Source organism: Notolepis coatsorum (assembly GCF_963971535.1).
Source record: "Notolepis coatsorum genome assembly, chromosome: 10".
Classification (NCBI taxonomy): domain Eukaryota; kingdom Metazoa; phylum Chordata; class Actinopteri; order Aulopiformes; family Paralepididae; genus Notolepis; species Notolepis coatsorum.
Window position 1 is genome coordinate 95,897,980 of NC_140174.1, and position 269,148 is coordinate 96,167,127.

The following is a 269,148-nucleotide window of genomic DNA, read 5'->3' on the forward strand; positions in this document are numbered from 1 at the left end:
TGAATCGCTAGCCTATTAATTATTGTCTCAGCAAGCACAGTCAATACTTTTTTCCGTAGCCGCATTTCGCGGAGACAGCTGTGTATAGCGAGAGAGAGAGAGCGAGAGAGAGAGAGAGAGACTCACTGTTTAGTTGAAACGTCCAGGGCAGGAGAGCTTGATAAACGTGTATAATCCACTGTTGATGTATATCCACTGTCCACTGTCTCCAGACTGCATCCGCCATATAGCTTGTTAGCCAAGTGTTAGCTTGTTAGGCTGTTAGCACAACACAAGTACATTTCTTTGTCCATTTTTCCGCGTCGAACAGACTGCAAACTACCTGGCGTTCTATCGCCATGCTCTAAGACAAACTCTAACCTTAACCAACTTTGAAAGAGTGCCTAAGCTTAACCATCTAAAGAACTTGCAGTCACGGCACGCTCTGCTGCCTGCATTTCACAACAACACAACAACACAACTATCTCTCAGTCTCTCACCAACGGACCGGAAATTCCGGAATAAGCTAGAATTGGAACATTAGAAATTGGATTCGGCCAATCAGAGATCGTCTCTGTGAAATTCTGCTACGGAAAAAAATACTGGCGTCGGCCAATCAGAGAGCGTCTCCGCGAAATGCGGCTACAGACATTCTTGACGCTACTGGCTAGACCGCTTCAAATCGCGCCCGGATTCCAACATAATAGTCATATTTCAACGCACAACGCGTTACGCACTGATTGGCTTCGACGGATACAGCGATCAAACCGTGACGCGCACTCAGAGCGCTATTGCGTCTAGCCCGGGCCGAGAAAAAAAAAAAAAAAAAGGTGATGTCACTTCCTGTTCAAGAAAACGAGTATTTTTTTATTTTATATAATAACGTTATATTGTGCATTGGAAACACAAACATACTTAAAATGAGTAAATGTTATTAATTTTAAACATGTTTATATTATTTATAGGGCTATAAAACTAAAAACTAAAAAGTTTTATTTTCTTCTTCTCTCTGATTTAACAGCAGTCAGCAGGTGGGTCGGCGCCCTTGCGCCCCTAGTGGCAGAGCCGCCACTGGTTGGGCGTAAGCTCTCCAGTAAGGTTAAGGTTAGGGTTACGATAAGGGTTGGGTTTATAAACAACCTCCCCCGAGGCCAAATGGTGTGAAAGTCCCCTCTGGGTATCCGTCACATCCATAGTGTCCAGTACAACCAAGGAGTACCTCACATGTAGTCCAGAAGATGGCGTTGGTGTCATTTATGATGGAAAAAGAGTTAAATCAGGCAGCTGAGAAAGATATTTCAGAACAAAAATGTTCAGGTTCTTTCATTATATTAATTTATAATAAAGCATTTTATTTATTATTATTATTATTATTATTATTATTATTATTATTATTATTATTATTATTATTATTATTATTATTATTATTATTATTATTATTATTATTATTATTATTATTATTATTATTATTATTATTATTATTATTATTATTATAAAAAAAAAAATCCATTCAACCCATTCAATAAATCCCCTCAATCCCACAGCAAACTGTGTTGTTGTTGTTTTGTTTTTTCTACTCCATCATTTACTCTGTGACATTTTTTATGAAAGGTACGAGGAGATAGGAGTCGCTCTGCACCACAGACCACTGGAGTGTGAGAGATGTAGAGAGTCCCCCAGGACAGGACGGCCCTCGTGCCGAGAGGAGAGACCTGTCAGGTAGATCAGGTAGTGAACGGGTGGACTGGTAACGCAGGATGACAGTAGTGGAGGAGGACATGAGAGGAGCGAGGCTACAGGCGCGGCCCCCCTTCCTGGTGTCCATCCGCGCTCACACAGCGACACACAACATCCTCACCACACAACATCCCTGGGTGCCCTTTGAACATGTGCATGTCAAACTTGTACGCTTCAAGGTCCAATCACACAGTGTCTCCGGAGACGGTCGTATAAGCGACGCTCGAATGCGCCGGACTTCTATCTTCCACTTTCTCTGATGATCCATCTTGTTTCACAGGCATGATTTACTGTATTACAAGCAGGGGCGTAGCTGGGGGGGGGGGAGCTTAGGATGATTCCAAGGGCCCAGCACTGGGGGAAAAAAAAAAAAAAAAAAAAAAAAGATTTACTAGACATCACTCAGGTGTATTATTGATGCTCTCATTGATACTATGTTTGTTTCTGAAGTGTGTGTGTGTGTGTGTGTGTGTGTGTGTGTGTGTGTGTGTGTGTGTGTGTGTGTGTGTGTGTGTGTGTGTGTGTGTGTGTGTGTGTGTGTGTGTGTGTGTGTGTGTGTGTGTGTGTGTGTGTGTGTGTGTGTGAGATATATAGAGAGAGAGGGGGGGCTTTGGTAGACTATTGCATTGGTCCATTCATTGAAGATGAACGCAATGCGACATCCTTTACTAGGCTCACCCACCAACAGTGCAGGTGCTGAACTGCTGATCCGAATGTATAGGTAAAAACCATATTATGCGTTTTCATCAATAAAAAAATGGCCAAAAAAATCACTGCTCGCACGCTTACGCGTGCTCGCATTCACTGGGGGCCTACAAATACATTCTTTCATGGGGCCCAGAATCTGGAGCTACACCCCTGATTACAAGGACACTAAAGTGTGAAGTAACTACATGTATTATACTCCTAGGACACTATCAGCTCTCAACGCCAATTGAGAAATTAAAGTCAAAGTGCCTTTAATTCAGACAGTGCCATTTAGTACCCCCCAATCCTTTCTGTATTGACCATATTCACACAGTGGCCATTTTGCTCTTATGTCATGCTCAGGTTGGGATTCCTTTACACTCAATGGTGTCTCAATCTGTTGTGTATCTTATTTCTCTGACTTGGGATTCCCTTTTCGCCAAATGACTAACACATTGCTATGGCTTTAGATAATGTACTAGAGGCCTTATTTATGCCTGGCTAATGACCGGCCAGGACTTCTGCTTGAGTACACATCACACCGGCTCTTCTCTGGCGTCTCTTCAATGGGAGACCCTGGCGTTATTATTCAGCTTGGCGCTCAAGTCAGCGCAGGGCGCAGAACCACAACAGCACTCGTTCGCAGAGGGTGACATCTTCAATCTGAATGCATAGCAACTGTGGCGTTGTAAAGAGATGCTATATACTATGAGCCCAGAGTGGGCAGGGTCTGCCAGAAAATCAGAAGTAAGACACTGGACAGTCCCTGTGAATGAGGATGAGGGCCCCTTGAAAATGTCACAAATAGCAGAAAGGCTAATGTGTGTGGGGAGAGAGACATTTGAAATCAAATGAAACGAAGAGTTGAGGATAAAAGGACGAACGAACGATATAGAAGAACGCGAATCATTAGGCGACTCACAACGAAAGCAGTTCAAAACAATATGGAATCGACAACAACGAAAGAAGCAACAGCGCCGCAGTGTCATATCCATATCTCTACGGCGGCAGAGACTGTCAGTCAGATCTCTGGGCAGGGCCCCCATCGTTGCACATGTCCGTGTGTGATCGAAGTCGACAGCCTCTAACAGGCACCAGGGCATATGGTAAAGGCCCTGTCAGCCTGATGTTCTTCTGTGCGCCGACACAGATTGACAGGACTGAACGCTAGTGAAGGCCAGTGCCATATAGTAAGGGGTCGGTTGTTGTGCTTTGGCCCCTGAGGGGGCCCTGGTTCTTGGCTGAGCAACCATTACTTTCCCCCCCCTGGGCTGATTGTTTCCCCTCCTCTGTCACAACGACAGCTCTGGCTGTGAGATGGAATCTTGAATCTGATGAGATTTGAGCAAATTTTTTTTAATAATTATAATTTAAAAAAGAAGAAAATCATCTTCAACACCTGTTCCACCCCACGGGGTCGGTACCGACCCAAAAATGACGATCTGGTCATAAAATATTTTTCAGAGTGTTGCATTTAAGTTGCGATTTTTTAATCAAACGTTTTCAAGTATTAACATCACTAACATGTCACAAAAGCATGTAGAATGTATATTATCATCAATACGTTAGTTTAGCAATAGGTTAAAAGTGTTTTCGATTTTCTGAAGCAATAGCAAGATGGAAACCGAAATGGAAATTTTGAACCATGGGAATTGTAGTCTTTTTGCAGCCATTTTGTAGAGGGGGTGCATAGCTGTTGACCAGCGTTGGAACTACACTTCCTGTCAGATACTGTGGGGGTTCAAAGTTCAGCGTTCTGAATTAATCATATCGATAACTGTTATGATTCGCAATAATAAGCCACAAAAGGTAACGTTTTTGACAAATATTGAAACGCAGTTAGTTTCTCCTCCCTATTGTTAGCATGTAGGAACAATTAGATCTGAAATTAGTTTCAAAACGGTTGCACTGTGGGGAAAATTAAAAAGTACAGTAGATTACAGTAGATTTCATTATCTGTTCTTATGCACGCCTGGTGATACTAAATCCAAATTGAACTCGGGCATTTGAAAGATATAAATGTGCGAATTGGCTATAATAAGGTAATGTATAAGCATCATATTCTATATTCTATAATAATATTTCAAATTGCATTGGTCCGGATGGGAGAATTCAGTACTGTATCTATAGAACCTTCGGTTTAATCATCTTCCCTTTATTAATTTCCTTCGATTTTTTTGTACACATGATCTCAAGATGGTACTGAACGAAGAAAAATCATAATTCATATTCTCCTTTGTTTCATCACAATTTAAGCAAGCCTAGTAATAGACACTATATTTCTGACACTGTGAATACATTCCCTGAGGTCCATGTACCTAGATACCAAGAATATGCAAATAGCCCTTGTAGAAGTGGAGCAATATCCCATTTACCTAGGTATATATTTTAGGCGGATTTTCACCTCGTGTGGAACAGGTTAAGTCAGGATGTCGTCAAAGCAGATCCCTGATTACTGGTAAACAGGGGTGCAGTCGTAATATCAGAACTGCCTGGACGCCACCTGCATACATGTTCCCTCGCGTGTGCACAGACCAGCTCAAGCAAACCCCCCACAGGGCTTGTATTTTGGTCTTGCACTTCTCTTTCTTTGTTATGCTATGCAAAGACTAGGTGATAAATGCCGGGTACTTGGCGCACGGCGCGACAATAGAGTGAAAGTTGTGAACGCATTTTTGTGTGCGCGCACGTGCACATTCGTGCGCGCACTTCTGCTCAGCAAACTGCTAGGACGGCGTGGTACCGAGTGGTACCACCACTGCATCACTGCTGGTAAAAACATTGTCAACAACACAACGTTGTTGACCCCAGGGACACCTGTGCATGTGGAGTGGACATAATATAATACCTGTTATCACTCAAACGTACACATGAAAACATGGTCATATGATTAGAAGAACACAGAATTGACATTCAATGATTTGCAAGAAAACACAGATCATAATATGTATGCGCCAAACAATGCTTTGCAATGCATCTCACAGTTTTCTAGTTTAGAGGGACTCCGATCTGCAGGATGACACTCGAGACAGGTCAGAGATTTTGACACTAGAGACACTACCAAAATGGTTAACCCTTTCACTGCGACAATACAGAAGGTTAACCCTTTCACTACCACACTACAGATGAGGTTAACCATTTCACTACCACACTACAGACAGTTAGTAGTGTGGTAGTGAAAGGTTAACCTTCTGTAGTGTGGTAGTGAAAGGGTTAAGTTTGGTGATGGTGCTGGATACCTCCCTGGTGTATTTGTCATATCCATTTCTCAAACTATAATCTCATTTGATGCACTCTCTCCACTCATTGACCTGTGTGATTACGGTTGTCAGTAGTTAGCAATCTTTTTAAATCAGTCTAAAAGCGGTGGATTTGATTACAAAGTGATTTTATTATGTTTCCCTAACGAGTGCAGTTATGCCACAGAGTTTCTGTTCTCCGCTGTCTTTACATAACTACATTAACGCTGAACCAGGAGGTCAGGATGGCTCAAGATGTTGTTTATAGGGGTGGCTAAGTGGCGCAGTTGGCAAGGCGCTCGCCACTAACGCTGGGTTCGAGCCCAGCTCTCTGCGTTGCTACCAGCTTGGCTGGTCGTTCATACTAACACAATTGGCAGTGTTAGGGGTGGGAAAGCTGGTGGGTGGGGATTGGACGTTGTGGACAGCGACTCCTACAGGTTGGTTGGTGCGCCTGTACAGCAGAATCAGGAAGCATCGGGGGCAGCGTGAGCCTCCCATGCATTACTCCTCGCCACTGAGAGATCGCGCTGTACAGGTGAAAAGATGCGACAGCTGCCTCCTTGTGTACCGGAGGGGACATGTGATGCAAGGCTTGGTCCTCACTGCAGCCGACCAGTGGGAGGCATAGTCTAGCAACGTTCGAGACAGGGGAGGGTGTGTGTGTGTGTGTGTGTGTGTGTGTGTGTGTGTGTGTGTGTGTGTGTGTGTGTGTGTGTGTGTGTGTGTGTGTGTGTGTGTGTGTGTGTGTGTGTGTGTGTGTGTGTGTGTGTGTGTGTGTGTGTGTGTGTGTGTGTGTTCCTGCATGTCCTGGAAGACGTGGAAAACCTGGGAATTTAGGGAGGAGTTTTCCATCATGGACAACAAATGTGAAATGAGAAACTGAACAAATTGTCAGGTAAAACTTTGAATGGTTCTAAAAAATTATGGGAAAGGCCAGTAAGACCAGAAGTCCCATTAAAAATATCTATTTCCAGAGGAGCATTCTCTCGAAGCCTAATGACCTCCCTAATTTGATCTATGGCCCCAACATATGTTTATCTGTAGCAGCACAACTATATCTCAATGAATAATAATAATTATACGTTTGTTTATAGAAGTTTTACAAAAGTGCTTCACACAAAACAGATTAAAGGAACGGGTCAAAAACAGATTAGTCAAAAACACACCATAAATCAAAGCAGATAATAATATGAAATAATTATTATCCACATTACAATCACATCACCATTCTTCTTCTCTGAAAATACATCACTGTATGGAAATAATTGTCATGAGAGACTTAAAAAAATAAAGAAAAAGAAGATTAATGGTAGCCCAGTCGTATAATGAGACGACAGACAATACAATTGAGTAGCCTATAGCCTGTATATTTGTATGCAATTTGATCATTTGAAATTATTGCCTCCTAGTGGGAACCATGAAACTACAGTACACGATTTAAAGTTAACTATCCATTAAAATGTTAGTCATTAATGAACTTTATCGTGACCTGAAGTTTGGAAATGATTGAGGGTTTTCTCACGACTGGGTTCAGCTAACTGGGGTGTAGGCTGTGAGAAACTCACATGAAATATCAAGTATGATATCATAAACATTAAGCAGTGGAAAAATATAACTAAATCGTATGTCTCAGTGGTTAATTAATAGCACTAAACTCCCAAGAAAAATCTGAAGTTTCACTTTAGTGCAGGGAGATCATTTTTGCCACCCGGAAACATTACCATAAAGTATCAAACAAACAAAGCACAACACATAGGCCAAGCAGTGGATATGCTACTCCAAGCTTGCATGGTCAAAACCAGCCAATCTAAGGAACACATTAATTAACTGAAATTGATAATAGGCCATTAGTAACAAATTAGTAGTCATTTTTACTGACCAACCATTGGCTAATCAGTTTGGGGTATCTATAATCTATAATCAAGCGTTTTAGTTGAAATACACTTTAGGGATTATATGTATTGATTGAAGACTGAGATCTGTTTAATCTGCTTATTTATACTGGGGTATAGACTAAGACTTAATATGGAGTAATTATATTATATATAGCGATATATACTTGTATACATGGTGGGGTATAGACTTAGGATATATTCTGTATATTATACGGGGGGGTCTGTACTACATAGTGACTACATACACATAATTATTATTATTATGTCCCACCTGTTCACTCACCCAGAGGTCCAGTGCAGATCACATTTTTTGTTTTATTTATATTAGTATATTATTCTTATTATCCTGGTTGTTTGTATCCATGTTATTGTATACCTGTACCTCTCCTCTCTTCACTGACTGTTGCTGCTATGACACCTGTATTTCCCCATGAGGATAAAGGTTTGTTTTATCTTATCTCAGTTAATAAAGTTACTTTATTGCATGAACAAACTTGAGCCCTTTAGTTCAGGGCACACTGGCATCTCTCTCAAGCATCCATCAACAAGTATAGCCACACTTACTGTAGCCACAACCTCTTTCCAGTACCTTCTTTACCCACTCCTCCCACTCGGACCTGTCATCGCTATAGGAGAATACTCTCCCTCAGAAGCTTGGCAGCTTTTTCAAACTCCAAGCAGGCGGCGGTCCGCCAACCATGACCCGACCAGATCCAACGACGCTGACGGGCGGCTTGAGCGCCCAAGGCTCCCCGAACCCCGGGTACAACAACAACAACAACCCCGTCTCTGTGCCGGTCGTCACACAGACGGACTCAAGGGACAAATGGAGCAAGAAAATGGATTTTCTCTTATCCGTCATTGGCTTTGCGGTGGACCTGGGGAACGTTTGGAGATTTCCATACATATGTTATCAAAACGGTGGCGGTAAGAGATGGATAAAAGTTAGCATACATGTCTTCCTATCTGCTTACCTTTAGTATGTGTGCTTTATAAAACGATTGAATAGTTTACAAGGGAAATACTTTGGCCGATTGCAATAGGATATTTTATAACTTAACCTGCTATAGTCTATTAGACCCAGGGTTACAGGCTACATTTGAACAGACCTATAAGCTACTTACATAATTATATACGACTAACATTTTGTATAATCTATAACTCTAATTAGACCGAACAATTCCAACACCGAAAGTACCTGTGCTGCGGGCGCTGTCCTCGGTACTGAATTGAGTCTCTAAGCCAAAAAAAAAGTATTTCTCTCTCTCTCTCTGTCCCTCTCTCTCTCCCCCCCCCCCCTCTCTCTCTCTCTCTCTCTCTCTCTCTCTCTCTCTCTCTCTCTCTCTCTCTCTCTCTCTCTCCACGTCAAACACTGTATGCCTTGTTTGTATTATTTTCAACCATTGTCCGACTATTAATGTACAGTAAATCCCGCACCATGGCCTCCGATATTCTCAGTCTAGTTTACTTCAAAACTTCTCGGGCTGGCATTGACATGCATACTTGATATACACAGCTTACCTTGTAACAAACCGCCAACTCTGAAGAAATTTAGCAACATCTCTGAGGCAGAACTTCATAAAATTGTAATGCAGAGTAAATCTTCAACCTGCAATCTCGACCCTGTTCCCACAACCTTTTTTAAGAATGTCTTCGATAGTTTCTCTGAATCATGCAGTTCGAAAAATAATTAATACATCTCTTGAGACTGGAATTTCCCCCAGTGCTTACAAAACTGCTGTTGTAAAACCATTACTGAAGAAATCAAATCTGGATTATAATCTCCTAAACAATTATAGACCTATTCCCAATTAGTCTTCTATGAGTAAATTACTAGAAGTTTTTAATCAATTTAATATATTTCTTTTTAAATGAAAATGGTATATTAGAGAAATTCCAGTCTGGTTTTAGATCAAATCATAGCACAGAGACAGCTCTGGTTAAAATAACAAATTATCTCAGGATTAATACTGATGCTGAAGAGTCTCTGTTCTGATTCTTTTGGACTTGAGCGCTGCATTCGACACACTCGATCATAGCATTCTAATAAACCGCTTGGAAAACTGGGTTGGATTATCTGATGTGTACTGAATTGGTTTCAAACATATCCCATAGAGCGGAGATTTTGTGTCTGAGAAACAAGACTTTTGGTGTTGCACAAGGAAGCTGTCTTGGTCTGTTCCCTTTTTCACTTTACATGCTACCACTAGGTGACGTCACCAGAAAAAACAATATCAACATTCATAATTATGCTGATGATACACAACTATACATTTCTGTTGAGCCGAATGACACAAATGCTCTATGCTCCCTGAGTCCCTGACTACCTGTCTGTCAGCAGTTGATAAATGGATGAGCAATACTTAATTTTTTTTTTACTAAATGAGGATAAGACAGAAATACTTTTAATTGGCCCTAAAGCCAAAAGGGATGCACTTTTTAATAGGCTAGGAAATCTGGCTCTACAAAATAAAGCAGAAGTAACAAGCTTAGCTGTTATTTTAGACTCTGATTTAAATGTGGATGGACATGGTGGTGGTTGGATGGGGGGGGGGGCGTGTGGCATTGGGGGTGGTCTGGGATGGCACTGGGCCCTTTGGGGCGCTTTGGGGTGCTGTGGGGGTTGTGGTGGGTTCTTCATGCGGGGGGTCCCTGGGGTGTGGGTGGGTTGGGGGAGTTCAGTGGTGGGGACTGGCCGGGGTCCATCGGGGCGGCTACGGCTGCTGCAGTGTCTCGGGGCGTCCCAGGGGTCCTCGTCTCGGACCGTCCGTGGTGCTGCATGTCTTCTCATTCTCATGTCATTTGACCGCTGTTGTGTCTGTCTGCTTGAGTGTTTGGAGTCATTGCCTTGCTGCGTGGCTCCTTTGGCATGGCTGCAGGTCCTGGGGCACGTGACGTGTCATTCCTCCGTGGAATTTGGGGGTGGGAGCGTGGGGGTCGCTGGTTTCCTCATGGTGACGAGGTTGCCAGGACCGGGGGAGATGGGGCGGCCCGTGGGTGTGGCACTCCTGTCGCCGTGCATGGTGGAGTGAGTGGCGCGCGGGCTGTTTGTGTTTTCCTTTGGTCATGACGTGCTTTATCAGGGGGGGTGTCTTGGATGGGGATGTGGTGGGGATTGATGTGTGGGGTGTTTGGGGGACAAGTCAAGTCAAGAGTCAAGTCAAGAGTTTTATTTGTCACGGCATACGAGTATACAATGAAATGCGGGTGGTCTTGCCCGCAACGATGTGCAATACAGTGGTACAACATATAATAGAATCCAATACAAAAAACATTGTGCAATAACAGGTAACAGGCAACATGGTGTGACATCTCGGCATTTGTACATAGTTATTTACAGAGTATATAGGACATGCTAGGTAGCTTTGGTAGTGCAATACACTGTTACTGTTGCTAATACTAGTTTAAAGTGGCCTTTCCTTTTGGCAATAAGTGTGGGTGTGTGCGGCATGAGTGTGTGCCCGCTCATGTTAAAGTGTCAAAGTGGCTGCTAGTGTGTGAGCGTGCACAGCGTGCGTGTCGTGTGTGTGCTCATGTGTGCTTATGTGTGGATAGTTCAGTGTTCTGTGGTACTCAATGTTCATTGTTCAAGACTCTGATGGCCTGGGGGAAGAAGCTGAGCCTAAGCCTCTCTGTCCTAGTAGCTGGGGTTCGCAGGCGTCTGCCTGACCTCAGCAGCTGAAACAGGCTGTTATTGGGGTGGTGGGGGTCTTTCATTATTCTGCAGGCTCTGGATTTGCACCTCTTGTTGTATAGAACCTGCAGGGGAGGTAGTGCAATACCCGTGGTACGCTCGGCTGAGCGCACCACTCTCTGTAGGGCCTTCTTGTCCTGTGCCGTGCTGTTTCCATACCAGGCAGTGATGTTTCCGGTAAAGATGCTCTCTACAGCTCCTGAGTAGAAGGACTGGAGTATCTTCCCCGATACTCTGAACTTCCTTAACTGTCTCAGGTGGTAGAGGCGCTGTTTCGCCTTCTTTACTACTGTGTCTATGTGTGTTGACCATGTCAGATCCTCTGAGATGTGGACCCCCAGGTACTTAAAGCTGCTCACCCTGTCCACGGTAGCCCCGTTAATCATCAGTGGTGTGTGTGTCTCCTGCTGTCCTCTCCTATAATCCACGATCAGCTCCTTGGTTTTACCAATGTTCAGGAGCAGGCTGTTGTCCTGGCACCAGCGTTCCAGTACCTCAACCTCCTCCCGGTAGGCCTTCTCGTCGTTGTCCGAGATCAGCCCCACCACCACTGTGTCGTCTGCGAACTTCACTATGGAGTTGGAGCTGAACTTGGCCACACAATCGTGTGTGTAGAGTGAGTACAGCAGGGGGCTCAGAACACAGCCCTGGGGGGACCCGATGCTCAGGGTGATGGTGTTGGAGGTCTGACCCCCCACCCTGACCGCCTGGGGTCTTTCACTCAGAAAGTCCAGTACCCAGGCGCTCAGGGCGGAGCTCAGACCTAGCTCGATCAGCTTGTCCACCAGTCTGGTGGGGACTATGGTGTTGAACGCTGAGCTGTAGTCAATGAACAACAGTCTCACATAGCCCCCCTTCTGACGGTCAAGGTGAGAGAGGGTGCTGTGCAGTACCTGGGAGACCGCATCGTCAGTGGACCTGTTTGTCCTGTATGCAAATTGCATAGGGTCCATATCACTGGGGAGGGAGGCACAAATGTGGTCCTTGACCAGCCTCTCGAAACATTTCATGACCACAGAGGTGAGTGCCACCGGTCTGTAGTCATTTGGACATGTTGGGGAGGGTTTCTTCGGTACAGGGATGATGGTAGACATCTTGAAGCAGGCAGGGACCACTGACTCCGCCAGGGATTGATTAAATATGGCGGTGAACACCGGGGCCAGCTGGTTGGCACAGGACTTAAGTATGCGTCCTGTTATACCATCTGGGCCAGCAGCCTTCCTGGTGTTCACCTGCATAAATGCTCTTCTCACACTGTGTTCCGACAACGAGAGAGCATCCCCGCCCCCCCCGCGGTTGCCCCCCCCCCACCTCCACAACAGCCGGCGCGCCAGTGACGTCACTAGCCGGAGAGCCAGCAGCGCCACTGTCTACACCAAACCGGGCGTAGAAAGAGTTGAGCTTGTCCGCGAGGGAGGCATCGTCGCTCCCCATTGAGGGGGCGCTGACTTTGTAGTCAGTTATTGTCTTCAGTCCCTGCCATAATCCTCTTGTGTCGTTTTGTGCCATTTGTGTCTCCAGTTTGTCAGCATATGTCCTCTTAGCAAGTTTAACAGCCTTGCGTAGAGTATAGACTGAAGCCTTATACTACTCCATGTTTCCTGACTCTCTACCCAGGTTGTAAGCGGTGGTGCTAGAGTTCAGAGCTGCTCTAATAGTACTGTCCACCCACGGTTTCTGGTTTGGGAAAACCTGCACCTTTTTCGTGAGGACGATACTATCAGCTATTGTTGTTATATAGCTCACCACTGTGTCTGCGAGCTCGCTGACGTCACTGGCGCTGCCTTGGAACATGTCCCAATCCGTGTCTGCTAACACTTCCTGGAGCGTGGCCTCTGATTCGTCAGTCCACTTCTTTGTCTCACGTGACACGACGGCGTCACGTGATCTTTGTTGGTATGCGGGGAATAACAAGATGGAGTCGTGATCACTCGAGCTTGAGGACCCCATTAATGGCGGAGCGGCTACTGCCTTGTAGCCGGCTCTGAACGGGGAATAACAGTGGTCTAGCGTGTTCCTCCCTCTCGTGGAGCAGGCGATGTGCTGAAAAAAGGACGGCATCACTTTCTTCAGGTTCGCCTGGTTGAAATCGCCAGCCACTATCATCGCCGCGTCCGGATGTTTTATCTGGTGTCTGTTCAGGTGATCATGTAGTTCCCCCAGCGCTTTGCCAATATTCGCCTGTGGGGGAATATATACGGCGGTCATGATGACCGCGGTAAACTCCCGGGGGAGGTGGAACGGACGGCACAGGATAGAAAGGTGTTCCATGTCCGGGGAACACGAGCTCGAGAGAACATGCACCCCTTCGGGATTAACCCAGGAATTGTTCGTGAGGATGCAGACCCCGCCGCCGATACTCTTTCCTGAGGCTGCCGTTCGATCTGCACGTAATACGGTGAAGGCGTCCGAGGGAGAGACGCGTTTGTCCGGAGTCGCCGACGTGAGCCATGTTTCCGTGAAACACATGATGTTGATGTCTCTCATCTCCCGTTGGAAGCGGACCCTCGCTCTCAGGTCATCCATCCTACCCTCCAACGAACGGGCATTCGCCAGAAAGATGGATGGAATTGCTGGGCGGTAAGCAGCTCTTTTTAATCTCAGCCTAATACCTCCACGTCTCCCTCTGTGCCTCTTCCTGCCGTATCCTTTGTTCTTTTCCTTGCCGCCATTCTCCCGTCTGATTTCTGCTGGCCATTCTAGGCATAAAGTGTCTCCAAACTCCTCTTTGAGCCCGGGGTTTAGGTCCATAAGTGTCTGGCGGTCGTATAACGTCCCCGCCAGTGTTGCTTTAATAAAAAAAGTAGAAAAAACAAACATAATAGCTAAAAGTGTGTACATCGTTGCGGAGATAAACCAGAGGCGTCTGACCGGGGTCGCGTCCTCTCTCTGGACTGGCTGTTCCGGGGGGGTTCACATGCTTTCGAGCAACACTGTACTTGTTGTACTTATTTTTGCAAGTACAGTGTTACTCACAGGCTTTCGAGCAACACTGTATATATATTATTGTACTTATTTTATGCCTATTCTTATGTCTGCACTTTCTATATTGCATATGTCCTTTTATTGTCTTTTATACCTATTCTTATGTCTGCACTTTATGCATTGCTTTTATATTGTACTTATTTTATGCCTATTCTTATGTCTGCACTTTCTATATTGCACTACTTTTATTGTCTTTTATACCTATTTTTATGTCTGCACTTTATGCATTGCTTTTATTCTGTCAACTGTATGCAAATTGTATGCCTATGTTCATTGTATGCTATTTGCTGTGAAGCACTTTGAGCTCCAATCCATGTATGAAAGGTGCTATATAAAAAAAGGTTTATATAATTTTTTATTATTATTATTATTATTATTAATGCAGCCCTATCTATTTGCTATTCTATTGAAATATTAGGTAGGCTGTGTATTTAAGTAGTCTTAGTAAAGGCCTCCTTCTTAGAAGAGCTGAATTTGAACTTCCGGTATGGTGAGCATGGCGTAAGACGTGCATTCCCTCTCTCCCTCATGTTTTTTTAAATTCCGCGTTTTAAGACTCCAAACCTTCACATTTCTTTTTATATACAAGTAGCGATACAGCTAACTAACTATTTGGCTTCACAAAGATGGCATCCAAGACTCAAAAACCAAAAAGGGGCGATGTTCAGAGAGAAGAGGAAACGGACGACGTTGTTAGCAAGGCCTGGCTAGCTACCCTGCTTGAAAACCACAAAGTGGCTATCACTTCCGAGTTTAGAAAAGCCATTACCGGGCGGTTAGGTGGCGTAGCGGAGATTGTGTTCGTCACCAACCCCGGAGCTGTGAGCTGGATTCGCCTGTTCAAATCCAGCTCACAGCTCCGGGGTTGTCACCAGCTTGGCTGGCCGTTCACACTAATACAATTGGCTGTATTAGAGGGTGGGAGAAGCTGGCGGGGTGGGTCCGGGTCGTTGTCAACAGCGAGCGCCTGCTAAGCGCGGATAGGACCTGAGTGGGATAGTGTGATCCTTCCACACGCGACGCCCTCTCGGGGAGGATCCGCGCTGCCAGGTGAAAAGAAGCGGTTGATTGGCTGGACGTGTGTCGGAGGAAGCACGTGATAGCCTCCACTCTCCCAGATGATCTGACTGTGGGGGGTAAGTGCGCAGCGACCAGGAAGGGGATTGGGAATTGACATACGACTAACATTAGGATGGGAGAAAATCTGAGGAAAAATGGAGGGGGAAAAAGATAATAATAATAAAAAAAAAAAAGCCATTACCACTCTGGAAAATAAACGTGACCAAATTCAATCGGACGTGGCCGACAACAGACAGCGGGTCAAGTCCCTGGAGGTGAATGCGGAACTTGTAAGCAAGAGAATGGTGTCGCTGGAAGCTACATGTGCCGAACTGAATGCTAGCCATGCTAGGCTAAAAGCTAAAGCTGAGGACCTCGAGGCTCGAGGGCGGCGGAACAATCTCCGGATCATTGGACTACCAGAACAAATTGAGGGCCCAAGACCAACATCCTTCTTCACCACCCTTTTATCCCAGGTTTTGGCGGCAGAAACCCTCCCTACCCCTCCGGAATTGGACTACGCACACAGGTCGCTAGCAGCTAAACCGAAGCTAGGTGAAAGGCCTAGGCCCGTTATCGTCAGGTTCCATAACTATCAAACCAAAGAACGGGTGAACCGGAAGCCCAGAAAGAGAAGGGCAGAGATGCTGTACAACGGTCAACAAATTGCTTTACCATGAGGTAATGGCACAACTTTAGAAACGTGGGCTTATGCCTAGCCTTCAATACCCAGCCAAACTGATGATTACGGAGGAGAACGGGGACAGATTACGCTTGATGACTGTGGGCGATGCTGAAAGGTGCAAAAAAGGGAGGTAGGGACCGCACTCTGAATATCGTTGGTTTTTATTTTCAAAGGACACAAAACGTTTTCAGCCATCCGGCCTTCATCAGATGCTGAAAGGTACCACAAGGCTAAGCTAGCCTAGCATGGACGGCTATCTAACGAACACCTAGGGGTCAAGCTAACCTGGCACCGGCAGCAATGGACAAGAAATGTAAAATGCACGACTGAAATTATAGACATTGGTTGGACTAAACTGTTCAGTTACAGTAGACCTGACACGTACACTTCATGGGGAGATACTATTAACACTTTCAGCGCCACGCCTGGTTTTCCGTTTTACCGCTTGAATGCCACCATCGGCGCCAATGTTAACGTTAATATCGCCTAATCTATGTTTTAAATTATGGCTATGTGTCTAATCTGCCCATCGCATTATCAAAGACTATTTTCCAGTCAGTGCTGTGAAGGCAGATTGTTTTTTTATCGCGTCGTTGCCGTTTCAGAGCAGTTAGAAAAGCCCCCGTTTTGATATAAAAAACAGCTCATTCTGGAGCATTCTATGAAAATCGTCTTTTAGTGGAATATTCCACAATGTTGATATTCGTCAGCCTTTTTATGAATCGTTTTCAAATAAACGCTAGATGATCAATATTATACGTGCACGCACGCACATTACGGCCGCGCACTGATAATCGCTCCGTTGATTTCCTCACGGACTTTTACAGTGAAACCGAAAGAAGACATTTCACAAAACAGCTTATAACTTCATCAAACTTACTCTGATTATCCTACCACTGATAACATAGAGTCCTTACCTGACATCAGATGGTATCCAACTGGTATATTCCAATTCCTGATCACCATTCGAAAAAAGCGATACGTGTATGGATCCAACGCGATACAGTAGAACTCCATGATCCGCGGGGATCTGAGGCTCCAGAATGAACTCTAGTAACCCCGGCTGGATCAGTGAACTGGAAAATGTGGAGTACCGGATTTTTTCCCCCATTCATTTTCATTGAGTCCATTCCAAAATCACTTATGTCATCTGGGAGACGACAGGGGGCGCTTTTTTCCACAGTGATCGCCGGCGCCCCTCAGCTATACTCGGGTAGGCTCGGGTGATGCAATAATTTTTCAGATCGCAAAAAAAATAAAAATAAAATAATTCCGAGAAATCTCGTGAGTGGCATGCAACCACCTATAAAAAAAAACGAGAAATCTCGTGAGTGGCACTGAAAGTGTTAACGTTAGTTGGACTGATTTTTGAAACAGAATTTCATACTTCCCAAATAGCCGACGCTGATTCTGTTTATTTTTTTAATTCTTTTTATTATCTCTTCTTTTACATGTGGCTCTCTCTCATTCAAATTGCACACGTTCCCTTTGTTTGAGGGCCACAAGACAATTAGACTGGGCCAAATTGACTAGATAATGAAAGTTCTATATAAATGTTTCAGTAGTACTCAGCGTGCTGAATGATACATATAGATAGACTGGGTTTAAATTTATTAGACCATTTAATTAGGTCTAACAAACACCTTGTGGCTAAGTGAAACCAGCACCGATAGCAATAGACATGATTACGACATTGTGAGGATGGGGGGTTCTTGCGGAGCCCAATAGCAAAACACAGGAGGAGAGAATGGAGCGGTTTAGGGTTCTTTAATTATTCTTCCCAACCAAGCAGAGTATAACAGGAATGTGAAACAGGAATGTGAACAACACGGAGGTTATAATGTTCTTGGGGGGGAGAAGAATGAGAGCAGGTGCACTCCAGTGCAGCTGTCGGCAGCGAGAGAGAGAGGACACAGGTCTTGCGCTTGAGAGCGAGCAGGAGTCCTCTTTGCGGGGCTCGAGACGTCAGGGTGGAAGGACGCTGGGGCTCGAGACGTCAGGGTGGAAGGACGCTGGAGCTCGAGACGTCAGGGTGGAAGGACGCTGGAGCGAAGTCCTGGGGCACAAGAAACAGAAGGTTAGGGCAAGCATAAACAGGGGTAGTTACAGCTGGTCTTCAGGTAGCGTCGTCGTACCTCGGTAGGCAGTTTAACACTGCGACGTTGGATGACGGGTTCTGCCAGTTGAAGTAGGGAACGCTTGATGAGGTGATCTCTTGCAGCTGCGCTGATTGCTCCTCATCTGGCAGACACGAGCTCTGATCGTGACAGACATACTAAATGTGCGGCTGAAATTACAGACTTTGGTTGGATTACATTGCTTAGTCACAATAGACTGGCCACCTATACTTCAGAAGGGTAATATTATTGTCAATTAGATTGATTCTTTTAAAGGAAATCTCATGTTATTCAGGTTGCCAACCATGACCTTGTAACTATTTACATGCCGTTTTCTTTTGCTTCCCTTTTCGTATTTTTTTTATTTAATTTGCCTTTTCTTTTTTATGTATTTTTATACATGTGACTCTCTATGCATGGTGAACCTATTCAAGTTGCACATGCTCCTTTTACTGTTTGAAGGTCTATATAGTCAAGTTAGACCGCGCTCTCAAGTTCTGACACTGGGTGCTGTAATCCCATAAAGTTGAGTATATCAAAAGCAGGGTAGCCGGACCAGCACTCTCAGGTTCAATGTTTTTAATGGCAGCCTGAATTGGAAACAGACATGTTTCGGAACTATGTCCTTCTTCAGTGATATGGCTAGCCATAAAAACATTGAACCTGAGAGTGCTGGTCCGGCTACCCTGCTTTTGATATACTGTTTGAAGGTCTCAATACAAACAAGCCGGACAGTATTTACTGGGTAATGGAGGTTTTATATACATGTTTCAGTAAGTGCTCAGGGTACTGACTGAACCGACACAAGTTGTACATGCTTCTTTTTACTGTCTGAAGATACAGTAAATGTTACAGATATGTTACTTTTCTATACATATTTTAGGTACACATTGATGTCCCTGATTCGTGTAACTCTTGTAACTGCGTAAACCTCTTAATTATTATAATTTTATTCATTAACTTTGAAAAATTAGCGCCTCTTTCTCAACTTTATCAAGGTTTCACAATTGTTATGTCCCTTGTCTGCATGATAGCAGGGGCTAAAGACGTTCTCTTCAAGCTGTTATAGGTTGGAAGCAAACTTTGCTTATGTTCACTAAATTATAAGTTAACCTACGCACACTGAAGCGCCTCAGTATACTCGTGCACTCTTAACTTTTTATGGGTCACACTCCAAAGTAATCAGTAGCACTTTTACGTCTATGCTCTTGTCTAGTGGATGAGCCCCGAGTCGGGTTGCTAGTATCTTTAATTTTTATTTAATTTAAATTTTAAATTTGTTCATTCTTTTTTGTTTTTTTGTTGTTTGAATGTTCTTTAAACACAGTTTAAAATGTATCCATAACTATATTGGAGACTGTTTACAATGAACGGGAGAGGGGGAAAATAGGAGTGAGGATGAAGTCTCCACCGGAAGGAGCGTATCCAGAGAGATACTACAAAGGTTGTTACTGTTCCCCTAGGGACCAAGGGCTGTTCCCCCGGGTGAGTATGTTTGTGTATGGATGTGTGAGTGCATGTGTGTGCGTCAACCCCCCCCCCCCCCCCCCCCCCCCTACTCCCCTTTTTCTTTATCCCCCTCTACCTTTCTCCCTTCTTCCACTATCTCATCTTTTCAACTCAGGTATATACACACACACTTAGCAGATCATGGCAGTGAGTGACTGGCAGAAACATCCGCTTCGTCTCGTGGAATGTCAAAGGGATGAATAACTCTATCAAAGCAAACAAGGTACTTAAACACCTACGACATCTCAATGGTGACCTTTGTTTTTTACAAGAGACACACATCTGCACCTCAGATATCCCCCGCATCAAGAGAGCATGGATGGGACACATTTTTCATTCTAAATTCTCTGCAAAAGCCAGGGGAGCTGCAATTATTATACATAGGGATGTACCCTTCGAACCTTCCACCATTTTGACCGATCCTGACAGATATGTTATAGTGTCGGGCAGACTACAGAACATTCCTGTGGTTCTGGCCTCAATATATGCACCGAATTGGGACAATGATAAATTTATATCCAACTTATTTTCCTCGATACCTAACCTTAATGATCACCACATAATTATCGGAGGGGACTTTAACCAGGTCCAAAACATAGAACTTGACAGATCGTCTGATAGACGTACTACCATCTCCAAAGCAGCTAACATCTTAAAATTTCACATGGAGCAGCTGGGCCTTATAGACCCTTGGAGAACAACATTTCCTACCGATAAATTTGTCTCCTTCTTTTCCCATGTCCACCACACATATTCGAGGATAGATTTATTTTTACTGGATAAGAAACTACTACATAATGTACCATAGTATAGTAATTTCCGATCATGCCCCGACATCCGTTGAAATTAACTTCCCCCAGGGTAGACCAATTTTGGAGATTCACTCCCACTTACTATCTGAACCTGAATTTAAGGATTTCATCAATTCACAAATAAAAATATTCTTTGAGATAAACGACACACCTGGAATTAACAGCGACATACTCTGGGAGGCCTTTAAGCCATATCTCCGCGGACAGGCTATCTCCTTTACCTCTCATTTTAGGAAGCAGGAACAATCCAAATTAACAGGTATATCAGATGAGATCAAACAGTTAGACATCCAGTACTCGTCCAAACCCACCCCTGCTCTATATAAAAAACGACTCCAGCTTCAATCACAATATGATCTGCTCTCAACTACTAAGATCGAGAAACTACTCCTACACACCAAACAACGTTTTTTCGAGCAAGGGGACAAGGCAGGAAAATTGCTTGCGTACCAAGCACGAGTGGCGAGTGCCTCCAGACTGATCCCTAGAATAAAATCCCACTTAGGTGTCACTACAACAGACCCTATGGAAATTTCTGAAATTTTCTCTGACTATTATTCTAAACTTTACACGTCGTAGTCTTCCCAGCAGGACTGGGATCGCCCGAACCCCCTCAAGTCTCTTACATACCCTCAAGTAAATAAAACGGAAGCCGAAGAGTTGGGCATGCTTATAACCATCTCTGAAGTGACTGAGGCAATTAAATCTTTACAAAGTGGAAAATCACCCGGGCCAGATGGCTATACTACAGAATTTTATAAAACTTACTCCATGTTGATTGCCCCTTTTCTACTGAGAGTATATAATGACTCTCTTCTAAAGGGCCAAATGCCACCCACGCTATCAGAAGCGTCATTATCCCTGTTGCTCAAAAAAGATAAAGACCCTCTCCTCTGTAGCAGTTACAGACCAATCTCCCTCCTTAATGTGGATTGTAAAATACTGGCTAAGGTCCTGTCGTGCCGTCTCCAGAAGGTGGTTCCATTCCTGATAGACCCGGATCAGACCGGTTTCATCATGGACAGGCAGTCCTTCTTCAACACCAGAAGGCTGTTAAATATCCTTTTCACAACCACGACTGGCGCACCAGAAATGGTACTCTCCTTAGATGCTGAGAAATCGTTTGAGTGGAATGGAGATACTTGTTCCATACACTTGAGAAATTCAGTCTGTTAATGCATCTGCGGAACGGCTTCCTCAATCGCTTTTCCCCTTTAAAAGGGCCATGGAAGGATTCACATATCTAGGGATTTTCATGGCCAAATCACCTACGGAGCTCTTCGCAAAAAATGTCCGTCCTCTACTGGATCGCTTTAAGTCGGATCTGACTAGGTGGTCCTCCCTCCCCCTCTCACTTTTGGGAAGAGTTAACCTGATATATATTCATTAACAAAGCTTTTTTCTCCTTGATTGACCAACTTATAAGTTCATTCCTGTGGGGTAACAAAAGAGCATGTATTAAGAGGACAGTCATGCAACTTCCCAAATCAGAAGGGGGTTTGGCTCTGCCTAATCTTCACTATTACTACTGGGCATGTAATATAAACTCCTTTACTGGAGGACCAAAAGGGAGGAAGAAGAACAGCCCCAATGGGCTCAGATGGAAATCTCCTCTTCAAAATACTCACTCTGGTCTGTGGCAACATCTCAACTGCCCATTTCAATCCCTATTAAACAAGTGGCTCGGAACCAAATCGTAACTAATACTTTGAAAATCTGGAATCAGTTTAGGAAATAATTTGGCCTACACACTCCTTCAGGGCTAGCTCCAATCTCTCGCAATCACCTATTCCTACCATCCTGCTCCGATCCTGTATTCAGAATCTGGGCAAACAAAGGGTTGCTAACTATTAATGACCTCTACTCCGGAGGTGTGTTCTCCTCATTTGCAGAATTATCAAAAAAATGTGGTCTTCCAAACTCCCACCTTTTCCGCTTCTTTCAGATCAGGCATTTTGTTCAGAACCAATTCCCACAATTCCCTGGCTGTCCTCAAGACTCAAGGATTGACCCCCTCCTATCGCTCAGCACTGGGCGAAAAGGGCTCGTTTCAATTATATATGATAAAATATTTTGGATAGACCCAACTTGTTTAGACTCCCTAAAAGCCAAATGGGACGGAGACCTGGGAATTACCATCACAGATGAACAATGGGATCATATATTAGACCTTGTACACACCTCCTCTATATGTGCAAGACACAGCTTGCTGCAGTGTAGGATCCTGCACAGGGTCCATTACACCAACGCGAGGTTAGCAAAGATATACCCGGATAGAACGGATGCAAGCAATAGATGTAAACAATCTCCAGCTGATTATATGCACATGTTTTGGACATGCCTCAAACTCACAGAGTTTTGGACTGCAATATTTGATACACTGAGTAAGGTCCTAGGTGTTACGTTAGACCCAGACCCACTCACTGCCCTTTTTGGAATTCCGAATACCCCTACAATCACATCTAAGGCTGCAAAACAAGTTGTGGCGTTCACTACCCTCCTCGCTAGGAGACTCATTCTCTTTAAATGGATACACCCTTCCCCACCCACTCACAACAGATGGATACATGAGATACTACCCCCCCCCCCCCCCCACCCTTCTTTGTCCTGGTATGTATGTATGTATGTATGTATGTATGTGTGTGAATGAGATCCCGGGGACGGGGGAGGGGGGTGGACAACTGGGGGAGGGAGGAACAGGGGGCATAACTGCAGATGATTGAAATGTCCAAGTATTAATAGGAAGGATACTATAGGAGGGGGCAGGGATCAAATGTATAATTATTTCATTACTGTTTTTCTTTCCCAGAAACATCTATGCCAAAGGATCTTTCTATCTACCTATGTATGCATATTTTGCTGATGTGCTTGTTGATAACCTCCGGGGGCGGGATGGGGAGGGAACGTGGGAGGGGAGGGGGTAACGAAGAGGGGGGAAAAAGGGATAAAAAATGGAAAATGTATAACATGTACAACTGTAATGTTTAACTCACTGTTTTCCTGAAATAAAGAAAGTTTACCAAAAAAAAGAAGAGCTGAATTTTAGTCTCAAGTCACTTATGGTGTATTACTCAGTGTGCATGTACTGTAGCTGAGCTAATAAGTAATGATCGAAGGTCATTGAGAAAGTCCTCTTTCTGACCTCGAAAATAATTGTAAATCTCTGCACAGGGGCCTTTCTTATTCCCTACATCATAATGGCAATCTTCGGTGGAGTGCCCCTCTTCTACATGGAGCTGGCACTGGGACAGTTCCACAGAACTGGGGCCATATCAATATGGAAACACATCTGTCCCATTTTCAAAGGTAGGTTTCTTACCATGGTTGTGTAAACCCTAATGTCAATACTGCAGTGTGTGCAAAGTTTATACTTTGTTGTAATGTGTATGCAATCTATCCTCTAGGTCTATGCATGGCTGGTAGTTAACTCAATATTTAAAATGTGTTACAGATCACTGATTACCTACTTAAAACACAATCCACGGAATTACCTGATTCACAATGTAATCTGAATACCTTCAGTTACTTTTGGATTGCTTTGCTTTCCTCATCAGGAATAGTGAACATTTTAATTTTATTTCCATTTACAACCTCAGCTTAAATATAATTATAATTAATTCAAGTTGTACAAAAATATGTACATTTATAGCCCCTCAATCAAAACATATATTCCCCTTCAAACATACAAGTAATTTTGAGCATGATCTAACGAATAAATACAGCAACTCTGTACCCAGGCTAAGTATTCATCATCGACATACCATTTTATTTTCTCAGTGACTGGAACACATTACGGTTTCCCTTTTTTAGGATGCGATTACTGTGCTCCTTCCTCAAGTAACAAGTCCTCCTCACAGAGCGCTTGTGCTCTTGTTTCAGGCGTAGGATATGCCATCTGTATCATCGCTCTCTACGTCTCCTTCTACTACAACACCATCATCGCCTGGGCCCTGTTCTACTTCTACTCGTCCTTCGCCAGCACCTTGCCCTGGACCAACTGTGACAACCCCTGGAACACGCCCGACTGCACCAACTACTTTGATGGCGGCAACGTCACCTGGACAAATAAATCCAGGTCCCCGGCAGAGGAGTTTTACACGTAAGTGAATGAATGAAAATGAAATGTATGAATGAAACTGGACTTGAAAAAGTCTTTATTTGTAGCACACATTGCTACCTTGTCATGCAGCGAACACACACGTGCGAGATGGGTGACACATAGAAACACACACTCGCATGCATTTTTTCTTTGGGGGTCGCTGATTAAATTTCATCTCTGCGCTTGACCCATGTCGTCATCCTTCCCCCGCAAGGGCAGCCGGGAGCAGACATGGGCTGTGGCATGGGGCCGCACCCAGGGACCAATCCAAGAGCTCCTGTCTGTCTTCGCCAGGGACGCGACAGTGTTAGCGATCTGTTCTGCATGTTTTTCCATTGGGTTTATCTCTTTTTCTGGAGGGGAATCCCTTGTGAGCACGGGGGGAGAACATGCAAACACAGAAAGGCCTGGTAGATACCCCACCTGGGGACCTGGCAACCTGGTCCCCAAGCGGGAATCGAACCCAGGACCTGTTAACCACTGCACCACCGAGCCGCCAATGAAAGAAAATCCAGTCACGGAAACAGGGGTATTGACGAGTGACTGTGGCATTGCGGGCTGGTAAGTTAAACTCACTTCCTCATAACAGGGTTAACAGACGCATAGGTACGGTAGTTAGGAGTGAATTCACTTCTTAGTGCAGCGGCCTGTGTCGTCGTCATCAAACACAACAAAGACCAATATGATCCATCACACAGAGGCCATTATAGCTGAAAATAAGACATTCGCCAACAAAGAGACCCCTGTTTTATGTGCAAAAGGAGAAGTTGCCTCTCTCTCTCCATTCTCTTTTTGACGTCTGATTCCATTTGGTCTACGCACCACAACCATGCAGGCTGAAGTAAGTACACAGGGTGCACTCTAATTCTCTCTGTGATCAAACTGAAACAGCCCTGTGTTTCATCACGGCAGGAGGAATGTTCTAGAGATCCACAAGTCCTCCGGGCTGCATGACGTCGGGGGCCTCCGCTGGCAACTGATGCTCTGCCTCTTCCTCATCTTCACTATTGTTTACTTCAGTCTCTGGAAGGGGGTGAAGACCTCAGGAAAGGTAATATTTTTGTTTGTTTGTTTGTTTGTTTACTCCGTTTAGTGTCTTGATCTTTATTGGGATAGTATGAAGGCTGTGAGAGAGACATGTGTAGGGGAGACAGTATCAGATGTTATTGTATAGAAGTCTTCGTTTGACCATCAAGCCATAGGATCTCCCTCACTCTCCCCTAACTCCTCTCTTTTACACACACACACACACACACACACACACGCACGCACGCACGCACACACACACATGCACACACACCCTTCTTCTCTCTCTCTCTCTCTCCCCCCCCCCCCCCCTCTCTCTCTCTCTCTCTCTCTCTCTCTCTCTCTCTCTCTCTCTCTCTTTCATGCCAGGTAGTATGGGTGACAGCTACCTTGCCCTACGTGGTACTGTTTATCCTCCTGATCCGTGGTGTCACTCTGAAAGGGGCCTGGAAAGGTATCGTGTTCTACCTCAAACCACAGTGGGGAAAGCTGTTGGAGACCAGTGTAAGTTTAATAAATCATTTTGAATGAGTTCTACGGTATTTATTATGTATTTATTGGGGTCATTCAAATAAGATAAGATAAGATATTCCTTTATTGATCCCATTGGGGAAATTCGAGCAGCATAGCAGCATCAGGGAGGGGTGGTCCAAGTATGGGCATAATAATAGTAGAATATGTAAATAAATATAGGCAATAAAACTATAACGATAAGAATAAGCAATGTAAACAATATAATTAACTCCAAATAATTAAATAATTAACTTAATAATTAAATAATTAAATAATTAACTTAAATAAATCAAAGGTGCAGATGAGGGTCTGTATGCCCTATCAGGTTTTAAAGAGAAAAAATTAATAAATAAAAAAGATTTTTATATACCTTCTACATTTGCCCTCAGCTCTCTTCCTGCTGTGGTCCGCAGCGCAGTTTGTTGGCTTACATCTGTGAGTGCTTTGGTTCAAGGGAATATGGATGAGGTGAAATGAGATGCATAAATAAGCCACAGACCAGGATAATAAGATGCATAATTGGTTTAGATTTTTTTCCCTTTAACAAAGCCCTCCCTTTCTTTCTTTCTTTCTCTCTCTCTTGCCCCAAACCCACTGTTCTCTCTCTCTTCATTTCTCTGCTGCCGAATGCATGCTCCTCTTCAGATCTCTCTGTACAGCTGTGTGGGGACTAGATTTCTATAAGGCTGGCGCTCTTCAGCTTGTCAGATGTTAGTGAGCATACAGACCACAATGATGTATTGAAAAAAAAATTAGAAAATAAAAAAGACAATATTATAATAGATGACAGTCTTTTATTCAATTTCATGCTGGGCAATGCTGGGCAATATCTTCTGTTAAAATTAATAAAATTAATAATCAAAAACTGTGATTTTATATGTCTGCACTTTAGGTGCTCATTTTATCTTATCTTGTCTTTTTCCTGTGAAGCACTTTGATCTGCAGTTTCTGTATGAAAGGTGCTATACAAAAAAGTGTATTATTATTATTATTATTATTATTATTATTATTATTATTATTATTATTATTATTATTATTATTATTATTATTATTATTGTTATTGTATAGACTGGATATGACATGGAAGGAATTACCTTATTTTGTATATGAGAAAAAATACTTCCATTACATCCAGAAACAATCTAATGAATCTCTCTGTTGTGTGTAGGTGTGGGTGGATGCTGCAGCTCAGATCTTCTTCTCCCTGGGGCCTGGGTTCGGGGTGCTCCTAGCCCTCTCCAGCTACAACCCCTTCACAAACAACTGCTATCGGTGAGATCATTGGGCCTCATTCACAAAGCAATATAATAACAGATTTCCTCTTATTTTGTTCTTAACTAGCATTTTTTTCATATTTTGTTCTTACCTGGGATTCAGTTTTCTTATTTTTCTCTTAACAGACATTTAAGAAAAAATATAAGAAAAATATATAAGAGAGTATTGGTGAATGAGGCCCATTCAGTAATAATGGCATACTACACATATCAAATTTTTTTTATTTATCAACCACTGGCATTTTTTTATGTGACATATGATCAAATTAATTATGTGAACTTGACATACTAGAGAATATCTGGGTGATCTTTGAACAGTGATACATGATACACGTCCCCATTCTATCCTTTTAATCACTGTGCTATACTTACTATAGTATGCTATATACAATACCGCTGTGCTATACTTACTAAAGTAGACTATATACAATACCGCTGTGCTATACTTACTATAATATACTGTAATATGTACTATACCACTGTGCTATGCTATAATTACTATAATATACTATGTACAATACCACTGTGCTATATTACTTACTATAGTATACTATGTACAATACCACTGTGCTATGCTATACTTACTATAGTATACTATGTACAATACCACTGTGCTATACTTACTATAGTATATTATGTACTATACCACTGTGCTATGCTATACTTACTATAGTATACTATGTACAATACCACTGTACTATACTTACTATAATATACTATGTACTATACCACTGTGCTATATTACTTACTATAGTATACTTTGTACTATACCACTGTGCTATGCTATACTTACTATAGTATACTATGTACAATACCACTGTGCTATATTACTTAATATAGTATACTATGTACTATACCACTGTGCTATACTTACTAAAGTATACTATATACAATACCACTGTGCTATACTTACTATAGTACAGGGGTGTAAAAAGTACCCAGAAATGATACTTAAGTGAAAGTATGGGTAGGTTCTCAAAATCTTACTCAAGTAAAAGTCAGAGTATCTGGCTAAAAACACACTTGAGTAAAAGTAAAAAAGTTTCTACTTTGAAATGTACTTAAGTACTCAAAAGTAAAAGTAAAAACTTAGACCTGAGATAGACCTGAGTTTGACCTATGCTCTGAGTTTCGTAAAAGTCAGTCAAAGCTTACCAAAAGCACGAGCAGTGAACTCCAAGCCCATGTGACTGAACTCAAACTGGAAAGAAACAGACTAAGAAACGACGTATGATGCATGATCAAACGTGATCAAAACTACAAAAAAGAATTTCATCAATGACAAAACTGAGGAAAACAAAAACAAACCATGTGAACTTTGGAAATTACTCAATAATCAACTAGGCTGCAGTAAAAAACTTAAAACCAGATTCTCTCACACAAACATAAAGACGGACAACATGCTCATCACAGACAAGCTGGATGTAGCCAATTACTTAAACATTTTCTTCACAAACATAGCCACAACACTGGTAAACAAACTACCCTCCCACTCAGGGCATTATTGGGTAGAACACATAGTAGCTTACTACAAAAACCTAGGGGTCCGCAAGGACGACTTCAAGCTGGAAATGGTAACAACAGATGAGGTACTCAAAAAACTGAGCGCCCTCCAACCTAACAAGGCCACTGGCCATGACAACATCCCCTCCAAGAGACTCAGCAGCCGCCATCACCCCAGTCATCACACACATAATAAACCTCTCCATAAAACAGGGACACGTCCCCAAGGACTTCAAAATTGCGAGGGTGACCCCTCTGCACAAAAAGGGCAGCAAATTAGACCCAGGCAACTACCGCCCTGTTTCTATTCTTACCTCCATCTCGAAAGTCATGGAAAAAATAGTCTACGAACAGGTCGAAAAGTAACTAGCGGAAAAAAATCTAATCTACGAATTCCAATCTGGCTTCAGAACATCCCACTCCACTGACACATGCCTTCTCTATTTGAACGACCACATCAAACAAGAGGTGGATGCGGGCAAATACTGCAGCATGGTCATGCTGGACCTACAAAAGGCCTTCGACACTGTCAATCACTCCATTCTGATTGACAAGCTAAAAGCAATTGGTTTTGATCAGTGAGCTGGATGCAATCCTACCTTGAGGGGAGGGAACAGATGGTGGAGGTAAACGGTACCCTATCCCCCCCACCCCATCCCAGTGAGCTGTGGTGTTCCACAAGGAAGCATACTAGGACCGCTACTGTTCCTAATTTATGCAAATGACATGTCGTCAGCTTGTGACTGCAACATGTTCCTGTTTGCGGACGACTCAGCCCTGCTGGTCTCTGACAAGAACAAGTTACTGTTTGAAAAAACCCTCAGCTAGGAACTAGGCAAAATCTGAATATGGCTCGCTGATAACAAACTATCATTACACATGGGCAAAACAGAGTCCATTCTCTTCGGTTCAAATAACAAACTCAGCAAGACCGACGGCTTCTCAGTTACAGTGGGTGACAATATTGTCACAAGGAAAGATGAAATTACCTACCTGGGTTCCATCCTAGAGGCTAATCTTTCCTGTGACAAAATGGCATCCAATGTAATAAAAAAAGTCAACCAACAAACTCGATTCTTGTACCGGATCTCCTCTCTGGTAAACAAGAATACCCTGAAGACTCTGGCAGGAGCACTCATTGAAGGGTACTACGACTATGATTGCACCTCATGGTACCAAAGCACCTCAAAGGCGCTAAAAACAAAATTACAAACATCTCAAAACAAACTGGTCAGACTACTGCTTGACCGTACTCCTAGAACCCACCTCACCCCTGCCCACTTTGACAACATAGGATGGCTTAGAGTAGACGACAGAGTACAGCAACTTGCAATGGGCCTGGTCTACAAGATACACTACACGACCAAGGTACCCATGTACATGTCGAAATACTTCCCAAAGGTCAGTGAATACCACGATCACAACACCAGAGGGAGCTCCACAAATCATGTTAAACCCAGATTCGGCTCAAACAAGGGACTAAACACGTTTCGCAATTATGCCACATCAATGTGGAACGCCCTACCCAAAGCTGTAAAGGAATGTGATCACTACCCACTTTCAAAACCACTCTCAAAGAACACCTACGGGAGACTGCAATTAGAAACTGGCCCCTGTAAATGTCCTAACCCAACCCCCTCCAATGTACAGTAAATGACCAAGTATGGTTTTGTCAATATTCCAATGTACAGTTTTGCTTGTACAGTTGTACAGTGTTCCCCACCCACCCCTCCTACCCAACCCCAACCCACCTACCCAACCTCCTCCAATGTACAGTTTTTACGTCAAATGTATATACTCTCTTTTCTGGACTCTTTTTGTATCACAAACAGTACTGTATTTGCAAATCTGGTATGTCATAAATGTATAGATGTAGCAGTACTGTCTATCTGTATGTCATGTATGTCATATATGTCCTGATGAATTGAAAATGGGGGACCCTGATGTAAACAAGACGAAAGTCTTTCTCTGGTCTGCATCCCCTTAACAATTGTGTGTATTGAGCTGTACTGTATTGTACCCATTCTGCAATCTGTTAATAAAGTTTTCAATCAATCAATCAATCAAACCAGGGGTCTCAAACTCATTCCATCGTGGGCCAAGTTTTCATATGATTTGAACTACACATTGCACCAGGTGAGTTAGTTGAAGAGGTGAAATCATCAGCTGGTGTTTAGGCAAGGCTGGAATGAAACCAAGCATACACTCACACAAGGACCAATCAGCATGGGCATGGGCGGGTTAATTTTCCATGAGGCAATTAACCACAGAGGCCAGTGATTGACAGCTGTCCCTCGCAGGAAGACGAAATAGACAGCTGTCCCTCACAGAAAGGCGAAATAAAGCAAAAACCATGACACTATAGTATTCTATGTACTATACCACTATGTGCTATACTGACTATAGTACGGTGTTCACATTGATTAGAATCTGTGACATTTGCAGTAGAATTTGGTTGTGTTGGACGAATAGGCTGAAACCCGGATGAGATAATGTTATTAGAGCAGGGAGTGGCGGGTCCTATATATATATATAGCAGAAATGTATGCATGATATCAGAAGAAGAAATCAAATTGTAAGCTAACTGAAAGACTTGTGGCGTGTGTGTGTCTAATATGACTAGTAGAGCACAGTGGCATGTGAAGAAACAGTGCCAAAACCTCTGTGAGACATAAGTGAATCATACAACGCATGAATGATCTGGCTGTCTTGTAACTCCAATTTGACAGGTGTCATAGTCCTTGATGTGCAGAGAATGTTAATGGCTACATTAATGGCCTGTCAAACATCTGCAAAACACATTTTTCATACATGGTTATTAATGTGAATATACTGAGTCCCAATGCAGGCTTTGAGTATATTAACTCATAATGATGAATATAGATTCTAACAAAGACTTGCTGATGGAAGGGGCAAGAAGGTTAACTTTCATTATGTCATCACCTTCAACAAATGTTTATCATGATAATAACTTCAAAAGCCCCCTTTTTCAAAAAACAACAGGGCTTTTGAGGTGAAATCACTGTGCCCATGCAGCAAAAAATAGTTCCGAGTATATATCTGCTTAGAAAACTAAAATGTTGCATTTAAAAAAAAAATCTCCATGTGGTAAATACACACAGGAAAGTTTTGGAGTTGTATTTGGAGTATATTTCGTGACTGTTGGGAACTAGGCTACACTGGCACACCTACTTCCAGTGAATGACGCTAAGCTAGGCTAATGGTGCGGCTGATCCCTAAGCCTAATGCATGCACATAGAAGAAAAGGGTATCTGCTTGTCTAACTCCAGGGTAGATGGAATAAGCAAATTTCCCCAAAAGTTGGAATGTTCCTTTAAGACAAGAGGAAGATCCATATTGGATCGAAATGTTGTCTGAACATAATAAATACATTCAGATCTGTTTCGCAAGGTTAAAACAGTGCACTGCATCTTCTCCTTTTGCTCAAGTGACGTCTTTCGGAAACACCTGTTATCCGCATCTTTTGTCAAAGTGTGCAGAAGTATGCAAAAGAGACATTTCTGGGTTTTTTTCTCTTCGTCAGTGATGCCATAGTGACCAGTCTGGTGAACTGCCTGACCAGTTTCGTGTCAGGGTTCGTAATCTTCACGGTCCTGGGCTACATGGCAGAGATGAGGGAGGTGGAGGTAGAAGATGTGGCTCGAGATAAAGGTGAGTGGATGGAAAAGGCGTAAAGAGAGAAGGACTAAAGTCTCAGAGTGATCAAAGATCTATCCTCGTTCCCGTCATTAATCTCATCCTCCTCAGGGCCCAGTCTACTCTTCATCACCTACCCGGAAGCCATTGCCAACATGCCGGGCTCAACCTTTTTCGCCATCATCTTTTTTGTGATGATGATTACCCTGGGTCTTGACAGCACGGTAGGAACCTGCAGAGATGTACACTAAAAAAAGGACAACAATATTTTTTTTAATAACAATTAAAGACATTTAAATACATTTCATTAAAGAAAAACTGATTTATACAACTCCAAAGCTGAATCACATGTCTAATGTTGTATTATGTGACCCATAAAGTATATCTGTGATGACTAAGCTTGTAACTTTTAGCTTAATGTCTGGTTCAGTTTGACTTTTAGCAGGCCACTTGTTTATAGGACAAGGTTGCTGTTGTTGTAACAACACTGGCAAATAGTTTGAAAGGGTTTAGAGGCATAAAGCTTTGTAAGTGTGGTCATGGAGGGACTATGAACCAAAATGACTTGTCGTTATATAACTGTTCAACATATTGCTTCAATTCACCCATTTGTGTTGGCTGCCCAAACATTTACATTTAGTAATTTAGCTGATGCTTTTATCCAAAGCGACTTACACATTGTGAATAACAAGTCCGAAGGAGGGGTAGGCCTACTGTTATGATAATACAAAAGGCAGTCAAGTGTGGCAGAACCCCAGGACAGACGGAATACAATAATGATATTTAATAAACAAAGAAAAGAAAACGATAATCGAACGTACAAAAACTAACAGGGCCTACATGGGGGGAGTGTGTGGATGCCAACGGTAAATGTTAATGAGACGTGCGTGTGTCAATTACAGTACGTGTATGGGTGCGTGTGTCTAGCGTGCAAAACTTACGTGGTGTAGTATGTAAATGTGACAGACTGTTGTTTTCGTGTGCGTGTACTAACCAGTCCAGGCGGAACAGAGGAAGGGGGGGGGGGGGGGGGGTTATCCAGAGGAGTGAGCAGTGAGAGAGCGGGGAGGCGTGAATATTAAAGGCAACCAACTTGTGTTCAGCTTTTCGTTCAGCGTTTCTCTGATTTAATCAATCAATCCGTTAGTAATGCTGCCACCACCCACTTCAATGACAGAGCTCTCATATTTGCGAATGCATAAACTATATCTTAAATTATGGCGATGTGTCTAATATGGCTGTCGCGAAGTCATTGATAAGCGACAGCCATATTAGACACATAGCCATAATTTAAGATATAGTTTATGCATTCGCAAAATATGAGAGCGCGCCGCTGTCATTGAAGGGCTTCCTACAACAGAGCACCGCCGCTGCTGCTGCTGAAGCTGTATCAAGCCGGCGGCGGCGCACGAAAGCCGGGGATAAACCACCGCGTCGCCCCGCTGGCGCTTCAGGCTCAGCAGCCTCCACGGGCGAAATAACATATAACGTTACAGTTCCACACTGATGTACAGTGAGTGTCTAATATGGCTGTCGCGAAGTCATTGATAAGCGACAGCCATATTAGACACATAGCCATAATTTAAGATATAGTTTATGCATTCGCAAAATATGAGAGCGCGCCGCTGTCATTGAAGGGCTTCCTACAACAGAGCACCGCCGCTGCTGCTGCTGAAGCTGTATCAAGCCGGCGGCGGCGCACGAAAGCTGGGGATAAACCACCGCGTCGCCCCGCTGGCGCTTCAGGCTCAGCAGCCTCCACGGGCGAAATAACATATAACGTTACAGTTCCACACTGATGTACAGTGAGTGTCTAATATGGCTGTCGCGAAGTCATGCCTCTCCCTCTGACAATATCATAATGATGTGTTTTCTATATTATATCCACAATCATTCATCTAAAAAATTGTATGGGCTTTGATTAAACATGTAACCTACACCTACTGTAACTTACTGTACCTCTGCTTCCTACAGCACAGCAGGTAATGGCGTTAATCAATGGAACGCGAAACATAATAACATTACGCTTTCTAGTTCAGCGCATTTCATAACTGTATGGGCTTTGTTTATACACGAGTGAATCTGGTAGTTGGTTGTTAAAAACGCGAAACATAATAACGTTACGCGTTCTAGTTCAGCGCATTTCATAGCGCTCCACTGCTACCGCAGCCCAACACAAGTGCGTTGGAACAGCAGCCACAAGTTGGTTGCTCGCGCTGCCGCTCGCACACGCTCCTTGGATTTCATTTGGGACGTGGGACGACTGCGCTTGCCTGCGCGTGGGGGCGGGGGGGCGCGGCCAATCAGAGAAAAGCCAAACACAAGTTGGTTGCCTTTAATATTCACGCAGCGGGGAGCGACACAGGGATTTCCGGGTGGGGGTTCGGTTCGCCTGTAACTGTTCCGCAACAGTAAGTTACTTCCGGGGTAGGCCTGATTGGCCCCGACAGGCACGTGACGCGGCAAACTCAGGACGCGCAACGAGGCTGCTGAGAGCTGTCGCGCGGAAATAGGCTGTCTATTGCCATTCTCTAACACAAACTCTAACCTTAACCAGCTCCTTAACAGCGCCTAAACTTAACCGTTCTAACCTTAACCAACTCCGAAACAATGCCTAACCTTAACCTTAACCTTAACCATGCCTAACCTTAACCATAGAAAGAATATTGCCATTCTCTAAGACAAACTCTAACCTTAACCAGCTCCTTAACAGCGCCTAAACTTAACCGTTCTAACCTTAACCAACTCCGAAACAATGCCTAACCTTAACCTTAACCTTAACCATGCCTAACCTTAACCGGCGAAAGAATACACGTTAAAAAAAAAATCACGTTAAAAAAAAAAATTTGATGGGATTCGAACTCGTCAACAACGGACCGCAGGACCGCAGGACCGCTGCTCTGCCAGGTGAGCTGAAGCGCCGAATGAAAATCATGGCGGATTTGGGCGGTTACATAATTCCGCAAGCTCTGCCGCTCCGTGCCGCGCGGCAGAGAAAGTTGCGCGTCACGTGCCTGTCGGGGCCAATCAGGCCTACCCCGGAAGTAACTTACTGTTGCGGATAAGCTATAAGCGTTCGGTTCCTTGATGGGGAGAGAGGAGAAAATAACGCATGTTAGAACAAAAACGAAACACTGGGAAACAAAACAACGGTGCAGGGAATAATCCAACACGAGAGACATATACTATAAGACTTGAAGATACGTTAGTTAGACTAACCACGAGTGATCAGTACGATCAAGCACTGAGAGATGGGCTGTCGGGCTCTTTATGCAGCAGGTGTGTCTTCCTCCGGGTGCGCCCAGCTGCTCCGCATTGTGCTTGATTAGACTCAACAGGTAGTGACGAGGTGGGAGTCACAACAGGTACACCTCTGTGGCATTGTTCATCAAAAAGTGTCAAACTTGAGTGTTACACTCTGAGTGCATAGTAGTATAGACATATAGCAAGATAGGTGGTAGTATAAGTATAGCAGCATAGTAGTATGGTACACAATAGTAAAAGACAGTAAGAAGGTTTGTTTTCTTTTTATTATTTATTTATTTAATTTAATTTTCCATTTTATTGCTTTTATTTATGCAACTCAATGCATTTTAGATTAGCCACACAAATGTATTCTTTGCACATTTCCCTTCAATGCATACCCTCTGTTTAATCATGGTGTGATTATACTCTTGTGGTTGTCTGAGGATATGTCTCTGCTTTGTATCTCAGTTTGGCGGGCTGGAGGCGATCATCACTGCTGTGTTGGATGAATACCCAGATTATCTCTTCCAGAGACGGGAGCTTTTGGTTCTTGGCTTGGTCGTCATCTGCTTTATGGGTTCCCTCAGCACCCTCACAAATGTAAGAAGGTGATACAGTTCTCAAATGTAGGTTCTGCGGTGAGAGGAACCACTATCGCTATGCTGGTCGGTACTGGATGCATAATACTGTAGTAGACACTATAGGGTTGGGTACCGTTCACATTTGAACCGGTACCGGTACCAGTACCTGGAATTCGGTATCAATACCCAACGGTACCTTTTTTCAGTACTTAACTCTCTCTGTAATAACAAAAAAATTATTTCAGTTGTAAGCTTCTCAATTTTAACATTGTTATTTATTGTTGTAACACACCACACAAAATAAATCACATGATCATGTTACGTATTATGTTTTTAAATGTTTAAATATCAACATTATCTGGCCATCCTCAGTAAATATTATCAAACTTTTTTTTTTTTTATCAATTTTTTTTAATTATTATTTACATGAAACAAGACAACACAATAACCACAATAACAATACACAGAACTTCACAGGAAAATAACAGAAACAATAATAATACAGAATAACAAATTATAAAGACAAAAAAGAAAAAGAAAACAGAGTTCAACCTTTTAAATTTCAAGGGGTACTATCTAATAAATAAATGGCCTTTCCCAGTATTCAGCACCGTCTCCCGGCCATGTGGCCCTATATTAATAAAACTTATATCTCTAATTTTCAAAAAGGCCCACTCTTCCAATTCACCTCACAACAATCACCCTCACCGAGCTGAGTCATCACAAAATGTGCATATCAGTGATGTCAGAGATTTCCCAGCTGCACAACAATGTGGCAGATGCCACCGGGCCACACAGTGGTTGGAGCCCAGCCTCAAAACGGCCTAAGGTCCTGAGGTAGAAAAACGCCGCATTTGATCACACGACCAGAAAACAAAACAATGAACCTTCTTGAAAAACAAAAACCTGCAGAGGTGTTCCATAGACACACAGGAACCGAGTAAAAGTGTCCAAATAGTGAAGAAATAGCTCCCCCCAATAAAATCCCAAGTTAAAGTCAAGAGGACAACACAAAAGACAAGACGGACAAGACATTTCCTCCTCCCCCTCCAACGAGACCGCCGGACTCCCCCGAACAAGCACCCCAACCCCGCTCAGCCGCACACGGCGGTCCTGACCTTCTCAGCTGCTGCGAACCACAGGTCAATCCCAGCCTGCCCCACCCCAATCACCCGCGCCGTGGATATCTCAAGATAAATCACATCCAACAGTGTTAGGGACCAGTTAATCACTGTAAGCTTCTCAGGCTCCTTCCATCTCAATGCTATAAGCTTCTTCGCTGCTGTGACGCCCGCTAGGACAACCCTTTTTAGTTGTACGGACGCGGGTAGTGTCGTTATATCGTTCAGGAGTAGCGTAACAGCTGTGAATGGGATAGTTAAGCCACACAGATCTGAAAGTTTGTCCGTTATTGACCTCCAGAAGCGGGCCACTGGTGGGCAATCCCAATACATATGCATATAAGTGCCAGTGGCCCTTTGAGAGCACAAAGTGCACCGAGAGTCGGTTACCAGTCCCATAGCAAATAGCCTCCTAGGTGTAAGATAGGTCCTATGAATATAATTAAAATTAATTTGCTGGTGATTGGGGTTGCGGGAAGACAATGCCACATTTGCCCAAACATCATCCCAGTCAAACTCGGGGTTCAACTCCGGGATATCCACACGCCAGATTGTATCCAATGATACACTTTTATACATGGATTGAATTAAGAGCGTATAAAAGTCTGAGACAAACCCTCTGGAGGTCGTCCTGTCCACTATGAGCCTGAGAAAGGGGTGTGGTTGCAAAGCTTGAGCCCACGGCACGCCATGCGCCCTCAGCGCTGACCTTAGTTGAAGGTAAAGAAAGAAAGACTCGCCGGGAAGATCATAAAATTCTTTTAAGTCCTGAAACGCCCGAAGGCATATTATCAAACTTCTTTGACCTCGTCTGGTCTTTCCAAAGACCCCAGTAATATATATTTGTGGAAAAGGCTCCCTCTTGTCTAGTAATATTACACTCTTATACTAAACATGTAAAGGTACCGAAATGTGGTACGGATTGATCTAGCGTGAATCGGTACTCGGTAGTAGCCTACCGATGTAATTCGATCGGTACCCTTAAAAGTACAGAGTTCGGTACCCAACCCTAGTAGACACATTATCTAGATAACTGATAAATACAAATCCAGAACTGTACTGAACTAGATAACATTGTGGTGTGCTGTTAGAATCAGTGATGTCTCATATAGTGTATATATATATTACTGATAGGGCGGGGCTTATGTGGTGAAGCTGCTGGAGGAATTTGGAGTAGGAATCTCCATCATTGCTGTAGGTTTCCTTGAGGTCATCGCTGTATCCTGGTTCTATGGTAAGCAATGGGCCAGTAACAAACCCCTGTGCTCTTTTTTTTATCCTCCAGTCGGGATGCAACGCTTGTGATTGGAGGATTGAGAAAAGAGGGTGGGGCTTGAGAGAGAGGTCAATATAGAGAGAGTGAAAAATAAATGACTTTATCTACTGTATAGTGTATACTGTACGTTAATTTGTTGTTTTTTCTTGTCACTTCACTTGTACATTTCTTTCAGGTATCAAAAGATTTAGCAATGACATTCAATCCATGCTGGGTAGTGCTCCAGGACTATTCTGGAAGGTGTGCTGGGTGGCCATCAGTCCGGCATTTCTAGCGGTAAGGTGAACAGTAAAAAGGGTCTAAATGTCTACCTGTCTATATTTACATCATATGATAATAGGGGAAACGCACTGAAACAGCATAGGCACTTATTGTAATTAGTCGTTTTGGTTGTTATTATTACTCCATAGTGTGTGTATTGGCAGCCCATAGAACCAATTGGTTGCTTTTAATGAAACATGGCACCTTGATAGAGGATACAGCATGTTTAGTGACCCCACGATCTTCCCTCCAGGGCCACAAGCATTATCCTCTGACCTGTTAATTGTATAGTCGTGAGACTTTTACCCAGAGAGACGGCTCCCTGTGGACAAAGACAATTGCCTTAGTTTAGTTTATCCAATTGGTACCAGACCTCATACGCGTTTGCTTCGTGGTAGGGAAGAAGCGTGCCCAGTTTTAGAGTAATTCAGCCAAATGGTGGCGCTATTTATTAAAATCACAATTAACACTTTAATCGCCGGAAACGTCGAAACTCGTCATTGCCCGCCATGCTCATTCTGCCGAAGACGCCGTAACACGTCTTTATTATCAATATTTCAAAAATCTGTGATCGAAATCATATTTCTCTCCCGGGGACCTGAGATATACTGCTGAACTCCACTCAACTCTCTAACGGTTCAAGAGCGCCATCTGGTGGCCGATCGGCAGATCGCCCAACAGGAAGTCATGTGGATGAAGTGGTGCTCACCCATATTTCGTCCGGGCACTCGCTATCATCAGCAGGACTCCATCTTGACACAGTGAACACCGATCGGTGCAAATAACTCGACAAACAACATGATTTGGACGTATATACTATTATACAACCTGGAAATGGATCGGGTATTTATACATCCCATAATAGGAATATCTCTGCTCCACGCTCATCGCCCAACGGCGCGAGGAAGATACGGTAAGATCCAGCGTTATTTTCCAACGTGTTCTTTACTAACTGCTCTGATGATCATATCACCCACACTAGATGAATGATATAACGTTGCCCACGGAATTATAAACGACCCCCCGCCCATCCGGTCAACATCAGATCATACGTAGTAACTCCTAGAAGCACATCCAGTTGAAATTTTTTATCTCGCACAGATTCCTACCAAACTGTATTTGATCATCAATATAATGCATTTAGGGCTATAAATCAAGTTCTGGAGAAAGCTGCAGAAAACGATAAAAACATACTTATACTTTAGACCGTATTTTAGTATGAATATGTGAATGAAAAAGTATAACGTTGCTACACCCTGAACAATAGATATAGGACATTGAATGGGCCATAATAATGTCAATTTAGCAATACAATTTAAAAAGTTATAGCCCTGCAAAGAAGGGGAACTTCTCCATAGACAAATAGAGATGGCGAGGGATGGTAAATTATGAATTTAACCATGGCGATCAAAGTGTTAACACAAACTACTCCTCAACGTCTTGTTCAATCAGAATAATATTTTAAAAGGTGTGGACTGTGGTCAAATTGCCACATTGCGTTTGGCCCATTAACTCATTCAGCGCCAGCTATTATCCCCATCCCTGTAGTCAATGGGCCACGCTTTAAAAGATAGGCATTTTCACTGTGCGTCACGATGTTTGCAGAGCTATATCAATATTCTATATTATAGCTATGGAGACAATTATGGCTTTGACAGTCACTATCTCTCGTCCAACATGTAAAGAATAGTAAATTTTTTCATGTATATGTTTGCGTGTTATCCCATGGTGAATATTGTATAGTTTCAGAGTGATTCAAACTAATTCCTGGAAGCTGAGTTATGGAGCGCTATGTGCATTTTGCGAAAGTCGTTTGCGTTGCTCGCCTGGACATGATATTATTTCCAAATCAAAGGTATATAATAGGTATTATGTCATATAGTCCTTACCTTTGCTAGGAGTTATTCCAAAATGAATATTCCAATTGTCTGTCACGATTTCCAGTATTGATGTCCATCAGGTCCCTGACATGAAATGGCACAAAATATGCAAGTGTGCTGGACGCGTTCCAAGTTGCTCGAATGAAGCGTTTCACTTGCGCGGGTCCAAATTCTCCGCCCGGACCATATAAAATGTAACACACAGTGTGAAATAAGGTTTCACAGGGTAGGCGATACTGCCACCTAGCAGGATTCGGCCGGCATTGCACTCTCGAGGCCCCAAAATGAGTTCCAATGATAACACAGAGGTCCGTGAGAGTGTATAGATAGAATATTAAAATCGGGAAAAAAAGATGGCGCTCAACCGCTGGCGAGATAACCCAAGAAATGTCGGGTATGGCGCAGAAAGTGTTAATTGCTGATTGCGGCTATATTTTAGATATAAATGATTTTCATTTATGATGCCATTCAGTTGGTGAATAGTTTGTGTTTTGTGTAGTCCCATTGAAACAGAAGCTACCTGTTGAAGCTACCTTAAGATCAACAGCCAGTACCAGGCTAAGCTGAATGACATAGATGGATGGATGGATGGATGGATGGATGGATGGATGGATGGATGGATGGATGGATGGATGGATGGATGGATGGAATGATGGATGGATGGATGGATGAATGGATGGATGGAAGGATGGATGGGTGGAAGGATGGATGGATGGAAGGATGGAAGGATGGATGGAAGGATGGATGCCTTGTGTAAGACAAGATAAGGAAAGACACAAATGAATGAGCCTGTGGCCTTTTTTTAAGCTGTGGAACCTTAACCATCTGACCTTCACATGCAACCACTCTCTTGATGCAACACCACATTCGTTATATTTTTCTATTACCAGTCACAATCCACAACGGTCATGTAAATGTCCATTTAATTCACCTACACATTTAAATATTTATAGTTCCCCTTTGCATCTCTTGCTCGTCCTTTTCTCCTTTTCCCCCCCTTTATTCCGAATGTTATTATAACTAGTCGTCTTGCCTTGCCCCATTATTAGGAAAACTCTCTCTCTCCTCTCCCTATTTGTCTCTCTCTCTCTCTCTCTCTCTCTCTCTCTCTCTCTCTCTCTCTCTCTCTCTCTCTCTCTCTCTCTCTCTCTCTCTCTCTCTCTCTCTCTCCTCTCCCTATTTGCCTCTCTCTCTCTCTATCTCTCTCTATCTGCTCTCCCTGTTTGCCTCTCTCTCCCTCTCACACACACACACACACACACAATCACATACACATAGCCTTCACTCTATATCTCTATGTCATTCCCAATCATATCTATCTATGTACGTTGTTAGCTCACCATTCTATAGGGATCTAGGCTAGGGCCCCATTGCTTTGTATCATTTCTAGCTTTCTCCATGATGCAACATGTCCTTCTGTCAGTAAACACTATCTTCAATCAAAGACTCTGTTGTCCGCCTCCATGAATAATCTGTTCAAATTATTCCACATCAGTGAATTTGTGCAATGTACCCCTTGTTGTGATGCTTGCTTTCACGGTTCTTTGTGACTTAGGGATTTAGTGGAATTTAAAACTGCACAAATGGTGTATAAAGCAAGACATCATTTACTACCAGGCAACATCCAAAACGTTTTTATAGATAGAGAAGGGGGATATAATTTAAGAGGGAGACTTAACTTAAAACAGCCGACTGTACACACCACTATAAAAAGCATGTGCATGTTAAAAATAAATTAAAATATTGCTAATTTCAAAAGGAAGTACAAACATCATATTCTTGAGAAGTATGCCATGGATGGTTAACCAGGTGCTTTTGAATTAAATTGATTAGATCAATTGTTCAAATTTTTTATTAGTGATTGTTGTTTTAATATACTTACAAAAAGCCTTCGACACCGTTAACCACGACATACTTTTATATAAACTGAAGGCTATGGGTTTTAACAGTATATCCTTAAGGTGGATGGAGTCTTATCTGAGAGTCAGGAAACAAGTAGTGGAAATTAATGGGACCATATCCTCCTCACTTCAACAGACGTGCGGGTGCCGCAAGGAAGTATTTTAGGACCACTTTTATTTCTTTTATATGTCAATGACATGAAAACTGCATGTGATTGTAAACTGTTTTTATTTGCGGACGATGCTGCACTCATGGTCTCCCATCAGGACAAAAAAGAAGTAGAGAGGTCACTCAGTCTAGAGCTTGTCAAGATCAGTCATTGGCTGGTCGAAAACAGGTTATCCCTACACCTGGGTAAAACCAAAGCTATCCTTTTTGGCTCGGCCATACGACTTAAGAGGTCTCCTGGGTTCAAGGTAGTGGTAGGAGATAGATATCGAGGTAACAGCAAAGGAGGAAGTCACATACTTAGGATGTATTTTGGACAACACCTTATCAGGGGTGAGCATGGCACAAAAGGTGGTCACAAAGATCAATCAGAGAATAAAATTTCTCTGTAGAGTGTCCACCTATATTAACAGGTCAGCAATGGAAGTCCTGGCAGGGGCACTGATCCAATGTCATTATGACTATGCATGCTCCTCCTGGTACACTGGCATCACAGTAGCACTGAAAGGTAGGCTACAGACAGCTCAGAACAAATTAGTTAGAATGATTTTAAAACTCCATCCCAGGACTCACCTTACACAGACACATTTAACAGCCTCAAATGGCTCAGGGTTGAGGAGAGGGTATCTCAAATAAAACTCAACATAACACATAGGATACTCGGGAATACTGTCCCTCAATATCTTAGAGGATATTTTAACATAAGGGATGTACATGGACACGCCACCAGGGGGAGCCCTACAGACATCGTCCCAGTGAGATGCAATAGAAAAATAGGCCAAAACTCATTCCTATATTCAGCAGCAGTACAATGGAATAGCCTACCAATGGAGTTGAAGCCCATAAGCCCCTTCTCCACTTTTAAATTAGCTATAAAGAGGTGGATCATAAGTAGCAGAAGCTGGGAGTAGTGAACAAAAGGTTTTTAATAAGTGTTATTCCTTTTTATTCTTTTATTGTCTATAAAATGGAATATTATTGTATGTATTTTTTGTTTTTATACCACACATCCTGACATACAGACACTACAAACACCCACGTCCACACACCAGTACATAAATCCACTGACACCAATGATGAAGGACCACAATGGAAACAAGCCTATGGCTTTATTGTGTTTATTGGAATCCTATTGGTAAATGGAGAAATGTATACCTGTTCATAATTGTGATCAAATGTATATGTGTGATTTTCCATTCTAAATCAATAAACTATTCAATCAATCAAAGTTAATGATTATTATAATTTTTTATTTATTTTTTATAACAAGGATCAAAGATACATTTAATATGATGCACTGGGTTAGGGCATTTACAAGCTTGTAGGTTCAGCCCTAACCTTTTCGGCCAACTTGTAATTTGATTTGTGTGTTGTTGTTGTTTTTTGTGCTAAATGGCTCGAAATAAACTTCATTCATTTGTCTCTATCCCTTTAGTATATCATAGTCAGCTCCCTGCTCAAGCCTCAGCCCCTCACACTGTTTGACTATAAGTACCCTGATTGGAGCATCACCGTGGGCTACTTCATTGCCTTCTCGTCCTTCATGTGGATCCCTATCTACATGGTCTACAAGCTGGTGTGGACCCCTGGATCACTCAAACAGGTTAGCGGATCTCATGCCGTAACTCCCAACGCCATGGGAAATAATGTGAAATCGTATCCGATTTTAGTCTGGTGGAGTTTATTTAAAGGAACACGCCAACATTTTGGGAAATTAGCTAACAGTCTTCCTCCAGAGAGAGACAAGAAGATATAGATACCAGTTTCCTCTCTGTGCGTTCAGTAGAAAGCTATCTGGCTGCATTGGAAGCGGACATGACCGGTTAGCCTTCGGGAGAGGTGTTAGTTGGACAATGCCTATAACCGGTCATGTCTGCTTCCATTCATTGTGCTAAGCTAGGCTAACGTGCAGCCAGATAGCTTTCTACTGAACGCACAGAAAGGAAACTGATATCTATCTTCTTGTCTCTCTCTGGAGAAGACGATAAGCTAATTTCCCAAAATGTTGGCGTGTTCCTTTAATGTAGCTGACTTGCTGGTTCAAGTCAGGCTCCTCCCAGAGGAGCGTTGAAGTGTCCTTGAACAAGACACTTAACCCCTAACTGCTGAGCTGAATGTGTGAGTGAATGGGTGAATGGGAGGCATAAGTTGTAAAGCGATTTGGATTAAAAAAAAACGCGTTTTAAATTAATTCCCTTTGAATGGTCAGAGACTTGAGATCAGATTCCTGAAGGAATCCCAACCTAGACATTATCATAACCTGAGTATGACATAAGAGCAAAATGGCCGCCATGTGAATACGGTCGATACAGAAAATGCCCTCTTCAAAATGATGTATTGATGTACCTTTTGCATATAGATTTGACCATCATCTCCACCTATTGGTCAGGATATCCCTCAAAAAGGAAGTACCCTATTTATTTAATGCCTGTACACAGTCCTGCTCGCGAGTGATATTCACCAGCAAAAGCTACTAATAAAAAATAATCCTACCTATAGTTCCTTTGTCATCATAGATATGTTTTTGAATTAGCCCCCAGCCCTGTCTAATTTGACACTCCTATGATATCATCGTCTGTGTTGTACACAGCGTCTAGCCGTGTGTCTGAGGCCGGAGAGGACCTTGCCGGACATGCACGCGGACGCCCTCAACATGGCTCCTGTCCCGTAGAAGCTCCTGCAGCGCTACGTCACACGGTGTTGCCGCCTGATCCAGAACACAAACAAAAACTTGGGAGGATCGTGACTTTCAGGGAGCTCTCTGTGATTCCTTTTACCACGACTCAATAGGTAAAAATATAAAGTTAGGAACTGAAACTCACAAAAATAGTATATATAAATGAATGACAAAAACTATTTAGAACGAGGTTTACACTTTACAGTAGTAGACCCACCAGAAATATGGTGCAATGGACCCCCCAGTTTTTAGTGTTTCATTTATGTGGGTTATGGCACATGGTGTGAATTACTTTGGATTAAATGGGCTACCTCTTTCCGAAATCAGCTGTGTTAATCTCACATTGTGCCAAGGGAAATATTGTAAATGTATGAGAATTCAACACAAAAACACTTCTGCAAAGGGGGGGGGGGGGGGGGGTGTCCTGGGGGCGTGTACCACTTCCGCAACGGATTTGATTTCCGGGGTTGCCTTGATTGGCCGCGACGGCAACGTCTGGCTGCTGTGTTTCACTGCCGCTTTCCAACGCCGCAGCAGCATTGTCGCGCCACATCGCCTGAGTGCAGAGCTGTTTAATCACTTGCCCCACTGCGTTACCAGTGGCGCGACGCTGGAGTTCACTTCGCCTTGCTGAATTAAAGAATGAATAAAAAAAAATATATTGAAAAAGGGGGGATTCAAACGCGGTCGTCCGCGTGAGAGGTATTAGGACTAACCATTACACCACGGTGGCAGATAAATAAAATATCCATTATATATCCATTAATGGACAAGCCGTACGTCGGCCGTCTAATGAAGTTAGATTTATACAGTACACTTTGACTGCTGAATTGACACGTTTAACTTATTCATTCTTTAATTCAGCAAGGCGAAGTGAACTCCAGCGTCGCGCCACTGGTAACGCAGTGGGGCAAGTGATTAAACAGCTCTGCACTCAGGCGATGTGGCGCGACAATGCTGCTGCGGCGTTGGAAAGCGGCAGTGAAACACAGCAGCCAGACGTTGCCGCGTCTGGGGCTGCCGCGGGGCGGGGCCGCGGCGTTCACGTGGCCGTCGCGGCCAATCAGGGCAACCCCGGAAATCAAATCTGTTGCGGAAGTGGTACACGCGTCCTGGGGACTAGTGTCCTGTGGACTGGTGTCCACTAGTGTGCATACTGTAGTGTACATATACTTGCAACTGTGAGTTAAGATCCCAGCTCTACGCTGTTGCATTTCTCTCCCCTATAGGGAGGTGTAGAGGTTACGTCATTGTTGTTTCCTGCGCGGTCCACCTCACTTGAAATTGCAATGTATTTCCAATGGACCCATTTCTAAATCGTCTCGTTTAAAACAAATAAAGCGTGAACATTGGCATGGTGTACCTTTCTGTGTGTATTCATCCACAATCTATGGCTCAACATGAAACAATTAGCAATTAATCGTAAAGGTAGCAAAATAACAATGTTTACGTTTTCGTTCACTGAGGAACTACACTTAACTTTGGCACTGCATTAGGCGACAGCACTGAACGACAGGCTACTGGTAAGTGTAGTTCTTTTTTAAGGACAAATTAAACAACCAATGTACTATGTATGTATGTAAATGTAAAAGACACTGTACAACTGAACAAGCAAAACTGTAACATTGGAATATTGACAAGACCATAGTGCTTCTCCCTAGCCCTTTTCGGACAATTGGACAATGCTGGTAAAACGTTGTGGATTTATGGAATGACCATTGTTATGTCCAAAACCCGAAATTAAAAATGACTGAACTGAACTGAACTGAACCTTATAACTAATTTTATTTCAACCAAAAATTCTTAAAATAATGTTAGTGATAGAAGGGAACTCATTTTGTGCAAAAATGGAAAGCTTGCCAATGTTCATGAGGCAGAATTATTACAATAGCCGATAATACATTTTCCCAATAAATCCCTATACGGGTGGACCTCGCAGGAAACTAAGGTGACGTCAGACTACACCTCCCTATAGCTTCTCTGTCTGTCTTCACTGGACTATCTAACTAGTAAAGCACTAGGAGGAGGGTCACAATCACTACATTCCTTAAAATAAAAACTCTGCATATTCAATATGATGGGCACTTATAGCAACATTACAAACACAACTGCTGCATTCAAAGCAATGGTAATTACCACCCCATGTGGATCACCACCAATATTGAAATGACTCCCAGTGTGAACAATGTTTTACAATAAAAAAATTGCGTATGATTTAATTTGGTAAAGATTTTGTTCAGTGGGGTTTATTTGGTCAGGCTTTTGTTCAGTGGGATTCATCAACAGTTTTTCAATACATTACAGTACTGTAAATTATGTCAGCTAAGGTTTTTCATACTAAATATATAGCCAATGTCAATACAGTCTATACATATTTTTGTTATACGTGCAACAGGTATTATGTGTGGTTTGTGAATTGATTATGTTTTACTAAGTTAAACACAAATCCTTGTTGTACAGTACCTCTTTACATGCAAGAGGAGGGATTGTCAAATAAGGCAGTTGGCATAATAAGACCATACCAAAAAACAATGTTACAGTGTCTTTATTTTTGTCTATGTTTGTATTTCATATTCACTTTCATATTCACCAATCCTGTATTTGCATGGGAGTTTATACCAGCTGCTGAATACTCCTACAAAATGAAGTGTTATGCCCCCCCCCCCCCCCCCCACAAATGTTTATTATCGAGATACTTAACTTCAACTGACCTATTTTTGCCTTAACGCTGCCTAAATATTATTCTGTATGTAAAATAATTGTAAATGTTGTATTGATATTGTGCCTCTCCAAAGAAAAAAGCTTTTATTCTCCGTTTGAAGAAAGACTGTTGAAACTTCTTTGCAGATATATGAGGATATTGCTCATGTTTAGGTCAGATATGTTCATTTAGCCTTATCTCACGCTATATCTTATTTGTACACTAAGAATTATATGATGAACAAATTGATGAATGTCTCGTGATTTTTCGTCCTCTAAAATCAGGTCCCTGTATTGGTACTGTAGGATGTGACTGTTTTCTCTTATACATTGTACATTTCATGAGCACTGAAATGAATGATCTTATAAACAACGGGATTACATCACAGCGTCTGTATTCCTTTCTGTACACATAGTGATATTCATGCAGTGGGTACCTCTGAGATTAAGTGAGGCAGCTGAGGCTTCCCCGGTTTCGTTACAAATCTAACGGATCAACCTGTGTTTTGGTCAAGTGACATTCCTCTTTTTTCTCAAAATGAGTGGCTTCCTGTAAAACATTGTCAAATGAAATGTCTAGTTGAGTTCAGCACAGCTCAGGAGATCACATAGGAGGTCCGCTTTCATCCTCACACAGGGTTCCTCTCATGTCATTGTCATCACAGCCGTCGCTGCTCACCTCAATAAGATATTCTAATTAACAGTCTGATTTGCAATATCCAGAATCCATCAACATACAACTCCCACCTTCAAATGCTTTTAATGAAATGTTTTATTAAACAGACCCCCCCACCCCCCATCCACACACATACACACAAGTCATACACACAGACACACACACACGCTCCCACCAGCACACCCTTCCAAACCCATAGCTCCCCACGCAGTCCTGGTCAGCAGCAGGGTCCGATGGTTTCAACAACCACTGGTATGGGAGGACACTGGAATATAAATTCGAACACACAATTCCTCATTTGTGTATTTATTGGGGGAAACATAGACCAGAGGCCTTTGTGTGGAGCCAGCGCAGTAGAGGTGTGTGTGTAGAGAGCACACCAGCAGAGGGAACATACTGTATAAATGGGTTGCATTTTCTTTTCCATCTGAGATGAACAGCATCACAGGTGTATGTAGAGAACATAGAGCACTGCGTTTCCACTGACGATTAGTTTTTGGGTGACAAAAGGATGCTCTGTGGAAACAGAGTCTTCTGTAGGAAACATTATCGGGCGACAGTGGCTTAGGAGGTAGAGCGGTCGTCTGGTAGTCAGTGGCCAAGGCGCTCGCCACTAACGCAGGAGATGCTGGGTTCGAGCCCAGCTCTCTGCGTTGCTTCCGGCTTGGCTGGTCATTCATACTAATACAATTGGCAGTATTAGGGGGTGGGAAAGCCGGTGGGTGGGGATCGGACGTTGTGGACAGCGACTCCTACAGGTCGGTTGGTGCGCCTGTACAGCAGAATCAGGAAGTATCGGGGGCAGCTTGAGCCTCCCACGCGTTACTCCTCGCCACTGAGAGATCGCGCTGTGCAGGTGAAAAGATGCAACGGCTGCCTCCTCGTGTACCGGAGGGGACACGTGATGCAAGGCTTCGTCCACATTGCAGCCGACCAGTGGGAGGCATGGTCTAACAACGTTCGAGACAGGGGAGGGTAGAATTGGACAATACGAAATTGGGATGGGAGAAAAATAGAAAATGGGCAGAAAAAGTAGATAAAAAAAAGAAGAAGATTCCCAGTTCGATTCCCGCTCCTCCCGGGCAGCGTGCCGAAGTGTCCTTGAGCAAGACACTTAACCCCTAATTGCTCCCGATGAGCAGGTTGGCACCTTGCATGGATAAAAGCTCTATATAAATACACCATTTACGTTAACGTTAGGGGGCAGTGGCGGCCTAAAGGTCAGAGAAGCATGAAGCTCATGGCCGGAAGGTTGTAGGTGTGATCCCCCGGACCAATGGGGAAGTGAGTGAATAATGTTCTCTCGTCCCTCAATATCCAACAAAGGGCACTTGAGCAAGGCACTTTAACCCCTAACTGCTCCAGTTGGCTAAAAGCGCTATATAAATGCAGTTAATTTACCATTTACCAATTGCAAGCAGGTAGAATGACTTCAAAAAAGAAGGGAAAAAAAAGATGTCAAATAACATGAAAGATTATATTATTTTGCTCACTCTGCTTTAGTTTAGATAGGCCAACTGGTTTGAATTTTACTCATTTAAATATTTATTCATATTAATCACATCTTTATTTCTTTTCGAATAGAAAAATCTCACACTTATACAGAAAAAATCAGTGTGTGGTCAAATGGAAATGGTCAAAGCACAACATTTAAAATGCCCATGAAGTGGCTCTTTAACTCATGTGCATCTTGATGACATTGCGGATGGTTGTAGTTTACTGTCTGTCTTGCTTCTCACGTTGGTTCTTTTGTTTGCGGGAGCCACCCGACTTGTTTATGTTCATATAATATATATTTAAGGCTATGGTAATGTATGAACACTTAACTGAGTGCTATTGCCAGGCTTCTGTAAATTGTCAGAGTGACGCACCGGCACCACATTAGCTCAATAATGGAAAAATGTCTCCCTGCAAATCATTATATCCTATCCTAATCCTAATGTAATAATCCCCCAACCCCCTTCTAACATAAACAAAACAATTGCCTTCCAGGCATGGCTCCTTGCATTCAATAATGAACAGATAATGTGCACGGCTCCTCAAACTTTACACTTGCATGCAGTGGGAAACCAATTCCTTTTGATTTATAGATCCAGGAAGCCTCTCAGTTTTCTTCCCAGGTCAACTTGGAGGGAGACAATCCCCAGAGCTTATGAGGCTTCTCCAGGCTCATTATTAAAAGCGGTAAGTGTTTGTAACGGCGCAGCGTGAAAGGCCACGCATCAGTCATATGCGGTAATGCTGTGAGGATAGAGCCCTGAGGAGCTTGACCTTTATATCTACATACACTATACTTCATTGCACTTTGACATTTCAGCAATGAAAAATGGGATGGGAGCCACATTTGTATGATGGCCATACTTTCCCAATGAAACAAAATATATAGAAATACCCCCAACGAATACCCTTTGTATGTCTACAAACCAGACAGCACTTGATGCTTTCCACATCTTGCTTGGAAAGCATGGCTGCAGAGAGCAGAGCTTGTTTGGGTAAAATAAAACAATATAAAGGTAGCCTTTATTTATTTATTTGTTAACATACTTCTACAGCCGCAATATCCTATTCCTAAGTAGCCTACACTAAATAGGAGTGTGCCATACCAAAAACAGGTTTGTGACAAAAATACAGTAGTATTTGAAAATAAGCGGATGGCTTTAGGACCCAGACACCACAACACATAATGGGTGCGCTTCAGTCTCCATCATTCTCCCTCGAATCTCCTACAAAATTATAATGACTCTAACTGGACTAAATATAACTCTATGTTTTCTATCCGTTATTGCGCTAGCTCGCGGACAATTAGAGGACTCTAAACTGAACGAAAGGCCTTATGCGGTCCTGCAGAATCAAAATTTGGGTAAGGTTCTGTTGGCCTTTGTAAACAAGGAGGTCCATCTTGAAAGCTGTTTCAATGCAAGGTGCGCCTGCGACAGCCGTTTATCCTGAAAAGCTTTCTTTCTTTCTTCCAAATAATTAGCCCACATTCAAATGCATGTGCTATAGTAGTCTATTATAATTCCATCTTTGAAATATGCCTGTACATGTTAAAATTCGGTTTTACGAAGTGTCTACAGCTATGAAGTTTGTTCTTGTCTCTCTTATTCATTGTCGGAGGTGCACTTAATATTATATGACATCAATGATTCAAGTTTCACCCAAGTTTGTTTCCGTGATTTTATAGCTTTGAGACACCGTTGTTATTTAAATAGCCTACTATTTGGACTGCCGTATAATAATAACAACGTGATTTCACTAATAATAAATAATACATATCTATTTGAACCGTTCACTTTGTTTAAAACGCCTATCTGGTTTGTCCTATCCAGAAAGCGCATCAGTTCTTTTTTAGTTAGCTAATTACCGTATTAGCATTGTTAGCAGGAAAAGTGGAAGTCAATATACAGTAGGGTCCCAGCATGTCTCTGAAAAATCATAGAACCTGGCAAACTTCATTGACATTGACTTCCACTATAGGCTATAGGTAAACACTGCACGCAAACAATTTATACTTACAATATCTCAAAAACTGTTGCCAGCTGGATATATTGAAATTGCTCTCAGTTTGAGACAAATTATATAGGCTTCTTAAAACAATTGGTTAAATGTTCCTTCTGGTTTTTTTCAACGTTACAATCATGTAACAAACAAGATTCTTATCTCCTCTCTAAGCAAGAATACCCTGAAGACTCTAACAGGAGCACTCATTCAAGGGTATGATATGCTTGCACCTCATGGTACCAAAGCACTAAAAACAAGACTACAAACATCACAAAACAAACTGGTCAGACTACTGCTGCTTGACCTTACTCCTAAAACCCACCTCACCCCTGCTTATTTTGACATCCTATGGCTTAGAGTAGACGACAGAGTACAGCAGCTTGCAATGGGCCTTGTCTACAACAGGGGTTCCCAAAGTCGGGGTCGCGACCCCCAGATGATTTCCAAAAAAATAAAAATATCCAAAAAAAAATAAAGTATTTTTTTTTATGCAGTCAGGCCACTGAACTTAGAAGCAGGCCAGGACAGTGTTTCTAGTTGCAGCAGCGCAATAGTTAGATAACCTATACTGTAGGTGGGGAACAACCAGGAGATCACTGCAACTCACACAAGTTGGAGAACTATCTCTCGCTCTCTCTTGCTCTCACACAGACACAAAGGGAGCCGCATGTGATTGGTGGAGGCGGGACCCTTACAAAAAACTGTGCTAATCATTGACACATGCTAGCCTGTAATAATCCCCCCCAGAAAAATCTCCTTTGCATTTGATATATTGCAAATATATGCCATCACACACACTGGCATTTAAAGGGTTAGAATTATAAAATGAATATGTGATGTTATGATCAGGGCTGAAGTTGAATAAAATATTGTATTATTTTCAATCTGACATTACAAAAAAACTGAAAATCCATCAAAATCAGTGTTGTTGCTAATCATACATATGCTAGCCTGTTTTTGTGATGCCATCACAAACACTGGCATTTAAAGGGTACAAATAAAAAAAAAATGCCTGCACCAGAATGCAGGAAATGAAGTATTTGTAAAAGAAAAAAAAATTCCTGGTGGGGGACCCTGACTGACTGGGGCTATATTTTGCACTATATTTCCTGGCCTGAATGATTTCCCCAGTCCGGCCCTGGTTAAAAGCCTCCAATGCTTATTAGTGTGTGTGCATTTGAACGTGTGCATGTAGGGGCGACAGTGGCTCAGGAGGTAGAGCAGTCGTCTGGCAATCCGGAGGTTCCCGGTTCGATTCCCGCTCCTGGGCAGCGTGTCAATGTGTCCTTGAGCAAGACACTTAACCCCTAATTGCTCCCGATGAGCAGGTTGGCACCTTGCATGGTAGCCTCCACCGTCGGTGTGTGAATGGGTATTATGTAAGTAACAAATTGTAAAGTGCTTTGGATAAAAGTGCTATATAAAAAAGCAGCCATTTACCATTTACCATGTTTCAACCATACATTTCCATTTATAAAAAAAATTATATATATATATATATTTTCTTTTACCTCCTATAATAGTGGGGGTCGCGGCTCTCTGACACCGTTATTTGGGGGTCGTGGCCTGAAAAGTTTGGGAACCCCTGGTCTACAAGATACACTACACCACTAAGATACCCATGTCGAAATACTTCCCAAAGGTCAGTGAATTCCACGACCTCCACAACACCAGAGGGAGGTTGAATCATGTTCAACCCAGATTCGGCACAAACAACAGACTAAACAAGTTTAGCAATTATGCCACAACAATGTGGAACACCCACAGCCGTAAAATAATGTGAATCCCTACCCACCTTCAAAACCGCCCTCAAAGAGCACCTACGGGAGGCTGCAATTCGAAACTGGCCACCGTAAATGTCCCCCCCCCCACCCAACCCCCTCCTAATGTACAGTTTCCTCCCCCTAAAATGTATATAGTTTCTGTTAGGATCTCTGTTAAACAACAGTACTGTATATTTGTATATCTTGTATGTCATAAATGTAACAGTACTGTATATCTGTATGTCATAAATGTCATGATATATATCTGTATATCTGTATGTTGTGTATGTCATAATGAATTGAAAATGGGGGACCCTGATGTAAACAAGACGAAAGTCTTTCTCTGGTCTGCATCCTCTTAATAATTGTGTATTGAGCCGTACTGTATTGTGCATTCTGCAATCTGTTAATACAAATTTTCAATCAATGATTCTATTCAATTCAATCAACATTGTGTATTTTCCAATATGTTACAGTTGCAATGGCGAGTGTCTTCTCTATCCTGCTGGTGGTGATGATCGTCATGGCGGTCTGTGTTTACAAACCACTGCCTCGCCCTCGCCGCTGAAGATGTCTCCATGCGACCTAGAAGGGTTGACCTCAAGATGATTCATCTCATCAGCTCCTGCTCAGTGCAAGACTCTTGTTTTGAACCCTGCATGAGAGGTCAACATCTTTTTGTCAGGACAATGCCATATCTCAGACAAACCTGCCATCAAGCTGGAAATTAAAGATGTTAGGCACCAAGGCCACACTACAAATAGCGACGATGTTCACAGATTTTTTTTTTTCCCGAATATTTAAGTATTAATATATTTGTTACTTCACTGGTTATTATCACATGACGTCAGAATAGTTTTTGAACACTGTTGCAAAAGCAGGACATATTTGTATATAATAATATTATTACTGTTTGTGTCTTTATTTGTGAATTATAGCTTAAAAGCTGTTTTTTTGTTTGCTTTTTATAATTCTTGTCTTATTGTATCTGATTTTATTCTGAGTATTTATATTCTCCATTATTTTTGTTGCAGACAAATCATCATTAATCATCAATATTTATCAATAACAGGAACAATCCCTTCCGTGGCCATCATAAATGTTATCAACTGAGGACTATGGACTTCAGCTTGTATTTCCATTTGACCATTGTTCTTAGAAAACAAACCAAAGACCAACACCCTACATGAAACCTACTTCATCTAAATTTCTTAATCGACTTCATTGTTTAAAAAAGAAAAAAAATAGGTTCTAAATAGTTCAGTATCCTTGGTGTATTTTTAGGAGCGTAGGTTTGCTGTTCATAAGCCATATAACTTTGAAGGAAGCCATTTCTCAACTAGCTTCATGTCCGTTCAAGCTTTCATTAAAAGAGCAAAAGCAGGGTAACAAGGGGGGCATCTCAATCTCTAAAACCCACAGCCAATGGGAACTAAGGTAGACCAGTCATAATCAGAAGGTCCAGCTCTTGACTTATGCTTTTTACTGCGCATGGATGGGTGATAATTGGTTAACATAATTTCCATTCCATTTTTAGAACCAGCACCTCCTACAGAACATGGTGCCAGTGTATATCTTCCATGATAAACTCAGAGGATGCAATTGGATTACTATAAATCAGTTCAGGTACTGGTGCTTTGATGGGTTAGTATATACAGAGTGCAGATGTTAGGGCTGGAATGGGTGGAGGAAGTGGCTATATTTAGCAACAAATCAAACATAAAACTGTCTTGAATAGCGTATAGATCTATAATCGAATTATCTAAACTTCAATTGGAACTGATGAAGACTGAACCCAATGTGGAAGGATCCAATGGCTTTGGGTTATGAACAAATCTAGTTCATTACGTGCTACGATAGAGCAACAAATAAGGTTTTCTGGCGTCTGCTGTCCGCTGCATAGGCAAGCACGAGTCAAATTTCATCCATATGGAAATAAAGTGCGTTTATTTAAGAAACAAAACATTTTAAAAACAAACATATTTGTTGACAAATCTTTTCTCACAATTCCGCAAATACCATTTAGCCTCTTAGGTTGTTCATTCTACAACAGTAAACACTTAAATAAAATGTCTCCCCTATACATTTTTTTTTGTTTTAAGCACAAGTTCAAGAAAATTACAATCCAATAATCTCATCAAATTGCATTCGTTTACAACATGGGTGAAACTAAATAGTTTTCGGTCCACTTTCATTGAAGGTAAAATCTGTAATGTCATCAAACAGTGACCTCTGTTGCACTATTGTTTAAAATGTTTATTTTGATCTGATGTGTGCAGGGTTGGAGTTTTAACTTATTATAACCTAATTTATTAAGTAACTTACTATACTGTGAATTTCTCCAGACCTCTTTTGGCAGAGTCTGAGGTGTGGCCATGCAGCAATAGCGACCCCTTGCCCCATCTTCATTAAACTCCAACATCAGACCAAAACAAGAAATTTAAACAAAGTGCAATACCAAGCGGGGCTCCTTTGCCTATAGAGGTCACCGTTTGACGGCATTAGAGATGATACCTTTAAACAACTATAATTATATTTTAAAGGTCCCATAATATGGAAAATGGGGTTTGCCTAGTCTTGGTGTGGATTTGGCAGTCTGAAATGTTATTTAGGCGCTCTGAAAAATAAATTACATTGCCAGGGTTGTTACCTGAAGTCTTCAGAATGACAAGCTGTTCAGAATTATCCCCCTTTGTGATATCACACCAGGGACACAAACAATAAGCTTTAATTAATCTATTAATTAATGAATCCATTGTCTACCTAATCCACTGCCCAGTTTCAACGTTTCTCTTACTTTTGGGTGTGGGGAAACCAATTAGGGAAGGGAATAATACATTTAAAACAAGGCATGTGCCACACCAACAAAAAATGACCTCTTCGATACAAGACAGAAAGACATGCTGTAACATAAACAAATAGAATTAGATTTAAGACTAGTTTCTTCTGGGGGGAAAAACCCATTTAAGGAAATAAAATAGTTGAAAAGATACAAAATATGGGACCTTTAAAGAGAGGGTGTTTAATATAGGTACAGGAGAATGTCTGTCCATAATATATCTCAGAAAACAGAAAGAAATGTAAGGAAAAATAAAAAGAAAGTCTACTTCTGCAGAATGACAACCTTCAATTCCAGTGGAATTCTCCTTTAAATTAAGATGTATGTTTTTTTTTTACCTTTGCAACTAGAGTAGCATTTAATGACAAACTGTTCCCCCTAAAACCTAACCAAAGCTTACTGCAATAAAGTAGACTGTTGAGCTGTTTTGGCAATTTGATCATGATTAGCAGTTTATGAGCTCAAGCCCCTGGAAACCAGACAAAGCAATGCAGATACTTTAGATCAATCGTTGGTCATCTGTGAAATCAACTGTAGTGGTTAATGCATTTTAATCAGCACCACACATTTAGATTTGAAATGTCTTTAACTTATTTAGTAAGATAAGGCCTTTCCAAAGTACTGATTTGACTTTAGAAATGTTGGTCTGAGTGACATTGCACAGAGCGGCCACCCCCCAACCCCAACCACTCTTTTAAACAGCCAAAACAAAATGACTGGGACCTGCATTCAATACTGAAAGGTAACGCTGGATTCAGCTGGCACGTTTGATCTTTGAATGCATAATGGGAATTTCCTTCAGCTTGCAGGTCTGTAGTCGTTTACAGAATTGAATTGCCCTTAGAACCCTGATATTTTGGAGGTTTTATGGCTATATACAAGACGGTTTAAGAAAACAAATGTCTGTCTGTGAATAGCCCAGATCTAATAATCTATATAACACTGCATCCGGATGCAGGCACAGTGGGCTCTGCTATTGCTTCTTTGAACTGAGGTGTTAATGGTTGATGTTACTTTGTGAATGTTGAGTGACCCGGAAAAGGAAAGAAAGAGAATCCTGACAACCTCTCTCAACTACAAAAACGAAGGGGTTCCGTTTGATCAAATAAATCCAGCATCTTCCCGAGGGGAAAGTCAGGAACATTATTCTTCTTGGGCGACGAAGCCATCACCTCGCAGCACATTTTTCCTTCCCACTCGATAAACATGCTTCGATAATAAACACCTGTCCAAACGGTATACATTCACAAAGTCTTCCTCCGCCCAATGCAATTTGTTTGAACGGAACCCAAGGTTATGGGATAACAAAAGCTACAGCTGCAAATGATACTGAAAAAAGGGTCAAGATCAATCTGTATAAAAGAAAGGACCATGTGAATTACCAGGCTACGGTTTCCAATGTGTGTATATTTAACGACCTAGAGGTTTCTAAGGAGAGGGACTGCGTTACAAATGGAACCCTGAGATATTTGATCATTCAGCCAGAAACAACGATCCTCTGCTGAGTGACCCTGTAGGAACACTAGAGTCATCTCCGCACTCTAGAACGTTACAGAACCTCAAATAAACCCCACACCGTCTGGCCTAACCCTACTTGTGGCAAAAGGTCAATGACCTTTCAATGGTCAATGAAAAATAAAAAGTAATCCATGGATTAAGCCGGGGAGATAATTATGAGAAGATACAAATATATAAAAAGGGGGATGTTCTTACCAAAAATAGCTTTTGGAAAACATTGAATACATAATAGTTTCATATATTGCCTATGTGCAATAATGACCCGTTACAGAAAAGGTTTGAGGTTGCATTGATTGACTGTAGTGGTTGGAAAGGTAGGCTGAGGTGTGGCGGTTGCTTCTGGAAAAGTTAATATGATTATGGCAAGGCGTGGCCTCACTCCTCCTTCCCTTTTTCTACTTCTCAGTGAGCGACAGCTGCAATATCATCTCCAGCTCCTCTTCCTCCCGCTGCCTCCTGTCTGCGTCCTCCTCCTGAACACGGGCCGAGAGCTCCATGGCCAGGTGGAGGTCTGTGTCGGGGGTAGGGGCAGAGACCGAGCTTGCAGGGCTGGAGATGTCTACCAGGTCCACCAGTGCCCCCTCTGGGATGCTCCTGTTATAACATGAGAAGGGTGTTTGTATTATCGGCTGGTGCAATGAACACAAGAGGGCTCTGCCTCTCCCCTATAGGCTCTCGAGACATTCTGTTAGAAATCCCAGGACATCTTCAAGACTATAGTTAAAAAATTCTGTTAAGAAATGTACTTTGTATATAAATCCCAGTAAATATTCAAAACTATCGTTTCTAGTGTTCATAGCCTTCACGGTTTTAAAAGAAACTAAAAAACGAAAACAAAGTAAAAATAAATAACTTGTACTTATGGGCTTATTATTAAATCTGCTTTATTTTCTAGGTGAAGCATTCCTTTAACTCAGCAGGCTCCCCATGTCACTGTATGCAACTGCTACACTGTTAAAGAATCTAAAAAAAGAAAAAAATAATTTAACTGTAAATGTCTGGCAGCAACGGTTGCCAAATACTTACTGTCAAATTACAGTAAAATCAAATACGTTTACAGATTACAACCTTTATAATATTTTTGATCAAAGGTAATTTACTGTACTTTTATGGCATTTACACTTAAAGTAGAAAAACAAAAGTAATCTGTAAAATAATACAATAATACATCATTCTTTTTTTTTAAACAGTGTCCCGTGGACTCTACCTGTCACTCTGGCTACTGAGGGCTTCAGTGAAGTCCCCATTAGTGTCGTCCCAGGTTACTTCCTGTAACAAAACCAAAAGCAGGTATAACACGTTAGAAGGTGTGAGAGGAGTGAAATTATTAGTGAAGAATTAGGGATGTTGAAGAACATCAGAACAGATTCAGAGTACCCCTTGGCTTTTAACATCTATAGTAAAGTGGGATGGGGCATTCAAACTACCCTTTCCTTGATAACAAATATCAAGCTACTGGAAGAGAGTTAGAAAAGGCACTAGACTATAAAACATGGATTTTAAAATAAAGAAAGCTCAGTGGTGGAAAGTAACTTGTGTGAATACTCTTTATGTGAGTATTTCAATTTTAGCTAACTTTATACTTTACTCCACTACATTTCAAAGGAAATATTGTACTTTTTACTCCACTACATTTATCTGAATCAATCAGTTACTAGTTACTTTGAAGAACTTTACATAGAAAACATGGCAAAAATGTATGAAGATTATATACTTTCCACTTTAACATAACCTGTAGAGGTCAATGGATCGAATGCTCCCAAGCATTGGAATACATAAACGTCATGTAGAATGCATACGTTTACTTAGTTTAGATACTTAAGAACATTCAATAGCAAATACTTCTCTACTTTTACTTAAGTAGAATTTGAATGGAGGACATTTACCAGAGTACTAATTTATCTGGGTATTTCTACTTTTACTCAACCTAGAGCATAGGTGTCAAACTCATGGCCCGCGGGCCAAATGTGGCCCGCCACGTCATTAAATGTGGCCCCCGAGAGCTCTGGTAAAAAAAATATATATATTTTTTAAACATTAATCTTGGGTTAAAAAATAGCGGCGTTAAAATAATTGTGGGTTAATGCGTTAAAGCTTTAACTTTGACAGCCTTAGTTATTACACATTCTTACACATACATGTATGTTGAACATCTGAGGTATTGATGAAGTAACAAAGGAAAAAAGTCAAAAGCACTTACTCCTCAGACATTCTTTGACAATTTTACAGCCCAAAATACAAAAAAGATCCAGGCGGAATAGGTAACAAAGGGTTGAAGAAATATTGTCTGAACTGTCAGATGCAAACTGGCTGTGTGACATAACCGAGCATCTCGCTCAATTGAATAAGAAGCTGTAGGGACGCAAACAAGTCCCACCCAAAACATGACCAATATAGTTGTGAACTGAGACAACCCTTATTTTGTTATTTTTGAGTACAGTTACAGCTGTGTGTTCATGCAGACACATAATAGCAATTTAAATACGAATAGAAAATGGTGGACCCTGATGTAAACAAGTCGAAAGTCTTTCTCTGGTCTGCATCCCCTTAACAATTGTGTGTATTGAGCTGTACTGTACCCATTCTGCAATCTGTTAATTAAAGTTAATTAAACTATCTTCCATTAGTTGGATGTATGGCCTCTGCAAGGTTGTGTGCAGCCATTTGTTTTTTGTAACATCTGCTACATCTGTCCCACGTGTTCTTTGCAGCTCACAGTTGTTAGTTCTGCCCCTCTTGACTGTGACAAAAAGGTTTTGAACAAACTTAATGTCATAGCTTGTATTTGATGATCTTCTTCTTTGTTATTTACTTGAATGGTTTGATCATTGATTAATGGAGTAATATGGGGTTCTGATAAACTAAAATTATTTGTTAAAATAACATAAGCTAACATATATTTGTATATCTATGCAAATGCATATGCAATATGTATAACTTTAATAAGTAATAAATACAGAAACAACATGTTTAACAATATGTAAATGAGTAGCTACATTTATTTTACATTACATTAACATTTATACGGTCTTTGGCCCTTTGAGGGCAACCATAATGCTGATGTGGCCCTCTGTGAAAATGAGTTTGACACCCCTGACCTAGAGTATTTCACATTTTCATTAACGTGGTCAAGAAAAACAAAACAAAAGAACACTTTTTGTGTGTGTGTGTGACTGCCATCAGTGAACGAGTTGTCCTACGATTAGTCCTCCGACCTGTCCTGGGACTTGGCTAGTCTCCAAGAGACTCTGGTGGATGGCGTACTGCAAAAGCTCCTCGTCGTGGTTGGACATGGGTGTGTGGCGGCTGCCCCCGCGATGGCGATAGTGCGCAGGCACCTGGAAGACTGAAGGGCACACCTGAAACAGAGGGGGTTCTGGATGGAAAAGAACGGCACATTAATGGTTGTCAGCATGTAAAGAAATCACATGTTCGCCTCATGGGCCGTATCCTCCGTCCCAAACAGCTATGATGTAGTAGGGTTCGAATTTTAGCTACCGTTGACCCAATAATAAACTTTATTTGTATAGCACAATATTCATACAAGAATTGCAGCCCAAAGTGCTTCACAGCAGCAATGTACACATAGGCATAAAATTAGTATGAAATTGGCAATAAAACCTCCAGAATGATTTGAATAGGAATTAACTGAACTCTTGTGTCGAGAGCTCATGGGAGTCATAGCCGCGTTCTTACCAGCAGAAGTGTGTGGTTCTACGTCGTCCCCTGGGGGTTCGGGCGTGGCAGCTGGGGGTGACATCACTTGCTCCTCTGTACTGCATTTGTTGACGCTACCAAAAGTGATCCTGGCGTTGAGCACGTGGAACAGCGGAATCTCTGTGAGAGAAGGTCAAATAATAGATAAGGCTTTAAAATAGATGTTAGAAATGTGTGAAGGCTTTGTCTTACTCAAGCGTGTGACTTGTGAATGTGTGGTGAATGTGTGGTTTGTGGAAAAAAATTAAATAAGAAAGAAAAGTGATGACTACTTTTGAGCCATTCTGTTCTGTTGTAGAGTTATTTTAAATACCTATTTTTACTGGGAAACCGGGTGGGAAATTCAGGGCGACAAAGTCACGCAGTCGTGCAAAATGAGAACTGGTCCGAGCCATGAGATCAATGATGGGAGTCACTTGCTCCACCAGGGAGAGAGGGTGTTCCTCGCTCATCCACAACGTGCCCTTGAACCTATATTGATCAAAAGAAATATAATTTGCACAAATGCATGTGAAATCATGAATACAATCTCCCCCCATCCGTGACAATTTATGCGTTTAGTTCCAGGCACACTCATAGGAAGGGTCTAGTGTTGCTCAATTGACCTATTCACATAGCTGACATTTTTGCTCTCATGTCATGCTCAGGTTGGGATTTCTTTGGAGGTGGAAACGGGGTGAAAAGAAGATCCCAACCTGAGAACAGACACCGCCAGGCTCAGTGTGGTTCAATTTCAATTGGCACCGCCCATGCTGAACATGAGCATTCACCAAATGGCATAATAATGTAGTAGTGGTAAGTTATCCAAAGCGCTTTACAATTTGTTCCTCCCATTTTACCCGTTCACTCACACATTCACACACCGACGGCGGAGGCAACCATGCAAGGTGCCAACCTGCTCATCAGGAGCAATTAGGGGTTAAGTGTCTTGCTCAAGGACACTTCGACACGCTGCCCGGGAGGAGCGGGAATCGAACCGGGAACCTACGGATTACCCGACGACTGTTCTACCCCCCGAGCCACTGTCGCCCCCAAGTTATTATGAAGTTTCTTTTGGTCACAACACTAATTTCACTCACTTCTGCGTTCTAATGCTGAGTTCAATAGGTCGGCCGATGTCTCGATTCTCTAGGTCAAAGTCTGGGTCAAAATACTCCTCTGGTGTAATGGCAGTGGGATTGGTGGCAGTTGCGAACTCCAGAGTAAGGTCCTATCCAGATAATCAAGATAAGAATTGATGTGTAATCAAATGGCTCATGAGGCAAACAGAGCTTATGTTTGTATAATTAACTCAATTTGTAATTTTGTCTTACCCCCGGTTCGCTTATATGCTGCTCCACTGTCCCCAGAAGAGACTCCAGGATGTTCCGCTCACCTGGGTATAAAAATATAAAAATCTCAAATACTACAAAAAGACATTTGAACATGTTATTGTAAGGTGGGTACAGACAAATAATAACAACGCATGTCCAAGGTTTCAAACGTACTTTTGATCCTGGCCTTCTCCTCGTCAGTGAGATGCTCCGTCCGCGTCCGGATCACCACGTTCACATTGTTCACGCTGAACACCTGAGAAAGACACCCCAGTATCTCAAATCAAATGACACTAAGATCACACCGTATCGCACGGTCATAGTCAAGTGGCGAAGCTTGTGGCTGGTTACAATGAAAAGTGATTTGTTTGAAGATGAACCTTCGCTTCGAATCCATTGACGACTTCAGTTTTGTCAGTCCTCCATCCCCATATTCCTGCCTTATTCCTATGGAAAACAAAGGTTATGCCTTGTGAAGACAAAATCTAGTTCATTTTGGCTGTGAATGCATTTATTTTCTTATTCTCCCCCCCCCCCCCCCATGAAAAAGAATTATGTATATTTTAACCTTCATATGGCCGTTTGGTTAATAACTAGATAAACCAGCTACTAATTAAACGTCAAAAGCAAGAGAGGATAGTGGGAAATATGGGGTCTTGCCTCTCAAAAGCAATATCCTTGGTGTCCAAATAAGTGTTGACAATGGGAGTAGTCAACCGTTTTGCAACTTCCTGCTCAGCCGGTTGCATCGAATCCAGTGTGACATCCTCTATCTCTTGAGATATGATGAAGCGCTCCGTGTCTACCACTTCCTCATCGTGGTTCACTTCCATCAACTCTGTGCAGGAATCTATCGACGTCAACAAAGCAAGCGACAAATATGTAAAAAACATTAACACAATTACAGTGGTTGAGGACCACACAAAAATAATCAGTTTAAGATATTCCCGGGGGAAAATGTGTCTGTGCACAACTACGCTCACCGTCTCCTCTGAAGATGTAGCTTCGACGCCCTCTGATCCAAGTCATGTTCTCGAAGCCCAGGAGAGTGGAATCTACCCGCAGGCTGGCACCACTCTTCCAGATGCGGCAGACGTCACTTGGGCAAACTCGGGACACGAGGGGGACTGTGAAGAACAGGCATATGAATAAAGCCACTGCTACATGAATCACCTCATTAAGATAAGATAAGATATTCCTTTATTGATCCCCTTGGGGGGATCCGGGTGTCATAGCAGCATGCAGTGTACTCCAATTAACTCTAAATATAAGAATATGAGAAAGTAGCATTGTAATCAAAGGTGCAGTTGAGGGTCTCTGTATGCCCCATCGGTTATATTATGTAATTGTCACAAATAAATATGGGCAATAAAGGATTAGAATATGAATACACACAGTATACACAGGTGCAGTATACACAAAGGTACCCTAATTGGCATGATAGAAGTATGACGTATTAGGTTCTAGCAAAGAGAGAGCGAAAAAAAACAAGAATAAATAGAGCTTACTCCAACTGGTGAACTCCCATTTCATCTCCATGTAGAAATCTGGAGACTGGGTGTAAAAAAAGACACGATTAAATTAGCCGACTTCATTTCTCCAGTACAGGTTTGATGGCAGTTTGACGGCTTACATGGGGGGGGGGGGTAGGTTGAGGACAGAGAGAGGAAGGGTTAGTGAAAGCCAAACCTCTCGGATCTTGGACAACAGCTCAGGCACTCCTCCCAGCGCAGTCGAGGCTTTGAGGTAGTCTCTGCGCTGGAGCACCAGCTGAACCATCTCTGGGTCTCCGGTGCTGACTGCCTCCTGCAGTACTGAACACAGTCACACGACAACATGTAGACGTACGGTTAGGGTCGGGTACCGTTCACATTTGAACAGATACCGGTACCCAACGGTACCTTTTTTCTGTACTTTAGTCTCAAAAATGTTTATCTACCTACCTACCTCAGTTGTAAAAAAGAAAAAAATCCAAACTATATATAATATATAATATTGCAGCCAGTGTTGTCTGCATCTAGCTTTGTAAAGTGTAACCACACTTGCGACAGTTTTCGGCTTGCCATTGCCCCAACAGTCACTGCTTTGTTGTTGAATCAAGTCAAATCCTAGGTAAGCGTGTACTTCATAGGTTTTGGTTCGCGGTAAACTAAACGCAGACGGTTTTTTTTATTACCGAAATGTGGCACCGGTGGATCTCACGTGAATCCGTATACTCTGTAGTAGGGCTGGGCGATATGGAAAAAAATCATATCGCGATAACGATATGATAATTTTATTTTATTTCTCGATATCGATAATTATCGAATTGTTATAAGTATAAAAAAAAAAAAAAAAAAAAAAAAAAATTTAACAACAGATGTATGTTTATTTTGCAGCAATTCTTTGTCATTGCCGCCATCTTTAGTGTTACATCCCCTCACACCAGTTCTCAGGCTGCAGCTGGTTTAAAAGCTAAAGTAAACCGGCTTCTCTGCTGGCTGTGGCTCCAGAGGAGTTGAACAGTTCTGGCTCTGCTAGTTTATTTTCGATCTTTTGGCGCTTTTTTGGTGGACAAACCACCGCACATGTGCACTGTGACTCGTGACTGGAGTCTAGTTCTGCTAGCACACATAGCCTACTGTGTACAGACGGTTTCAAAATGTATTTTAAATTAGAAAGCAAACAAAATAAATGGAAAAAGAGAAAAAGAAATCTGAATTTGGTCAGTATTGTCATTTGGACAAGCAAAGCCATTACTTTAAGTTGCAGGCAAGAAAGACAAGTCTGTCCACTGTCTCTGCCCTGTTGCAGGTAAAAAAAAAAATAATAAAAAATTGTTTTTTTTTTAATTTCGATATTCGATATCGATTATTAAAATATATCGCGATATTTATCGTTATCGTTATATCGCCCAGCCCTACTCTGTAGTACCGACGTGATTCGGTCGATACCCTTAAAAGTACCGGATTCGGTACCCATCCCTACGGTACTGTTTTCCCGCTACGAGCTGTTTTGTTTTCAACAACTTGTGTGGGGTTGGCGGCTGGGTGGCGCAGCGGTCTAAGCGCTCGTCACCAACGCGTGAGACACCGGTATCGAATCCGGCTATCAGCGTTGCCTCCGGCTTGGCCGGCCGTCATACTGGCTCAATTGGCAGAGTCAGCGGGAGGGAAGTCGATGGGTGGTAATCTGGTCGTTGTAAACAGCGACTCCTACAGGTCGGTCAGGGCGCCTGCACAGCAAGGACAGGAGATGTCGAGGGTAGTGTGAGCCTCCCACACGTTACACCTCACCAATGAGAGTCCGTGCTGGCAGGTGAAAAGAAGTGGCTGGCTGACTCTGCATGTATCGGAGGGGACATGCGATAGATTCTTCAACCCTCCCTACGACCGACCAGTGGGGGGCACATGCGAGCAACGATCAAGACAGGGGAGGGGGGAATTGGCACGACTAAATTGGGATGGGAGAAAAAACTGAAAAAGGAGAAAAAGTGGATAACAAAAAACTTGTGTGGGGTTCAGGTCAGTGGGATCCATATTCAGTATTTACTCTGAGTGCACACTGTGCACCCCCCCTATACATTTATATTACATACTGTAGGTGGTGTTTGAGTCCACTGGACCCAAGTGTGGAAATTGTAGGTGAAAACAATCAAATATGATAAACATTTAACAAAAAGCTTCACTGTGTACCTTCACAGTCTTCCACCTTGTTTAATTTATATTTTTCAAGATAAATATGATTTATTAAATGTTCAATTAATCAAAACATTTAGAGACATACAAATATACAGTACTATGTAAGAGAGAGAGAACAGCTGGTGAACAGCCACATGAAAGAGCTCCCAGTCATTGAATATCAGAAAAAGGAAGTAAAACAATTCAAAGCGAAATAAAAAGTGACAATTCAAGGATATAAGAGAGGAGGAAGGAGGAACACGGGAAAAGACGAGAGAAAAGTGACCCCAGAAGAAGTACAAATGAGGGCGCAGGAGATGATTCAGGAGATGATTCAGGCTGTCATGACGCAGTGGGAAGTTAGCATGCAGGCTAACACCCAAGCTATAAGGCAGATGGCCCAGGACATTAGGGATGGGTACCTTTCACATTTGAACCGATACCGGTACCCAACGGTACCTTTTTTCTGTACTTTAGTCTCAAGAAATTTTATTTACCTACCTCAGTCGTAAAAAAAAAATCCAAACTTCAAATAACTACAATTGACAGTTTTCGGCTTGTCATTGCTCCGACTGCTTTGTTGTTGAATCAAGTCAAATCCTAGGTAAGCATATATTGTGCGTGTGAACGTTGACATGAAAAGAAAAAAGTTATACAAAAAAAAAAGTAAAAAAAAAAGTAAAAAAAGAAGAAAAAAAATCGGTATCTCACTTGATTCGATACTCAGTAGTACCGACATGTTTCGGCTCGGTACCTCAAAAGTATCGAATTCGGTACCCATCCCTACAGGACATACGGGCTAGCACACAGGCTATGGAGTTAGCTAACCAAGCTATCCAAGCTAGCACGCAGGACATCCAGAGCGACATCGATGGCCTCGGGGCTAACGTGGCGTTGGACCGCGGCGAGGCCTGGCCGGAGAAGGAGCTGCAAGCTAACATGGAAGTTAACACGAGGAATATGACGCAGCAAGTGATACTAGCTAGCGGGACATTGGACCGCAGCGAGGCCTGGCTGGAGAAGGAGCTGCAAGCTAACATGGAAGTTAAAAACAGTGAATACGACGCAGCAAGGGATACAAGCTAACGTGGCGTTGGACCGCAGCAAGGCCTGGCTGGAAAAAAAGCTGCAAGCTAATGTAGCATCCTGAATATTCTGCTAAGTATTCAGAAGTGCTGACTAACTTGTTACTTCCCCTGTGTGTGTATAAAGTGTGATAAATAGTGTTCCTTTTGATATCTCGCCCGGACTACTAATGATGCGAGGTGCTCCTCTTTCCCCGGCTTCGATATGGATCACTAACATGACATTGAAGCATCTTTCTCCCTTTCTGGAGTGGTCCTATAGTGGGATCAGTTGCGGTTGCCAGCAGGGGGCAGTGATGGCAGGTGGAGCGGAGGAGAGAGAAGCAACGAGCGAGAGAGGATTACCTGGAGGTAGAGCTGCCGCGATTACCGCGGTATCGCTGTTACATCACGCCCACCGCAAGAGTAGGCTGAATACCGCGTCACCGCTGTTTTTATTTTTTTATAATAATAAAGTACCCTTCTCTCGTTGGGCTTGCGGCTCTGCAGATATACCCTACTCCTCTATCGAGGTTCCAAGCGACCCTATTGGGTACCAGAAAAGTCATGTGAAACATTGCAGACCACTGATTGGTCAGAAGAGAGACGCGTCACACGTTTGGATCGTCTTGCAGTGCTTTTACTTCCTGAATCTCAGCCATTGATCAGAGCTCACAGTCACAACACGGCTAATATACGTTAGCTCCCACCGGAGACCGGAGTGGATTACCGACGTACCGTCGCTCCTCAGGGAACGAGGCATAATGATTTTACTGCAACGAAATGTTATAATAAAAGCCCTTCGTTCTATACACTTGTCTGATTGAAAACTTTATTAACAGACCGCAGAATGGGTACAACTCTGCACGCTCTGAGCAAAGAAAGGAACTGAGATATGAATTGAGTAACGCTTGCCTTGCTATGGTCCGGTAAATACGAACGTGTAACTATATAACGTAATGCCACAAAACGAATGCCTTTGTAATCATAAGTAGTAACGTTATAATAATAAGAAGAAGAAGAAAGGGTCGGGGGGTAACCGGCGGGCGCGCCGCTACCACCCCTGCCCGCGACACAGAGGGGATACTTCGAATCCGTGTTTCACTTTTAACGAATGCGTGCTTGCCGAATCCCAAACAATATTCATGCTGCAAAGTCATCCTCTAAAGATAGACATTTAGACTAGAGGCAGGCTATATGCTATAAAGAGTAGACTACAAAAAAATGCATTCAAACATTTTTTTTGTGTGCGTGTGTGTGTGCGGTAATAACCGCAGCGGTAGGAAATATTTAGCAAATTTGTGCGGTAAGGAAAACATCAATACCGCGGCAGCTCTACCTGGAGGGCGGAACACAAGGAAGTTCTCTTTGACAGTGAACTCGGACATGAGCGGTCGCAATGGGCGTGTGCTCTGGAAGAGCCCCGTTGGAAGAGTCCCGTTGAAGAGCCCCGTTGGAGAGGGACGGGTGATAGAGAGTACTTGCTAGATAACGTGTTATCCTAGAAGCACAAGCGATAGTGAAGTGTGTGAGTAAGCGATACGGAAAGAAGAACCAACGTCCATAGATAACGTGTTATAGTAGCAGTGTGTGCGGTGTATTAGCATGCTGCTAACGGCTATAGTGACTCAAGTATACTAACAGGTGAGCGTCGCTGAAGACCGGTGGTGCATACAGCCACGTTGCGTTAGTAGTACAGACGATAGCAGGAGGGTCCAAAGACGGGGGTGCAGATAGATCAAACTCTACTGTATCCTGCTACCAGGTAGCTGTGTATAACTACTCCCATAAGCAGGGATAATCCACCCTTCTACATTTGGCAACACGAACAGGATCAACATCCTACTCCACTTCCTTGACGCAGACCAGTAGAGAGACCATGACGTCCGAAGAAGGGACCGCGCCGCGCAGGAGATGGCGGCGAGGGTCGAGCAGCTAGCCGACGCAGTGAAGGAGTTGACCGAGCAGGCACTCCAAGAGAAGCGTTACTCTCAGGCGGCTCTGCGGGAGCAAAATTACGCCGCCACCGAAGTGAAGAAGGAGGGGACGGAGGCCGCGGAGGAACTGACCGCCCAGGTGAAGGCCCTGGCGGACAAAGCCCACCGGCAAGCAGGCCTCCTGGACCAACAGGCGCTGGCCCTGGAAAAGACCCAAGCTGCCCTCAACAGGGAGGGCCGTGAATCCTGCCCGCCCCCCTCGCAGACCGTGTATGTCCAACGAGACCGAGAATGCAGCGAGTTCGGTGGGGGAAAGGAGAGAGGGGAGTCGCCGGTGGAGGACTGGATCCGAGAAATGAAAGCCCATTTCCGAATCAGCAAAGTGCCCGGCGACGACCAGGCGGAGTTCATACAGCAGCACTTAAAGGGCGAGGCTAAGCGGACGGTACGCTTCGCCATGGAAGGAACCGCCCCAGAGCCAGACGCCCTGTTTCACTTGCTGCAGGAGACGTACGGAGACAAGACCCCAGTCAGTATCCGCCTGGGAGAGTTCCTCGACCGCCGGCAGTCAGACGGTGAGACCGTGCGAGAGTTTGCGTACGACCTACAGGAGCGGATGCGGCGCATTCAGGGCAGAGACCCCGGACAGGTCACCGATCCTGCCGCCCGGCTGCAGGAGCAGTTCGTGCTCGGCCTGAGGGACGAGATGCTGAGACGGGAGATGAGGAGGTCCGTGAGGGAGAACGGGGGACGGACGTTTATCGACCTGATGATGGCGGCGATAAACTGGTCCGAGGAAGAGATGGTCCTGCCCCCCACGAAGGGTCCCGCCCGGGTCCTGATCCACGCCGCCGCGGGACGCAAAACCCCTCCTCTCGCAGACACACTCCAAGAGTCGATCCGACAGCTGTTCGCAGGCCAAGAGCGGTTGGGCGCGCGCCAGGAACAGCTCTTCCAGGCATTGCAACAGGAGCGAGACGCGCCCCAGAGAGACGCCGCCGGACGGCGACATAGGGGAGACGTGTCCGCGGCCCCGCGTGGAATGGTATGCTACACCTGCCAACAGCCGGGCCATAACGCCAGAGATTGCCCCTGCCCCGCCGGTGGACCACGCCCCGCCCCTTCTCCCGCTCCCGAAGCGCCGGGCCCGTCGACACCCCGACCGAAAAGGGCGATGACGCCGTCGCGACCGGAGCCGCCGACCCAGTCGCTGAGAGCCCAGAGGAGCAGCAGGTACACGGGGAATGCTTCACCCTGGAGGTACAAATAGATGGTGTGGACACCCGCTGCCTATTCGACACTGGAGCCGAGGTGACGACCATGTCGGAGAGTCACTTCAAGCGAAACTTCCCAAAACAGAAGCTGACCTCCGCCAACTGGATCACCCTCACGGCTGCCAACTGTTTGGAGATCCCTGTGGTGGGGTGCCTGTACGCAGAGGTGAAGTGCTTGGAAATTACGTTCCCCGGGAAGTGCATATTCATTGTGAAAGACGACCCCCTCCGAGGACCCGCGAGAGACGCCTTCCAGGGACTTCTGGGGATGAACGTACTCGGCGGAGTGGTCGGCCTCTTCAAGGGGATCAAGGGGATGCGTCTCGCCAGTAGTCGTCGGCCCGGCGCCGGAAGTGTCACACTGCGCCGAGTTGTCGCTGCCATGAGGCAGACAGAACGGGAGTGTACGGCCCCGGGAAAAATGGGCTATGTGAAGGTGGCCGGCCGAGACCCGGTGGTCGTCCCCCCGCACAGCGAGATGATAGTCTCAGGCCGCTGCGAGACGTCGGCGGGGATGCGGCGTCCCGTGATGGTCGAGAGCACTCAGAGTGCCAACCTGCCACCCGGCCTACTAGTAGCAAACGTGGTGACGTACGCCCTGAATGGAAGAGTACCCGTGCGTCTAATGAACCCGACCGACGCCGAGATCGTGCTCCGGCCCCGGTCCCGACTGGCGGAACTCCACTGCCCCAGGCAAGTGCGGCCCAAGGAGAGGGTGACCGTGGAAGAAGTCAACGGGGAAGTTAGGGTGACGCGATTGACACCCGAGACAAACAGACACCGGCGGCGGCCGATGAGAGGACCCGGGAGCTCGTCGTGCCCGTCCAGGCGAATCTCCAAGACCTCACCCCGGCCCAAGTGAGCCGACTGAATGAGGTGTTGGAGAAACATAAGACGGAGATTACGGCTACACGACCACGGTCACCCATTACGTCCCCACCGGAGACGCACACCCCGTCAAGCAACGGCACCGCCGGATACCGCCCCACGTCTTCCAGGAGGTGAAACGGCACGTGCAGGACCTGGTAGACCAAGGCGTACTCGTGGAGAGCTGTAGCCCATGGGCGTCACCGGCCGTGATCGTCATTAAAAAAAAAGACGGCTCTGTGCGGTTCTGTTGCGACTACCGCCGCTTGAACAATGTGACGCACCGAGATGCGTATCCTCTACCCCGTATAGAGGAGTCCCTAGACGCCCTGGGGCAGGCCAGGATCTTCTCTTCTCTCGACCTCACGGCAGGCTACTTTCAGGTGGCGGTGAAAGAAGAGGACCAAGAGAAGACGGTCGTCACGACGCCCTTCGGCCTTTATCAGTGGACCCGTATGCCCTTTGGGCTGTGCAACGCCCCGGCGACGTTCCAGCGGTTGATGACCGCGGTACTGGGGGACCTGGCCTTCGATGTCCTGTTGTTATACCTGGACGATGTGCTGGTGTTCGCCAGCGACTTCGAGAGTCACTGCCAGAAACTGGACCTGGTGTTCGGGCGCCTCCGGGAGCATGGGCTCAAACTCAAGCCCAGGAAGTGTTTTCTCCTCAAGACAGAGGTGAAATTCCTGGGACACATCGTGTCAGCGGCCGGTGTCCAGGTCGACACCGACAAGGTAAAGGCGCTAGAGGACTGGCCGGCGCCACGCTCGGCGAAGGAGGTGCGACAGGTGATTGGGTTCCTGTCCTACTACCGGCGGTTCGTGCCCCGCTTCGCCCAAGTAGCCCAGCCCCTGCATGCCCTGATGGGGAAAGAAAAGAAGGGGTTCGTTAAAGGACGGACCGAGGCATTCAAGTGGACTCCCCAGTGCCAAGAGGCTTTCGACCACCTGCGGGAGTGCCTCATGAAGCCCCCAGTGTTGGCCTACCCGGACCTCCGACTTCCCTTCATCGTGACCACCAACGGGAGCTACTTGGGGTTGGGGGCAGTGTTTAGCCAGAAGCAAGAGGGCGTGGAGCGTGTCATTGCTTTCGCAAGCAGAGGTCTACGAGGGTCTGAGAGGAATGACCAGAACTACAGCGTGTTCAAGCTAGAGCTCCTCGCCCTGAAGCGGGCGATCACAGAAAAGTTCAGAGACCTCCTGCTATACGCTCAGTTCACCGTGGTCACCGACCACAACCCGCTGAGGTACCTGGGCACGGCCAATCTGGGGGCAGTGGAGCAGCGTTGGAACGTTCAGCTGGCTGAGTATGATTTCGTGGTCCACTACAAGCCCGGCCGGCTCAACCAGAACGCCGACGCCCTGTCACGCATGCCGATGAGGCCAGAACCGGAAGTGGAGGACACCGAGAAGGACTTCCTCACGATCACGGCACCCATACCGTACTCGACGGGCACCCATACTCGGCTGGTCCCCGAGGAACGGGCCGTCCCATCGAGGGCCCCCGCCCTAGTCGCACGCGAAGGCTATGTGGTGATCCCGGCGGACGAAGTCCGGGCTCTCCTAAGCCCTGAGGGACGGACCGAACCGCGGGGGGTTCCGACAGTCGTCGCAAGACAGATCGTGACCCAGAAGGGGAACAGCGGATACAGTTGGCGGAGTTACGGCAACTTCAGGCAGACGACCCCGAACTGGGACCGGTGTGGCGGGCGGTGACCCGGGGAGTCCAGCCCTCTAAGACCCAGTTACAGGAGATGGACACAGGTCTCCGTAAGGTATACGGACAGTCGGAGAGGTTCCGTCTACACCAACAGGTGTTGTTCAGACGCGTCAGCGACCCCCGCGACGGAGAGGAGGTCCTACAGCTGGTGGTACCTGCGGTCCTGCGGCGGCGGATCTATGAGACCCAGCATGAAGACGGGGGACACTTCGGTGGAAGGGGGACCATAGAGCTGATGCGGCGGAGCTACTACTGGGTCGGGATGGCCGAAGAGGTGAAGAGCTGGGTGCAGCAGTGTAAGCGGTGTGCACTGGCCCGGGACGTATTCCCGAAGGCACAGGCCCAGATGACCTGCACCAACGTAACAGCGCCCATGGAAGTCCTAGCCATGGACTTCACCCTACTAGAGATGTCGGCGGGCGGGTACGAGAACGTATTAGTATTGACAGATATGTTCACTCGGTTCACCATCGCCATCCCGACCAAGGACCAGACCGCAAAGACCACCGCCGTCGCGATCATCAAACACTGGTTCGTCTATTACGGCTGCCCCGCCCGGCTCCATGCCGACCAGGGGCGAAATTTTGAGTCCAGTGTGATCAAGGAGCTCTGTAGGCTCTATGGGATCTCAAAGAGCCGCACTACGCCATACCACCCCCAGGGGAATGGGCAGTGCGAATGGTTCAACCGAACCATGCACGACATAGTCTGCCCGCGGACAAGAAGAGGGACTGGAAGGAACACTTGCCGGAGTTGGTACTCACGTACAACTGCCACATACACTCCTCCACGGGATACTCCCCCTTCTATCTGCTATTCGGGAGGGACGCAAGGATGCCCCGAGATGTCCTGGGGGCAGGGATGTCATAGACGACGGTGCAGAGAACCTAGACGAATGGGTCCAGGGACACCATGAGCGACTGAAGGCCGCGAATGCCACCGCACAGCACGCGGCTCACCGACGCAAGCGGATATACGACCGGAAGTCCAGGGGCGCACTCTTGAGGGCGGGGGACAGAGTCCTGATCCGCGACCACCGACCCAAGGGCCGCAACAAGATACAGGACAAGTGGGAGCCCACACCCTACATCAGGGGTAGGCAACCCTAGGCACGCATTTTTTTTGCTTTGAAATATTATAGTGAAATATTTTGCACTGTTGTCGCATTTATCTTGTTGAAATCCTCACACAGGTTATTTTTACTACCACATATTTAATTGAGACCCTTTATTTGTTTATTATTTCAATTTAGCTGGAAATACATTGCTACAACATTCAGTAACATTTGCAGAGCCTTATACAAAAACATTATTACGGTCACCATTGTGACCAGTGGGATTAATCAACAAATTGTATTATTTATTTTTCTATTTCATTGAACATTGCACATGTTAAAAGCCATTTTTTTACTCAAAATGTGAGTATTACCAAGTCAACTTGTGTTCTTAAAACAATGACAATAAACATAGTTTTATTAGGTTGAAATAATGTGGTTGTGTACTTATTTTTCTGTTAACTTATTATGGATTGAAAACTGAAAACCTTAATGCACAGTAACTGAACTAAATATTTTTAAGTTCTGGTAACTTATTATTTATTTTTTTACAGTGTAGTCTTGCGATCAATCAAAACTTATTTACACGATATACCTCACATTCACCCTCCATTCACATCCTGGTGTTCTCCTGGTGTTCTCCATTAGGCCTGTAGGTGGAGCTATGACAGCACACGTACAGTACACACACTGATGGTGTGTGATGTGTCCAAAAATGAATGGGCAAATGTGAGTGAAATGGTCGCACTGTATGCAGCCGTTTGTCTGCATTGCATCCCCCCCCACCCCAACTCAGATTTAGGGTTGATACAACCATCATAATAATATTGTTAATAATAACAACAATAATGATGTAATAATGTAAAAATGATCATTAAAAAGACCTGATTATGAGAAAAAAAAATTACGATGCATGGAATATTGTTGAGGCACACTATTTACAACTATATTTCAAACAGGCACTCCATGTCAAAAAGGTTGCTGACCCCTGCCCTACATGGTGGTTAAGCAGAGCCACGAAAGGACATCGGTGTTCACAGTTCGTCCCGAAGGAGGGGGCCCCGAAAGAACCGTGCATAGAGATCAACTCAAGATCTGCTCCTTCCCGGCCTCCGACCCGGAAGAGCGGACGAGGCCTCCCCGGAGGATCCCGATGAGATCGCGGAGCTCATCCGAATCGGACGTGGGGGGTGCCTTCATTTACCCTCGAGAACCGCACCCCAGGGCGTGTAACCCACCCAGGGCCCCGCGGGTCGTCGCTGAAGCAGCGCCGAACGAGGGAGGAGAGGTAGAGTTGGTCCCCTCAGGAGAGGACGGCGGAGACAGGGGCGAAGAGGGCACCGCTGGCGGCCCATCAGAGGCCGAAGCCGTGGCCGATGACCTGCCGGCAGGGACGGACGAATCTGACACGGAGTCAGACGCGAGGGGGGTTGAGCGAACCCGGCCCCAGAGGAGCACCAGAGGTCGGCTACCCGCTCGGTATCGCCAGGACTATGTGCTAAAGAGTGTGTTTGTGGAACAATGTGTACAATTAATGAAACAATGTGTGAAACTGTTGGTCTAAGGACCGTTTTCATGCGATTAAACTGGTTTCATTGAGGTAACTTGCAGAGGACTTGGCAAGTTTAAAGTGGGGGGAAATGTAGCATCCTGAATATTCTGCTAAGTATTCAGAAGTGCTGACTAACTTGTTACTTCCCCTGTGTGTGTATAAAGTGTGATAAATGGTGTTCCTTTTGATATCTCGCCCAGACTACTAATGATGCGAGGTGCTCCTCTTTCCCCGGCTTCGATATGGATCACTAACATGACATTGAAGCATCTTTCTCCCTTTCTGGAGTGGTCCTATAGTGGGATCAGTTGCGGTTGCCAGCAGGGGGCAGTGGTGGCAGGTGGAGTGGAGGAGAGAGAAGCAACGAGCGAGAGGGGATTACCTGGAGGGCGGAACACAAGGAAGTTCTCTTTGACAGTGAACTCGGACATGATCGGTCGCAACGGGCGTGTGCTCTGGAAGAGCCCCGTTGGAAGAGTCCCGTTGAAGAGCCCTGTTGGAGAGTAGGGTTGGGCATCGTTTGGATTTGAACGATTCCGGTTCCGATTCTCCATATCGATTCCTGTTCTAAACGATTCTCGATTCCGATTCTTTGAGGTGCAGGTCAAAACAGGTCACAGCTTATTTCGAAGGAGATTTTTTATATTTTTTTTTATTTCAAAAAGAAAATCATACTATTCACATTTTCAGTTGACTTGATACAGTTTAATTTGGTTGCTGTACTGTAACTAGGGTATTAAAGTAAAAAAATAAAAAAAAAAATAAAAAAAAAAGTTAAAAAAAAAATCGAAATTTAGAATCGAAATTCAAATATGTTACTTCCGGTTCCAGAACCGGAAGTTAGGAACCGGTTCCTATTAGAACCGGTTTTCGGTGCCCAACCCTATTGGAGAGCGACAGGTGATAGAGAGTACTTGCTAGATAACGTGTTATCCTAGAAGTACAAGCGATAGTGAAGTGTGTGAGTAAGCGATACGGAAAGAAGAACCAACGTCCATAGATAACGTGTTATAGTAGCAGTGTGTGCAGTGTATTAGCATGCTGCTAACAGCTATAGTGACTCAAGTATACTAACAGGCGAGCGTCGCTGAAGACCGGTGGTGCATACAGCCACGTTGCGTTAGTAGTACAGACGATAGAAGGAGGGTTCACTAAGACCCACAGTTTAGCTGTTTAAGGTAGCCAAACAGTTTAGAGCGCGCCAGCCCAGTCAACAGCCCGCAGTGGACGTCTCATCGACGCCGCAGAAGACACCTCTCCCCACCAGCAGAGGTCGCCACAACACAGCACGATCCTCCAGTTTCACCACTGCCCATGCTGTCTACCCCAGCCCGCTGGCTGTGCTCGCGGGATCGCCCGACGCAATCTTGTCACCCGGACGAGACGTGATGAGAGTGGGTCCGCCATCTTGGCTAAGTACAACAGTACCTCGTGTGCCCACAACAGTATCCATTCAAGCGAACGCTAACGACCAGTGTCTAGGGGTACCCCAAACATTATAAGCCGGCTTTAGAGTAGGTTTTATTTGGTAACGTGGGCCCACATGTAAATGATTTCTTTTGTATTTGTGCATCACTGTGACGTTCTTGAATCCCCATTGAACTACTTACCATGTGCCTGGGTCTTCCCCTAATCCACACGGGGTTTTGTAATAATGTATTGAGCACTAGGTGCCTATGTTGGGAATAGTATTCCCCTATAATACAAGTGAGAGCACCCGGTGCCGTATATGAATACATGCCATATGAACCACATAAAGTACAACTTGTAACTGATAATTGACCAGGCTTATATAAAGTAGAAGTAAATGGGAGCACGGTGTGAGTGTCTATTTCTGATCATATGCTAACCTTGTTGACCGGGTAAATACTTGTGACTGTGGTATATTTATTTAACCCTTCCACCCCATTCGCAGCATATTCATTGAGGGTCTATACAGGTGGTCAAGGAAGGGTACTGCTTAAAGGGAAGCCCAATATAACTATTGAACTGACAGTCACCGGGTGTGGGAGGGCTAACGGAGGTACTGGGGGAAGTGAGAGTGTGTGGGGAGCTACTGCTGACCGCCTTGGAAGGCGAGGAAGACCAGAGTACCACCCCCCAGGTTAGTAAACCCTGGGCCCCATCCGCTCCTGCTGCCCGCCCTCCAGAACGACGTTCCGGGCCCAAAGACGGGGGTGCAGATAGATCAAACTCTACTGTATCCTGCTACCAGGTGGCTGTGTATAACTACTCCCATAAGCAGGGATAATCCACCCTTCTACACTAACATGGAAGTTAACACGAGGAATACGACGGAGCAAGGGATACAAGCTAACGTGGTGTTGGACCGCAGCAAGGCCTGGCTGGAGAAGGAGCTGCAAGCTAACATGGAAGTTAACACGATGAATATGACGCAGCAAGTGATACAAGCTGGTTCGGGAGAGGTGAAACGGACGGCCCCCAGGGGAGGGACGGGGAGACGCTGGATACAACCGGACCGACCAGGACTCGGGCACCGAGGTCGGCCGGACCATCCGCACACGAGATGCAGGCGCGGAGGTCGCCCGGGACGGCCAAGATGCGAACACGGAGGCCACACACACCAACCGAGATCCGAGCACCGAGATCAACCGGACCAGCCAGAACTTGAATAACGAGGTTTCACACACCAAGCAGGACTCGAACACTGAGGTCATACACACCGACCAAGATTAAATACCACATATGCATAAATGAGATAGTGAATGGAGGTTATGATTCGAGACACACTGCAGACAACACTACAGACAGGGTAAACACATTAGATTGGGGAATTGGGACTTGATTCGGGACATATAATACAAATAACACATACTAGACTATGACAGGGAACATGGGGAATCACATTCGGAGACCGGACCGGGAGCTCTGGAAATGTACTAACATATGAAAGATAAAAATTCAAATAAAATGTTGGACAATAATAGGGACATTGGAGAATCCCGATTGGGGATATCTACGTCGTTATAGGAGGGGCCCTCTCCAGGAGAGCCTTACCCCTCCAACGGGGGTTAAACGGTGTTAAAAAGAATTACCTGGGAAGTGCCAATTGTCTTTAGTCTTCTTTTTATATTATTTTCTTCTGAGTTATGTTAGAATAGCAGTTGCTTTAAATGTGCACAAATATGAAGGACAAGAATTCAAAATGTTGGACATGGAGAGGCTTGGAGAATCTCCTTTGGGGGGTATCTCCGTCTCTGGGGGGGGGGGGGGGGGGGGGGCTTCTCCAGGGGGAGGGCTGACCCCCCCCCCAAACCGCCAATCGGGGAAAGAGTGCTAACCATATAACCATTTATGTTCACTTCATTTTTTCTTATTGTGTTGTTAAGTTTCATTTTTCATAAATATATGCGGTGATGTCGGTGACACGGGAGGTGCAGAGGTGGGCAGGCTGGGTTCGGTGGGGGGGGTGTCGGGGGAGGGGCCATCGTTCCGGCGGTTCGACCCGGGGGAGGGGGGGCCTTGCGTGTTGTGGGATTGGTGTGTGGGGGGGGGGGGGGGGGTTCCTGGGGCCCTCGGACGCCGTGGCCTGAGCACCGGGCTTGGGGTCGCGTGATCATTGAGGCGTGGTGCTTTGGCCTGCTGCAGGCCTGGTCTTGGGGTTCTCGTGGGCCGGGGGCCTGGCGGTCGGGTGGGGGCAGATGGGAGCTCTGGGTGCTCTGCTCCGCGCGTGGTGGACCAGGATATGGGGTGTTCTGTTTCTCGGGGAGGAGGGCGGGAGGGAGGGGTTTCTCTCAGGGGGATCAGAGCGGCTGGGCTTTGCCTGGCGGGGTCCTGTGTGTTGGGGGGTCGGTGGGCGTAGGGTGGGGCTCTCAGTGGCATGGGAAATAGCGGGCTTGGCTCGGTGGGGGAAGAGTCCCCTATCCTTTCCTCTACTGGGCTGGCCCAATCGATTCAAGGGACCCGTGTCGCTGGGGGCCCGGCGGCGCGCGCATCGGCCTGGGATATGGGGGGCTCCTATGGGCTTAACTGAGGGGGGGGGATGTTGGGGGAGGGGGACCATCGTTTCCACGGTTTGGCCCGGGAGAGTGGGGTCTTGGATGTTGTGGGGTCGTCGGCCGTGGTGCTGGGTGGCATGGGAGGTAGCGGGCTTGGCTCGGTGGGGGGGGGGGGGGGGTACCACCCCTCGCCCCTCTACTGGGCCTGGCCCAATCAATCAAATTCAAGGTACCCGTGTCGCTGAGTACTCGGCCCAGCGTGAGACGGCCCTGGAATGTAGGGGAGCCCTGTTTCTGGGGGTGGATGGCGGGAGGGGGGGGGTCCCTCTCATGGAGGTCTGGGAGGCTGAGCGCGACCGAATTCAAGGGGCCCATGTGGATGTACGGTTGTGTTGTTGATGTCATTGTAGGTATTGTGTAAGTGTTGTTTGTCTATAAATGTTAATAAAAAATTTAAGTTTAAAAAAAATAAAAGAGAGAACATCATAAAAATAGAAAACGTATTTTTAGAAAAGTATTTTTTCCAAACAAAAATAAAAAATGGCCAGGGCACTAATAACAAAATATCGGTAGCGGCCGATTGTGTTATTTGAACAATCTGTAACGGTTGAGAATTTTCACATCGGTGCATCCCTAATTGTTACGGCTTCATTGTTTTAAAATCCAAGTAATGTTGTGGGTCCACCAGACCCGTGAACATTGGTTGAGAAACAAAAACGCAAACACCACACAAGGGTTAATAGGAAATCCCAGTAGGTATACCGAAATTGTGGGATATGCGCCAAAACAATCACAGCCACAAAACCACTCAAAAGACCCGAAGTGCAGCCAACATAAACACACAATCACAAATCCCAGTCGGTCATGTCAGCCAGCCTAACCTGTCCAATCATTGGCATTCTCTGTAGTTACTGCAGCACCGTGTCTCAGGAGGACTCTGACTGACTCCAGGTGACCGAGGGACACGGCCAGGTGGAGTGGTGTCCTTCCTCTGGGATCCACCGCCTCTTTGTCATTCTGAGAACATCAGGGGGAAATGGAAGTGAGTGCAATTCTTAAATTTTTTTATCAATTTATTTTTATTTTCTCTTTTCTTTTACATGACCCCAGGAAGAATAGCTTTTGCCTAGTGCAAAAGCTAATGGGGATCCTAAATAAACATAAACAAACATAAACATGAAATATAAAAACATGACAACACACAATACTACAATAATAATAATAAACAGAGCCCTGTTCCTCATTAGGGATGCACGATATTGATTTTTTTGACACCGATATCGATACCGATAACTTTATGCTCCTCAAGCCGATAACCGATACCCGATATTTATTGTATTAAAAAAAATGTTTAATGTATTTTTTTTTTTTATCAAATTGTTTTTCTTTTTTTTTCAACATGAAACAAAACATATCACAATAAAAAGACTTCCCAGGACAATAACTTAACACCAACTTAAATGTATATTCCTGTAGTTTTGACCTAACCAGACAACAGAAACAAAAGCTAAGACAACAGTTTTGACGGATAAAGTGACCATATTTATTTTTCCAAATGAAAATTCACAATCCGTCAACAACTTATAAAACATCCAACCTAAGACGCTCAAAGCTTTTTTTTCTTCTTTTTTCAAAGCTGTCCGCCTTGAAAGAAAGGCTTTAAGTGGACACATAGCCTAGGACAGGGGTGGCCAACCCACGGCTCACGAGCCGCATGCGGCTCTTCCATCCATTTAAAAAAATACAAAATAAATAAATAAAAATTACTTTTTTTCTTTTTTATGTCACTCATTCCATAAGGACTTAGAATACACTTTTTTTTTAATGGTCCATTTGCATGTTCTTGGTATCTGAATCTAGGGACATAATGGATCAGTGTCAGAAATAGTGTCTGTTACTAGGCTTGAGTAAATTGTAATGAACCAAAGGAGAATATCAATTCTATTTAAAAAAATGTTTTATCTTTGACTGTGAATAACACCATGCTAAAATTGACCAGACCTGAAAAATCTAAGCAAATGAATAAAGGGAAGATGATTAAACAGAAGGTTTTGTAGATACAGTACTGAATTCTGCCATCTTTTTTATAATGTAAATTTCTCCAAAATGTTTCATCATATTGCAACACCGTTTTTTGCGACGTTCACAGAAAGGTAGAGAAACTAACTGCGTTCTGTTTTATGGCAATAACATTCAGGTTTGTGGGAGATAATCCCAAAAAATAAGAGAAATAAAAAAGTAAATCCAGAAGTCAGATGATTGACAGGGGCTGGTGTGAGCTGGGTAGGGTAGTTTTTCTAAATTTGAAAGCCCTGAGTCTCTTCCTTCAAAAGACTATACTCACTTTTGGATGTGCCACTTCCTCCTGTCAATATGCGCCGGTTTCCGACTCAATGCCCTGAGATTTCTATAATCTTATATTTCACTAATAACAGTTAAAATAATTGGTAAACAAACGTAATGCTGAAAATATACACTTTTACTGTATATCTCTGGCTTAAGAGGTTAACCCTGTGAGGCCCAAATTAAAAAGACATTAGCAACTTCAGAGGCCAGAGGGTGGGACATTTAAACACATTTACTATCAAATAGCATTGTGAGGCTGAACAACAGGACCAATTGACTATACATGTGCTTAAAGGGGAACTATCTTATAAATGGCCTTTTTCAGTGTTTACCATTGTTTCTTAGCTATGTGGACTTATATTAATAGGATCTATGTCTCTAATTCTCATATTGGCGCATTCTTCCAATTCTCCTCTCACAATATTCACCCTCACTGAACTGAGTCATCTGAAAATGTGCATATCTGTGATGTCAGAAATTTCTCAGCTGCATAATAATGTGGCAGTTGATGTGGCAGTTGGCACCAGGCCACACAGTGGTTGGAGCCCAGCCTCAAAACGGCTTAAGATCTTGAGGTAGAAAAATGCGGTTTTTGAGTACTTGATTAGAAATACAAAAGAATGCATTTTATTTTTTTGAAAAAAACCTAGGTGTTCCATAGACTCACAGGAATTGTGTAAAAGTGCCCAAATAGTGAAAGAAATAGTAAAATAGTTCCCCTTTAAATTTTTTTAAATAAACATTATTTTTTTAAATGGCTAAAAGTGATTTTGTAATTTTGCAACCGTGGGTCTCACAGGGTACTTTTAACCCTGTGAGGCCCAAATAAAAAAGACATTAGCAACTTCAGAGGCCAGAGGGTGAGACCTATAAACACATGAAGGGTGCCGTGACTGAAAAAAAAGGTTGAGAAACGCTGGTATATGGTGTGGCTCTTTGTGGTACCACAGTAATTTTTGTGGCTCTTAGTCTCTGACTGGTTGGCCACCCCTGGCCTAGGAGGTCGCCTGCGGCATCACCACCGCTGCGATGGTGTTAGAAGCCTACGACGACGGCGCGAGCACGCTTGTACCTATTGACGAGTCGTTTGCTAAATTAAAGAAGTTTGACAGAAATGACCCAAGGGCTCAAGCCGCTAGCTTTTAAGCAGTCCTTGGTGGTGCAAATTAACCTGGCTACTACGGAGCAATAAGTGACTGCGTATTCAACCAAGGGTTGCATCACAGCCATGAAAGGGGCTAGCTTTGCTTAGCTCCCCGCGTCGTCGCAGGCTTTTAAGTTAACACAATAACACACCATCGCAGCGGTGGTGATGCCGCAGGTGACCTGCTAGGTTGGATGTATCACAAGCCGCTGCACTTTTCCCTCCTCGTGGAACTTCTGCATTGCATTTATTACAAATAGCAAGCAAACTTTTCCCCTCTGAAACAATCCCCATTAGCGTCGCCATCTTTGTTGACATCCGCGCTGCTTTCAAGAAACGTACGTGGCTACGTCACAGCCAAGAAAGGGAGCGCTGGATTTGTGTAAAACGCCCTGTTCCTAAACCACACGCTATCAGTCGTATCACAGTACTGGCAAAACGGGAGGAGCCGACAGTCAAAACAAACGCACTTCATCCAAATTCACCCACACCGCATTTACCAAAAAATATATTATATTATCGGAGCTATTAATAACGTTATCGGGTTTATCGGGATGACGTCATAATTGCTGATATCGGCCCGATAATTAGTGCATCCCTATTCCTCATACGTGGCTAACTGAGTTAGCCGGATAATTTTCAGGATAACTTGACATAAGTCAGGCTTTTCGGTTCCACAAAGCAAGTTTGGCAAAATCACTATAGCAACACATCCATAAACTTGAACCTGCTCCAGCGCAGACTAACTGAAGTTAGCTGGATAAGCTTGACACTCCCTCAGGAAAAGAATGGCAGCTCCCTTCCTCAGAGATCCCATTATACCATTCTGAATAATGTTTTTGTGCTTCGTTTTTCTAGAGGGGTCGCAAGCAGCCGCGGGGGGGTCGCGAGATGATTTCCAGAATGTATTGATTTCATAGAATGTGTGAAATAGGCCTATAATTTTCCCAACACTTAATGCATTTAACATGTCAGGGATATTTTGCCATGCTTCTTGTCTTGCTCTCGCAGCGGTGGCGGTGTTGGATTTTGCCATGATTATGGTCTTGTATTCTTCATAAGCGTTCATTATCATCTCCTGCTCGTCAGTGTTGAAAAAAGACACTTTCTTTGACTTTAGGGGGGGGGGGTGCAAGGTGCAAGCATATGGAGGGGGGGTTTGGGCATACAGAAAATTAAGTCTATGTAACAAAAGAAATCCTTGTACTGGGCAGCTCCTAGTGGTCAACAGTGTCAGACTGTGGTTGTACTGGGCAGCTCCTAGTGGTCAACAGTGTCAGACTGGTTGTACTGGGCAGCTTCTAGTGGTCAACAGTGTCAGACTGGTTGTACTGGGCAGCTCCTAGTAGTCAACAGGGTCAGACAGGTTGTACTGGGCAGCTTCTAGTGGTCAATAGTATCAGACTGGTTGCACTGGGCAGCTCCTAGTGGTCAACAGTGTCAGACTGTGGTTGTACTGGGCAGCTCCTAGTGGTCAACAGTGTCAGACTGGTTGTACTGGGCAGCTTCTAGTAATCAACAGTGTCAGACTGGTTGTACTGGGCAGCTCCTAGTGGTCAACAATGTCAGACTGGTTGCACTGGGCAGCTCCTAGTGGTCAACAGTGTCAGACTGTGGTTGTACTGGGCAGCTCCTAGTGGTCAACAGTGTTAGACTGGTTGTACTGGGCAGCTCCTAGTGGTCAACAGTGTCAGACTGTGGTTGTACTGGGCAGCTCCTAGTGGTCAACAGTGTTAGACTGGTTGTACTGGGCAGCTCCTACTGGTCAATAGTGTCAGACTGTGGTTGTACTGGGCAGTTCCTAGTGGTCAACAGTGTTAGACTGGTTGTACTGGGCAGCTCCTAGTGGTCAACAGTGTCAGACTGTGGTTGTACTGGGCAGCTCCTAGTGGTCAACAGTGTCAGACTGGTTGTACTGGGCAGCTTCTAGTAATCAACAGTGTCAGACTGTGGTTGTACTGGGCAGCTCCTAGTGGTCAACAGTGTCCCGACTGTGGTTGTACTGGGCAGCTTCTAGTAATCAACAGTGTCAGACTGTGGTTGTACTGGGCAGCTCCTAGTGGTCAACAGTGTCCTGACTGTGGTTGTACTGGGCAGCTCCTATAGTGGTCAACAGTGTCAGACTGGTTGTACAGGGCAGCTCCTAGTGGTCAACAGTGTCAGACTGGTTGTACTGGGCAGCTTCTAGTGGTCAACAGTGTCAGACTGACTGTACTGGGCAGCTCCTAGTGGTCAACAGTGTCAGACTGTGGTTGTACTGGGCAGCTCCTAGTGGTCAACAGTGTCCCGACTGTGGTTGTACTGGGCAGCTCCTAGTGGTCAACAGTGTCAGACTGTGGTTGTACTGGGCAGCTCCTAGTGGTCAACAGTGTCAGACTGTGGTTGTACTGGGCAGCTCCTAGTAATCAACAGTGTCAGACTGGTTGTACTGGGCAGCTCCTAGTGGTCAACAATGTCAGACTGGTTGTACTGGGCAGCTCCTAGTAGTCAACAGGGTCAGACAGGTTGTACTGGGCAGCTTCTAGTGGTCAATAGTATCAGACTGGTTGCACTGGGCAGCTCCTAGTGGTCAACAGTGTCAGACTGTGGTTGTACTGGGCAGCTCCTAGTGGTCAATAGTGTCAGACTGTGGTTGTACTGGGCAGCTCCTAGTGGTCAACAGTGTCAGACTGGTTGTACTGGGCAGCTTCTAGTAATCAACAGTGTCAGACTGGTTGTACTGGGCAGCTCCTAGTGGTCAACAATGTCAGACTGGTTGCACTGGGCAGCTCCTAGTGGTCAACAGTGTCAGACTGGTTGTACTGGGCAGCTTCTAGTGGTCAACAGTGTCAGACTGTGGTTGTACTGGGCAGCTCCTAGTGGTCAACAGTGTCAGACTGGTTGTACTGGGCAGCTCCTAGTGGTCAACAGTGTCAGACTGGTTGTACTGGGCAGCTTCTAGTGGTCAACAGTGTCAGACTGTGGTTGTACTGGGCAGCTCCTAGTGGTCAACAGTGTCAGACTGGTTGTACTGGGCAGCTTCTAGTAATCAACAGTGTCAGACTGGTTGTACTGGGCAGCTCCTAGTGGTCAACAATGTCAGACTGGTTGCACTGGGTAGCTCCTAGTGGTCAACAGTGTTAGACTGGTTGTACTGGGTAGCTTCTAGTGGTCAATAGTATCAGACTGGTTGCACTGGGCAGCTCCTAGTGGTCAACAGTGTCAGACTGTGGTTGTACTGGGTAGCTCCTAGTGGTCAACAGTGTTAGACTGGTTGTACTGGGCAGCTTCTAGTGGTCAATAGTATCAGACTGGTTGTACTGGGCAGCTCCTAGTGGTCAATAGTGTCAGACTGTAGTTGTACTGGGCAGCTCCTAGTGGTCAACATTGAGTGGCTGAATGTTATCTATAGCACATGTATGTCCAAACCTAAGAAAACTCTCCCTTTCAGTGTCTCTTTTGACATGATTCTTGTACCGGATCTCCTCTCTGGTAAACAAGAATACCCTGAAGACTCTGGCAGGAGCACTCATTCAAGGGTACTATGACTGTGCTTGCACCTCATGGTACCAAAGCACCTCAAAGGCGCTAAAAACAAAATACTCCTATACTTCCTGAGTAACTTGCCCAACACTGCTTAATGGTTGTTTAAATATTTTACATGGGGCACGTATAAATCAGGATTTCTTTTGTTACATAGACTTAATTTTCTGTATCGGACAAAGTCTGCCACCGCGCCCTCTACAACAAACAGCCATCAGTCGTTAATTGACTTTACAATTTTTAGACAGTAGAGGTTGAGTACTTTATTATCTAAAGATGTTAAGTTAGAGTGTTGTGTTTGTTCATAGTTAAAGACAGTAGAGGTTCTTCACAGCGCAGCGTTTCCAATATTATAAATACGTTAGCAGATAGACGCGAGACTATTGCAGCGTGGCGTTATCGTTAATGTTGTTATTGATTGATTGATGAGTCGGCATTTAATACAGAGGTGCTGTCGGCATTTAATACAGAGGTGCTTCACATCACGGCGTTTCCAATATTATAAATAGGGAAACAGCCGTTCTGCGAGCGAAAGAGCTGTGCAGCGTCGCATAACACGCGTCGATAAGGGGGCGTGTAATAGGGTAGGGTCACGTGGGGTCAGTGGCCAATCAGAGCAACTGTGGAAACGCAGTTCTGTACAGTTACGTTGTAGGTGGCATTCACGCCTCCAGTTCGCCTACCAGCCACGACTGGGGGTAGAGGATGCTGTCATCTACCTGCTGAACCGAGCCTACACTCACCTAGACAAGCCGGGGAGCACTGTGAGAGTCATGTTCTTTGACTTCTCGAGTGCTTTTGATACCATAAAAAGGCATAAAAGAAAATATTGTTTGGTTCCTGTTGGTTGTCAGTTAAGGCCATGGGTAGGTAGGGAATTTATTTTATTTAATTTTTTCCCACGGCGACTATGGATAGGGAATTTCTTTATTTAATTAAAATGTTCACAACAACATGGATGCATGTACTCTGCCAGCATGTTTAATATCCATAATACTAAAGGTTTGACTAAGATTTTTATGAATCGGCAGGGTCGGTCGGCAACTGGAACCAAACCATTTTTTTTTTTTAGGCCTAAGGTCTGGGCTGCTGGGTGAGAAGTTGGAGGCGATGCAGGTAGAGGCCCCCCTGGTACGCTGGGTGCCTGTTCCTTAATGATAAGCAAGCAGTGCAAGAATGCGGAAGCATTCTACCGTAGTGGCGTGCGGTAATGCGCCTTTCATTTTCCGCCGCCCAGCGCCCAGGTGCGTGCACCGGCGGCGGCGTGCTCGCTCAGGTGCGTGCGTGCGCCGGCGTGCTCGCGCGAGGTGCCCGCGCATGCGCATGAGATCCCGCCTTGGTTCGACACGAGCGGAGCTCAATATATATAAGTCACCGCCCCTTATTCAGTATCGAGAAATAGCTCAATTGGCAACACTGCATGGTTGTGGATCCTACAGCTCGTTTGCTGGCGAGTTCGAATCCCATAAAATATATTTTTTTTAACGTGATTTTTTTTTAACGTGTATTCTTTCGCCGGTTAAGGTTAGGCATGGTTAAGGTTAAGGTTAAGGTTAGGCATTGTTTCGGAGTTGGTTAAGGTTAGAACGGTTAAGTTTAGGCGCTGTTAAGGAGCTGGTTAAGGTTAGAGTTTGTCAAAGAGAATGGCAATATTCTTTCTATGGTTAAGGTTAGGCATGGTTAAGGTTAAGGTTAAGGTTAGGCATTGTTTCGGAGTTGGTTAAGGTTAGAACGGTTAAGTTTAGGCGCTGTTAAGGAGCTGGTTAAGGTTAGAGTTTGTCAAAGAGAATGGCAATAGACAGCCTATTTCCGCGCGACAGCTCCCAAAGCGGGCCTGAAAAGAAAGGCGCTTTACCGTAGTGGCGTGCGGTGACGAATGCTTCCGCATTTTTGCACTGCTTGCTTATCATTAAGGTAGACGCGTCCTGGGTTGTTGACTATCTGACGGGCAGACCACAGTACGTGCGCCTACGGAGCTGTGTGTCAGACAGACTGGTCAGCAACACCGGGCCCCCGCAGGGGACAGTCCTCTCTCCCTTCCTCTTCACCGTCTACAACACCAACGACTTCCACTATCGGTCAGAGTCCTGCCACCTTCAGAAGTTTTCTGATGACTCTGCGATAGTGGGATGTATAAAGGACGGTGACGAGAGGGAATACCGGGAACTGGTAGTGGACTTCATCACATGGTGCGATAAAAACCACCTGCAGCTAAATGTGGCAAAGACCAGGGAACTGGTGGTGGAGCTGGGGAGGAGGAGGAGTGCACCTGTGACCCCTGTTTCCATCAGGGGAGTCGATGTGGACATGGTTGAGGAGTACAAATACCTCGGTGTGCACATCGACAACAAACTGAACGGGTCAAAACATGCAGAGGCACTGTACAAGAAGGGCCAGAGCCGACTCTACTTCCTCAGAAGGCTGAGATCATTCAATGTCTGTACAAGGATGTTGAGGATGTTCTATGAGTCGGTGGTGGCGGGCGCCTTCTTGTACGCTGTGACCTGCTGGGGCAGCGGACTGAGAGCAGGGGACACAAACAGGCTGGATAAGCTGGTCAGGAAGGCCAGTAGCGTGGTTGGGGTGGAGCTGGACTCCCTAGCGAGGGTGGCGGAGAGGAGGAGCCTTGCTAAGCTCCAGGCCATCAGGGAAAACCCCTCCCACCCACTATACACAGACTTGGCGGACAGGAGGAGCATGTTCAGTGCTAGGCTCACACTACCTAAATGCACCACTGAACAGCACAGGAAGTCCTTCATTCCAACAACCATCAGACTATACAATGCATCACTGTAACTGTACTCTAAGGTATTAGCCATCAGACTTCAAAAGCATATGACGTCTTTGGTTCATCCGGATCAGACTGGCTTCATAAGAGGCCGCTTGATCACGGATTACTACACGTACTAGATGCCAGCAAGGACGACATCACACCTAAGGCGATGCTGTCCCTGGATGCGATGAAAGCTTTTGATAGGTTGGAATGGTCGTATCTATGGGCAGTATTAGAAAGGATGGGGTTAGGAAAAGGATTCATTGATATGATTAAAGTATTATACAAAGACCCATCGGCCATGATTACAACAGGTATAATCACCTCCGAAATCTTTCCGGTATCACGCTCTTCTAGACAGGATTGCCCTCTTAGTCCCGGACTATTCGATTTATCATTAGAGCCTTTAGCACAATATATAAGACAAACCCAATTCATAGAACCAATCGTAATCAAGGGCACACAACACAAAATTCGTTTATATGCGGACGACGTAATACTGTTCATGCAAAACCCTAACACCGCAATGCCTCATCTTCTCAAGTTGATTGATGACTTTGGCGATCTATCGGGATTTAAGATAAATTGGCCAAAGTCGGCTTTCCTTCCACTTAACGCCCCTGCACAAAATATACTCCTTCCAGAAGAAATACCAATGGTTAAACACTTTAGATGTTTGGGAGTTGAAGTATTCCCTACCATAAGCCAAACGGTGAAGCACAATTACATAGAAATCCAAAATAAAATAAAATACGACTTTGACAGGTGGTCAAAACTTAAAACTCAGTACAGGCACGGGTTTCAATAGTTAAGATGGATGTCTTACCTAGAATCAACTTCATCAGCTCAATGCTACCGTTACCCCCTCCAGATGGTTACTGGAAAAAATTACACTGCCGCATACAAATTTATTTGGAATAACAAACCACCACATATAAAAAGATCCACCGCACAGAGAAACAAAGCCGACGGAGGTATGGCATTTCCAGATTTTTTCCACTATTTTAAGGCGTACACTTTAAGACCACTGACAACCTGGTTGGATCCCCAAGCATCAGTATCCTGGAGAAATTTAGAAGTAAATATAGTAGCACCACAGACTGCAGGACATAGTATACACCAAATTATCAATTAAGCAATGCGAACTGGAATTTGGCCCCATTATTACTCATGTGATCCGGATATGGCGTGAAACACAAAAAAATATTCGAACCCACATAAATGGCATAATCATACTCAAGTTTCAAGTTTCTTTAATAGTTGTCATACAGAAGTACAGAATACTTTTATACAAAATGCTTCTTACTGTTACGCTCCAGAGACTGTGCAAGACAAGATAAGTATGAAATAAAACAACATAGTATAGCATGTAAATTAGAAGTAAAAAAAAAATTAGGTCACAGTGTTCAGTTTAGACATATGTACAATGTTCGATGCAGAATAGACGTAACTGAGTTACCATATAATATACAATACTGTGCAGTGTACTAATATACAATACTATAATATAGTATTGTATATTAGTACACTGCACAGTATTGTATATTATATGGTAACTCAGTTACGTCTATTCTGCATATATTATATTATAGTGCTAGGCAGAAATGGGATGAGGTGCAATTTAGGTACAATTTACAGTAGGTGTACGAGTTGTAGTGCAAATCCTTTATCAATAAATATAAAGTGTGTTTGTGTGATCTAAAGTGTGGAGAGTGGGTGCTGCAGTGTGTTGTTTGTTTAAGTGAGTGTGTGCGTGTGGGTGTGTGTGCTGTGTGCATTTGATGGTACAAGATACACTACACCACACAGGTACCCATGTACACGTCGAAATACTTCCCAAAGGTCAGTTCCACAAATCATGTTAAACCCAGATTCGGCACAAACAAGGGACTAAACACATTTCACAATTATGCCACAACAATGTGGAACACCCACAGCCGTAAAAAGATGTGAATCCATACCCACATTCAAAACCGCTCTTAAAGAGCACCTACGGGAGGCTGCAATTCTAAACTGGCCACCGTAAATGTCCACCCCCCCCCCCCCCCCCCTCCTAATAGACAGTCTCCTCCCCACCGTGTATATTTTCTCCCCACCGTATGTATATTTTTCTCCCACCCGCCCACCCCCTCCTAATGTACAGTCTCCTCCCCATCATACATATATTCTCTGTTAGGATCTATGGGTAACAGTACTGTATATTTCTGCATATCGTATACGTCACAAATGTAACAGTACTATATACCTGTATGTCATGTATGTCCCTCCGCCCTCCCTATGCCATAAATGTCATGATGTCATGTATGTTGTGTATGTCATAAATGTCACTATGAATTGAAAATGGGGCCCTGATGTAAACAAGACAAACGTCTTTCTCTGGTCTGCATCCCCTTAACAATTGTGTGTATTGAGCCGTACGTAGGGGTGGGACGATACATCAATCCAGATCGATATATCGATCTATTATCAATTATCAAATAAGATCGATGCAACGTAAAAAGATCGATTCATATTGCGTAGGCCTGCCGCGATAAGCAATAAATCGATTAATTGCCGCGATAATTAAAATTAATGCAATGATTTTGACGGGCGCGATTAATTGCTATTTGCGCGTTTGTTTTAATGAGGCGGAACCAGTCCAGTACCCCTCGTCAGTCACTCCGTGTGGGGGGCCGCTGGCCTTACTACAGAGCACAGCACGGGAGCTCCGTGGGGCACTAGCAACGCCACATATAGCTTAACTACATTTCTCAATAGTGTTGCTCCTTTTAACCAAATAGCGTTCTTTGTAGTGTAACGTTAGCTATTTTTAGACCCAAGTAGTTACTCGCTACTGCCCGGAGAAACTGGACTGCTAAATAAAGATTAAAGATCTAGTGTTGATGCTCATTCAATGCCAACAACATTAGCTAAATAGCTAACAAACGAAATACAACGTATAGCATAGCTACAACACAGAATAACGTTAATAGAATTACATGCATCATTGTTTACAATGAACGGGTGGGACTAGTCAAAGGACTGGACACGGGGACAAGTTAAACATGAATACATTTATTATAACAGGTAATCGAGTTGCGCTCCCGTGCCTACGCACCACAGGGCTATTCTATTCTATACGGCTTTGACGCTTCCTCCTCATCGTTGATTGCCTGTAGTAGCTGCATCTAACGTTAGTAGCTAACGTTAAAACTAACCTAAAGTTAGTTGCTCACCAACAATCTCAACATTTGTTTTATCATTAGCTCAAAAACACAGAACCGGACGAGATGCTGCTAGGATAATAACAACAATACTTCCGCTCCGGTCGGTGGGCTTCAAAATAAAAGTCTAAAACCGGAAAAGACGGAGCGGTGGGCTTCAAAATAAACGTTTTGGGAAATACATTTCTCAAAAAAAAATTCTCTAACCGGTTGCAATAATATCGCTTATTGCGATATTTTCGGGGGCAATTAATCGCCCAGCAAAATGTGTTATCGTGGCAGGCCTAGATACTCTTATTTTGAAAATCCCCTGTTGAGCATATCCGGCCGGCCAGAACAACAATAGCTCAGGGCAGCTCAGCGTGTGTAGACGTTAGACAGCATTGCTTCAGAGTCCGCCTATTTTGAGACACGAAATAAGTGCCTGTTTTTTTCCCCACAAGGGGTCAAATGCATCTAACATGCCCACGTTTTGATTGATTGAAAACTTTATTAACAGATTGCAGTCAGTTTATTTATTTATACGCATGGAAGTATTGATTACCCCATAACGAATCATTAAAAAAATATACCGTTAACTGGAATATGTTGTGTGTGCCTTTCTGAATATGATTTGGGAGGGTTATAATAGAAGAAAGACAGTGTAAACAATATAACGTTATGTGAATAAACCGCGAAATAATAACTAATTCCTTGGTCAATAGAAGTCTCTGTGATACTTTCTGAATATGATTTGGGAGGGTTATAATAGAAGAAAGACAGTGTAAACAATATAACGTTATGTGAATAAACTGCGAAATAATAACTAATTCCTTGGTCAATAGAAGTCTCTGTGATACTTTCTGAATATGATTTGGGAGGGTTATAATAGAAGAAAGACAGTGTAAACAATATAACGTTATGTGAATAAACCGCGAAATAATAACTAATTCCTTGGTCAATAGAAGTCTCTGTGATACTTTCTGAATATGATTTGGGATTGTTATAATAGAAGAAAGACAGTGTAAACTAGGCCTGCCGCGATAAGCAATAAATCGATTAATTGCTGCGATAATTAAAATGAATGCAATGATTTTGACGGGGACGATTAATTGCTATTTGCGCGTTTGTTTTAATGAGGCGGAACCAGTGCCCCTTCAGTCACTGTCCGTGTTGGGAGGCGGGCCGCTGACGTTACTAGAGTACAGCACGGGAGCTCCGTGGGGCAACGCCACATAGACATTTCTCAATAGTGTTGCTCCTTTTAACCAAGTAGCATTGTTTGTAGCAGGGTTCGAAATTAACGGGGGCTTGGGGCATAATGCCCTTGAAAATGGATAAAATGCCCTCGAAAATCAGTTAAGGGGGGCACTTAATGCCCCCGACCAGGGGAGGAAATTAGGCCACTTTACTCGCCAATTGCGAGTATTTTTTACGTTTGGCGAGTAATTCATGAAGAGCACTCGCCAGTCTGGCGAGTACTAGTAATTACAAAACAAAACAAAAAAATCATTCTGCAATCTGCTGATTCGCTCACTGGCACAAACCGAACTCTGACTCCCCCCTTGATTCCTCCCATTTGCGCCACATAATAATCAGACCATAACCAATGAACATCATCGTTGTACAGATGCGCTCTAAGCTCCTCCAATGAACACTCGTTTTCTAGAAGATGCCGCCCATCTAGGGGAAGTGGACAGACCACTGCGTGCGGCCCTACAGACTCCTGTCACCGGCTTGACAACGTAGACAAACTTACAAAAACACATGAGTGGATGAAAATAATTGCATGTAGAGTCGTCGCTTTCGGATATCGGTGCGGTCTGACATGGGGGCGAACAACAGCACGCGACGCGTCTCCTTCGAGTCGGATGAGAATGACACGTCAACCAGCATTAGCCGGCTAGCTACCTAGCATGTAACAAGCTACCATAACGCGCATTCAACATAGTGGACGACTATACTGAGCGGCTTTGCTTAAATGCAGCCGAGTGACATTTTATTATTACCGGGTTTCCCAGCATATCACCACTCGCCCATATGCCCTTCACAACGGTGATGTTGTCATATTTGGCATTCAGAACACACCTGCTGAACCCCTAGCGTTGTCGATTCGGTTCCAATGTATTGTCATCTTACAGCACAAGTACAGTACAACCAGAATACATTTGGCATACAACCAGAGTGCAAATGTAACAAGTCAAGTTCAAGTTGTTTTATTTAGCTATTACATTACAGTGAAATGCTTGGTTCTTTCACTGCCCAACCCAGTATTGATTGATTGATTGAAAACTTTATTAACAGATTGCAGAATGGGTACAATACAGTACAGCTCAATACACACAATTGTTAAGGGGATGCAGACCAGAGAAGGACTTTAGTCTTGTTTACATCAGGGTCCCCCATTTCAGTCCTGTTTGCTTAATGCCTTGTCCACTTCCTCCACACTCCAATATGTTATGATGAATTGAAAATGGGGGACCCTGATGTAAACAAGACGAAAGTCTTTCTCTGGTCTGCATCCCCTTAACAATTGTATGTATTGAACTGTACTGTATTGTACCCATTCTGCAATCTGTTAATAAACTTTTCAATCAATCAATCCCTTCAACCCTGCTCCTGTCAAACCTGCTCTTTCCATTCCCTCCATCATGTCCCCCCTTTCTGATGAATATTTCCTGCACTTAAGAGTCAGACACACATTCCTAGTAGTTGAGCTGTGATGAATGAAAACTTTATTTAACAGATTGCAGAATGGGTACAGTACAGTACGGCTCAATACATGCAATTGTTAAGGGGATGCAGACCAGAGAAAGACTTTCGTCTTGTTTACATCAGGGTCCCCCATTTTCAATTCATTTTCAATTCATCATTCAGTATAACCTAGACCAGCCCAACCCAGCATCTTTCACTGCCCAGTTCAGCCCAACCCAGTCCAGAATAGTTCCCTCTTTCATGTTAATATGTGATTTAATGATGTAATATTTTGAAGAGTAGAGACAGTGTGATTAATTTACTATGATTGAAAATCAATTTAGACGAAGACGTACAAAGAAGTAATTATCACAATTAGCGATTTTTTTTGTCTGGTAAAAAATCTATTTGGCTGGTAAAAAAAATCAGATACCCGCCAGTTGGCTGGTAAGCCAAAAAGTTAGTTTCCTCCCCTGCCCCCGACAGTTTACTAATTATATATATATATATTTATCCGGTAATGGAGCGTCTGTGTATCGTATACGGTTCAGATGACGCGCAAATAAAAAAAAATCATTTGGCGGAGCCGGTGTTCTGCACTGGCTGCAGCAGCAGCCAGGTGCTAGTCAGTTTGTGTAAAAATGGCACGCACAATATAAATCAATCTTCATTACGACTTTAAAAACATAGCCATTAACATTACATAGGCCTACACACATCTTGCCATAGCGTTAGCAGTTTGTACAATGTTTGTAGCTGTTAGCTAGCTAGCCCTTCACAACAACAGCTAACACCGTAGCTACTAGCTACTGTAGCAGAGGAGGAAATGGGAGTCTGAGAGGCGGGGTGTTTAAAGACAATGATAGGCGTTTATTCAACATCCAAGAAGGCTAACATACAACTGTGTTTTACTAACTCCAACCGGGACTATTGCCGCTTTCGCGCTGCTTGTTGACGTTATGAACTGCTCCTAACGTGACCGGAGCTGAAGGTGGCGGTGCCACACGCTAAAATGTCCGTGGGGACCCGGCGCCAACCCATAGATAGTTCCAACTCACCGAATTACGTAATCCACCACAGTTGCACTCAATATTTAAATAATGTTAGTCTAAATATATGTAGACAGAAACATAATAATTTCAAGCAGAAAACGAATCTTTCCATTAAGAACTGACAAGCAGGGAATTTAAACATGGTTGACATTGTTTTTGTGTGTTTATATTAATTAAAGAAAGGAAAGTCTAGTGCTGGCTGAGCATATTGTTTGTTTGCACTAAATTAATACTTTGACAAATGTAGCCTATATTTTTCAGTCAGTTCGGTCTTTGTGTGCCAAACATTATTTAAGGCTGTAAACACTGTAAACCTTTTATTTTATTTTTAATAAATGAGAAACATGTTTAGATTTGAGTGTTATAGAAAAAGAAAGCAATACGCTTGGACCAGCACTCACAGATTTTGGTATATTTAATTGCAGCCTGAAACAAACATGTTTCGGAACGATTATGTTCCGAAACATGTTTGTTTCAGGCTGCCATTAAATATACCAAAATCTGTGAGTGCTGGTCCAAGCGTATTGCTTTCTTTTTCTATTATACTCGACGGGATTTCAGCACCCAGTGTTATAATTTGTGAGCGCAGTCTATCTTGACTTTTAGATTTGAGTGTTAAATTTTTTTTAATAAAAATTAACGTATATCGAACTGAAAACCGTGACCCCAAATTCGTGATATGAACCAAACCTTCCATTTTGTGAACCGTCCCACCCCTACCGTTTATCATAAAAATTCAGTGCCCCCGAAATACAAAAAAAAGCCCCCGAAAATCAATTAAGGGGGGCAAAAAAAGCCCTTGAAAAAAAATGTTAATTTCTAACCCTGGTTTGTAGTGTAACGTTAGCTATTTTTAGACCCAAGTAGTTACTCGCTACTGCCCGGAGAAACTGGACTGCTAAATAAAGATGAAAGATAGAGCTTTGATTCTCATTCCATGCTAACAACATTAGCTAAATATCTAACAAACGAAATACAACGTATAGCATAGCTACAAGTACAACACAGAATAACGTTAATACAATTACATGCATCATTGTTTACAATGAACGGGTGGGGCTAGTCAAAGGACTGGACACGGGGACAAGTTAAACATGAATTAATTTATTATAACACTCCGGTAGTTTCGAGTCGTGCTGCAGTGCTTACGCACCACAGCTATTCTATTACTGCTTTGACGCTTCCTCCTCATCGTTGATTGCCTGTAGTAGCTGCATCTAACGTTAGTAGCTAACGTTAAAACTAACCGAAAGGTAGTTGTTCACCAACAATTTGTTTTATCATTAGCTCAAAAACAGAACCCGACGAGACATGTTGTCGGCTCATAGTTTCTGCTTAGGATAATAACAACAATACTTCCGGTCCGGTCGGTGGGCTTCAAAATAAAAGTCAAACACCGGAAAAGACGGAGCGGTGGGCTTCAAAATAAAAGTTTTGGGAAATAAATTTCTCAAAAAAAATTCTCTAACCGGTCGCAATAATATCGCTTATCGCGATATTTTCGGGGGCAATTAATCGCCCAGCAAAATGTGTTATCGTGGCAGGCCTAGTGTAAACAATATGTTTGACGTATTTTAACACACACCTAGGCTGACGACCCGAGCTATTATTATGCAAAGACAAGTACTTTAGCGAGTGGGTACTTGGCCCGTGCAGGGCAAGAATGCGACCCCCATCTACTGCTCTTTGCATAATAATAGAACAGGTAGTCAGACTCAGCTCTTTGGACGGTAAAACGTGGGGGGGACACTTTCCGATGTCCCCGGCGTCAGTTACGCCCCTGATATAAGTGCCAGTGGCCCCAAGACTAAGAGCGCACAAAGACTATAGTGCACTGCGAGTCGGCCACTAGCATACAGCATAATAGGGTTATTAGGCTAATATCACATTAGTCCAAATCTCATCCCAGTCAAACTCAGGGTAAGTTAGTATAATTCTATAACCATGGCCACCATCACCTGTTACTACTGGTGACATTCAAGTTCAACAGCCACAGTAAGACAACACAGTTTTCATGCCTGCATAATATCCTAATGTAATGTTATCTGCACCCCAGGCCCCTCCCTCCATTTCATAGAGACGGCAGTGAGAACGTGGAGAAATCGGTAAATGCTTGGCTTGGCTATGATGAATTGAAAATTGGGGACCCTGATGTAAACAAGACGAAAGTTTTTCTCTGGTCTGCATCCCCTTAACAATTGTGTGTATTGAGCTGTACTGTACTGTGTCTGTACCCATTCTGCAATCTGTCAATAAAGTTATCAATCAATTCACCAGATCATGTATTGCTAATAAATGGTAACGTCAATAGATGGCTGTGGGCTTTGCAACAATTATGGATGTCAACCGCCGTTAAACTCCAAATGGAGAAGATGGCTCTGAGCTTCACACTGTGCACATCATCATCAGACATTATCTGTGGTGGCGCTATGAAGCAGCTGTCAACCAAGCGCCGCGGAGCCATTGTTATTATGACCAGCTCAATCTGATGATGCTGCCTGGCCTACATTAACATTAGCTGGCTATGGAGATCAAAATAGCTCACATATGAAGCTCGGCTTTATCTAGCTAGCTAGCTAGCCGAGTCAACTAGTACTAGATGGCTTAATATTAGGTAGCCCGGTGTTCATCCTTTTACAAACCTGAGGTAGCTCGTTCTCCAATTTCCTGTAATCATTCTCCCAGACCGAGGAATGCAACGGAAACTTCAGCCTAATATCTTCGCTAACGTTAGCCGTGGACATCTTCCTATTTGCGTTAGCTTCTCAGCAACTAAAAGGTTAGTCAGCTTATAATTTTAGCCATGTGGAAAAACTGCGCCAAACCTTAGTTTATAGCTTCATTTAAACTCAATATACGCATCATCGCTTCGATATTGTCACCAATAATGTCGAAATGTGCTACTAACCGGTCGGTAGCCAACTTTACCCAAAGCTTTCCCCAAATAAAACTTTTGAACAAGGAAGTGTCAAGTCCACACTATTATGACAGGGGTGCTGTGGAATCCAATAAATATTGTCCAATGTATTTAGACGGCTAAACGAATCCATTCAATATATACAATTATTAAAATATATAATTACTGATATTGCATCGATCCAGTTCGTATAGCAGAAACGTATTTACAATAAAAACAAACACCCCTTTGACAAAACGAGTAGTTGCGTCCAGAGTAGACCTTACCATTCGTCGCTATATATTAGGGGGTAGTTGTCATATATTACTGTATAAACCATATTTGATTAGCAATTACGTGTTATTGAAACACATAAATTACGAAGAAACTATTATGTGTTGTGCCTCAGTCCTGTCCGCGTTTAAAACAAAAACATGTATCCAGTCATGTAGATAATTCACTCCTGATTTTACCTAGTACATCATAGATTTGATTGCGCTCGCGCTTGGCATGTCACGTTCCAGAAAGTCTTCAAGACCCGGCTGCTTGAAGCCTTTTTTTGCGCTCTGATTGGCCAGGTCATGTGACATGAGCGCCAATCGTGGGACGGCAAGTTTCTACACTGGTTTAACCTCGTTCCCAGCTTTATCTCCAGAGATAAAACACTGGTTAAGCTTAGGCACTCTTCGAAGTTGGTTATGGTTAGAGTTTGTCTTAGAGCGTGACGGCAAGTTCTTTCGCCGGTTAGGCTTAGGCACTCTTTCGAAGTTGGTTAAGGTTAGAGTTTGTCTTAGAGCATGGCGATAGAACGCCAGGTAGTTTGCAGGCTGTTCGACGCGGAAATGGGCAAACACGCTATATAGCACATGTCACATGACCTGGCCAATCAGAGCGCCGGAAACGCGGATGCGTTGTAAAAAGGCTACACGCGACCCACTTGCGTGTATATTTAACCGAACGCGGAAGTGAAAGTCCGTTAGGGAAAATATACACGCGACCCGGCTGGCGAATTTCCATCTACTGGCGTACCACGAACCAAGTGTACACCACCATACTTTATTGTATTCATTATGCCCATTGCTGACGTGATGAATGGTTTAGTTTGTACTTGTTGGCTGTCGCTCCGCTGCATCTCTGGTCTGCTGCATCCCCTTAACAATTGTGTGTATTGAAAGGTGGCTACGTGGCGTAGTGGGCAAGGCGTTTTCATTCATTCATTCATTCATTCATCCTAATGTGCAGTTTCCTCCCCCTCCTATGTATATATTTTCTGTTAGGATCTCTGTTTAACAGTAGGCTACTGTATATTTGCATATCTTGTATCACAAATGTAACAGTACTGTATTTGTATGTCATAAATGTCATGATATATCTGTATATCTGTATGTCATAAATGTCACTATGAATTGAAAATGGGGGACCCTGATGTAAACAAGACGAAAGTATTTCTCTGGTCTGCATCCCCTTAACAATTGTGTGTATTGAGCAGTACTGTATTTATTTTACCCATTCTGCAATCTGTTAATAAAGTTTTCAATCAATCAATCAATCAACAATCAAACATAACCTAATGCGTCCGTGTACGTTCCTGGCAATTACTGAATACAAATTACATGGCAATGTTTGTCATTGTAATCTCTTTGTAATCTGATTACTTTTGGATTACTTCAAAATGAAACATTGAAAATATTCCACTTTATACAAAAATGGATGCAGTTCCACAACAATTTTTCTTAAACATAATTAAAACATTTTCAATGCCAATAAAATGCATTTTGCATATCCGGTATTGACAGTTGGTCAAATCAAATTTCCATTAGAAACAGTACTGGAACAAACTGGAACACAATATGTGATGCTGTTTCTTTTGTGTACGTTTTTGTTGATTTTATTTTATTTTATTGATGGATTAAAAACACACAACAAGGATCCAAAGGATAACATGAGAAAGAGTAAAACCCTTATTTCCGTCATGGTCCCAGGGCTGTTAGGCCACAACAAACACAAATAATACAAAACTCATACATTTAAAACATTATAAGACTAACCTCGCTAAAATTGTATACCCCACAATAACTAAAAACTGACAATAACACAAAACTCATACATTTAAAACATTAAAAGACTAACCTATCGCTAAAATTGTATACCCCACAATAACTAAAAACTGATTGAAAACCCATTCAAACTATAGGGGGCTATTCCTCTATTCTGTCCATGAGCCACTTCCTGACGCTTCTTTTGAAGCTGTGGAGGCTCAAGCTCTGTTTGATGGGGATAGGCAGCTTGTTCCAATCCTGGGCTCCAGAGAAAGTAAGGGAGCACTGGCCCAGTTTGGATCGGAAAGAAGCAGGCTTCAGGTTTGCTATGCTTGCTCTAGTTCTGTGGTTGTGGGATTCGTTGACCGGGGTGAAGTAGTTCTGGAGGTATCTACGAACAGGTCGAAAAGTACCTAGCGGAAAAAAATCTAATCTACGAATTCCAATCTGGCTTCAGAACATCCCACTCCACTGACACATGCCTTCTCTATTTGAATGACCACATCAAACAAGAGGTGGACGCAGGCAAATACTGCGGCATGGTCATGCTGGACCTACAAAAGGCCTTTGACACGGTCAATCACTCCATTCTGATTGACAAGCTAAAAGCAATTGGTTTTGATAGTCTATCAGTGAGCTGGATGCAATCCTACCTTGAGGGGAGGGAACAGATGGTGGAGGTAAACGGTACCCTATCCCCCCCCCTCACAGTGAGCTGTGGTGTTCCACAAGGAAGCATACTAGGACCGCTACTGTTCCTAATTTATGCAAATGACATGTCGTCAGCTTGTGACTGCAACTTGTTCCTGTTTGCGGACGACTCAGCCCTGCTGGTCTCTGACAAGAACAAGTTACAGGTTGAAAAAACCCTCAGCTCGGAACTAGGCAGAATCTGCATATGGCTCGCTGATAACAAACTATCATTACACATGGGCAAAACAGAGTCCATTCTCTTCGGTTCAAATAACAAACTCAGCAAGACCGACGGCTTCTCAGTTACAGTGGGTGACAATATTGTCACAAGGAAAGATGAAATTACCTACCTGGGGTCCATCCTAGAGGCTAATCTCTCCTGTGACAAAATGGCATCCAATGTAATAAAAAAAGTCAACCAACGAACTCGATTCTTGTACCGGATCTCCTCTCTGGTAAACAAGAACACCCTGAAGACTCTGGCAGGAGCACTCATTCAGGGGTACTACGACTATGCTTGCACCTCATGGTACCAAAGCACCTCAAAGGCGCTAAAAACAAAATTACAAACATCTCAAAACAAACTGGTCAGACTACTGCTTGACCTTACTCCTAGAACCCACCTCACCCCTGCCCACTTCGACAACCTAGGATGGCTTAGAGTAGACGACAGAGTACAACAACTTGCAATGGGCCTGGTCTACAAGATACACTACACGACCAAGGTACCCATGTACATGTCAAAATACTTCCCAAAGGTCAGTGAATACCACGATCACAACACCAGAGGGAGCTCCACAAATCATGTCAAACCCAGATTCGGCTCAAATAAGGGACTAAACACGTTTCGCAATTATGCCACATCAATGTGGAACGCCCTACCCAAAGCTGTAAAGGAATGTGGATCACTACCCACTTTCAAAACCTCTCTCAAGGGACACCTACGGGAGACTGCAATTCAACACTGGCCCCTGTAAATATCCTAACCCAATCATTCCAACCCCCTCCAATGTACAGTCATTTACCTAGTATGGTTTTGTCAATAGTTCAATGTACAATTGTGTTTGTTTGTACAGTGTCTCCTCCCCCCCCCCCTCAATGTACAGTGTTACTTGTTTATACAGTATGCCCCCCGCCCCCCCCCCCCCCCCCCCAACCACCTCCAATGTAAATTACCCAGTATGGTTGTCAATATCCCAATGTACCCAACCCCCCCCACCCAACCTCCAATGTACAGTTTCTACGTCAAATGTATATACTCCCTTTTCTTGACTCCTTCTGTATCACAAACAGTACTGTATTTGCAAATCTGGTATGTCATAAATGTATAGATGTAGCAGTACTGACTATCTGTATGTCATGTATGTCATATATGTCTATATGAATTGAAAATGGGGGACCCTGATGGAAACAAGACAAACGTCTTTCTCAGGTCTGCATCCCCTTAACAATTGTATGTATTGAGCCGTACTGTATTGTACCCATTCTGCAATCTGTTAAATAAAGTTTTCATTCATTCATTCATTCATCTAGGGGACCTTTGGTTTATGATATTGTGCACTATGTTCAGTCTGAGCTGGGTAACTCTGGCCTCCACAGGAAGCCAGTTTAGCTCCTGGAAGTGACTCCTCCCTATGTGGGTGCGAGGGCCAAGACCCATTACCACCCTTACCAGCTTATTTTGGGAAACCTGAAGCTTCTTTTTTATGTTCACTGTCAGGCCCTCGAACCACGACACGCTACCATAGTCAAAGTGGCAGAGTACTAGGCTATTTGCTAGTAGCCTGAGGCTATCTCTGCCAAGGAGGTTGGCTTTCCTAGCTAGGTACCTGGTGCGGGCTTTGCCCAGTACTTGGGAGGCCATAGCCTCCCCATCTAGGCTCCCGTCTATCATACAGCCTAGATACTTCGCTTTTTTTTGCTGTTTTAGGGTTACAGCTCCTAGCTGGATGTTAAACTCCTGTGCTTTCCTGAGCTTGGGCTTGGAGCCTAATAGTACTGCCTCTGTCTTACCTAGGTGAAGAGAAAGCCTGTTGTCCGAAAGCCACCTGCTGACCCCTGCAAGTTCTTCACCTAGCATCTGTTCTAGTGTGTTCTGATCCTTGTGTGAGACTAGCAGGGCTGAGTCGTCTGCAAATAAAAACAAGTTACATGAGCATGCTGCTGACATGTCATTTATGTACAGTAAAAAAGGAGAGGTCCTAGCACGCTTCCTTGTGGGACCCCACATACAATGGGCTTGGCCTCTGACATAGTGCCACTGACCTCAACCCGCTGCACCCTATCAGCAAGGTAGGAAGAGAACCATCTGACCACTGTCTCAGACATACCCAAGGCCTTAAGCTTGGAGAGCAGTATGTCATGGTTCACTGTGTCAAAAGCCTTCTGTAGGTCTAGAAGAACTAGCCCACACAGCTTACCTGAATCTATCTCCCTCCTGATACTGTCTGTAAGATAAAGAAGACATGTTTCAGTAGAGTAGGACTTCCTAAAGCCGGATTGGAGGTCGTACAGGAGGTCATGGCTGCTTGCATATTCCTGGACTTGTTCATGGACTATCTTCTCTAGGACTTTGGATAACACACTTAAAATTGAGACTGGTCTATAATTGCTGGGGTCAGATTTGCTCCCTTTTTTATATATAGGGATGACTTTGGCATTCTTGAAGTCGGTGGGTACCTTGCCTAGGTCCAGGGAGAGGTTAATAATATGGGTTACTGATGGAGCTATAACTCTGGCTGCATCCCTCAGAAACCTGGCACTGATGCCATCTACACCTGTGGCCTTCTTGATTTTGAGCTCACCCAGCATCGCAGCCACTTTGACTACTGACACCTTGCTTAAGGAGAACGAGTTTGCCTTAACCCCTCGTTGGCTATAGTAGTTGGCAACAAAGTCTTCACCAAACTGCTCTGTCTTGGGAGGTAGGTTAGAGACAAGCTTACCTGCTACCGATGTAAAGAAGTTATTAAAGATTGTGGCTACATTCTTTTTATCAAACTCCATTCCCTTGTCTGTGGACAGGCCTATGTTGGACTCAGTAGTCCTTTGGTTGGCATCGCCCCCACAGCCTAGCTGCTTGAGGGTTTTCCACAGTTTAGTTGGGTCATTGCTGTTCTCCTTGATGGTTTCTGCAAAGTATTCTCTCTTAGCTATCCTGATCTTTTCCTGAGTCTGGTTCCTGAGTTTTTTGAAGTGATCAAAGTCAGCCTTATCGTGAGAATGGTTAAACTTGGCTAGGGCAGAGTCCCTCCGTTTGATACTATCACCTATGGTGTGGTCAAACCATGGGTCTGATCGCTGCTTCACTCTGGTTTGCCTAAGGGGGGCGCCAAAAAAAGAAAATACAAAAATTAAAATTTTAATTTTTAATTTTTTTTTTAATTTTTTTTTTCTCTGCGCAGTTTTGGCACCCCCCTCTATATCTGCAACCATTATTTTTACATAAAAAAAATCTAACATAATGGAAAATGAGCCAAAAATCTAAAACGGTCGGTCGGTCTGAGCCTCAGCTTTAGGTGTTCACAGTCAGAACATGCTAGAACGCTGTGCATTGATGGGTATTGGTCAAGTGTTTATAGAATTGAGCGTTGAGGAAAGAAAGACTAACGTTAGAGAACTATGAAGAGGCAAAAGCCATCCGGCCATACAGTTTAAAAAGAGAAGAAAAGAAGAAGACGAGAAACGTGCCAAGGTGAAAGGTATGCAATTTTGTACAACTTCCAAAACCTGCCACACCAAGAGCTGATGAAGCAAGCAGAGGCACTTGTACACACCTTGGCTTAAACCATGGAGGGCAATCTGATTTGGATGGTAGAATAGAAGAGCTCCAATTCAATTCAAGAGGCTCCTCCGAGGACCAATATTCTGATAACTATTTTTTATTACAAATACTGTTTGTATTTGTAGCTACTTGTGGTAAATAAGCAATCACTTGCTAGAGCTATATTGCTTCAATTCAATTTCAAAGTTAGCATACAATATTGAGTTTAAAAACTATTAAATTCAGAGTGACACATATTTCGACCCATGAATACCTGCCCCGGTAATCAAAAATCAAATCAAGCTTCCTTGACACTGTAACTATAATCAAATTACTAATAGTTACTTATTTTTTGTAATCTGATTACGTAATCCCGATTCGTTTTTGTCAGTTATAGTTACTACCCAACCCTGGTTCCTGGGTCCGTGTACGTTTTGATAGTTCGTTTTTCGTTTCAAACGGAAATACGAAATACGAGGTGTTTTCAAATGACATGTCGTCAGCTTGTGACTGCAACTTGTTCCTGTTTGCGGATGACTCAGCCCTGCTGGTCTCTGACAAGAACAAGTTACAGGTTGAAAAAACCCTCAGCTCGGAACTAGGCAAAATCTGCATATGGCTCGCCGACAACAAACTATCATTACACATGGGCAAAACAGAGTCCATTCTCTTCGGTTCAAATAACAAACTCAGCAAAACAGACGGCTTCTCAGTTACAGTGGGTGACAATATTGTCACAAGGAAAGATGAAATTACCTACCTGGGTTCCATCCTAGAGGCTAATCTTTCCTGTGACAAAATGGCATCCAATGTAATAAAAAAAGTCAATCAACGAACTCGATTCTTGTACCGGATCTCCTCCCTGGTAAACAAGAATACCCTGAAGACTCTGGCAGGAGCACTCATTCAAGGGTACTACGACTATGCTTGCACCTCATGGTACCAAAGCACCTCAAAGGCACTAAAAACCAAATTACAAACATCTCAAAACAAACTAGTCAGACTACTGCTTGACCTGACTCCTAGAACCCACCTCACCCCTGCACACTTTGCCAACCTAGGATGGCTTAGAGTAGACAACAGAGTACAGCAACTTGCAATGGGCCTGGTCTACAAGATACACTACACGACCAAGGTACCCATGTACATGTCAAAATACTTCCCAAAGGTCAGTGAATACCACGATCACAACACCAGAGGGAGCTCCACAAATCATGTAAAACCCAGATTCGGCTCAAACAAGGGACTAAACACGTTTCGCAATTATGCCACAACAATGTGGAACGCCCTACCCAAAGCTGTAAAGGAATGTAAATCACTACCCACCTTCAAAAACACTCTCAAAGAACACCTACGGGAGACTGCAATTCAAAACTGGCCCCTACAAATGTCCTAACCCAGTTGTACAATAAAGACCAAGCATGGCTTTGTCAGTATTCCAATGTACAGCCCCACCCAACCCCACCCCACCTACCCAACCTCCTCCAATGTACAGTTTCCATGTCAAATGTATGTCAGTATTCCAATGTACAGTGTCCCGTCCCCCCCACCTCCAATGTACAGCCCCACCCCACCTACCCAACCTCCCCCAATGCACAGTTTCTATGTCAAATGTATATACTCTTCTTCTGGATTTTTTTAGTATCACAAACAGTACTGTATTTGAAAATCTGGTATGTCATAAATGTATAGATGTAGCAGTACTGTCTATCTGTATGTCATGTGTGTCATATGATGAATTGAAAATGGGGGACCCTGATGGAAACAAGACGAAAGTCTTTCTCAGGTCTGCATCCTCTTAACAATTGTATGTATCGAGCTGTACTGTACCCATTCTGCAATCTGTTAATAAACTTTTCAATCAATCAATCAATCAAACACTATACGACTAAGGTTTGATTGATTGATTGAAAACTTTATTAACAGATTGCAGAATGGGTACAATACAGTACAGCTCAATACACACAATTGTTAAGGGGATGCAGACCAGAGAAAGACTTTCGTCTTGTTTACACCAGGGTCCCCCATTTTCAATTCATCAGGACATATATGACATACATGACATACAGATAGTCAGTACTGCTACATCTATACATTTATGACATACCAGATTTGCAAATACAGTACTGTTTGTGATACAGAAGGAGTCAAGAAAAGGGAGTATATACATTTGACGTAGAAACTGTACATTGGAGGAGGTTGGGTGGGGGGGGTTGGGTACACTGGGATATTGACAACCATACTGGGTAATTTACATTGGAGGTGGGTGGGGGGGGGGGGGGGCACATTGTATAAACAAGCAAAACTGTACATTGAGGGGGGGGGGACTCTGTACAAACAAACAAAATTGTACATTGGACTATTGACAAGACCATACTAGGTAAATGACTGTACATTGGAGGGGGTTGGGTTAGGATATTTACAGGGGCCAGTGTTGCATTGCAGTCTCCCGTAGGTGTCTCTTGAGAGAGGTTTTGAAAGTGGGTAGTGATCCACATTCCTTTACAGCTTTGGGTAGGGCGTTCCACATTGATGTGGCATAATTGCGAAACGTGTTTAGTCCCTTATTTGAGCCGAATCTGGGTTTAACATGATTTGTGGAGCTCCCTCTGGTGTTGTGATCGTGGTATTCACTGACCTTTGGGAAGTATTTTGCCATGTACATGGGTACCTTGGTCGTGTAGTGTATCTTGTAGACCAGGCCCATTGCAAGTTGCTGTACTCTGTCATCTACTCTAAGCCATCCTAGGTTGTCAAAGTGGGCAGGGGTGAGGTGGGTTCTAGGAGTAAGGTCAAGCAGTAGTCTGACCAGTTTGTTTTGAGATGTTTGTAATTTTGTTTTTAGCGCCTTTGAGGTGCTTTGGTACCATGAGGTGCAAGCATAGTCGTAGTACCCCTGAATGAGTGCTCCTGCCAGAGTCTTCAGGGTATTCTTGTTTACCAGAGAGGAGATCCGGTACAAGAATCGAGTTCGTTGGTTGACTTTTTTTATTACATTGGATGCCATTTTGTCACAGGAGAGATTAGCCTCTAGGATGGAACCCAGGTAGGTAATTTCATCTTTCCTTGTGACAATATTGTCACCCACTGTAACTGAGAAGCCGTCGGTCTTGCTGAGTTTGTTATTTGAACCGAAGAGAATGGACTCTGTTTTGCCCATGTGTAATGATAGTTTGTTATCAGCGAGCCATATGCAGATTCTGCCTAGTTCAGAGCTGAGGGTTTTTTCAACCTGTAACTTGTTCTTGTCAGAGACCAGCAGGGCTGAGTCGTCCGCAAACAGGAACAAGTTGCAGTCACAAGCTGACGACATGTCATTTGCATAAATTAGGAACAGTAGCGGTACCCATGTACATGTCAAAATACTTCCCAAAGGTCAGTGAATACCACAACCACTACACCAGAGGAAGCTCAACAAATCATGTTAAACCCAGATTCGGCTCAAACAAGGGACTAAACACGTTTCGCAATTATGCCACATCAATGTGGAACGCCCTACCCAAAGCTGTAAAGGAATGTGAATCCCTAAACCCACATTCAAAACCGCTCTTAAAGAGCACCTACGGGAGGCTGCAATTCGAAACTGGCCACCGTAAATTACAGCCTAATAGACAGTCTCCTCCCCACCGCATGTATATATTCCCTCCCCGCCGTATGGATATTTCTCTCCCACCCACCCCCTCCTAATGTACAGTCCCCTCCCCATCATATGTATATACTCTGTCAGGATCTAGGGATAACAGTACTGTATATTTGAATACCGTTTATGTCACAAATGTATCACTAAATACCTATATCTATATGTCCCTATGCCATAAATGTCATGTATGTTGTGTATGCGCTGCTGTCGGGACAAAACCTCATAACTCCAAAAACCCAACTTTTCAGCAGATGAAAAAAACTAACACAGATTTGAGGGTGAATAGAGTTAGGAGGTTTAGACAGATGATCGGTTTAATGCTTTCCCATTGTTTAAACTTTGTAAAACCCACACACACATATGGAGGATGATCTACGGAGTTGATTTATATAATAAAAAAATAAATAAAAAATGGAGTTATGAGGTTTTGTCCCGACAGCAGCGGTATGTCATAAATGTCTATATGAATTGAAAATGGGGGACCCTGATGGAAACTAGACAAACGTCTTTTTCAGGTCTGCATCCCCTTAACAATTGTGTGTATTGAGCCGTACTGTATTGTACCCATTCTGCAATCTGTTAAATAAAGTTTTCATTCATTCACACCAAAATACGAAAAACAGCTCCGTATTTCAGTTTTTTCGGTTTTGGTTTCAAACGGAAATAGGAAAACCCCTCGTAATTTCCGTATTTTTTTTCGTTTTTCCGTTTGAAACGAAAAACGAACTATCACTAAAACGTCCACGGACCCACTAGCTACATTCACACAGCTGGTGCTTGGTATGCCGTGCTATCTCTCTATGGCTCTGCTGCACTAAAAAATCAGGGTGAAGAATAAACTGCAAGGAACCGACGGTCTGTAGCTTGTTGTGCTACTAACTTACTAGATCGTTAGCTAACAAGTTAGCTGACTTGTTAACAGTCGCTAGACAGTTACGTTTTGCAGCATGAAGTCCTGCTGGGGTTTGCAGCTACTATAATGATGATAAACAGGCTGCTACCCGAAGTCGCTGTTCGTTGTTGAGCTAATAAGCAATTAGCTTGCTAGCTCAAGCTAACGGCAACGGTAGGCTAACCACAGTCCCCAATGACTTGAATGTTAGCCGAGGAACAGACGCTATAGCCATCCGTTTCTGACATTTTGATAGACCATTCTTCCTGTGCAAAATCCTTTGCCAAAGGGATGTCTAAACGTCTACGGAATAGCGAGGTTTGTGCGGACTGCAGTGTTCCAGGTAAGTCTTAATAGTAACTTAATCGACTCCTTGACAAGTTTGGTTGCTCAGGCTTTAGCCATCATGTAATGTAACGTTATCTAAGTTAGTCTACTAGTTTAGTTTGCCAGACCCTTGGGTTCACTTTCTCTGGGTTCATATGAGAACCTAATCGCAGACACTGCTTACTTGCACTATCGCCCTTGTAAGCAAGTACTTTTTTAGCCAGGGCTGTGGATGTAATCAGGGGACCGTTTATTTAGCTTTTATTATTTATTTTACCGTTTCCTGCTAATCAAAAAATTACACATTGTGGCAAAATGAAAGCTACTTTTTTGCTAGGTTCAGCCTCTGTTTTGCACTTGAAGGCTTCATGAGTGTAGTTGGCTGTGTTGATCAAACCTCAGGAGTGTTGAAGTCACCATGATCATTTAATTGATAACAACCTATTATTTATTTACTATTAATTATTATAGAACAGTGATCCTTTATCATTGTGGACATGTATGTATTTATTTAATTAGCAGGATAAACCCCTTGAGATGTAGTATAAAGATATCAACACTACTGTAAACCTGAGAAGCTTGATGGCCAAGATCTCCATCATGCCTGGGAGCATGCCATTAACTCACTGCTCATCAAAGTTAATTGGTGGAGTTGATGAAATTGGGATATCATGGTGCTCAATTCTACCATCTAAATGAATAACAATAAGCACTATTAATATTAATATTAACTATTAATTGCCCCCCTGCCATTTCACTGGACAGGGACGTTTTCCCATGTAAATGGCTGCATTTATATAGCGCTTTTATCCAAATTTACAATTTGTTCCTCATATTTTACCCACCGGCGGCAACCATTCAAGGTGCCAACATGCTCATCAGGAGCAATTAGGGGTTAAGTGTCTTGCTCAAGGACACTTCGAAACACTGCCCGGGAGGAGCGGGAATTGAACCGGGAACCTCCGGATTACCAGACGACTGCTCAACCTCCCGAGCCGCTGTCACCCCCGCCTATGTGTGTTGTCTTGCTTCCAAATAACATCAATATCATTGAATTGATATTTGTGTAAATAAGCTAGATCCTACACATCGGTTATTGAATTTGACGTTATTGGATTTGACAGTTTTCATATGGACTGTAATGTGTTTAGACATTATGTGTTGGCTACCAGTTAATGCATACAGTTCGCATTTGTTTGCTTCACAAACACACATTGGAATATCAAATGAATCCAATCACTGATCTCATTTGGAATGATATGCCGGTACTGATTTGCAGACGATCAGTGAGAGCAATTCCGAATGGGACCCTAGGAATCACTAACTGTGAGTTCTTCTAATAAACAAATAATGTGTGGACAGAAGGACCTGCGTTGACTCTCCGATCTAAGCTTTCTTTGTTATAAACTAGTCTTTTCCGTAACAATGAAGAGCAAAGAATTAGAAGTGTTATGCTCCACAAGAGTGTCTTTCTGTGAAAGCAGAGGGATTTCAGTGTCGGTTTGTGTCAGGAGACACTTTGCATAATGTCTCTTTTATACAGGCATGACGTGATGTTTTTCAGTGAAGCACAGGAAGCAAAACAGGATGCTGAGTGAATCGACTGGATGCATTGAATGCAGAGGAGAATTCTTCTCTATTGTATTGTAAATTTTTCTTTTTCTTTTACCTCATAACCTCGATAAATCTCTCCCTGCGGAAGACGTTGTAACAATTCAGCGGTTGTAACAGAAATACAGAAGCTCTCGTACAATATTTGTAAGTCCCTTGCGCAATAACAATCAAGCGGTCAGATGACAACTATGCTAACTACATTTCAGTACCACCCTAAAGGCTCCTTTTGTCCCTGATCATCTCGCTCATATTAGTCAAGCCCCCAACCCCCCCCCCCCCCCCCCCCCAACAGCAGCTGGCCTGGACTGCCCTTGCACACCACCCTTAAACAGTTGTTGTTGGGTTTGAATATTTTTAGCATTTCTATATGTGGTTTTAATTTTAGCAGCACTTGTTGAGAAAAGAGTTAAAAAAGGAGAGCTTGTTGTAACTTGTCGGGAGTGGAGAGTCGGAACCCTGCACCAGGTGCCGTGGCCTGACCACCAAGCAGCCTCCGCAGCTGCTCCTCCTACACCTCAGCTGTCGCCAAGGAAACATGACAACCCCACTGGCCCCCACATCTCACGCTGCCATCCGCTCGTGGCTGATCCATTTGTTTGTCATCGGGAGTTTAGAGTAACCCCCCTGTTGTCGGTGAGGTTTTCCACCTTCTTTTGACGGGAGCTGTCTGAATATGTTCAGCGTAGGGAGTGCCATAACACGGTCTCTCAACCACCTGAACTACGTGAACAGCTGTTACAGGAAGTGCATTCAATGTTTTTATGGTTAAGTAGTAAGTATTTTCCTTGTAGACTACTACACAGCATTCACACCCAAGCTAATTTGCCAGAATGAGTAGTGTGCTGCCTTTCTGGGAAAAACCTCATTTCACTTCACATTTTGATGGTGTTTCGAAAGAGGAAACTGTTGCTCAGCACGAAGAATGAAAACATTGCCACCTCTAACCCCCCCCCCCCCATATATAGATGTGTTTGGTTCCACTTCCCCTGTACGTTTTTTTTCTTTTTTTTTACCTCACCACTATCCTAGTGAGTCTAGGTCTGAGGTCAGAGAAGGGCAGGCCTACTACAGCCATTACTGTACCAGAGCGGTTTCTCTTCTGTTAGTTTGCATTAGGCTACACCGTACAGCAGGGGTGTCAAACTCATTTTCACAGAGGGCCATATCAGCATTATGGTTGCCCTCAAGGGGCCAAAGACTGTATAAATGTTAATGTAATGTAAAATAAATGTAGCTACTCATTTACATATTGTTAAACATGTTGTTTCTGTATTTATTACTTATTCAAGTTATACATATTGCATATGCATTTGCATAAATGTAAAAATATATGTTAGCTTATGTTATTTTAACAAATAATTTTAGTTTATCAGAACCCCATATTACTCCATCAATCAATGATCAAACCATTCAAGTAAATAACAAAGAAGAATATCATCAAATACAAGCTATGACATTAAGTTTGTTCAAAACCTTTTTGTCACAGTCAAGAGGGGCAGAACTAACAACTGTGAGCTGCAAAGAACACGTGGGACAGATGTAGCAGATGTTACAAAAACAAATGGCTGCACACAACCTTGCAGAGGCCATACATCCAACTAATGGAAGATAGTTTAATTAACTTTAATTAACAGATTGCAGAATGGGTACAGTACAGTACAGCAGCTCAATACACACAATTGTTAAGGGGATGCAGACCAGAGAAAGACTTTCGACTTGTTTACATCAGGGTCCCCCATTTTCAATTCGTAATGAAATTGCTATTATGTGTCTGCATGAACACACAACTGTAACTGTACTCAAAAATAACAAAATAAGGGTTGTCTCAGTTCACAACTATATTGGTCAAGTTTTGGGTGGGACTTGTTTGCGTCCCTACAGCTTCTTATTCAATTGAGCGAGATGCTCGGTTATGTCACACAGCCAGTTTGCATCTGACAGTTCAGACAATATTTCTTCAACCCTTTGTTACCTATTTCGCCTGGTTCTTTTTTGTATTTTGGGCTGTAAAATTGTCAAAGAATGTCTGAGGAGTAAGACGTGCTTTTTTTGCACTGGTTATTTCATCAATACCTCAGATGTTCAACATACATGTATGTGTAAGAATGTGTAATAACTAAGGCTGTCAAAGTTAAAGCTTTATTAACGCATTAACCCACAATTATTTTAACACTGCTATTTTTTAACCCAATATTAATGTAATTTTTTTTTTTTACCCGTGGGCTCTTGGGGGGCCACATCAAATGACGTGGCGGGCCGCATTTGGCCCGCGGGCCGTGAGTTTGACACCTATGCCGTACAGCATATGGCCATGATAGTTTCCTCTAGGCTTATTATGACATCAATAGGCTTAAGAACAGACTTAAGTTTAATGTTGCAGTCGGCAATGTCTGTGCCTGAGTTCGCTATTCATGTTAGATCAGCCTAAATATGGTTCCTTTGATCCGCAGTGATCTGCGCACGGTGCGCAGTGTGAGTCTCGTAGACCTCAGGCTGATGGATGCCAAGGACACTATTTGAGATGGCTGTCCACTGTGTGTATAGTGTTAAAGGTCACAAGAAGAGTAGTACTTGGGCATAAGTTTTAAATATTAAATAATAATATTTAATTTAACATTAAATATATGAAATGCTTTTGTATTCAAGTTATTGTCTTTTACAGGGCTACCGGGATGCATCTGGCTTGGTGCATCTGGCGAGAGCTTGTATGGAACGTGCAAGAATTTAAATTGGCCAGTGCAGCTGCCAGTCCAATGTCACTATGTGGTTTTCTTTTGCTAGTATGGTTGTGAAATAGGTATCAAAGTTTGCTCTAAGTGGTATTAAAAAGGTCTTAAAAAGTCTTAAATGTAACTTGTTGAAACCTGCAGATACCCTGTTGGGATATGTTTGTGATTTGTAGGCCCAAGGCTTAGCATCGCTCAGTCGATTCCCACTGGGGCCATCCATTGCGCTAAAAGTGTACTCACTCGTGGTCCTGCAAGCTACATCTTGATTGTGTATTTCAATATCAATGAGATTCATGCCGACGGCTCTGACAAAGGTCAACAGATTAAAACTAGTTTTTATACTAGTATAAGCTGATCGTTTTGAATTCATCGTCCTACCTAATATGAATGGGATTTATGCTGATTCTTTCATTTTACCTTTAGATTTATTCAGTGTCGATTTCAGTCCTTTTCTACTAACTTTGCCCCCCCCCCCCCCCCCCCCCCCCCCCTCAGAGCCTCGCTGGGCCTCGGTGAACAGGGGTGTGTTGATTTGTGACGAGTGCTGCAGTGTTCATCGGAGTCTGGGCAGACACAGCTCCCAAGTCCGTCACCTCACACACACGCCATGGCCCTCCACGCAGCTGCAAGTAAGAGCCTCACTGGCCCTCACACAATAACAATCCCTCTCCTCACTTCTAGGCTGTGTTTAGCTTTCAGATGTATTTTCTGCTGTGTAGTCTAGTTGTCGTGTCTCCTCCAGAGTGAGAGGGTTTTGAGGTAGAGTGCTGCCAGAGTCACTGCCTCTGCTGGGAAGCTTAGATGTTGAATTAGGATCATTATCTTGGCACACAATCAAGTATAGTCGTAGGTAGCTCTGTTTTATGTCACTCTCCTGGATTCTGTGTAGGCCTTGTCTTCTGTTTGGAAATCATTAGTGCATTAGAAGCCTCTGGTAGAGTTGTGGCCATTTTCACTCAACATCTCTCTCTCTCTCCGGAGTGAATTCTATAGATATTTGTCCCAAAATAGCATGTGTGTGCGTGTTGTTATCTGTAGGGAATGTTTTGCAGCTTTTCAGCATTCTGCAGGCTAAAATCAATGGCCACATTTAGATGATTTCACCTTTTTTTTTCTTTTACTCAGATGGTTCAGACATTATACAGCAATGGTGCAAATTCAATATGGGAGCACTCTCTTCTCGACCCTGCGTCTGTGATGAGTGGAAAACGCAAGGCCAACCCTCAGGACAAAGTGCAGTGAGTGATGAACGTTTGAAGATAATCATGCTGTAACATGCTGTAACATAAGAGGAAAATGGCCGCTGTGTGAGTATGAGTACGGTCAATTGCTCACTCTCTTCTTTTGTGTTTTATGTTTCATCTAATCCCTGAAGCCCAAACAAGACGGAGTTCATAAAAGCCAAATATCAAATGTTAGCGTTTGTCCACCGTATGCCATGTCGAGAAGACGATAGCTTCACAGCCAAGGATTTAAGCAAGGTGAGGCACAGAGGCTGATTTATGGGAGAAGTAATTGAAAGGTCTTTTGAGTCAAAGTGTGAATGTAGTGACGTTTATCGATCTCTCTTCCAGCAACTTCACTCGAGTGTCCGCACGGGGAATCTGGAGACCTGTTTGAGGTTGCTGTCCCTGGGAGCCCAAGCTAATTTCTTCCACCCAGTAAGACACCTTCTACTTCTACAGCCCGGTAATACATGTTGTCTTTTCATTTGCTCTCCTGGTGTTTTTAGTTTTTCATTTCTTCCCTGTGTTTTCTAATCATCTCTCGTAGGAGAAAGGGAACACTCCCTTGCACGTGGCTGCGAAGGCAGGCCAAGTATCTCAGGCAGAGCTTCTAACGGTCTATGGGGCTGATCCTGGAGCCCCTGACAGCGGTGGGAAAACTCCTGTTGACTATGCAAGGTTGGCAACATCCGGTTTCCTTTTTATTATTATTTAATCAATCTTTAATTGTATAATCTATAATGGCGTCGAACAGCGACCTCTAGGCAAAAGAGCCCTGCTTGGTATTGCACTCTTTTTACTTTTTGCCAGACCCGGTGAGATCCAGGGGCCGGCCAATATGAGACTCAGTCACTGACTGACTGACTGACTGACTGACTGACTGACTGACCATTGTTGAAACACGCATGTGTGAGTGTTGTAGCTACTGACCAGACCAGAGCATCTGAGTGTTGTAGCTACTGACCAGACCAGAGCATCTAGAGGCTGGAGCTGCACAAACTGTTGACAACAGCATATTTTGTATAGTAGCAGACCGCATGAACAAAATGTAAAATACAGCAAGATGCATGCTGTAACTTAGCACAGCAGTGTAGTGTGTTTCTGACGGTAGCTAATGCTACATTCACTCGGCATGATCTGAGACTTTGAGTACTATCAGTTGCTTGCATTGGATATCAATTAATCGTTGATTTCATTGCTTTGTTTTCTGTTGCATACTTATTAACGTGTACTTGATGCTATTTACTCACCCATATTGAAGCAAAGGTACGGCCTGCGGGTAACGTCGTAGTAGTAACGTTACTGGTTGCCTTTAGCTTAGCTTAATGTTAGTGATGGGTGATGCATGTTACTGTAGCTACTAACGTTAGCACCAGCAGGCCGTGAAAGGCTGTAATGTCTATCAATTCATTGTCAATTTTATAGCTTGGCTTTCTTTTGTATCTTATCAGCAAAGCACACAGGGGTTGTGTGATGGGTGGTTGTGGTGCTTTAGTCGCTTAACCTTTGCTAGCCAGTAGCCAGCCCTCAAACTCTAGTGCATGCATCAAGTACCACTGTTAGACATAGGATATATGGTGCGCCGTTGTTTACATTAATTGTACATATATCCTGATTCCCCACTGGCAGGCATCCAGGTCCGGCTTTAACTAGGACTGCCTTAGTCTTGTTTGTTTTGGTCTTGACATGTGGGTTGTAGTTTAGCAACTTATTAAACTGTGAATTTATCCAGACCTCTCTTGGTAGAGCCTAAAGGTGTGGCCAGTTGTAGCAACCCCTCCCCTATCCCAACTGAAATCCAATCCACACAGACAAAAACAAAAACTGTAAACAAAGCGCAATACCATGTTGTCATATAATATTTTGCCTAGAGGTCACTGTTTGAGGACATTAGATTCTACCTTTAATAGCTCTTAACACGAGTCATTATGGCCCTGTAACTTTACCTATAACACTGAGCTTCCTTTCATAATGTCCATCTTCCTAGGCAAGCCGGTCATCATGACTTGGCTGACCGGCTGGTGGAGATCCAGTATGAGCTGACTGATCGTCTGGCGTTCTATCTCTGTGGGAGGAAGCCAGGTGAGTGGCCGGAGGTCTAAAGCAGTCATCTCGATGATCTCAATGATCTCATGCCTAAACCATTCTTTTATAGACTTTATTTTAATTTTATTTTTTGTATTTCCATAGAAAGTCTGTTACTATGGAAGATTACTTTCTTAGTGCCTGGTGATTACATATCATAACCACGCTGCACCATTAAATGAAGGGAACACCTCGAAACAACATGCATCTAATTTAGCAGTAGACTAGAGCCTCAGGTGAACATACAGGCGTCACTGTCCAGATTGGAAATGGCAATGCTGTGGCTGTGCGGATATTTCCGCTTTGCCACGTCTGGATTTCAGGAGTCGTGATGTCACAACTCCCGGGGAAATATCTTTTAAAACCACAACAGCTTGAGCACGGCTCTCTGCTGCAGGAGCCCCCCCCCCCCCCCCCCCTCGGGGGCAACGATGGCTTCGTTAGGGGTATTTACAAGACTTAGAAATCTGGTTGTTGTTGTTGTAGCCTAGTCTGTTATTAGCAATGTCGCTAGGTCTTGACAGTGGTATGTTTGGGGTGCTCTGTACTACAAGGCATACCGGGAAAATAAGTATCTAAGCACAACCAGGAATCTGTTGTTGTTGTTGTTTTCTTCTCCTTGCACTATTATTGTCGAAGTTGGAGCACAATCCAGGCATGTTAACGAATGGAATACATAGGCCTGCGCAGTTTAGCGTGTTTATTTTCATAAAATGTCCCGGGGGTTCCCTTCCCTTAACCCTTTCACTAACACACTACATAAGGTTAACCTTTCACTACTGGTAGTGAAAGGGTTAACCTTCTGTATTGTCGCAGTGAAAGGGTTAACCCTTTGGTAGTATGGTAGTGAAAGGGTTAAAGCGTTATTTGCCCTTTATATAATCACAACAGTTGCACTCTGCAGTCATCCATTGCATCCCCACTTGTTTGTTGCAGATCATAAAAATGGCCAGCACTTCATTGTCCCACATATGGCTGACAGGTAAGCAAGACGGCATCACGGGGTCGCCCGACATGATCCAAGTCCGTGTCAAATGTCACTCTGAATTAGCGCGCTGAGGTGGATGATCTCCACTCGAGTAAACGCTAGGGCCGCTGCACCGTGGCTGCCTGCGTCGCAGTTGTTTGTGTTTGTGGTCGTATTCTTGCTCCCGGGCCTGTTCTGACATGCTTCCTGGGATCGCTGTAATATCCATTGTCTGCTTGAGAGGAAACTAGGCGAGCAGCAGTAGTTCTCATAGCCCAGACAAAGTGCTCTGTAATTGTTTCAGATCATGGTTCAAATGTAATTCCAGCCAAATCGTTGGAGTGTAGTAGTAGTAGCAGCAGCACAAGCATTGTTCTTGTTCAATCCAAATGAAAAGACTATTTATCTTTTTCATTGCTCTCTTGATGGATAAGGAATGTGTAAGTACTTCATCACAATCATGTTTTTACAATCATTGTATCTTCCTTCCCTTCCAGCATCATATGCTTATTAGTGTTTTCTTCTGTTCGCAGCAGTTTAGACTTATCAGAGCTGGCAAAGGCAGCTAAGAAGAAACTTCAGTCTGTAAGTACTGTGGTCCAGGGCTGGATTTTAAAGGGGCAGTTCGCCCAAAAACCCAGAGTGCTGTCTATCCATCCAGATCGTTTTGGGGTCATATGCTTAGGAGTGACGGCACATATCTGCAAGACTAAGCAAATCACACCAGAACAATCTGGATGGATAGACTCTCTGGATAAGTGGGAATTATTGCCCCTTTTTAAAACTGTTTTCAAAATTATATATATACTGTGTGTGTGTGTGTGTATATATATATTAGTGCTGTCAATAGATTAAAAAAAAATAATAATTAAACTGATTAATCTCACAATTTTCTGTAATTAATCTAGATTAAAAATAGCATTTTTCTACTTAAGACCGAAGCTTGTAACAGATATTTACTTGAGTAAAATCATGGAATTAATGTAAAATCAACACAAAATAAAGTATATTTAGATTCAAAGACTATTTTAATAGCTTTCTTTGAATACAGTTTCTCTCCTGTGAAATACAAATGTTCAACAAAACCATCAACATTGACTCAGCTAGACCTCTTTCTTATATCCGCGGCACTAACAGAAATAAAAATAACCCAGGCCTATGTGCAGATTGTATGGCTTAGAGGAGATAATGTCTTGTATGAACTACCAGTAATATAAATCATATTAACAACAAAAATGTGTTGAAGATTTTTCACTCCATAGATTAATCTAGATACATTTATTTTAATGCTTTAAATAATTTAAATTAATCTCAAGTTAAAGCATTAATTTTGACAGCCCTAATATATATATATATATAAATTAAACAGGCTAATTCATGTCTGAATCCCTGATTTCCTTGCAGCTCAGTAATCATTTATTTGAAGAGCTGGCCATGGATGTATATGATGAGGTGGACAGAAGAGAGACTGATGCAGGTATGGCAGTGATGTAGTATATAGTAGACCTGCTCGATTGTGGCAAACAATCATAATCACGATTATTGTTATTGAAATCACGATTAATAAACAAGATTACTCATTGATTTGAGAACATCATGACAATGACTGAATTTGTTTTACGTTTTCAAAATAACTGTTTTAAACTAGCCGTGGCTCCTCCTCCCTCTCAACACCAGTTGAGGGGGAGGGGAAGAGCGCACCGCAATGACGGAAGGGTGCGCTGCATTTACAACACAAGACTAAATGAGAGCAACATGGCATGTGGCACAATAATCATTTTATCGCGATCATCTTGTTTTTATGATCGTGGGAAGCCGAATTTGAAACTTGATTGTACCCAGCCCTAGTATATAGTGATGTAGTATACAGATACAGTTTACAATGTTATAGTATACCTATACAGTGTTATAGTATACCGATACTGTATATAGTGTTATAGTATACAGATACTGTATATGCAGTGTTACAGTATATTATACAGATAGTGATATAATATATAGATGCAGTATACAGTAATATATGTATATGACTACAGTGAGACAGTAGTGGTTCATGCTTCATGGGTGTAGAGATTCAAGCCAGCAGTGGTTTGTTACATTGGACCACGGTTGGATGAATTCTGATTATTTTTAAAAGGTATATAAATGTCTTGTTAATGGAACTAAAACCTTACATCAAGCGTATTAGTTAGTTCACAGCATTATGATTATACATGATGAAATAGGTAAACACACATTAATTTCAGATCAATGCAATGGATTCCACATTCATACGAATGCATTGTGGGCGGCATACATTTATTTTTAATTTAATACATTTTAACCCCCTACTTCATAGGGACACATTTCTAACGGGATCTCTTTACATTTATAGCTAAAAACTACCAAAATGACTGCCATGTTATTCTGCCAAAGTCCTGATCTCTGAATGCCCTGTTTGCAGTATGGTTAGCTACACAGAACCACAGCACCCTAGTGACAGAGACGACTGTGGTGCCTTTCCTGCCTGTGAATCCAGAGTATTCATCAACACGAAACCAGGCAAGTTGGCCTCATAGTCTCACACACCACCCTCTCTAGTAAAAGCTCTGCTGTCAAACTGAATCTGTTCAACGTTGAGAAAATACAGCCCTTCTCTTTGTGCCCTTCCTTTCTTCATTCAGGGACGGCAAAAGCTTGCACGATTCAACGCACATGAATTTGCAACTCTCGTCATTGACATACTAAGTGATGCAAAACGCAGGCAGCAGGGGAATTTGATAGCCAGTCCAAAAGGTACCCCATCTAATTGCCACCTTAATCAAATGGCTTCCAAATGTTGGATGCGTGCCTGCTTATCAACGATGAAGTGGATAGCTCGTCTCATTACGCTTCTCCCTTGATTGCAGACAGCGTTGAGCTCATCCTGAAGAGTGTGGGAGTCAGGCGTGGCAGTGACGGCCAGGACAATGACCAGCCTGATTATGACAGCGTGGCGTCCGACGAGGAGACGGATCAGGAGCTGCCCTCGAGCAAAGGAGATAGGACCAAGGTAATGTGGTCTGTGTACACTCAAAACGGACAAGTCGCTCACAGTTCCATCACGGTTCATGAATGCCTACTACCCCCCTCTGAAGTTAGGGGTAGGGCTGGGTTTTCGGAATTCGATACTTTCGTGGTTATCAATTGAATTGCCTCAATACTCTCGAGTATCGGAAAAACGCTGTGGTATTGAAATTTGGTATCGAATGACACCGTGTCATTCGATACTAAATTTCAATACCCAAGTAGTTAATCTCATCAGTGTCAGTGAGGCAATAATCATGTTTGCTCCAATATTTGCTTGCTTGTTTCATATCACAGCCGGCCAAATTAACCTAGACTGAAACGAAGATCTGATGTAATTGAATTTTACTTAAAATCCCGGCCACTTACCTTGTCAAACACTTAACCCTGAAGTTGTTGAACTCGTCCAACATCTAAAAATGTAAACGGAGAGTCTGTCCGTTTTACTGGGGGCTGACATCTTGATTAGAAGGTAGAATTATTATAGTTTGTTGTTATTTTTACTCCAAGGCACATTAGATTCATCATGGCGGTGCCCAGTACTTCTTTTTGTTGTACTGTACTTGTGATGTATAATGACAATACATTTGAATCTAATCTCATCTAAACAGACCACCGACACATTCAGGGTAAGAGGCCCAGATTTAATGTTTAGGTCATGTGCTTCTGAATAAGTACAATTGGGTAATGTGCTTCTGATTTAAGTACAATTAAATTTCACAACGTACTGTTGCCCAGTAGATCTAAAGTGAATTTTCAGCCTATATTAATTTGGGGGGGGGGCCCTAGTTAGAGGTCCGTTTCATTCTACAACTCTCTTCCCCGACAGAGTCTGGACTCCGACCTGTCGGACGGACCCATCACCATGCAGGACTTCATGGAGGTGAAGAGCGCTCTCTCTGCCTCCGAAGCAAAGATCCAGCAGCTCATGAAAGTCAACAACAACCTGAGCGATGAGTTGAGACTGATGCAGAAAAAGGTATCTGCAGAGCTGCACCAGTAGAGCTCACTAACACAGAGGGGGCCAGACCGAGAGGGGGGGCACAGCAGGCCAGAGGAGCTTCTTCTCCCGCCCGCTGTGATCTCCCTCTGGTGGGGAAGCACAGCCTGCGTGAGGCAGCGATAAAGGGCCCTACTAGCCCACTCGACCCGGGAAATGCTTTTTGCTGCAAGGCGAGGCTGCCATGACAACCCAGCTGGTCCCGCCACAACCCCCCCCCCCTGCATTTGGCCAGCATGTTACATTTCAAAAAGTTTTGAGATTGATGGGCTGGAGAAACTTCGCTCTTCTATTTTCATGTGAAGAAGAACTGCATTATCCGCGCTCCTCCCAGCTCACGTCGGGGAAACATTTCACTTCCCGTCGCGTATGTAGTTATGCCGATGACATCGAAAGCTGTGCTATCTCATGGGACTAACAAGCATGCTGAAATGATTAGCATGAAATAACTCAACAGTTGTCTCCCTCCTTTGTGTATAACTAGTAACTAACATAAGTTGTATGTGTGACTTTTTTTTTGTAACCCATCACATAGAATGTCCCAAAGAGGACTTTCAGTCATTCTTCAAGGTGTGAGATAACACAGCTTTTTCTTGCACATGGTTGTTTATTTCACGTCTCACTGTTGCATTTCAACTTTAAATACATATATAGATATTATATTAGATGAATATTATGTTATGTTATACAGTTGACTGTGAGGGTTTTGTTTACAACCTAGGGTTGTATAAAATATAGTTGAGTTTGAGATTCTGTGTAATGTAATCTAGTAGCCCGCTGCCTGCTAAAACCAAATGTTTCAAGCTCCCTCTTTGTGTGGGATCCAGTCATTGTCATAAGTGATATGTGCCTTCCAGTTGAAATACTTCAAACATAACTGCCCTGTCAAGTGAGGTCAAAGTCCTGTCTTGATTAGTCCTGTGTGGAAATTACTTGGATGTAGCGCTTTTAGAGTGGACACACGCAGATGGACGGCCTCTGTTCTACAGGGTTCGCGGTTCGCACAAGGTCCTTGAAGTGAAAAAAAAAAAAAAATGTCAAGGCCTGGAATTCCTTGAAAACAGCCAATTTTTTAACAAGGTGCTTAAAAAGTCCTTGACATTCAAATCAACCATTTGCATTGAACGTTTTGTTCATCCATGATAAAAAATAATTCAGAATCAAGAAATATATATATTTTTTTATTTAAAGTGTAACTAATTGTCGCAAACGAAAAAATTTTTGCTTGGGAAAGTCCTTGAATTTCATTTTGCAATGTCTGTGGGAACCCTGGTTCTAAACCATCTCTGGGGCGGATAGTAGAGGTCCTGCTGGCAGACGTGCAGTATGTGATGTAGCTGTGTGGCCTGGCATTGACTTAACTGATGGCTGGTGGTGAGATCATCACTACAGATCTCATTCAGCCGGGCGGTGCGCCATCTTGAAATCAAGAAGGAGAGAGGCTTGGAACAAAGAGTGCAGAGGGGCATCCCCGACTGTCACGACGACTTCGTAAAAAGAATAGAATATTGATTTCAAGTATCGAAATGATCAAATGGCAAGAGTTACAGCTTTGTAACTATGATAACATGGATCATGAGTTCTTTCCCCCACACACGGATATCTTCATGCTTTGGTATAAACATAATTCGATCGCTCATTCACTAGTATTAGTATATATATATAACATTGGAGACAATGAGCATCTTTGCTTCCCACAAACTACCAATACCCTTCATATCGGTGAACCATTATCTTCTTGGAAGGGTGGTTTTCTGAAGTGTCTTGGCAGTAGGAGAATCGCGCCTGCCTTGTTCTTAAGAGCACACGTGTTTGTGCTCTGGGACACGACCAGTGGCATCAGATTTGGCCTACTTTTCCTCACTTGAAATATCTTCTTGAATTCTTAAATGCTTCTGATGCACTCCTAATTCTTATATTCTGCTCTTTCGATGGCTACGTCTGTGCCTAAGACTGCAGCTGTTTTGCTTTCCTGCACACCACGCCGCCACCTATTGCTTGCTTACCCCTTGCTTTGTAATCTTTTATTTATATATATTTTTTTAACTAAAGGGGAAATCCAACAGGAAATATAATTCACTTATGTTACTCCTATGATCGTGGATCTAGTTCAGTTTAGACTTGTGAAAATGCTTTCTCCCAAATCGAGGACAACTCTGTAGCTGCCCAACTGACAGAGGCAAACGTTGGACACAGTGGCATTATCTAAGTTAATTTGAATGTTAAAGCTCAAACAAACATTCTATAAGCGTAGTCGGTCTCCAATTCATTCTCAAGGGAGGAGTTCCAGGTTTTGTCTCAATGACTCTCTGATTTCTACCATTAGGAGCAGAGATGTAGTGGAGGTTAAACCCACCTAAACTCAGTTTAACCATGTCTTTATTTGTGAAATACAGTTTACTCACCTTTGTAAATGGATATACATCTTTATTTATGATTGAAATGAATATTTATGGTTGAAATTAATACTATAGATTATAATAATTTATAGCAGATTGATTCAAGTCACTTAAATTGGGTATTTTTGGGGGGGGAATAAAGCTAAATATTCTGGGGGGGGGGGGGTATATACTTTTATTTATATTGATGATTATTGACAGGACCCACATTCTATTTGATCCCTAATTAGGAGAAAGTTGGTTGGTGATAACAAATATTAAATGAGCTGTTTAAGATCATGGGAATAACATGTGAATTATGTTTCTGTAGATTTTCCACTTTGTAAGTTGTGTGGTGTTCTGTATTATCCCCAAGAAGCCATTTGCTTAATCAGATCAAGTTGGAATATTGGTAACATTGGCATTTCATGATTTATATAGCATGCAGACAATTGCTAAACAAAACGTGAATATTGGAGGAATTTAAATATCATAGGAATTGGAACAATATAAGGATAATAATAGGAATTGAAACCGGAGATAAGAATGGAGCAGAGAGTAGAGGGGAAAGGCTTTGCTGCGGGCGCCTCTCAGTGTATCGCTGCCTCCTCGTCTCTTCCAGCTGCGCTCTCTGCAAAGCGAGAACATCTCTCTCAGGCGGCAGCTCCCAGCCCATATCTATCAGGCCCCCAGCGGGTCCGACTACCCCGACCCCGCCAGCCCCTCGGCCCTGAAGCGCCGGCAGTCAGCGCTGGTCAGCCGGCCCATGTCTATGTATGAGACTGGTTCAGGCCTGAAGCCCTATCTCCCTAAGGGGGAAACGTCCTACCCGGATGAGGGTGTCCCCACCTCCTCCTTCCCACCTCATGTGAGTAATACCTGCACCCTGCCTCTTCCTTCGCCACCTCCTCCTCCTCTCCACCTCTCCTCCTCTCCTCCTCTCCACCTCTCCACTTCCAAGCGTTTTCCTCTCACGTCAGTCCACCCTGTCTTGCAAACCTTCCTGATTTTTCTGTTTAGTTTACTTAGTTTTAGTTTGGGGGGTAATCAGAAAGTGCAATGCCATGCATGGAGAACACACAGCTAGTCTCATCCCATATTGTGGGGTCTGAATGCCTGGACCTTCACAGGAACATGTTACATGTATCTGGTGTTTTGGAGCTACTGCCCGTTTCTCACACTTGACTAAGATAGGCTGATGATCAGGAACGTTTTGTTTTGAGCATGAACTAATATGATTTATTTTGAAGGTTTGTGTGTCATGTTGATCAAGCATTAAAACTAACATTCAAGTGCTCTGTGTTTTTGTACTAAATGACAAACCAAAACCATTCAACCTTTTTATCCCATTACATTTTCACTTCCAATAAAGGGACTTGTATGTAAATTCTGCTGTTGGATTTGCATCTCTGAAATGGACTTGGGTCTCTGAAGCAAAAGTTTGTGGCGTCCAAAGATGGATTATTATTGTTGAGATTTGTTGTTTTCTTTGTATTGTATTCACACTGCATACTATGTGCCCAGTTAGCAATGGCAATATTGATTTAATGAATAAGCTGCTTGGTGCCGCTTGTGTCTGCAGACTTTTCACTTAAAAAAATATATTTATTTATGTATTTTAAATTAAATTTAAATAATTATAATACAAAATAATAATAATTTAGTACTCCTAAGCACTGTGCAGCCAATGTCTCGAAGCCTTCTTTGGGGCATTACTTAAAGTTTGTCCTTATTTTTATTTTGTCTTTAAAACATGATTTGAACCTTCATCTTTAGACGGAAAGGGGCGCTCTCGTGACCGCCTCTTCATCCCTCCCCTCATTCCCATCCACCCTGTCTTGGTCGAAGGACGAAAGTGCCCAAAAGGTTAAGTATCCCCTCACTTGGTCCAGTTCCTCGTGGGATGCAGCAAATCCACCGGGAGCCCCTTGCCACTTTCTCTTTTCCCCCCTCCTCCTCCTCCTTCACCTCCCTCCCTCTGTCACCCATACCTGTCCTGGCCTCCTGCATGAGCCAACCCTCCTCTCCATGGGCTGCCTTCGCCATCTGATTTTGTATCGAGCATCCTCATCATGTCTGCTATCCTGGCTGCTTAAAAAAATAGAACAACTTTGCAGAAACACTTGGACTTGAGCAGAAAAGTGCATTTGTGATGTGCCACATGAGGTTAGCGCTTATTTCGTTTTTCACCAAGAAATCTAAGTAATGCGGCTAATGTCGATCATTTGTCTTTCGGTCTTAAAAGTTGGACTTTTTTTTCTTTTCTTTTTTATGAGAAAGTTGTTATGAGTGTTCGTTTATGTTCCCTAAACGCTAAACCAAATACTTGTCACTGAAAATAATGTGATCTAACCCCTGCCATTTCAACAATGTGTCCTTTTATTAATTGAACACTCATAACCCACTGGCATTTATCATGTTTTCCATATCAAATGTTCTTGAGCACCTGTTCAGAGATCCCTTTTTCCGTGTCTCTAACCAGCACAATGAGCTTCAACCAGCATGCACACTCACGTCTCCTGTAGTAACACCCAAGCAATCCGGTCATCCAGGAGTTTGACAGGAGCTTAACTGTCTGAAGAGATTCCGCCGTAGTTCTAAACACGAGGAAAAGACACATTTGATCAAAATGTCTCGTGAGCTGATCATACTGTATTCCCCTGGCCATGTGTTGTGTTGTGTTGTGTTTTGTGCGTGGATTGGTGTGGACAGCGTTGCATCTTGTGCCGCATCCAACAAGAGGATGTTGTTTGAGCCCCTTTGGACGGGTATTGAAAGGGTATGTATGTATGTGTTGCTGTTACGGTATGAGTGCACCTTTTGTCTCGGCTTTCCCCCTTTGGAGAAGGGAACCTCTCGACGATGCTTCTGCATGAAGCTCGTGTCTTCTAAGTTGGCAGCGTGGGCCTCATCTACCGTAACTCAGGATGAGTCATCCCGGTTTTGTGTCGTCCTCCACCTACATAATGGAGGAGTCACTCTGCTTACCTCTTTTAACCACTGCTGTGGTTTACTGCTGTGGTTTACTGCTTAAGCCCCCCGAATGAATCTGAGCTTCGACGCCCCATGTTATGGCTCCTGTGAGTCCACTTCCAGCTAGTTTGGATCAAAGTCGAGACTAAATTGCGTCGTGGTTCAGATGTACAGTCAGGTCTGTAAATATTTGGACATCAACGCAATTCTCATAACTTTGTACACCACCACAATGGCTTTGCAATTAAACAATTATGATGTGCTTTAAGTGCAGACTTGCAGCGTATTTACATCCAAACCAGGTGAATGGTGTAGGAATTACAACAGTGCCTCCTCCTTTTAAGGGACCAAAAGTAATTGGACAATTGCCTGCTCAGCTGTTCCATTGCCAGATGTGTGTTATCCCCTCATTTCTTCATTTACAAGCAGCAGATAAAAGGTCTAGAGTTAGTTTCAAGTGTGGTATTTGCATCTGTCGCTGTCAACTCTCAATATGAGGTTCAAAGAGCTGTCACTATCAGTGAAGCAAGCCATCATTAGGCTGACAAATCTAAACAAACCCATCAGAGAGATGGCAAAAACATTAGGTGTGGTCAAATCAACTGTTTGGTACATTCTTAAAAAGAGAGGGTGCACTGGTGAGCTCAGCGACACCAAAAGACCCGGAAGACCATGGAAAACAACTGTGGTGGATGACAGAAGAATTATTTCCCTGGTGAAGAAAAAACTGATTTGGATGTAAATATCTTCATCTTGAAGCTTAAAGCACATCTTGATTGTGTAATTGCAAGTCCATTGTGGTGGTGTACAGAGCCTAAATTGTGTCAATGTCCAAATATTTATGGACCTGACTGTAGTTGTAAGTTTTGTGCTATGTTTATGTCTAAATGTAGCTGGCTTGTTCATCTTGGTATGAGCCTGAAAAGATTGGTTAAAGCTGCAGAGTTTATTTATTGTTTTCTTTCCCCTTTCTGCTCCATGGTTGACATGTTGTCTTTAATGTCTTCTATGAATCCATTCTTCTCTCTGGAGTTCAAAGGGTTTCACACACAAAACGGTTAAACCAATATATTGTTACAGTATGTTCCATTACTCATGGTACCACCCATTTCATGAATCCATTATGATTTGTCCTGCATAAAGAAAAGCAGACACAGAGGCACTCAACCAGTACACAGTTAAATAGCCTTTTATTGAACTGGCATGTTGAAAACAGAGCAGTTAAAAGGCTCCAGCATGTTTCAGGAAGTGACTATTCTTCCAGCATTAGGTTGATCACGCAATTCAGGCCAATTTCAAACGAGTCATCCCCCAGTGTTTTATTACATACTGAGACTAGTATAACCTGCTTGAACCCTGGATAATCAAATTTTTTACTAACCCAAGACGATTAACTTTTTAAAAAGCTTCACGTTGATCCTCTATTCTTGCTTCATGGCTGTACCGGCTTGTTTCCTGCAAAGTTGACTTGATGCATTTGTTTTCAGTTGTATTGAATTGATTGGAAGTCCGTCATTTCATGTACTGTTTGTTGCTGGTGATGATGCTACAAACAGAAGATGCACCAAATAAGTTTATATTCTTCTTATTTGTTATGTAGAAAGGTTTTCTCATTGCTCTGAATTTGACATTCGTGTCAGAATTGCTGATTGAAACATCTTGTCCCTGGTTGCGTTGCCGTGGATCATTTTGCATTGTTACAAATTGTACCTGTTTTTCTCTCCCCTCCTCCTTCTAGGCTTCCAAGCTGGAGAAGCAGATCAGTATGCCAGACAGCGACTATGACAACACATTTAATGACTCTGAGATTGATGACGCTGGGTAAGGCCTCTCTCCAGATCAATGTGTCACTAATCCAAGTCACAATAACAAACATGGGGGGCTTGTCATAAATAACAACTTTATTCATCTCAGGAGAGGGGGGGGGGGGTCTTTGTCAAGCAGTAATGCACCACAAGATCCCAAACGACAAACCATACAGCTGTATATACACAAACCATCACTGATAATAGTGTTTGGTCAGTAACATGGGTCTCCCAGTCCCCTCTGCTCTGTAAACGGAAAATACATTTTCTTTTTTTGAATGATCTTTTTCCTCCTTTTTCCGTTTTTCTCCCCTCCCAATGTTAGTCGTTATGCCAATTCCCAATCCCCTTCCTGGTCGTTGCGCACTCTACCCCCTACCGTCGGTCTGGGAGGGCGGAGACTATCACATGCTTCCTCCGACACATGTGTACCCAGCCCACCACTTCTTTTCACCTGGCAGCGTGGACTCTCACTGAGAGAGTGTAACGTGTGGAAGGTCACACTACCTCTCTTAGATCCTTCCCTCGCTGTGCAGGCGCCCCGACCGAACTGTAGGAGTCGCTGTCCACAATGACCCAGACCCACCCACCGGCTTCCCTCCCGCTGACTCTTGCCAATCGAGCCAGTATGACGGCCGGCCAAGCCGGAAGCAACGCCGACAGCTGGATTCGATACCAGTGTCTCTTGCGTTGGTGACAAGCGCCTTGTCCGCTGTGCCACCCAGCCGTGGAAAATACATTTTCTGGTATCCCGTTCCTACTTTATCCAATCAGGAGAGAGAACTCCACACTGCATAAATGGTATGACAAAAATAATAAATAAAAACTAGTTTTTAAAATATCTAGGGTTCGCTCTCCTGATTGGATAAAGTGGGAAAGGATACCAGAAAATGCATTTTCTATTTACTGCAGAGCAGGGGTACTGGGAGACTCATGTTACTGACCAAACACTCAATATCAGTGATGGCTGTTGGAATGTAGAGCTATTTTACACATATTTTAACCTGTTAAGCTGCAGCCATATTTTCAGAAAATCTGCTTTAAAGTACATGCCCAAGTAAATGGAAGATTGCTCCACTTCTAGAAGGTCAATTTGCATTGTCTGTTACTATGCTTGAGTAAATTGTAATGAAACAAAGGAGAATATAAATTATAATTTCTTTGACAGTGAATAACACCATGCTAAAATTGAGGTTGGAGGATAATAATTCAAATGAATAAAGGAGAGATTATTTACAGCGTTTTTTGTAGATACAGTACAGAATTTTACCATCCAGACACATGCAATTTGAATATATAATAGAATAGAATATCAGGCCTATAAATGACCTTATTATGGCCAAGTCATACATCTATGGATAGGGTCAAATCTCCTCTTTCCAAGTCATTTCCTCGCGTGACTACTCACCTTTTTCCGATGCAATGAATGCAGAGAATTCACATTATTCAGAGAAACTCTTATTTTCGGAAACATTTAAATCATTGGTAAACAAACGTGCTGAAAATATAAACTTTGACTGCTGTTTTGATAGGGTTAGGGTCTTTACTCTTGGCTACATTTGAAAAAGAAACAATATTATTAATACGGTCTGTATTTATCGATTTATGACGAGGACAGCAGGGTCACCCAACAGGTTAACAAAACAAATACCACTTACAGCTCCTTTTTAAGCATAGCAGGAACAATAACGAGTGAACTATTAGATATGAACTCTTTCAGCTCTAGGGGTCGTTGTTTACCTTCTGGGTAGAAGGCCAGCACTCTGTTCAATGGGGAGAAAGCCAAACTTGCGAGTGCTTAAAATATATGAAATATTATAGCTATGGATCTAATAACACTGTAGATTGTCAGTGAGTTGCTTCTGGTCAACATGCAAAAAAACTGATTGTTTTTTCATCCGTACATTTCTGTTTTATACCTTGTTGTAATCCCAGGAAAAGACGCGGAAATAGCCTTTTTAGTGAAATCCAGTTACCACATTGTCATTTTTCGCCTGATTATCTAATCTTCCTGAAATCAACGCTAGATTATCGTTATTATCCTTCCTCATGAAATGGGGCTTGTAGCGGGCCCCCCCCCCCCGCCACCGCCACCAACGGTACACACACACACAGCTTCGATCGCGGGAGAAAAAAATATCAGATCAACGCAAGATTGGATATATAGTGTCCTTACCTTGTCTCTGATGTAATGCAAAAAAAATAATCCAATTATCTGATCGCCATTCCAAGTACTGGTCGCAGAGGTCCGTCCCAAGTTGTCCGGCATTGCATATGAACGAGGGGGGGGGGGGGCTAGTTGATGCATCGTTGTAAACGCTCGTCCTGCCGGAGTATTTAAACCCCGCCCGCACGGCCCAGAAAACAAACTACATCGTTTCAAATGGAGTGCAATAGCGGCCGAAGGCGTTAGAGGGCGGTATTGACCGCTCAGACACTTTCAGAACAGTATGCACAACCTGCCCCGATGAATTATGAATGGCAATAGCGAATAAAAGAAATAACGATTAAAACCCGACTTTTCTCGTGATTGGCGCTCAAGCGATGGCGAGTTAACCCGACTTTTCTCATCAATGGCGCCCAATGAGTTAAAGAACCACAAAATTCAAAGTTAGAAGTGTCTATGGATTATCTATTCATATATTGACTCTTGTACAGATATTTGAAGTTACACCCAGTTTCAAGCAAAAAGAAAATGTTTTATTTGAAGAAAAAAAGTGCTCTGTCTGAGGACGAACTGATGCATCCGGTTTCAGACAACCTGTTTTTAATACATCTTAAAGCAGTTTAGTTTTCCAGAGACCTTACTGGGCTGATTCTCTCGTGGCAGACTGGGCCGGAGAGGGAGGCTGAGGAGCAGCGGCTGGCTCGGCGAGGGCAGCTCCATCCCAGAGCTGGACCACCTGGAGCTGGAGGCAGACCCCACGTTTCCCAGCACGGAGGATGTCATCCGCAAGACCGAGCAGATCACCAAGAACATCCAGGAGCTGCTGCGGGCCGCGCAGGAGAACAAACACGACAGGTCAGGACCCGGAGACCAAACGTTTTTTTTTACTTCCTTGCTTCTCGTTTGAACCCATACTGTAGTTCCCCTTTGTGTCGTTTTTCTTTACCTGTTTTTTTTTTTTTTTTTTTTTTTTTTTTTTTAATCTCCTGTTATTTCCCCTTTTTATATCTGCTCCTCTGCCTCATTCAACCTCCCGTTTATGTTGATGTTCTTTTTGATGACGTTGTGGCTCCCTCCCCACCTCCCTCCCTCCCTGCGAGCAGACCGTGTGAGCGCGAGGGTGTGCGTCGGCTCAGGCACAGCCTGGGTTGCTTCAGCACCCTGGTGCCCTGGGCTGAGAAGGCCCCCTCCCCCCTGCAGCCGCTCAGCCTCCGCGCCCCTGACCCTTCCTCCTGGTACTCTGGCCTCTGTCCCTGCTGCCTTCCAGGCAGAGTCTTCATCTCTCCCCTCACTCACACACCTGCTCTCTCTCTCTCTCTGTCTCTGCCTCTCTCTCTCTCTCTCTCTCTGGCTCTCTCTCTCTTTGTGTCTCTCTCTATGCCTCTGTCTCTCTGCCTCTCTCTCTCTCTCTCTCTCTCTCTGTCTCTGTCTGTCTGTCTGTCTGTCTGTCTGTCTCTGACTCTCTCTCTCTGTCTATCTGGCTCTCTCTCTCTCTCTTTGTGTCTCTCTCTATGCCTCTGTCTCTCTTTCTCTCTGCCTCTCTCTCTGTCTGTCTGTCTCTGACTCTCTCTCTCTGTCTCTGCCTCTCTCTCTCTCTCTCTCTGTCTCTGCCTCTCTCTCTCTCTCTCTCTGTCTATCTGGCTCTCTCTGCCCCTCTCTCTCTATGCCTGTCTCTCTCTGTCGATCTCTCTCTCTCTTCCTCTCTCTCTGTCGCTCTCTCTCTGCCTCTCTGTCTCTGCCTCTCTCTCTCTGCATCTGTCTCTCTCTGTCTCTGTCTATCTCCGTCTCTCTCTCTGCCTCTCTCTCTCTGCCTCACTCTGTCTCTCTCTGCCTCTCTCTGCCTCTCTCTGCCTCTGTGTCTCTCTCTCTGCCTGCCCGCCCCGTGTTCTTCTCTCACTGACTGACCAGCTCTTCTTCTGTGGTGCCCTGCTGAGTGCTTGCCTGAGTGAGAAGCATTTTGAATAATAATGGGAATGTATCCAAAGCATCTCTTGTGTTCCACACGTTCTTACCTTTGTATCCTCTTTAATCTTCAACACAAACGCATTCCACGCAGACACTGCTACTTCAGATCTGTACTAATCAACCGCGGACTGTGGTAGTTGGTCGACTCAACGTAGAACTGTGCTGATGATCTTGATGTGAGCCAAATTATTCCACGTTGGCATGTTTGGTTTTCTTTCTGTAGGTACAATATTTTTTTAAGACTAAGAGCATTATAGTGTAATATTGTAGTATGCTGTGATTTGCTTTGCATACTCTCATCATGCTCAAGTTACTATTAGTGTAGTAGTTTACTAATTGTATGGACAGTTGTTTGTTGGCACACATAACTCAGTCGGTGGCGATGTGGAACTGAATTGAATAATGCATGGAGTGTAAATTGACCTGTATTTTATACGTATATTGTATGAGTATCTGTTTGACTGACCTCCGTTTCCTCTACAGCTTTATACCCTGCTCAGAAAGGATACATGTGGCTGTAACCGAAATGGCTGCTCTATTTCCCAAGGTAAACAAACAAAGATGATGCTGGTATTTGTATTGCTTTAAGTGGCATTTATTTTGTTAAAATGAGCTTAAGTAGCTCTACATTCCGACAGCCATCACTGATATAGTGTTGTAATATTGGTCAGTAACATGAGTCTCCCAGTCTCTCCATTCTGCAGTAATCAGAAAATAAATGTGCTGGTATCCTGCTTCCACTTTATCCAATCAGGAGAGAGAACCCTCATTTCAAGAAATCTTGCCAAGCCAAATTTGCTTACTGCACCGGCAAATTATTAGACCATTTTTGCAGTGTGGAGTTCTCTCTCCTGATTGGCTGAAGTGGGAAGGGGATACCAGGAAATACATTTTATGTTTACTGCACAGCAGAGGGACTGAGAGACCCACGTTATAAACAATCAGTGATGACTGTTGGAATGTAGAGCTACTATTTTAACATGTAGACTACTTATTTTAACAAAGATACCACTTACAGCACCTTTAAAAGGTATGGATCATCAAACATACATGTTTTCTGTGGAATTACATAACGTTTGTTTATTGAATTATTACATCCCATATAATAATGTCATAAACATGAATTACCATATCACATTTATGCAGAGACCATCTAGGATTTGGTTTCAAAGAGCAGTTTTCCCTCTTTTTTGAGTGTACCAGGTTGAAAGAACTGGATAGTAGGGGATATGGCTTCTGGCAGGATTCAGTCCTAAGCTAGTGAGGGCTACATGTGGTTCCTCTCTAGGCACAGAGCAGTTGTGCTCTGAAACAGCTGACTTGCATCATCAGTGCTCAGCGTGTGCTCTAACCCTTCCCTCCCTGCGCAGAGGCCACGCTCGGACACGGTGAGGGGCTCCCTGCGCTTGTTGACCTCCAGTGCCTACAGACTTCAGGGCGAATGCAGGAAGGCGGTGCCCCCAGACGGAGGCCCGGGGCCAGACATGCAGCTGGTCACTCAGCAGGTTATCCAGTGTGCTTATGACATTGCCAAAGCCGCCAAGCAGCTCGTCACCATTACAACCAGGGAGAACAACAACTAACCGTCATCACCGGTGCCACCAGGCGCTTAACACGGCTGCAAGGCCCAAACATCTCAGCTTTATGTTTTAAGAAAAAAAAAGATTTTTTTTTTTTTTACACCAGGTATATGCATGCATTTTTATTTAAAGACTGTGTACAAAATGCTGAAGACTGCTATGTGTTAACATTTAATGCCAATTTTGGGACAAAGCCTGAACGTTCTCCATGTGGCAGTCAACAGCTGTTCTTTAAGGAGTTGGGATACTTAAGTGCTTGTCAGAGTTGAACTTGTCTTGAGCTTTAATAACAAGTTTACAGAACTGCTATGAGGTGATTATTAATGAATCGTGTATAGATCACATGTGCCCACTAGGGATGCACCATCAGATATTGGGCTGACACTCGCCTGACACATTGAGCCCCGTGGAACGTACGCAAGGCTAAAACGGGTCGCTGTCAGACTAAAACTAACTAAAACCCAATACCAAGGGCCATGTGTAAAATGTCAGAAATCAAAGCTACTTGATTTTCTGCACGTTTGGTAAATAGAAGCATGTCAGATCTCTCCAATGAAGAAACCTTTATTATCGTTCATCGAACTAAGTATTCTCTGCCCTCTCGCCCCAAACTGTATCGGCCCGTATTTTACAGTAAAAGTAATGACCTGGATCGGTGCTATGTATCGGCTAGATAGTTAAAGTCAAGTTTAGGTATTGGCAGTGAACAAGTGGTGCATCCCTAGTGTCTCTTAACGGTTTCCTGGTGACTTGTACTAGTCTCCTTTTGATTAACGGTAATAAAATCAACCCATAATACCGATACCTACCTTCCATTTCAGAAAGGCAGTGCTAAATGTGAGGCACCATGACGACAACATGTGCAGTATTCCCATTAGATAGACGCTGTTGGTAAACGTGATCAAAGTTGAAATCTGGACATGGATGTTGGAAAGCCATAAACAAGCCATAATCTGTTGTCATTAGTTGCTAGTGCGAACACCTTAGAAGCTGAGGAAGCTTCTCGATTATTGCACTGTACAAGCATTAGCATACTGTAAAGTTTGTTCAGAGTTCAGAAAAAGGTGAACTATTTAATATACTTCCATTAAATGTTGGGAACCTCATTTATGCACATGGTAAGCCCTGCAATGACTGTCTGTTGCAAAGAAAAGCTATTTATGTGGTTTGTCCCCTATCAAGTGTAATGGTGTTTGTAGTACATTTATCGCAGCTATACAGTAACTTAGTCTGTGAATGCAAATAACACTTCAGGGGCCAAATGATGCTCTTCACCAGTGCGTTCTTTTATTAAGTTATGATTTGTTTTAATAAGGCTAAACACTGCACTGTATTTATGCGGTCTTGTGTGCTTTAGCAGTATTGGTGTTGTTACAAGATATTCAGAGCTAATAATCATTTGTCCTGCGTGTTTTGTGCTCTGTTCTGGTGCTGCTAGGTTGGTATTTAATGTGCAACTTATGGGATAGAACTGTAGATATGCCTTGTAGATAACTTCTGTATAATTGTGCTATAACATTCATCAAGTGATTCAGATGTCATTGTCAAACTTGAACTCTGATCCAGGAAGTGTCCCTCTCTGTACTGGAGTGGTGTCCAGACAGATGTCATGCAGCGGCTATAGCTGCAGTGGGGAGAAATATTTTTTATTTTCTAAATAAACTTAATTTATAATTATAACATCATTTCGTAGTTTGCCATTTTCTGATCATATTAGACTTGTTTTTTAGAAATATTTATTATACAAAAAAAAGACTTGGACTGGCAATGATTTTATTATAAATTTAATAAAATGTTTTAAATAAAAAAGTAAAGCACAGAAAATGTACAGAAAGAAGAGCTTTCACATGGTATGATTATACCCCTATTTAGTAATTAACATCAAGTTGTCATACATCTATTGCAGTAAATGTAATGGGGCTGACAGTGGCTCAGGGTCGCCTGGTAATCGGAAGGTTAAGGGTTCCATTCCCGCTCCTCCCGGGCAGCGTGTCGAAGTGTCCTTGAGCAAGACACTCAATCCCTAACTGCTCCCGATGAGCAGGTTGGCACCTTGCATGGCAGCCTCCGCCATTGGAGTGTGTGAGTGAATGGGTGAATGCACATAGGCGTAAAGTGTTTTGGATAAAAGTGCTATATAAATGCAGTTCATCTACCATTAAAGACACTGAAGCTAATTACATGCACAGAAACTGTATTGTATGACGAGGCATAGACTCCAGTCTTGCAGGGTCTTCATGTCCAGGCCCAGGCTGTTCGGGGTCGGCTGTGAATCTGAAAGGGAGACATGCCGGCATGTAAGTTCAGATCATTGGAAAACGCAAATGTTAAAGTAATAAACCAACTTAATGTTTCCAAACACCACAGCCTGACAAACATTCACAAATGTGTTAATTCTTGTGAAACGTTTGCTGCCATCAGGTTCCTTGAAAGATCTTGCCGACACTGCAGGTATTATTTTTTATTGTACCTTTTCTTGGTGTCCCTGCTCGGCCATCCTCTGTGTCTCCACCCTCAGCTCCTTCTCCTGGAAACGAAGGACCTCCCTCTCCTCCTCTTCCTCCTCCTCCCTCCTGCGCTGATCCTCCGACTGCTCCTTACGCTGCTGCTCCACCTACAGGATATACACACACACATAATCTGTGTATATCTTTAATCTTTAATCTACATCTATTTTAATTTAAAAAACCGGGCTGTCATTATTGTTAGTATTATGTCGGTAATAGCCCTGTGATTTATAGTGGGTTTCTACTGTAAATGTTTGTATGTCATGTCAAAAATAAAAATAAAAAAACATTTGTTCACAAAAAAAGGATATACACAAACAACAGTTGCAGGGATATACACAAACAACAGTTGCAGGGATATACACACAAACAACAGTTACAGGGATATATACACACAAACAACAGTTACAGGGATATATACACACAAACAACAGTTACAGGGATATACACACAAACAACAGTTACAGGGATATACACAAACGACAGTTACAGGGATACACACAAACAACAGTTGCAGGGATATACACACAAACAGTTACAGGGATACACACAAACAACAGTTACAGGGATATACACAAACAACAAGTTACAGGGATATACACAAACAACAGTTGCAGGGATATACACACAAACAACAGTTACAGGGATACACACAAACAACAGTTACAGGGATATACACAAACGACAGTTACAGGGATACACACAAACAACAGTTGCAGGGATATACACACAAACAACAGTTACAGGGATACACACAAACAACAGTTACAGGGATATACACAAACGCAACAATAGTTACAGGATATAAACACTAACAATAGTTACAGGATATAAACAATAGTTACAGGATATAAACACTAACAATAGTTACAGGATATAAACACTAACAACAATAGTTACAGGATATTAACACTAACAATAGTTACAGGATATAAACCCTAACAATAGTTACAGGATATAAACACTAACAACAATAGTTACAGGATATTAACACTAACAACAATAGGTTAAGGATATAAACACTAACAACAATAGTTACAGGGATATAGACTAGGTTTCATTATCCCTTTACCTCCCATCACCCCCCCCCCCCCCCCCCCATTTCCCTAATGCCCCCTTTCCCTAGCCCTCTTGACTGAAGCAACCTTGGGTTTCCTGAAAGGCGCTATAAAAATTAGATTCATTATTATTGTTACTGTGTCTACCTGAGCATTTATCTCTTTCATTCGAGCCGTCTTTTGTGTCTCCTCCTGCTCCTGCCGCCTGGTCCCCCTCTCCTGCTCCAGCTCCTGGACGAGCTCCTCTCGTCTCCTCAGGGACTCCTCCTGAGCCTCGCGGTTCTCCTGCATCTTCCACTCCAGCTGCTGCTGCCTCCCTGTTAGAACCTGCCGGTCCAATCGGGAGAGCAGTGCTCGTCATTCACTTAGCTGTGTTCATCACCATCACCGTGTTCATCACCATCATCATCACCTTGTCACCCAATCCGGTGTGCTCTCGGGGCCAAGCTCACCTCACGCATGAGCCGCTCCCTGGCCTCTCTCTCCTTCTCCCACTCTGCCTCCCGCATCTCCCACACTCGCTGGGCTTCCTCCCTGAAAGGATGAGACGCTTTATATGTGAAGACGAGCGGAGCCCCCCCCCCCTCCGCCCCCATAATCAAAGTCAAACCTCTCTGAGACCCAAATCAAATCTTATTTGTAAGGCCTGACAACACACGTTAATGTGGGCCGGACACGTCTTCTTTAAACAAGTCAAGAAGAAACATCACAATAAATCAAGAACAAAACAAAAACACCATGAAGTCTAATTTTTTTTTAAAGAAATGAATGCAACACTCCCAGACATACCCAGACCTAGTACTGACCTGTACAGGATGTCAAAGTCTGCCTCCCTCTCTCTCTCCAACTGAAGCTGCTCCTCGATCACCCGCTTCATCCAGGCAACGTCGGCTACAGCCCTCTCCCTCCGTGCGCTCTCTATCCTCCTGCCATCCTGCTCCCCCTCCAGCAGGGCTGCCAGGATCTTACGGTCCGCTTCCTGGCAGGACACACATATTGAAATTGAAATTCTTTATTAGGAATTACCCCTTGAGATGAACCATCTCGTTTTCAAGGGGGTCCACAGCTTACAGAATACATAAATTATTATGTATTAAACATAACAAAACAAAAGAAGCAAACAAAAACCAAACACAAAACAAGATAAAATTAATAATAAACAGGTTCAAACAACATCAAACAAGAGGAACATAAGACAACCAAACAACAAAACACAGAGCACATATTCAAGTTATTGCTTCAAAGATCTGTTATACTATTATTGGTGGAAACATGAACAAGTAATCTCAAGGTGAGAGGACAGCACAGTTTTAAACAGTTGTGAGGATGTTATAGCTCGAATATGAACTGGGAGACACACGCACACTAAATTATTCTCGTCTCCACATATACACAGCAGTAACACTGAAGCGGGCCGACTCACCAGCTCCTCCTGCACTTGCCGAGCTCTCCTCTTCAGCTGGGCCCGGTACTGGCGGACCAAGAAGCGCCTGAGAGAGAAAACACAACGCTCAATGAAAAAACCTGCTCGTAGTTCAGCCGGGGGGCGTATTATACGATTGTCCCAGTTCCGGCCCAGAGGGACTTTTCTCTTACCCCGTCTCACGCTTTTCTCCACTTTCCTTCGCTGTTCTCCTCTCCTCTTCAATCTTCTCCAGCTCCCAGTGCTGCGACGTCAGCGCCTCCTGCTCCTTCTTCAGGCATTTGGCCTGAAAACAAGATGCGCCTTCTCAAACGCCACGTCACAGACATAAAGAGGACACGCTCCATCCCAGGGTAGTTTTCTCAGGAAGAAGCGCTTGGCATGATTACAAAAAGCCTCCTAGTGTTTATTATTTACACCAGTTAACATATTATCAACACTTTGGCATGTAATATCCTGAGGAAAGCTGCAAAGTTGGGCATCGCTTTATTTTTTGCAAACACATCTGCCGTAGCGTTTTCCTCTGCAGAAACAACGTGTCTCGTACCTCTTCGTCTCTCAGCTTCAGTTCTTCCATCTGCTTCCGAAGCTCGCCTGCTCTCTCCCGGCCCTCTGCTTTCTTCTTCTCCTCCGCCTGCCTGATCCTCTCCAGGGCTTCTTTTCGGGTCCTTTCGTACTCGTTCTCAAAGCGTCTCGTCTCTTGCTGGACTGCTGCTTCATGCTGCAGGTTTCCACAGAGGGGTTACTTCATAGCAAGGAGGTAATGTTTAAGACCTGATGCTGCACTTCCAGGTGAAATAGTACCATCTCCTTAACTATCAACTTAAACCCATTCATTAGCCCTTAGGTTAAGGAGGGACAATACACGTGTTTTGACGTGTGGGTCCTACATCATGCCTTGCTCAAGGGGTGGGAAGATATGAAACGATACAACAAGTAAGAAGAATCACTAGATTCAGGGCTTTCCCTAAACAATGGTATAGGCACAGCGCCACTGACAACGCGCCAGCGCCACCTTGTGGTTTAAAATAGATTTAAATAAAAAAAATGTTAAAGAATATATATACCTAAATAATATATAAATAAATAAATAATAATAATATATATAATATTTAAAAAAAATATTACGTTTAACTTTTTTTGCAGTGAAAACTTGGGGCCAGCTTAGAAACAGACGCAGCATTGTCTAATATGTGACTGCTCTGTATGTGTGTGTGCATGGGTGTTTTCGTGTTCAACGTTACACTATTGTACAACCTTATACACTGTACTTAATGTTTTAAATTTATTTTCAAACCTTTATTTAAACTCGAAAGGCAACCGAGGTTTCCCTAATTTACAGCCGCGTGGAGTGACCACCTCCAGACCAGCCCTAGTTGCGACTCTGCACCATCTTGTTTGAAAACCCTGAGATTGATACAGAGTCTGCTGCAAGGAGACTTCATACAAGCCTGTCAGAGTGATGCAGAGTCTGCTGCAAGGAGACTTCATACAAGCCTGGCAGAGTGATACAGAGTCTGCTGCAAGGAGACTTCATACAAGCCTGTCAGAGTGATGCAGAGTCTGCTGCAAGGAGACTTCATACAAGCCTGTCAGAGTGATGCAGAGTCTGCTGCAAGGAGACTTCATACAAGCCTGTCAGAGTGATGCAGAGTCTGCTGCAAGGAGACTTCATACAAGCCTGTCAGAGTGATGCAGAGTCTGCTGCAAGGAGACTTCATACAAGCCTGTCAGAGTGATGCAGAGTCTGCTGCAAGGAGACTTCATACAAGCCTGGCAGAGTGATGCAGAGTCTGCTGCAAGGAGACTTCATACAAGCCTGTCAGAGTGATGCAGAGTCTGCTGCAAGGAGACTTCATACAAGCCTGTCAGAGTGATGCTTGCATTACCTGAACTGTTGAAGCTAGAGATGATGCAGCTGTTAAAATGAAGCCAGAGGATATGAATGACTTGTGTAAATAATGGGATGATTGTAACTTGGCTATAAATAATAGGAGGGGAAAGATTAAACAAGGACACAGCAAAGTGCATGGATGAACTGGTCTTACAAAGTGCCGTGCCTGTGAGCAGCCACTTGGTGTCGAGTGGCTAACTGAGTGCTACATACTATATTGTATGCAATTCTAAGTATGTGATCTGTTACTATGCAAATACTGTGTACAAGAGAGATTTGTATGAATACTAAAAGGACCAACATTTGAAGTATAGAGTGGATGGTTGCTAGCTACATGAACGTTTCAATCCCACATTCTTAGCGCAGGTCATTTCCAGTTCCAGGTCAGCGAAGATTTAAGAAAGAAAACATACTGGCCACAACAGTATGTCCTCCTGACTGCACAGTTAGCAAGTAGAAACAGCTGTGAGTGAACAGTCTTCTTCTTCTGGAATTATGAACAGCCACTTCCGCTGCAAAACTATTCAAATTTGTATTCTTATTCTTATTTGTGACTTTTGCCGAACTGAATATTCATTGTGAGTGATCTGTGGTGCTGAATTTCCCTCAGGATCAATAAAGTACTTCTATTCTATTCTAAGTGCTCCAGGTATGTTGTATGTAGTATGCCACATATACTCTGTTCATTGTATGCCTGTCTATAATTATACCAATTCTAAGCTCATGTTATGTGTATTTTCTGTCTACATCACTGCTGTGAAGCACTTTGGGCTGCAATTCTTGTATGAAGGTGCTATACAAATAAAGTTTTTTATTTTTTTTATTATATACATCAGTTGGGTTGCAGACCAGTAGTCACCCAATCTGAAGCAACTTGTGCAAAGTGTGATAGATTGAGATACAGACAACTCAAAATAGTCTGTTCCATCTCTAGAACTTCTGTAAACTCTCAGTGCAAGGCAGGAATGACAAAGCACCCACATGTCAAAATTGTTGGTATTAATCATGAGAGGATGAGACTAGTCAGCTGAACACCTTCGAGCCAGAAGTAATAATAACATTATGTCACATGGGGCTTACCTACCTGTTTTCTCTCAGACACCTGGCCTTGCCATTTATTGACAACATGATCTTTATGTAGGTCTGACCCGACCTGTGGACACATTAAAACCGGAAGCTGAGACATAGATACAACAAAGATACTAAAAAGCCTGACCTGAGCAGAAGAAGATACCAGCATGTTTATACTACTAGTCTGAGGTCAATCCAGGACCCTAGGAACATCTGATGAGCCGTCTTGGTTTCCAGATCGAGTGCACATCTTGACAAAACAAAAGTCTCAGTTTTCTCTATTTGAAGGACTCTATAGATGCAGCGGTCATCAGATTCCTCCGAAGTGTGACATCTTTCTTTTGTACTCAGTAAACAAACCTTGAAACACAAGGATCAACTACTCATTACATGAATAGTTAACGCATCATTACCTTTCGCAACTCCGGGTTGTTTTTCTTCCAGTGCTCCTTTAGCAGTTCTTCTGCAAGCTGGAGGGTAGCAAGCAGAGTTTAAGAGTATTACTGGCATACACTGCAAATAACTGCATTGTACAAAAATTGTTATCTAAATCCAATGCAACTAGTAGTCCTTTGTAGCTCAATGACTATTGTCAATTTACACGAGACAATTGAAATGTGTCATTTGATTTCACATATCTATCCTTGGTACAATGTGTGAAATGACAAATTTTAAAATGTCTATTAACATATAGTTCTTTATACATATGCGTTTTTACAATGCCTTTGCTCAAGGGCCCTTTGGCAGAGATGGTGTAATGGAATGAAGCTGCTGAAACAGAGTATTGGCTGTATTTTCTTTGGGTGATGTGTACAGTCTATGTCTTGCATTATATTGTCCTTGTACCAGTATGTACTATGAGGAACAAGTGACTGAGTAAAATCCGGTGCTTAGTCACAGTAACTACCTTCTTCCTTCTCTCCTCCCTGGCTGCGCTGAGCACTTCGGTCTTCTGTATCAGCTGCCCGGTCAGTGTGCTCCTGTCAGGGACCACGTCCCGGAGCTCGGCCTCCAGCTGGTCCTTCTCCTCCTGGAGCATGGTCCTCAGCCGGCCCCTCCGCTGCTCCAGACCCACCCGCTTCTCCTCCTTCAGCCTCTCTTTGTGGTACGTCGACATACTGCGAGAAAGGGAAGAGATATTAACCATCTCTGTGTGGGTTCTTTGACAACCATATGTCTGCTGAAGCCTGCTGAAGATAGGATAGTTAGTGTTTAGATCCCATCATCCGGAAAGGATCGTCAGCCGTTTTAATCTAAACTCTTCGGTCACCACTTGTTGGCCAAGCCAGCAAAGCAAGGACTCGTCATTAGGGCCGGAAATAAGACGATTTGCATAATGTGCATCGGCGGCTATTACCAGCGGGACAAGTAAGGTCTTTAGAGAAAATGTAATTCACGGCGGTCTAGTCCATGTTGTTGAGACTACTTCACCGATACACCCTGACGGGGTGATTACGCTACTTAACCGCGACTGTTTCGTGTTTGTTGTTGTAAGGAGTGAGTGCAGAGAGTGCAATAAATACGAGCTTCTTGCTCTTAAGATCAAAAAACGTATCGCCACCCTTCTGTGTCCTGAGACTCCTACGGTGGTGCATAGTGGCGCATGATTAAGGAGGGTATTAAAGGAGCTCCCGTCTTATACGGAGCTACTGAGCATTTTGATCCCGTAGATCAGACCTGGGCATTGTACGGCCCGCGGGCCGGTCAGACGGCCCGCGGGCCGTACAATGCCCAGGTCTGATCTACGGGATCAAAATATTTTATTGCATTAACCCTATAATAGCAATAACTATGAGCAGTTAAAGGACGACTCAGCAGTCTCTCCCCCCGCTCCTGTGTCGGTCAGCTGTTACGTCTCTCTCTCCATGCTCTTGTTAAGGCGCCTAACAGCTGTCTAACAGCTAACTGTTGGGCATGGATGTAATTGCTGTTTTCTTTTAGACTGCAAGGTAAATAGACTCTCCTCCATTGTGTCTCTTCAACTATAACTTCTCCAGGAGCTACTAAGATCCATTTTCACCTTGATTAGTCCGGTAAACAGTGCGTGCAGCACTGGGCAGAATGAGTCTCTAGTGTCACACTAGGCTGTCAGTCAAAGTCATTGGGGCAGGACTAATCAAAACCCTAGAATTAGGCTACCAATTGTTCCATCAATGGTCTTATTTGTTTACTGTAATTGTACCACCAAGGTGTCACAACCGATCTCCTTGTAGTAGCTGTTGTTTTTACAGTCTGTAAATGGTTGTTAATTTTTCTTCCCCCACTGATGCAAAAATTTATTTGCCAGAGATTTTCTTAAATGCATACAGTATTACACCAGTGATGAAACAAATACACGTCATAACAACCATTTATGAATTTGAGGTCCGGTATTTTTCTGATCAGGTGTCTGAGAAATAGGCTGTTATTATTAATTGAGTAGATGAATTGACTAATCGAAAATATTATCGTTAGCTTAATTGATAAAAGATATTATTGTTATGTGCAGCCCTACTCATCGTTATTTTTTTAAATAAAAAATGTCACTCCCCTATACTGTTTTTTTTTTTTTTTTTTTTAGGGATAGGTACTGTGTGACAATAAAATTGATGCTGATCATGAGTTATAACATTTATAAATTTATCCCTTGCCTTAACCCTGGCCTCTACCAGGATTTCTAACAATTTGGGTCTGGCCTTTAGAGACTACCATAATCAGGTCCTTCTGGGACAATGGGATCTAGACACTGCTAATAGACCACTGCAACACTTCCGGCATTTTGAAATCATGGGGGAGAAAATTAATGCATGTGGATGAGAGCCATGACATTAAGTGGTTGTAGCTACGGCTGTGGAGGTGCGGGAGACATGATCCAATAGACTTTTATACGCCTGAGTCTCTAAAGAGTCAATGTAACATGGAAGTGCTTTTATGGTACCTTTATTAGAGCAGTTACTCGCACCATGTGTAACGTTAATACAGGTAGCGGCCGGTCACACAATTGACTAGTGGGCGAGTTCTCGCGTGACAAAGGAACATGACAGGTGTGTCTGAATTACCTCAGCTGAAAAGACTGATGAGAGCCCCATGCTGCTTGCTTGTGGGTGCGCACATTCTGTTCCCTAAAATATTGAGAATGGAGCTCCCACTGTTGCCGATATCGGGCCTCCTGGTTCCTCTGCCGTGCCATCTGTCTTCCCAGGTCGCGGGAACGACTAGGCAGAGACATTGGTCCAAAGTCTATGGGAAAAAGAAAAGAAAAAAGCTAGCTTGTCATGTAGAAAAACACAGCTAACGCTAACTTCCGAGATTGAAGTGAGCTAACCATACCCCTAGCCCTAGAATGGCTGATATTCAGTACATTGCATGTATTCCATATACGGCCATAGAACACAACATGTACTTTTTTGGAGGGGGATTCACCTCTGTAGCTTTCTAATCAAATAAGATGGATCTTTATTAATCCCCTTGGGGAAACTAAGGGGTTGTCATGTTGTTTGCATTTGTACTTTAGTTTGTATATTGTATATTTTATATAGTGTTTGGCCTTTATTCTTTTTACTTTTGTACTGTATGAAGCACAATCTCATACAGAACCAAGCATTTCACTGTAATATACATGTACCTTGGCTTGTATGTGATAAATAAAACAAAACTTAAACTTGGGTCATAGAAGCAGCACATGGGCGGGGGTTAAAGTTGCTGTAAGTGGTACATTTTAGTTAAAATAAGTGTTAAATAGCTTTACATCACTGATAGAGTGTTTGATCAGTAACATGGGTCTCCCAGTCCCTCCACTCTACAGTAAACAGAAAATATTTTTTCTGTATCCATTCCCACTTTATCCAATCAGGAGAGAGAATCCTAATATAATATATATATATATAATTTTTTTTAAGCACATACGGTATTTGTTTTTATTTCTCTTTTTTGTCAGACCATTTTTGCAGTGGCATTCTCTCTCCTGATTGTTGAAAAAACACCAGGAACTGTTTGTAAAATACAGGTAGATGGATCATCATCATCATCATCATCATGGAGAAAAACTTGAACAAGTGAAAGAGTACATGTACCTTGGAAGCTGGATCAGTGAAGGTGGAAGAGCTAACATGGACATCAAGAGAAGAACCGGAATTGCAAAGAGCGCGTTCTGGAACCATAAAGAATTATTGAGACTAAACATAAGTTGTAAAACGAAGACCAGGATTTTGGAAACGTATGTTATGTCAGTATTTTCATACAGAGCCGAATGAAGAGGCAAAGAGGATGATACTCTTTTGAAATGTGGACGCTGAGGAGGATGCTGAAGATAACATGGAAGGATAAGATCAAGAATGAGGAGGTACTGAGAAGAGCTGCTGGAGAGGTTGAAAAAGACAAAGATGGAGTTGTGCGGGCACGTGCTGAGAGGATCCAGCTGGGAGATGTTTAAGAAAGTGGTGATGGGGAAGGTGGATGGAAAGAGAGGAAGTGGAAGACCAAGAAGAGGCTGGGTAGACGACATCTGTGATTGGAGCGGAGTGAGAGGTGGAGTCACGGAGTTGGAGAGTTGGAGTGGTGTAGTGGTTAACACTGTCGCCTCACAGCAAGAAGGTCCTGGGTTCGATTCCCGCTTGGGGACCAGGTTTCCATGATGTCAGGTACCCAGGTGGGGTATCTCCCAGGCCTTTCTGTGTGGAGTTTGCATGTTCTCCCCGTGCTCGCAAGGGTTTCCCCCCCCGATAAGATAAACCCAATGGAAAAACATACACAACAGATCGCTAACGCTGTGGCGTCCTTGACGAAGACGGGCAGGAGCACTTGGATTGGTCCCCTGGCGCGGCCCTCGCTGACGCCTGTCTGCTGCCCTTGGGGGGAAGGACGACGGGATGGGTTAAGCGCAGACGAATCGCATCGGCGATCCTACAAAGACAATGCATGTGTGTGCTAACCGCTAACATTGAGGATAATTGCATGCCAATTAAAGACCTCTGAACAGGTCCTGCATTATTATTATTATTATTATTATTATTATTATTATTATTATTATTATTATTATTATTATTATTATTAAAAAAAGAAGTGGGGACGGAATGGGTTGGAGAGTGATAGGCAACCCTCGGAACGAATATGCCACCTGATGATGATTGGATGACAACGGGATACCAGAAAATTTATTTTCTGTTTACTGCAGAGCGAGGTACTGGGAGACCCATGTTACTGACCAAACATAACAGTGATGGCTGCCAGAATGTAGAGCTATTAGGCCTATTTTAACAAAGAAAATACAACTTACAGCACCTTTAATATAAATAAGAAGAAAGGTGAAGTAGATAATACAGAACAAGGTAAAATATGAAGTACAAATAAAGATATCTGCTGGACAGGTGAAACATAATACTATATTGCCTATTGGTAATAATAACAATGCACATCCCCCCTGGTATTAATAGAGATTATATCCTAAATGGATGTACACAGATATATAATTAACCTAAATCTACTCTGTACAGTACTCCATACTGTACCCTGGTATGATTGAATAGACAGATTAAGCGGATTATGCTAAATGTGCATATACGGGATCCATTATTTGTATTTTTTTAGTTTGTATTTTTTTGGCATCCACCATCTTCATTTCACTACATGTCTCGTGTATGTATGTGACTAATGCATCTCTTGAATCTTGAAAAAGGGATGGCAATCACAGCAGCATGAATCACATGAAAACTTCCTAATCACAAATGGTGAGGGGGGCAATGAATTAAGCAATTGTAAACGCACCTGGCTCAACGGAAGTTTTCAAGTGATTGGTGCTGAACTGCGTTTGCCATCCCGCCACGTATGTGGTCAGAATGTGGTCCGTGTGAATCTCGTGAAAAATTATTTTACTACAAATATATATTATATAAATAAATATATATATATATAAATGGGGGACCCTGATGGAAACAAGACAAACGTCTTTATCAGGTCTGCATCCCCTTAACAATTGTGTGTATTGAGCCGTACTGTATTGTACCCATTCTGCAATCTGTTAAATAAAGTTTTCATTCATTCATTCAGCTTACCGCCAGTCGCAGCGCGAAAATGTTTAAAATGCAGCGGGGGTGAATCCCCCCAAATGATTACACGGAGTGTTCTATCTATGGCTGTAATGAATACATGCAATGTGTATGGGATATCAGCCATTCTAGGGCTGATTGATTAACAGATTGCAGAATGGGGTACAGTACAGTAGGCTACAGCTCAATACACACAATTGTTAAGGGATGCAGACCAGAGAAAGACTTTCGTCTTGTTTACATCAGGGTCCCCCATTTTCAATTCATCATAACATATTCGACGGTAAGACATACCGGTACATGACATACAGATAGACAGTACTGCTGCTACATCTATACATTTATGACGTCACATACCATACAAATACCGGTATATACATTTGACGAAGAAACTGTACATTGGCTAGTTAACTATTGTACAAAGCTCGACACTAGAGCTAACGTTAGTTATTCAACCACAGCATTTCAGTGTTCTCTAAAGTCGTGAAGTTAGTTGTTAACGTTAACCAAATCAAAGCAATATCAGATACAGTAACATCTGCTAGACACGATAGCGAACGTTAGTTGGCCATTTCGTTAGCTAACGTTCGGATCATAATTCTTAACCTACCCCTCGGTTTCCAATGTTGATCAGTTAATTGAATGCTATCGAGTTAACGGTAGCTGGTTTCAAGTTAACAAACGCAAGGTAGGTCAGTTTCTTTGCAGTTGTAACGTTAATGTTAGATTCGTTGCTTTCTCTTCCATTCTCTAGTTTGTAGGGCTCTCGCGGGTAACCACAAACTCACCTAGGTACACTCACGCTACGGTAAGCAGTAAAGTTCAAACATAACAATTTGCCTATTCCTAATCACCGAATGTGTTTGTTTGTTTGATTGATTGATTGATTGCAAATTTTATTAACAGATTGCAGAATGGGTACAATACAGTACAGCTCAATACACACAATTGTTAAGGGGATGCAGACCAGAGAAATACTTTCGTCTTGTTTACATCAGGGTCCCCCATTTTCAATTCATCATAACATATTAATACAGATAGACAGTACTACTACAGGGAACAGCTTGGATCCATGTTCTTCTTCTTCTTCTTCTTCTTCTTCTTCTTCTTCTTCTTCTTCTTCTTCTTCTTCTTCTTCTTCTTCTTCTTCTTCTTCTTCTTCTTCAAATTTGTATTGGCGGTTGGCATTAACGTGTTGGTGCATTACCGCCACCTACTAAAATGGAGTGTGGAACTAGATGGATTATGCACATGATAATCACTATTCTTGACTACTCTATAGTATCCTACCACTCAAACCTGTACTATTTAGAAAATAAAAAATGGCCCTATACCCCACATTCCATGAACTCAGTCGCAACACTTCTCTCACCTCCAGCTTGATGTGGTCTCTCTCCAACCTTTCTTTGAGGATCTGTCTCTCTTGTCTATACTTGCTAGTTGCTAGTTGCTACACTCCACTAACACATGCTCCACTGTTTCCTGCCTACTACAATACTCACACCTACCCGTCTCATGTTTGCCCATTATCCTAAGTGTACTATTTAGCCCCGTGTGTCCAAATCTCATTCTTGATACAATAACTTCTTCCCTCATACCTCTGCCCACATCTCTCATTTTCCCTACTGCCCTCTGGATATTATAAAAATGCCTATACCTTTACTTCCTCTATCCCACTCCTCCTGCCACCTCTTTTTCATTTCATATTTAATTACACTCTTAACTTCTGCCTTGCTGTAACTCACATCAGTGGCGAATCCTCATGGAAGCCAACTGAAGCCAGGCCTCCCCATGAAAATATGAATTAATATGAAATATGAAATATAAAAAAAAATTAAAAAAAAAATTATATATAGTTTACAATAATAATTAAAAATCATTATTTTTCATCTGTGTTTTTTTTTTTTTTTTTTTAATGTCTCCCTCTTCTTCTTCTCACTCTCTCTAACACACTGTCAGACTCACTGTGCTCACTGCAGCAGAGGACTGAGAGAGGAGGCAGAGGCAGAGGGGAGGGGTGTCTTTCTCCAGCTTCCAGCATGTGATTCATGTATGTGGAGTCCAAAACCAATACTAGCCAATCAGATTCGAGCTGACTAATGCCCTGCCCACACCTTAAAACGGGGCTGTCAGCAGACTAAGTAGTCTGGCCTCCCCTCTGCACATTTTGCTAACGTGAGTCACGTGACAACGTCTGAACCAACCATAGGTCTGAACGTCAATATACTAGTTATATGAGTACTGGCTGAGCGTCCCGCTCTTAACGGCCCTGAGTCCCCGTTTTGAGGAATCTTTTCCTGGAAACGGGTTTTCTGGCGAGGAAGAGTGTTTGGTGACCATGCCTAGTGTCTTATAGGCTACGCCTATATAGGGGCGGGACCCGGCAGGTGTGGGCGTATTTGTTTTTCGTTAGTGGAGTACAGTAGGTACATGAGATAAGGGATATCTCGATAGGCTTAAGAGCGGGACGCTCAGCCAGTACTCATATAACTAGGTTATATACATAACCTTACGTTAGTATCGAACACGTTAAAAAATAACGCTGAATCTTACCGTAGCTTCCTCATAGCGTTGGGCGATGAGCGTGGAACAGACATTTTCCTATTATGGGATGTAGAAATATGCGATCCATTTCCAGGTTGTATAATAGTATATACGTCCAAATCATGTTGTTTATCGAGTTATTGGTAACGGATTGCTATCCGTTGTGTGTAGCTCGAGTCCTGGGACTATTACCGAGTGATCGGACCGAATTGAAATGAGCACCAGCTTCCATTTCCTGTTTCTGCTCTGGGCGATCCGCCGATCGGCCACCAGATGGCGCTCTTGAACCGTTGGAGAGTTGAGAGGGGATCAACAGTACATCTCAAGTCTCCGGGGGAGAAATATGATTTTTATCACAGATTTTTTAAATATTGATATCAAAGACGTGGTACGGCGTCTTTGGCAGAATGAGCATGGCAAGGAAAGACGTCCTATAGCGTTTTTGGCGATTAAAGGGTTAAGAGATGAAATGATACATCATGTTTAAAGCCATATAATTTTAACTGTTTACTATTTAAAAAAAGAAATTCCCCATGATTAACATTAATAGCCTAATCTCAAGATATCTGTAACAAATTACAAATATTTCCGAATTTTAACCACTTATATTTGTGTTCGTTTGATACCAAGTCCGTTTTTATTGAAAAAATTCATATTCATCATATTATATTCATCATATATCTATAAATTTTAGACACCATATTACAGCGTGTGAAAACTGGACAAAATCCCTGTGAATAAGAATCTGCCATTATAAAAAAGAAAGGTTGACTATTTCGGTCAGAAATAGCGGTCAGAAATAGCCGTTAGTAAGCGTTAGTAAGCACCGGTTAGTACTAATCGTGTAACTTTTTTTGTAACTTTTTTTTTAGAGCGTTTCAAATCATAATCTTTTGACATAATGAAAATATATGTAAAATGAAGATATGGTCCCAATTTCATGAAATAATAATAAACACAGACACCGCTGTGCTCACACACACACACAAAAAAGTCAAGAAAAGACAGAATCGGTACCAGGGTCGCACAAGGGTTCGCAAAAAGCAGTGCTTACTAACGTTATTAGTTACGCTATTTCTGACCGAATTAGTCATTCATTTGTAAATATGAAGACATATTCTTTTTCACACAGACTCTGTGCAGGTTTTTCACGCTGCACTATGAGATTGAAAACATATATAAATATGAAATAAATGCAGATTTCTGCTTTTTTTTTGTCATAAAACGGGATTTACTATCAAACAAACGGGAATATAAGTGGTTAACATTTGGAAATAGTTGTAATCTTTTACAGATATATTGTACTGTTAGTGCACTTCCTGAAAATATTTCAATTTTTTTTAATATTAAAAATTAATAATTATATGGCCTTGAACTTGATGCAAACATTTCCTGCTTATGATTACAACTCTGCAAAATCGTTAGGGGGGCATAATGACAAAGCAGGCTTCTTCTCCAACTCATTATTTTAAGATCCTCTTGGTCTCTGTGTATTCTAGGTTGAATCACTGACTCAACTGACCCCAGGGCTTCTGACTCATTTGACCCAAAAGCCACCAATTTGAAAGAAATTGCCCTATACAGTAATACAACATTTATAAATAAACGTTTGGTAATTAGTTCACATGTTGTACCTTGGTAGTTTATGAACATGTATGCTATATCTTTTCAAACTTTGCTGAATTTGCATTGACTCAAGAGTAATTACATTAGACAGACTGACTAATAGAATAGGCTACTAGGTTACATAATATTTATGGATTTATTTATTAAGGACCTTTCTCTCTGTGTACAGCCCGTCCTTGCAATGCAACTTGCAACAATGGAGATACTTGAGGCTACGAGTCGAAAGAAAAGTTACTGATTTGGAGATGGGATGTCTGGCTAGCAAGCTACCCAAAGCTGTAAAGGAATGTGAATCACTACCCACTTTCAAAAACACTCTCAAAAAACACCTAAGGGAGACTGCAACTCGAAACTGGCCCCTGTAAATGTCCGAACACAACCCCCTCCAATGTACAGTAAATTACCAAGTATGGTCTTGTCAATAATCCAATGTACAGTGTTGTTGTACAGTTGTACAGTGTCGCCCACCCACCCCTCCTACCCAACCCCCCCCCCCCCCCACTCCTACCCAACCCCTCCCCCCCCCACCCACCCAACCACCTCCAATGTACAGTCCCCCCCCACCCCCACCTACCCAATCCAATGTACAGTTTCTACGCCTAATGTATATACTCTTTTCTTTCTGGACTCTTTTTGTATCACAAACAGTACTGTAATTGCAAATCTGGTATGTCATAAATGTATAGATGTAGCAGTACTGTCTATCTGTATGTCATATATGTTACGATGAATTGAAAATGGGGGACCCTGATGTAAACAAGACGAAAGTCTTTCTCTGGTCTGCATCCCCTTAACAATTGTATGTATTGAGCCGTACTGTACTGTACCCATTCTGCAATCTGTTAATAAAGTTTTCATTCATTCATATGGGTTACAGGTTGGGTAGAGGATGAATTTAGAACTGTGATACATTTTTAGCTGAACTACATGTGCAATTGATTGAATAAAAACACACTTTTTGAATCAATATCTGAAATGAAGAAAACATTTATATAATACTAACTTTTACTATCATGCACTTTGCTACTAAGGAATCTACCTTACCTATACTGCTACCTACTATGCTAATATGTCTATACTACTATGCACACAAGACTGTAGCACCCAAATTCAACACTGTTTACTTACCCTTAGCTGCCAGAGTTGTACCCTTCCTACTGACTTGTTGTACAGAGTATTCACCCAGGCCATGGTATACGTAATGATGTGTTTTAGATCCTTTGGAAGATCTCAACTCTTTACTGGTGTTACTGGAGTTACAACGAATGAAGCACTATGTTGCTATATGTGAAAGATTTTATTGAGATTATTGATGTTTCATAGCATTTACATTTTTTGTTGTTTTTGTTGAACAAATTGACAGGGAAATTTACCAGCTCACTAGCTCTCTGTCCTTCTATCACACACACACACACACACACACACACACAGCTATCTACACTTTTGTTCCTGCTGCGGTTACATTTTTTAACAAACACCGATAGCACTGTGTTAATTTTTTTTTATCTACTTTTTCTCCCATTTTCCTCCCATCCCAATTTCGTATCGTCCAATTCTACCCTCCCCTGTCTCGAACGCTGTTTGGCCATGCCTCCCACAAGCCGGCTGTAATGTGGACGAAGCCATACATTGCACGAGTCCCCTCCGGTACTCGAGGTAGCAGCCGTCGCATCTTTTCACCTGCACAGCGCGATCTTTCAGTGTCGGGGGTCTGCGCTTTGGAGGGACGCCGCCCCCATCGCTTCCTGATTCTACTGCGCAGGCGCACCAACCGACCTGTAGGAGTCGCTGTCCACAACGTCCGATCCCCACCCATCAGCTTCCCACCCCCTATTACTGCCAAATGTATTAGTATGAACGACCAGCAAAGCTGAATGCAATGCGGAGAGCTGGGCTCGAACACACTGTGTTAATTAAGAGGCTCTCCTATTGTGTTGTGTATCCTGTAGTGTATTGTATCATGTAACTGTTTCTTTCATGTTTGTATGTGTATTCGCTCTGGTGGCAAACCATGTTTCCCCTCAGGGATTAAGAAATAAACCATAACATACCATACCCGTCTGTAGCGTGGTAGTGAAAGGGTTAACCTTCTGTAGTGTGGTTGTGAAAGGGTTAAAATACTTTGTTTAGCTTGCCATTAGAAATCTAGGCTAGGGCTCCAGTGCTTGCAACATGTAACCTAGGTGTCTCCGTGTTGCAACATGTTATTCTGTCAGTAAACTCTATCCTCAATCAAAGACTAGTATAAATAAAGGTTAAAAAAAATTTATAACAACATTTAAGCCTCTCATGAATTCACACCATATTATTATTATTATTATTATTTACATGTTCCTTTACATGGCTAATAATGGCTGCCAATAACATTTGTCATCATCCTAGTAACACGGTTGACAAAAGTATGCGTTTGTGGCTAGTAAAGGCTGCCAATAACATTAAAAACAGTTAGGTCAATCAGTTAGGTCCAGATGGCAGAAATAAATTAAGAAAATAGTGAAGGAGAGGAGACAGTTAAGAAAGCGGTGGAGAAAGGCGACAGTGGATGAGAGAGGGAATTAATATTTTGCAGGAAGAGCTAAGAAGTCAGTTAGCAGCAATAACTTGAGGAAGAAGGAGTGTGTCAAGACAGCATTTTATATGGATCCATTTAAATTTGTTAAAGGATGTTCAGTCAAGGAAAGGGAGGGCAACTCAAAGCTTCAAAGCAACAGGTAGAGGACTATTTAAAAAATACTTACTCAGATAACGGAAGGAATAGAGAAATGGGCCTTCCTCCTTATATACCACCATTATGAGAGATGGTGTATATGGTGGGTATTAGGCCACCAATGTGGAAGGAAGTGGAAGCTGTAGTGAGGCGTGCAAAGGCTTCTTCAGCCCCAGGGCCAAATGGAATCCCCTACTGACCTGGGTTTATAAATGTGTGCCTGATGAATTTACAGTAGAGATTATTGTGGATGTTATTGAGAGTAGGAGAAAGAGTCCTCAGTGTTAAGCCAGTTTCTGACCATATCCTTCCTGAGTGTAGAAGGTAAGCTTTTCTTTAGTATAGTGGCACATAGGCTAGCAAACTATTTAGAAAGGAATAGTTTGATAGATATACCACAGTGCAGAAAGCAGGAATCCCAGGTTTTACAGGATGCATAGAAAACACTAGCATGATATGGCACCAGATTCAGGCAGCCAAGATAGAGAAAAGAGATTTACATGTGGTATTTTTACACCTTGTGTAAATGCAAATGCATTTGGTTTGGTACCTTATTTGGAATGCTTTGTGCTTGGTGAAAGCATACTTCCAAGACATTATAATGTGTTTTAGTACTATAGGTTCTACAACGGAATGGCAGAGACTAGAGATAGGCATTATGGCAGGGTGTACTATTTCCTATAGCATTCACAATGGCATTGGCAAGCAAATGACATGTCGTCAGCTTGTGACTGCAACTTGTTCCTATTTGCGGACGACTCAGCCCTGCTGGTCACTGAATGAACAAGTTACAGGTTGAAAAAACCCTCAGTTCGGAACTAGGCAAAATCTGCATATGGCTCGCTGATAACAAACTATCATTACACATGGGCAAAACAGAGTCCATTCTCTTCGGTTCAAAATAACAAGACCGACGGCTTCTCAGTTACAGTGGGTGACAATATTGTCACAAGGAAAGATGAAATTACCTACCTGGGCTCCATCCTAGAGGCAAATCTTTCCTGTGACAAAATGGCATCCAATGTAATAAAAAAAAGTCAACCAACGAACTCGATTCTTGTACCGGATCTCCTCTCTGGTAAACAAGAATACCCTGAAGACTCTGGCAGGAGCACTCATTCAAGGGTACTACGACTATGCTTGCACCTCATGGTACCAAAGCACCTCAAAGGCGCTAAAAACAAAATTACAAACATCTCAAAACAAACTGTCAGACTACTGCTTGACCTTACTCCTAGAACCCACCTCACCCCTGCCCACTTTGACAACCTAGGATGGCTTAGAGTAGACGACAGGGTACAGCAACTTGCAATGGGCCTGGTCTACAAGATACACTACACGACCAAGGTACCCATGTACATGTCAAAATACTTCCCAAAGGTCAGTGAATACCACGATCACAACACCAGAGGGAGTTCCACAAATCATGTTAAACCCAGATTCGGCTCAAACAAGGGACTAAACACGTTTAGCAATTATGCCACATCAATGTGGAACGCCCTACCCAAAGCTGTAAAGGAATGTGAATCACTACCCACTTTCAAAACCACTCTCAAAGAACACCTACGGGAGACTGCAATTCGAAACTGGCCCCTGTAAATGTCCCAACCCAACCCCCTCCAATGTACAGTAAATGACGAAGTATGGTTTTGTCAATATTCCAATGTACAGTTTTGCTTGTACAGTTGTACAGTGTCCCCCCCCACCCCCAATGTACAGTGTCCCCCACCCACCCAACCCCACCCCACCTACCCAACCTCCTCCAATGTACAGTTTCTACGTCAAATGTATATACTCTCTTTTCTGGACTCTTTTTGTATCACAAACAGTACTGTATTTGCAAATCTGGTATGTCATAAATGTATAGATGTAGCAGTACTGTCTATCTGTATGTTGTGTATGTCATATATGTTATGATTAATTGAAAATGGGGGACCCTGATGTAAACAAGACGAAAGTCATTCTCTGGTCTGCATCCCCTTAACAATTGTATTTATTGAGTTGTACTGTACTGTACCCATTCTGCAATCTATTAATACAATTTTCAATCAATCAATCAATCAATTGGAAGTAATTATTAGAGCCTCAACGTGGGAGAGGGAGAGTGTGGGCTGCGTCTCCCACCAATTAGGACTTACACGGATGACATGACATTAGTGACCAGGACAGTGCCTTGTGCAAAAAGGTTACTAGAGAAGTTCAATGGAAATCTCAAGTGGGCTAGGATGAAGATTAAGCCTAGTAAATCGAGAAGCATTGACCAGAGGGAAAATACTAGAACGTTTAATGTAGATGAGGAAGAAATTCCATCTATAAGGGACAAGCCAGTGAATGGTTTGGGTAGGTGGTATAATGGGGGGAGGGGGGTGATAGTGAACAGATAGAGCAGTAATATGTTGTAGAGGGGATAGCAAGGATAGAGAAGTCAGGAATTGTTCTATTTTTGACATAGGATAACACAAGGAAGTTCTGCGTCATGGACAATGAGAGCTAGCATGGAGGGAGGTGGTTCTGGGACACTGGAACTAACTGTGGTTAGTGTCATGGGCCTAACTTGACAAAACACAAGTGAATAATTTGATAACCCTGGTGATGTGCTGGCTCTCACTGCCTATCTATTTACACATTAGGTTGTGGTGGTCCTTAGGGGCCATGTGGTAGCGTGTGTAGCATCGGCATTTTCAATACCTGGAGCTCACATCAAAGAGTCACAGGTCTGTCTTTGACAAGAGTTAGCCTGCCACCTGTACACTACATTTGCTGTTACTCTGGACTTTTATCTATTTTCTTGTTTCTTTTATATTACACCTTGCTCTTGTTTTCTTAGTGTACTATACCTTTTTCTGTAATTTTTGTGTATTTTATTTGTTACTGCCTTGTATGTGGGTTTTTTTTATCATGTCCTACCTGTAAAGCACTTTGGTTGGCTTTTAGTCATTGTAAATGTGCTATATAAATAAAGCTGACTTGACTTGACTTGTTGAAGTTGGCAATGCTGTTTGGGGACCATTAGGGGCCATGTGGTAAGGTATGTAGCACTGGCATTATCAATACCTAGAGCTCACTACAAAGGGGCAGGGGTCTATTGAAGTTGGCAATGCTGTTATAGGCCATGTAATACATATATAGTGTGTAGTTTCATAGTACAAAGTATTTATAGGCATGTCAGACTTTCTTTTGGCAATCGGATTTGGGTTTCTTCATTGAGCACTTATCCTTATCATTAGGGCACATGTATCTTGTTTTTTTATTATAAATACTTTTGTGTGTACATGAAAATATACTTTTATTACCAATATTATTTACATAATATACAAATTTTTGTAGGTTTCATCCCTGCAGCCATTACTAGCCACAAAAGCATATACTTTCATCAGCCCTGTTATGCTAGAATGGTAACAGGGTTGATGACAAATGTTATTGGCAGTCATTACTAGCCAATCCATGTAGTAAAGGCCATGCCACCACATGGTGTGCATTCATGAGAGGCTTAAATGTTGTTATATGTACATTTAAATGTTCAAACAAATAACTTTTACTCCCTAAAAGTCAGGCATCCCATGTACAGTCTCATATAAACCCACGCCTTACCTTAACCTTAACCTCATTGGACCTCACACCCCACCTTAACCACCCTTTGGATACGGTACATGAGATGCCTGGTTTCTTAGTGAGTCCCATACTAAGAAAGCAAGCAAAGGCACACAGAGGAGTAAAAAGACACACTTGACGCAACACTGAATTGTAGATATGCCTCCACAATAGGCTGTTCCTGAAGGTAACCATAGAGATCAAGATTTAGACGGCATGTTAAAAGGATCGTAAAATCTATCCCTTAGTCTGTCTGATTTGTTATAAACTGGGAATCACTTCAATCCATTCTTTGCTTTCAGTATCTTAAAAAAAACACTGTTCCAAGTTCCAAGGATAGACTGAATTCCCAGTGTGTGACCAATCAGATAGGCTTCCTAAAAATGTGAACTATCCCTTTTAAAGGTCCTGTAAACTGGGTGGATCACTGGAGGAGTGACATCTATGCTGGTCACACTGTGTAGTTCAGCTCAGCATGGTGTCTGGTGTACATGTCATAGACAGCATCGACATTATCAGAGAAGTTGACAAGGAATTTTCCGACTTTCTTCAAACATTCCTCCTCCTTGACATCCCGACCTTTGGAGAGGGACTTCAGGAAGTCCGTCTTATAGGGGGCAACAAAAACAGCTACCTAGACGTCCAGAGACAACAAAGAGATTCAACACGTGGAGTAAAAACTGAAATGAGTAGCTCTTGGTGGTACAATTCTGCAGGCAGTGCAAATAAGTGTATCACACATCCCTGACAAAGCAATTTATCTATTAGATTTGCTCTCACACTAAATCTCTTCCTCTTTTAAAAGTTCCATGGTGTAATTTTTTATTTTTTTTTGCAAAGTTGATTACAGTATGCATGACCACAAACTCTGGGAGCTCTCTCTCTCTCTCTCTCTCTCTCTCTCATATATATATATTTTTGACAAAGACATGCTGCCAGAGAGCTCTGACCTCACCTTGAAGAGCTTTTGTACAAACCAACCATGGTAGTTTTTCAGGGCGACATCGTAGGCTTTGGTAGCGTTGACACGGATGAGGTTTGGGTTGTTCTCGTCTCTCTCACCGTCCACCAGACTCTGTAGCAGGACTTGGATAAACCGAAGACCCCTGGTTGATGAGGATTCAGGAAAAAGATCAAAATGAAAGGCCCAATCAGTGATCTGAACATAAACAAATGGGAGGGCACGTCACTGAAAAGAAACATGTTTTTATTCTCTAGCTCAGTGGTTCTCAAACTGTGGTACGCGTACCACTAGTGGTACTTGGTAGTACTGCTGGTGGTACTTGAAAACATTTACAAAAAAGCACACTTTTTTTTTTCAGTCAGGCCACTGAACTTAGAAGCAGGCCAGGCCGCGTGTTGCTTTTTAACAGCGGAGGAGTGCAAGAATGTGACAATGTGACAATGTGACCGCGGCAGCGCGAGAGAGCGGCAGTGCGGAAATAGGCTGTCTATTGCCATTCTCTAAGACAAACGCTAACCTTAACCAGCTCCTTAACAGCGCCTAAACTTAACCTTTCTAACCTTAACCAACTCCGAAACAATGCCTAACCTTAACCTTAACCATGCCTAACCTTAACCGGCGAAAGAATACACGTTAAAAAAAAAAAAAAAAAATTGATGGGATTCGAACTTGAAACCACAGGACCGCCACGCTGCCAGGCTAAGCTTCGAATGAGAATCATGGCGGTTTACGGCTAAATAATGCCGCAAGCTCTGCCGCTCCGCTCTGCGGTTGCCGCGGTTGCCGCGCCTGCCGCGGGGCGTGTCGCAGCCAATCAGGGAAAACGCGGAAGCATTCGGCGCACTCCTCCGCTGTTAATAAGCAATAGGCGGCCAGGCCAGTGTTTCTGGTTGCGGCGGCGCGATAGTTAGATAACCGAAGTGGGGAACAACCAGGAGATCTCTGTGACAGAGAGTAATTCAGTCTAAACAGTCATAAATCTTTAATTCAACTTCAGCCCTGATCATAACCTTTTTTTTTTTTTTTTTTTTTGTAATGTCAGATACAAAATGAAATACTCCCACTTTTCTGAAAAGAGTTGGTGTTAAATCTGACATTACAAAAAATCCATCAAAATCTGTGTTGCTGCTAATCATTGACACATGCCTAGCCTGTAATAATCCCCCCCAGAAAAATGTACTTTGCATTTGATATATTGAAAATATTTTACTGTGTGTTTTTTTTAACAATAATTTGTGAAGCCATCACACACACTGGCATTTAAAGGGTAAACATTCAAAAATTTCTTGAATATGTGTTTTCTTTTCTTTTTTACAATAATTTGTGATGCCCATCACAAACACTGGCATTTAAAGGGTAAAAATTCAAAAAGTCCTGCACCAGAATGCAGGAAATTAAGTTTTTGTAAAAAAAATAATTGTGTGTGTGTGTGTGTGTGTGTGTGTGTGTGTGTGTGTGTGTGTGTGTGTGTGTGTGTGTGTGTGTGTGTGTGTGTGTGTGTGTGTGTGTGTGAGAGAGAGAGAGAGAATGATGGACAATTGCTTGCTGTGTGAGAGATAGAGAGAAAATTAAGTACATTTGCTGAAATACAGTTGTTCTTAATTTTCTCACTTGCTACAGTATGTGAGAATGTTAGTTATTATGTTCTCAATGCCCCTTGCATTGTATGAGTTGTGTGGAAGCGTTTGCTAGTTCTAGTGCTACCCCTTTGTACATTGTGGCTGTGTCTGACAAAAGTTAACAATAAATAATGGTATTAGGAATACATTTGCCTCCTGCGTGAACTGTGCATAGCTGAATAGACTGTATTTTAACGCCGGTCATATGGTGGTACTTGGAGAGCCAGCTACATTCTCAGGTGGTACTTGGTGTAAAAAGTTTGAGAACCAGTCTAGCTGATTGACTGACACTTGTATTGTGTGGCTGTGAAAGGTTTGTTTACGTTGGTAAGGTTTGTAAACACTGGAGTTAAACAGATAATATACAGTATTATTCTGTTTTTAACACCATGTGTTAAAATTTGTTTTGTATGGTTTTTCCACCAAAGATTTTCAATAAACTACTCAGCAGCATCCCTATACCTTTGCCGTCATCAAAAATGCAAGGATCTATGATTATGATATATAACATTTTTGAAGAGTATATTGTGGCAGACCGGCTGGCGTGGTAATAGACGGTCGCTATGTGTCGGCCAAGGTACTGGGGCATATGCCCATATTAGGAGTTCCGGAGAGACTCCCGCTAGAGCAGAGCGCATCAGCACAGATGAAGCGCACCTGTGCCAGACGCGCCCGAGACAGGTGAGCGCAATCAATAGACAGAGTTTCTAAGAAGAGAGTATATACATTATATACATTTGAGAGTATATACATTTGAGGGGGAAGAAACTGTACATTGGAGGAGGTGGGGTGGGGGGGGGGGGGGGGGACTGTACATTGGAGGGGGTTGGGTAGGTGGGGTGGGGGGGGGGGGTTGGGTAGGGTCGGTGGGGTGGGGGGAGAAACTGTACATTGGATGGGGTTTGGACATTTACAGGGGCTAGTTTCGAATTGCAGCCTCCCATAGGTGCTCTTTGAGAGCGGTTTTGAAGGTGGGTAGTGATTCACATTCCTTTACAGCTGTGGGTAGGGCGTTCCACATTGATGTGGCATAATTGCTAAATGTGTTTAGTCTCTTGTTGAGCCGAATCTGGGTTTATCATGATTTGTGGAGCTCCCTCTGGTGTTGTGGTCGTGGTATTCACTGACCTTTAGGAAGTATTTTGACATGTACATGGGTACCTTAGTGGTGTAGTGTATCTTGTAGACCAGGCCCATTGCAAGTTGCTGTACTCTGTCTTCTACTCTAAGCCTTCCTAGGTTGTCAAAGTGGCCAGGGGTGAGGTTAAGCAGTAGTCTGACCAGTTTGTTTTGTGATGTTTGTAATCTTGTTTTTAGTGCCTTTGAGGTGCTTTGGCATAGTCATAGTACCTTTGAATGAGTGCTGAGAGAGCTGAGTTTTTTTTTTTCAACACCTGAAACTTGTCCCTGTCGGAGACCAGCAGTGCTGAGTAGTCCGCGAAGAGGAACAGGTTGCAGTCACAGGCGGATGACATGCCATTTGCATAAATTAGGAACAGTAACAGTCCTAAAATGCTTCCTTGTGGAACACCGCAGCTCACTGGGAGGGGGGGGGGGGTGGGGATAGTGTACCTCCACCATCTGTTCTCTCCCCTCCAGGTAGGATTGCATCCAGCTCACTGATGTACTATCAAAGCCAATTGCTTTTAGCTTGGCAATCAGAATGGAGTGATTGACAGTGTCGAAGGCCTTTTGGAGGTCCAGCATGACCATGCCACAGTATTTGCCTGCGTCCACCTCTTGTTTGATGTGGTCGTTCAAATATAGAAGGGATGTGTCAGTGGAGTGGGATGTTCTGAAGCCAGATTGGAATTAGTAAATTAGATTTTTTTCCACAAGGTACTTTTCGACATGTTCGTATACTATTTTTTCCATGACCTCTGTGTGACCAATGCTGGGTTTATCTGCTTTTGGAAGGAGGAGCCTGCCGTGCGCTATAACCCCCGATCGTCTGAGAACCCGCATGTGTATCGACCCCTGCTTGTCTGACGTCTCTTCTCCCGGATCAGCCCCCGCCCGTATGAGAACCGCTCTCTGTGTACCGAACCCTGCTAACGGACCAAGATGATTCTCTTGTACGGATTCTCTTGCATGGACTGGCTGACGATTTCACTAACCTCTCCTTTTCCCCTAAACAGTAATAAAACTGCTGTTAAACATGCTTCTACCTTGTACCGTGTGCAGTGGCGGCTCGCCACTAGGGGCGCAAGGGCGCCGACCCACCTGCTGGCCAGCTGCTGTTAAATCAGAGAAGAAGAAAATAAAACTTTTTCGTTTTTGTGTTTTATAGCCCTATAAATAATATAAACATGTTTAAAATGAATAATATTTACTCATTTTAAGTGTTTGTATTTCCAATGCACAATATAACGTTATTATCTAAATTAAAAAAACATCGTTTTCATGAGCAGGAAGTGACGTTTTTTTTTATTTTTTCGTATTTCTCGCCCGGGCTAGAAGCGATAGCGCTCTGAGTGTGCGTCACAGTTTGATCGCTGTCTCCGTCACAGCCAATCAGTGCATAACGCGTTGTGCGTTGAAATATGACTATTATGTTGGAATCCGAGCGCGATTTGAAGCGGTCTAGGCAGCAGCGTGAACTTCCGTGAAGAATTTCCATAGCCGCATTTTCGTGGAGACGCTCTCTGATTGGCCGACGCGATGCCAGTTTTTTTCCATAGCCGCATTTCTCGGGTTGGCTTAGAGAGAGAATGCGCCAGGAGGAGGTAGTTCTTATCACAGCAACAGCAGTTCAGTCGACTCGTCAACAACAACAGCAACTACACTGAGCTTAGGCACTCTTTCAAAGTTGGTTAAGGTTAGAGTTTGTCTTAGAGCATGGCGATAGAACGCCAGGTAGTTTGCAGGCTGTTCGAGGCGGAAATGGACAAAGACACAGCTCTTCACTCACACAGCTTGTTGGCTAACAACAAGCTATATGGATGCGGACAATGGATGGACATCAACACAGGCTGGATGGACAATGCCATGGAGTGGATATACTTTATCAACAAGCCAACAACAAGGTAGATTAGCGATCTTAACTCTAGTTTAATACATGATACGTTGTCTACTGATGCCGCATAACGTTGTAACGTTACAGCTACTGCTAGCTGTTAGCTCCGTCATCTTAGCTGGCCACTTTTATAATTACTTCATGGAAACGGAGTAACGTTAACGTTTAAACGTTATGTCGAGGTCATACAATACTACAGTCGACATAAGGTTAACGTTACCCCGTTTCCATGAAGTGTTTAAATAGCAGCAATCTTGTTGAAAATGTAACTTTACTAAAATGCTCTCTCTCTCTCTCTCTCGCTCTCTCTCTCTCTCTCTAATTTCGCCGCATGTGGGACATAACCACTCAGACAATGAATGGTAACTTGTTTAAAATAACGAGCTTTACAAATGTGTTTATTATTGAATGGATCTGACATCATCTGAGAGAGAGAGAGAGAGCGAGAGAGAGAGAGAGAGAGAGAGAGAGAGAGCGAGAGAGAGAGAGAGAGAGCTGTGCGTGTTTGTGTTGGTCTTTTTTTACCAAACATTTGCAAAATGTTTGGTATAGCGCCCCTAGTGGCGAAGTACCCAGCGGCCGCCACTGACCGTGTGTTTGGTTAATTTAGGGTGACCATATTTAGATTTCCAAAAAAGAGGACATGCTGGCCCCAGCCTCGAGATACTTAATGATACTTTGCACAATCGAAGCAGCCATGGCCACCTTCATTTCACTATGTCTTGTGTATGTACTGTACTGTATGTGATGAATAAACCTCTTGAATCTTGAATCTCTACTCAAAGTTTACTCAAAGATGCCTTTATTGTTTTAACCTCTTAACATGCACCCAGAAAAGCGGGCTTTTTTTTAAACTTGAACTTGAGGACTGCATTCTTTTTTTGCAAAGCTTATCTTTATATGTTATGCTTATAGCACATGCATAAGCCTGGTCTCTTTTGAAAGATAACATTCTGAAGTTACTAATGCAAAAAAGGAAAATCACTTAGTGCTAATGAAATAGAGTAGCATATAGGTCTGAACTTGAGTTGAACGTGAACTTGTGTACTCACATTTTTCTGCAGTGGTTGAAATATCCCAAATGTAACCACCTAACATACGCCCAGAAAAGTGGCAATTTTTTTACTTGAACTTGAGGACTGCATACTTTTTTTGCAAAGCTTATCTTTATACTTTATACTTGCAGCACATGCATAAGCCTGGTCTCTTTTGAAAGATAACATTCTGAAGTTTCGTACACAATAAATAAAAATCACTTTTAGTGCTAATGAGTAACATACGGCTGAACATGAGTTGAACTTGTGTACTCACGTTTTTGTGTAGTAGTTGCAATATTCCAAAATAATATATATATATTTTTTGAATAAGCTGGAAAACACCGCAAATCCATAGCCTGAAGTCTTACGTGTGTTGTCGCGCCTTACCCATTCTGCAATCTGTTAATAAAGTTTTCAATCAATCAATCAATCAAGGGGGTAGGAATACATACGTTTACACTTCATCCTATACTCCTGCTTGTTTGTGTTTTAATCTGTTTATTACTTGTTTTTTATTATTATTTATTTTCAATTTATGTTCAAAATAAATAAACGCATTCATTCAAGATATTGTGTGAGCAAAAGTATAGTTAATTTACTCATACAGTATGTACATCATCTGGCCTCACGCGGATCTCACAGCTGTGCCCGCACAGTGCAATACTCCAATTCAGCCATTGGCAATTCAGCCATTGGGTGGGTGGCGCTGCTGAGCGGCCCTCACAGCGCAGCCGTCAGAGCGCGGCCCTGAAGTGGTCTGCACACGGCGGGCGACTAACGTCGCCTGGCGATGCGTTTGTCTGTCGCTCAATGACAATCGCCTGGCCCCCCACACCAGACCAGACCGTTCACAGGTATAATAATGTGTCTCTCTGTCTAGCTGGGGGTGTGGTTACTTGTTTCCCCCCGGAGGGAGATATAGGAGGACGGACCAGATGTTAGTTTGTTGTGAAGCGAGCGTAGCTGTGTTGTGCTTTACGAGGGAATATTAACCTGTAAAACCCATATTGAGCTGGAATTAAACCACCATATATATACAAATACAACCTCTCCTCATTCTTCCTGACATTACTGCATGACTGATCGCTACAATACGTTCATTACCACCGATTGGACAAGTAATGTTATGCACCTGCTGAGAGGATGTTTTTTCACGGGAGACGCTGTTCTGTTCTCAACCATCATTTCTTTGGACAATAAACCTTACAAACTAACGGAACGTAGACCAAATGCGTCCACATTTTTATAGGATTCTAGCACATTTTCATAATAGCGAATATTACAGTTTTCATTGAGGTTTCTTACAAATTAACGAAGCTTTATGTTGTCCTTTATATGCCGATTATCATTAAAATCTTAAATTGTACCATATGTCCCCCTTTAGACAACATATGTAACGCTACCAGCGCACTTTTGTTAAGATAATTAGTTTACCATTCGCGGTCGCTATACCGAGGTCGCAGTAATAGTTTACCGCTGTTCAGATCACGGCGAAGAATAGACACATCCCAGTGACCTGTGACCTGTGCTAAGGATCTTGGGAAATGTATTCATGTAGTTTTCAACATTTTCAGCTTTTAATTTTAAACCAATGCTGCCATCTACTGACAACAGAAAGTGTTGTCTATCGTCACTTCCGTATACAGCGTCGCCCGAAACCCATTCTAGAGATTCCCACTTTTTACTGGGAATGGGGCGTGGCCGTATTTGGTCCCAGACAATAAGAGTGGCTGCGATTGGTCACCGTGACGTTACATCAGCTGCAGCCTGGACATTAAACTCTGTCAACACCCACAACTTATTTTGTTACCTGAGTATAAAAACATCTAGTAGGTGCATCGTGGCGCATTGTTCATTTATTAGTTAATGACAAGCGGCCAGTATAGCTTCTCAAACTAACGTTATTTATTTAAATTGTTCCTGTTAATAATAATGAACATAAGTAGCATGGTAATAATATGTAGATTATTGATCAATGAATGTATTGATACATTAATGGTGTACATTGTCCTTTCTGTGTCGCCTCAAAAAATAGGATCGAAGCGATATTTAGCCAGACGACAGAAATAGCTGCGCGACCGTCGCTTCAAAATCTCCTGCCGTGTGGGCTGTCTCATTCATAACAATGGAGGCGATACAATTCTGGCGGTCGGCTCGCAAAAAAAGTCGGTCGCTTGGCTAAAATCGCCCGCCGTGTGCGGAGCCCTTGAGAGCGCCGCTGGCTCTGCGGCTCTGCAGCTGCATGCTTCTCCGGGAGTGCGGGTGCTTGATAATCTGGCGCGCCGCGTAAAAAATCGCACGCCTGACATATCGGCATGTAACTCGAGAACTGAGGCACGGATTTTGGCGATTCAGATGGCATTCGAACGGCAACGAATGGCGCTTTAATTCTGTAATTTATATGCGAAAAATGCAGTCCCGAGCCTTCAGATGCTCGCAAAGGGCCGTGAAACAGAAACTGAAACTGAAAAACAATGAAACCCGGACATATCCATGCATTTATAAACCCCCCCCCCCGGACGCCCCGGACAGGGCGTGAAAAGAGGACATGTCCGGGCAAAAGAGGACATTTGGTCACCCTAGTTAATTCCAATCTGGTGACAGCTCATAACACCACAGAGTCTGTCACAATATATATATATACTAAATCAAATCAAATCAAATGTATTTGTAAGGCCCAACAACACACGTTAATGTCCCCATGGGCCGGACACGTCTTCTTTAAACAAGTCAAGAAGAAACATCACAATAAGTCAAGAACAAAACAAGAACACCATAAAGTCCAAAATTTTTTAAATAAATGCAAAATAAATAAATGCAACACTCCCAGACAGGTAGGTAAGGAAGGTAAGGAAAAACTCACTAAAACCTACAGTAGCAATAGGAAAAAATGCACCACAGGCAATGTGGCGGAGAGAAACCTTGGAAGGGCCATTCAAGGGGGGATCTCCCTTCTTAGATGTCGGTGATAGTAGTGTTGCAATAAAACAGGTGAACAGTTGGTAGGCATGCACTCATGTGTGTAGTGAAACACAGATAAGTGCATGCGATACCAACTGAACATTTTGAAGGATTAAAGATAGAGCTGATAGCGATAGCAACTGAACATTTTGAAAGATTAAGATTAAAGATAGAGCTGATAGCGATAGCAACTGAACATTTTTGAAAGATTAAAGATAGCGCTGATAGCGGATCTATTTGAGGTGAAGGGGCGGTGCAGAGAGAGTCGCATCCTCCCGGTCTTCATCACGGGACGTCCAACACTAACCTTTGTACTGTATTTTACTATCATACACTTTCCTACTAAGCAATCTTCTTTGCCTATATTACTACATATGCACTCAAGACTGTAGCACCCAAGTTCAACACTGTTTGATGAACAATGTTACTGGAGTTGTACCCTTCCTGCTGACTTGTTGTACAGAACTTGTAAGTCGCTTTGGATAAAAGCGTCAGCTAAATGACAAAGTAAATGTAAATTAATACACTCCACATTTCTATGGTAAAAGTTATAAAAAAATGGATTGGGGCACAAATCGGACGGAATTACAGCCATTATCAAAACAATAAAGATGAAATTTCTCTGACCTCTTTAGCCACATGAGTGCCAGGGTAGCTCCAACATTGGGCCATTCTGCTCCATACATCTCCTTCTCCGCCTCCAATATGTGTTGGAGTGTCTTGAACCTATTAGGGTTGCCCTCATAAACTGCCTTGATTTTCTAAAGGTGGGTAACAACACAAGATTATGTAATAGCTTGTTTTAAGGATTCTGAGAGTATAGTTGTACATTTTGCATTTCAGTCACATGAACAGGTTATTCTACTTACAGTGATGTTCCCTTCTAGGTCTGCCTTAATCGGGGCAAAAACCGCAGAGCCAAGGCAGTCTGAAGGGAGATATTTAAACATGAGGTTTAGTTGAGCAATTAAAAGAGAAGCTGCAGTAATGGTCAGAACGACTCTATTATATAGTGCATCGCTGTCGACAGCATTGAATAAGACCAATGTGCTTTTGAGGTTAATGAATATAACTGTGATCATTTTAAAAAGTGTCATAACGAGAGAAAAGAGCAGGTTTATGTGTCTATGTGCACTCAATTCATTTTTTCTCATTGAACTCTACAATCAACAAGAAAATATGAATAATTAAGGAGGTGAGAGAGCCTGCCAGATTTCTGAAAGAGCCACTGGGACTCATTAAATTTTCAGGAGCTCTAGCTTTACCGCGACACACAATGTACCTAAATAGACCGCATAAGGAAATTAGTTTTTGACAGACAATATTTATTAGGAATCAATGTGCCTCATAGTTTACTTTGCATTGGAAGAGACAATATCAAAGAGAAGGAGGAGATATCAAATGTAAACATCTGTCCTCCTGGGTAATGTAATCTCTATAAAGAGATGTCAGTAAAAAAACAAAAAACAAGACAGATGGCTTCCGAGATTGGTTGTAATGTAACTCCATCTGACTGATTGGTCCAGATAATGGCTGGCCAAAGTGGGGCCTATGCCAAAACTGGCCTTCCAAAAAATGCTTTTTGGCCCTCCAATGTTTTGAAAAGAATGTAAAATATTCCACAATATTAGTCTGTTTTGATTCAGTGTAATAACATCTAACAGGTTACTTTGAGCCAAACAACAGATAATACACCGAATACAGGGCTCTGGTGGAGAGCTTCGTAGGGTGGTCGGACAGTAACCAGCTCCAACTCAACGTCAGCAAGACAAAGGAGCTGATGGTGGACTATCGGAGAGGCAGGAAGGGTCCCCCTCCTCCCATAATCCTCGGAGGGGAGGAGGTAGAGATGGTGGAGTCCTACAAGTTCCTTGGAGTTCACCTGAACAAAAAACTGGACTGGTCGGACAACACTGAGGCCCTCTACAGGAAGGGACAGAGTAGGTTGTTCTTCCTGAGGAGACTCAGGTCGTTCGACGTGTGCAGCCGACTGCTGCTATCTTTCTACCAGTCGGTTGTAGCCAGCGTCCTCTTTTTTGCTGTGGTGTGCTCGGGGGGCAACATCAACTCGAGGGACTCCAGCAAGCTGAACAAGCTGGTGAAGAAGGCTAGCTCAGTAGTGGGTGGTGAGCTGGATAACCTAGAGGTGGTGGCTGAGAGGAGGATGAGGAAAAAGCTAGAAGCCATCCTGGAAAACCCCTCTCACCCCCTCTACGAGGAGCTAGTTCAGCCAAGACCCCCCCCCCCCCCGACACACCACAAACCGCCTGGGCTGGGCCTTTATACCGGCAGCCATCAGGCTCTACAACAAAGGGCTTGGGTGGCCGGATCTGCTGACAGAACTATCACTGTCACAACTCGGGACTTAAGAACTATAGACTCGCATCACCGTACTGACTATCTTGTATTTTGCACTGGACTATCTTGTGCTTGTACTTTTTACTGTACTTTTTACATTATTATATTGTATCTGTATCTATACCTTAAGTGGATCTATAGTGTATATAGATACTGGACTGTATAGGACTGTGAAGCTATGCATCCCCCACCCTGTATCCCCCCCCCCATGCTGCTTTGACAACCGAATTTCCCCAAGGGGATCAATAAAGGATCATCTTGTCTTATCTTATCTTATACAAGTATCATAGACTCTATTAAACCTGGGAAGCTATTTTCAACTTCATACATTTCAAAAGAATCAATGTCAATTAGGATTAGTTTTGGTCTCTGCACAATTGTCCATGTTCATTTTGGCCCTTGGTTCTCCATGCCTAAGACTTTGGGGACCCCCTGATTTAGATTTGCATGGCATAACAGCATTATAATTAAGGCCCCTTGTATAGGTTATTAAAGTGCTTGAACTATAGGCTATTCAAGTGCTTGAGTATCTGGTGATGTGATGGCAAGTAGTGATGGAAAGTTTCAATCACACACATCTTAGAGTGGTGTAGGCTAACTGTCAGCACAGATAGCAACTTCAGTTACCAAGCCAGTACCGGAAAATGCTAATTGTATGCCTATGTTAATTTTATGCTATTTTCTGTGAATCACTTTGAGCTGCAATCCAGAAATGTGCTATATAAATAAATGTATTATTATTATTATTATTATTATTATTATTATTATTATTATTATTATTATTATTATTATTATTATTATTATTATTATTATTATTATTATTATTATTATTATTATTATTATTATTGACAATAATATGTTATAGGCTTGGATGTCCAACACGTTTTTTCCCCTCCTCTCAATTAAGTGGTCCCTCTGAACTAACAAAAGGAAAGGGACTAGCTCCCCCAAGTGGATCATTCTCTAATAGTTCTCAATAATATTTCAGATGGTTCTAAATTGAATCAATGAATGGCCGGGTGAGTGAGTAACTCAATGAGGCTTTTTTAACAACTGTTGACATATTTTTACAAGATATTATTTAGAAGAAGCCTACACATTTTCGCCATACAGACTTAATACATAAGAAGTAGCAGAATATTTACATGGCATATGGCTGGATTATGCTAACACTTTATGTTTCTTTTTGGCACAAACAAACAGTGCCTCTGGGAAATCCAAAAAAAGATGTCATGCATGGGACCGTTTGAAAGGTCATAAAATATGTTCAGCAAAAACATGCAACCTGTTGAAAGCAACAAGGCCGATACTTCGCAGTAAAACCCATTGAAAATTATAACAAATTAATTCCACAATAAACCAATGAACGAACAAAACAGTCATCCAATTTCTTGACTTGACAAAGCGTGTCAAGGAAAGTTGGGGAGAAAATATCTGGGTCAGGATAAACAATAGTGACGAGAAGGAAAGGAAGTTAATATCAACACCAGACTTGGGTCTTCTTTCTTGACTTGACAAAGGGTGTCAAGGAAGGTTGGGGAGGAAATATCTGGGTCAGGATAAACAATAGTGAAGGAAAGGAAGTTAATGTCAACAACAGACTTGGGTCTTCTTAATGGTTTCACATGGCAAATTCAATAGAGGACCTTTGGCATATGAATACAGAATGAAGCCACACAAAGATGCCCCGATGCCCCGTGCAGCCAGTGAATGGGCAAGGGGAACTCAACACCGCACTAATACATTTTCACAACTTAAAATCCAGGGCAATGAATTAAATTATGCATGGAAGGGGATTAAAGGACTGTCTGATGAAGAGAAATACGATCCATATGCAGGCCAGTATATTTTCACGAGACTTGATAGAAGTGTTTGGACAGATTGTGTCTTATAGTGAGTAGTGTAGAGTAGAGTATTAATCACAGTTGAACAAATCCTCATGTAATTGAATGAACAGACTTGGGTGATGTGCGACTTTTCCAGCCCGCAGGACCCAATGTCAGAAATGTAGTCTCCCCCTGGGTCACACAACAGAGTCATCAACGAAGATCCAGTGAGGACCCACTAGAAGTAGGCAATGAATGAATGAATGAAAACTTTATTTAACAGATTGCAGAATGGGTACAATACAGTACGGCTCAATATACATACAATTGTTAAGGGGATGTAGACCTGAGAAAGACGTTTGTCTTGTTTCCATCAGGGTCCCCCATTTTCAATTCATATAGACATTTATGACATACACAACATACATGACATTTATGGCATAGGGACATATAGGTATTTAGTACTGATACATTTGTGACATAAACGGTATTCAAATATACAGTACTGTTACCCCTAGATCCTGACAGAGTATATACATATGATGGGGAGGGGACTGTACATTAGGAGGGGGTGGGTGGGTGGGAGAGAAATATACATTCGGCGGGGAGGGAATATATACATGCGGTGGGGAGGAGACTGTCTATTAGGAGGTGGTGGGGGTTTTGGGCATTTATGGTGGCCAGTTTCGAATTGCAGCCTCCCGTAGGTGCTCTTTAAGAGCGGTTGTGAATGTGGGCAGGGATTCACATTCCTTTACAGCTTTGGGTAGGGCATTCTACATTGTTGTGGCATAATTGCGAAACGTGTTTAGTCCCTTGTTTGAGCCGAATCTGGGTTTAACATGATTTGTTGAGCTTCCTCTGGTGTAGTGGTTGTGGTATTCACTGACCTTTGGGAAGTATTTTGACATGTACATGGGCACCCCAGTCGTATAGTGTATCTTGTAGACCAGGCCCATTGCAAGTTGCTGTACTCTGTCGTCTACTCTAAGCCATCCTAGGTTGTCAAAGTGGGCAGGGGTGAGGTGGGTTCTGGGGTTTAGGTCAAGTAGTAGTCTGACCAGTTTGTTTTGTGATGTTTGTAATTTTGTTTTAAGAGCCTTTGAGGTGCTTTGGTACCATGAGGTGCACGCATAGTCATAGTACCCTTGAATGAGTGCTCCTGCCAGAGTCTTCAGGGTATTCTTGTTTACCAGAGAGGAGATCCGGTACAAGAATCTAGTTTGTTGGTTGACTTTTTTTATTACATTGGATGCCATTTTGTCACAGGAAAGATTTGCCTCTAGGATGGAACCCAGGTAGGTAATTTCGTCTTTCCTTGTGACAATATTGTCACCCACTGTAACTGAGAAACCGTCGGTCTTGCTGAGTTTGTTATTTGAACCGAAGAGAATGGACTCTGTTTTGCCCATGTGTAATGATAGTTTGTTATCAGTGAGCCATATGCAGATTTTGCCTAGTTCCGAGCTGAGGGTTTTTTCAACCTGCAACTTGTTCTTGTCAGAGACCAGCAGGGCTGAGTCGTCCGCAAACAGGAACAAGTTGCAGTCACAGGCAACATACCCATTTTGATGCCTGACACGGTTTAAGAAAAGCTGAATCAAACTCAACATATCAGATGAAGAGCAACGATAGCTATTAATTAACCGATGTTTGATGAAAATGTATGTTACTCAGCTGAAAGAGTTGTACCCAATTCCTGCTGACTTCGTACAGAACCTGCAAGTCGCTTTGGATAAAAGAGTCAGCTAAATGACTAAATGTAAAGTAAATGTAAAATGTTTTCTAAATATTGGTCAGCCATAAGAGACTAATAAGAATATACGATATTTAATTCAGTGCCCTGTCTGTAATACGCTTCCATAAGAAAATCCCCTTTTTGCCGCATCCATGACCATCTGGATTGATTGATTGATTGAAAACTTTAATTAACAGATTGCAGAAGAATGGGTAGTACAGTACAACTTTGTTAAGGCGATGCAAACCAGAGAAAGACTTTCGTCTTGTTTACATCAGGGTCCCCCATTTTCAATTCATAATAACATTTATGAGTCATACACAACATACGGATATACAGATATAAAAATATAATCATCTAATCTAATCTAATCATGACATTTATGACATACAGTACTGTTACATTTGTGACATACAAGATATGCAAATATACAAGAATGGACATGATCGTTCACAGTGATTTATTAATTATTATTATTCACCTTGAACAACTATATATTGTACAACGGATAATGAGCTCAGCTCACACAGTGCTAATGTATAACTTACCAAAGAACTGCGGGAGGTATGACACAGCCTCGAGAAATGGTCGCGTTTCCACTAGTTTGTCTGCTGAAAGCTGCCTGAACTGGTGATCCATAAGAAGAGCCATCTTCGACTATACAGTCTATGTGCTCTGTACGCAAATCGTGCCTCTAATTTGCACTGTCACATTCGAAACAGATTTAAAAAGACACGCTGATAAAGTAGGGTATCTCTCTTCTCATGTGCAACACTTCCCACCCCCGCCAAGCGTGCACGCGCGCACGCACACACGGCCGTGTTCCAGATCACCTACTTCAGGTATCGATGTTATACTATCAATTAGTCAGGAGGATGAAACTGTCACGATCAATAGACTCAAGTCATTGTCAAACACGCCCAGGTGATCCGGTCGCGTGAATATTAAAGGCAACCAACTTGTGTCCAGCTTTTCGTTCAGCGTTTCTCTGATTGGCCACACGGCCAATCAATCAATCCGCTCACACGCCCTTGCGGCGCGGCAGAAGCGCTGGTCGAACCAGCGGTGTTCTGTTGTGTGACTGTACTACAGCGGTGTTCTGTTGTGTGACTGTACTAAACTCTTCCACCACATGACCGACATTTGACATACAGTACACCTCCTATCTATGTTGGGATTATGTTTGGTCATGACCAGTGGTGCGTTCCTGAAATCAACTGATTGATTGATTGATTGAAAACTTTATTAACAGATTGCAGAATGGGTACAAATACAGTCAGTGGTGCGTTATTGAAATCAACTGGGATTGCACGCACCTAATGGTGCCACGTGCACGCGCGCTCCCGGCGCGTGCGCCCGCTCCCGCGAATGCCCATAAATGTCCCCTTGCTTGAGCAGCAGACTACAGACAGTTCCTAATTGCCTCTACGAATGGAATGTACCACATGTCATTCACAAAAAGTTAGGTGTGAATGTATCTGAGAACGTATTTAACACACCTGACGACCGGCGCTATTGATATGCAAATAGCGAGTACTTATGTGGGCTTGCACGGAGTGCAACCCTGTCCCATGAACAACGCTTGCCTGAATACAGTACAGCTCAATACACACAATTGTTAAGGGGATGCAGACCAGAGAAAGACTTTCGTCTTGTTTACATCAGGGTCCCCCATTTTCAATTCATCAGGACATATATGACATACATGACATACAGATATGTCAGTACTGCTACATCTATACATTTATGACATACCAGATTTGCAAATACAGTACTGTTTGTGATACAGAAGGAGTCAGGAAAAGGGAGTATATACATTTGACGTAGAAACTGTACATTGGAGGAGGTTGGGTGGGGGGGGGTTGGGTACACTGGGATATTGACAACCATACTGGGTAATCTACATTGGAGGTGGTTGGGGGGGGGGGGGGGCACACTGTATAAACAAGCAAAACTGTACATTGAGGGGGGGGGGGGGGGAGACACTGTACAAACAAACAAAATTGTACATTGGACTATTGACAAAACCATACTAGGTAAATAACTGTACATTGGCAAAACTGTACATTGAGGGGGGGGGGGGACACTGTACAAACAAACAAAATTGTACATTGGACTATTGACAAAACCATACTAGGTAAATTACTGTACATTGGAGGGGGTTGGGTTAGGATATTTACAGGGGCCAGTGTTGAATTGCAGTCTCCCTTAGGTGTCCCTTGAGAGAGGTTTTGAAAGTGGGTAGTGATCCACATTCCTTTACAGCTTTGGGTAGGGCGTTCCACATTGATGTGGCATAATTGCGAAACGTGTTTAGTCCCTTATTTGAGCCGAATCTGGGTTTAACATGATTTGTGGAGCTCCCTCTGGTGTTGTGATCGTGGTATTCACTGACCTTTGGGATTGCACTCGCTATTTGCATATCAATAGGTGCAGGCATGCGTTGTTCATGGGACTGGGTAGCACGGTGTGGGACCTCACTCGCTATTTGCATATCAATAGCTCCGGTCGTCAGGTGTGTTAAATACGTTCTCAGACACATTCACACCTAACCTTGTTGTGAAGACGTGTTACATTCCATTCGTAGAGGCAATTAGGCACTGTCTTTAGTCTGTGCCCAAGCGAGGGGACATTAAATGCGCATTCGCGGGAGCGCGCGCACGCGCAGGGAGCGCGCGTGCACGTGGTGCGTGTCACCCCAGATGATTTCAATAACGCACCACTGAATAGGTGTGTTAAATACGACCGGTGTTCTGCCGAATTCTACTACCTCCTCGAAAACTGCTGCCGTAGCGCGAATCGCCTATATCTTTTGACAGCTGGGTGACGTCACCCTATAGTTCACTCCGAACTCCAACAGGTGTACCGACATGTTATCATCTACAAATACATTCAGCTGCAAAGCCAATTACATGCAAATATTTACATGCTTATACAGTTCAAAAGGTGCAATGAAAAACATATGTTTAAGATATTGTTTAAGATATATCAACAAGACTCAACATGACGTTCGTCAGCAAGGTGGCAGAATATTGTAGAGTGAACGATTGTGGGTCATGCGCATGCGTGCGCAAGCGCAAACACAAAATCGGATTGAGAAAATGTGTTCTTTTTACTATGAACCAATGCAAACATATTCAATCAAGCATATAAAATAGTGGAAATGCCCCCTCAGGTAGCATATTTACATAAACAAAAGAAAACAGGGCAGAATTCAATTCAAAAACAATTATTTTCTCCATACACAGGTAATAAACCCAGACGAAATTTAGATTCTCAACTGGAAAATCTCACCATCATGCTTTTTTAGAAATAGTCAGTAAAAAAGTAAGTAAAAGTAAAAAAAAAATATATAGCATCATTATGGAATGTAACTAAAGTAATGTGCAATAAAAATACCTGTAAAAAGTAAAAGTAAAGAGGAATATTCAATATACATATATACACTATATAGACGACTGTACATCAGAGAGAGACTACTGTACATCAGAGAGCTACTGTACATCAGAGAGAGATACTACTGTACATCAGAGAGCTACTGTACATCAGACAGAGAGACTACTGTACATCAGAGAGAGACTACTGTACATCAGACAGAGAGAGACTACTGTACATCAGAGAGAGACTACTGTACATCAGACAGAGAGAGACTACTGTACATCAGAGAGAGACTACTGTACATCAGACAGAGAGAGACTACTGTACATCAGAGAGAGACTACTGTACATCAGAGAGAGACTACTGTACATCAGACAGAGAGAGACTACTGCACATCAGAGAGACTACTGTACATCAGAGAGAGACTACTGTACATCAGAGAGAGAGACTACTGTACATCAGACAGAGAGAGACTACTGTACATCAGACAGAGAGAGACTACTGTACATCATATACATATATGTGTGTGTGTGTGTGCGACATTGTACTGTGCTGTACTGTGCTGTCCTGTATGTGCTCAACTGTGCCACAATTCGAAACAGTTTCTGCCAATGACGAGACAGAGGGCTACATCACAGTGCTTGCATTTCCAGGGAGTCAGGGTCCTTTTCCCCTCTTTGTGACACTGCTGGCAGATCCTGCGGCCATGTGTGGCTTTCTGTCTGACGTCCTCTGTAGGTGCTGCGATGGCAACAGGTACACAAAATGGCGGACACTCTATTAACGGCGCGGGGACAGGGATACAAGTTGAACAAGCATTTTAATAGTAATAGTGAACATACATATTATACAACACAGCTCTCCTTTAATAATAGAATGTCAGTGCAACAACGTCAGAGGTAACGATAGTCTTTAACTACTAGTACTCGACCATTGAAGCGTGGAGTGGATGGAGAAGAATCACGCAGCACAGGGAAAAGCAAGATGGTGGATGGAGACAGTGGTCCTCTGGAGTTCCTACTCCAGAGGGCTGCAGACACACTTAGGATAATCCGGTCGTCGCTGGGGAGGAAAGGGTCTCGTACGGACCGGTCCTTGTATTCCTAGCGCCTGATGGCAGGATTAATAGCTATTAGCCCAAAAGCCTGTTGGCAAGGGTGATAGCTAGTTAGCCCCGTTTGTACTTAAGGCTAACCCGCAGAAAGTCTTCAATAAGTCTCTCAACGCTACTTCGCTCACACAAGTCACTATACTGTGCCAATAGTGGCTCGACAATCTTATAGTTGTATCTAATTAGCCGTTCGGCTCTCTATAACGATACGTTGCCTTTCTGTCCGTTTACAACTGCGCCAAACGTTACTTCTCCACAACACACTTTATGTTAGTTTTCCGTGGACTGAGTCTGTTCACCCACACAGATCAATACGCTCTCTCTGGTCTTGCCTGGGCATGTTCTGAACATGTCTAGAGGGGCGCGCGCTGGCGCCTACGGCGTTAAGAATGGAACATATACAAAAGGCGAATAATAAATACTGGCATGTAAAACAGATGACGTGAAGATATATATCTTATATATATAAACAATATATAAATTATACAAAATAATAAACGCAGACTTTCAGTGTTAATCTGGACCTTCAGAACATTGCCTGTGGACATAGCCTTCAACTTACCTGTCAACTACCAGCCAGGCTCACACTCGCAGTACGTCCGCAGTCTAAGATCCCACCTTGAAGCAAGTTACAGAGTAGCTACAGAAAATGCAAAGAAGACAACAGATCGTAACAAAGCAAGATTTGACAGACGAGTTGTTGAGTCTACCCTGCAGGAAGGTGACAGGGTTCTCGTCAGAAACGTCCGCATCAGAGGCAAGCACAAGCTAGCAGACCGGTGGGAAGCAGATATCTACATTGTAGTGAAACAAGCTGGAAATGTCCCAGTCTATGTAGTGAGACCTGAAACCAGAGATGGTCCACTACGAACGCTCCACCGAGATCTACTGCTACCTTGCGGATTCCTTCCTACTACCCCTGAGGAAGATGGACCTACTGTAAAAGACAAACCTAAGCGACCAAGAACTCGACAGAGCCCAAGAGAAGAAAGCTCGAATGAATCAGAAGAAGAAGACCCAGATGATGACTATCTTGATCTCACATATCACTATGACCATACCATGGAGGTCTAGTGGTGGAAACACAAACCTTTCCAGTGCCCACTGTCGAGCATGACCCCTCAGACGCAGTCATTCTTCCTGAGGGAGCTCCAGGGACAACTGATGATCCGACGACACTGAACAAGACTATCCCATCCGCAGTGAGACCTACTGAAGGCAGTTTACCTGACCCAGATACAGCGGATCGAGGAAAATACTTACCAGCTCAGGAAGAGAACAACCTACCTGAAAAGACCTTACCAGTTATGAGTTCAGAGGAGAACAATACTAACATGAATGAACTAGAAACCAAACCAGATGGACAGGAGAATGTCCAAGACGATGTGGAAAGAGAAAAATAAAGAGATGTGGAAAGAGAAGAAGAAAGAGATGTCGAAAGAGAAGAAGAAAGAGATGTCGAAAGAGAAGAAGAAAGAGATGTCGAAAAAGAAGAGGGAAAAGATGTCAGAGATGAACCCCCAAGAAGGTCGACAAGACATAGAGAAAAAGATGTCAGAGATGAACTCCCAAGAAGGTCGACAAGACAAAGAGAACCTCCAAAAGTCCTGACTTATCCCTGACTAGGAAACCCACTAGTAACGATAATCAAGTCACTATTCCAGAGTCTAAGCTCAGTAATCGCAAACTCTTTAGATGACGACTCCCCAGAACCCCATAGGATTGTGATAATGTAGTCCTGGGATAATATGCACAGGGACATGCATTAGGATAGAAGGGGAGGATGTAACCCAGGTTTCAGATACGTACCTATTTAAGTTATAAGGACCTGAATAGTTAAGGCTATTATATAAGAACATAGTTGATATCATTGAGTACCAAGCCCTTTAAATTACAGATTGTCCCTTTAATTCGCATGATGACGTAACAGCCACGTTACGACAGCTACGTTCTGCCTTGCAGCGTCTCACGTTACTGTGAGGATCCGAGTTTAGGAGAGGAGTGTAGGATTCAATCGCGGGACAATGTGGAGTAAGAGAGACGAGGCAACGAGTCGACGTTCTGATAATAATAATAGCTTTACTTGAGCATAGTCAAAAGGCACACGTTACAGGGGAAAACAAAACCTCAGCAATGCTGGAAAACATGGACTACAAATACGGGAAGGTAATGACACAGGAGATACGGAGATACACACTGTACGAAAGGGTACTGACGGGAAAACAACAAACAATGATGCGACACTGGAAGACAGGGGCGGGGAGAATATATACAGGTACTAATTAGACAACAAGGAACAGCTGGGGCTGACAGGCAGGACACATGAATACAAGGGAAGGAGCCTAGACACTGAACTAACAGGCAGGAATACATAACACAGGGAATACAAGGGAGACTAGAACATCTGGACTAATGGGAGATACACAGGGAGCAAGACAGACAACAGACTTGACAATATGTGTACACAAAAGTCCATGCGAAAGGCGGCGGCCTGTAGCACCGCGAACAGACCGCCCAGGGGCGCCAGAGGACTGTCCAGAAAGTTCAGATCCTGACAGGACCCCCCCCCCCCGAAGGGGAGGCTCCCAGACGACCACCGATACCGACCCGGAACAGGCAGGGCGAAGGGCCGAAACCCCGGAAAAAACTGGGGACGAGGACACGGGAAACAGGAGCCGGGGGGGGGGGGGGGGGGGCGGAAAAAAGAACCCAGGAGGGGCCAAGCAGCAGGGGGACCAGAGGGGAGCCCGGAGAAGGGCGCACAGGGCACGGAACCAGGGGCCCCGGAGAGGGGGACAGAGATAGAGGCCCGGAGAGGCGGGCTAGAGACAGGGACAGAGGCCCGGAGAGGGGGGCCGGAGACAGGGACAGAGGCCCGGAGAGGGGGGCTGGAGACGGGGACAGGGACCCGGTGAGGGGGGCTGGAGACGGGGACAGGGGCCCGGTGAGGGGAGCTGGAGACAGGGACAGAGGCCCGGAGAGGGGGGCTGGAGACGGGGACAGGAGCCCAATGGCGGAGGCCGGGCACTGGGACAGGGGCCCGGTGAGGGGGCCCGGAACAAAGGGGCGAGGGTGACAACTCCAGAGCAGGACCCTGGATGGGGACCCCCCCAGGAGCAGACCCCGGGACCGTACCAGGGGGCCCGGAGATGAAGGGCGGAGACGACGACCCCAGAGCAGGACCCCGGACGGGAGCCACTCCAGGTGGAGGTCTTGGGACCGGGCGCAGGACCCCGGATGGGGGACCCTCCTGGCGTAGACCTCGGCGCAGACCTCGGCGTTGACCACGGTGTCGACCACGGCGTAGACCTCGGTGCAGACCTCGGCGTTGACCACGGCGTAGACCACGGCGCAGGGCTGGACCAGACGACTCTCCAGGTGCAGATCGACCTTGGTGCAGACCTCGGCGTAGACCACGGCGTAGACAACGGCGCAGGGCTGGACCAGACGACGAGCCGGGACCAGACGACGAGCCGGAGGTAGGAGACTCCCCGGGGACAGGTGCAGGGGCACGACCCGGACCAGACGTCGGGGTCTCCCCAGGAGCCGGAGGAGGAACAGGGGCAGCTAGAGCTGCCCTAACAGGGGCTAAACTGGCAGTAGAGACGGGGTTGGCTACCTGGGAAATGCTAGCTGCAGGGCCTGTGCTAGCTGTTAGGGCTACACCAGCCGGCGGGGCTAAAGCGCTAGCAGTAGGAACTCTAGCGTGCGGAACTGAGGGACTAGGCCAGTAGGAACCCTAGCAGACGGGACCGAAACGCTAGCAGCAGGGGCTCTAGCGGATGAGACTGAGGTGCTAGCAGCAGGGGCTCTAGCGGACGAGACTGAGGTGCTAGCAGCAGGGGCTCTAGCGGATGAGACTGTGGGGTTAGCCGACGGGGCGGCTCCAGGGAAACTGACCTTGCTAGCTGAAGAGGCAGTCCTAGCAGCGGGGAGACTGACCTTGCTAGCTGAAGGGGCAGTCCTAGCAGTGGGAGACATGCTGGTGATAGAGGCTACATAGGCAATCTGGAGTAAGCTAGCAGGGGCTATGCTAAGTGCAGGAGCAGTACTGGCTGCAGAGAATCTGCTAGCAGTGGGGGATGTGCTAGCTGTAGAGGGTATGCTAGCAGGAAGAGCTAAGGCGCCAGCTACAGAGGTTACATGGGCGATCTGGAGTAAGCTAGCAGGTGCTAGGCTAGCAAACAGGGCTGGACTAGCTGTGGAAGCCTGGTTAGCTGCAGAGGCTAAGCTATCAGACGGGGCTGTACTAGCTGTTGAGGCCTGGTTCGCTGCAGGGGCTAAGCTAGCAGACAGGGCTGGACTAGCTGTGGAAACCAAGAGATTAGCCGACAGGGTGGCTCCAGGCAAACTGACCTTACTAGCTGAAGGGGCAGTCCTAGCAGTGGGAAACAGGCTAGTTGACGAAGCTACGCTAGCAGTAGGAACGGTACTAGCAGTAGGGGCTGGGCTAGCCGTGGAGACCATGCTAGCAGAATGCGCTACACACACAGTGGGACTAGCAGGCAGGGCTGGGGTGCTAGCAGCAGGTACCCTAGCAGGTGAGGCTATGCTAGCCTTCCTAGACTTTCTAGCTCTCCGTGACTTGTTAGCAGTAGGAGCTACGCTAGCAGACGGGGCTATGGTGCTGGCAGTAGCAGTGCTAACAACCGGGGCCACGCTGGCAGTAGAGGCTTCACCAGCAGAGGAGGCCGTGCTAGCTGTGGAAGCTATGCTAGCAGTAGGGACTGAACTAGTAGCAGCTATGCTAACAGTAGAGGCCATGCTGGTGGTGGAGGCCTTACCAGGGTTAGCAGCTTGGCAGTCGGCTGGGGAGCTGGGGTCCTGGAAGAGCACCCTAAACATGTTCCCGGCCAGTACCCGGAGTTCGCATGCTCTTTCAGGACTCCGCTTCATCATGGAGAACACCAGGCAATAAGCGTTCTTTCGCTCCTCCAGACTGCAGGCTGGAGAATAATTGCCCATGAATTCTTGTAGGAGGGAATGTGCCTCATGAAACCCGTCCCCGAGGGGGGCTACGGGACCAGTAGGGGACGCTATACTAGCAGAGAGGGCTATGGTGCTAGTTGTAGATGCTATACTAGCAGGAAGGGCTAAGGTGCTAGCTGTAGAAGCTACGCTAGCGGGAGAGGCTAAGGTGCTAGCAGTAGGAGTTACCCTAGCGGGAAGGGCTATGCTAGTCTTCTTAGCTTTGCTAGCCTTTTGGGACTTGCTAGCAGTGCGTGCTACGCTAGCAGGCGGGGCTCTAGCGGACTGGACAGAGGCGGTAGCTACCAAGGCTACACTAGCGGCAGGGGCTGTGCTAGCCACGGAGGCCATGCTGGCCGAAGGGGCGGTCCCAGCATCTGAGGCTACGTTAGCTATAGGGCTTGTGCACGCGAGGGCAGCTAGGTAGGTAGCTACTGCAGAGGCTGCTCTATCACCAAAGGTTCTGCCAGTTGCAGAAACCTTGCTAGCAGTAGCAGGAGGGAGTAAGCAAGTGGTAGAGAACGAGCCTACACTGAGCCTCCAAACAGAAGGAACCCTTGACTTGGCTGTGGGGGCAGAGAGAGCTAAGGGGATAGTTGCCGAAGCTGCAATGGCTACAGGGGCTGTACTAGCTACTGGGCTAGTGCTAGCTGCCTGTGTAGTGAGGGCCGCAGGGCCTATGCGAACTGCTACAGGGGCAGGACTAGCTACTGGGCTTGTGCTAGCTGCCTGGGCAGTGTTAGCTAAGAGAGCTAAGGGGGTAGCTGCCAAAGCTACATTGGCTACAGGGGCTAAGCTAACCACAGGGGCCTTGTCGGCCGGCGGAGCGGTCCCAGCATCAGAGGCTTTGTTAGCTATAGGGCCTGAGCTGGCTGTCTGGGCAGTGTTAACAGAGCGAGAGCTAGCAGTACTAGCTGTGGGAGCTAGGCTAACAGTTAGGCTAGTAGCGTGGACTGTGTTAACGGAGCCGGGGTTAGCCGTGCTAGCTGGGGGAGCTAGGCTAACGGCTGTGCTAGTAGCATGGACTGTGTTAACGGAGCCGGGGTTAGCAGTACTAGCCGGGGAAGCAAGGCTAACGGCTGTGCTAGTTGCCTGGACAGCGTTAACGGAGCGGGGACTAGCGTTAACTGTTGCGGTGGCAGTAGAGGCCTTACTTGTGGAGGAGGACGTACTGGTAGCCGTGGCTTCGCTGGTAGCAGGGGACCAGAGCGCCCGAATAATCAGTCCCAGCTGCCGTTCATGTTCCGCGAGCAGGGGAGCCTGCTCCGAGCTGCAAGTCCCACTTGCGCAGGTGAGCAGCGCGTGCAGATGAAGCGAGGAAATCTCCCTCGAAGAAGTGCTGCATGGTCAGCAGCAAGTCGCTCGCTTGGTCTCTCCCGTTGTCCGCTGAATCCTGGTTAGGTCGCGTCATACTGTGAGGATCCGAGTTTAGGAGAGGAGTGTAGGATTCAATCGCGGGACAATGTGGAGTAAGAGAGACGAGGCAACGAGTCGACGTTCCGATAATAATAATAGCTTTACTTGAGCATAGTCAAAAGGCACACGTTACAGGGGAAAACAAAACCTCAGCAATGCTGGAAAACATGGACTACAAATACGGAAAGGTACTGACACAGGAGATACGGAGATACACAGTACGGAAGGGTACTGACGGGAAAACAACAAACAATGATGCAACACTGGAAGACAGGGGCGGGGAGAATATATACAGGTACTAATTAGACAACAAGGAACAGCTGGGGCTGACAGGCAGGACACATGAATACAAGGGAAGGAGCCTAGACACTGAACTAACAGGCAGGAATACATAACACAGGGAATACAAGGGAGACTAGAACATCTGGACTAATGGGAGATACACAGGGAGCAAGACAGACAACAGACTTGACAATATGTGTACACAAAAGTCCATACGAAAGGCGGCGGCCTGTAGCACCGCGAACAGACCGCCCAGGGGCGCCAGAGGACTGTCCAGAAAGTTCAGATCCTGACAGTTACAGTCTCGCGCTGCAGAGAGCAGACACTCAAGCAACACAGCACCGGAGCTGACGTTAGCTGAACGTTGCTGCTGTCAAAATAGAAATAGCATGATAACCAGTTATCAAACAGTTATAGAAGATTCCCCCAGTTGCAAAACCGAAGAAGCGTTGCATTAAAGTAGATGTAGCCTGCGGTTTTGGCCAGGTTTTATAGGATACCCCAGCACTCCATTCTACTCTGGGAGCAGTCCCAGGAGTCCATCCATCTCCACGTGTGCCCATGAAGGAAGGAGGCGGTGTGCTAGATGACACAAGATGGCGAGCCAACCCATTGAACCTCTGATATAGCTCAAGGCTAACCCAAGCCTGATTCGAATACCCCTGTTGCACAATCCCCGTTGCTTCAACAGTCTGGTAGGATTGAACTGAAAGAACTTGAACTGAAAGAACTTGAACCATAAGAACTTGAACCATAAGAACTTGAACTGATTGAACAAGAGCACAAGGACATTCCAAGGCTTCGGCCCAGTTCACCTTTTGTTACTTTGATATTGTATTTTTGTATTTGATTTGATTTAATTAGCTACTCGAACCACTGATGGTTCTCATGTAAGGAAAGAAGGTTAAAGGGTAATTTCACCTAAAATGGTATTTGCATTCCCATAACCTAGAGTATTGATGACATCGATTATGGTTGAATCACTGATGATTTTCCTGTAAAGAAAGAAGGTTTAAAGGGTAATTTCACCTAAAAAGGTAATTGCATTCCCCTAACCAAATGGTACTTTTGTTGTGTTACACCTTCCAAGGAAGAGTTTAAAGGAGCATTTCACCTGTTAAGGTACTTGCGTTCCTGCACATTTAAAGGTTTAAATTAATATGTTTAAACACTTACCTGGTGAAATGATAAACTGAAATAGAGTTTACTGATGATAAAAGGATACGTTTAATATCCAACCTTGAATCTAGCTTAGCTAGAGATAACCTCAGAGACGTCTGAACCAAAAGCCTAATGTGTTGATTTAATCAATCTAGGATATCGAACTAACCCTCCTTAAAGGAGAGGTTATAGAAAGAACCTAAAAAGGGATACTTCAAACAACTACTACCTTGAACTACTATATGTCTGTATGTCTATATGTCTAGCTAGCGCGCATTTAATAAATTCCGGTTATTATTATAACTCTGTCTCTGGTCACTGTTCTTATATTGTGCATATTTACTCCTCTCCTCGTTTCGTACCTAGAACTGTGCCCCGTGGCGAACAGCTGTTACAAGTAGGTGACACAAGTGCTACACAATCAGGGCAGATAGACAGGTTAATTACCATCAGGTAACGCTAGGGATTTGCTCCCTGAGGAGAGCAAAACCCCACACGTTACATGTTACTCATTTTACTCTGTATTGTATATTGTATATATATGTACATTGACTTTACCTACTTTTTACTTCTTAATTTTTACTTACTTTCTTTTTACTGTATGTAGCACACTCTCAGGGGCTCATACAGAAACAAGCATTTCATTATAAAGTATTCTGTATTTTGTTCTGACAAATAATAAACAAACTTGAACGAGAAGGAAGGAACCGGGGTTTTCAACCGTGCCGCCCAGCACGACGCAGGACACAACCAGCAATACAATAACATCGCCTGCGGGCCTGCTAGCAGAACCAACCTAGGACAAAGGACCCCCCCCCCCTCCTCCCCCCACCCACACCGCCAGACGGAATCAACACCGACCCCCCCCCCCCACACCGCAGAATTTAACACAGATGAAGAATACCTCACAACTGGAGACATCAACGAAATAACAAACTCAAATGGACTGCACATATTCCATCTGAACATTAGCCTAAGACCCAAACTGGCTGAAATCAGACAGATGTTTATTAACGGTAAGGCAAATATCCTATGTTTCTCAGAAACAAAACTTGACGAGTCAGTAAAAGACCCTGAGATAGAAATTGAAAACGACTCAATTGTTGGAAATGACAGGAACAAGTATGGAGGTGGTGTCTGCATGTACATACACAAAGATACTGTAGTGGAAAATATTATCATGTCATTATAGATCTGTGTTGAGATATCATTTTATCATTTTACAGCTTGACTGGTTCACTGTGACCAGCTATGTAATATGTGTGTGTCTCTTTAAGAGACTCCAAGGTACCAACATCTCCCCAGCCAGCCAAAGCAAGGTTATTATTACTTCCCGTAACTGGGAACCATTTTTATTTACTTTCATCATCATATCTGTTCTAATGTTATGTCTTGCAAGTGTGTATAAACGATGTTCTGCCCAGACCTCTTGGTCAGTTTATGGCCAGACGCTAGTGTGTGAACATGATGTATCTGTCTGTAAACTGTCCTTTCATTGTGGCCACGGTGAAATAAACTTTTCTATTATTAATAATGACTCAGAATGATTCATAAAACGGCTCATCGTTTTGTCCTTTAATATTTCCCATTACAATACCAAATGCATTAACCGTACTGACCTGAATCATAATGCAATTGAAACAGTATGGGTTGAAATTTTGTTCGAAAGGGCTAAGACTGTACTAGTCTGCACCATCTACAGACCACTAGAATAGAGTGGCTTTTATGATACACTTGATGGGTGTTTATCTGGGGTTGAAGATGTAGAAAGAATTCTGATTGGGGACTGGAACACGGATATGCAACGGAAAGAAGCACCCGTTTCCAAGTCCTTCAGTAGGTTTTGTGATCTGAACAGTGTCAGCCAACCCTAATCACTAATCACCCAACCCACAAGAGTGTGTGATTCAACACAAACCACCATTGATCTCATTCTGACCTCTGACAAGTCCAGGATCTCCAATAAAGTTCTCTGCAGAAGTTCTCTGACGACTCCTCCATCGTAAGCTACATTACCGACGATGATGAGGAGGAGTATAGAGCCCTGGTGGAGAGCTTTGTGGGGTGGAGCGACAGCAACCACCTCCAACTCAACACCAGTAAGACCAAGGAGCTGGTGGTGGACTTCCGGAGGGGCAAGAAGAGGCCCCCCCCCACCCGATTCCCATAACCATCCGAGGGGAGGAGGTGGAGGTGGTGGAGTCATATAAGTTCCTTGCGGTACACCTGAACAATAAACTGTACTGGTCGGACAACACAGAGGCCCTCTACAGGAAGGGACAGAACAGGCTGTTCTTCCTGAGGAGACTCAGGTCCTTCGATGATTGCAATAGACTGCTGCAGTCATTCTACCAGTCGGTAGTGGCCAGCGTCCTCTTCTATGCTGTGGGGGGCCACACCAACTCGAGGGACACCAACAAGCTCAACAAGCTGGTGAGGAAGGCTAGCTCCGTGGTGGGAGTCGAGCTGGTCGGACTAGAGGTGATGGCAGAGAGGGGGATGAGAAGGAAGCTGGCTGCTATCCTGGAGAATCCCTCCCACCCCCTCTACGACGAGCTGGTCAAGATGAGAAGCACGTTCAGCTACAGACTCATACCCCCCGACACTCAACTAACCGCCTCGGACAGTCCTTCATACCAGCGGCCATCAGGCTCCACAACAGTGGGCAGGGACTGCTGCCAGACATCCAACTAGAACTAATAGGAAGCTAAAAAGGACAATAACATACCTTATGCATACTGCACCCTATGTGAATACTGTAGTGTGAATACTGTATATTTCATTTCAGTTAGTTAGATAGTAAATTATAACACTAATGCATACTGCACCTTGTGTGATACTGTGAATACTGTGAATACTGTATATTTCAGTTAGTTAGATAGTAAATTATTTTGACTTATTTGTTTACACTGCTTGTGTTGTTTTTACTACCTGTACCCCCACCCCCCCACCCCCCATGCTGCTATGATGCCTGAATTTCCCCAAGGGGATCAATAAAGGAATATCTTATCTTATCTTAAAGGGGTTATAGCATGCAGGTTAAGCGATCATTATATGATATTCTGTACTTGCAAAAAGCTAAACCAAAAGGCCGGCTATCAGAAAACATCTCCTGCTCCGCTTCTACCAGGCTATCATTCAAAGCATCCTCACCTTCTCCATAACTGTTTGGTACAGCAATTTGGACACTCACTCCAAAAACAAACTCCAAAGAATTATCAATAAATCCTCCAAAATAATCCGCACCCCCCTCCCTTCTCTCGAATCACTCCACCGCCAAAGCACAATTAGGAGAGCTAGAAAAATCATCTCTTCGCTTCTTCCCCACTGCCATACGGACACTGAACTCCTTGTAGTACCCCCCCCCCCCGCAACCCCCCTTACCTCTGCTGACATGGACATAAACTCTGAACTGTAATTATGTAATTGTGTTTTCTTCTAACTGCATGTAGTATGTACGCTGTGTCGTATATTCCTATATGAATATCTATTAATTACAGCACAGTGAGGTTGCTAACTAGAGGAAGGGAAAGATCACAGTGTGATAGAAAACATGGTCCTCATCTGGGCTCCCAAAAATAGCCAGTAGAGAATAAGTGTGTACAGCCAAACAACCAGAAGCTATGGTCCAATATTCATTTAATTGCAGCGTGGGCCGAGAGTGGAATAATGCATTGGTTACATACAGGAAACTTCAAGCATAATACATGATTGTACAAAAGGATTTGATGAGGTAAATCACAATAGCCCTCACACGTTGGCTCTTTACATCTAAGACAGTATTGTACATAAATATTAGTCATGTTATGTTAATGAACTAAGACCATAGTACTCCTTGTCACCACATGATAAAACCTGGGTCTAAGATAGGCATCTTACTCTAGTTATCACAAACAGTGATTATTCCATATACAGTTTTACTCACATAGGGACAAAGTAGAAACCATGGTCGGTGGTGGGCGATGGAGGCGCAGACTCAGACCCCCTGGGGACGGGACGGTGTCCTGAGCTGGCCTCTCTACTAACTGCACTCCTCCAATACTTATAGTTTATCTGACTTCCCTACTCTTAACCTAGTTCCACCAATCACAAGTATCTTAAAAACAGGCAGTCCTCATTTGGTGTCTTCTGGTCGTGTGGGTGCCTGTAGCAGCCAGGGGTAGCCCCCTCCTTTTTGGACAGAGGGGGTGGTTTGACTGTGGCCCCCTCCTTTTGGGTGTGTGGTTTTGTTTCACAGTTCCCCAACTGTCTTCAGGACTCCTTGTATGTGTCACAAACAGTTTTAGCATGAGGCTTTTATGACCTGCCCCGGTGTCTCCAACTGTTTTCTTCTAATTGCCGTTGAGTTAGTCGTTTTAACATGGGGGGTTGGCCTGAAGGCTCCCCAGAATGTCACACAACCCTGCTGCCTGCTACTGCTTGTTCCATCACTCTGAGAGTCCATGTGATGAACTATTTACCATAGATATTTTCAGTTTTCAGGGTTAATCTAACATTTTGATTATGAAATTATGAAATTATGAAGTCAAGGTTACCACAATTCCTCCCTTTGACATTTGACTAATGTCATATTACAAGTATCTTGACTTAATTTCTATACATACTAGCCATACAATTTAACATAATAACAAAAATCATAAAAATTTGAATTTTTCTCAATTTTTCTTCTCAATTTTTTCCATTCTTCTTTGGTACATCTCATCAATTTTGGCCTTCTTGTCTTCTTCTTTTCTTTCCCACATTTCCCCTGACTATGGCCCCCTCCCGGGGAATCCAAATGACCCATTCATCCAGAACCCCAATTAACCTACTCTGCCCTCATGATCCAGTGTTTACCACCTACTATCATTGGGCTTTGTTCCTCTGGGCACGTTGAATATGCTAAAAACAATTAAAACAATTTAATCTAAACATTACACATTTAAAGTATAATCAATCACAATTTTTTTTTTAAATTACAGTATCCGTTTACATGATCTGGGGGAGACAATTAGTATCACAATATTTTCATTTTACATTCATTCTCTGAAATAATCTCTTCTTTCTGCTAATTTTTTCCTTAAGATAGTACAATCACATTTGCATAATCAATCAATTGCTTCCCACCTATCCTCCCCCCTTTTATGACACATATAATGGTCATAATCTTATCACCTCTTGTTTTCACAGCTCAGTTTGGCAGAGGAAAGCAGAATTTCAACGAAAATTTTTCTTTCAGTCATACTCCTCACTCTGGCCATATCCTCACTTATGTGAATGCATCTTTATCTGACCCTGCGTTGTGTCATTTATCCGCCCTTTGCTTGCGCGTCCTACCAAATCAATGTGCACAAGACAAAGCCCATCAGTACCTATTCAGTCTTGTCCCTGTCCCCTACAGTCCAACCACAACTCCACAACTCCCCAGAGAACCTTGTTCACACATTTTCCGCTCAGCCTTCAGACTGGCTCCGCCCCCCCAGGCCAGGTCACATCCCAGGTCCAGTCATCTCTCATCTCATGACAACCCGTCGTCAGATGACTCCTATAGCGTGGAAGTTCCTCCAAACCACATCTGTTCAGTTCTTACAACCTGGCCCCACCCGCATGGGGTTTGTATAGGCGGGGGTCTCCGTGTACAAGAATTCTCTCACCACAATTTGTAATTGACCACCATTGGACTGCAGAGTAACAGGGAAAAATGAAATCCTACGTTACCGCTCTAATGTAATGTATTCATGTCTCTCCCACCGTTGACCTGCCTTTCCCCTCCTTTTACTGAGCTGGTGAAGAAACAAGCACAGAGCAAATCCTTTTACACAATATGTCAACATACTTAATAAGGGAAGCCATTAATTCCATATGCAAATCGTGGTGGCACTACTTAACTGTCATCGATCTGATCCAATGCATCCCAGCCTCGATCTGTTCCAATGCATCCCAGCCTTCAACAGTCCTCCCCCGCCAAATCATGTAACACAGTTAAAAACAAAAACCAAACAATTAACCAAATATTACATGTCTTGCAATTTCTACATGTGAGATCACCATTCATACCTAAAACAATAAATCAATGAAATCAACACGCTCCAGACGTCACATCAAAAGTTTATCAGAAAGAAAATAAAAACCAGGTTTTCCAAAACCATCCATCTACCCTCTATCATCAATTCTCACACACACCCTCAAACGGAACAGCATCCTGTCCCTGCGACTCGACACCTCTCAAGTCAGCACAATCACCCCTACCGGTTCCATTCAAACACCTTTCAGTCCACACAACTATAGATCAAAACACTTAGAAAATAAATCTACAAATGTACATTCACGCTCACTCATACATACAAAAATCAAACTTAACTGAAAGCAGTGTATCTGTACCAAACCCACCACTGCTTCCAAAATAAAACTTTAAACCTTGACACTCAACCAAATAATATGACCTAAAGTAAACGCTTTCATCCAATTTCTCAGTGTCACAACACATTCAATCCTGAACATTAGCGTTCTTAGAAAAGAAAGAAAAGCAAAAACCAATCAAACATCACCATTCAACATCATCCACACCTCCTGAGCACCCCACAGTGGCTGTTACCTTAAACAAAACAAACTCTTTCAGTCAAATGATATGAACTGAAATCAAAAATTGACACCGCTCACTCCAACAGCATCTCAATCAGCCACCGTTCAACTCCATCGAAATCCCCACAAAGAAAAAACATTCACTCCTGCATCAAAACCCCTTTTATACAACATAATCTCTCAACCACACAAAATAACCAACACTCTCCATCATTCTCAGCCACACAGATCATCTCCCTTGTCCTTTCTATCACATATCCTTCATATTATAAACATATACTTTCACGCTGCTCCCACACTTGCATACCACCTGGCACACAATCATCCACCGTTCACACTGATCATTTAAACCTAAACAAATACTTCCAAACTCTCTCTCATACAACTCATTAATCAACCACAGACCGACAATGGTTTAGTTTGTTCCTCCCTCTTCTGCTCTCTCATCAGGCTACACTCATTATCAGGCTAATACCATCTCTTCTTAACCTCTGCACTCAAAGGGTCTAGCAGAACCCCTTTTTCAACCTGAAGTCACCCCAGCCTGCTAGAACTGTGACAACTCCCGGTTATTCCTTCAATCAAACAGGCCGCCCTAATCAAATGTAAATAACCTCATCTGATTTTGCTCCTATTCAACCGTCTCCTACCCTCTCTTCTTAAATTAGCCGCTTTCTGTCTCAACATCTCCCCTGTTGTAAAGGTAACTGTCATCACTTTACAACTGTCTTCTGCAATCTTCACCTCTGTGACCTCTCTCCTGTTGCGTCCAGTCTCACTCCCTTCTTGGCCCCCCTTGGGCCGTTTCTAAATTGCTTAGTAAAGATAGCCTGGGTCACTCTTTATGAGTTCCCATGACCCAACCTAAATTCCTTTACCCCATGACCCCCCTGCAACTCAACAGAAGTTAGTCATTACACACACAACTCATTTATAATAACTGCTAAAACACAATCTTACATCAAAACAGCTACTAAACCAATCCCCTGCCACTAAATTACAATATTGTGACCTCAAGGATTCGCAATCAATCTTAATATAAAACATCAGCCTATGTACCAATGGCATTATAGATATAACAATCTAACAGTATTTCAACATAGCAATGCAACAAAATACATATACCAACAAGCCTACATCTAAAGACTTGCAGCAACATTAATCCAACAGTGTAACTTAAATCTGACATCTTAACATCAATGTATCCTATACAAGCATTTTTTTATCAAGCTACCTTTTAAACTCCAGTCAAACACAACATCATTATTCTAAGCTCACAATTGTACATGTCACACAGATTAAAACAATTACTTTTTTAACACAACATCATTTAAGTAATAATTACAACCTAAGCATCACTTATTTCCAATAAAACAACATTCCCAGAAGTGGTCTCAAACGGTTTCACCCCAGGTCTGCCCCTGAAGGACACCCTGTACCCACATGTTTTTTGCAGTGCACACAGTATTTCCCTTCTTAAACAATAGTCACTGATAAGGTTAGTTTTGTGAAATCTTAACCTATTACCGGCAACGTCCATCAACTCATCATACATGTACGCATCACTCATTTCAGCAAAACATTATAGTGGTTAGTTCTCAATCCTTCCTCATACCATACACGTATCTCACTCTGTAGAACATTTCACCCAATTCAGCCCATTATTACTCCCAAACTACCGTTTATCTGTGTATCATGTATGCAATAAAAGTTATGATGTATTTAAAACGGGTGACTCCGTCTCTGGTCTGCATCCCCTTAACAATTTTATGTTTTCCACTGTACTATTTTTAATCAATCAACTACTCAATCCCCCCTGGTTAAAAATATACCCCTGTGCATCAAAGACAATAATACAATCTACCCAGTATAGCCGGTTTTATGAATCCCAGCTTAATTCTGGGCATGTATATTAAATCATCTACACTCTGACAACGTCTGCAACCTATTCTCAACTTCCTCCCTTAAACCAACCACTTACTCGTAGTAACAACAACCATAAACAGAACCACTTCCAGATCTACAACACAAAGCAAAAATATTAACACTTACCACCGTCCCCTGAGCGAAAATGAACGAAAAACGATCCGCACATGCGCAGTAGCAACCGATGCGACTGTCACCATAACGTTGCAACGACAACCAAAATCTGCCACGACATCCTAAACATGCCACGACATTCCTAAAAATGCCACGACATCCTAAACATGCCACGACATCCTACCGCGTCCACTACTACTCCCCAAACATTATTTCTCATATCCTAATCATCCCATATGTCGCCCGCAATCTCACAAAACAGCCGCATGCAAGCTAATAGCCTAGCCAGCCTCAATGCGAGGTTCCATGCATTCCCGGAAGCCCCAAGCTATGCCACATCCGAGATCCGCACATTCATTCACGCTCAGCACCAATCTAACAACAAACAACTCACACATGTCTAAATACCCACTTTAAAAGAACAAACTAACGTAAAAGAATTTAAAAACATTCTCATATACCAACGCCGTTACACAGATCAACATTAATCATTTCTCCTACCCTTCTCTCCGCCTGGCTCCACGCGCCGTGAACGTTACACACTCCCCATCCAACACCATGACGTCATCATCATGCGACTTCTTTCATTCACGATACTCTTGTACACAATTGTTACCGCATCATATACAACCACTAAAACGACCCCAATCACATCAACGAACGCCTCGACTCGCTTCCTAACAACAATTGCTCTCACAGTGTTCCGTAAATTTTTTCACATCGTCGCTCTAACATCCCTAGAATACCGCAGCTCGTCCACAGAGCTAATCTAGTTAGCCCCAACTTCCAATATGATTCCCCGACTAGTATCGATCTGATCCACGTCACAACATAACAACCTTCGTCAAGCTTGCTACTAATCACATACATTTCACACAAATACACAAATACATAAATACAAACAAACCGACCCCCCGTACGAGACATCGATTACATGGCGCAACGCTATCAACCTTGGATTCTTGTGTAAGCCGACTTTCCATCTAAAAATTGATCACTGAACATCCTCTAGTGTCCTTTTCCTAAATACCCCATATTTTCCTAATCACCCGCGTCATACACAGTTCCTCCGAGCGGCGAGCCCAATCATATACTTAATAATACCAATTTCGACCCACTAACAGGGTATAGAATTCCCACTATCACACACTCATCACACCTTTTCTCTAACCCTACACTACATTATTTTCTTTATGTCTGGCTACCCCGCCTTAACCACTTAGCCACCTCACAGTCTCCCTTCCCGCATATCTGTGACTATTCCACTTTCTACCACCCGACGCCATCTCCTTCAAATATTTTACCTAAACTAAACCCTTGCTTTCACCAGACAGACATACAGATTCGTATACTTTCCCTCACTTAGGCCTGCTCTTGCACGTAGCCTCCTAACTCGACATCTTGTCAACCATTTTCCTCAGCGCCTCCTAACATCAGCCCTAACTTGTCCCTACAATATGACTAATAACTCTTCGTCGGCTGCCGCTCTTATATAATCAACAAAAAATTCGCAAGTTTCATCCTCCTGTTTACCCTGGCACTGCACAAATACGCTGGTCGTATTTCCTGCAATAAAACCCCAAGCAAGCAGGTCGACAGCGGCCTCCTGTTTCTAATAACAACACAACCATCAAAAAGCTCATGATTGCCCCTTCACTGAACAACAAGCGCGCCGCCGTTAATTTTGGACATCCTAAATCTAACATCACCACCAGTCCTGTAAGCAAATAATACACATATCCACCCTGGGTCCTACTGTGGCTATACACGACCATTCCTAACATTCCTATTCACCCCACGTCTCCCTCATCCTCCAGACAGCCTCCCACTCTGTACTGCAAATTCCCAACTTCCCGGCTCTTTTTCTGCATGCTCATTATGTGAACAAATCAGAACGGGTCTTAACACGGCACCAATTGTCGTATATTCCTATATGAATATCTATTAATTACAGCACAGTGAGGTTGCTAACTAGAGGAAGGGAAAGATCACAGTGTGATAGAAAACATGGTCCTCATCTGGGCTCCCAAAAATAGCCAGTAGAGAATAAGTGTGTACAGCCAAACAACCAGAAGCTATGGTCCAATATTCATTTAATTGCAGCGTGGGCCGAGAGTGGAATAATGCATTGGTTACATACAGGAAACTTCAAGCATAATACATGATTGTACAAAAGGATTTGATGAGGTAAATCACAATAGCCCTCACACGTTGGCTCTTTACATCTAAGACAGTATTGTACATAAATATTAGTCATGTTATGTTAATGAACTAAGACCATAGTACTCCTTGTCACCACATGATAAAACCTGGGTCTAAGATAGGCATCTTACTCTAGTTATCACAAACAGTGATTATTCCATATACAGTTTTACTCACATAGGGACAAAGTAGAAACCATGGTCGGTGGTGGGCGATGGAGGCGCAGACTCAGACCCCCTGGGGACGGGACGGTGTCCTGAGCTGGCCTCTCTACTAACTGCACTCCTCCAATACTTATAGTTTATCTGACTTCCCTACTCTTAACCTAGTTCCACCAATCACAAGTATCTTAAAAACAGGCAGTCCTCATTTGGTGTCTTCTGGTCGTGTGGGTGCCTGTAGCAGCCAGGGGTAGCCCCCTCCTTTTTGGACAGAGGGGGTGGTTTGACTGTGGCCCCCTCCTTTTGGGTGTGTGGTTTTGTTTCACAGTTCCCCAACTGTCTTCAGGACTCCTTGTATGTGTCACAAACAGTTTTAGCATGAGGCTTTTATGACCTGCCCCGGTGTCTCCAACTGTTTTCTTCTAATTGCCGTTGAGTTAGTCGTTTTAACATGGGGGGTTGGCCTGAAGGCTCCCCAGAATGTCACACAACCCTGCTGCCTGCTACTGCTTGTTCCATCACTCTGAGAGTCCATGTGATGAACTATTTACCATAGATATTTTCAGTTTTCAGGGTTAATCTAACATTTTGATTATGAAATTATGAAATTATGAAGTCAAGGTTACCACAGCTGTAAGTGATGTTATATGTTCTATGTTTTATGTTAGAACAAATGCTGTAACATGCTGCACTGAAACCAAATTCCACCAGCCTGGCTGGGTGGTCATTAAAGAAATTGATTGATTGACATCTAGGGACCTCAAAACCTACTCTAGTGAGGCCTTTAACCAAGAACTGGAGAGCCTAGACTGGTCAGAAGAGCTCAGTGGTACACTAGTTGAAGAAACATGGGTTGGATTCAAAACCAAATTCTCATCAATACTAAACAACATGGCCACCCTAAGAACCACCAGGGTTAAAAATCGCGCTAAGCCATGGATGCACTCAGACATACTGACCGCTATGAAAACCAGAGACAAAAATTGCTCTGAATTTCATAAAAGTCAGTCAAAGCTTGCCAAAAGCTCAAACAGTGATCTCCAAGCCCACTTGGTTGACCTCAAACAACAAAGAAACAGACTAAGAAACGATGTAAACACCATGATCAAATCTGCACACAAAAAATTCATCAATGACAAAACTGAGGAAAACAAAAACAAACCCTCTGAACTTTGGAAATTACTCAACAACCAACTAGGCTGCAGTAAAAAACTAAAAACCAGATTTACAAACATCAACATAAAGACACAAAACACTCTCATCACAGACAAGCTGGATGTGCATGGCCAATTACTTAAACATTTTCTTTACAAACATAGCCACAACACTGGTTAATAAACTACCCTCCCACTCAGGGCATTTTGGGGTAGAACACATCCTAGCCTTCTACAAAAACCTAGGGCTCCGCAAAGACGACTTCAAACTCGAAATGGTAACAACAGATGAGGTGCTCAAAAAACTGAGTGCCCTCCAACCTAACAAGGCCACTGGCCATGACAATATCCCCTCCAAATTCCTCAGAGACTCAGCAGCCACCATCACCCCAGTCATCACCCACATAATAAACCTCTCCAAAAAACAGGGATACGTCCCCAAAGACTTCAAAATTGCAAGAGTGACCCCCCTGTACAAAAAAGGCAACAAATTAGACCCAGGCAACTATCGCCCTGTTTCTATTCTTACCTCCATCTCGAAAGTCATGGAAATAATTGTCTACGAACAGGTCGAAAAGTACCTTGCGGGAAAAAAACGATTCTACGAATTTCAATCTGGCTTCAGAACATCCCACTCCACTGACACATGCCTTCTCTATTTGAACGACCATGTCAAACAAGAGGTGGACGCGGGCAAATACTGCGGCATTGTCATGCTAGACCTCCAAAAGGATTTAGACACTGTCAATCACTCCATTCTGATTGACAAGCTAAAAGCAATTGGTTTTGATAGTTCATCAGGGAGCTGGATGCAATCCTACCTGGAGGGGAGCGAACAGGTATTCCCAAAGGTCAGTGAATACCACGATCACAACACCAGAGGGAGCTCCACAAATCATGTAAAACCCAGATTCGGCTCAAACAAGGGACTAAACACGTTTCGCAATTATGCCACATCAATGTGGAACGCCCTACCTAAAGCTGTAAAGGAATGTGAATCACTACCCACTTTCAAAAACACTCAAAAACACCTACGTGAGACTGCAATTCGAAACTGGCCCCTACAAATGTCCTAACCTAGTTGTACAGTAAATGACCAAGTAAGGCTTTGTCAGTATTCCAATGTACAGTGTAAAATGTGTGTGTGTCCCCTACCCAACCCCCCCCCCCCCCACCCCCCCACCTCCAATGTACAGCCCTCACCCACCCAACCCTACCCCAGTACCCCACCCACCCAACCTCCTCCAATGTACAGTTTCTACGCCAAATGTATATACACTCTTTTTCTGGACACTTTTGTATCACAAACAGTACTGTATTTGCAAATCTGATATGTCATAAATGTATAGATGTAGCAGTACTGTCTATCTGTATGTCATGTATGTCATATATGTTATGATGAATTGAAAATGGGGGACCCTGATGTAAACAAGACGAAAGTCTTTCTCTGGTCTGCATCCCCTTAACAATTGTATGTATTGAGCTGTACTGTACTGTACCCATTCTGCAATCTGTTAATAAACTTTTCAATCAATCAATCAATCAATCAGGTAAATGGTACACTACCCCCCCCCCCCCCCCTCCCAGTGAGCTGTGGTGTTCCACAAGGAAGCATACTAGGATTGTTACTGTTCCTAATTTATGCAAATGAGAGTAGACGACAGAGTACAGCAACTTGCAATGGGCCTGGTCTACAAGATACACTACACCAGAGCGGCTGGGTGGCGCAGCGGACATTGCGCTCGTCACCAACGCATGAGACACCGGGTTCGACTCCGGCTGTCGGCGTTGCCTCCGGCTTGGGCCAGCCGTCATACTAACTCAATTGGCAGAGTTAGCGGGTGGAAGTCGATGGGTGGTAATCTGGACGTTGTGGACAGCGACTCCTACAGGTCGGTTGTGGACAGCAGAGACAGGAAATGGCGGGGGTAGTGTGAGCCTCCCACACGTTACACCTCGCCAATGAGAGTTCGCGCTGGCAGGTGAAAAGATGTGACAGGCTGCCTCCTCGTGTATCGGAGGGGACACGTGATGCAAGGCTTCTATCCTCCCTACAACCGGCCAGTGGGGGGCATATGCGAGCAACGTTCAAGACAGGGGAGGGGAGAATTGGCACAGTGGAATTGGGATGGGAAAAAAATTTTAAAAAGAAGAGAAAAAGTGGATACAAAAATATATATATACACTACACCACTAAGATACCCATGTACATGTCGAAATACTTCCCAAAGATCAGTGAATTCCACGACCACAACACCAGAGGGAGTTCCAGAAATAATGTTCAACCCAGATTCGGCTCAAACAATTAAGGGACTAAAAACGTTTAGCAAATATGCCACAAGAATGTGGAACGCCCTACCCACAGCCGTAAAATAATGTGAATCCCTACCCTCCTTCAAAACCGCTCTCAAAGAGCACCTATGGGAGGCTGCAATTCGAAACTGGCCCCGGTAAATGTCCAACCCCCCCACCACCACCCACCAAACCCCCTCCAATGTACAGTTTCTTCCCCCTTGAATGTATATATGTATTTTCTTTTAGGATCTCTGTCTCTTAAACAGTGCTGTATGTCGTGTACATTATGTCATAAATGTCATAATGAATTGAAAATGGGGGACCCTGATGTAAACAAGACAAAAGTCTTTCTCTGGTCTGCATCCCCTTAACAATTGTGTGCATTGAGCCATACTGTATTGTACCCATTCTGCAATCTGTTAATAAAGTTTTCAATCAATCAACCATATTATTTTGGAATGAAATTCTTCCTGTCTCATGTCTTCTAATTAGTATAGTATTGTGCGTTAATGTGGCAGGGGGCGTACTAGAGGGTTAACTCTTAGTCTAGCCATATGCCATGTAAATATTCTGCTACTTCTTATGTATTAAGTCTGTATGGCGAAAATGCGTAGGCTTCTTCTAAATATATCTTGTAAAAATATGTCAACAGTTGTTAAAAAAGCCTCATTGAGTTACTCACTCACCCGGCCATTCATTGATTCAATTTAGAACCATCTGAAATATTATTGAGAACTATTAGAGAATGATCCACTTGGGGGAGCTAGTCCCTTTCCTTTTGTTAGTTCAGAGGGACCACTTAATTGAGAGGAGGGGAAAAAACTTGTTGGACATCCAAGCCTATAACAGATTATTGTCTATAATAATAATAATAATAATAATAATAATAATAATAATAATAATAATAATAATAATAATAATAATAATAATAATAATAATAATAATAATAATAATAATAATAATAATAATAATAATAATAATAATAATAATAATAATAATAATAATAATAATAATAATAATAATAATAATAATAATAATAATAATAATAATAATAATAATAATAATAATAATAATAATAATAATAATAATAATAATAATAATAATAATAATAATAATAATAATAATAATAATAATAATAATAATAATAATAATAATAATAATAATAATAATAATAATAATAATAATAATAATAATAATAATAATAATAATAATAATAATAATAATAATAATAATAATAATAATAATAATAATAATAATAATAATAATAATAATAATAATAATAATAATAATAATAATAATAATAATAATAATAATAATAATAATAATAATAATAATAATAATAATAATAATTATTATTATAATTATAATTATAATTATAATTATTATTATTATTATTATTGTTGTTGTTGTTGTTGTTGTTGTTGTTGTTGTTATTATTATTATTATCAGTGTATTAATGCTCATTATCATTATTGTTATTATGATGACCATAAATAATCACACATTTCGTGGCTCTTAGTCTTCTCGCCTGCATCCTACGCAGTTTCCGTAGTCTTCTCGCCTGCATCCTACGCAGTTTCCGTGGCACCTCTGCCCAAATGTTTGTAAAAGAGTCGCTTGTTTCGGTGGGCGTTGAGCAGCGTTTTATTATCCTTAGCGTACAGGAAGCTGGCATCTCACTCGGTGGAAGCCTAAACTCTTCGGTGGAAGCAGCGCTGCTTGGTGAGACGGAGGTGCCCCAGCGCATGACAAAGTTTCACTTTGAGAAACTGCAAGCAAAGTCTGAAAGCCTTCGAACTTTATCACGTTCAAGAATGAAATTCCACTGATCACGGTAAGTAGTCAATTTACTTACTAGTACTTAATTGTATTCATTAGTTGGGGTAAGGCTATACTTTGGTTATTTCTGAGGCTTTTATTGGGATTTGAGGGGGGGTGAATGTTGGGGCTTTTATGCTTGTGTGTTTCTTTATCAAATAATATTAGTATTCGCATTTTTAAAATCGGTGAATAGATTATTAATCTTTGAGAGGCCCTGCTGACACTTTGTGAATGGCATTATTACACTCAGCTATGTATCTAGAAAATGATATCTTCAAAAAGGGCAGTTTTTCAAGACTCAACAGTGTCGACTTCTCCAGGTTTGAGTAATATTAGTTGAGATTTGAGGGGGGGGGATATTATTAGTGCTTATCCAATATAAATCTGTGTATGTTGGTCATTGTGTGGAAGAGAACCAGATACAGTGTAATAGCTTACTCTTGTCTGAAACATGACAACCACGCATTAAGAAGGTTAAATCTGTTATACCAGATGAGATTTCCAGTGTTATGTTTGCCGGTAGATACTGTGATTGAAAACTTTTTTTGGGGCTTGCTCCTGTTTTCCCACACTCAGCATCCAGGCGGATACCACAGCCTCCGGTGGTCTGGAGAATGTCACATTATCGCCAAGATTCAACCTCTGGGGAGAGATAGACAGAGGACATTCACCACCAGTTTATTATCATTCACTAACACTATAGGCTACTTGGTTGGATCACAGGCGACCGCACTACACATGGACATTTTCCGTATTTCTTGTTTCTTTCATTCCCTTCCATTACTCTAGTTATTTTTGTTTTTATCCACTTTTTCTCCCCATTTTCTATTTTTCTCCCATCCCAATTTCGTATTGTCCAATTCTTCCCTCCCCTGTCTTGAACGTTGCTAGACTATGCCTCCCACTGGTCGGTTGTAGTGAGGACAGAAGCCTTGCATCACGTGTCCCCTCCGGTACACGAGGAGGCAGCCTGTCGCATCTTTTCACCGCAGCAGCTCGAACTCTCAGTGGCGAGGAGTAACGCGTGGGAGGCTCACGCTGCCCCCGCTACTTCCTGCTTCCGCCACACCGGCGTCACCAAACCGACCTGTAGGAGTCGCTGTCCACAACGTCCAATCCCCACCCACCGGCTTTCCCACCCTCTAACACTTGCCAATTGTGTTAGTATGAACGACCGGCCAGCCGGTAGCAACGCCGAGAGCTGGGCTCGAACCCAGCGTCTCCTGCGTTAGTGGCGAGCGCCTTGCCCACTGTGCCAATCAGCCGCCCCCATTACTCTAGTTATGTTATTATATCCCAGAATGACAGTGGGGATATTTTGGATGTACCCCGACCGCTGCTGTCACCTCCGACCTCTGCTGTGGACTTTTCGTGTGAACGTGACAACTCCAATAGCACTCATTTGAATCCTTTCAAATTTGCGGTGCAGATTCATGACCCTAGATAGAGGATGAACTAGTGCCACCATCAGGCCAAACCTTCAATTTTAGAAACATTTGTTCAAATCTTTTCCCTGAATTCTTCCCTCCTCACCCTAATCTGATCACCCATTTTTTAACTAAACTTGCTGTGTGTAATAATCTGGGGACTAACACTTGTGGATACACTGTCTGATTTCCACCAAACCTGACAAATATGTTTGCCTTACAAATAGCAAGGAGGCCTGTGAAGTCGTTTTGAGTCATCTTGCCTCATGGTGGTGCTACATATGCTTTAGGGCCCGCCTCTCTACAACTCGCTAACATGGTGAGGAAGTGTGGATTGCCATGAATTTCACAGTAGAGCATATTGAGACCGGTAAAAATACACCATGAGCTTCCCGTCTCGGAAAAGCACAATGATTTACGATTGCTCATTGTCTGCTATTGTAGCCCAGTAAGAGCCTGCAGGGAAATTGTAGCTAGCTCAATACTGGACAGATCAGTGCAATTATTATTATCTATGTGTCAGATACATGGTGGACAGACCGCAAATAGGGTAGACGGTCCAAAATAGCAAAGTTATCCTTTAACTACTCGGATTTGGGACATGGTCAAAAGGTGGATTGAGCATTCGGGCCATTCTGGGATATTCCCGCGGTCTAGTTTGAATATGGGTCGTCTCTGCTCCCGAACAAAAACCTGCAAGATGACTCACTCATTCGTGACTGGATTGTTTCAACAGTTTATCAAAGAAAGCCCGTCTTTGTTCCGCTGTCCTTTTCACTATCAGAAGTAAATGTCTAGTGGACTGTAAAGGCATGGTAATCCCATGTGTTGAAGGGGGATGAGTCATCTCAGTTTCCCCCTAGCTGGACCCCAAACTCTACTGGTTGTGTGGCTCCTCCCGCAGCACTGTCTGGTTTAGCTAAGTTTATATGTCAGCTTCAAGAGCAAACACAGAAAAACACACAAGAGCCAACTTCACTTCAGGCTGGTTACGGTGTCGTGCACCAGTCGTGCCACTGTCCTACGTATATTACACCCGGACTGATGGAAACAATTCCTCTAGGAATTCCACAACGATGACATGCTGCACTGGCTTTTATGTTCATGAGTTGTATACAGTAGGCCTATGTGCAACACGTGGGGTGCTGGGCTTCGTGTGAGTTGTGTGTATCAGAGAGGGAAATGGAAGAGGGTATTCTAAGCGACTTTACAGAAAACCAGAATCATAGGGTGATGGTTGTGTGGCTGAGTGTGTCCTCGGACCGGACACAGAGGTGAATGTCTGCTAGAGAAGACATGCTCTCCTGTCTTGTGAGTGGCAAGACTCACAGCCATATTAGCTTTGGCATCACTCCTTTGCTTGGGTTTCCAGAAGTCCCTGCCTCCTCAGGATAGCGTTATTTTTGTCCAACAGCTTGTTCAGGACAAAGCCACTTGTTCCGTCTGCGTGTCTGTGTCCGTGAGTAATTATTGATTATTGTGGCACTGTTATGTCTTGTTCTGTAATGCTAGTGGGTTTCCTCATTCCTCCAGGCTGCCCACATGCTCCAGCTGCACATCCAGTTTCTCCTGAAGAGGAATTCGACGTATCAACGTGATATAAGGGATGAATGAGGTACGGAGGGGTCAAAGGTTAAAATCTACTTTCCATGGGCTACTCACACAATAGGAACTCTTATGTGAAGTTATTATGATAGTCTACTCTCTACATAGCATCTATATACCTTGACTTAAAGGCGTATTTCAATTACATTTAAATGTAGGTTGTAGTTGTACATTTCCTCAAATTTGTAAAAAAAAAAAAGAAATTCACAATATCTTTATTAATGTTTAAAAAAAAATCTGTGGGACATCCAGTCTCTCCTTCAAATACTCCACAAATACCTTCCCAAACCAGATCAGAGGATCCCCGTACTGTGAGTCTCAACTTCTCAAGTGTAAGATTCTGCATCACTTCTCTTAACCGCTGAGTCCAGCTTGGTGGACGAGGAGCCTTCCAGTGAAGAAAGATCAGCACTGTAACACATTTAGTTATTTGGAGGTTAGTTCCAGAAAGATTCTCAGTATTTCCCTCTCCTATGCCAAACATCCTATGAATTATCCTATGAATTATTTAGGTGCGGGAAAATCTTTCCTTTAAACTATCTCAGGCAATGCAATTTGATGATGTCATAGGGTTGCATTTTCCTCACTTTGAGCGCTCACAACTCAAGAACTCGAGTAGGAAAAATAAATCTTGGCACGTTTTCGGAAAATGTCCAATTTCAAATTGATTACCCTAGTCTTACCCTGTTGCTACCGAGCTGTTATGTAAAGTGGTACAGCAAAGTTGCCAGTTGTTTATCAATATTAAGAGCGGTGAAGAAAACGTTAAAGCAACAGGACCCGCCCCTTCCTGACAAAAGAAACCACCCTCCTGCAAACCAGACTACAAACCAGTCATGACACAACTCAACTATTGCAATGCACTGCTAGCTGGTTTACCGGCTTGCGTCACAAAGGTGCTTCAACTCGTACAGAACACAGCAGCCGGCCTGATCTCCAACCTACCAAAGTCACCCCACTTCTCATAGAGCTGCACTGGCTTCCCATTGCCGCACGAATCCCCTTCAAGGTTCGTGACCTGGTATTCTGTGCAACAAGGGGAATGGCTCCGTCCTACCTCCAGTATTATGGTCTCTAACTACACACCCTCAAGACCCCTACGCTCTGCATCTTGGGTCATTGAAACGAAGCAGGCTATTCTCTGTCCTGGCTCCACAGTGGTGGAACGAACCTCCCACCACAGCCAGGACAGCTGAAACCTGCTGGCAACTAAAAACACACCTTTTCAATCAATAGCTAACAAAACAAACTAAACTTTTACTATTATGTACCAGGCTACTATGTCTATTCTACCTTCTACTATGTACTATTTATGTACTATACTACTATAGTTCAAGTTTCAAGTTTGTTTATTATTTGTCAGAACAAAATACAGAATACTTTATAATGAAATGCTTGTTTCTGTATGAGCCCCTGCGAGTGTGCTACATACAGTAAAAATAAAGTAAGTAAAATTAAGAAGTAAAAAGTAGGTATTAAAGTCAATATAGATATATACAATATACAATACAGAGTAAAATGAGTAACAGTGAGGTAGAATGCAGAGGTACAAAACTTGGGGTAGGGTGCAAATGAGGTATGAATGTGGTACAAATCTCTTTAATAATAGATACATATAAAGTGTGTTAAAATGTCTAAAGTGAATAAAGTGAGTGGTAAGGTGAGCGTTTGTTTAAAGTGAGTGTGTACATGTGGATGTGTGTGCAGTGTGTGTAGATGATGGGTTGTTACATAGTGTCATTGTCATTGGGCGTCCTGATGTCCTGGGGATAGAAGCTCTATATAAATCCAAGTCATTATTATTATTATTATTATTATTATTATTATTATTATTATTATTATTATTATTATTATTATTATTACTATCTTCTATGTACTATACTACTATGTCTGTCTATACTACTATGCTTATGTAGCCGGCTTTATTTGACATGCCCCGAGTGGGAGTTGAACCGCGGTCTTCCGCGCGGCGGGCGGCATCACAGATCACTATACCAAGAGGTGAGTTCACTTCTTAGTAATGGGTCTGGATGCCCCTGGGGAGTGAGTTTACTTGCAGTACCGCTTAACGTCCACAGACACTTCACTATACACAGTCCATCGTGACTGTGGATAGACATGCGGTACCTCTGTTACACTTATACTATACCTCCTATGCTTATACCCCTCCTGCTGACTTGTTGTACACAATTTGTAAATCACTTTTGTTGTACACAATTTGTAAATCACTTTGGATAAAAGCGTTAGCTAAATGACTAAATGTAAAATGTAAATGATTAAAGATGGTGTGTAGACAACAGACACAGGGCAGCTGGGAGCTGAATGCCTGAACAACTTTAGAGGTATGGTTGCTAAAAAGTAAAAATCTTCTACCAAAGTGAAATATAACTTTTTATTATTCTTTCTGCTGCTACTTTGCACACACTACATCCATACTGTAACTATTGTATTGAAATTCAGTGCTATTTCTATCATTGTTTCTGCTGCTATTCTGTGCTGTTTTAGTTGTATTGCCCTTATCTTGTTTGTTGATGTCACTGCTGTAAGGCTGAGGAGCCAGGACAGAAAAAAGTCACTTTAGTCATTATATATTGTGCAGTGTCTAAGGTTTAGTCAAGTTTCACAGTACATAGAAATATTTTGTTATGCAATAATAAAGAGTAATTTCTGGGTAAAAATTACTATGCCATCGTGGGTTAGAGTCCCTGACTGTGATCATAAATCACAAAAGCTAAAGTTAAAAGGATGTGAATCAGTGGTAATCAAGCCATAAACAAAGAGGCATATTGGGATGTTGGATCCTAGTAAGAAGAACTATGTGATTTGATGTTATATGTCTTGCTTTGACTTTGTCTATTTTGCTGCTATCTATTTTTTTCTTATTTTGTGTCTGCACTTTATGCATTGCTCTTGATCTGCCAATTTTTTTTTTACTGCTGCGAAGCACTTTGAGCTGCAATTCTTGTATGAAAGGTGCTATACAAATAAAGTTTATTATTATTATTATGACGTTGAAATACATGACATACATTTCTTTTGTTGTGGTATTTTTCAGGGTCGTACTCCTGCCACCCTGCTGAGAAGGTGCCATGTGGCCTTGACCAATGCAGACACCCTCCCTTCTATTCCCACCAGGGCTGCCCAGTCTGGGGACCCGGTGGAGGGAAGAGATGGCCAGTCTGAGATCGACGCTGACTTCTCTCTGGGTGAGCTGTCCGACCTGTTTGACGATGGCTCTCCACCAGCACAGGACACAAGCCAGGACCCGGTTCAGCCGGGCCAGCCTGGGGATAGCAAGCAGAACCTTCGCATGAAGTTCCAGGGTGCTTTCAAGAAGGGCATCTCCAACCCCATGGATCTACTGGACTACGAGTCCGACGGGATGGGAGGCCCCAAAGCACCCATGGACTCGCTGTTCGACTACGGCACCTGCAGGCACAATAACAACCAGAAGCGACGCAGGAAGAAGCTCCCGAGAGGGTGAGAGGCGGTTTCACTGTTTCTGAAATGCAAAGCCAGTCGACGCGGTGTCAGTGGATGCGTGCTTTGAGGGTTTGGCGATTCTGTGTTTCCTAAAGCTTATTGATATGAAGGTTTGCCTCCCTTAGCTTTACAGTAGTTAAAAGAACATTTGGGGAAATTAGCTTATCGTCTTCAAGACAAGAAGATAGATACCAGTTTCCTCTCTGTGCGTTCAGTAGAAAGCTATCTGGCTGCATGTTAGCCTAGCTTAGCACAATGAATGGAAGCGGACATGACCGGTTAGCGTTCGGTGTTAATTAGATGCCTAGGCTAACCGGTCATGTCCGCTTCCATTCATTGTGCTAAGCTAGGCTAACATGCAGCCAGATAGCTTTCTACTGAACACATAGAGAGGAAACTGGTATCTATCTTCTTGTCTCTCTCTGGAGAAGACGGTAAGCTAATTTCCCAAAAATGTTGGCGTGTTCCTTTAAGTCATTCTGGGGTAAAAAGGAAAAAAAAACTTAGTTCGGAAAATAATGCTCATAACTTCTTGTAACTGCCGCTGTTTAGTTTAGTTTAGTTTATTCGGATCCCCATTAGCCATTGCCACAGGCATAGGCTACTATTACTATTAGGCTACTATTACTGTTTAGACAGAGGTGTGTTCCATGTGCAAGTACGCACACACACACACACACTGTTGGCCAGGAGGCCCCTCACAAGTTCATTCAGTAATCTAACAGAGAGTGTGTTGTTGTTTCCTCCATAGCCGTTGAGGTAATATTTAGGCTGCTGCATGTTCCTGGCTGCCCTACCTGTGGCACAGGGAGCTCCATTTAGGAGGTTTAGGGTGTGGGGCATCACTTCACTTTCAGGCAGTGTGTCTTTCCTCACGTGTCCTCGTCCTGTAGAAGGACACCATTATGATGTCATGATGTGATGTTCAATATTTATTTGTTAGGCGTGCACGATACCTTTTTTGGTGTTTGGTATCGGGGGGGAGATTCCAGGCTAAAACAAGGTATCGATATTCCCCAATACTAACATCTTAGACTTATTATGTCACATGTCAAAAATCTGAGCAAAGTGACTTGGTTTGCTGCAATTCTGGCACAAAACCAAGAATAGCATAAACCACAGAAACATATGTAAAGTCTCTCTGATGGAGAAAAACGGATTATATCTCTATTTTTGTCCAGTGAAAGGTCCTGTCTATACTATTGTTCAGTAATACGGTAAATCAAATCATTAGTTTGTATGCCTGTAGACCGAGGACTAGAGTCGAATAGAATTTAGGACAAAAAATCTGTATCTGCAGTGAAAAAGTAGCATCAATACACCCTACTATTTGATGCTGAGGTGAAACGGTCATTAGACCATGTTATAATATGAGCATTAACTGTTTGGCAATAACATGACATGAAGTACAGTAAATCTGACCTGACGTTTCGCACGTCCATATTATCTACACAGGAAGACGGAGACATCAGTGGACGAGGGTCCAGGCTCGGATCCTCCCAAGATCCTGAAAGTGTTCAACCGCGCTCTCCTCTTTGAAGCCGTGTCGCGTGCAGACCCAGGGGCCCTGGAGGGCCTGTTGGAGTACCTGCAGAGCCAGGAGAAGAGGCTGACCGACGAGGAGTTCAGAGGTGAGAAGCGCTAGAGGTCGTCTCAGATATGTCCTTTATCCTAAATAATCGGTGAAAAACATGAGGCAAAAAATAAATTATAAACTACTTAGAAAAGACGAAACCTTTTGATTTATGACCACATCTGGCTAATGTGATTTGGCAGACAACTCTCATCAGAGCATCATGATGTCTTGTGCCCGTCAGCACAACCGTACCACGTGAAAGAATGAAGATGAATGAGTATTATTTACTGTATAATTGTATTATTCCCACGATAAGACAATAAGACAAAAAATAAAACCTTTTCGTCCCTCTTGCCTTTGTCAGTATCTGTGGTTGACAAGACAGTTCGTTTTGCTCTGCTGAAAAAGGTCGGAGCACAGTGGATAGCACATCTATCATAAACTCTCACAACCCAACACTGAAAGGTCAGGACAAGAGTAGGAGGATGTGTCTAGCTATGAAGGGGAGGGAGGGTATTTCCAGGAAATGGATCAGAATCCTGGACCATAACGAGCATTAATGTTGATGCAAGCTTACATGGCAATAAAGATTTTTCTGATTCTGATTCTGATACTGACTTTATGAAGTACAGTACTTTATGACTTTACATTCCAGTAGCCCCCCCCCCCCTTTCTGTCTTAATAAACCTCAGCTCCTCCTCTTCCTCTAAAACCTTAAACTTTATCACCTTTGACCTTTGAGTAACATCCCCATCTCCGTGTTCTGCAGTTCTGCGGTTGTTTTTGTTAGCTCAGGGGACCTGAGGGTGGGAGGCTACTATGACGTCAGAGCTTTTGTCCTGCTGGGGGCGGGGTCCGAGGGAGAGCTTCCTGTCCTGTGTGGGGACAGCTGGGAGGGCTTGGAGGGGCATTTAACAGGGAGCAGAGAGAAATCACAGCAAACTGTAATTGTCTCTTCAAGAGAGAAGGACTGAACTGGGGCAGAGTTGGGCTATTTAAAAACTGATTTTACCCCTGATTTGACCCCTGCCCTGAACCTTTCCTCACAGCTAAATTATCAACCTTTATTTAGATAGCACATTTCATTCAAATACAATGCAAAAATGTTACACCCGCTAAGTTCCTAGCTTTAAGAAAGACACAAGAGAGTAGGTTAATTTAACCATAATATTTATTACATAAAAAGGGGTGGACAAAATTACTATAAGCCCACTTCAACCCCAATCAGTCTTGACCGGGCAGGGTTTTATTCACAGCAACCTGGTGATACTTCACACAATGAAGGAGAGTAATATCAATTGTCAATAAATAGCACTTCATACGATATCAATTGTCAATAAATAGCACTTCATACGATATCGATTGTCAATAAATAGCACTTCACACAATGAAGGAAACTTTATCAAACACATCAATAAATACCACGTCAAGAACTGTATAAAAAGAGATATCAAACTTCTCACAATGAAGTAAACAGATATCATACCACTCGGTGATTCAACTTGTGCAGACTGTGCATAACCACGGCATCCATATAATAATGGCACACTAAGCCTGCCCGTGTTCACGTCTGAGAGAGGTACCTTGTACATGGGTTGGTGTTATGGTGGGGGGGAAACGGATACACAAATAAACAAACATAGGTAAAGAAAACTAATCCGCCCCAAGGGCAAGACCCAATTCTTTTTGCCCGTCTACCGGCCCACTGGCCCGGGCGGATTAGACATGATTATATAACTACCAAATGATCGCTAAAAGTGTTTCACGACAAGAGCAGCTGGACCACTGGTGCTCTGCCGGGAAACAAACACAACACTATTAAAACACTTTATTATTAAAACAACAACACACATAATTATTAAACAACATTACATGCTAAAACAAAATGCTACATTTAAAATACCTGATCCGTCGGTGGTCCTAATATCCTACCGACTACCTTCAATCCCGCTGGGAACCAGGCAAGTGATCTGGAACAAACACTCCATGTCACACATATTGCCCAGCACATATTAAAACCCGTTATTCCTATACCATAATACTACCACTGCCTACCTTAGCGTGTAATGCTTGTTCCTGCATCCCGGAGTGAGGTGTGCACCTACCTCACTGCACCGGCTGCAACAAACATTTCCAACTCACGTTCCTCCCGCAGGTAGCCCCCTATAACGGAACCTGGCTCATTGAGGTCCCTCCTCCTTCTCATTAATGCCACCCGCCACAAAAAGAAATACTAACCTTGGTATCATGCACTTTGCTACTAAGGAATCTATATTGCCTATTACTACATACTATGCTAATATGTCTATCTCTACTACTATGCACTCAAGACTCTAGCACTCAGGTTCGACACTGTTTGACGAACAATGTTTCTTATCATTAGCTACCAGAGTTGTACCATTCCTGCTGACTTGTTGTACATAACTTGTAAGTCACTTTGGATAAAAACATTAAAAAAAAAAAAGCTTCAGCTAAATTACTAAATGAAAAATGCAATGTGCTTCACAAAACGAAAAAGAGCATTCTCTTGGGAGAATGTTCATTTCCCTTTCCATATGTGACCAGCGACCTTTCAACTTGAATCTTGACTCTCCCGCAAGGGGAGATTGACGAGTTTTTAAAACAATCAAGACATCATCAATAATCGTCAAACATACTGCACAGGACAAATCCAATAATGCTCACACTCCCTCTGACTGGCTCTGGTCTAACCTTGTCTGGAGCACTTCCCCATGCTGTACCTATCCAGGAACACAACAGGAAATTATATTTAATTTGGGTGTTTTTTTTCTCAGGACTTAATGTACTCGCCACTGGAAAGACAATAATCTAATTCCATGACAAATCCTTGTTTTTGTTCCGTGTTTCTACCAGAGCTGTCCACAGGTAAGACATGTCTGCCTAAAGCCCTGTTGAACCTTTACAACGGCCAGAATGACACCATCCCACTGCTGGTGGACATCGCAGAGCAGACCGGAACCCTGAGAGAGTTCATCAACACTCCCTTCAGAGACGTCTACTACAGAGGTAGGGAACCCCGGCTTGTTATAGCACACTAAAACTAAGACTTACGTGGAAAGTAAGCAACACAAGAATATATATATATATAATAATAATAATAAAATCTAAACGTAATGGAAAGAAAAAAGAAAGAAAATGTATTAAACTAAAATGTATTTCTACCACGGCCATTCTGTAGTGTGAGACAAGTGGAGAAAGCATCCTGCAGTAATGCATGGGCCCATATAAGATAAGATAAGATATTCCTTTATTGATCCCCTTGGGGACATTCAGGCATCATAGCAGCATGAGGGAGGGGGGAGGGGAGGTACAGGTAGTAGAAGATTCTGTAATGACATCCGTGGCACGTACAATTAGACACAGTTCATCCATAATGTAAAGGTATTACTTCAATAACAATTGACTCATTTGCATTTTACTATTAAAATGCGGTTTCACCAGCAGGGCTCACACCATCCACCTCCCACCGCATCGAAACCGACAGACGGTGTTTGCAGAGGAGCCAGTGGTAGCCATATGGTCACCATGCTGCTAGCTGTGGCCCCCTTTAATGAACATTAAGACCAGGGGAAAACGGAGCATGTTTGTTTATGTCTGTATGTGTGCCGTGGCTATTCACTGAGCTGTAAACGAGAGGTTCCAGGCCTCCTTTGTTGACCTTTTACAATACAACTAATTACTAGTGATGAGCCAGGACTCACATCTCCATGAGAGGTCTGGAGAAATTCACAGTAAAATACATTTCTAAACTCACCACACGTCGGACCAAAACAAAAATGTAAACAAAGTGCAATACCAAGTGGGGCTCTTGTTGCGTAGAGGCCGCTGTTTGCCCACATTACAGATTCTACCTGTGAAATGAGAAGTAAGGAATGAGGAATTTAGATTGAGGAAATGAGATTGAGGAATGAGGAAAGGAGATTGATAGTGTATATTTACAAAGCTCTCTGTACTTCTGTGTATTTTGCTTGATGAATGAAGCAAATAAAGTGCCACGGAAACTGAGGCCGTCTGAATTGTTTCAACCCTCTTGGGTGTACGGTCTTTCTTTACTATGTCCAGTGATACAGGTATAAATTAAAGACACTATGGTAGTAGTCAATCATACTGGCCAGCAGCGTAACTAATACGAGTAAAGGGATATGTACAGATATAGATATATTATCTACAGATATGTAAAATGATTATATGCAGGTATGTACAGACAGATGTGGATAGGTATATACGGTAAGAATAAACATATATATATATACGGTATATACAGCATTATTGTACATGCAATCATACAGAGTTATACGGGTTATATGCAGGTGTATAAGTAGGTGTATAGAAGAATTATATGCAGGTATATTCAGACAGATACGAATATACTGTATAGATATGCTGTAAATATAAATATATAAATGTATATATACGGTATATACCGGTACATCACTATTGTACATGCTATCATACAGAGTTATATAGGTAGACAATAGTATGAGGTAGGTAGTTATGTTTATTATGATTACTATGATTACAGTGTAGTTCAAACGTAGGCTCATCATTTCCTGGAATGGAAGGGCATTGATGTGCATGTGTTCTGCGCTGCGTCCTCAGGCCAGACAGCCCTCCACATCGCCATCGAGCGCCGGTGCAAGCAGTACGTGGAGCTGCTGGTGGAGAAGGGGGCTGACGTTCACGGCCAGGCCAGGGGACGCTTCTTCCAGCCCAGAGACGAGGGGGGATACTTTTACTTTGGTAAGGCCTTCCGCTATAAAGAAAACGTGCCGTACGAAACGGATCACAACGTCTCCAATACAACACAGTTCATTGTTCTTCTCTATATATCTATTTTTAGCTTACGGTATGTCCTGTGTGAAACACTGCTGCCAGACCGAGCTCTGGAAAAGTTGTCTTGAGAATGTAATGACACGGGCCTGTCTGTGGTTTCTGTGATTTTATTGGTTACCGACTCTATGATGTCATGTCTCTGCCGGGTCAGTGTCTTTCTCAATCCTAAATGGCTGCTCTCTTTAGGTCATACAAATTAAATGTGCCCCTATGGTGAAGGTATTAGAGAGTGGCAGTTGTGAGACTAGACCAGGAGAGCTACTGTAGTTAACAGGCTAACATAAAGTATCATGCTTTGATTTCCACTTCAAAGTAACCTCTGTTGCTATGGTGACATTAGAACCCACCCTTTCCTCGTTGACGTGGCAGGTTCGGGCTGGGCAATATAGTCAGCACATTACGAGGTCCAATGGCGAACTCCCAACTCACTGTCCCGACTTCATTTGAAGTATCTTTCGACTGGGCACTGGTAGTGCTCCAAAACCACAAGGAAGATAAACATGAGAGACTGGTCACTGGTAGTGCTCCCAACCCACAAGGAAGATAAACATGATGTCATAAGTTCGAGAGGTGCATCTGAAAGCTCCAGTGAAAGGTGTCTGTGTTCTGCAGTTATGGGGGGGGGGGAAAGGGCAACAGTAGCCTAATGGTTAGAGAAGTGGTTTGTGACCGGGAGGTTGCTGGTTCGATCCCCTGGACGGACAGGAGAAATCTGGGCGGGGGAAGTGAATGAATAAACTCTCTCCCAGTCCCTCAATGCCAACCGCTGAAGTGCCCTTGAGCAAGGCACTTAAGCCCCAAACCGCTCCAGTGGAGTTGCTCAGTGGCAGACTGTGGTTGTACTGGGCAGCTCCCAGGTGTGAATGGGACTGTGTGAATGTGAAGCAGGGCGTTGGTGAAAAAGAGAGCTTCCCCTGTGTAAATATAGAAAACATCCCCCCACCTACTGCGGGCAGCAGCCCCACGTTCAGTAGCGTTTCACTGGTTAACCGAACGGGACACAAGGCCTCTAACCATAACTCCAGACTGCCCTCTGCTGACAGGAGAATTCTCTCAAACCTCATGCCACAGTAGCCAAGAGATGTCGTCATTCATCTCAGCCGTATGACGTTTTTGACCTCATTGCGTTGATTACAGGCCATACATTTCCACACTTTTTACTGTACACTTACTGTATATTTCTCTATATTTTGACTGTATATTTTATATTAGAATGTATACATATCATAGAAAATGTATATCCCGGACCGTATTTAATTTGATTGTATTTTATTTTATTTTATTCTTAGTCGTATTTTTATTCTTATTCGTGACTTTTGTTTTTGACTACCTAAATGTTTACTGTTTAGTGTGAGCGATCTGTAGTGCCAAATTTGAAGTATTTCTATTCTATTCTATTCATTTGTTTTGAATACTACAGATTCACGGTGAAGAAGAAGAAAATATATAGGGTCTGAAAGAAAATGTCGTTTGTAGGTTTTAGTTTTTTAGACACCACCAAACCCAAGTTTTTCTTTAATTAAAACTTTTTATTATTAATATAATATTAATAATTATAATTATTATTCCTATTACATTCGCACGTTCTATTCCGCGTTCACCGCAGAGGAGATGATTTCCATTTGCACTTAGCATGGTTGTCGTTTCCAAATCCCAGCGTGTCCAGGCACAGTGTGAGTCATTTGCCACGGAGCTTTGCAGCGAGGTGAGCAGGAACCTGGCAGGGCCGATGACTAATGGGATTTAACACTCACGCTAACGCTCTGCATGCGCCCGTGCAAATCCACGAAGAGGAGCCGTTTCTATGTGAGGTGACAAAGTAATCTGTCACCCATGGCAACGGCTCATTTTCAGCAGCTGCTTTTGGCACTCTGGCCTCGTCGTGCCCCTCCCTCAAACAACGGCTAATTGTGTTCTTTTCATCGCGGGGATTTAAGTAAAATCTTTGATCCATATTTAGTGTGCTTTGCAAAAAAAAGAAAAAAGACATTGACGGTACAAACACGACATGAAAAGCTGTTACATTACTCGTTTACCCTCTTCTTGATTTGTTGAATTCTACTCTGACAGTGCGCTCGGTCTCCCGTGTGTTCGGTAAAGAAAGAGTGAAATAAATGTTAGATGGAGGCGACAGTGGCTCAGGAGGTAGAGCAGTCGTCTGGTAGTCGAAGTTTCCCGGTTCGATTCCCGCTCCTCCCGGGGTGGCATGTCGAAGTGTCCTTCAGATTCACATTCAGATTCAGATTCCTTTTATTGTCACGTCAATCAGTACCTTTTACAGCAAATTACAATTACAAGAAATTCAAATTCACTTTGTTGTGGTTCCTCGATCGTAGCAGCATCCAATATAATATAAACTAAAATAAAAAATTGCATAGAATAAAATAAATAAGATAAAATAACAGCAAGATGACTATATACATTGATACCTTGAGCAAGACACTTAACCCCTAACTGCTCCCGATGAGAAAGTTAGTTGAAACATTGCATGGTCGCCTCCGCCGTCGGTGTGTGAATGTGTGAGTGAATGGGTCAAATGTGAGGAACAAAAATTGTAAAGCGCTGTGGATAAAAGCGCTATATAAATGCACCATTTCCCATGTATTTAGCGAGTGTTCAAGTTCAAGTCTCTTTATTAGTTGTCATACAAAAATACAGAATACTTTTATATGAAATGCTTTTTTTCTGTTTTGCTCCTGAGAGTGTGCTAGATAAAAATAGATAAGTATAAAATAGAAAGTCAAAAGTATGTAGAAGTGTAAACAAAAGTGTTCAATATACATATATACAATATACAATGCAGAGTAAAGAAAATAATAACTGAGTTACAGTACAATGCAGAAATGGGATGAGGTACAACTTAGGGTAAGGTGCAATGAGGTATGAGTTGTAGTGCAAATCTCTTTACCAATAAATATAAAGGGCTAGATCCACAAAGAATGGATTGCACGGAGCAAGTTGCACCCTTACAATTCATTATGAATTGAAGATGGGGGACCCTGATGTAAACAAGACTAAAGTATTTCTCTGGTCTGCATCCCCTTAACAATTGTGTGTATTGAGCCGTACTGTATTGTACCCATTCTGTAATCTGTTAATGAAATGTTCATTCAATCAATCAATCTGCGCGGTGATTGATTGAATTAAATTCTTTTTTTATTTTAATTTTTTTTATCTCTCTTTCTCTAATTTTTTCTCTGTTTTCTCCCCATCCCAATTTAGTCGTTGTGCCAATTCCCCCCCTCCCCTACCTGGTTGTTGTGCGCATGTTCTCCTACTGGTCGGTACAAGGGAACCCTGAAGTATCCGCACACTTCCTCCGACACGTGCGGCGACAGCCAGTGGCTCTCTTCTCACCTGGCAGCGAGGGCTCTCATTGGTGAAGTGTAACGCGTGGGAGGTCATGCTGCCTTCCTCAAGTCCTGCCTCCGCTGAGCAAGCGCCCAGACCTGACCTGTAGGCGTCGCTGTCCACAACGCCAGTTTCCCACCCACGGCTTCCCTCCCCCTAACCCAGCCAAACGAGTTAGTATAGCGATCAGCCCAAGCCAAGGCAATGCTGACTCCGGGAGTCGAGACCGCAGCCTCTTGCATTGGTGACGAGCGCAATCTCCGCTACGCCACCTGACGCCGATTGAATTAAAGTTTTATTAACAGATTGCAGAATGGGTACAATACAGTACGGCTCAATACACACAATTGTTAAGGGGATGCAGACCAGAGAAAGACTTTCGTCTTGTTTACATCAGGGTCCCCCATTTTCAATTCATAATGAATTTTAAGTAAGGGTGCAACTTGCTCCGTGCTATCCATTCTTTGTGGATCTAGCCCAAAGTGTGTTAAAGTGGGTAAAGTGGGTTCTACAGTGAGTTGTTTATTTAAAGTGAGTGTGTACGTGTGGATGTGTGTGCTGTGAGTGTATTTGATGGTTTGTTACATAGCGTTATTGTCGTTGAGCATCCTAATGGCCTGGGGATAGAAGCTCCTTCTGAGTCTCTCTGTGCTTGCCATGAGACTCCGGTATCGCTTGCCTGACCTCAGCAGTTCAAAGAGTGCTGTGTGTGTCTCCTCCAGGCGAGCTGCCCCTCTCGCTGGCAGCCTGCACTAACCAGCCGGACATGGTGCACTACCTGACGGAGAACTCCCACAAGAAGGCCGACCTGCGGCGCCAGGACTCCCGCGGCAACACGGTGCTGCACGCGCTGGTGCACATCGCCGACAACACCCGCGACAACACGCGCTTCCTCACCAAGATGTACGACCTGCTGCTGATCAAGAGCGCCAAGGTCTACCCGGAGTGCAGCCTGGAGGCCGTGCTCAACAACGACAACATGTCTCCGCTCATGATGGCCGCCAAGCTGGGCAAGATAGGGGTAGGTGAGCGGAGGTCGTGCACCTGTGTGTGTTGGACGTGAATGTTTGTGTGTCGAGTACCTTGGGACGCTTGGATCGTTATGATTTCCTGGGATTATATTACATGTACTTTTTTTTCTTTTTAATATATCAATGGCTCTCCTATCTGCATAAAAAGTGGGGGGGAAATCTCCTATCTACACTTTGCGAGGCACCAATACCTGGTCGGTATTATTAACACATAATATAGTAATATAGTACAAAAACAGTGTATTGTATTGGGTATCCTTAAATAATTGCATTCTGCAAGAAGACAACACAAAAACAACACTTTAGGAGGTCATCGGCCATCGATATATATATATATCTTTTTTATCTTAGTTTACCCAGAAAAGGTTTTACTAAGCCCACTGACCTGCTCTTTTTCCGTGTCACGCTGATTCACACTGATACAGTTCCACACTTTCAATCTATGAGCTTCCTCAGTCTGCCACTGGAGTGGTTGGAGTTGGGAGTCCCTTGCTCCGGGGCGTCTGGATGGCTAGTTAGTAGCCTGAGCTTTATTAGCCTCCCACTGTGTGAAAACGATCTGTCCCGTTCCCCTCTCAGGTGTTCCAGCACATCATCCGACGTGAGATCAAAGACGAGGAGGCCCGCCACCTGTCCCGTAAGTTTAAAGACTGGGCGTACGGCCCTGTCTACTCCTCCCTCTACGACCTGTCCTCCTTGGATACCTGCGGAGAGGAGGTGTCCGTGCTGGAGATCTTAGTCTACAACAGCCGCGTCGAGGTGAGTCACAAGGGACGGGTTCGTGCAGGTAGAAGAACGAGTCGAGATACTGAATTGGGGAGTTGGGGGCATTATGAACACCACATCACGCTCATAATAGCCAAGCTCATATTCTGACTATGAGAAACTAGAAGAAGAAGAAGTCTTTATTTGTCATACAGATGAACACACACATGTGAGATGGCAACACACTGGAACACACACATGCATTGGGTCGCTGATAGGCTGAAATGCCTATCTGCGCTTGACCCATCCCTTCGTCCTTCCCCCCAAGGGCAGCTGGGAGCAGACATGGGCTGTGGCGTGGGGCCGCGTCCGGGGACCAATCCAAGTACTCCTGTCCATCTTCGTCAGGGATGCGGCAGTGTTAGCCATCTGTTCTGCATGTTTTTCCATTGTGTTTCTCTTTTTCTGGAGGGGAAACCCTTGCGAGCACGGGGAGAACATGCAAACTCCACACAGAAAGGCCCGGGAGATACCCCACCTGGGTATCTGGCAACCCGGCAACCTGGTCCCCAAGCGGGAATTGAACCCTTCTTGCTGTGAGGCGACAGTGTTAACCACTATATCACTGTGCCACATCAGAATATAGCTGGGACATGGCAGAATTAAGCAGGGTATTGTATACTGTATGCACCTTATCCCATTTTACTGTTGAGTTTGACAGACTTTACAGGTTTCATGATAATATTGCTTTTCTTCTTCGTCCTTTTCTACCCAGAAACTTTTTTTTAAATGTATTTGTACTTTATTTAACCAGGTTAGTCTCATTAAAGTTATAAACCTATTTTACAAGAGAGACCTGGCCGAGGGCGGCTGAGTGGCGCAGTGGGCAAGGCGCTCGCCACTAACACAGGAGATGCTGGTATCGAGCCCAGCTCTCGCCGTTGCTACCGGCTTGGCCGGCCGTCATACTAACACAATTGGCAGTGTTAGAGGGTGGGAAAGCCGGTGGGTGGGGATTGGATGTTGTGGACAGCGACTCCTACAGGTCGGTTTGGTGACACCGGTGCGGCGGAAGCAGGAAGTAGCGGGGGCAGCGTGAGCCTCCCACGCGTTACTCCTCACCACTGAGAGTTCGAGCTGCTGCGGTGAAAAGATGCGACAGGCTGCCTCCTCGTGATGCAAGGCTTCTATCCTCACTACAGCCGACCAGTGGGAGGCATAGTCAAGCAACGTTCAAGACAGGGGAGGGAAGAATTGGAAATACGAAATTGGGATGGGAGAAAAATAGAAAATGGGGAGAAAAAGTGGATTAAAAAAAAAAAAAAGACCTGGCCAAGAAGACAGCAATTAAGACAATTACAAATCACAATTTCATAAAATTCACAGTATAACATTAAAAGAAAAAAGAAAGAAAAAGGGGGCACCACATCAGAATTGTACATTGAAGGCAGGCAAGATTAATTTAGTGTGACCTGTTACGTAACATAGCATTTACAGACTAGTTCATTTTCCTCCATGATTTTTATCCTAGCTTTAAAACATGGTAGTGAGATAAGTTCCTCCAGATCCATTAGCGGTGACAGTGGATCAGGAGGTAGAGCAGTGTCCTTGAGCAAGACACTTAACCCCTGATTTCTCCCGATGTGCAGGTTGGCAACTTGCATGGTTGCCTCCGCCGTCGGTGTGTGAATGTGTGAGTGAATGGGTAAAATGTGAGGAACAAATTGTAAAGCGCTTTGGATAAAAGCACTATAAATGCAGCCATTTACCATTTACCATGTTTTTTTTTAAGCTCATCCCAGGCCTTGCAGAGCAACAAGACTTGCTGGGTGGGTTTGAAATGACCCCCCTGCTCAGGCACTTTAACAAGCACCTTTACATGTTGCTCAGTAACTCCTGAACCACATAGTCCAGAAGAGAGCAGGAAGTGAGGCATGATACATTATTGCTAAACCAACCAAACTTCACATACATGCTTGGGAGGCACCTGGGATTTTGTCACACTACATTTGGTCATGCACCATAGCACCACCATCAGGCCAAACAGGAAAACGATTCTACAATCCCTGCTAACTGTTTAACCGTAATACATGAACACGCAAACAAAGTACTGTATCTTAGGCACCATTTCACCTGCAATTATAGGACTTGCATGGCAATGCTCCTTCCACTCTGCAGTAAACACAACATATATTTTCTGGTATCCCTTCCCACATTTAAAAAATACATAAATAAAATACTTACAGCTCCTTTAAGCACACAGACAAATTTGTGTTCATAATATAAAGAGTATTAGCCAGAATACTGTCTGTGTAAGTATACACTCAATGTGTCATTTTGAGTGGCGGCATGGTGGTGTAGTGGTTAACACTGTCGCCTCATAGCTAGAAGGTCCAGGGTTCAATTCCCACTTGGGGACCAGGTCGCCGCGTTGCCAGGTACCCGGGTGGCGTCTATTCGAAAGGCAACCGGTTCATGCTTCCGCGTTTGCTTTTTGCGCTCTGATTGGCCACTGCTGTTTCTGGTCGCACCAATCATGTGACGGCAAGTTTTCGCCAGTTAAGCTTAGGCACTCTTTCGAAGTTGGTTAAGGTTAGAGTTTGTCTTAGATAGAACGCCAGCCCTGATTCCAAACTCTAACCTTAACCAACTTCGAAAGAGTCGCCTAAGCTTAACCAGTGATAAACTAGGCGTTAGGTAGTTTGCTGCTGGTCGAGGCGGAAATGGGCGCGTCACGCGATTGGGCACACATGTCTGTTATGGATTGTTAGCAGAGGGCCCAGGCGCAAACAGATAACGAGGGAGAGGTAGAGGTAGATTGTCCAAAAGTGAGCACTGCTCCTTTAATTAGAACACTTCGAGCCAGGGGTGAAGTGTAACAGAAAATATATCCAAGGCAGTAGCAAAAACAAAAACAAGGAATAGCTCAGCTAAGGCTGGCAGAGGGCGAAATACAAAATAAAGAATGATCTCATAAAGAGAGAAGTCCAAAAACAAAACACTAAATGACACAGGGTAACTTACTAAGAAGACAGGAGCTCGGGCGAAATACAAAATAAAGAATGATCTCATAAAGAGAGAAGTCCAAAAACAAAACACTAAGGCCCCGTCCACACGAACGCTGGGTTTAATGTAACCGTGATTGTATGTGCGCAGTTGCACTGTTCGGCCACACACAACCGGGGATTTGCTACACTGCAACCGCGGTCTTTTGAAACCGGTGGCCAGGGTGGAGTTGTGCGGTTTTGCAGTTGCGTGTGGGCATAGCAACCAAGGTTATTCCCAGTGTTTACAGCAGAGCTGTCGCAATTATTCCCCATGTTCACGGCAGACCGCGGGGTAGAGAGATTAGAGCAGAGCCAACTACACCAGTGTTTACAGCAGAGCTGTCCCAAGTAGCGTTATATGAAAATGATTGTAACAAACTTTTGTTCAAAACGTATCGTCTGTGTTGAAGAGTGTTGTGATCGACTGATGTCTGTTGACGCTCAGAGTAAACATGTAGCTGCAGCTAAACTAAACTCATGTGTTGTCAAGTTATTGTTATAAGGAACCCAGTCCAGACTGCATCCCCTTAACAATTGTTTGTATTGAGCCGTATTGTATTGTACCCATTCTGCAATCTGTTAAATAACGTTTACATCCATTTCATATCGGTAACGTTACTTCTTCTTCTTCAGTTAATTAATGGCAGATCGCGACCCAACAGGAAGTTTAGTGAGCGTTCAGTCTTTTCTGATTGGTTGAAATGGCCTTCATGTCTGAACAACATCGCCGCCTACTGCTTTGGCATTGTATTACATTGTACTAAATGTATCGGTTGCTGGGTTCCAGCTCTGCCGTGAGTACGCAGTTATACACGGTTGTCCACCTGTGTTCACCGTGTGGACGGAGTTTTATTTTTTCAAACTTCGGTCATATTAAATCCAAACTCTCGTGTGGACAGGGCCTAAATGACACAGGGTAACTTACTAAGAAGACAGGAGCTCAGCACATGACAGGGACGAGGATAACAAAACATGGAACAGAAACAATGAACCGACAAGTACGAGTAGGGAACAACACTAGATATAGGGGAAACAATTAACACTAGAGAGACAGCAGGGCAATTAGCAAAACGAGACACACATGAGGGAAGGGCAGACTAACAGGGCTAAGGAAAACAACCAGACCAAACACAATGGGGAATATAAACAGGGAAGCACAAGAACTAACTACACAAGAAGACTGAACACTAGACAGAGTAACCAAACATACAAGGAACAAATAAATAATTACAAAGGGAATGAGACTAAAGACAGAACACAGTTAAACAACACAGGAGACAATAAAAATGCCAGGAGAATAAGAATGTCCAAAGGTGGGGGCTGCTGAGGAGAGTAGACAGGGAAAAGGGGTTCAGGGACTGGCAAATCCTCACAGTACCCCCCCCTCCACAGACGGCTCCCAGACGTCAAAAGGGACCGTCCGGGAACGGGCAGGACAGGGGGCCGGGAGAACACAGGGAGAGTCCGGGGGGAAAAAAAGTCAGGACGGACAAGGCCGGGACGAGCGACACCGGGGCAGGGGAGCGGCGACAGGAACCCAGGAGGGGCACAGGAGAAACGGGGCAGAGGAACGGGGCCGGAGAGGGGAGAACGGGGCACGGGATCAGGAGGACCGGAGGAGGGGACAGAGGCCAGGAGAGGGGGGCTAGAGATGGGAACAGGGACAGGGAAACGGTGAGGGGGTAGAGGGGAACTGGTAGCAGGGACAGAGGACCGACGAGGGGGTCGAGGGGAACTGAAGCAAAGGGGCGAGGGTGATAGGCCCGGAGCAGGACCCCGGACAGGGGACCCACCAGACGCCGGACTTGGGGCCGGACGCAGAACCCCGGACGGGGTTCCCTGCAGCCGAAGACCACGGCGCAGAACACGGCGTATACCACGGCGTAGACCACGGCGTAGACCACGGCGTCGGACCGGACCAGAAGAGGAGTCGGGACCAGACGAAGAGCCGGGACCAGACGACGAACCGGGACCAGATGAGACGGGACCAGATGAGACGGGACCAGATGAGGAGACGGGACCAGACGACGAACCGGGACCAGATGAGACGGGACCAGATGAGACGGGACCAGACGAAGAGCCGGGACCAGACGAAGAGCCGGGACCAGACGACGAACCGGGACCAGATGAGACGGGACCAGATGAGACGGGACCAGATGAGACGGGACCAGACGAAGAGCCGGGACCAGACGACGAACCGGGACCAGATGAGACGGGACCAGATGAGGAGACGGGACCAGATGAGGAGACGGGACCAGACGAGGAGACGGGACCAGATGACGAGCCGGGACCAGATGACGAGCCGGGACCAGATGAGGAGACGGGACCAGATGAGGAGACGGGACCAGACGAGGAGACGGGACCAGACGACGAACCGGGACCAGATGAGACGGGACCAGATGAGGAGACGGGACCAGACGAGGAGACGGGACCAGACGAGGAGACGGGACCAGATGACGAGCCGGGACCAGATGAGGAGACGGGACCAGATGAGTCTCCAGGTGCAGATCGACCTCGGTGCAGACCTCGGCGTTGACCACGGCGTTGACCACGGCGCAGGGCTGGACCAGACGACTCTCCAGGTGCAGATCGACCTCGGTGCAGACCACGGCGTAGACCACGGCGTAGACCACGGCGTGGACCACGGGGCAGGGCTGGACCAGACGAGGAGCCGGGACCAGGAGACCTCCCGGGGACAGGAGCACGACCCGGACTAGACGTCAGGGTCTTCCCGGGAGCCGGAGGAACAGGGGCAGCTAGAGCTGCTCTAGCAGGGGCTAAACTGGCAGTAGAGACTGAGTTAGCTACCTGGGTAAAGCTAGCTGCTAGGGCTACACTAGCGGGGGCTAGGCTGGCAGTAGCGGCTGGGTTAGCTGCCCTGGCAGTGCTAGCTGCAGGGCCTGTACAAGCTGCGGAGGGTGCACTAGCCGAGAGGGTTCGAGTGCTAGCTGTAGGTGCTACACTAGCCGGCGAGGCTAAGGCGCTAGCAGCAGGGGCTCTAGCGGACGCGACTGAGATGCTAGCAGCAGGGGCTCTAGCAGACGAGGCTGAGGAGCTAGCAGCAGAGGCTACATTAGCATTCCGGAGTAAGCTAGCAGGGGCTGAGCTAGCAGTGGGGGCTGTGCGAGTAGCCTGGGCTGAACTAGCTGACGGGGCTACTCTAGCAGCTGAGACCATGCTAGTCTTCTTAGCCTTGCTAGCCTTCCGAGACCTGCTAGCTGTCCGTGCTACGCTAGCAGACGGGGCTAAAGTGTTAGTCGGAGTAACATGGGTATAACCCATCCTGATAACTGAAGGGGCAGTTCTAGCAGGATAGTAAACACTGGCTGGAGGGCCAGACCAAGGAACTGAGACCAGAGAAACAGGGGCCATAGGGAACGAGCTAGCTGACGGGGCAGTCCTAGCTGTTGAGGCCTTGTTAGCTGCAGAGGCTAAGCTATCAGACGGGGCTGTACTAGCTGTTGAGGCCTGGTTAGCTGCAGAGGCTAAGCTATCAGACGGGGCTGTACTAGCTGTTGAGGCCTGGTTAGCTGCATGGGCTAAGCTATCAGACAGGGCTGTGGTGCTAGCAGTAGCTATGCTAACAACTGGGGCCATGCTGGCAGTAGGTGCTAACGGGGTAGCTGTCGAAGCTACAAGGGCTAGTCTAACCACAGGGGCAGGGTTAGCTATCGGGCTAGTGCTAGCTTTCCTAGACTTTCTAGCTCTCCGTGACTTGGTAGCAGTAGGGACTAACGGGGTAGCCTTCGAAGCTACAAGGACTAGGCTAGACACAGGGGCAGGGTTAGCTATCGGACTTGTGCCAGCTGCCTGAGCAGTGAGAGATGTGGGGCCTAAGCTAACTGCTACAGGGGTAGTGTTAGCTATCGGGCTAGTGCTAGCTGCGTGAGCAGTGAGAGCTGCGGGGCCTAAGCTAACTGCTACAAGGGCAGTGTTAGCTATCGGGCTAGTGCTAGCTGCCTGAGCAGAGTTCACAGGGCTGGGGTTAGCAGCACTAGCTGAGGGCGCTAGGCTATCGGTTGAGCTAACAACCTGAGCAACGTTAACAGGGCTGGGGTTAGCAGCACTAGCTGGGGATGCTAGGCTAACGGCTGAGCTAACAACCAGAGCAACGTAAACAGGGCTGGGGTTAGCAGCATTAGCTGGGGACGCTAGGCTAGCAGTAGGTACCCTAGCAGGTGACTGAGGTGAGGCTATGCTGGTGGTAGAGGCCTTACCAGCAGTAGGGGCTTGACCGGAGGCTGGAGGCTGGAATAGGCACTTGATCCAGTGTCTGCCATACTCCTCCATCTGTGGGGCCAGCTCAGGGTGCCATTCCCTGAGTGAATAGAGCAGACGCAAAACCTCCTTCCTCTCCTCCAAGGAGGAGGAAGGAATATCCCCCAGTCTGAACGCCTCCAAGGCGCTCAAAGCCTCCCTCGTTCTGTTCGCTGGGTCCAGACATGGTCGGTTCATTCTGTTATGGATTGTTAGCAGAGGGCCCAGGCGCAAACAGATAACGAGGGAGAGGTAGAGGTAGATTGTCCAAAAGTGAGCACTGCTCCTTTAATTAGAACACTTCGAGCCAGGGGTGAAGTGTAACAGAAAATATATCCAAGGCAGTAGCAAAAACAAAAACAAGGAATAGCTCAGCTAAGGCTGGCAGAGGGCGAAATACAAAATAAAGAATGATCTCATAAAGAGAGAAGTCCAAAAACAAAACACTAAATGACACAGGGTAACTTACTAAGAAGACAGGAGCTCGGGCGAAATACAAAATAAAGAATGATCTCATAAAGAGAGAAGTCCAAAAACAAAACACTAAATGACACAGGGTAACTTACTAAGAAGACAGGAGCTCAGCACATGACAGGGACGAGGATAACAAAACATGGAACAGAAACAATGAACCGACAAGTACGAGTAGGGAACAACACTAGATATAGGGGAAACAATTAACACTAGAGAGACAGCAGGGCAATTAGCAAAACGAGACACACATGAGGGAAGGGCAGACTAACAGGGCTAAGGAAAACAACCAGACCAAACACAATGGGGAATATAAACAGGGAAGCACAAGAACTAACTACACAAGAAGACTGAACACTAGACAGAGTAACCAAACATACAAGGAACAAATAAATAATTACAAAGGGAATGAGACTAAAGACAGAACACAGTTAAACAACACAGGAGACAATAAAAATGCCAGGAGAATAAGAATGTCCAAAGGTGGGGGCTGCTGAGGAGAGTAGACAGGGAAAAGGGGTTCAGGGACTGGCAAATCCTCACAATGTCACATGACCAGAAACGTCAGTGGCCAATCAGATTAGCAAAACGCATGAACCGGTTGCCTTTCGAATAGACGCACCCAGGTGGGGTATCTCCAGGGCCTTTCTGTGTGGAGTTGACATGTTCTCCCCCCGTGCTCACAAGGGTTTCCCCTCCAGGATATAAACCCAATGGAAAAACATGTAGAACAGATTCCTAACGCTGTCGCGTTCCTGACGACGACGGACAGGAGCACTTGGATTGGTCCCCCGGGCGCGGCCCCACGCCGCAGCCCAAGTCTGCTCCCGGCTGCCCTTGGGAGGGAAGGACGACGGGATGGGTCAAGTGCAGAGACGAAATTTCATCGGTGACATCACCGACATGTGTGTCGCTGCATGACGACTCTGTCAATGTGTGCAATGAATAAAGACTTCTGAAATGGTGCCTAAGATACAGTCCAGTTTAATCTGAATCATTAATCTTTTAAATGTTTCATAATCTTTAGAGTGTGTAATTCTCTGCTCTTTCAGAACCGCCATGAGATGCTGGCGGTGGAGCCCATCAACGAGCTGCTGAGGGCCAAGTGGCACAAGTTTGCCGCCGTCACTTTCTACATCAGTGTGGTGTCCTATCTGGTCACCATGATCATCTTCACCCTGGTGGCCTACGCCCACCCGGCACAGGGAACGGTGAGTGTGGCACCGCCGAGGATAATGTTCTCCTTCATATACAGCGGAACAAGAGATTCATTCAGCTCCGTTCTACATTCATCGCACATACATCCACATGCACACACCAACATGGGTAACATCAACCCATCCATCTACACTCATTGCACACACATCCACATGCACACACTCACCTTAACACTCACTTTAGACACTTGATCATATTTATCTATTTATTAAAGAGATTTGCACTACATTCATACCTCATTTGCATTTGCACCTTGCCTTTAAAAAAGTTTTTGTACCTCATTGTCTGCATTTTGTACCTCATTGTCTGCATTTTTACTTCATTGTACTTAGGTTGTACTTTAGTTTGTATATTGTATATTGTATAGTGTTATATTGTATTCCTCTTTTACTTACTTTTTTACTGTATGAAGCACATTCTCAGGGGCTCATACAGAACCAAGTATTTCACTGTAATGTACATGTACTTTATACGTGACAAATAAAAACAAACTTGAACTTGAACTTGAACACACTCACTTTAAACATTCACCTTTAACATTCACTTTAGACACTTTAAACACTTTTTATTACACCATATTTGATCTATTTATTACTCAAATATTTGCACTACTTCTCTACCTCGTGTTTGCATTTTAGCATTGTGTTAGCATTTTGTACTTTAGTTTTGTATATTGTATATTTTGTATAGTGTTTGGTCTTCATTCTTTTTACAATATTTGTACTGTATATGAAGCACAATCACAAGAGGCTCATACAGAACCAAGGATTTCACTGTAATGTACATGTAACCTTATGTGACAAATAAAAAAAAACTTGAAACTTGACATTTTAAACTATATATATATATATATATTTTTTTTTTGGTTATCTTTTTCCCCCTCCTTCTTTTTCCGATTTTTCTCCCATCCCACTGTTAGTCGTTATGCCAATTCCCAACCCCCTTCCTGGTTGTTGCGCACTTTCCCCTACTGTTGGTCCGAGAGGCCGGAGACTGTCACATGCTTTCCTCCGACGCATGTGCAGCCAGCCGGCAGCCAGCCTGGCCGCGCAGATTCTCACCGGGAGAGTGTAACGTGTGGAAGGTCGCACTACCTCTCTCTAGATCCTACCCTTGCTGAGCAGGCGTCCCGACCGAACTGTAGGGGTCGCTGTCCACAACGCCCAGGACCCACCCACGGCTCCCCTCCCCCTAACTCAGCCAAACGAGTTAGTATAGCGATCAGCCCGAGCCAAGGCAATGCTGACTCTCCAGGAGTCGAGACCGCAGCCTCTTGCATTGGTGACAAGCACAATCTCCGCTACGCCACCTGACCGCCCTTAAACTATACTTTGATTATGAGAAACACTTTTAACCGTGGCAACGTCTGTAACTTTGATGGCGGCTGCCGTAGCCAAAAGGCATCGGTTTGATTAAAGTGTTTTTTGTTTTGTTTTACATCTTTGTTCGACAAGTGTTGCTGACTTTCTCTCTCTTTTTGGTCTGTGCTACCATTCAGGCCCCATGGGTCTGATAGTAAGGAACTGGCTAAACTGCCCTCTTTTCACATACTGGTACAGTCCATTATTGGTGGACAGGACATTTCTTAATAACCAGGGTTGGTCATCATACTGATCCATCCATCAGAACATGTTGAATGTATCAATACATTGTATTAAATAAATGTACATTATTAAATACATCCCAATTGTTAATTATATATTTTCTTATTTTTTAAACAAGATTAAATCAAATGTATACCATTACCTACCTACTGATTTCACTGTAATCATAATAATCTTAACTACCTACCTCATACTATAGTCTACCCATATAACTCTGTCCACATATATATATATATATATATATATATATATATATATATACACACATATCTGTCTGAATATATCTGCATATAATCCTTCTATATACCTACTATACACCTGCAGATAACCCATATAACTCTGTATGATAGCATGTACAATAATGCTGTATATACCGTGTATATATATATATTTTTTTACCGTATATATCTATCTATCCACATCCGTCTGTACATACCTGCACATAATCCTTTTACATATCTGTAGATACTATATCTATATCTGTACATATCCCTTACTTACTCTTACTAGTTGTGCTACATCTGTCCAACCATGAGCTCTACGAACCCCTTCAGTCAGCCTACCGAGCACATCACAGCACAGAGACCGCCCTCATCAAGATCACTAATGACCTCCTCCTTGCTGCAGACTCCGGACACATAAGCCTCCTCATCCTTCTCGACCTCTCCGCGGCATTCGATACAATATCCCACTCAGTCCTCCTCAAATGCCTCTCCGACAACCTAGGCATCACCGGTACAGCTCTGTCATGGTTTCATTCATATCTCACAAATAGATATCAGTTTGTCAGCGTCAGCGGCTCATCCTCCCCCCGGCCCCAGTCAACCACGGTGTCCCCCAGGGCTCCGTGCTGGGTCCCCTACTATTCACCATTTACATGCTCCCCCTTGGTCAGATTATACGTCACTACGGACTCAACTTTCATTGTTATGCTGATGATACTCAGCTCTATATCAGCACCTCACCATCCTCCCAGCTCCCCCCACAGTCTGTAGTCAACTGCCTCCACGCCATAAAAACCTGGATGTCAACCAAATTACTGAAACTCAACAGCAAAAAGACAGAGCTCATGGTTGTGGCCCCCAAGGCACTGCTCGGGAAGGTTGGAGATCTCCTCCTCCACGTTGACGGCTGTTCCATCTCCCCGTCTCTCGAAGTCCGTAACCTGGGCGTCACCCTTGACTCCACACTTTCATTTCACTCCCACATCAAATCCGTCACCAAGTCTGCCTTCTACCACCTCAAAAACATCTCCCGTCTCCGACCCTCACTCTCAGACTCTGTGGCTGAGACCCTAATCCACTCATTCATCACCTCCCGGTTGGACTACTGTAATGGAGTCCTGTTCGGGGTACCCAGCAAAGCCCTGGACAGGCTCCAGTATGTTCAGAACTCAGCTGCCAGGGTTCTCACTCACACCAAGCCCTGGCAGCACATCACCCCCACCCTCATCCACCTTCACTGGCTTCCAGTCAAGTTCCGCATCACCTTCAAACTCCTGCTCCTCACCTACAAATCCCTCCATGCCCTCGCCCCCCGATACCTGTCTGATCTCCTCCACCAGTACACTCCATCCCGGAACCTACGATCCTCTGATCTAGGTCTCCTCTCCATCCCTCGCACCAGGTTTTGGGGACAGAGCCTTCAGCGTGGCGTCCCCTACCCTTTGGAACTCTCTCCCCCCCCCCCGAAATCCGCAACGCCCCAACCCTGGACACCTTCAAATCCGCTCTAAAAACACACCTCTTCACCAAGGCTTTTCCCCATCAGTTAGTTTAGATTAGATTAGGTCCATTATCCCTTACCTTCCCTCATCCCCCCTTCCCCCCCCCCCCTATTTTCTTTGCCCTATTTTTTGTCCTGATTGTGAAGCGACCTTGGGTTCTATGAAAGGCGCTATATAAATTTGATCTATTATTATTATTATTATTATTGCAGACCAGTATGACTACTACCATACTGTCTTTATACCTGTATCACTGTATATATTAATATTACAACTCTGTACATACATCTGATTAGCACTACACTCAGTAGTACTCATTTTATATATGTTATACCCACATATACATTGTATATTACTATTGCTCTTTACTGTTACATTTGCACTCCGGTTGGATGCCAAACTTCTTTTTGTTGTACTGTACTTAATGATTTTAATCTAATCTAATCTAAACCAACAGTTAACATGTCTACCATCCGACCGTGTTCAACTAATGTTCTCTCGTCTTCCTCTCCAGCCTCCACACCCCTACGTCACGTCCACAGACTACCTGCGTATGGGAGGAGAGGTCCTCACCCTGGCGTCTGGAATCTTCTTCTTCCTCACCAATGTGAGTCAGCCTCCTCGTAGTTTGACTTAACCCTTTCACTGCCACACTACAGAAGGTTAACCCTTTCACTACCACACTACAGAAGGTTAACGCTTTCACTACCACACTACAGACGGTTAAGTCAGTCGCTCCTCCCCCTCCGTCAGCGGCTCATCCCCCTCCGTCAGTCGCTCCTCCCCCTCCATCAGTCGCTCCTCCCCCTCTGTCAGTCGCTCCTCCCCCTCCATCAGTCGCTCCTCCCCCTAAATCAGTCGCTCCTCCCCCTCCGTCAGCGGCTCATCCCCCTCCATCAGGTGCTCCTCCCCCTAAATCAGTCGCTCCTCCCCCTCCATCAGTCGCTCCTCCCCCTAAATCAGTCGCTCCTCCCCCTCAGTCAGTCGCTCCTCCCCCCCTGTCAGTCGCTCCTCCCCCTCAGTCAGTCGGTCCTCCCCCTCCGTCAGTCGCTCCTCCCCCTCTGTCAGTCGTTCCTCCCCCTCCGTCAGTCACTCCTCCCCCTCAGTCAGTCACTCCTCCCCCTCAGTCAGCGGCTCCTCCCCCTCCGTCAGCGGCTCCTCCCCCTCAGTCAGTCGCTCCTCCCCCTCCGTCAGTCGCTCCTCCCCCTCCATCAGTCACTCCTCCCCCTCCGTCAGCGGCTCCTCCCCCTCCGTCAGTCACTCCTCCCCCTCCGTCAGTCGCTCCTCCCCCTCCGCCAGTCGCTCCTCCCCCTCCGTCAGTCACTCCTCCCCCTCCGTAAGTCGCTCCTCCCCCTCCGTCAGTCACTCCTCCCCCTCTGCCAGTTGCTCCTCCCCCTCCGTCAGTCACTCCTCCCCCTCCGTTAGTCGCTCCTCCCATTCCGCCAGTCGCTCCTCCCCCTCCATCAGCGGCTCCTCCCCCTCCGTCAGTCGCTCCTCCGTCAGCGGCTCCTCCCCCTATGTCAGTGGCTCCTCCCCCTACGTCAGTGGCTCCTCCCAATCTCTTGCACCTCGAGTCTCATCTGCAATGTCTGTGTTGTTGGCAATATGGAAATGTCTCCCTCTTCGTAGATTAAAGAACTCTTCCTGAAGAAGTGCCCTGAGGTTAGGGTTAGGGTTAATCTCTCTCTCTCTCTCTCTCTCTCTCTCTCTCTCTCTCTCTCTCTCTCTCTCTCTCTCTCTCTCTCTCTCTCTCTCTCTCTCTCTCTCTCTCTCTCTCTCTCTCTCTCTCTCTCTCTCTCTCTCTCTCTCTCTCTCTCTCTCTCTCTCTCTTGTAGATTAAGGACCTCTTCCTGAAGAAGTGCCCCGGGGTCAACTCCTTATTTATTGACGGTTCCTTCCAGCTGCTCTAGTGAGTCTCCAACCTCTGCTGTATCCCTGTCTGACTTTTACCCCCGGGCTCATTTCTCATACTTTCAATTGAGTCATCCAATTAATTCCACAGCCTCCTCCACCAGCACGTTTCATAGTTTACATCTCTAATTAAACCTGTGATCCAAACAAAGACTGGCGGATGTGGAGCACCTCTCTGAATCATGTTTGTTTTATGTCATTAGTCTCCGTGATGCCGACATTGTAATAAACACACATGTATGTCTTGTTATTATTTTTGTTGTTGTTGTATGTAATTGTCTTGTAATATTTGCTTTATTACATGTTTTTCACATGTAATTATCGACTTTTAATTATGATATGTCTTCGCTGTTAAGTGATTACCTGATGATGGTTACTTAGTTTGTACATTATCTTTTTGTTAAAAAAAAAAACAAAAAAAATAGGCATTAGAGCTGTTTCGTTGGATTTCTAACCCCATCTGTCCTCCCCAGCTTCATCTACTCTGTGCTTGTGATAGTCACAGCGGCTCTCTACCTGTCTGGCATCGAGGAGTATGTGGCTGTGATGGTGTTCGCGCTGGTTCTGGGTTGGATGAACACGCTGTATTTCACCAGAGGCCTGAAGCTCACTGGGACCTACAGCATCATGATACAGAAGGTAAGAGTCGCTCTCCACAGAAATCTTCGATGAGATTGGTTCTATTTCCACCAAGGGCTCTTGGTTGGTCGGTCGGTCGAGATGAGGAGCCGGCTTCAAAATCGGGAGATGAGGAGCTGTTGCTTTGACGGGTCACGGTTGAGTGGGGAAGGCCCTTGGTAGGATGTTCCACTCGTTGAAATCTTAGCAAAGCAAAGAAACAATTGGAAATGGGTTAATGTTTTGCACTTGGCACTAAATTGGAAACATCATATCAACTTTTACAAGTTACTCAGGCCCTCAGATCAGGCCCTCAGATCTGCTGATAAGGGTCTCCTAACCACCCATGGGTCCAACTTCAAGTCTGGGGGGGGGGGGGGGGGGGGCGTGCTTTTGCTGTCGCGGCCCCTGACCTCTGGAACAGCATCTCCATGTCCATCAAATCTGCCCCCTCCATCAAGTCTTCTAAATCTAAGCTCAAAACTCACCTATATTCCTTAGCCTTCCCTGACTCACTCTTGCCTTGTTTGTTTTGACGTGTTGTTCTGTTTCTTTGTTGGTTGTTTATTTTCTGTTTATTTATAAGAGGAGTACTTTCTTTTTTTAGCTACGCAACCCACTGTGAAGCACTTTGGTTGACAATTTTCATGTTTAAATGTGCTATACAAATACATTTGATTGATTGATTGATTGATTGATTGATTGATTGATTGATTGATTGGCTCAAATTATAAATGTTTAAATATCCGTTGGCAGTGGGCATCCAAAGAAAGAGGAAAGAAGGGACTGGTTCTTCCTGTAAGCGTTACTTGCGTACCGAGACCTTTGCCCACTGGAGGCTGTGCCTCTCACACCAATACTGCAGAAGGTCAGATCCTGAAGCAGAAGAAGCAGAAGAGAAGAATGGATTGACCTTGGCATTACCATACATAAGAAATACACTTTTTGCTTTCAGATTCTCTTTAAAGACCTTTTCAGATTCCTACTAGTCTACGTGCTCTTCATGATTGGATATGCGTCAGGTAGGCCTTGTCCCCTTGCTTTGCATTTGTACCTCGGTATTACCTATAGGTTGTCATAGGGTACATGACCTCACTATCCTCTGTTGTGTCCCCCAGCCCTGGTGTCTCTGCTGACAGTGTGCCCCGCACCAGGCACAGAGTGTGAGGGGGGCTGTCCCACCTACCCCCAGTGTAGGGACACGGATACCTTCGGTGCCTTCCTGCTGGATCTGTTCAAACTGACCATCGGCATGGGAGAGCTGGACATGATCCATGGTGCCCAGTACCCGGCCGTCTTCCTCATCCTGCTGGTCACCTACATCATCCTCACCTTCGTGCTGCTGCTCAACATGTTGATCGCTCTGATGGGGGAGACAGTGTCACAGGTTTCCAAGGAGAGCAAGAAGATCTGGAAGCTCCAGGTGAGGAGGTAGCAGGGCGTGACGGACCTATGGAAGATGTTAATAATAATAATAGCTTCATTTTATATAGCGCCTTTCAAAAGACCCAAGGTCGCTTTACATAGGGGGAAAAAATTACAAAAGTAACAAACATAGTGGACAGACACAACATACAAAGTGAGAAATTAGGGGTTAAAGGCCAAGTTGAAGAGGTGGGTTTTGAGCAGAGTCCAGAGTTGGGGCGTTGCGGAGTTCTGCGCGGAGGGAGTTCCAGAGGGTGGGAGCTGCCACACTGAAAGCTCTGTCCCCGAAGGTCCGCAGTCTGGTTCGGGGGATGGAGAGCTGACCAGTGTCCGTGGATCGCAGGGACCGTGACTGAGTGTAGGGGTGGAGGAGGTCAGTGAGGTACTGAGGTGCCAGAGCGTGGAGGGATTTGTAGGTGATGCAGGATTTGATGGGGAGCCAGAGGAGGTGGATGAGGGTGGGGGTGATGTGCTGCCATGTTAGGTAGCAGGGCGTGACGGACCTATGGAAGATGTTAGGTAGCAGGGCGTGACGGACCTATGGAAGATGTTAGGTAGCAGGGCGTGACGGACCTATGGAAGATGTTAGGTAGCAGGGCATGACGGACCTATGGAAGATGTTAGGTAGCAGGGCGTGACGGACCTATGGAAGATGTTAGGTAGCAGGGCATGACGGACCTATGGAAGATGTTAGGTAGCAGGGCGTGACGGACCTATGGAAGATGTTAGGTAGCAGGGCGTGACGGACCTATGGAAGATGTTAGGTAGCAGGGCGTGACGGACCTATGGAAGATGTTAGGTAGCATGGCATGACGGACTTATGGAAGATGTTAGGTAGCAGGGCGTGACGGACCTATGGAAGATGTTAGGTAGCAGGGCGTGACGGACCTATGGAAGATGTTAGGTAGCATGGCATGACGGACTTATGGAAGATGTTAGGTAGCAGGGCATGACGGACTTATGGAAGATGTTAGGTAGTAAAGTGTCCGGCCAAGCTAGGGAGAGGCCAGTGGCAGTGTGGGGAGCAGTGGTCTGGGAGTTATATCCATTACAGACTTTTTATTGCTTTATTTACACCCGCTATCTTTTATGAGTTCCCAATCAGGTCAATCCTGGACAGAGAGGTTACAGTCCAAATTACTAACTACCGTAATTCCTCTAATAGTAACCCCGGCTTGTATTTGTTTCAACTGTAGCGGATACCAGGCTTGTATTAGGAGGAGGCATGTATAAGAGAGAGGCCTATATTTCAAATTTTCAAACAGATCATAATGAATAAATCAACATTTTGTGTCAGTTTGAACCCAGTCAAATGTACTGGGTTCATTTATTGAAACCAAGTACTGTATGAAATACGGTAGTAAACAGTGCAATTACAGGTGGTCAAAAAAAGTTAAATAAAGTAAAATAGTGCAATCACAATACTGGTATAATAATAATAACTTCGTTTTATACAATTCTGAGGTAGGCTTACTCTCTTGGTAAACATTAACACCATACTTTACTGCACAGCCAGGCCAGCATATAACAACAATAACAAAATATATTGCCTATGGTAAATCCGTTGAGGGAAATACCGTAATTCCTCTAATATACATGAAACCCGGCTTGTATTAGGAGGCCGGCTTATAATTGCTTAGCTCAACAGCGCACCCGGTCATTAATAGAGACCCGGTTTTTAATTGAATACCGGTTACTATTAGAGGAATTACGGTAATAGTAGTTTTGCAATGGTGGAATGAACTCAGCCAGGACAGCTGAAACCTGGCCAATTTTCTGCTGCCAACTAAAAACACACCTCTTCAAACAATATCTTAAAAAAAATACTATTAAAAAGATACTACTAAAATACTATTATGTACCCCACTACAATGCTACTATACTTATACTACTACCTATCATGCTAATATGTCTATACTACTATGTACTCATGCTTGATACTACTGTATTTGATGAACAATGTCACTGACCCTTGATCCCTGCCAGAGATGTACCTCTCTCCATCTGTAAGTCACTTTGGATAAAAGCGTCAGATAAATGACTAAATGTGAATGTAATTTTGAACTTCGTATGATTGAAGTGGGCTACAACCATCCTGGACATTGAGCGCTCCTTCCCAGTTTGCCTTCGCAAGTCCTTCCGCGCTGGGGAGATGGTGACGGTGGGGAAGAAATGGGATGACACTCCTGACCGCCGCTGGTGCTTCAGGTGTGTTACGTCTCCAGTCATTACAGGAGCTATCCCTTCATAGTAGATCAGTCTAACAGTTCAATATGGAGGTGAAGTCTGACGTCATTTTAGTTTCCCGCGCGGTCCACCCGTATCGAGATGTATCATTGGGAAAATGTATTATCGGCTATTGTAATAATTCTGCCTCATGAACATTGGCAAGCTTTCCATTTTTGCACAAAATGAGTTCCCTTCTATCACTAACATAATTTTTAAAGATTTTTTGGTTGAAATAAAGTTTGTTATATAAGGTTTTTAATTTGTCGCTAAAAAATAACTACACTTACCAGTAGAACGCCTGTCGTTCAGTGCTGTCGCCTAATACAGCCAGGAGTCTACGCTTTGGTGATGTCAGTCAGCAGCGCCAGAGTGAAGTGTAGTTCCTCAGTGAACGAAAACGTAAACATTGTTATTTTGCTACTTTTACGTTGCGAATGTATTCATGTTGAGCTATAGATTGTGGATGAATACACACAGAAAGGTACACCATGCCAATGTTCATGCTTTATTTGTTTTAAATGAGACGATTTAGAAATGGGTCCATTGGAAATACATGGCAATTTCAAGGAGGGTGGACCGCGTGGGAAACACCAATGACGTAACCTCTACACCTCCCTATAGTAAATCAGTCTAACAGTTCCATTGCCAGGGCCTGCGTCGATCGAGACATTTCTTTCTCAATGATCTTCTATCTGTGACTTTTGCCACGTTGTGTCAGTTAACGTTAATTCATTGCAAATGATACCGTAGACACTCTGTAGTCGTCACTAACATGCTCACAGATGATGTATTGACCTTTGAGAGGAGACCTCAAGGGATAATTTAGCATTTCATAATTCGTCTGCAGGAGAACAATACTGTTGACAGATTTTTTTTTATTAAACTGATGATTCGCTTCGTTGATGAACACCTATGATTATTGGTTAACAAAAAATTCCTTTAGTTGTCATTATTGGATGTCTACAAAAAGTGCCAGACATTATTAATACCCTTTTGTCATGTTAGGGTGGATGAGGTTAACTGGTGCCACTGGAATTTAAACCTGGGAATTATCAATGAAGATCCAGGCAAGAATGAGACATGCCAAGCCGACTCAGTGCCGTCAACTGTCAGAGGTCTGAGGAGAGGTCAGATTATACAGAAACACACACACACACATATGCCTTCGTCCTTTGTGTTTACTGTGGTACACATTTAATGGAATTTCCCCCAAACTACTGTCTCATCTCATCTCATTTGACCTCATTCTCTCAATCCAATCTAATTAATCTCATTATCATCTCAAACTAATTTGATTCTCATCCCAATCTAATCTCATTATTATCTCAACCTCATTTTATTCTCATCTCAACCTCATTTTATTCTCATCTCAATCTCATTCTCATCTCAACCTTATTTTATTCTCATCTCAACCTCATTCTATTCTCATCCCAATCACGTTCTCATCTCATTCTCGTCTCAATCTCACCCCAATCTCATTTGAATCACAACCTTGTTTAATTCTCAATCTCATTCTCGTCTCCATCTCGTCTCCTCCACCTTCAGACCGTTGGTCCACGGTGGTGCCGCGTGCGTTGGAGTTGAGTAAGGGTCCGCGGCAACGAGATCCGGTGGTAGAGATGGAGGCCTTGATGCCCAGACATCGCCCCTGTGCAGAGGGCTAGCACCATCCACCCGGAGGGGGGCACCGGAGTCAGGATCTTCGAGGGCACCCTTTCAAATGTCCCACCCCCACAGATTGACAAAGGACTGTTTGGCCATGACGTGTGGCAATTTGCACAGAACTCATATTATAGTATTTTATTCAAATGAAATGAAAGTATTATAGTAGGTAAGTTAGCGTAATAGGATAGATGATTTGCACACTTATTTGCTCGATCCATCACATGGAAGAGAGTAAGCTACGTGGAGATGAAAATGTTTTTGGACAAAAAGAGAAAAAATGTCGTTTTATTATTATTATATAGTCAGTTACTTTTGGGAGTCAGTTGCCGAATTTGGAGGGATGTTAAGTTTAACGTATTCTTTGAAAGCACGGGCAATAGTGTACCTCCGAATTTAAGACATCTCACTCAGGGATTTAAGACAAAATATCTCAGTTAAAGTGTTATTCTGAGTATTATTTTCACAGTATTAATAAATAGTACCATAGGTGGTCTAACATCCCAGCACAAGCATAATAAGCATTACGCTAGTACTGTAGACAAAGGCTTAGATTTGAGAAAAATCCCAATTTCATATGCGTTCACATAACTCACACTGCAACCATGAATTATGCAGGCCATACAGTTGAGATGTTTTTGCATGTGCCGCTTTGAATATTTAGATTATGAAAATTCAGTATTCGTCATCTCTCTTATACAATGTATTTATTTAAATTCTTTTTAACACACATTTTTCCATATTTAATTCACGAAATAATTTCTCAGCTATGGAAGTCTATAAATTGATGGAAATAGGCTTAACTGCCACAGCAGGAAGCAAGTCTTTCACTTGAATGAGACAATCATGCTCCATGCCAGTTCCTGATATGTGCATTATTTTATGAATATAAGGACATTGTCCAGGACAAGATGGCCATGATGAGCAGGTTATAGTTGTCAAGCGACTATGCAAATGTAAGACAATAGCCATCCATGTTCCGGTTTGTCTGGGCGCTCAGTGTTATTGTTGCCATGCAGCTGGGGTATTTGCATAATCAACTCCCAGGTCTTGTCATTATGTGCTTCCTTCTCTGGCTGCAGTGTTTTCATTGCGTTTGGCCCCTTGCCCTATTCAGTTTATTGTTTATGCACATCTATAGCATGTATATGGATGTACATGTGTTATTGTACTGGATGGCAACAGTTAGATGGACCATACAATTCATTTTCATCCATTTAGTTCTGTTGAAGGTCAGAGGAAATTGTTCCCCGCAGTGCCTTACATCACTTCAGTCCCACTGCGAGTGTCTCCTACTCTCTAAGCATGTTTTTTTTTATTGTTTGTAGTATATCATTATGCAGTATCATAAAGTAAAGGATGAATTGATTTAAAGAAGAAGAAGATAATATATTCTCTGTGACAACGTTTGTGCAGATGTGAATTTATAGACCATAATAACAGTGTTTTACAAGGTATTTGGCTTGATTTCTTTTACTGGAACATTTGCTACTGATCCAACAACAGCACCCAGATATATTTTCTTTTAAAAAGAATACTGTAATTTTTGTGAAAAGATATAATGATAATTATTTTATCCTCGCTTGTCTTATAGGTTACTGTGTTGTTTTGAATATCAATGTATTCTTTTAAAAACAAACCTTTGCCAGTTTTTCTGTTGTTTCTATATGTGCCTATACTGTATTTAATCATTAGTCTGCTATTTGTAATTCCTTTACTGACCTGCTGAGGGCTGCAGAGGTCTAAATTCCTCTACAGCGCTGCATGTACAAAGCTACAGGAGAGGAGTTTTGGTGTTTTGGTAATAAACATCAAATTCCTCAGTTACTATACAGTACAAGTTCAACTCCCCCCCCCCTTTTTTTATCACAACTGCAATTCTAGAATTTTCAGTGTTACTTTGATTGTAATTATGTCTTGAACATTTTTATAACGAGATACAATATTAAAGTTTTGTTTACTTTTTCCATGGATGTCTCACCGACCTTGACTGTAAGCAGAGCTAGTGTGCTTTTACTTTGCAGACGATGAAAACACACAAGCCGTTAACAAATCACGTCACACCTCACTGCCTTCTGCCTCAATCATTCTACCTCATCGCAATCTTTCCATCTTCTTTGCCATGTTATGGTGACACTTCACTTTAGGGGCCACCGATACTGATTAAGTACCTCAGCACTAATGAGGAACTATTATGTTAACAAAGCTCAGGAACAAATGTTATCTAACTAATATTTAACTTTTAGAGTTCAAGGTAGGCAGGTAGAAAACGTCCTGTTTGAGAGTGAAAGGGATAGTTATTTTACTGAATGTGTCATTGGGATGCAAAGTAGAAGCCACTTATGTATAGGTTAAGCTGTTTGTGCTGTATATTGACACATGTATTAATTATTGAATTGGTTGAATATGTATTGTACTGCTAACATATAAGTGTTACCTATGTTACCCTAAAGTAAAGTGTTACCTATGTTACCCTAAACTAAAGTGTTACCTATGTTACCCTAAAGTAAAGTGTTACCTATGTTACCCTAAAGTGTTACCTATGTTACCCTAAAGTAAAGTGTTACCTATGTTACCCTAAAGTAAAGTGTTACCTATGTTACCCTAAACTAAAGTGTTACCTATGTTACCCTAAACTAAAGTGTTACCTATGTTACCCTAAACTAAAGTGTTACCTATGTTACCCTAAACTAAAGTGTTACCTATGTTACCCTAAAGTAAAGTGTTTCCTGTGTTACCCTAAAGTACAGTGTTACCCTAAAGTAAAGTGTTACCTGTGTTACCCTAAAGTAAAGTGTTACCGTGTTACCTGTGTTACCCTAAAGTAAAGTGTTACCCGTGTTACCCTAAAGTAAAGTGTTACCCTAAAGTAAAGTGTTACCCGTGTTACCCTAAAGTAAAGTATTACCCGTGTTACCCTAAAGTAAAGTGTTACCCGTGTTACCCTAAAGTAAAGTGTTACCCTAAAGTAAAGTGTTACCCATGCTATCTGTTCTTCATGGTGACCAGGAACCCTCCCCACCTTGTCACTCCCCCTCCCTCCCCAACACCTCCCTCTCTCTCTCAATTCAATTCAAATGGGCTTTATTGACATTGCCAAAGCCAAACTAAACTAAACAAAACAATCAAACAGAGAAAACAAAAGAAATCAGTACATTACAGAAGGAATTTCTTGTATGGTTGACAGTCTTTATGGTGGTTGTATTCCGTTGGATGTCCTTTTCTTGTCACAGCAGCTCACAAATCCTGCTGCTGTGTTTGCACATGTCGTATTTCTCCCAGTAGGTATGGGAGTTTTGAGTTGTTTTCCATGTTTGAGTTGCTTTCTCTCTCTCTCTCTCTCTCTCTCTCTCTCTCTCTCTCTCTCTCTCTCTCTCCCCCCCCCCCTCTCCCAGGCCAGTAGAGCTGAAGGACACAGGGAATCTCTTGCCACCTCACAGAGGAGGCTAATCCTCTTTGCCCCAACTTTAACTGGGCCAGTAATCCTCCAGGTTTATCTGAGCAGTGAGCACCTATAGCGCTGCTGACAACTTGGCCTGCCCTCCTCCTCCTCCTCCTCGCAGCCTCTTAAGTAGGGCAGGGTGAGGTGAGGCCCGCCGGTGTCACCGTCAGCAACTCTGGAACCACACACTCGCACAGGAAGTGTAAGCTGTTAACCCTTTCACTACCACACGAGAGAAGGTTAACCCCTTCACTACCACACTACAGACAGTTAACAGTCTGTAGTGTGGTAGTGAAAGGGTTAACCTTCGTTCTGTAGTGTGGTTGTGAAAGGGTTAACCTTCTGTCGTGTGGTCGTGAAAGGGTTAACCCTTTGTTGTGTGGCAGTGAAAGGGTTAACCTTCCGTAGTGTCACAGTGAAAGGGTTAACCATTTGGTAGTGTGGTAGTGAAAGGGTTAACGGAATGGATTTCTTGCTGCATAGGCTATGTGTGTGTGTGCAGATGTGTGTGTCTGTGCGAGCATGTGCGTGTGTGTGTGTTTCAAAACCCCAAGCGATAGCCAAGTAGGACCTGATTGCATGGTCACCTCATTGGGTAACTCAGTAACTAACCAGAAGGGGAAGTTAACTATCTTTAGTACGAAGTCGTATGTTCATAGCTTTGGCAGCACATAATTCCACGTGTGGTTAGTATATCATTGTTTAACTGTTGTTCAACCGGTTTGTTTTAAGATATTTAATAGCCTGATGAGTGTCAAGCTGGTCTCTGGTTGGACTTTGCCATTCTCCTCATTCCTGTCTACCCCGGGCATCCTCCCTCAGTGAATGAAACATCTCAACATATTGGCTGCACTTCAAAGGCAGATCCTCAGATCTAACGCACAATGTCTACATGCATTGATCACTGCACTGCCTCTAATTGCAGTAGAATGGATTGGAAAATCCTATATTCGTCTCATCACTGAACCGCTCTCAGTAGGCAAACAATTGAGGTAAGCAGAGGGGCCTAACGGAAAGGGAAGGAAGCAGCTCTGTCGCTCCATTTTTCCGGGGCACAATCTCACGGGTTAAAAAAACATCCTCAACGGTCGGTGTTAATTATTCCTTCCTTTTGAAATAATTCCCCGAAAATCTTTTCATGTGCACCAGCTAAATGTCTCACCGAGCTGTGGCATTTCTGAGTGGAGCGGCGACGCCTCGCCGGGAGAGGAGGGTACAGCCGGGGACGTATCATTGGTCAGGAGGCTTGCGAGATGACCTTTCAGTTCATCTAAGATGAGACGAGGTAGCTGAACCTGAAATGATTCAGAGTGTCTAAACTGACAGGCGAGGGCAGGGCCACGGCAGAGCAGCAGTCTGCTGCCGGCCGCCCGGGGCCTCCGCTCCGTAGGCATCTCTCATGATTTATTGTTAAATTGCCAGGGACTCAATGTGGCGTGCAGGTGAATGAGTTTTGCTAATAAGAGAAGCATTTCTGCTCCACAGATCCCCTTTTCTGTCTGAGTGAGCGTGTATGAAATCAGTGTGCAGTCTCCCAGCTCCACACGCTCTGGTCTCCCAGCGCCACACGCTCTGGTGGAGGCGGCTGGCTCATCAGTCTGGGGTTTATCTCATGTCGTAGGTGGGCGGGGAGGTTGGGAGAGAGGGAAGAGGCGAGGAAAGAGAACTCAGGATGTTTCTTTATATATATATATATATATATATATATATATATATATATATATATATATATATATATATATATATATATATATATGGAGGAGATAAGGAAATTGGCTTTGCTCGAAACTTAGCCCTGTGACCAAGCAGAGGTGTTCTTTAATGAAGCCCTGTGGCCAAGCGGAGGTGTTCTTTAATGAAGCCTGTGGCCAAGCGGAGGTGTTCTTTAACACTAGCACAGCTGACAAGGGGTCACATGACCCCTAGGCATTTTCAATAAATGTATCCTCGTCACTCGGTTGAGCTCCAGCGACTGTCACTCAATGACTTTTCCTAAAAGTACCCGTTTTATCTGGCATGGTTTCTGAAATTTCAAAATGACTTCAGGAAAATGGAATTAGAACGTAATTCCAGCTATTTCTACAGCTATTTCTGCGGAGGTGTTCTTTAATGAAGCCTGTGTCAAAGCGGAGGTGTTCTTTAATGAAGCCCTGTGTCCAAGCGGAGGTGTTCTTTAATGAAGCCCTGTGTCCAAGCGGAGGTGTTCTTTAATGAAGCCTGTGTCCAAGCGGAGGTGTTCTTTAATGAAGCCTGTGTCCAAGTGGAGGTGTTCTTTAATGAAGCCTGTGTCCAAGCGGAGGTGTTCTTTAATGAAGCCTGTGTCCAAGCGGAGGTGTTCTTTAATGAAGCCCTGTGTCCAAGCGGAGGTGTTCTTTAATGAAGCCTGTGACCAAGTGGAGGTGTTCTTGTTCTATGAAGGCTGGCAGCTGGTGAGGAAGAGGTTCCCTAAACAACTGACCTTTTCCCCTCTATCTCTCTCTCTCTTTCCTTCTCTTTACCAACTGTGCAAAGAAAGTCACAAAGAAATGCTTTGCATGCAATTGTTAGACGATTGGACTAATCTATAATCTCTGGCTGTCAGATGAGAATTAGATTTATGTGTTTAATGCTGATGCACTATGCTGATGCACTGCTTGCAGCATGCATTAACAGTACACAATGTAGACTTTACTGAATGACAAGGCTACTATATATGCAGACAGTCGTGGAAGAAGTGCACTTACTTAAGTTAATTAGTAGAAGTACCCATGTCAAACAGTACTCGTTTCCAAATCAAGTCATCCATCCAAAATTCAATTTAAAGATTCAGCACAATCCGGCGGCTGGGTGGCGCAGCGGACATTGCGCTTGTCACCAACGCAAGAGACACCGAGTTCGAATCCGGCTGTCGGCGTTGCCTCCGGCTTGGGCCGGCCGTCATACTGGCTCAATTGGCAGAGTCAGCGGGTGGAAGTCGATGGGTGGTAATCTGACCGTTGTGGACAGCGACTCCTACAGGTCGGTTGGGGGACGCCTGCACAGCAGAGACAGGAAATGGTGGGGGTAGTGTGAGCCTCCCACACGTTACACCTCGCCAATGAGAGTCCGCGCTGGCAGGTGAAAAGATGTGACAGGCTGCCTCCTCGTGTACCGGAGGCCTGAATGCCTTCCACAACAGAACTGCGTTTCCGCGTCTCTGATTGGCCAGGTCATTTCTGGTCATGTGACATGTACGCCCAATCGTGGGACCGCAAGTTTCTACACTGGTTAAGCATAGGCGCTCGTTCGAAGTTGGTTAAGGTTAGAGTTTGTCTTAGAGCATGGCGATAGAACGCCAGGTAGTTTGCAGGCTGTTAGACGCGGAAATAGGCGCAGAACTTGCTGTCCCACGATTGGCGCACATGTCACTTGACCTGGCCAATCAGAGCGCAAAACTCGAACGCGGAAACGCAGTTCCGTTGTAGAAGGCATACACGCGTACCGGAGGGGACACGTGACGCAAGGCTTCTATCCTCCCTACGACGACCTGTGGGGTGGCATATGCGAGCAACGTTCAAGACAGGGGAGGGGAAAATTGGAAACAGCGAAATTGGGAGGGAGAAAAAAAGATAATAAGGAGAAAAAGTGAAAAAAAAATTCAAAAAGATTCAGCACAATGCAACTTTTTTTTTGCAGAAGGTATGATGTAAAATGACTCCAGATGTTAGAGCTGTTGTTGAAAATGATGACTAAAGCCCTTTGATGTCTATCCCCCTGGATATCAACAAAATCAAGCCATTTCAGATATCCAATCTACTTCCTCTGGAATATCGCATAATACACACTGGTTACTCTGATTGGCCCATCAGTCACATGACTCACATCTAGCTGCTCTGATTGGCCCATCAGTCACATCTCCATCACCGGCACCGTAGGCCCCTACACTGAGTCCTTAACCCTTTAACTGCCGCACTACCAAAACGGTTAACCCTTTCACGGCGACAACGTCGGTTGTGTGATAGTAAAGGGTTAACCTTCTGTCGTGTGGCAGTGAAAGGGTTAACAGTCAAGCATGGATACTATAGTGTGTAGTGAACAGAAGGCCTACTGAGAGCTGGCTGTGCTCAGAGAAGTTTTCAAAACTAAATAAATGATACTTCTGAAGCTGAGAAAATTATACTTATGACATTAATTTAACATTCCACAATATGCTTTTTATTAAAATTGTCATTGTCATGTGAATCATTGTACTGGATCTTTAAGTAAAAGTAGAGAAGCATTTGATATTGAATGTACTTAAGTATCAAAAGTAAAAGTCTATATGATAGGGGTGTAACGGTACACAAAAACCACGGTTCGGTACGTACCTCAGTTATATTAACGTATAGCTTACGCTCTGCACTCTAGTCGAACTATCCCTTTATCCAATCTAACACTGAACATTTTTTCTCCACATGTACACACCCATCCGCTTGGCCACACCCACATCCGCTCCTCTACATAAGTGGGGTCGTGGCCATACTAACAGATCCTTCCCTATTTTCACCACTGTAGAAGTGACTGTATACACCACTTTGAGTTTAGTGCCGAAATAGTTGTTGGAAAGGAGCTACGTTGACATTGTATCTTTGTTTTTCTCTCTCTCGCAATTTTACGAGAAAAACTAAGAGATAATGTTTGCACCGTCGGAGGGTTTAGATGCTCGCAACGTCACCCTTCACCAGCGCTTCACTATCGCCGCGTCCTCCGTGCATCGTGGGGCGTCTCTGGCTCCGCGGTCGTGGCAGCCAGATACGCCTGGGCGGCGCCCGGTGGTGAGTTTGCCTCGCCGAGGGGCCGTTGAGCCTCCATCTCCTGTGAGATGGCCTGGTTCCGGCCCTGGTTCCCCCGCCAGTGGACAGTAGGCCGACAGCTCCTCTGGTGGCCGGGGATTTGCGTCGCAGACTCTTCGCCTTGGCTCTCTCTCGTCGTAAGGCGGCGAGCAGCAGGGGCGAACGAGAGTTCTCTTGCCTCTTCTCCATTTCCGATGGAGACTGAGGATTACATGGAGGGGGAGGGGGCTCTCTTGTTCAAAGCCCCAGTAGAGACGTATCACTCTCCCCCTCGGGGAGTGGCAGGGAGTGTTGCACCTCCTTGGCGTCCCTTGTACTTCAGGGTTGGGTTAGAACCTCCGACCCCGAGACAAGATGCCCAGCTATCTGCCGCGTTGGACGTTGGCGCCCGAGGCAGCCTCCCGTACGTGAGGGACGCGAGTGACGTGGAGGGAGGTAAGCAAGGGGAGTTGCTTGCCTTGTTTCCCGAGCTCATGGCGGCCGCCGCAGCCGCTAATGGCGTGGCGTTGCCGCAGCCACTGCCGGCACCTGTTCCTGATGACATGATAGGTCATCTCTGGCAACGTCGTCCTGTGAGAGAGACGGGCGTTGTCTGCCCATTCTTCCCAGCAATGGAGGCCTACGTGACACAGGGACAGGTAATCTCCCGCATTGTTGGCCTTACCCCCGGCTACGTGACAGTCACGCGGGTGGTGGGTTTGGTCCAGGGGCTTAAGGACGGGGTGCCTCGGCTTGATAGCCCGATGGCATCCATACTTTGTCCCGAAATGGTGTGGGAGCCGTTAAGAAAGCCGGTTCCCCAAGGGAAATCGGCTAGGCAGTTGGCTAATTGGAGTGACCAGGTGTACATCGCCGCGACTCAGAGCCTAGCTGCGACCTCCAACATCGCGCAGCTAGCGCGCTACATGTCGGGGCTGATGGCGGGCGGGTCGGTATTGGATGACCATCAACGATACCTTCACGCCCAGGCGGCTGGAGCCATCCTGCACCTAACCCAGCTGCAGGCGACAGCCGCCGGGAAGGAGCGCGCCCTGGCCACACTCTCCCAGCGCCATCTTTGGCTGGAGCAGGCGCGGGTGCCGGAACAGAGGAGGATTCCGCTGCTCACGGCCCCCCTCTCCGATGCTGGGCTATTCGGGTCGGCCATGCAGCAGATGATGGCAGCCTGCAGGGAGATGGAGGAGGAGCGCTCCGTGCTCCAGCCCCATTTCCCCCGACCTGATGCCACCGGTGATGTCCGGAAGAAACAACGCCGGCAGAGGACCGCGACCGTTGCCACCACCGCCGCCGCTGCTGGACCTTCGGCGAAGAAGGCCAGGAGTGGAGGGAGTGCCTCGTCCGCTGCAGCCAGCCGCCCCACGCCCGGAGGTAATGGTAGGGATCGTCATGACCAGGCTCCCCAGAACCGTTCCTCCGGGCCGGCTCCCCGTGGGGGAAAGCAGCGCTCTGCACGCTAGTGACTCCCCTGTTTACCCCCCCCCCCCAACATATGATTTTGTTATTAAATAAAAAAGTCCCTCCTGGTGAGGGACTGTTTTTGTTACAAAATGTCTGTTTATTCACTATATATTGGGGATACAATGTATAACCCTCACCTAGCTGTGGGGTTGTGTGTTTGCTTAGGGAGTAGGACAGTTTTCTTGAAAATTGTGTTTCTGGTCGCTATACATGTGTGCTTAGCAAAGCCCGTGGCTAGCACGACCAAGGTACCCATGTACATGTCAAAATACTTCCCAAAGGTCAGTGAATACCACGATCACAACACCAGAGGGAGCTCCACAAATCATGTGAAACCCAGATTCGGCTCAAACAAGGGACTAAACACGTTTCGCAATTATGCCACATCAATGTGGAACGCCCTACCTAAAGCTGTAAAGGAATGTGAATCACTACCCACTTTCAAAACCACTCTCAAAGAACACCTACGGGAGACTGCAATTCGAAACTGGCCCCTGTAAATGTCCTAACCCAACCCCCTCCAATGTGGTTTTGTCAATATTCCAATGTACAGTTTTGGTTGTACAGTTGTACAGTGTTTCTCCCCAACCCCTCCTACCCAACCCCCCCCCGTCCCCCCCGTCCCCCCCCCCACCCAACCCCACCCAACCTCCTCCAATCTACAGTTTTTACGTCAAATGTATATACTCTCTTTTCTGGACTCTTTTTGTATCACAAACAGTACTGTATTTGCAAATCTGGTATGTCATAAATGTATAGATGTAGCAGTACTGTCTATCTCAGACCTGGGCATTGTACGGCCCGCGGGCGCATCCGGCCCGCGGGATGATTCTGACCGGCCCGCGAAAGATTACATGATAATAAAAAAAAATAAAAAAAAAATAAAAATTTTTTTTTTTTTTATATTTTTTTTTTTTTTTTTTTTTTTTACTTTTTTCTTTTCATGTCAACGTTCACACGCACAATATACGCTTAGGAGACATGCTCAGAAGATGTTGGTTCTCTTTGGATCCACCTACATATGTGAACAGACATTCTCATTCTCGTTTACCAAGTCCAGGTACAGATCCTCTCTCACTGATGAACATCTGGCAGCTGTGCTTCGCATCTCCACCTCAGACATGCAACCTGACTTTGATGGACTTGTTAAAGCTCAACAGAGACTGGATTTCTCACACTGAATGAAACAAAAAAGAACTGAAGAACACTAAAATGTGGAAATATAACAAGTGAAATGGGACACTTGATATTTTTTTTTCTTAAATGTTTAATATAGGCATGTAAAGTAAAAAAGGCTACAAAACTGGGACACTTTTCTTTACACAGTTCAGTGACATGTCTTGTTTATTTTTGCTATAAGATGAAGTGATGTCTTTAGAAAGCTAAGAAAATCCTTGTTTCAATAGTATATGAAACTCAAAATGCCCTTTGTTATTAAAGTTTCACATTTTGTTTATCATTTTGGAAATAAATTCTATTTGAATAAATTCTATTTTTGAAAGCTAACCTCACCTTTTAATTGCCAAATAATAACATACATTCTTACCAGGGGTCAAAACAATGCCATTTACTGCTTTTTATATAGAAATAAAATGTATATTATGCATAATTGAGTTTGGAATTTTGGCCCGGCCCCCCAACATATTTTCAGTTGCTCATTCGGCCCCCCGGGAAAAATAATTGCCCACCCCTGGTCTATCTGTATGTCATGTATGTCATGTCCTGATGAATTTAAAATGGGGGACCCTGATGTAAACAAGACGAAAGTCTTTCTCTGGTCTGCATCCCCTTAACAATTGTGTGTACTGTATTGTACCCATTCTGCAATCTGTTAATAAAGTTTTCAATCAATCAATCAATCACTCGTCGAAAGACTTGTTTTCCCTCATCATGAAGAAGACGGTGTTCTTTTTGCAGTAGTAAGAGTGAACTTTACCCGGGTGACGGGTGACGTGTTCGCACATGAGCCTTAAGCCTTGTATAAAAAACAGTTTTTTCACAAACGAGTTTTATCGTCTGTGGCTGGCGTGCAATGGTTGAGCTTATCGATATACGCTTTTTCATGTAGCATGCTAGATAACTGGTATCATGCGCTGCTTGTTATTTTCATCGTATCTGGGGTATGGGGTCATGAGGGGGTGAACTGATAAACACCTCCCCCCATTTTTACTGATTGGCCAGGGGGTTGGACCTCCTGTTCTTCGGTCTTCCTGTCACGCTGTCGGGTCAGCACATCACAGGGTGGGAAAAGGGGGGGGGGTCCCTGGTCCCACGGCATATTTGGGCAGGTGGGTCACGGAATTTCCCCGGCCATAGAATACGTCACTGGGTGCGTTTCTATTGGTCATGAGACTTCCGTGAGTTTTTTTCAGGCTCCATATTGTGGACCACTGTCATTGTCAAGATTGAGTTATGAGGTGCGTTGGAAACTGTTTGTTTTCTGCTCTGCTCTCTATTTTCATATGTGTTGAGCTTTTGGTCACGTGGCTCAACATTTACATATATCTTTTCAATTATTACTCACGTGGGAGGTCTCTCTGGGGGTTCCCTGTCTCCTCTCTTTTATACAGAGCAGTGTTGACAGGGTTTTTTCCCTCAGACGCGTCATATGGGACCCATATCTGTCTTTTGGCCAGCTTCCTGCCACTCGTCCCAGGCGGCGTGGAGGGAACGTTATCTGGTTTCTTGTTAGAATTACCATTGATGTGTTTTGGGTCTCGACGTGTACATGGCGCTGGCCCTGGGTGCTTTCAGTGTGGAACCACGCATGGGCTAGCGCGCCTTGGTTGCTCATTTATAAAAACGGCGTTTTTTGTACGAGACTGAGATGGAGATTTTATCTCTTCCGAGCGCCAGTGTACTAGGTTAGTCTCGACAAACTCAAGCTCATCTCTGGGGGGAGATGACGGAGTAGATCAAAGCATTGGCGGAGGGGTCTCACGCCCATGGGGTGGGGTACGGTGCGTATTTCTGACCGTCTTGGTGGCGCCCTCTGTGATGTTTTAGATCGACACGCGTACCTACCCCCCTCTTAGGACTGGGGATGGTGGCGTGACTAGGACACGGGACTGGTTCTGGTCGCGCCGGACCAGGTCAGTTAACCCATTGTCCGCCGGGTCGCAGATCTGCTGTTCTGGTACCCTGAAGGACTTTGTGCACTTTCGGGGGGGAAAATGCCGGGTTGGCCCGGGCGTCGCTGGGATTGATGTTATGGATGTGTGTGTCGTGGGTATGTCACTACGAGTTATCCTTCGCAGTTTGCTTGTTCCATATTGTGTTGTACCTTGCGCTGTGCTAAGGGGCCTGGTCCTTCTCCATTCATTTTCGCCCCTCCCTTCCCCTGCTCGGCAGGGCTGGGAGGGGGCTGTCGAGGAGGTTTCTATTGAACCCCTCTGGCATCCCTGTGTACGTCCCGGTCCGCCGGGCCCAGGTCCGGATTCGTTCTCGTCGACCTGTTGGCCTGGGTTAACCCCTTCTTGAAAACTGAAACACTTGTACTGCCTGTATAGCCGGTGTATACGCGCAGTTGTGTTTCGGAGTTTTTTTCTTGGGGGGGTTAAGGGAACAACCGCCTCCTGTTAAACTAAACATAGGGGGGTGGTTGATTCCCCGGTGTGTTGGTAGCAGAGTCGACTCTCGGGTTTAGGCCGGGCTTGACCCCGTCTGCCTGCGAGTGTGCCCCGCACTTGTCATGACGTCTGCCAATCATGTCAGCCTTCTCTTGGACCTCGACCTCTCTAAGGGGTCGGTTTTGTGGAGACATGGTGCACAGCATACCGAACGCCCCTTCCGCCGGGGTGCTGTTTTCACAGTAGACCCCTTAGGTGCCTGTCTAGTCCGCAGTGCTCGGGGCACAGGTCAAGTTATGCTCTTGGCCTGTTGCCGGGATTGAGGGATCAACCTCTTGGGGGTTGTCTCCCCGGTGCGCCGACTGGCTGTGGGGGTGTAGCCTCTGTGGAGTGCTTCAGGGCGGCGTGCTGTAGGGGGGAAGGGCCTGCTCTTGGATTGGGCCCTGTCCGATACGCTGGCGATGTGGGGGGTGGTGTCACTAGTGACCGTCTGGTGGGGTCTCGATGCTACGGCATCGTTGGCCTCACCAGGCCCCCTTTTCGGGGGTCCTGGCCCTCAGGCTGTTCCTGGGGCTGGGTCCTCCTCCGCTGCTATGGCCTTGCCACAGGGTTGGGTTCTTGACCTTTGACCCTGTGATGTTAGGGGCTGTAACAGGGTTTTTTCTTCCCGTTCGTTCCCTAGTGGCATGTGGGATGCGCGCCTGAGTGGTCGCGGGTCCTTCTGTGTGAAGGTAAGTCCCACGATCTGCTCACCCTGTGCGTTGAGGTGCTAAACCCTCTTCGCTCAGTCGGATCCGATTCCCTCCCGTCCCCTTCTAGGTGGGTCCGGGGGCTCCTGTCCTCCCCGGTTCTGATGGTTGTGGGGGGCCTCAGCGGGTACATTTGTCGAGCTTCCGCTCTGCTCATCTCCTGTGTTCCACTAGAGTGCAGAGCGTAAGCTATACGATAATATAACATACGTTATCCTATAACCATAGTTATATGAGTTTATTACATGGCGTTTTAACATTCGCCGAAATGCTTGATTGTGATTGGTCAATAGCGCTCGGCAGAGGTCCGTTATTACTGGATAACGGACTTCTGCCGAGCAATAATGACCGCTGTTCGCAGCTGTTCGCAATCAAGCCCACTGACACACACTGCATCAGTGCAATCAGACACATCTGCCGGCGATGACAGCGCGGAGCGACAGAACAGAACTGCGTCTGCATTTGATCTCGTCTTGTCGATGGTGTAAAATGAATTAGGTATATTATTAGTAAGTTAGCCATGTAATAAGCGGGATAATGTATAGCTATACTCGGTCATTGTCGCTATACATTATCCCTTACATAGCGAGCGCTCTGCACTGACTCTTCGTGCCTTCGGTGGTGAAAGACTTGGGAAGGAGCTGTGAGTATGGCCACGACCCCACTTATGTAGAGGAGAGGGTGTGGCCAGGCGGATGGGTGTGTACATGTGGAGAAATTTTTTTCAGTGTTAGATTGGATTAAGGGATAGTTCCACTAGAGTGCAGAGCGCTCGCTATACTCATATAACTATGGTTATAGGATAACCGTATGTTTTGAAGTCACGGTTGGGTACGGGTTTTCGGCACATTGGGGGAAAGTTTGGCTTTCCATGTTCCACTCAGGGGTGATGTAGTGTGCAGTAACGAATTGTACTTGTAGGGCTGTCAACGAATATTCTATATTGAAATTAATAACCGATTTGTTAAATAAAAAAATTAAAGAATTATTATATTAGATTGTGAAAAAAGTTAGTGGTTAACATACCGTTGTATTCGTTCGGTACACACCCGTACTGAACAGTTCGGTACGGATACGTGTACCTTTACACCCCTACTATATGATGGTTGTGTATTCATTCACTGTTTTATCCATTCACCTCTAAAGGTTGTGGCATGTGGTCCAGTCATGCTGCTCTGATTAAAGGTTATGTTAAAGTGGTATGTGGTCCAGCTATGCTGCTCTGATTAAAGGTTATGTTAAAGTGGTATGTGGTTCAGTTATACTACTCTGATTAAAGGTTATGTTAAAGTGGTATGTGGTCCAGCTATGTTGCTCTGATTAAAGGTTATGTTAAAGTGGTATGTGGTCCAGCTATGCTGCTCTGATTAAATGTTATGTTAAAGTGGTATGTGGTCCAGCTATGCTGCTCTGATTAAAGGTTATGTTAAAGTGGTATGTGGTCCAGCTATGCTGCTCTGATTAAAGGTTATGTTAAAGTGGTATGTGGTCCAGCTATGTTGCTCTGATTAAAGGTTATGTTAAAGTGGTATGTGGTCCAGCTATGCTGCTCCTCTGATCAAAGGTTATGTTAAAGTGGTATGTGGTCCAGTTATGCTCTGCTCTGATTAGAGGTTATGTTAAAGTGGTATGTGGTCCAGCTATGCTGCTCTGATTAAAGGTTATGTTAAAGTGGTATGTGGTCCAGTTATGCTCTGCTCTGATTAAAGGTTATGTTAAAGTGGTATGTGGTCCAGTTATGCTGCTCTGATATACGTCCTCTTGAAGTTGGCAGACTTCAAATTTGAAAGTACATAATCTTCACACAATCGGCAAGGTGCCATTTCCTCTTTGCCTTTTTATTTAGTTATTTTTAAACCCTTTCAGGTGTCATGTCACACTGGTTTAAAGGGGCACTGTTGATCTATTTTGCACATAATCTCACACACATTCATTTATTTTGAGTTATTGAGAGTAAATTACTTTGAATATGGCCACCGGTGAATATGGCCATGGTGCTGTAATTAACACACCACAAGGATTCATTGTCCCCGATGACATCACTGATGGCTATATTCAAACTAATTTACTCTCAATAGCTGTCAACCTAAATGAATGTGTGCGAAATGTGGATGTGTGTGAGATTATGTGCAAAATAAATCAGCAGTGTTTTTCTTGGTGAAGTGCCCCTTTAACGTTCTAATGATTGCGGTGGAGAACTCATCTGCATCATTTCCTTTATTTGTCTTTGTTTTTAACAAATTTATATTAGTTTTTCACCTCATGCCTTGTAATCTAAAACCCTGTTTTCAAACGATAAGCACAAAGCAATTACCCTTAATAACAAATGTGACATCTTTAGTTCCATATCACAGTCCTCTGCCACGAAGGTGAAAAGGGTCAAGTGTTAAAACAGGATTTTAGTGGCAGACATATGGCCGTGTTACTCATAGTATATCTCATGAGGCCCCTGAAGCCTAGAAGACTAATATGCTTACCTTTGTTACTGTAAATGCCTGGTGGGAGGTCTTGTACGGTAAACACAGCTTAACAAGGTGTGTACGTGTACAAAGAGAGGGGAGGGGGAGAGAGAGAGCAGGGGGTACCAGGTTTATCCATAGAACCATAGCATAGAACAAGCATAGAAGTCATCTGCTTTATTTACTTATGTCAAAACAATATTACATAACAGAGGAGACGATCAATTAAAACCAACCATCTACGTCAAATAAAGAAATTTCAGTCCTGAGATTGACAAAAAGCAGGGAACAGATAAAATATCTACTGTGGTAGTTGGGCTGAAAGGAGAGAGGGGGTGGGTTGGGGGGTGGTTTACAGTGGCAGTTTCAGCAAATCGGAGATGGTGGTGGTGGGGTTGGTGAGATTAGGGGTAACCTTGTTCCCAGCTTTATCTCGAGAGATAAAGCCTGGTAAAGCACTACGGCCAAAAGTGGGAATCAGGTAGGAAGTCCCGCCCCTGAAATCACGACACGGTGCTCATGAAAATGTATCCCCCCCAGAAACAACCTCGTTATCGCCTCCCTCGACAGGCTGACAGACCTGCTTGTTGTTTGTTTCGCTGGGGACTATAAACGGATCAGGGGGTGCCCGGAAACCGGAAAGCCTGTAGGCGGTATGCCACACGCAGCCGGTATTTCTGTATTTCCGATTCACATTTTAGGAGGCATAGCTTTACCAGCCTAGATTAGGGGAGATTGTAGAGGTGGAGAGGGGTAGAGGGTAAGCAATCACTGGGATGCTTGGCTGTAGGCACATTCAAAAGTTGAAAACCCCCAAACTACAGGATTTTACAGCTTTTCTTATATTCAGACTTCTTATTTCGAAATCTAAGATTCATATATTATCACCCCCCCCCCCCCTCCCAAAAGAAAAAAAGGTATTCTTTACATATTTTTCATCCTGAGGAGACAAAATCATTTTCAAACATAAATACAACACTGCAGGGATAACAATAAGAGAGATGCTTTATAGATTTCACATTTCCATATATATTATTTTCTCAAGGTTGCGGCACCTTCAGACTTTGGCAGCGTTGGTGCATTTGAGATCATTCTGTTTGTCTAAAGGAACATTCTGAGTGCCACACAAACAATAAATAAAGGAAAGTAGAACAAAGAATAAAAACACAAAATCCCCAGACTTTTTGTGTTCAGATTGGATTCACCAATATTATCCGCTGCATACACACCAGATGAAGATTTGGAGGCCATAACATAAGCCCTTTCAGCTGAAAGCACACAGTTGTGACATTGAAGAAATATTAAAGTCTTAATAAGCATCTAAAATGATGACTGGCTGTGATGCATTGTAGTAAAGCAGCTCCAAGGCTGTTGCGTTGCAGGGTCTACTATGCAGAGCTAGATATCTTCCCTGATCTGAACGGAAGTTTTACGCGGTTCATGTGTTTGATCTGCTAAAACTGGCATTTAAAATGTACAACGCGCTCCCAGCCCCCGTTGTAAAATCGTATCACCGCGGATAACGACGGACTCTCACTCCGAGGATGAATCCTCCCATGATATTGTGTGCGGCATGGCTATAAGGCGGCCGGGTCAACTACAAGCCTCCTCAGGAACATCTGAATTATTGATTAAAGCATTTTCTTTCTAGATAGGAGCCAAATGGAGAGGGGCTATGCTGATGATTTTATCTTCTCCGGTCGGGCGGCTGAGGTTAAAGAGGTGTGCAGGGCAGGACTCCGAGATGACAGCCCCAGGGGCCCAAGGGCGGCCAGGGGACACGGGCGAGGTTCAGCGTGGAGGGGACAGCACCCCCCCTGTCATCTGTATGCAAGATTAGAGAGACAGCGCCAAGGCTCTGCAGAGACAGCAGCTGTCCTTTCCCCCCCCCCCTCTTCTCTCTCTCCTCCCATCCCTGTGTTTTGTAGGAGTGAGGGAACTAACCTTTGTTTGAACTGCCCCACATGTCCCCTCTCTACCCCTTGTAGCCAGTTAAGGTGTGTAATATGGGGCTGGACCTTTGGACCTGTTAACAGTCTTCATGGACTTACTGGGATTTACCGAGGTCTTTGCGCCCAGTATAAGTCAATTCCCTCGTCCACTTTGACTTGAGGTGATCCACATGAGAGAGGTGTCTCATTGCCCTTGAAGTGCCTTTAACATGGGGAGAGGAGTCTCGTCAATAAACAACTTCAACTTCAGTCTCTGGTTGCCGAGATGCTATAGATTTTGAAGTGCTTCTGCATAATAGTAATTGAACACTGCAATATAGCAGTTCCTTTTTTTCTACTTTTTCTCCCATTTTCTATTTTTCTCCCATCCCAATTTCGTATCGTCCAATTCTACCCTCCCCTGTCTCGAACGCTGTTAGGCCATGCCTCCCACAAGCCGGCTGCAATGTGGACTAAGCCTTACATCACGTGTCCCCTCCGGTACTCGAGGAAGCAGCAGTCGCATCTTTTCACCTGCACAGCGTGATCTCTCAGCGTCGGGGGTCTGCGTTTGGAGGGCACGCCGCCCCCGTCGCTTCCTGATTCTGCTGCGCAGGCGCACCAACCGACCTGTAGGAGTCGCTGTCCACAACTTCCGATCCCCACCCATCAGCTTCCCACCCCCTAATACTGCCAATTGTATTAGTATGAACGACCAGCCAAGCTGATAGCAATGCGGAGAGCTGGGCTCGAACCCAGCGTCTCCTGCATTGGTGGCGAGCGCCTTGCCCACTGCACCACCTAGCCGCCACAACAATATAGCAGTTCCTGATCAGAATAACCCAATAATAGTACAGGGCACAAAATGCTGCCTAAGCTTTAATTATAAATGGAGAACTCGCATTCTGGTTACTGAAGTGAGGGACAACCAGGACTCAGGTAATTTAATGTAGAAAAAGCCTGAACTCTTCATAGTTCGATAGCCAGTGCCGACTGTGAGGCCACTGGGCCTGAAACCAGCACCAAGAAACGTGGCAATTATCCTGATTACTGATGCTTCGAGGCTACTCTGACCCCCAAACGCCCCCCTCTATCTCTCCCCCTCCTCTCCTCTGTTTTTCTGAGATCTGTCACAGTGTGCAGGGCCCCCCTCAGCCAGCCAGGGCACAGCCATGCATAATCCAACAGAGAACAAGTCCCCTCGATCAAACACGGCCCAGCTTTTCAAAGCGGGCCTCGGAGCTTGGGCTGCGTGTTGTGGTGGTGCTGGGGCCCTCAGAGACGCTGTTGAGGGCTAGGATTCAGTACTCCCCCCCCCCCCCCCCCCTCCTCTCCAACCCCAGCCGCTCCAAACCCTGGGTTTGTTTAAGCGGCACTGAACCTTGTTGGCCCTGAACGGGGGGGGGGGGGGGGGGGGGGGGGGCTCGGATAATGACATGCCATATGCCACTCAGCCTCTGCAGCAGCAGCAGAGTGAGCCGCGCGGAGATCGGCTCAGGCACCCAATCTATTCCAAATTTAATTCCATTATCCTAATATGGGCTGAGCGTCCATTGTCCAAATAGGGAATCCAAGAAAAGGACTCAAGGTGAAGAGGGTAGAGGGTGCTTCCCGTCACCAGGATGCATCAACGGTGTGTGTGTGTGTGTGTGTGTGAGTCAGTACAGTACGAAACCTAACCACAATGTGAAGACAAAACCTGTGGGGATTCAAATCTGGACCCATCTTACAATAAACATGACATGATAGTAATGGACTTTCTTACCATTTATGCTCAATAGTTATGACTTTATTAGCTGCGGTTCCCCCACCCTCTAGTGGCCACATGTTTCACCCTAGGAGGTCAAGGGTGAGGCATGGAGGTCAAGGGTGTGTGTGTGTCGATTGGCTAAAAGAGGGTATATGACGACGGTAGCAACCCATCGCAGAAAGGTTGCAGCTATTGTAAATTCACACAATATGTCTTAAACTTGACCCGGTTATTCCGCAGCTCGCCACGCTAATCAAAATAGGCAGATTCCTCTCAGTACCCAGTGAGACGCAATGTTGCTATTTGAAAAGGATTTGATTTCAACACTGTAAGTGAATGAAGGCTCTCTCTCCACTGGCAGCATCCAGCAGTCTGGCGTCACCCAATATTCCCATTAGCTGAGAGAGCCGGTGCCTCAGACCTCCACTGGGGGGAAAGTCCTGACGCCAGAAACCCCACAGCCTCAAGTGGCTCCCTGGACTCCGTGACAGGGTTTAATGGTTGGATGCAGAAGCCAAAGGGAAGGGATTTACAGACGGTGGATGCATCTGTAAATCTGTCAAAATATTTCTACAAAGACAGAAAATATGCTAGAATCAGAACTGTGGGCTGGAGTATTAAGCTGTTGAAACAACATAAATTTTCCGCTGGAATGTTAAGGAGGCTTACTGTGCAAATGTGAAGCTAGGGGCTGTGATAAAGATTACCGCTAGGGTCATCTTTAGGGGAAATGCAAATCCTTGTTTTATTATGGAGTGCAACTGATCAGGGACATGATCAAATTATTATTGACCTCTTCTTGCTTCCTATTGGCCTACAGTTTTTACTCTGTACACAGGTAAATCTTTTCAACAATACAGTTTGTGATTCTTGTATGCAAAGCCCAGCTACACCCTTTTAATGGGCTGCATTTTTTCAAGAGGACTAATTTGATGCATACGTTTCACGACAGCAAAGGGTCTACTTTACATATCCTACTTTTTAATATGACCCACTCTAAATTTCATGGATCTGCACAAACATACAAGGTCCAATTTCCCCTCATTTCTAGAGGACATGTTTTTAGAAAAATAATGACAGACTTCAAAGCCAAGATCTGGCCTCTGAATATATTCTTAAATGACATTTATTTTACACCTCAACACAGAAAAGGATAGGGATTGGGGGGGGGGGGGGGGGGGGTGGTACATAGGGAATGTATTCACAACTGTAGTTTACATTTCTTTTGGTGTTAAGCTCAGAGAAAAATGTTAATACAGTCATAATAATTGCACTTCATAAATCTAGACTGTTGCCAGCATTTCCCCACAACAAAGCTCAGTGTCTCTCTCTCTCTCTCTCTCTCTCTCTCTCTCTCTCTCTCTCTCTCTCTCTCTCTCTCTCTCTCTCTCTCTCTCTCTCTCTCCAGTTAATAAATTCAATTTGCCATTGAAATTTGACTGACAAATGAAATGCTAATTTAAGACCAGAGGACTGCTGCACTGATCAAATTTTTCCTCTTTCACTCGAGTCCCACAAGGCATTAAATATCTCAGTAATTTAAGTGCAGTACATTCAAGGGAAACTCACAGTCATAATAAATATTTCACTGTTCTGAATCATCAAGTTAATGACAGGCCCGGGCTATACGCATCTCAACCACGGGCTGAAATGGACTAAGGAAAAAAGCAGTGAACCTCGTCTCATCTCCTCCGACGTGAGAGGACAGGGGAATGATTGTTTCCTTTGTGTGGTTGTTTGGATGTTTAGGGGCTTATACAGGGCCCCTGTTGGTTCCACAGCTCCCACTATGATAGTACTCACCAGTGGATGGAGGTACAGAGTAGCACTGTGACCATGCGTGTGTCATAAGAGAACTACAGCCCTCTCTCTATATGAGCTCAGGAGAACATCTAAACAAAAAAAGAGAACCACCACCAAACGGGGGTCTATAGTGTTTTTTGATTTCTAGATGGGATTCCCTGTGTTATCAGTCAGATAGGATGTTTTCACGGGACTGGTGAGTCGGTCTGTCTGTTGTCTCGAGTGTCAGCGACATGTTGTAATGAGAAGTTTTTTTCTTTTAGTTTAGTTATTTTTCTTTCTTTTTAAGTCTGGGGATTTTGAAAAATACGAACTAAAAAAATTAAATTAAAAAACACGCACACCCGAGCACACATTGACATACATATGAGGTTATGTGGATAATAACCATCCAATCGTGACATTCTTCATTGTAACATTTCTTTTCATGATCTTCTTCTTCTTCTACTTTTTTTTGCAATGTTTTCTCTTAAATAAGTGTTTCAAGATTTACTGTAGATTCCAGTGTTGTACAGGAAAGAGAGCTCTCCGAGACTAGGGTTCTTAAAGAACCAAAGCAGCGACTATGCCTCACACCAGGACATAAGAAACTGCACATCAGCTTGAGGAGGAATAACAATGGAAATCATAACCCCCCCCCAAAGAAATTAAAACAATAAAAATAAAAAATAAAAGCATTTGAGACACTTTTCCCCGTAGCAGCCAATGCATATAATATACCTACAAATATATAAAACAACAAAAAATAGGTTCAAGTTTTTCAAGTTTCTTAAATATATCATATCCAAACTACCCAATTCCAAACTTCAAAGTTAACAAGATTCCAAGCAGTGCAATTTATGTATCAATTATAACATCAATAATAGCTAATATTGTACTATTCTGTTTTATCCAACAGTATGATTCTTGTACATAACACCCAAGTACTGCCCAAACTTTTCTGTTACTCTAGATATGTGTGTGTGTGTGTGTGTGTGTGTGTATGTGTGTAATGTGTATGTATGTATGTATGTATGTATGTATGTATGTATGTATGTATGTATGTATGTATGTATGTATGTATGTATGTATGTATGTATGTATGTATGTATGTATGTATGTATGTATGTATGTATGTGTAATGTGTGTGTGTGTGTGTGTGTGTGTGTGTGTGTGTGTGTGTGTGTGTGTGTGTGTGTGTGTGTGTGTGTGTAATGTGTGTGTGTGTGTGTGTGTGTGTGTGTGTGTGTGTGTGTGTGTGTTTATTATGTACTGTTTTGCAGTTTTTGATTTTAGAGAACAGCTCTTAACTTTGGCCCTTTCAGCCCCTCCCAACGACAGCCAACACAGTGGCTTAAACTCAGGATTTGGAAAGGGGGAATACAGGTGGCGTCTGCACTTCATGTCAAACTATGATTCTCATCAAAAAAATAATAATAATAAAGATCAGGCAACAACAAACAAAAACAAAAAAAAACAGAAGAAAAATAAATCAATCCAAAATTCCGATTGGCAAACCACACAATGGAACATCTGGAGAATCTTGAAGTCCCTTTTCTGCCCCCCCACTGGTAATCACTCCCACCTTTCAGCTCTGGGATCCCCACAGCCTGCCCCCCCCTAAACCTCCATACTCAGGACAACACACAGTACAATTAGTGCTCTCCTCTGAGCACCGCCATTCTCAACACATCTGTACCCATAGAACCAATGTCTCCCCCCTCTCGTGTCCCTTCACTTTGATTTTGATCACGATTTTCTCACATAATTTTTTATATCCTCCTCCTCCTCCCCCCTCCCTCCCCCCACTATCTGTAAACAGGGAGGCGAATGTGTGCGTGCTGGTGGTCCAACAGGCGTGGCACAGACACAGTCTCGTAGCCTTTGCCCAGCATCTGCTCCTTGATGCAGGGCGGGTGGATGTCGTTGATCAGGTACTCCAGAGATTGCAAGCTGCTGCTCAGCGCCGACGTGTTGCACGCACTCTTGCTGCGCAGACTGCAGCACATGCCTCCCCCGCTGTCCATGGGGTGGTGGGTGGGGTGGTGATGGTGGTGGTGGTAATGGTGGTGGTGGTGGGGGTAGCCCGTCTCCCTGTGCCCCGTGGCCGGCCCTCCCGTGGACGTCGCCAGCAGCTCCTGGGGGTTGTAGCAGTCACTGTCCGGGGTCACCAGCACGCTGTTCCACGGAGGGGCAAAGTACTGGCCCACTGAGAAGTTGCCGTGCATCCCCACACAGTTCAACGGGGAGGAGCTGACCTTGTCCAGGCCGCCTCCCCCACTGGCCGTCAGGTGGTACGGTCTGGAGGAAGAGGAGGAGACTTGTGCGGTCATGAGCCCTCCCCCGGGAACACAGGTTTCAGGGGACTTGCTGATCGCCCCGCCCCCTCCACTGCCCCCGCTGTACATGCGGAGCACCGCCTGTTGTTGTTGGTGGTGGTGTTGTTGTTGTTGTTGTTGTTGTTGTTGTTGTTGTTGTTGTTGCTGCTGCTGTTGCTGTTGCTGCTTCTGCCAAAGGATGTAGTCCATTCCATCCGGGTACATCCCCGCCTTCGTGGCCTCTGAACTGTGAGCTGGTAGTCCTGCGCCTGAATATACCAAATTAGCCTGGGGGGCCATGCCTGCCACGTAGCCCCCACCTGAGGAGTTGGAGGAACCCCCCATGATGGCTGTGCCCTGCTTGGAGGGGCTAGGGTTTGAGGATGCGGTCCCAGCCCCCTGGCACACCTGTTGCAGAGCTTGGGCCTGGCAGTGCTGGTTGATCTGGTAGATGATGCTCTGGATGGAGGGCAGGTTGGACTGGGGGGGCAGGGCCAGGCCTCTGCCCCCTGTCGCAGGGATCACTGAGCCAGCTACAGTGACATTGGGGGGGACTGACAGGGCGGGGCCCTCTGGGGGCTTCGAGGGCCCAGTGTGGTATACCATATGGCCATGGCCATTGGCTAAAGTGCTACTACTAGGGGGCGGGTACGGGGCTACAGCTATCTGGGCCGGGGAGAGCTTAGTCCGTCTTCCTTCGGAGTTCTTGAGAACGCCCTTCGAGGGGACAAATGTGGCGGAGGATGACGATAAGGAAGGGGTCACGTCGATGGCCAACAGACCCTGGAAGCCCCCCGTGTGGATGTGTGGGTACGGGGTGTAGCGCTGGCCTGTGGTGTCGTAGCCATTCACAGTCCGGTTAAGGTGCTTGTGCTGGGGGACCCTGATGTTTGTAGGAAAGATCTTGATGGACAGAGGGTTGCTGGCCGTCTTCTGGGCAAAGGCATCCAGCTCTGCCGCACTGGGGTAGCGGGGGGAATGCAGGGGGGAAAT

General features: G+C 44.0%; 7 protein-coding genes across 14 annotated transcripts in view; 3 read left to right on the forward strand and 4 right to left on the reverse strand.

The window, feature by feature from the left end:
- Nucleotides 1-8,238: 8,238 nt before the first annotated feature.
- Nucleotides 8,239-45,579, forward strand: slc6a4b (solute carrier family 6 member 4b; the record flags this gene model as incomplete). Its single annotated transcript, XM_084323111.1, has 13 exons — nt 8,239-8,467; nt 23,573-23,707; nt 24,281-24,500; nt 25,413-25,551; nt 25,896-26,030; nt 27,208-27,311; nt 32,361-32,488; nt 32,585-32,697; nt 36,188-36,319; nt 38,556-38,655; nt 38,873-38,973; nt 44,344-44,511; nt 45,499-45,579. 13 exons carry the CDS (start codon nt 8,239-8,241, stop codon nt 45,577-45,579), a joined length of 1,785 nt encoding a protein of 594 aa, XP_084179237.1.
- Nucleotides 45,580-56,155: 10,576 nt separating this feature from the next.
- On the reverse strand, nt 56,156-100,513 carry ankrd13a (ankyrin repeat domain 13A). Of its 2 annotated transcripts, none has more exons than XM_084322828.1 (15): nt 100,053-100,513; nt 81,579-81,714; nt 65,302-65,426; nt 65,121-65,166; nt 64,596-64,739; nt 64,273-64,462; nt 63,993-64,059; nt 63,787-63,868; nt 63,613-63,674; nt 63,379-63,509; nt 62,613-62,770; nt 62,279-62,419; nt 61,798-61,958; nt 59,790-59,851; nt 56,156-59,176 (listed from the first exon to the last, which is right to left on the reverse strand). In XM_084322828.1, exons 1-15 carry the CDS (start codon nt 100,152-100,154, stop codon nt 58,978-58,980), a joined length of 1,806 nt encoding a protein of 601 aa, XP_084178954.1. In that variant the 5' UTR covers nt 100,155-100,513; the 3' UTR covers nt 56,156-58,977. The 2 variants fall into 2 exon arrangements, with proteins under 2 accessions (XP_084178954.1, XP_084178953.1); XM_084322827.1 differs by having other exon boundaries at nt 61,783-61,958.
- Nucleotides 100,514-111,256: 10,743 nt separating this feature from the next.
- git2a (G protein-coupled receptor kinase interacting ArfGAP 2a) lies at nt 111,257-138,879 on the forward strand. 4 transcript variants are annotated; one of them, XM_084322385.1, is made up of 20 exons: nt 111,257-111,676; nt 116,499-116,632; nt 117,129-117,241; nt 117,379-117,484; nt 117,578-117,664; nt 117,777-117,907; nt 119,217-119,311; nt 120,251-120,296; nt 120,815-120,866; nt 121,686-121,758; nt 122,725-122,822; nt 122,945-123,056; nt 123,170-123,312; nt 124,156-124,305; nt 127,327-127,572; nt 128,481-128,570; nt 131,416-131,498; nt 134,313-134,504; nt 136,098-136,161; nt 136,985-138,879. In XM_084322385.1, exons 1-20 carry the CDS (start codon nt 111,625-111,627, stop codon nt 137,195-137,197), a joined length of 2,280 nt encoding a protein of 759 aa, XP_084178511.1. In that variant the 5' UTR covers nt 111,257-111,624; the 3' UTR covers nt 137,198-138,879. The 4 variants fall into 4 exon arrangements, with proteins under 4 accessions (XP_084178511.1, XP_084178512.1, XP_084178513.1 ...); XM_084322386.1 differs by having other exon boundaries at nt 120,818-120,866; XM_084322387.1 differs by lacking the exon at nt 128,481-128,570.
- Nucleotides 138,880-139,064: 185 nt separating this feature from the next.
- Nucleotides 139,065-152,576, reverse strand: tchp (trichoplein, keratin filament binding). 4 transcript variants are annotated; one of them, XM_084322392.1, is made up of 13 exons: nt 152,543-152,576; nt 148,186-148,366; nt 146,055-146,265; nt 145,561-145,617; nt 145,161-145,229; nt 142,730-142,903; nt 142,356-142,468; nt 142,183-142,249; nt 141,566-141,738; nt 141,212-141,293; nt 140,907-141,086; nt 139,665-139,808; nt 139,065-139,468 (listed from the first exon to the last, which is right to left on the reverse strand). In XM_084322392.1, the coding sequence occupies exons 2-13, from the start codon at nt 148,353-148,355 to the stop codon at nt 139,430-139,432; spliced, it is 1,479 nt and encodes a 492-aa protein (XP_084178518.1). In that variant the 5' UTR covers nt 148,356-148,366; nt 152,543-152,576; the 3' UTR covers nt 139,065-139,429. The 4 variants fall into 4 exon arrangements, with proteins under 4 accessions (XP_084178518.1, XP_084178516.1, XP_084178517.1 ...); XM_084322390.1 differs by lacking the exon at nt 152,543-152,576 and adding an exon at nt 152,219-152,258; XM_084322391.1 differs by lacking the exon at nt 152,543-152,576 and adding an exon at nt 152,138-152,258.
- A 9,513-nt stretch (nt 152,577-162,089) lies between these two features.
- On the reverse strand, nt 162,090-177,808 carry gltpa (glycolipid transfer protein a; the record flags this gene model as incomplete). The annotated part of the gene is made up of 5 exons (XM_084322397.1): nt 162,090-162,272; nt 162,594-162,744; nt 171,863-171,996; nt 172,105-172,163; nt 177,706-177,808. The coding sequence occupies 5 exons, from the start codon at nt 177,806-177,808 to the stop codon at nt 162,090-162,092; spliced, it is 630 nt and encodes a 209-aa protein (XP_084178523.1).
- A 27,779-nt stretch (nt 177,809-205,587) lies between these two features.
- trpv4 (transient receptor potential cation channel, subfamily V, member 4) lies at nt 205,588-245,774 on the forward strand. The gene is made up of 17 exons (XM_084322384.1): nt 205,588-205,720; nt 208,668-208,749; nt 211,795-212,219; nt 213,678-213,853; nt 216,673-216,825; nt 218,419-218,559; nt 222,726-223,024; nt 223,614-223,793; nt 232,567-232,725; nt 236,577-236,669; nt 237,898-237,971; nt 238,447-238,612; nt 239,547-239,613; nt 239,710-240,014; nt 242,097-242,224; nt 243,251-243,372; nt 243,791-245,774. The coding sequence occupies exons 2-17, from the start codon at nt 208,741-208,743 to the stop codon at nt 243,907-243,909; spliced, it is 2,616 nt and encodes an 871-aa protein (XP_084178510.1). The 5' UTR covers nt 205,588-205,720; nt 208,668-208,740; the 3' UTR covers nt 243,910-245,774.
- A 21,871-nt stretch (nt 245,775-267,645) lies between these two features.
- Nucleotides 267,646-269,148, reverse strand: part of fam222aa (family with sequence similarity 222 member Aa) — a gene marked incomplete at its 3' end in the record, with an annotated part of 97,281 nt that continues 95,778 nt past the window's right edge. The window contains exon 3 of the mRNA XM_084322398.1: nt 267,646-269,142. Within this exon, the coding sequence (XP_084178524.1) occupies nt 267,646-269,142 (1,497 nt within the window). The remainder of the gene's footprint in view (nt 269,143-269,148) is intronic.

Bases quoted from the DNA above. Each gene is read 5' to 3' on its own strand.
- trpv4 (XM_084322384.1), top strand. The intron at 238,613-239,546 runs GTAAGAGTCGCT...TTTTGCTTTCAG, and splicing joins ACAGCATCATGATACAGAAG to ATTCTCTTTAAAGACCTTTT. The intron at 240,015-242,096 runs GTGAGGAGGTAG...GTATGATTGAAG, and splicing joins AGAAGATCTGGAAGCTCCAG to TGGGCTACAACCATCCTGGA.
- tchp (XM_084322392.1), bottom strand. From the start codon at position 148,355: ATGTCTCTGCCTAGTCGTTCCCGCGACCTGGGAAGACAGATGGCACGG. The intron at 142,904-145,160 runs GTAGGTAAGCCC...GGAAACCTGCAG, and splicing joins AGGTGTCTGAGAGAAAACAG to CATGAAGCAGCAGTCCAGCA. The intron at 141,294-141,565 runs GTCAGTACTAGG...TCATCCTTTCAG, and splicing joins GACTTTGACATCCTGTACAG to GGAGGAAGCCCAGCGAGTGT.
- git2a (XM_084322385.1), top strand. From the start codon at position 111,625: ATGTCTAAACGTCTACGGAATAGCGAGGTTTGTGCGGACTGCAGTGTT. The intron at 119,312-120,250 runs GTGAGTGGCCGG...TGTTTGTTGCAG, and splicing joins TCTCTGTGGGAGGAAGCCAG to ATCATAAAAATGGCCAGCAC. The intron at 123,057-123,169 runs GTACCCCATCTA...CCTTGATTGCAG, and splicing joins TTTGATAGCCAGTCCAAAAG to ACAGCGTTGAGCTCATCCTG.
- ankrd13a (XM_084322827.1), bottom strand. From the start codon at position 100,154: ATGTCCACGGCTAACGTTAGCGAAGATATTAGGCTGAAGTTTCCGTTG. The intron at 65,167-65,301 runs GTTTGGCTTTCA...TTTTACACCCAG, and splicing joins TGTTGTCCAAGATCCGAGAG to TCTCCAGATTTCTACATGGA. The intron at 59,852-61,782 runs GTAGGACAACTC...GTTTTGTTACAG, and splicing joins GACAGGTCGGAGGACTAATC to GAAGTAACCTGGGACGACAC.